General features: G+C 26.9%; 8 protein-coding genes, 2 long non-coding RNA genes and 1 pseudogene across 15 annotated transcripts; 5 read left to right on the top strand and 6 right to left on the bottom strand.

The window, feature by feature from the left end:
* Positions 1 to 9985: 9985 nt before the first annotated feature.
* LOC132920533 (MATH and LRR domain-containing protein PFE0570w) lies at positions 9986 to 21030 on the bottom strand. The gene is made up of 11 exons (XM_060982994.1): positions 20605 to 21030; positions 19953 to 20063; positions 19254 to 19346; positions 19037 to 19163; positions 18880 to 18950; positions 14605 to 18784; positions 13712 to 14526; positions 12953 to 13040; positions 12713 to 12865; positions 12493 to 12648; positions 9986 to 11063 (listed from the first exon to the last, which is right to left on the bottom strand). Exons 1-11 carry the CDS (start codon positions 20698 to 20700, stop codon positions 10876 to 10878), a joined length of 6078 nt encoding a protein of 2025 aa, XP_060838977.1. The 5' UTR covers positions 20701 to 21030; the 3' UTR covers positions 9986 to 10875.
* A 2958-nt stretch (positions 21031 to 23988) lies between these two features.
* Positions 23989 to 27357, top strand: LOC132919134 (uncharacterized; annotated as a pseudogene).
* A 4618-nt stretch (positions 27358 to 31975) lies between these two features.
* Positions 31976 to 33084, top strand: LOC132918859 (trimethylguanosine synthase-like). The gene is made up of 4 exons (XM_060980189.1): positions 31976 to 32027; positions 32278 to 32409; positions 32474 to 32778; positions 32844 to 33084. The coding sequence occupies exons 1-4, from the start codon at positions 31976 to 31978 to the stop codon at positions 32952 to 32954; spliced, it is 600 nt and encodes a 199-aa protein (XP_060836172.1). The 3' UTR covers positions 32955 to 33084.
* A 5821-nt stretch (positions 33085 to 38905) lies between these two features.
* Positions 38906 to 42537, bottom strand: LOC132919133 (uncharacterized). The gene is made up of 2 exons (XM_060980480.1): positions 40595 to 42537; positions 38906 to 38938 (listed from the first exon to the last, which is right to left on the bottom strand). The coding sequence occupies exons 1-2, from the start codon at positions 41852 to 41854 to the stop codon at positions 38906 to 38908; spliced, it is 1293 nt and encodes a 430-aa protein (XP_060836463.1). The 5' UTR covers positions 41855 to 42537.
* A 757-nt stretch (positions 42538 to 43294) lies between these two features.
* Positions 43295 to 47600, bottom strand: LOC132919132 (E3 SUMO-protein ligase ZBED1-like). Its single transcript, XM_060980479.1, has 5 exons — positions 47480 to 47600; positions 46942 to 47215; positions 46026 to 46744; positions 45816 to 45967; positions 43295 to 43387 (listed from the first exon to the last, which is right to left on the bottom strand). Exons 1-5 carry the CDS (start codon positions 47598 to 47600, stop codon positions 43295 to 43297), a joined length of 1359 nt encoding a protein of 452 aa, XP_060836462.1.
* Positions 47601 to 48784: 1184 nt separating this feature from the next.
* Positions 48785 to 54590, bottom strand: LOC132921978 (uncharacterized). Its single transcript, XM_060985251.1, has 2 exons — positions 54479 to 54590; positions 48785 to 50658 (listed from the first exon to the last, which is right to left on the bottom strand). Exons 1-2 carry the CDS (start codon positions 54479 to 54481, stop codon positions 48793 to 48795), a joined length of 1869 nt encoding a protein of 622 aa, XP_060841234.1. The 5' UTR covers positions 54482 to 54590; the 3' UTR covers positions 48785 to 48792.
* Positions 54591 to 57445: 2855 nt separating this feature from the next.
* Positions 57446 to 59513, bottom strand: LOC132921936 (uncharacterized). Its single transcript, XR_009660972.1, has 3 exons — positions 59379 to 59513; positions 57825 to 57986; positions 57446 to 57565 (listed from the first exon to the last, which is right to left on the bottom strand). It is a non-coding gene; the product is annotated as an uncharacterized LOC132921936 (long non-coding RNA).
* Positions 59514 to 62645: 3132 nt separating this feature from the next.
* LOC132920759 (general transcription factor 3C polypeptide 6-like) lies at positions 62646 to 64388 on the top strand. 2 transcript variants are annotated; one of them, XM_060983409.1, is made up of 3 exons: positions 62646 to 62881; positions 63007 to 63238; positions 64058 to 64388. In XM_060983409.1, the coding sequence occupies exons 2-3, from the start codon at positions 63062 to 63064 to the stop codon at positions 64235 to 64237; spliced, it is 357 nt and encodes a 118-aa protein (XP_060839392.1). In that variant the 5' UTR covers positions 62646 to 62881; positions 63007 to 63061; the 3' UTR covers positions 64238 to 64388. The 2 variants fall into 2 exon arrangements, with proteins under 2 accessions (XP_060839392.1, XP_060839391.1); XM_060983408.1 differs by having other exon boundaries at positions 62647 to 62881; positions 62999 to 63238.
* A 1762-nt stretch (positions 64389 to 66150) lies between these two features.
* Positions 66151 to 247279, bottom strand: LOC132920758 (uncharacterized). Of its 4 annotated transcripts, XM_060983404.1 has the most exons (27): positions 237804 to 238153; positions 234461 to 234605; positions 207393 to 207422; positions 114817 to 114844; positions 95090 to 95199; positions 82075 to 82263; positions 81489 to 81761; positions 80363 to 80499; positions 77712 to 77872; positions 77453 to 77591; positions 76660 to 76873; positions 75923 to 76090; positions 74170 to 74499; positions 74007 to 74092; positions 73626 to 73721; positions 73192 to 73262; positions 73067 to 73122; positions 72867 to 73000; positions 72275 to 72808; positions 72039 to 72217; positions 71783 to 71938; positions 71301 to 71722; positions 71041 to 71229; positions 70410 to 70593; positions 70188 to 70326; positions 69974 to 70075; positions 66151 to 67337 (listed from the first exon to the last, which is right to left on the bottom strand). In XM_060983404.1, the coding sequence occupies exons 3-26, from the start codon at positions 207420 to 207422 to the stop codon at positions 70024 to 70026; spliced, it is 4077 nt and encodes a 1358-aa protein (XP_060839387.1). In that variant the 5' UTR covers positions 234461 to 234605; positions 237804 to 238153; the 3' UTR covers positions 66151 to 67337; positions 69974 to 70023. The 4 variants fall into 4 exon arrangements, with proteins under 4 accessions (XP_060839387.1, XP_060839389.1, XP_060839386.1 ...); XM_060983406.1 differs by lacking the exons at positions 234461 to 234605; positions 237804 to 238153 and adding an exon at positions 246952 to 247279; XM_060983403.1 differs by lacking the exon at positions 234461 to 234605.
* Positions 142174 to 147645, top strand: LOC132922312 (farnesol dehydrogenase-like). Of its 2 annotated transcripts, XM_060985770.1 has the most exons (7): positions 142174 to 142309; positions 143482 to 143656; positions 143848 to 144007; positions 145216 to 145342; positions 146184 to 146316; positions 146973 to 147101; positions 147450 to 147645. In XM_060985770.1, the coding sequence occupies exons 2-7, from the start codon at positions 143525 to 143527 to the stop codon at positions 147510 to 147512; spliced, it is 744 nt and encodes a 247-aa protein (XP_060841753.1). In that variant the 5' UTR covers positions 142174 to 142309; positions 143482 to 143524; the 3' UTR covers positions 147513 to 147645. The 2 variants fall into 2 exon arrangements, with proteins under 2 accessions (XP_060841753.1, XP_060841752.1); XM_060985769.1 differs by lacking the exon at positions 142174 to 142309 and having other exon boundaries at positions 143385 to 143656.
* Positions 162707 to 164533, top strand: LOC132921039 (uncharacterized). The gene is made up of 2 exons (XR_009660820.1): positions 162707 to 163153; positions 164023 to 164533. It is a non-coding gene; the product is annotated as an uncharacterized LOC132921039 (long non-coding RNA).
* Positions 247280 to 270161: the final 22882 nt, after the last annotated feature.

Genomic DNA, 270161 nt, shown 5'->3' with positions numbered 1-270161 from the left:
TCAACCACGTCGGATGAATAATAATGTTGAAAGTTTTCATTCAACTTTAAAACAAACATTTCAAGTAGTGCATCCAAATTTGTGGAAAATGTTGGGTGAGTTATTTCAGTCTGAAAAAATATCTCCAATTTAAAATATCTCCAGTACCAAAATGTCCGATTCCCAGTTCAGTGGGTAAAACAGTAAAATACTGAAGAGTGAAAACAATTTACTTATTTTAAAATAATAATATTTTTCGTAACCATGGATTTTATATTAACAAATAATAATCATATTTTTATAATATGTAAAAACTCATTTAATTTTTGAATTTCAAAAGTTAAACATATATTTATTATAATATTGAAATAATTGCATTTAGTAATGAATTCTATTCATCGAACTGTGTTCAACGCTTTGTAAGACATTACCATTTCAACAATTAATGGGAAGATTAAGCGTGAGCAATTATTATATGTACGTACCTACAAATAAACTTATTTCAATTAAAATTAAAATATTCTTATCTTTTCAATTTCATTACATAGGGACTATGGGCTAAGATTGAATCCATCCTTGTCTGTACTATAAAGTATAGGTACTATAGATAACGGATTAATGATAAAGGGTATAAAACTACTAACTGGGTGAATCTTGTTTTCATTTTTTTTCTACAAGCAAATTATGCGGAAATTCCAGATTTTTTTTACACCCATTTAATTATTTTTACGAGTTTACGAACTAAGGTTGTTTTACTTAAAAAAAATTTAGGTAGATGTATTTTAAATTTAAATTTTTAATGTTTTTATACATAATATGTAAGAACAATTTAGATATATTAAATCTTGTAATACATTTTCAAGAATTTTGACTGAGCAAAAGAATTTGTGTAGATAATAATATAATATATATATATTTTTTTTTAAATTACCACGTTTTGCAACATTATCGTAATTTAAATTAAAATAAGTAAATTAATGTAAGTTCTGTGCGTAGTTTTTTATTGGGCTTTGTTGAAATGCTATCTACGGCTTTTATTATAAGCAATTTTATTAATGAATTTTAATTTTTAATATAATACAATATTGAACACTAAATAAATAATTAATACATAATTATGTCGATAAAACAACAAATTTTCCATAATCGTATTACAATAATACACACCTTACTAAAAATATATTTGATAACCATTGTAAAATCTATGTCCTATATAGGTAAGTATAATCTACATTCTACAATACTAGTTCGACTTAACATTATTATTATACGTAGAGGTATCAAAGAAAACATAATTTAAGCATTTATAAATTTACTACGGCTATAATTATTTTCATATATTTATTATCGGTTTATTTATCCATTCGTGACTCATAAAAAAAATATCAACATACATATTTTTTTAAAACGCACATAATTGAAATGGTGACCAGATTAAAATACTTGTATTCAAAATGTATATACAATCCAAATTATACACTAATTATTTAAATTTATCTAGAAATTTGAGTAAGTAAAGATAATTAATAGATCATAATTTGGCGTATAACCTTGTCCTTGCATTTTGAAAGTGTATTGACCAATGGTCTTCACATAAAAGACACTGTTCAGTCCAGGGCTCGCTATAGAAGGATTAACGTGTTGGGCAAAACCATGTTTTGGTCCCTTCGCCCCCCCCTCCACACACACACACACATACCTAGTTTGAGTAACTAGTAATAAAATTATTTATTATTATTATTTACTACTTTATTACTTTATCTGATCCTACAATATTTTAAGAAGGTTATTAACTTATAAAAATTACCGCATTGCATAAAAGAAAAAATAATAGTAATATTAAATATGATACTTATAACTATAATTAATATTAAAACTAATTAATTATACAAATATGAGACTATTGAAGATGTATCTTCAATTAGAACGAAATTAGATAATGAATATTGTTAATGCGTATTAAAAGATAAATTAAGTAAAAATAATTTTCAGTTTGGCGTCCATTATTCCATGCTGGCGCACTGATGGACAATTTCACAGGTCGTCCATGGCTTTCACAAGCCCTGCAGTTCTTCGACGTAATTTCCATCAGACTTCGTCAGAAAGTAATAAATTGCCAATTTTTTTAAAATTATACTATAAGTATTTTATATTTTTGTCCTATAATTTTAATATTAGACATGGAGAAATTAGATGATGATACAATCATAATATAAACAATAATGTTAATATTATGTTAATAATTAATATATATTAACAATTTATTGTTTGTTGATCGGCTTGGAGTGATGTAGATGAAGACAATGCTTTTGACGATGATGAAAAAAAAAGGAAACATTTGTATAGTTATTAAAAATTTTGTTAAATATATTTAATTATGTATACGATTATTATCAGAATATATATCAGAATTATTTTGAATTGACTAATTTTTTTCTTATAAAGGATTTGTTATAAAAAGACCTGACTAAAATATTTAGGATATAGGTTATATGGGTATTGTTATTTTCCATAGGAATAAAATTTCAGTCTTATAGGTGCCATTATAAAGAGGTTGTATTCTATTGCTAAAATAATTTTTGATAATTTTATATAATTCTCTTTTAGATTCTGAACGGAGTGATGACTTTATTTATTTATAGTATAACGTATTGACAATTCAACTCATTTCTAATATAAATAATGTATGCCGGCTAATAACCACGCAGTCGATGCTACCTTGGAAATTATATAAATGAAAATAAAACTCGTGTGAATTTACGACTTCTATTTATTATTTCTGCGTAAAGAGGTTTATTTAATTCAAGAGTTTGCGCATAATTCCACAAAGACTGAGTAAAGCTACAGACATAATATTACCTTCCAGATAAAAAATGTAATTTACTCTGAAACACACGAGCTTATCGTTTAGTTGTATCTATAATATATTATTTTAGGGTTATTTTGATATATACTAAATATATCAAACATATCCAGTGTTGTATTAAGTATAAAATATATTTATATATATACGAATAGTGTTGTAAATATCATAATTTTGGTAAAATTATTTATTCGGTCAATTAGCAACAAATAAAAAAAATAATAATAATATTTTAGTATTAAATTTTAAATGTTGTAGAAGTGTTAATTTTACAATATACATTAAATTAGATCAACGAGAAAAACAATCTGAGACACGATAATTTGAAAAAAAAACTACAAGAAGATCATTAACACCAGTGAAAGGGTGTGTCCGTTTACAACTGTGATACGAAGAAGCGTTGACACTCGGATTTCACAAATTTAATAAAAATTTTATTTGAACTTGTCTTATTAGATAAATGTATTTTAAATCATTTTCTGTTTTCGTTGTTTGTTAAGTGAGTAGGTATATATTACGAAACTTTATTTCACATCAGATCAGTGATAGGTGAGTTTTGGGATTTTTTAATAAAATCACTATATGCATTTATCGAAATGAGTTACTGAGTTACTCCTTTAGAGTAAGCAAGTGCAGTATGAAAATAACCATCATAATACAATCTTATTTACTTAGTGATAATGATTTGTAATATTACCACGGTATACAAGTACAATTATTATTAATTATAAAATTATATTCACTTACAGAAAAAGATTATTTTTTATTTCACGAAAATTTCATTAGTTTATTTGATTGCTTTTATGTACATAATTATACATTTATAGGTACTGCTGTATATATATAATTTTGTGTTTTAGCGTTACAAGAGCGTATCGTTTATGATCTTAATAACGATATATTCATTGCCTAAATTCCAAATTATCTTCATATATAAATACAAAAACTTCTAAATTAATTTTATTCTATAGATTTCCAACCCTCTGAAAAAATCAACACAGCAATGCAATTTCAATATCAAACTGTTGAAAAATTTGACAACACCTTTGTAGGTTAGAAAACCGTGACGGAGCGTCCGGCTCTGAGTTATGTAGGCAACCGACTGTTTGCGCCTTGTAAAAACTAGATAGACAACCTAATTGTCGTGGCAGTGGGCGGCGCGGAACCGGCAGCGGTGACACGAGGAAACAAACGGAAATATCGAGGAGCGTGAATACAGTTTATACAATGGGAAAACGGGATGATGCAGTTTAATAATAGGGAGGGGGTCCCGGTGGTCGAATCGGTATGGTGCAATGACCACAAGGCGCTATTGAAAAAGGGGCACTTAAAATTTACTTAAAACTAGATATCAGCTTCCAGATCCCGATGGCGTTGTCGGAGGCGACAACTGCATCTGAATATCGTCTCGACGTCTAGGGGGGCCTCTCACACAACACTCAATGCGTTGCTGGCGGACTTACGTTTGGGTGGCTCGTTGCGGTTGTTTCGGACTGTACCAGACCACGGAACTTGATGGAATTAATGTGTAAAATAATAAAAAAAATACTTGCTCAAATATACTGCAATAGCACTTGATATTTATATATATTATACACGAATTATTGTTGTGGCTACAGTAGTGCACGACGACTGCAATGTTATACAGAACAACTTGGTTCGTGCCGTAGTGGCGACGAGAGAAAAATAAGAACAAAAATACAATATTTTACACTATACAGTACATAGTAATAAAAAAAGATGTGTTGTGATTGAAGACGGCGAGTTGACACACACACACACACACAAAGATACAGAATAATTGATAATATGCTAAACAGGTGAACAATGATAATTATAGAAAAAAACAAAGACAATATACATTTAATACAATTATACACAATATTGGAAATTGTTGGAAACGCAACATTTCATGTAGTGAATTTGTAAATCATCAGATTTTTCTGATGCAAAATATACCTATAACCTATAACCTATAGCCATATTATTTGTATATTTGTATCGACTATGAAAAAGAAAATTGGTTAATAATAATGGGTAATTAATATAATCAATCGTTAGGCTGCGGCGACCACACCTAGACCTTTTTTCTATGCGACCACTGCGATCCTAGATATTGTGAACGTAACTATTTTTCACTTTTATTAAAATAGTATATAAAAGAAGAAGATGTAAAATCTATGAATGTTTTTTCAACAAATTTTACACTAATTCGCTTTTATTATCGATTGGCCACAGTTGAGTTAATTGCTCATTTTTCACAGGAAATCTATAAAAAAAAAATATTCATAACTAGGTGTTTATAACTAATAAACTTAACTAAATGAACCTGGATATATGTATTACTAAAAAAGATCTCGTATAATAGACAATTATTATACGTTACAATTTTACAAACACTATCAAAAAAAAAAAAAAAAATTAACGTTTTCGTAATGTGTACAATATGTTTCGAACAGATTCGTATGTCATTCAACGACGTCACAGCCACCGAATAATCGGATCAGAATCGAATCGCGCGCGTTGTCAGATCATTACAGCGGCACACGAGACGAGCAGCTCAAACGAGAGCGATACACCCGTAACGCGGAACTCTTACGAGTCACTGGAACTGTGCCATATGCTCGCTAGACCCGACGTACGCGCGACTCGTCATTTCTGCGGAACGTACCCCACCGTAGCTCTGCGCATATGTCGTCAATGACGATAAAGCACAGGAAAACGGGGGGTTTTACGAATATACGTTCTGTTTGGAAAACATACTTGAACACTTACGAATAACGTATTCCTACGAATGACTGTTTGTCGCATAACACGGAAACAGAAAAAATGAAATATGCATTAACGCAAATATTTAGATATGTAACGATCAGTGTTCGAGCTAAGGAAATGTTGAACGTGCAAATAGGTATGAATAAAATCACTATTTTAAGAATACGAGTACAAGCAATGTAATGTGCAGGCAACGTAATATGTTAAAGATGAAAAAATATAGATACCAGATGCCTTCCCTAATCGCGCAAGTCTGCCCGGGGTGGGTCTTGCTACGACGGAGGACGGACAGTGAATGTCAATGCTGGTCGTTTCGCCGGGCCTTTTATACCCGATTCATTAGCGATAATACTGCAGGACCGGTATCGTGTTATTCTGTGACCGATAACAAGAAACCGTAGAAACCCCAATAGTGCAATCGCCGATAAACGCACAATTTAAATAAAAGTTATTATGAGAATAAAATAATTATAATAATAATAAAAATAGTAATATTAATAATAATAATAAGATTATGAATAAGAATAATAAATATGATAATAATAAAAAGGAAAAGAAGAATCTACAGAACCTTATCCGTGCATCTCCCGCACACCGAACTGAAAAATCCCCCCTCTCGGACAATAAATTAAAAGTTAAAATATTAAATAATTATTTATTATGTACACACTTTTCACGGGATTTTAAGACTTTTCCAGAGTTTTTTCCAACCCGTTCTTTTCGTATTCGCGTAGTTTGCGTCTTTTGAAAGCCGTTCGTATATACGATTTTTCGCCGTACGACCGCCAACAACAGTTCCCCGGACGTTTTTTTTCATTCTTTTTATTTTCGCATCACATAGGATCGCGGACGCCGTTCGATGTACGTGAGATATTTATTCCATTGTTATTGCTTTAATGTACACGTATATAATATACGTTTGATTCGATGCCCATTTGTCGATGTACAATACTGTTTTTTTTTTTTTATTCAATAAATTGCATTATATATTTATATTATTTTTGTTGTTCTCGGTAGCTAAACTTTTACGTCTCATACTTATATCTTCAACCACGGGTTGTGCTGTATACCATAAAATCGTTTCTCGACGACGTTTGTGTCGCACAATACTGTATGTCTGTATTCGTGTACATGGGTGTATTGGTGTATATATATATATAGTTAATAATACATGATAAGTTTTATGTAGGTGTATTGATGAGTTATTATCATAACATGTTTTATATCTTTATAAATCGTAATTTAAATTATTATGTCATTGGATGATGTGTAATAAATAAAATAATAAAATAATTCAATGGAATAGAAGTAAATAGTATTAAGTTCGTTTCTCTTGGTTTGTATTTATAATAGTGATTATTGATTAATGTGTTTATTACAATACACGAATCACAAAGTCATAAATAGTATTATATAATATTAATAATGCGAAATAAGTTATAATTAAGTATATTCCGTTAATTTGTTGAACGATGTAAACATCACATAAAATAAATTATGTAAGATAGACTAGAAATAAAATGAAAATATTTAGTGGTTGTTAATTTAAGTCTAAAATTAGAGTTGTTTAAAATAGACTCAGATTAATTTAATATTCTCACGACATAAATGCTACGTATTTAAAATGTTGATAAGCGGAGTAGTGGACAAACATTTTACTAGTGATGGGCAAACCAAGACCAAGACCAAGACTATGGCAGTCTTGGTCTTGTTTTAGGTCTTGCAAAGCAATTCGTAGTCTTGGTCTTGGTCTTGCTGCAAGACCAAGACAATTTTGCCCATCACTACATGTTACGGTTAACCCCGTACCACTCCACTCTGCGCATCTAAACTTTAAATACTTATAAGTCATAATGTAAGTTACCTATAATATAAGTAAAAATTGAAACTCTACCTATGTTGTCATTCAAAAAAGTAAAAAACTTAAAAGAAATATAAGGATAAAAAATTAATTTTTTAATAAAAACGTTGTTTTTTTAACAACTTGAAACTATGTAAAAAATGTTTTCAAAAACATGAATACTTTTTGAAATAATGAGTGTTTTATGATAAAAGAATCACTCTGTATATGGCGATTCGACAAATGATAATTTATTATATATTATTTATTAGAACAAGAAGTGGTCCCCCAAAAAAATATTGTTGATATAATAGAAGGTGAAAAACAAAAAAAAAATCATAACCAATAACAGGTATATTTACTGTTTCTATTTTTTCTATTCATAATTAATTTTAAATATACTAGTCTTAATATTTTTGCGAATTTTATTAATATTACACCTATATAAAGCTAATTCTCAACTTTTGTAAAATAGTATAAATATAAGTTTTTTCTTACAAAACTGAATACATTCTAGTATTTATTCTGTTAAACATGAAGGTTACATTAAAATGTAATACTTTTGATTTGGTGAAATGTATAAGAATGTCAAATGGTTAGAAACTCATGATACTATAAATTTTGAAAACTAAAAGCAAATACTCTTTATGTCATATAGAGTATTTGCTAAATGTTTTAAAAAGTGAACACTTCGTAATAACGAATAAACACGACGTTTAATAAATTATTGACCTGTCGCTAATGCGTAAGATCGTTTACGGGGGAAAGACAGATATGTGCACATGCAACGTGTGTGATAAGCCGTTCGCTCGAAATCAACAAATCACTCTCCGACCAGCGAACACGCTCCATCAAGATCAAACTCTGGACGATCTCACCTGACGTCGACCGTCCAGGGTACGTGATGATCGATGCGTCGGACCGGTATATATAATATTGTTACCGTTCACTCGTTTATTGAGCAGTGGCGTTTGTAATTCCGCGATTCTGTGGTATTTTATGTAGATGAGATGCATTTGTTCGGTCGTTAGTTGTTAGTATTTCAATTTCGGTGTCGTCAATTTCCAATGGCGTGCACAGTTCGTAGTTTTCTCTGGGTTAGTTAGCGGATTCGCTTCACGAAACTTGCGATTTGTAAACGGCACGTTACGATCGCGCCATCTGTCGTATGTCTGTGTGATCGCAGTGTTCCGTGTACTCGTTACTACGACTTTACTTCACTGGGTTCGCGACGATGAAATACGGATGGCATGGGCCGAGGCCGCTACGGTCTAATAGTAAGAAAACAAGTCTTCCTATAAGACTTACACAAGAAGACTTGTGCACTGTCAATGCTGATTTAGCATTTCTATCACTGAGCCAGTTCTCAGCACTCACAGCCACACTTACTGCAGTGAGCCGGTCTCGGTGAAGATAGCTCTGCAACTGCTCAACACGATTTAACTTTGTCGTAGGTCTGCTTCAGGTAGCGTTATAAGTTTGAAGTAAATAAACAACACGTTTTGCTTAGAGTTTAGAAATAATATTTATATACTGAGACAATGTTAAAAGCCAGCCCGATGGGTTGTTAAACGCCACCGGTCTATGCGTAATTGTAGTCAAACTATGTCTAATTGAATAATGAAGCTACAACCCTTTTTATACAAAACTATATGGGCGTAGTCCCTAAAAATATAGGTACGTGTCATGGTAAACAGGGAATTTAACTATAAGTTTCTATTTCTGTAGAGTCCACCTACTTTAATTTTTCCAAGTCGCGAGCAGTACGAGCACTTTGATCGAAATTCGAAGGACGTGCTCGGGTGACATACCGGCGCCTGACACCGTCCGTGCAGCCGTCCTTTCGTCGCCATCGTCCTGCCCGGCATTCTCGGCCGAGTGGGCCCGAGCTCCGGACGCTATTCACGTCGGATACACAACACGCGCCCGATACTTCGCCACACCGCGGAGAGACGCCCGGCGGCCCGAGTCCGTCGACTGCAGTCGTTCCTGTGACCTGTGCTGCAGAAGATATCACGACGTCCTCAGTGACGAAACTAGGTCAACTAGAGCCCCAGTGTCACTTTTAAAGAAGCGGCCCTAATTTAAGTTTCTTACGCTTATTGTTGTGAATAAATTTGGGATAGTCGATAAATTGTTGATTAGAAAAAATGAGGTAATATTAACAAATTCCTAAATTTTTGTAAATAAAATTATGAAAACCCAATAATAATAGACATGACACAAATTTTCAATTCTATACACATTTTTCAACAAAATTTCCAGAAAAATGTCGGAAAAACCATTTTTTTTTCCCAGAGCCTCGGAAAATGAGGAAAAATTGGAGTTTATTAAATGAAGCATTTCCGAAAAACCAGAATTTTTAGAAAATTAAAAATTGAATTTACGTTTAGAAATTAAAATAATCTAAGTAGGTAGTATTATTATTATAATTTTTTAAAACACTAATATTGTAAAAGGCATTGGGTATATTTTATGATTTGAGTAGGTTAATACATCATCTAAAAAAAAATTAATAAAAATTTTAAAAATTATATTTAAGTTGTTATTTTAATTCATTTTCAAAGTATTCTTTGTAACAAAACATTGTAATTTATATACATTATTCATTATAAATGTAAAAACATATCTTATTGTTTATCAGCTAATAGACATCTCTAATTTAAGATTTGAATGTCAATGGCATTTTTTATAACACATCTCAATTATTAATCAATTATTATTAATACAGTGAAACCTCGGTTAAGGACAACTCTCAAAAGTGGACACTCTTAAATCCCCATCATATGTATACAATACAACTGACACTCAGTAGTCAGCAAAGACACTAAAAACCAATAACAAAATTATAAATAATCTCTATTCATCTGACTATAATATAATATACTATCCAAAAAACTTAAGTAGGTAGTAAAAATACATATTTATTTTTTCATACATTTTGTAAAATTTTAAAATAATGAAGATGCGATTGGATTATCCACATTAGCCAATCTGTAAATACATTATAAAAAATATAAAACATCAGCCAAAAAGTTGATTTTTTTTAACTAGATAAAAACACAATACAAAAATATTTATAATAAATACATTTAAATAATAACTAACATTTAGTAAAATACATTTCTTATATGCACACATGTTTATATTGTGTGCATATTTTTTGTAACTTTTTCCTATAGCACCTTCTAATAGTGGACAATAAGTAATTCTTCACAAATGTCCACTATATAAAGGTTTTCCAAATAGTAAACAACTTCCTATAGTGGACATTTTTTAATTCCCCATGACTGTAAAGGTTTCACTGTATTAAGTACAGATAAAATTGGTTTAGGTGAAATATTTGATTACATTAACTTATTAACAGGTGATTATATACATTTTATTTTGTACAGATTTTAACAAGAGGTAACCTATAATATTATAAAGTTAATTTTTGTCTAATAATCGATGTTACAAGAGTGTCACTGTCTATTATTTTGGCAAAATCATTATCCCACGCTGGCTTCCATCGATTGCGATCTTTATCGCACGTTACAATCAATTCCTTTGAGTATTGTGTATTTGTCCAATTTAAGACATAATTGCCGCCAGCACAACTTATAATCACTGAAAACCAAAATCAATATAATTCAAATAATAATGGATTAATCTTAGCAATACACTTTATATATTATGACTTATGAGTAAAAACCAGATTTTTCATAAGATTCTTATAGCAATTTTTTATATCATATACATGCAGTTGATGAGTTTTTAAACTTAATCGATAAAATAACAACATTTTGTAATGCATAGCTTAGATTTACACAGTTTATTATAAGTTGTACTTATTAAAGTAAAAAAAAAATCAAAAATCGTTAGTCACAATTTTAATTTATAAGCATTTAAAGTTCAAATGTTTATGAATAGACAAAATCGCGAAAATTTGCAAGGAATTTTGAAGTTGAAAATTCATAACATTTTTGTAATTTATATCTAAGGTTAAAAAACCCAACACAAGGTTCTCCATAACTTTTTCTTCAAATAACTGCAAAAAAAAACTCTAGCGTCAATAAAGAAAAAAATGTATGAGTATAAAATTAATTTTTTTACGAAATCTAGTAAAATAAAGATATATTACAATTTAAATATAGGTAATAATATAATATATCCTACTAATTATCCTAGACTGACAAATCATCTCCGTTCAGAATCAATATTCGTATACAATGATACCTGTCATCGCATTCAAATTTAACACATCCATTATAGTGACCTACTCTCCATCTCTACTATACAGCAGACGTAGAGCTATATCCATTTAACCACCTTTTTTTTATTGTCTTGAAATTATATTATTCAATATTATCTTAAATTGTTAGAATCTGTAAATTAATTCTGAATAAATCTAATGTTAAACCTGATATTGTCATCAACAAATTTTAAATTTACAATAATCCATTTTACTGTTATTTTTAAAATTAAAACAAATTGAGTTATTATAAAATTTAAAGATAGGATATTGTAATTGTCTAGATCAGTGGTTCTCAACCTTTTTATGCTCACGGCACATTTTTTATACATTTCGACGGAATACCAAGAAAATTAAGTACTGGGAAATTTCTATTTTTAACCCCTAATAATACTATACGCGTGTACCATGGCCTCGACTCGCGGCAAACCTACAGCTAGTTCGCGGAACACTTGTTGAGAAACACTGGTTTAGATGTTATAATTTAGGTTAAAATCTCATTAAATATAAGAAAAAAGGAAGATATCTTGGGTGGTATATTCATTTTAAGGCAAGTAATGATCATTTTACAATTTCTAAAAAATGTACAGTTTCAAAATACTCATAATTTATTTGGCAATTAAAAAAACAATAAAAGTATCAGAGATTCCTTGTAAAATAATCTTATTTTTAAATTTTATAATAAATCAATTCACTCTAATTTATAGTATAATTAATTATTATAAGTGCATAACAATCTGGTCTTTACTTATATAACTTTATAAGTAACAACTAACAACATTACTTTAATACGCAAAACACTACCTTTCATTTCTTGGGGACTAGGTTTCACTGATGGAGTAACCAGCACATTATATCCATCTAGGAGTTTTTTCGTTTTGGCTTTGGCTAATGATTCTTTTAGCTGAAACTTGTATTTTCTTTCTGCATCTTTATCCACAATTAAAAAATCGTCAATGTCTAAACATATTTAATAATATTATATTATATACAGTAGACAATAAAGAACATGCAAGACAAAAACCTTGAAACATTTGAACAGTATAAGAATGTTTGAGCCAATTGGTATTGACAATTGGACATCCTCTAGCTATTGCCGACAGTATTTTCATTGTACAACGTATCTTGTCTGTTACCAACACTGAACATTCTGTAATCTCGTCTGTAACCGTACCACCTAGTAACAACATACAATTTAGGTTTAAAAAAATACAATTTATAATTATTTAGACCACTCAGCTTTTAACATAAAACATTATAATACCTGTTTTGTCAACAAATTGTTTCATTTCTTGCAGGTGACGGCTCTTGAGGTAACTAAAACTAACAACAGTTTCTGTTGAATTTTCAACCTAAAATTACAAAAAAATATAGTTTGTTACAATTCTTTATCAAATCTATATATTTTAAAAAGTAAAAAACTTCATTGTAAAATAAATATATTATATATCAGGGGTGGCCAAACCGCGGCTCATGTCATAGACTTTTGTAGCTCGCAACTTATTGTAACATTTTTACAAAAAAATTTTTTTAATGTGAATTTATGTATGACCTTTTTATTTTTTACATTTTGGCTCTTTCATATTTATTAATATATTTGGTGACTTGCGAGTCTCTTCTCGCAAAAATACTAATTTTTTTTTTATGTAATCAAGTTTTAAGAAGACACATCAAGGTTTCATATTTCATATTTCTACATATTATATAATAAACAATAATAACATGTTTAAGAAGAAATGTGGTAAACTACTATAAAGCGTTATTAATGTTGAAAGAAACTAAAAAATAAAAATAATATTTTTGATTTTATTTACTTAACATTTATTAAAAAGGTTTTATTTGTTTATTAAAATGAACAATTTAGAATCAAAACCACCTAAACATAATTTAAATTTTAAACTGTATAATTTATTTGATAAATTAAAAAATGGCTATAATGTTTTCCATGTGTAAGACTGAAATAACAAATTTTGTTAATGACATCTTTACATTTATTGAGTATAAAATCTACTTAGTCACTCACCAATGATTCTAATATTTTTTTCCTGGTACATATTTTTTTGTTACTTTCTTCAACACCATCCTGCTTTCGTTTTCTATTAAGTATTGATGCATTTTCTTTTCTAGTCATTGCTCTTGTCTGGTATCGTTCTTTATTCTCCTTAACTTCATGTGTGATTTTGCTATTACCTTGTTTATCACTTTTTCCTTTAACCTGACATTGTACTTTTTTCTTATTCCAAAATGATTTCCATACAGAAGCATCATTACCAGAAGTAGATGGTTTACAGTTCAAGGCATTTAAATTATCTTCAACAGTTTTTGAAGATGAATGATGTTCTAACAATGAGTTTGCACTTATATCAGGTATATTTAATGGGCTAAATATAGATTCATCCATTCGTTTCAATCGGTCATTATGTTTACGGGAAATAGATACTCGAGACTGCGCATAATCATCAGTTAAATGTTCTTGCTTAATAGAAGATAATGTGTTTAAATCAGTTTCTCTATTAGTAGAAGTTTTTGAACAACCTGGCAAATTAATGTTTTTTAAAATAGGCACTGTAGTTATATTTTTCATTACAGTATTTTCATTAGGTTTATTTAAGATATTTGTGGAATTGCTTGAATTGCCAGAATATGATATGCATAAATCTTCTCTAACACGAATTTTTGGTTTATTAATTTTTAAGCTGTTGGAAGAATTATCGTTACATACTGGTAGTTGGACATTTGATAGGTCAATTGTATTAGAGTTAATACACTTTGATTTTTGAACCTTACTTCTGTTTTTATTGTCAGGTTCAATAGCTTGTTTATGGTTGTTTAGTTTATCTGAAACACAATAAAAAAATAATACTTCTGAAATCTAGATTCACAGTTAAACAATTTAATTGGTGTCATGATACTTACTGAAATCTTTGTGTTTATTGGTAAAATCAGTCTTAGAAATATTAGTATTTGTTTTATTTAATTGTGAAAACTCAGCAGGTTTTTGAGTGTTTTCTTTATTTGCTATAGTAGATACATTTGCTAATAAATTAATTTTTTTAGTGTTTGAAATGTTTTGTGTAGGACAGTTGAAGAAATCATTGTCAATTTCGGGAACCTGAATTGAACTTGTATGTTTACTGATTGTATTACTATTGGATGTACTTTCTATATTTTCAATAGGTTTATCTATAAGTTCTTGTGTTACTTCATCATGTACAGTAGAAGAAACTTTTGGTTTTAGATCTGTGTTTTTAGTAAATGACAATTTTTGTGTTGGGCAGTTGAAAAAATCATCATTATCTATTTTAAGAACCTTTGTTAATTCTTTTTTTATATTGATGGAATCAGTGTTAGAAATACTAGTTTTTGTATTATTGAATTGCACAAGCTCTGTAGGTTTTTGCGTTTCTTCTTCATGTATTGAATTTGATATTTTTGGTTTTTCTACTATATTTTTAGAAATTGAAATTTTTTGAGTAGGGCGGTTGAAAAAGTCATCGTCCATTTCTGGAATTTGAGTTAAATCTTCTTGCACACTAGTTGAATAATTTTTAGACACAGTTAAATTATTTTTGTTAGGTTTTGAAAATTCTAAAATATTTTGAGTTTCCTGTTCATGAATTGTAGAAGAAACTTTTGATTTTGGATTTACTTTTTTAGTAGTTGACAATTTTTGTGTTGGGCAATCAAAAAAATCTTCATTATCTATTTTAAGAACTTCTGTTAGGTTTTCATTGATACTGGTAGAATCAATGCTAGAAGTATTAGTTTTTATATTATTGAATTGCACAAGCTCTGTAGGATTTTGCGTTTCTTCTTCATGTATTGAATTTGATATTTTTGGTTTTTCTACTATATTTTTAGAAATTGAAATTTTTTGAGTGGGGCAGTTGAAAAAGTCATCGTCCATTTCTGGAATTTGAGTTAAATCTTCTTGCACACTAATTGAATAATTTTTCGACACAGTTAAATTATTTTTATTAGGTTTTGAAAATTCTAAAATATTTTGAGTTTCCTGTTCATGAATTGTAGAAGAAACTTTTGATTTTGGTTTTACTTGTTTAATAGTTGACAATTTTTGTGTTGGGCAATCGAAAAAATCTCCATTATCTATTTCAAGAATTGCTGTTAGGTTTTCATTGATACTGGTAGAATCAATGCTAGAAGTATAAGTTTTTGTTTTACTGAGGTGTGCAAGCTCTGAAGGTTTTTGTGTTTCTTCTTCATGTATTGAAGAAGACATTTTTGGTTTTTCATTAATATTTTTAGACATTGTGTATTTTTGAGTAGGACAGTTGAAAAAATCATCATCCATTTCAGGGATCTGTGTCAATTCTTCATTTATACTAGTTGAATATTTTTTTGACACAGTTAAATTATTTTTGCTAGGTTTTGAGAATTCTAAAATATTTTGGGTTTCTTGATCATGAATTGTTGAAGAAACTTTTGGTTTTAGATGTACTTTTTTAGTAATTGACAATTTTTGTGTTGGGCAATCGAAAAAATCTTCATTATCTATTTTAAGAACATCTGTTAAGTCTTCATTGATACTGTTAGAATCATTGCTAGAAGTATTAGTTTTTGTTTTACTGAGTTTTGCAAGTTCTGGAGGTTTTTGTGTTTCTTCTTCATGTATTGAAGAAGATATTATTGGTTTTTCATTTACCTTTTTAGCCAATGCATATTTTTGAGTAGGACAATTGAAAAAATCATCATCCATTTCAGGGATCTGTGTTAATTCTTCGTGCATATGGGTTGAATGTTTTTTTAATGTGGTTAAATCATTTTTGCTAGGTTTTGAGAATTCTAAAATATTTTGGGTTTCTTGATCATGAATTGTTGAAGAAACTTTTGGTTTTAGATGTACTTTTTTAGTAATTGACAATTTTTGTGTTGGGCAATCGAAAAAATCTTCATTATCTATTTTAAGAACATCTGTTAAGTCTTCATTAATACCATTAGAATCAATATTAGAAGTACTAGCTTTTATTTTACTGAGTTGTGTAAACTCTGTTGGTTTTTGTGTTTCTTCTTTATTTATTGAAGAAGACATTTTTGGTTTTTCATTTACCTTTTTAGGTATTGAAATTTTTTGCGTAGGGCAATTGAAAAAATCATCATCCATTTCAGGGATCTGTGTTAATTCTTCATGTATACTGGTTGAATGTTTTTTTAACGCGGTTAAATCATTTTTGCTAGGTTTTAAGAATTCTAAAATATTTTGAGTTTCCTGTTCATGAATTGTAGAAGAAACTTTTGGTTTTGAATTTACTCTTTTAGTAATTGATAATTTTTGTGTTGGGCAATCGAAAAAATCTTCATTATCTATTTTAAGAATCTCTGTTAAGTCTTCATTAATACCATTAGAAGTACTAGCTTTTATTTTACTGAGTTGTGTAAACTCTGTTGGTTTTTGCGTTTCTTCTTCATGTATTGAAGAAGATATATTTGGTTTTTCATTTACCTTTCTAGGTATTGAAATTTTTTGCGTAGGGCAGTTGAAAAAATCATCATCCATTTCAGGGATCTGTGTTAAATCTTCATGAATACTGGTTGAATAACTTTTTGACACAATTAAATTATTATTACTTGGTTTTGAGAATTCAAAAACTTTTTGAATTTCTTCTTTATGTATTGTAGAAGGAACTTTTGATTTGGAATTTATCTTTTTAGAAATAGTTAATTTTTGTGTTGGGCAATCGAAAAAGTCTTCATTATCTTTTTTAAAAACCTCTGTTAAGTCTCCATTAATACCATTAGAGTCAATGTTTGAAGTACTAGTTTTTGTTTTACTGAGTTTTGCAAGTTCTGGAGGTTTTTGTGTTTTTTCTTCATGTATTGAAGAAGATATTTTTGGTTTTTCATTTACCTTTTTAGGAATTGAAATTTTTTGTGTAGGGCAGTTGAAAAAGTCTTGATTTTCAAGCAAATTCAAATTTTGTTGCTGAGATTTGCATTCTTCTTCAATAAAATTACTGAAAATATCATCATCATCTGCTTCAAAAGTATTCACATTTCTTTTATGTTTATCAATATTATGACCTTCGGTGACAGATTTCAAATTAGATCTTGTTAATGTTAATCTATTTTGTTCAAAATCATTGTTTAGACCATCATTGTGTATTCCACTTTTTTTAGTTATGTTTAAAGGTTCTGCTGGTTTTTCAGAGTATTGTTTATTTGAATTAATATTAATTGAACTTGATAAATTGTAATTACTGGGAACATCAAATACATGTGTAGTTGGAATACTTGATTGATCACCAGATTCAACTTTCTGGGATTCACAAAATAAAATATCATCGTCATCTGCATCAAAACTATTTTTGAAATTATTCATAGATACATTTTGTTTCTGGCCAAATGATTCATTTATTGAAATAGATACATTTTCAGATTTAAGATTGGGTATTTCCAAAACTTGAGTATTATTGAATTTGTCATCTTCATTTGGGGACTGAATGGCTGCAATTACATCATGATTATCGGTTTCAAGTTTATTTTCAAAATCATTATAACATCCAAAATCCATTACAGGACTAGGAGTGTCTTCTCGAATTAATTCTGTATTAATTTTGTTAGGAGACTGAAATATATTTTCCGGTGTCTTGTTAGTAGTTACGAATGAACTTCCAAGATCCATTACAGGACTAGGAGTATCTTCACGAATTAATTCTGTATTAAATTTGTTAGGAGACTGAAATATACTTCCCGGTGTCTTGTTAGTAGTTACGAATGAACTCCCAAGATCCATTACAGGACTAGGAGTATCTTCTCGTGTTATTTTAGGCATAGATTCAGTTGGGTTTATTATAGAAGTATCTTTATTTGATAAATTGTTAATTATTTTGTTAGAATGTATGTTATTTTGTATTGTTTCTACTTGGCTAAGAGCTTCTAATAAATATTCATCACTGGGACTTGAAGAATTTAATTCTGTGTGTATATCATTGAGAGTATTCATAGCACTTTCAGATCCAGTAATGGTTTGAGAAACTTCTTTTTCTGTTTGACATTTAGAACTATTTCTGATTAAGGATACATTAAAATCAGTAATTGCATTAGGTATATCTGTTCTAAAAGATTTTGAAGTATTGACCTGAAAAGATAAAATACAATTTAATATTGGATTACTGAAAAGATTAAATACAATTTAATATTGGGTTACTGAAATAATAAAATATACAATCTTACTGTATTAGACAATTTTGATAAGGAAAGTTCATCATTTTGCGTTGCTTTGTGTGCAGAAATGTTATCTGATGCTAGAAGTATAAAAATTGTGAAAATAAGAATAAACTTAAATTATTATGTATATTTATGTATAATCATTTTTTTTTTTTTTAATTACCTATAGATTTGCTATTATTTGTAACTTCATTAGATTCTCCGTTTATGAAATAATCAGCTTGGACTTCTCCAAACATCAATAAAGCATTTTCTTCAAGAAAATAAGCAACATCTTTCCTCAAGTTTTTCTAAAAATATTTTGATACCAAATGTAGAAAATATTTATATCAAAGTGTAGGTATAAAGTATAAATTATGAATATAAATTATTAAGTTTACCTTATTAAGTTTAGTTTTATTTAAACTTCCTTTATCTAATAGAACAACACCGTCAGAATCACATTGAATAACGGCGTGATTCATTGATACTGACTAATAAAATATGTAAAAACATTAAATATGAAATAGATAATATAACAATATTTGATTAAAAATATATATTATCAGTCAATTACCACCCCATTGAAGGACATTTTAAGTAACACTTGAGAAATTTAAAATACATTTCTTTCATGCTAAAAAAACCTATTCTTTCCAACTTGCTGAATATTACCGATTTTTCTAATTACAATAAATAGATTTTGAAAACAGGTTTGGATTCCTTATTGTCTTGTCTTACTTAAGATCCCATTAGCAATTTTTACATATATTTTTACATTCATTAATTAAAATTTGTAAGATTTATAAAGAATTTCATTTATGAAAATGCTTTTATTTTTAAACATTAATATTTTATATGTTTTATATGTTTATATATTGTATACTTAATTATTCTTTTTCAGAAAAATAAATGAAAAAGTTATTGAAATCTAATAAAATAAGAAATTCCTCATGATTAGATCTCAGTGGAATTAAAAAAATAGTTTAACATAAAACCATCTCAAATTTGTTCTAATAAATTATGGGTGAGAATTTTCAACTATCCATATAAAAAAACAAGTGGCAATTGACCAATATTTAAAAAAAAATTATCCTTACCGGATGTTCGATGTATATATCATTTAAGGGATGTCGTCCAATTGTATTATCGCCTTCTTTTAGTATATAACGCCCATTGTCAACCATACCATTCAAGACAATGCAACCATACTAATTAAAAATAATTGAGTTAATGATAATGTACATTATATAATTAATTTCCTAAGTATAGGTGGCTTTTTAATAAATAAGTTTTTATTTACCATAGGAAGAATTATATTATACATAAATCTGTCAAGTATGTAGTTAGATTAACCTATTTGTTTTTTTTAAAACATATTAATAGATACCTATTAAACAATATTTGCATTTTTAATGTATGGCAATAGTGTAAGTATTAGGTACTGGTTTAAATAAAATAAAAAAAATTGTTACTTAATTAACTCCTTTTATAGTATTATTAAAAAAGATGGAAAGTACAAAATTTACAATCTTCATTCATAATAATACAATAGATAAATAAGTTTATATTTTTTTACTAGGTGCAATGGTATGAGAGAGGAAACGTCCATTGACACTACTTCCAAATATGAACTCAATCTACTACTTACAATCTGTTTGTTCAAAAAACATTGTAGGTACAGTATAACCGCACCTTACTGTCTCACCATTTAATATAATTAAAATACAGGTAAAGGTATGTGGTACTTACATCATGAATTTTTTCTCGTTCGTTGTCCGGTTGGATATCATCAGCACTTACAATAGCTTGTGTGGATATCCAAGCGGAATCCACATCTGCGTCCATAGTTGCTACTGTGTCAAAATTGTTTTTTTATCGGTTAAAAAAGTTTGGTGGGTATAAACGGTTCAGATGCAAGTCCTGATAGTTAGGTACCAGGCAAGTTTCATTACGCATAACATTACACAAACTTGCGATTATTACAAACTGCTAGTTGCTACTACCGAGCAACTGTACATCAAATTCATCAAAATATAATAATATACAGACTACAGTTTGTCAGAGTATACTAATTAGTAATTAAAAAAATCATTTTTTTTAAATAAATAAATAAAAAACTAAGTACTAAACGCACAATGTCAATTGATAATATAATGTTATTATTTATTATGAGTTTTGTTTTGACTGTAAATCCGCGGTTAGATAAGGCATCGTGATAAGCAGGGGCTCACTAGTCGCTTCGTAGTTCGTTAAAAAATAATTTAAAAATCAGAGAGAAATGAACATTAGTAGATTACAGCGCCATCTAGGTTTATAATTTTATTGTTTTAGATTTTTTTCTTGACGATATTACAAAAAAATATCGTAACGTGGTTGCATACAAAGCGCCAAACGTCTAAAATCCATTCCAACCACAAGATGATGTGACTATATTGTTCGTTCGTTTGTAAGCACTTAACCTACATATTAAAAAAGATAGTAAAATTCTACACAAGATGAAAATAAATCTGAAGTGCGCACGGGTCTCGGTCACACAGTAATAAGCGTCCAAAGTCCCAGGTGACTACTTTTCGTGCGACCGCCGTACTACGAGTTTACTTGTATGCTCTCGTCGTTTTTAATTTTTTTTGAACGTGTTGCGGAAGGTGGCGAAGCACTTAACCTATTAAAAAAGATACGAAAACTCTACCCAAGATGAAAATAAATCTGGAGTGCACACGGGTCTCGGTTACAGAGTAATCAAAGGTTTAATCACTAAGTATAGTACAGACAGTGTCGAAGGGTCATAGGAGACAATGAAACAAAGTCTACCCACTTAAAATTTGGATAAATAATTTGGTTTTATGATGCTTAATACAAAGAGGGGTAAATACCCCCCTTGAGCTTATTATATTTAAATTTTATAAATTAAGAAAAGTATAAAAATGTTGTCATTGATACCAGTTTGTAAGAACAAATTGTAAATGGTGAATATTAATAATTAAATAATAAATAATTAATTATGTTTATATTAATAAGTATGTTATTAAGTAGGTATGAATAAGTATCTGATGGATATATATTAATTGCCCCCCCCTTGATGAATTTCTGGATCCGCCACCGACTTAATAATAAATTAAAATATTTATTTTGTTAATTTAATTCGATAGTAGTTCATTGTAATATATGCTTTATTATTTGTTACTATCTTTTTTTTATGCCATACCGTTAGACGTTATTGCATTCTTAAAATAGATTATAGTCTATTCAGAATAAGAATGCCCACTTTCGCGCATGCATATTCTTAAGCATAGGCGTGCGCACAGGGGGTGCCGGGGGTGCCCAGGCATCCCCGGACCCTTCACCAAAAACGACAAGGGCCCTTATTATTAATTAAGTGTACATTTTAAATCTGCACATGTGAAAGGGTATTTTCCAAATTAAGCATTGTAAAAAATAAACTCAGATGTACTATGTGCCAAGATAGACTAGAATCATTACTACTAATATTCACAGAACAAGAACTAGCATGTAAATTAGATTTTAATGAAATTATTGACGAATTCAAAAATGATATACCTTTTAAACGTCGATTATCATTATAAGATTAAAGATTGTATATCTCTAAATATTTATGTATTGTTATGTAATATGTTTTAGAACGAATAATAATAAAAAAAATATTTTTATTGCATTTAATATCTTTAAATCATTTGTCTGTATCCATAATTATTTTCAAAATTATTGTGGGCCCTAATGTTTAGTGTGCACCCCCGGAACCAAAAGTCTGCGCACGCCTATGCTCTTAAGGCTCGAGCCCTCTGGCGAGATTCAGGTGGTGATTGGTCGTCGTTGTCGACTACTGCCGTCACCCGTCGCGGTTGACAGCCGCCGCCGTGTGTACAGAGGATAAACGCGTAAACCACGAATGGCACAGTATCGTGAAAACGAGGGGAATATTATGGTTCACTACCGCTTACCGTGGCAACAAACGTGCGCGAACCTAACCAGTTTTTGGACGGTCGAGTGGGCGTTCTTATTCTGAATAGAGTATAGTTGCGGACCGTGCGCGATGCATGCGACTATACTACGAGCTGTCGCCCGTCGTCTGTTGTGGCGCAGTTACAGTGGGTAATTTTTTGATCATCCTAATTCATTATATAAAAATAATGATGGGACGCCGCGTCACGACGTCTTGTTTTTCCGGTCACGATGTGCAGGGGAATATGTTATTGAGTAGGGATTATCGTGGCACTACGAGACGTGTCTTGCCGATTATATTGTTTTCTTGGAGGTGGTATTTTTGAGCCCTCGTCGGGTAGTCAGCGCTCCCGGTGGCAGTTACAAGTGGTGTACTTTTTTCGGCCGCTTTCATAATGGTACAATACAAGAAGTGTTTACACCTCTATATATTCACTTTGGTACAAGGTCTATTATACGGCCAAACATGTTTATATATCTATGGTTACAGCGTACAGTATCATGGGTTAAATATATTTATCTAATTCTTCGTTGTCTTTGGCAAAATCGATTAAATCTGTACAACTCAATTAGCTATATTCATAGATTGCATTTGACTACAACTTGTCAACTTAGTATATACTATTCATTTAAATCTACTAATTTCAATGAAACGAAAATGATCAACATGACAAAATATTTAAAACAATATTAACAATTTTTCAAAATCTCTTGCACAAGTTGTGCACGGGTATAGAATATTATAAGGTTTTAAATGAATAGATTGTTTCATGTTTGCTTTTTTGTCATTAGATGGTTTGTCCTCTTACCTTGCAGTTTTTGTGTGAAATAAGTCCCATGTAGAACGACCTAAGAAACACATTACTATTTACATTATTGTAAATAATATTAAGTAAAATAAAACAATTTAATATAAATTTAATAACAGATCGAATTCTTCCTTCATTACATCCTGTCATGTGTGACAGACAGGGATACCTACACTATACTACCGAGGATGTCAAATTAAATGATGACGTGGTCCACTGTGAGAATGGTATCTGAACTATATCACAATCTTAGGAGCGTTATCAAGGCTACATATGGATTGGATGCCATTAATTGGTAATGAAGGTGGTTTTTCTCCAAATATTCTTGATAGCTAAGAATGTTTGCGTTTAAATCAACCCTGGAATGGACGTATGAGTAATTTTTATATTACTTGTTTAAACTCGAGCAAACGTTTTCTTACCTTTACATTTAATTTGAATGAACATTTTGAAACTGAAAAAAAAATAACAGACTTTTACAAAGAAGTCGTTAAAGAATTTTCAATCGTTTCAATTGAAGATCCATTTGATCAAGATCATTAGAAAGCATGGACTAATTTTACTGCATACACTGACATCCAGATATATTTATCATTAAACTAGTTATTTATACTTATTAAAATAATAAAATCATATCTTAATTCTAAATGATGTAAAAGAGGTAATTTCTTCTGAATGTATGTAATATTTGAAAAATATTCATATTAATTTTGACTTGGTAATGACTGTTAAGGCAAAAATAACTCAAATTATTATAATAGTACAAGACAAGGTGGATATAATATAGAGGTGTAAACAGTTCGATAATAAATTGATTGAAAAATGTACACCACTTATGATTTCCACCGGGACCGCTACCTACCCGATAAAGGCTCAAAATGTACATATTTTTATACGAAAATACGATGCACGATGCTTGCAAAGCCATAATAATATAATATATTATGAATTAAATTTAAATAATGAGTAGCTTAAATGGATTTTGATTTTACATAAATCTATTTTCAATAATATAATTATTGTTAATTACCCGCATTTTTGCGGGGAATAGTGTTTTGTGGAGCAGAAATAGACATGCTGCCTACTTGTGTTATAATCATGAAGACTAGAATAAGGAAACCAAACTCCGTTTCTGATAACGTCTCAAAATGAGTCACACGATTAAACGGCCACAGGTGGCACTGCATATGCTAGGGTTGCTACTTTAACCCGCGTAGTATAGGGAATATTCATGTTTTTTGCGTTTTTTGTAAAATATATGCATTATTTCGAACCCTGGCCCATTATGAATTTTATAGCTTGTAAAATTAAGAATCCATACATGTGCATATGTGTATATTTCATTAATATTTTTTTCCCCATCAATAAGTGGTACCTATATTATAATAAATACAATAAATACAATCATGGCTATTGCTATTTTTAGCAGAATATCTAAGTTTACTATATGATAATTAAGTCAAAATGAAAAAATATTACTTAATATAATACCTATTATAATAGATGTTATGTACTAATTTTTATAATCTTATATTAGAAATATTAGAAATTAATTATTAAAAACGAAATCTTGTTATGTGTCCGGGTGTAAGACAGGCTATTCAGCTAGAGTTCTAATACTAGATTAAGAAGAAAGGTACTTATCTAAATTATCTTGAATATGTGATACAATATATATTTTATGATAAATTAAATTTTTAAATATTTTTAATTTTTACGATATACCTCAATAAGGTAGGTCTGATAAAAAAGAATTTCCAATATTAAAAACGGGAGTGCTCTAAAAAATTATGAAACTTTTCTGAAGCAAATAAATATGTTACCTGTTATGCAAACAAGAGGCTGTGAAATCCTGCTTAACTGTATCAAAAGTGAAGAGTGGCCACGGACGTAGATATACATTACATTTGATATATGAATGTATACTTATACGAATAAAAAGTAAAAAAACATATGAACATTTGATGTCACATGACATTCTTTCGTTGCCAAGTATAGTTACTCTAGATAAATATCTTGCTAACACTAAAGGGGTATGAATTTCAAACTAGCACTTTTAATTGCCTAAATGAAAAATCAAAACATATGAAACCTGAAAAAAAAGAGGTAAATTAATAAAATCAAGAAAATCACAAAATTCATAATATTGTATTATATATTATCATAAATACATTTTTAGGTACTCTATTAATTGATGAGATGAAAGTATCTGAGCAATTAATGTTTGACAAAAAGACTAAAAATTAATGGTTTTCACTGGTCTTGGTGAACATACTCCAATTCACCAAAAAAATCAAAGATGAGATCATGCATTAGTGTTTTATTCCAACCTTTTTTAGAGAAATGGGTTCAAGCTTTAGCTTACTTTCTGAGTAAAGGAGCAGAAAACAGTACAGTTTAAGTAGTTTAACATCAGCTGATCATAGAAGTTATAGTACTTCTAGAAATATCTGGCTTTTATGTGGATGTGATTACAACTTACAACTGATGGAGCTGCATGGAATAGAAGTATGTGGGCAAAATTTGGTGTAACTGAAGATGTAAGCTGTCAGCATATATGTGATGAAAACCGAAGACTTTGGTTCATTCAGATTTTCATCATCTGGTTAAAAAATTAAGGAACTCAAAATATAGTGAAACATGGGTAATTAAAAAGTACAAGTTTAATAACATAAACAATCTGATAATATAAAATAATAGTCTTACATTTTACCAGACACTAGATGGAGTATAAAAATAAAACATTGGGAAAGTGTTGTTGAAGAGGAAAAGTTGTCAGATTATTCTTTAAAAATTTTAAAACATCAACCAGATGACATTTTTCCAAAATTTTTCCAAAAAATGAATGTTGGACGAGCTTTTCAGGTATAATATTATAGTAACACTCAACATAATATTTTTTAAATAATTATTTTTGTTTCATAATAGTTTTTTAGTCATGATACTGTCGTTGCAATGGAAATTTAACAAAAAAATAATCCAAATTTAATAGATAGTCATAGTAGTATAGGTTTTATTAGAAAAGTAAATGAAATGATTCAAATAATGAACTCAAGATTTCCAGCTCAGGCCTTAAGAATCAAATCACAACAGTATCAAGTAATAATATAATATTCAAGTTCAAATGTATATTGAAACATGAACTATATTATTACCTGGATGTATTTATTTTTATTTTATTAGTGTATTCAATAATTTATCAAGTATTTAGTTCAGTGGGAAGAAGAATGTAAAACTTTTGGATAAAATTTCATTACTGATAATACCTGTTTTGGACTGAAAAATACATTGAAAATTATGCAGTTTCTTATACCGAAATGTAATTATAAGTTTTTAATGACATCACGCCTTAATCAAGATGCATTAGAGGTTTTTATCTAAAAATACTAATAAAAAAAAATAAGAAGTTGTATATTTAAGTAGGTACTGCTTAATACTTAAATTGTATGTAAATGTTTTTAATGTTGTACAGCGATTTTTTGGAATGATGCGGTCATCATGTGGGTCTAATGATCATTCTGATGCTATTTTATTCATACAGATGTTTCGCTTACTGAGTACATATTCATTGGTTAAGCCTTCGCGAGGCTCAAATATTTCAGGTGGAGAAATGTTGGAAACTCTTTTGAATATTGAAGACATATCTGATTCTAAAGAACGTAAGGAAAAATTAGAAAACGCATTGGATGTGATTTTAGACAAAGGAGAATATCAAGAAATACACCAGCAGTAGTTGCAGTTATTTATGATCATGATTATAGTGTATCAGATACTTCTAGTCTGGTCCTTTCTTATTTGTCAAGGTATATAGCAAGAAAAGGAAAAAGATTTTCCAACTGCTTTCCATGTCTCCACAGTTTAAAAAGTGGTAGAGCCCTATCAAGAGACAAACTTATATCACTTCGCACTAAAGGCTTTTTTTATTTATCCATCTAATAATTTATTTATGCTCATTACATCTTTAGAAGAATCTGCCATGAAAAAATTATTGTTAGAGGAGTTAAATGTAGATACAATTTACTCCATAACTTCAATGATTAATTCTGATGTTGATTCATTCCCTCTAGTTGGATGTTCACTAGAAAGCCATAAAAAACAATTAACTAAAAATATAATTAGATTTTTTTATAACAATGAGAATGCATTTCATTGTAAATAGGGGTAATTATAAAGATACAACTAAAAAAAAACAGAAGGTGTCTAAATTATAATAAATATGTATACTCTATCTCAGCGGTGCCTTTTTTTGGACTCAATTTAGCCACGGTGCCCTGCTGCGAATAACACGAAAGACAGAACAAAAAAAATTATCATTGATAACCAATTTTACGCAGACCACGGTGCCCTTAGAAAATGCTCGGGGTGTACAGTTTGGGAACCGATGGTATATAATATTTGGATGTAATACATGTCGTATGTTGTCTGTCAATATTGTCAATTGCACCGAAAAATATCAAGAAGAATTCCTAAAAATACATATTTTGTGTAAAATATTAATATCAATTACCATTGATTTTAGAACTTATAGAGTTACAGATAAGTTGTTTTGATCATTTGGTAAATTAGTAATTTACAAATATGTTTGGGGGCTGAACGTTTGGTCACATTGATCCAAAAGCCAACACGTTTGGGTACAAATAGACACAACGTTTGGGCACATAAAATAAATTCGTTTTTACCTGGTAAATTAAAGAACGTTTGGGTAGACTTTATAAACACGTGATCTACAATAGTGGTACACTCATATACTTTATCTCCAAACCAGTTAATATCAAACTTCTATTATTATGATTATTCTATGATCATTATCGTAGAATACTCGACAACGAATTTTGTCGGAAAAAAAGTAAATAACCTCCTCGCGGTATCTTCTGGGTAACGCTATAACAATATTATAATAATAAAACTTAAAGTTAAAAAGTAAAAAAAGTGTACTTAAATGTGTGTTCCCAATCGTTCTCCAAAATCCCAGGTAAAAATGTCATTTTGTGTCCAAACGTGTTACGGCCTTTGGTAACTTTAGATTTTGATAACTGCGAATCTGTTTTTACGTGTTGGGTTACCTAGTTTTATCTAGTTTTTATAGTTATTAAAAATTGATACTCAAGACATTTTTCAATGACATTTAGTACAATCCCAATTGCAATGGCTATACAACTCCATAATTTTTGTACCGTATAGACTATAGACTCCGATATCAAACTAACAACGAATTTTAAATTATAATAACTATATTAACCATACTATTTATATAAATTAAAATTATTAAAATTAAATCAACAGACAATTGTATAATAATATGGTTTAACTGTTATTTTTTTATGGCGTAATTGATGTATAATTATACGGGTAGTGTAATAGTGTCCCAAATTCGGCATAACTAACGAATACCGCACGGTAGCCAGTATAGGGTACTATTAAGTATAGACAGTATAGTAGAACACTAGATTATAAGTAAAATAATTATATTATTACAGGATTAAAATAAATAATAGATGATACTTATTGACTATATTGAATACAAGATTCCTCGTAAGTTATCCTTACAGAAATTGAAACATTTTTTTTTTAATGAAAAATAACTTCGAACAGTAAATTTATTCATGAATCTCTTACCATAATAATTAATAACAAACATATATAAATATTATAATATACTGGCTAAATACTATAAATAGTATAAATAGTTAAAATTATATTTGGCTGAATGAACGGTTGTCAGGTTCTAATTATTATAATATCGCCCATGACGACGACAACAAACAACATTATTAACGCAATTTATATCTTTGTTTCTCGTTGTCATTTCATATTTATTTTCATTTCATGTTTATTTTCATTTCATATTTATTTTCATTTCGTTAGTACTGAGATCGCAAACGAGTCTGTGCAGTAAAGAACACATCTTTGTCTTCTATACACACAGATTATTTGTAAAGCGGATCCATACTAACAATGAATCGGAATTATCCGAAAGCGATGAACGACACCCCGAAAGGGACGTCCATCAAAAACAATAATTTATTGAAAAAACCTAATTATACTACTCGGTCTGGAAGATTGGTAGAAGTTATATACGGCCGCAACAAATGCAGATTTTTTGATAAAACAACTACTTTAGCGTGCACCTACTTTGTGGCCAATAAAAAGTAAATATTATTAACAAAAATTAAAAAACAATTTTTAGGATTTTATCCAACACGAATGTCGTTTGATTCTGCCGACAATGAACTTTCCGTTTTCCACCAATACCTTTTCCTGTCAAATAAGAAAATTTTTTCCAACTCAGATACAAGTTCTGAATATAAAATAAATGTTTATATTGGATATTTTTGTTTTTCTGGTGGTATAAATATTAAATTCTTACTAATTATTTTTAGCTAGATAGAAATTATTTTAATGGGGATTTATTTAAAGTTAATAGGTTTGGACTTAGGAGGAGGAGAGTCCCTCATTTACCCTATTTCCCTAGAAATATAAAATTGATTTTTAAATTTTACATACGTTTTTATAGGCATAATAGACGTCCAATTAGGAACAAACCAGCAGTTGAAAGTAAAACCTCATCTAGTGATAATTTCTATTCGGAAAAACACAAATTATGTGCTACAGCTATTAGAGATGATGGACAAATTAATTATATTACGTAAGTAATATTAATTTCTTTTGTTTAAATATAGGTAAATTAAACTATTTCATTGAACTAATTTAATGGTTATATATTGTTAAAAATTCATTGTATTCGATTTTTTAATCCAGCAATATCAAAATTAAAAATATGCCAAAATGATCAAACTATAATAAAAAAAAAAGATTTTTTTAAAATTATATAATATTTACTGTTCAACATAATTTATTTATGTTGAAAAAATTGTCACATTAGTATACATATATATAATATGAATATTGTTTACTATATTATTGTTTTAAATAAGTATGCTACAAATCAAATTTGAATAAATTTGCTGAATATCTATACTATATAATTATTTATATTGTACTATTACAGAATAAAAATAAATATAAAAATTTGAAATTTTGGGCAATAATTTTTTTTTTCGTTACAGGGGATTGGACGATAACTTAAGAAATATTAATTCGGTTCTTAAGGATCTAGGTTTTTTGTCTACTTTTGATACTCGTACAGTTTATCCATTAAAGATAAAATGTTTTAATGTCAATAAACAGTTTAATACCGGATATGGTTCAAAATCTTATACTTCAACAAAACTAGAAGTAAATATATATACTTGCTTGTTAAATAAATATTTAAGCGACTAATTTTAGATTAAATCACAAGTCTCGAGTTAATTGTGAATAAAATACTTAGATTAATGATAGAAAAATTATGAGTGGTGAGTGTTAGGCGTATAACTATAATCATTTAGTCTTTTTACATAGTTATATTGTTAGTCTTAAGATTAGGTGTAACATTTCAATAACTTTTTACATTTTAGCAATTTTTATTTGAATGGAAAATTAACAGTTTAGAACAAATTTAATATTTATAGTTATGCAGTTATTGTATATGTTATGCTACATTTATAAGTGCAGTATAAAGCTTGTTCAGGGGGGCCGTTTACAAGGGATATTATAAATTATAATACATATATTTATTTATAATATTATAAATTATATTAATATATAAATATAATGTATATAAAATAAGTTTTTAATTTAGTAATAGTTTTAAACATTTCTTTTTCTCGGTTGCACTCTCGGGTAAAATTTAATAATTTAATTAATTAACAACTATTTTGTGGATAAATTTAAGAATAATTTCAACTTTCTAAATAATATTATGATATCCGAAATTTAATGCATATTATACAATAATATTTTTAAGGTTTATAATACTTAGAACTTATTGAGTTAAGTAACAAGATTAATAAGAAATTAAGAATATTTTGCTTTGTTGTTTATATTTTGAATATAATTCTTTACCGACTTAAAAAATATTACATAATAACATATTATTAAAATTAGTTATGGAAAAAAAAATTTTTGTAAATAAATAGTTAATTATTTTTTTTTTGATTTTGAGTTTTAATTATAATTTTTACCTTTTTTTTTTTATATTTTAGAATTTAACAGGTAATCCCGACGCATATAATCAAAATTCAATACCCTATCAAAAATTCCCGGAAAAGCATTATTACAACAACAATTATGTATAAAATATATTTTAAATTTAATAATAATAGTTTTATAATTTTTTTTTTATATTTTTCTCTTAGTTTCATTATCAAAAGTCAACAATTACTCAGAACAACACTAACTCACAACCATTAATTTATACGAAAAAACCGAATTATTATCAACAAAAGCCAATCCCTCAAAAATATTGGGAAATGAGATACATGCTGTTTTCTAACTTTGATCAAGGAATTATACTGGATGAAGGTAAATAAATTATATTATATGTAACACGTTGACTGCACATAATATGATATTTTCATGTAGTTTTTTTTTTTTAAATAATATATTTGTATTGAAATTATATAGAAACAAGTGGGTAGGGCATATACATTTATATTATTTAGAAATATTCCTTGACTATTTATTCGTCGCTAATATTTTAGCACTCACAAGCCACTAATTAATGAATAGGAAATGTGTTAAATTTTTTTTTAAATCATATTTTATTTTACAGAGAGCTTTTATTCGGTTTGCCCCGAGATCTTAAGCTACCACATTGCAAAACGTTGCACAAATAATGTAGTGGTAGATCCCTTTTGTGGTGCAGGTGGAAATGTCATTCAATTAGCCAAAATGTGTAAAAGAGGTATTACTATTATTATTATTATGTAACATAATGTTTAGTAAATGTTTTAATATCTTGTGTTTAGTTATAGCGATTGACATCGACCCGGAGAAGATCAAGTTGGCGCGGCATAATGCTAAGATATGCGGTGTTGAGGACAAAATCCAGTTTATAGTCGGCGACTTTTTTTCGATTTATAAGACGATTAAAGCAGATGTATTGTTTATGTCTCCGCCGTGGGGAGGCCCCGGATATGCAGTCAATAAAATTTATAGCTTAAAGTCGATGTGTCAAAGTCATTTTGGAGGAGGTTTCGATATTTTTAAACTTGCCAAAACTGTTGCACCAAATATTGCATTCCACATGCCAAAAAACACCGACATATCAGAAGTAAAACACGCATGATGATTATGGTCTTAGGTATATACATTAAACTTTATATTATAATATTTTAGTGTTTACGTTTGGCACAAGATTTCGGGAAAGTTGAAATTCAACAAAATATCATTAATGGTAAATTGAACTCAATCACGGCGTTTTACGGAAACTTTAATTGGAGTAACTGACAGTTGTCGTTACTCCAATTGTAAACATTGTTTATATTATATTTCTTAATTATTATGCTTTTTCGTTAAAAATACCGTTTCTTCGTTTTTTCTTCGTAATTATTTTACCGTGTATATTATTTTGGAACAATTGATTATATATTTTATTAATTATTATTCTTTTTAAAAATTCAGTTTTTTCATTTTTTTCTCCGTTATTACTTTAACGTGTATTATATTGTATCAATTTCTTATATATTTTATTAACTATTATGTTTGTTTTTTAAAAATGCAGTTTTTCGTATTTTTTTCATTATTATTTGAATGTTTTTATATTATTGTGACAATAATATTGTTTATATATTTTATTAATTATTATTCTTGGTAAAAATCCAGTTTTTCATTTTTTTCTTCGTTATTACTTTAACGTGTATATATTGTAACAATTTCTTATATATTTTATTAACTATTATGTTTGTTTTTTAAAAATTAAATTTTTCGTTTTTTCTTCATTATTATTTGAATGTGTTTAATGTTTATATTATAACAATTGTTTATATATTTTATTTATTATTATTTTTGTTAAAAATGCAGTTTTTCATACTTTTTTCATTATTATTTGAATGTTTTTATATTATTGTGACAATAATTGTTTATATATTTTATTAATTATTATTGTTGTTAAAAATGCAGTTTTTCGTATTTTTTTCATTATTATTTGAATGTTTTTATATTATTGTAACAATATTTTTTATATATTTTAATAATTATTATTGTTGTTAAAAATGCAGTTATTTTATATTTTCTTCATTATATTAACGTGTATTTATTGTAACAAATTAATAGTATAATAATTTTATATTTATTTATTTAATAATTAATATATAAATATAAAATGTATATATAGCTAATATATTTAAATTTCGTGTTAAAAAAGTTATAGAAAATTAAAAATGATACCAGAGGTATACATGATGTAAATCAATTTGAAATATTTGTCTAGGCCAGTGGTTCCCAAACTTTTTTTTATCCACGGTGCCTTTTTTTGGACTCAAATTGGCCATAGTGGCCTGCTGTGAATAACACGAAAGACAGAACAAAAAAAAATACTCATTGATAACCAATTTTACGTAGACCGCTGCAGTCTATCTCTATGCATATAACTTACATGAGACTTGATAATTGTATTTAAATATAATTTATAATTACTAATAAATTTGTTTAGTATTACATGTTTTCATTTGCATTTCAACTTTGTTATTCAAAGAATAAAAAGATGTTTTAGGTATAAGTACTCTGTATAGAATTAAATATCAGATTTATTATTCAGTTCCCGACATCTGTAAAAGACTAGACTAGGTAGGTACTAGAGAGTAATAAGTATTTGAGCAATGAACTGCGGTGTAGGTACAACTGTGTGCACAGGAAATACTAGGTATTACATTATATATATATAATATATATTTAAAATATTATTGCTCAATAGAAATATCTATTAAATTTATGTGTATAATAACAGTATTTACATCATATTATTCAAGTGTACTCTTTTGAAGTTATTCATTTAAGTACCTGCGGCCTGGGAATAAAAGGCGACTACGGCGGGACGGGGATGGTTTCTGTAGATATGACCCGTCTGTTGTATGGCAGTTTCGCGGACTTCTGCCAAACGATTGTTTTGGTCATGTGCCGGTTGGCAGGTTTGTGCGGGAGCTAAAATTTACTACATATTTAGTTTTTTTGGCTGTGGACGTGGTGCAATGTAGCCCCGATGATGCAAGTTTTTTTTCTTTTTTTTTTGTTGTTTCAAATGTTCAAAAGTGTGTGTTTGCAGTCTGCCCACGAATGGCTAATGCTGTGTTCCCGCATAGCCAGCGCGGAGGCAGGACACGTCAACAACTGCGGGCCTGGCTTTCAAGCTAAAGCGTTTGGTACACGAGACGGTAACAGTGAAGGCCGAAGTTTTGGTAGACTTTCTGTGGCTGGTACTGTAACAGCTATTGACGTCTCGCGTCTATGTTTCGTTTGTGAAGTGCCACTGTTACAAGCTGGCTCTTGTCAAAGGGTTGTTTAGCCAGCATAACGATTATGAAATGTTCAAATTTAAACTCAAGGAAATAATTCAAAGGGACGTCGAAGTAGTCCCATTGCAATACCTTATTCTAAGGGCCATGTATGTTTACTGACATTGCACGAGTTTCTGTTGTAATCGTAATAATTTTTTTTTGTTTTGTGTTAGGTGTGATTGGACGTTCGTCGGGAATGTCGAGCGTAGGTCTAGGAGCCTCATCGCGTACAGCACTGAGATGACCGCTGCAAATGCTTCTCACAGTGCGAGTAGGCTCAACATTTCAGATTAGATTATGTTGATATGCTGCTGTTGTAAGTGGTGAGTTTGTGGATTAGGCCTATTGGGGATTACCACGTTAAAAAAAACGCATAAGTTACTATTCCTCTTTGGGTAATGAGGAAATTCAGTGCCAGTGTGCTGAAGAACCCGGTGGTCAGGGAATTATTTGTTAATGCCGTCACTGGCCGTCCAATAGGTGAATTGTTCAACTTAATTTAATATTTTTTTTCCCTTTAATAATAATGATTAATATTTTGAAGACCTATCTGACCGGCAACTTGACCACAACATACCTGGACCTGCTACACCCCCATCGGCCTTGGTTAGGTCAGTCGATCCAGTGACTCCAGATCGAGGTAATGTTTTTGAAGAAATTATCGAAACATTCAAACTATTGACAAACAAAAGTGTTCAAACTAAACAATTAAACTTATTCTTCCAAATGGCGAGTCTGAAAAAGATTTAGACGTGGGTGGTGTTTTTTGAGATACAATATCAGAATTTTGGACCACTGTGTATGAAACATGCACAGTTGGTACAAACATCAAAATTCCATGCATAAGACATGACTTGAAAAGGAAGATGAGTCAATGGCTAAAATATTACATGTTGGTTGGGTTAAAGCTAAATATTTACCTATTAAACTAGCTATACCTGTAATTGAACAAATGCTATATGGTCATGTAACTTCGACATTAATTCCTACATTTTTGCCAACACTTGGTGAAAATGATAAGCAAATATTGCACTGTGCGCTGCAAGATATTTCATCTGTTGAAAAGGATGACCTATTGGAGGCATTTAGCACTCTTGAATGCAGAGTGATACCCAATGAATTCAATCTCATTACATTTTTGGAAGAAGTATCCTATAAAGAGTTCATACAAAAACCACATTTTATTATTGAGCAGTTCCATATAGAACTCAAAAACATGAAAACACTGATAACTAAAGGAAATCTACAAGAGCTATACAAAATCAATGGAGCCAACTGAACCAACTACTAAAAATATTTTATCATGCATTGAAACCAATACTGATGAAATTAAAACATTTGGATTTCTCAAAAAATAGGTTTATAGCATTAACACTAATTTATATATACTTATATATAAAGTAAAACTTCCGTTAACGGTCAACTCTATAGAACTGCCTCCTCTGTTTGGTCCCGTCGAGTGTTATGGGAAAAATACATTAATACTTCTAAAGTTCTAAATAGCGTCATTATTTACAGTCCCTTTGGTGACCGTTATATGGAAGTTCTACTGTATATATATTTGCTATTAATATAAATTTAATCATTATATTTGGCCTTTTTAAGGTTTATTAAGGAAGCAACTACTGAGATACGACTTAAATTTTTAAGATTTTCTACTGAACGTTATCACACAAAATAAAATCAAAGTGGAATTTACAAACACCGTTGGCTTGGCTCGTGCTCCTGTAGCACATACTTGTTCAGCTGTTTTAGAGCTCCCCTTTCCAAATATGAATACTTTGCCGATTTTCGAAAAGAGTTAAATTTCATTCTCTCATCAAACATTTGTGTAATGGATATAGTGTAAGTTATTATATTTTAATTAATGTTAAGTTATTATTTATTTAGGTATAACATATACTACGGATGTGTACATTTTTTTTTTTGTAAATCACTTTATTCAAGAAGAATGAAAATATATTATCTTATTTTTAAAATGTTTTGTTTTTTTATTGATGGAATTTAAGACCGTCAGACCGTGGGTTGGCCGTTGGCCCTTCAACGCTTCCGTACTATTGTGGTACTATGTGACCCGACACCCAGCAGCTGCAGTAGCCGCCACCGCCGCTACTGTAGTTTCAAAAACTAGACACCTGGAGCGCTGTTTGCGCTGCTCCGATTATTAATATTTAATACGGCAGTTGTGCGTCTCGATTTTCGTAAAATGGCCGTCTCTAAGAACATTTTAACGTGACATGCTCGTCTGGTCGTCTCACGTTCGGCCGCCCGAAAATCTCGGGGTTGATTCGTCGTACGCGGTACACAGTACACACAGTTGGCGTTAATTTATATGCGTCCGATCCACGTTTGGGATTCGAGATGACTACTGCGTGTCGCCGCCGTGTGCGGACTAGAACACTTTGTATAGTGTACTGACACATACAAATCATACAATTATACAAAAATAATATGTGTGTATAAAGATACGTGTAAGACGTATTTGAAAGACACTACGGTGTATTGATATATATAAAGAAATATATATGTACATATGAAGATACGTATTAGACGTATTTGGAAGACACACTGTGGTATTGATGCTGATTTACTAATCCACAAATTAATTATTTTTCTGACTACACCCAGACAAATAAGATGCATATAATCTAGTAAAAATGATTTTACTATATCAAAATTAGGTAAATTCTTTAATATATATAATAATGTACCAATGTGGTGGTCATGATCTTTTTTTGTTATAATATTATGATCATTATGGCTGCGGGCAGGAAGTGGCTCTCCAGTAATTTAATGGAAGCATATACGACTTACTATGTACTCTCCTCAGGGACGCCCGGAAGGGGGGGCCAGTAGGGGCAATTGCCCCCCTTGAGATTTTTTGTGTTAGTTACAAAAATGGAAATTTTTTACTTAAGCTGTCTTAGCTGGTGTTTAGCTGGTCTTAGGTATTTAGCGACTATTGGACAATCCTTGTATCTAACAAGTCATAACGGAGGTATTCAATTGTAAAAAAAAACATTACGATCGTCGACGGAAATTGAAACTTTTTGACAGATATTATTACATTATTATTTTTATAACTACATTTATCGTTAATTTTTAAATCAATTAAAAAATTGATTCAAAATACAATTTTTTAATCAACAAATTGATGATTCATTTAATTTATTTGCTTCAAACAAAAGGAGATTGTCATTACTTTTTGAATAAAATAATAAAATATGATGTAATATGTAAATTCATTCACAAAAATTTGTTTTTAGTTTAAACTTTATTTTATATTTTCTAATAAATATAAGAACTAATAGTGTAATTTTATATAAATTGAAATTAGTTAAGCTTTTTAAACAATTATTAATGATACTGTAATATTGATACTATAACAAAATATTAGTACATGAAAGATGAAGCAGTAAATCTTCCCACAAGTACCTATTTAGGTACTTGCAATTTTTTTTCCCCCCCTGAGTTACATTTCTGCGGGCGTCCCTGACTCTCCTTCTTTAGTACACTGACTTCTGAGTATTATTTAAAACTTTTTGTAAGTCTATAAGTAAACCGAAACGATAATATTCGCCAGGGTTAATCGTTAATCGAGACAACCTCCAATAAATTGTTTACATTCTGTGTTTGCATTATTCTTCTAGCATCTTTTGATAATGTTGATAAATTAAAACGACAAGCTCGAACAATGTTAGGTAAGTAAACCATTCAAACTATTTTGGCAAATATTAAAATATGTTAATGCCCATTTTGCAAGTAATGTTTCCATGGATTCATAATATTATTAGAGCAGTTATTGTTTAGTGTTTTTCACACTATTCGATAGTTTTTATAAAAACAACTACTAATCGGTTATGTTAAAAACAATAAAAACATTCGGATAGTCTATTGTGCCCATCACTATATTCGAATCATTTCACCGACCTCCTCGACCTGTAATATCATTATGAGTAAGTTTTAACATTATCAAAAATGTATTTTCAATAGCACAGACAATTTTCTGAACATCGCGAACACAACGCGCCTTACATTATAAAACGCCCGAACATTGTACTTGTGTACATCTTATTTATTTAAACGGCTACACCACCATCACCACTGCACATCGACTGTTAATTAGCTTAACAAAACGTCCACCGGGTGCGCGGTCGTCGGTCTGCGACGCGGCGTTCTGTAGTTGGTATCGGTAGACGGTAATCGAACTCTTCCGACGTTTTGTCTTTTACGAACGTTTTAACGGAACGGTCGTCTGTCCGTCGCGCGTTCGGCTGCCAAAAACTTCGTGATTGATTTGTCGTACGCGGTACACGCAGTTGGCGTTAATTTATGTGCGTTTGATCCACGTTTGGGATTCGAGATGGCTGCTGCTGCCGACCGCGTTTGCGTGTCGCCGCAGGTTGATTTTTGCATAGTGTATTATTGTCCGCAATTGCCGATAGCCCGTTGGGCCGCCAAAACCTCGTGACCGAGCCGCCGTGTGCGGACTAGGACACTTTGTATAGTGTACTGACACATACAAAAATAATATATATGTGTATAAAGATACGTGTTAAGCGTACTCGAAAGACAATATGGTGTATTGATATGTATATAAATATAATATAATATGTGTACAAAGATACGTGTAAGACGTATTTGAAAGACACTGCCGCAGCGTTGTCCAAACCGTTGTCCGCGGACATCTAGGGGTCCCCTCACGTGTACTCGAGGGGATCCTAGGGTTACCACATTGTGTCTTTAGGAAAAGAGTACGTAATATATAAAGCCATAAAGATAATATAAAAACTCTAATTTCATAGTTGATATTTATTTAATTAACAAGACATTTTATATACTAAATTATGTGTGAAATACTTAATAGTTAATACTGAAATACATAATATTATCATATACCTATGATATATTTGGTTAAAAATTAGTTTTTATTTATAATTTTAATTAGGTACACGCCACACGGGTATTTGATTAATATATATGTTTAAGAATTTAATATTTATTACTGCTTCTTATTTTTGATAGCAAACATTTGTCTTTAATACAATAATCATAAAACTGAGTACAGTCAAAATGCTTAAAATTGTATTGTGTCATCAACAAATTTTTTACAGAATCGGGTAGAAGTCTATTTCTGTCATCAGTCCATTGTGCTTTCATAAGACTAAATATTCTCTCGACATTGGCATTTTGAGCAGGTATGGCGAAGTAGAACGTGCATATTTTTAATAGTTCTGAAGATGTATCATAGCTTCTTTGTTCAAAATATTTCACCCACTTTTTATCTGATAATAATGATGAAAAGTCTTCATTTTTTTCCATTTGCGACAAAAACAAATTTAAGTTTTGAGATTGATCAAATAATAAAGAGTCGTTTAATTGTAGATCATATTTGTTTAAAAATACAATGCTATTTTCTATATCAGTCCATAAAGGTTTGGTGTTTAAAGACATCCATTTTAAACAATTAAATTGATCAAAATTGACTGTCCATTTTTTCAAATAACACAAACCATGATCATAAACATTTAACATTTCTTTTTTTAAATTAGATACACCTGATTGATTATAATTATTTTTAAATATTTCTTTTACTTTTAAGGGTAAAAATTCTTGTTGTTTTCGTTCGTGTAAAGCATTTTCTACAGACAACAAAATTGACGAAATCTCCCAAATCGAATTATTCTCTTTTTCCATTATTTCAATTTTTGAATGAAATACATACATTAGTGAATGAATAAACCATAAATAACTTTCATTTAATTGATTTTCAAAAAATGATTTAATTGCAATCGGTATTTGATTTTGTGACAAAAAATATGACTGAAGTGCTGGATATATTTGTAACAATCTATTAATAGCCGGAAATAATGATAACCATCTTGTTTTTGAATGAAATAAAAGTTTTTTGTACTCAACATCGACAAAAATACAAAATTCTTTTAATGCTTCTGTACGTACTGTATAAATTGAAAAATAATTATATATTTTTAATATAATAGACTCTATATCTATCGGTAAGCCATCAATTGCATGCTGAACACAGTTATTTAGAATATGAGCAGGGCATCCGATTCCAATAATTGGTTTTTTAATATACTGTTGGAGACGATAAAAAACATTATTTGTTCCTCGTCTTTCTACACCACCGAAATTGGTGTTACAATTATCTCCAGAAAAGGCTATACACTTCGAAAGTAAATTCATGTTTTCTAAAGTCTCTATCAATAAATTACAGATTGTTTCACTAGTTTCATCTGGTAATGACTTAAGTTCAATTAAATTATGTTTAATCCCAAAATTTTTATCAAAATATTGAATTAAAATAGGAAAAATTTTCACAGCACCATGGTTAGACCCATCTGTACAAACTCCAATAAATGAAATATTGTTATCATTAATGATTTTTAAAACTTCTTTTAATGAATGTGGGGCTAAGACATTATTAACAATAGCTTCAGTTTTAGTTCTAGCAGAAGATATTTTAGATGCTACCTCTGAATCGCAAAACATAAGACGATATAATTTAGTGGAACAATCACAAGATTTATAGCTATGGTGATGTCTTACCGTATGAAAGGCAAGTGTGGCTTCAACTGCTAATATTTTTTCTTCGTTTTTTGTATTCTGTGTTACAAAAAACGTATTCACAGATTTTGAACCGCTAGTTGATTGAATATTTTTTGAATGTTTAGACGAAGACAAATGTTGTATTAAATCAGCTTTGCCTTTATTGGCTAAGGAAACAATTATACAACAAATTTTACAAAAAGCCTCGTGTTCATTTTCTGTTTTTTTAAACATAGGGTATTCCTTTATTAATTTTTCATTAAATTTACATTTTCGGCGAGACATTTTTGATGAACACAATTTAGCTTGATGCGTAAGCGTGAAGACGTGAAGTTAACGAACTAAAATGTATAGTACTAGACACTAGTACATAGTAGCAAATACTAACACGGACTAATTCCAATTTTCAAAAAACGATCATACAATATGTCACATGTATGATGTATATCGTATTACCGTAGACATTTCGGAGAAAAACGACGATAACATCGATAACGTCCGTGCCGATTAAATTTATATTTATGTTATTACTTTATTAGATTAGCTTACAAGTTTATTACGACTTGTGGCATTTCGGTATCTTCGGAATTAAATAGAAATAGAAAAAAGAGTACATTGTTGCCAATATAAAAAAAGTGAGAGTACAAAAATTTTAAGAGCTCATAAGAGTACATGTACTCTTAAAAGAGTACTAATGGTAACCCTAGGGGATCCGCGAATGTTAATTGAAAGCATTATATTATACCATATATTAAATATTGGTAAGTGGTAACACACTACAACAGTAACTAAATTAAAAGCATAAAGTATTAAAATGTACCAGAATTGCTTACATACAATACATTTCAAGGCACATTATATAATATTATGGTACCTGCACAGAGGCGTGTCAGCGGATGAGAAGGGGTCGAAAATCGACGGACGTACAGTTATTGTACTTACTAATGTTATTATATTATTAACAATATAAAATATAAATACTTACATACAGACAATTGAAATTTTCGATTTTTCTAAAAATTTTTTAAAAACATTTGGCTTTCCAAAAAAAATTTTAAAATGTAATACATGGTCACGGTTGTATTTAAAAAAATCTTCAGTACTTTTTCTTTTCCTTTAGTTATCTTAAATTTAGTAAAATTCTCCCCGTATTTTCATTAAATAAGCTTCAAATGCTCATTTATCCCTTTTATAAGTTTTGACCTTAAATTTCCCTGCGCGTAGGGAATTTCGCTGTCATCTACCATCACTGGCGGCGTGTTCCGTGTGTAAACGACTGGTCGTACATAACATATCTTGCCACGGTTTTGGTTTCTTGCGTACTTACCGTTTTCATTTGCCGGTGTGATCGACACGTTTACTTCAGGTCCGCAAGCCGTCTCGGTGTCTGCTGGAAATATTATGTGCTAACTCTGTGGGAGAAGATTTAATTCTAAATTTTTTGGAACCAGAAATTCGTCCATTGGAGTACAACCCTACTATGGCCATTGGCCACACGTGACTGCTTTTGCAGGTCTAGTAATTACTAAATTGCTAAGCGATTATTCACACTTAAAATAATATTATGCAGACATACAATTAAAGTTTGAAAAAATAAAATATTTTAATTTTTTTATACAAATTAACATTATAACTGAAGAATCAAAAAAAAAAAAAAAATGCATATAAATAATACAAATGGAACTTAAAATTTTCAGCAAATTAATATAACAAATTTTGTGTGATTTAACTATTCAAATATACGCCAAAAAACTGCGGGTATCCCATTACATTACAAGTCTGTTCGTCTTTAAGATTTGATTCTTCAAGTATGCTTGACTAATAGAAATTAAAAAACTACTTCACTTAATATAAGAATATAATATAGCTTAATAACAAATTATAATTTATAATAAAATATAATAAACTTGTAACTTTAAAACCTGTTGTTTGGATATGCATGTTATGAAAATTAATTTAATTTTTTTGATGGTGCTTGAAACCGGTTATAAACGGTTAAAACTTTAATTTTTTTCCATTTGCTAACATACTGTCCCTAAAATTGAAACATTAAAAACAGTTCCCGAAATGCAAACTGTTAAAATGTACTATGTTGGTTTCAAGCATTGGCTCTTCGTGACTCAAATTTGAGTATACATATATATATAATGCATATCTGAAGTAATTTGTCACACGACAAATAGAAGATAATCTTTTTAAATTTTTAATCGTCTAGTTCTCTCGAACTGATTGTAGATCAATAATTAAAAACGTTTTTTAGAAATAATAATTTAAAAAACATGATAAACAAAATTGAATAAAAATAGTTTTAAATAAATTTAGCAATATATTATTATGTATAAGTATAACTCATAGTCATAAGCATAGGCGAAAATTCATTGAAATTTTTAGGGCTAAATTAACTGAAAAAAATGTAAACATTTTGTTTGTGAAAATTTAAAAATAAAATCAGATTGAGAAACGCTGTCACAATAACTAAGCATCTTAAGTGCACATTTCATTAAAACATTAAGAAACAGATCTTCTTAATTATATAAATCCATAATTCATCTTGATTGCGGACATTCCTTTTTATTTAAAAATACTCGAGTTATGTATACAATTTATCAATTATCCAATCTTACAATGTAAAAAGTTATAAATTTTAATAATTTAAAATTAATAACAATTTTTATACATTGGCCATGTGTATTAAATAACTGTATTGAGTTTATTAATTTTTTAATTGACAAATAATAATAATTTACATTTTTAATAAAACATATAGGAATATGACATATATTTATAAACTTTTTCATATTTTATTATTTTACACAAGCATTTTTTTATATTTAATAAATATAATTATTAAAGTTTTTAATATAATATAAGAAATTTAATTTTCTTTATTATAATGGTTCATAAAGAATAACAAAATGTATTAGTGTATAATAGATTATTGAGTGTTCGAAAATTTAAATTAATAAAATTAAACATTTAATGTTTAATTAATTAATTGTTTTTTGTTACAATTAATCAGAAACTTAAATTAGAAGATACTATATGCTTAGTAAAATGGTATGATAACAAGCCAGTTTATATGTGTTTGGACTTTATTGCTTCCGGGGAAGTTGAAAAAGTTAAAAGATGGGATAAAAAAACTAAGCAATATTTAGATATAGAACAACCCGAAGTCATCAAAATGTATAATAAAAGCATGGGAGGGGTCGACAAAATCGATCAATTAATTGCGTATTATAGAATTTTTATAAAGTCAAAGAAATGGACTCTCCGTATGATGTTTCATGCCATTGATATGGCTTGCTGCAATTCGTGGTTGGAATATTTGAAGGACTGTGATAAATTTAAAATTAAAAAAAAAGATAGAATGGATTTATTAAATTTTAAACTTCGACTTGCTGATAATTTAATTAACCTCGGCAATTCTGCAGTGACAAAAAGTAGAGGAAGACCAAGTAGCAGTACTCCGAAAAATTCACCACAGACAAAAAAGAAAAAAAAAGAGCCATTACCACTAGTGATGGGAATAATCGAATGAAATAATCGAATCATTCGATTATTTGTAAAATCGATTTAATTCGATTATTTTAAAATCATTCGATTAATCGAAACCATTCGAATCAATTCGATTATTCGATTTAATTACCTAATCATAAACATTCGAATGATAGAATAATCGAATGAACATAAATTAGTTATTTAAAAATCATCTTTACTGATTCTTTAGTATTTAATATTTATTGACAATAAAATATAAATAAGTAAAAACTAATTATTTACATCAATATTATATATTTATATGTATAGTATAATTACTATAATTTAATATGTTGTACTGTGTATTGTGTAATACAATTTAAAATATTTAGCTTTACAATTAAATGAAAGTTCTGATAACAAATTTAATTTATAATTAAAATTCAATATTTGTGTTCCTGTTTAAAAAAATAATAAAATCCAAGTTTTTTGGGTGAAATCTATTCCTATGGTCGTTGGTAATCTGCCCTGCTTTAGAAAACACGCGTTCCGATGGAACCGATGTTGCGGGAACACTCAAATATTTCATTTGCAACATGTACAATTCTGGAAAAGTATTTTTGTTTTTTTTCCAAAAATCCAGTGGACTTTGCTTGCGATTTAAATATGGCATTTCTAAATACTGACGTATTATAAGTGAAGCTGTAATTCCTGTTGATAAAGTGCTTCTGATCTGGGACACTTTCGTGTCAAATTGTTTCCATAATACATTGGATTCGACGTTGATACTGTTGATAGGTACACTACATGTATCTTCCTGGTGTTTATTATTTAATATATCAGATAGTTCTTCCATAAGCAGTTTTTCGGTATTATTTGCATTTTCAATTAATCCAAAACCTGCTTTTTTAAACCTAGGATCTAAAAAGGTTGATTTAGCAACTATTTTATCACGTTCTAGTATACCTAATCGTCTAACCGATGACTTCAATTACAATTTTTTGAAGTGCATTTCCAGCAGTTGTATTAGTTATTATACTTTTTAATGTATGTTGAAGGCCCCTTACTAATGGAATGACTGAAGAAAGTGTTGGATATATTTCACCAGATAACTCAACTGTCATGACGTCAAATGGTTTTAATATCGGTAGACAATCAGTTATTAATTCCCAATCTAGTGCAGTTAAAAGGTCTGGTGCACGGGGAAGAAATGTCATAGCTGCCGACAAAGGTGCTTTAATTTGTACAAGTCTATCTAACATATGAACGCTCGAATTCCACCTTGTACTCACATCTTGTATTACTTTTAATACAGGAAGTCCCATTTGTGTTTGCAGTTCTTTTAGTTTTTCAGACGCAAAGACACTATGTTTAAAATGTCCTACCAATGTGCGGCATTTTTTTAAAACACCCAGGAAATCTTTATTAGACAAAATTGCTTCGTTAATACTTAAATTGAGTGTGTGTGCGACACATGGATGGTGGTGTTTACTAAGGTGTACATTTATAGCGTTTTTTATATTAGATCCGTTGTCCGAGACTATAGTCACTATTTTATCTTTAATGCCCCATTCATTTAAAATATCTGAAAGCAAATTAGCTATGTTGACGCCAGTATGAGATTCATGCATTTCTCTAGTTGCCAAGACAGGTGAATATAGACGATCATCAAATATAAAATGACAACTGTTAAATAAGCTATATTATTGTCAGAAGTCCATATATCAGTTGTAATTGACAAACTAGCTACATTTACCAACATTTTTTTTAATATTGCAACAATCTTATTGTATTCATTTAGCAATAATTTTGTAGTTAATGTTTTCCTACTGGGAACTTTATATAAAGGTTGCAATTTTTTAGAATATTCTAAAAACCCACTGTTCTCAACTAACGATAGAGGTTGGTAGTCAGTAACAATCATCTTAATAAAACTTTCGTCTATTGAATTTTTTACTTCATCTGTTAAATTGTTACCTTCAGTCGAACCATATAATTTTAATTGGCGACAACGTTTAGGTGCAAAAGGAAAGCAGGGTTCAGTTTGTTGTATATTGTTGGAATTATTTGAAAAAGAAGTAGATGGTCTGGCTGATAGATTCAAATCTAATTCTTCTTCATTATTTAAAACAGGTGTAATGTGCGCTGGATGAATTCTTTTTAAATGCTCTTTGGATAAAACAAAAAATGGAAGGAAATTAATAAAATTATAAAAAATATTCACGAAGCTTCAGCTATAAAAGTACATTTTTTACTATATAATAGTTGGCCAATGTAATTTTCGACGAACTTTGTAAAAATTAAAAATTTGTTATTTCAATTATGACCTCCCAAAACTACCTTAATATCTGAAGCTGAACTATGTGTATAATAAAAAATGATAACTTATAAATAACAAAACTGATAACTTTAAAAAAAATGTTTAAATAGTACCTTTCAAATTAGTTGTATTTCCGTGGTATTTAAATTCTCTTTTACATATTTGGCAAATAACACACTTGTCAGAAGTTTTCTTAAAATGTTCCCACACTATAGACCTTTGACTAGGTGCCATTAGGTATAAGCTTAATATAAGTTATAATAATTAAATGAAAAACAATAAAAGTTTAAAAAGTGGATCAAAATGTGCAGTTAGCGTTGTCATAAAATATAAATTCAATACTACAAACGTGTAGCTCAATGCATATCAAATTCACGATTGAATAACAAATATTAAATAATACAACAGACCATACTAAGAATATATTTGTTTGTTTATTTTAATCTGTTTTACATTTAGATTCCAGTCGATGGGTACTAAATTAGGAATTACCGTGTATTACTATCATGTAAGACATCAAAAAATATTTATAATAATTATAACGTAATACTCGGAAGCTATAAATAGTTTTGAATGTTGCATATTTGATATTTCAGTATTTTTCACTTATAGTCTATAGATTATCATTCGATTATTTATGTAAGCGACAAGCGTTATAACCGGTTCTAGCAATGTAAATTGTAATAGTTAATAATAATTCATTCGAATGAAATCGTTGGGTTATTAGTTTATTAATCATTTGATTATTCGATTTTTTTTCGACTACTAATCATTCGATTATTTTTTGTTTCGATTACTAATCATTCGATTATTCCCATCACTAATTACCACATGAAGAAACACGAAAAGATTTAATTGGACACTTACCAATGTATAATAACAATAAATTACGTTGTAAAAAAAGAAGGTTGCGGAGCGAAAACTCATGTGTATTGTAAAAAATGCAACGTACATTTGTGTTTTGTAGTTCATAAAAAAAATTGTTTTACTGATTATCATTTATAATTAAAAATATAAGAATTCATAATTGTTAAATTTATTATTTATATTAATAGAATGTGTTTAATATAATTTAATATATAATTATTAAATAAAAAAAAAAAGTAAAACATCCAATTATTATTTGTATTATGTGTGTATTTATTTAATAACCATTGAGTACCAATGGGTCTTACAGGAACCAACTCCATAAATCCCTCCTCCATAGTCGGATCACCTTTAAATTTGGTAGGTACTTTAAATAGAATGTATATAGAAATAAAAAGAAGAAAAAAATTTTTTTTTAAACTTTTGCAAAATAAGTACTGAAAGGGTTATTATTAAACCATCTTTTCTTTTTTTTTTTGTCACAAATTCAAAAACATCAGAAATGCAAAAATGTTGATGTTTTTAAAGTTGTGAAAAATAAATAGTGAATATTTATTATTCAATTATAGTTGGCATACGCTGAAGTAGTGGTCTTGATTAATGGAGGAGGTGATGGCAAAATGATTGGCTTTTGTTGATCATATAATGAATTTTTTTTTTGAGAAATTGTCTGAGATAACAATTCAGAGTTAAAAGAATTAACTAGCTTTAGAGGTACACCAATCTTTTGTTGTTGATATGGTAATGGTAATGGTATTGATATTTCTTTTTGTATTTTAATTTGTTGAAACTGTGGAGGTGGTGGCGAAAAATTAACTAATGGCTGTTGTTGTACATACGAAGCGGGCGTTGAAACTTCATTTTGAATCGGTATTATCTGAGATGTTGATTCACTGTTGAATGTCTCGGTTACTTGAGGAGGTGATAGCAAACTAATTATTGATGGTTTTTGCTCGTACGGTGCATTTACTGATACTATTGTTTTTCCTGGTATCGCCGGGTTTAATGAATCTTTGTCAGGAGTCCTTATAAATATCGGAGTTTGTGGTGGCAAATCAATTATCGGTTGTTTTTGTTGTACGTTTGGTTCAGATATTGATACTTCTTTTTCGATTGCGATCGGTTTATGTACTATTTCAGTATCAGAAGTCTTTATATATTGTGGAGGCGATAACAAATCAATTAAGCCCTGTGGTTTTTTATATGGCAGAGATATTGAAACTTCTTTTTCAATCAGGTTTGGTTGAGACGTTGATTCAGCAATGCCGTTTTTGGTTATTTTAGGTTGTGATTTCAAACCAAAATTGGTTGTCTGTGGTTGTTCATTTGCTGGTGATATCGATACTTCTTTTTGCATAAAAATTGGTACAAATACTGGTTTTATGACAGGAACTTTTATATACTGAGGAGATGTAGGTCGATACGCGATAGGTGGTACACGTTTGTCATCCAATATTTCTACAGGTTTTGGCTTGTTAATCTGAATGAATGGAACAGCAGACAATAATGGTTTTTTCTCAATTAGCGAATCTTGTTGATAAACATCTTTATTCGGTATATTATGTGGTGAAAGTGGAATCAGTTTTGACGGGTTACTTTGTTTATCGTTATCTGTCGTTAACACTGCTACATTATCATTATTATTATGTACTTCAGTTGGCCGGAATAATGAATAAGATACGGGAGATTTAATAAATTTAGAAGGTGATGGAAAAGTCAGCGGTGGCTTGACAAATTTGTTTTGTAGACTTTCATCCAATAATTTAACAGGTATTACATCGACTAACTTATGTTGTGGAGCAGAAATTAATGATTTAATTTTGTTCGTCTTATCTTGTAAATTTAATTGAAGGTTTGGGACATATTTAGGATTATCTCCAATAAGGTTTCCTTTTTGTAAAAGTGATACTGTAGAATACAATGGTTCTTGATGTACCATTTTATGAAAATTAATATCAATTTTTTTTAGTTCTACAACTTTTGGTTTTTGAGCCACTAATAAGTCATTCTGCAAATTTGCACCAAATGCATTATTTACAGGAGTCGACTTCATTTGCCACTCATTTGTTATTGAAGGATCTGGTTTATTAGGTTCGTTATTTTCCTGTGTATGAAGGTTATAGCATCGTAAGCTTGCATGCCTTTTTACAGGATTTAATGATTTTCTCAAATTTTTAACTAAGCCCGGATTTTCAAAATTACCATCACTATCTGAATCAGATAGAGGTTCATCATTATTATTATAAGCAGCTGGTGGTGGTAAATTTTTCAAGTGATCACAAATATGTGTAGTAAACCGTACTCGGTCACGAAAATTATTTGATAATAAATCTTCAGCTCCATTTAATTCAATACTTTCAGTTACAGAAAATATAAAGTTCCATAGTAAGACGTGAATAATTGTTATCCACAACAATTTAGGTGCCTGGAAAGACAATGAAAAAGTAAATAAATACAAATTTTATAAATAGTTAAATATTAAAATTATAATTAAAATCATATTTGCTTAAAAAAAAACCTTAAAGTCTATAGTCCTTATATTAAACATCATTGTACTCAACCAGATTCTCCATAATTACTGAGGTAGATTTTAGAGTCATAGTTTAGAATTCCGAATTTTAGAATACCAAACTTAGACAAGCTATGTTTCAAAATATAAAATGGTTAAAATGCTGACTTTTAGTCTAAAAGTTTTAGATACTAATTTTGTTTACTGCATACTCGTACATAGTAGCATTAGAAATATTATTTTGCATTTTAGCACAGTCAACAGTTTATAATAATTTTATATAACACTAGTCACTATGTAGGTATGACGTAGGACACTGGATTAATGTGAACTATTTTTTAATAATTCTCGTTTTCACTATCACACATATATAACTAATCACAGATGCGGAACTGTATCATAATCACACATTACAGTTAGATATAATAACAAGATAAAACTTATTAATTACAATTATAGTTTAACACAATATTAAATTAAAAAATGTATACTGTGATATTTCTATCTCCCCAATCCCATCTATGTAATTTTATTGTAATTTTTTAACAAAGGTAATAGTAATTTACAATTTATATCCAAGACAAAATTTTTCTATAAGTTTTCTATTCTAAACGAATTTTTTCAAAAGTTTCATACTCTAAATTATACTAAATTTTCTAAAACTTGATTTTCTAAACATGAATCTTTCCACAATACACGATTTGAATAAGCGAACTCATAAGTCGTAAAATATTTAATACTAGAATAAATAATCAATCCAATTCCAACATTATCTAAAATTAAAAATCATTTAATAACTAAAAAAGTATGTAAATAAATAACTATTCATTGTATCTCGAGGTACCTGGTCATTCAGTAGTTACGGATATGAATGTATTAAAATTTAATTAAATGATAAATTATTGCATAGAAAAATTATTTTGAGTGGAGAAGTTCTATCAGCCTATATTACTATATGTATATTTTACAATACATTTATATTGTAATTATAGTTATTTTTTACTACGATAATTACTACTTAAAATAAATCTTGTTATACATTTTAAAGATTTTCTTGGATGACCATGAATGGTCAATTTTTTTTTACAGGCATTTCAAAAAAAAAATCTTAGAAAAATAGAAAATTTCAATTGTCTATAAATAGCTTTAAAAAAGTCAAATTTTTTGAATATGTAATCATAAATAGATAACACTAATTTAAATACTTGGTGAAAATTTCATTTATTTACAATGATTCGTTTTTGAGTTACAGTAAAATAAAAAAAAATCGATTTTGTCGAAAACTGGTTATGCGTAAAAATTACTGTTTTTCCGTTACTTTTTAGGGTTTTTTTTTTACATTTGACCCCTCATAGTACTAACTAGATTTATTTTCCTTATCAAAGAGGGGCTGAAGTCAAAGTACTATTACTACTCCAAACCAGGATGACAGTCACAAAAATAAAAAAAAATAATAAAAACTTACATCATTGTAAAATTAATACATTCATCACTCTATTCAGAATCTAAAAATTTAGTTTTAGCTACAAAATAATTTATGATTTTATCAAAATTTTAACTTTAAATAAAAAAGACACAAAAATACTTAAAAAAAATAATTCTTATTTTAATATTCTTAAACTACAATAATTACAATACATTTCAAATGTCTATAAAATAACTAAAAATTAGTCTAAATATTTTGTAAATTATATTAAGTATAGTGGTCGCATAAGACCAAATATATTATATTTTTGATAATTTAAAATGATAACCTAACATTATAATATATATTTAAACTTTTTGACCAAAAAAAAATGATCTCCAGAAGGAGGAAGAGAAATCCAAAATCTTGGTTTACCATTATATTACTTAATTACTTAATAATTATGCTGCTGATACATATTATACTGTTTAAGTACATATAATATATCAGTCTCTCCAAAAAAATAAACTGTAAAAAGGTATTTAGACTTATAAGTTATAATAACTAAAATGAAGTAACACTTAAAAGTAAGTATAAAAATATTTAAAAATTTATAATTTACTCTATTTTTAATTGGGTCTTAACTGCTGAGACTTCATCAAAGTATAAATTATTATCCTATTTTTAAGTTTTTATAGTACTTAGATTCAATTTAAAAACTGTTTAAAAGATATTCTTACATAAATATCCTATAATCATGTATAATGATAGGCAGAATACCAATAAAGTAATGTATAGTTGTAACAATATGACTAATAATCTAAAACGATAAAAAATTTTTAAAATTATGATACATATTATACCTACTACAATTTGTAGTTTTTTTTATTTTTATCTACATATCTTAAATTCCAAAATAAGGTATTGAGGAATTAAGTTATTAGGAACTCTAAATAGTCATGATTCATATTTAATGCTAAAATATCACGTATGAACGTTCATATAACGTTCATTATATCTTATTTATATAATTCAACAAATCAGATTTAAGCAGATAAGTACATTAGATAATTAAAACATCAATATTTTATAAAGATCTTGGATCATAAAACATCAAACAACCCATAAATAATAATTATAATCATAAAAAAATTCATTTTCAAAATTTAAAAAATATTTATAGTTAATTTAATAGTTATAATAAAATAATATATTGTTTGATGAGTATTATACCAAAAAATAATATTGATTATAAATTATAACAAATAATTATTTAAAAATTAATTGTTACTTAATATTTTATAAACAAATACTGAAGTACTTATACGGAAAACTTACAAACCGTAAAAAAGTATTTTATAGAGAATAACGATTAGGAGCATTAAATTTGTTATATTTTATAATATGCTGTTTATTAATTGTTATAATTCAATTATTACTTATTAGTTCAGTAAAACATCTGAAAATTGTAATATTAACTTCGTAAAAAATTCTAACTAGTAATTTTAATTTATTCAAGATGAAAAAAACACTATATTAAACATTATATTATATTATAATATTTATGATTTATGAATATTAAGATGTAAAAACGATACACAGTTAGTTAGCAACCTATAGAAAAATTATTTTTAAATTTTAACTCGTAATATATTTTTAACATTAAAACTGTAGATTTACATGTACCTACTTCACATATTATTAATAATGAAAATTAATAATATAATTCAACATTCTTCCAATGGGAAGACCCTCTCTATGAACCATGTCTTTTTTATTTTTATTTTTTTATTATTATATCACATTTACTTATGATTCCATGTATTATACATAAATCGTGTAATAAAAAAAACTTAAAATTCAACAAATAAAAATGTAAAATCCTAATATATGAAAAAATTCAAACTAATGAATATAATTCCAAATTTATTCTGTTTAATGCTTATTACTTTAATATTTATATGATATAAAACTGAATGCTCTCTAAAAGTGATAAATATTTATTGGTTTGGTCAAAAATTATTAAATAATATATGGAAAGTAAAAACATTATACAGAAATGTAGTTTAAGTTGTCGTTCCTACTAAAATATAATACAATTTGATCCTATAATAATTTATGCTTCCAAGTTCGTGAATTTGTTTAACTATATAATATTTACCTTAAAATTACCTAAAAAACAAGTTTATAATAATTCAATTAGGTACATCAAAAATAATAATAATTCTATGATTTATGCAAAGTAATATAGTTTATTATCTAGTTATAATAATATAGTTTTATAATTTTTAATAAAATTAAAGTATTTATCGCATAAATGAAACAACTTACCATGACTATTCCGGAGTTCAGCCTAGAGTCTTGTCTGTACTATTATTAATGCCAGACGCTAAACTAAGTTATAAGTAGGTAACGATTCAAATTCTTTGGGCGTCAATAACGATAACACATCCTAAAATCATTTAAGCAATATAAATATATATGTATGTATACATACGAATTGTGATTGTTTGAAATGACATATTTCAGTTAAAAACCATACTGGCTAGACTGTTGCTTATCTTGAAAAAAATGTATTACATTTTCTTCCTAATCGACAATTATTGTTCAAGATACAACTTACAAAAAAATCGAAAGAATGTCAAAACTTGGAATTTCACATTTTCATAGTAGCATAATATGTATATATAAATAATTCGATTAACTGTTTTTATCCATAGTAATGTATCTAACATGTTTAATCAATAAAACACCATAATATATTATTATGAAATAAATCATAAATAAATAAAATATACATAATTTTTAAAAATAAAGTGTACTGGCTAAACGCAATACCAAGTAATTATATCAATGGAAGATATAAAAATGTAATTACTACTAAAAACTATAACTTATAACTTAAAATATATGTAAATATAATAATTATTTGTGTTTACAGTATATGTATTATTATACATATTAGGAGGTACCTACTTAAATTTTTAAAAAATATGTCTAATTTTTTAAATATAACTAATTAATTTAAATAAATTATGGGCATCAGAGAATTATATTTTTTCAAGATTAAGTTATGATAAATTGTAGATTAGAATATTCTAAAAAGAATAATAATAAATATTTTAATTTTTAAATTAATAATTAATTTATGAGATATTATCTTGTATTACATAAGAAATTAACACTTTTATGTTATATCAACTTAATAACATCCGGACTAACTTTTACATAAGTATAATTTTACAAAATGTTTGCAGAAATTCTATTTTCAACAAAATCGATTTTGTTTTTAGTGTAACTTGTGTAACTAGTGTAACGAAAAACCGTAGATATTTAAAATGTTGACCAAATCTTTGTATAATCGTTTTCTATAAATAATATTATTTTCAAAATATTTTTGTTATTTAATTGAAAGTTTTTTTTACTTCTTTTATTATAAATATCAATAAGAAATTATTCACTGGGTAAAAATGTAATACGAAGTTATGTGTTCGTTTACCGATTAATACACATAACATGAAATATGGTTAGTGATATAGGGTGATAGGCTGTTTCCACTCAGAATCGGTTTTCATTATTTCATTAATAACATTACGTATATAATTGACTATTTCTGTTTTGGTGCCTAAAAGCTGAAAATAATTAATTTACATTATTAAATAAAGTCTTTCATACAGATATTATCTGTGTGTTTGTAATAGAATATTAGTGCATTTTTTAATAAAGAATCACAAAATGATTAAAAACAGTTTAGTTGTTTATATCATTATATTAACCATATACAATCAATTTAAAATTATATTATAAACGAAAATATAATTTAAACAATAAGATAATAAATAATAATATATAATTTTCAATTTTGAATGAGTTAGGCCCTCCTCACCACGGATATAGATACTAGTAACTAGTATCTATATCCGTGCTCCTCACACAGGGATACTCAAAAGAAACTGCAATCGCCTAGGTACTAGGTGACTGGGTGACTAGGCAACTGCGCATGTTTGTTTGAATGGCGTCGTTCTAACGGCGCTACTAAAGTCGCCGCGACTGATAAACTGACGCGACTAGTCAACTGGCGACTAGACATGCCGGTCTCCTCGCTATTTTTGTTGATCGAGTTGCTCGATAATTTTTATTTCGTGTATAATAAAATAATATGGATAATAACATGGATCAAAATTTTAATATAAAATTTGTGCAACAAATAGAAAAGGATCCCGAGCTATATAATTATACCTTAAAAAGCTACTCCAAAAGAAATATAACGGAAAAAGCTTGGAGTGAAGTAGCCACAGAAGTTAAGCTCACAGGTAAGGCCGAGAAAAATCGAGTATTATCACAATAATAATAATAATATGTCTAATAATTGGTTCTGAGTACATAGCTATAAAGAATTTATTATTTATAATTATTAATTAATTATAATTTGTTTATATATTTTAATGTACCTATATATTAATATATTATTATGATTAGAGCCTGGATTTATATACAAATGCATATTCTTCTACAATTCACCTAGAATAATAATTTTGATTATAAATGTCGACGTTTCTTAATGTATAGATTATATGGTTAATTTTTTTTGCGTATTTTTGCATATTTCAATGATGAAAATGCATATTAATTGCATATTAATGTTGCATATTCTACAATAATAATAATAATCATTATAATTCTATTTTTGCTCATTAAAGTCATATTTACGTCTATACAAATACCTACTATTGATCGTAAATAACCCATGATAATGTACATCAATAAGACGTTATCGATGAATAACGAAAAATATTGGATTTTCTAGTGGTTAATTTATAAATACGCGTCTACATTAGATAACTGCACTATATGTACACATACTGTACTATATAACTATATTTTAAATAATATTCTTTCTTTCAAGTGTAAACACAAAAAATAACTCTAATGATAACCATTTTAAACATTTTTGTTTATTATTATACAGAAAAATATGAATTTAAATATTCAACACATCTTAATACTTAAAGCAGATAATTCTTTGTAGTTTAAAGTTTAAACACAATAATTCCACTGCTATGGAATAGAGGCTCGAGGAGTGAAAAAGTAATTTGCTAAATAATTTTTAACTTGATTAGCGGTAGCACGATCACGTAACACAAGATCTTGAATTGGTAATACCGTTGTACCGTCGATACTATCTTGAATGTTTTCAACTTGTGTATCTGTATAAGCATGAACAACGTCAACTATATAATTTTTAATTTTAGGTATTATAGATACTTTTTTAATTTAATGGTTTCTTCATCGCCAGAACTTTCACTAGACGACAAGCAGTCCATACTCCATAATAGCCAATATGGTAGATTTATCCATTATAATATTTTATTATGGCGTATAATTATTTATTTTATCTTCGTTATTACATAGCTAGTCCTAAAGTCCAACAATACAAACGTTTTGGATAAAATTTGAATAGACTGCCTTTCACATTAATGATAAGTGATAACGCACGAGCTCGTGCAATTATCTTTGCACTCGGTGCAAAAAACTGGCGTAGTGCATTGAGATGAAACATAAAAAAGTCCACTCAGTGCACATTCATCTTGCCGGTGGAACATAAATATATGTAATGGTGCAGTCAGTGCGGGGTGGTGGAAAACGCTATAAATATAAGAATAATATAGGTACGTACGATTGACATCATCTCATCACTCCCGTCATCGCTGATGAGATTTATTATGGAACAATTATTTGTGTTGACGGTTGTATCAACGATGATATCGTCCCAATAATACGAAACAGATAGTGCGGGATCGCAATTCCATCGTTTCACTTTTTCCATCGATTTGTTATACTATACAGATAAATTACGTTTTAAATATTTTCCGACCAGTTAAATATACGTAGGTCATACTATCTTATATAGTCACTTAAAACACAAAAATTAGATGACGGGGATTGATTTTAACCCTACAGTAGTATATCGATTACCAAAACGGTATAGTTTGGCAAAAATGTATCCTACATTCCCATGCGCACACCAATTGCACAACGCTCATCTGCTGAGAGCATATTATATAAAATACATGTCCTAACTGCTTTAAAGGCTTAAAGCTTCGTAGTTTTAATATTTTTAAACATCAAGAAAATATATTATATTTAATATGAATAAATATAAAATAGAATATATTGTAGTTTTTTTTTTTAAACACATATAAATTAGTAACTATACTTACAATAATAATAATAATAATAAACATATTTTATAATTTTTAATAATATAATAATATATATATTTAAAATCAATAAAAATTGAATAAAAATAAATATTTTAATTTAGTGGAGAATAATCGTTTTATTTTTATTTTTTTGTATGACGACAACAAGGCACTAATATACTTATTTCAAACAATTGCCTTTGACAAGTTGTATAATTTGAGTAGTGTCGAGATATATTTATTTTGATTGGGACCATGTGAAGGGATATGATTTTTTATTGATAATTGTTATTCTTCAGTTTGCACTGACTGGTCTAGATTCACTAGATTACTTATATTATCATTATTTGAATTACAGTTTCGGTAAAATAGTATTTTTGCTGTTTTTATAATAGATTGTCGAATGATGGTGATTTAAACAGAAGTAATGAGAATTTTATCTAAGGCAAAATATTGGGGAACTGTGATATACAAATATCAATACATGCATATCATATATGTCAATGGTTTGGTACTCTTAAAATATTTACCTGGTAGATTGAGAAATGAGAGATTCCCACGCTAGGGAAACATAGGGCAGAATAAATTATTTAATATACAACAGTGCTCGAATTGGAAAAAAAAATGATGACTGACGCTGGTTTTAGTTCAGAAAATACCGTTCCATAGCAGATAAATTGTAAAGTAATCCGTTGTGGACTTTGTCCCCCACACTCTCAACACAGTAAGGTACTATAAAGCTAGTATTTTCCCTTGCTTAATTAAATGAAGGGGAACTCTGAAATCTATGAAAAAATGAAAGCGGACTCCGTTTTTATACAATAATATATATATATATATATATATTATACTCGTAATCATTTTTTGCACACCACTAAATGTTAAAGATTTTTAGTGCGCATTAAGTCCTGAACTATATAGTTATAATTATTTTTTTACTTAGACTGCACAGAAGTATTAAAGAACAGATTAAAACTATATGATATAATAATAAATAAGAATCAACTCGGAGAGTGATTAATACATACGTAGTTATTTTCTTCATCATCACACAGGTCAATTATTTCAATTTCAGTAGTACATTCAGATTGAAATGCATCATATACGGGTAAGTACTCGTCTGATCCATCAATGATGACGATCGATAACGAGCAGTCTTTAAGCGTGTGTTTTGTAGCGTAGAACATAATAATTTACGTTGTATATAAATAATAAATATAAATATAATTAATATATATACTTAATTAATTATTTATACAATCAAAACCCTACAAACGAACTTTATGATGTGTACGGTGGCACAACCCTCCCCCCTCCAAAAAAAGAATCCTGATTGCGTCACTGGTTTATGTTAAAAACAAAAGTATCAGTAATAGCGATTTACATGGGACGATGGCGATGTCGATAATTGAAGAAATCCGAATAGCGAGACGTGTCTTATAGCGAAGATAGTAAACCCCACTTACATTAAAATCCCTCCTGTACCCGCGCGCCCATAATAGGGAGACGTTGCATCGCAATGACTCTTTGATATAATAATATAATATTTGGAATTACCCGCGTCCCGCACGGCCGTATCGCGCGCATCCAATCTATTTTAATAATTCTTAAAGACTATAACTGTACAACGAAAAACCAATTTTATCAAATATTAAAACATATATCATTTTTGTAATATAAATGACGTTAAAATTTGTAAATATTTTATAAAACAAAATTATTTGTCCTGTGTTCTAATTTTTTAGTGGGTAGACGTCTCATTGTCTCCTATGACGCTTCGCCACTGTAGTAGTTACCAAAATAAATAGCGAAAACGTTGAGATAGTACTTACATCCGGTTTTGATTTTTTTCCGATTAAAATTATCGTCAATATCACTATCATCACTACGTTTGCGTTTATTATCCATTTTTCAGAAAAGGTACAAGCACAATAAGCCAAAATGAATTGTATTTTTATTACAATCAATTAATATTTACAGAAAGAATTAGGTAATAGATTTTGTTATTAAAGTTATCGTTATGAATAATATTTTTTTGTCGTTATGTGGAAAACAACCATCGGCAATGCCCCCTTGGTTGCGTATTATTTATTGTTAGCCAGCGAAAAATTAAACATTTTATGATCGCATTTTTATTATTATATTATTTATACACAAATCCACGTGTATAATAAATAAGTACCTAATATATATATATTTATAGGTACATCAAATTAAGCATCAAAATTGAGTAAATATATGATATGATTTTTTTAAAGTGTTTAATATTTCGAAGAAAGCGATGAATGTATTGATTTTAGTATTTTACAATGATGTGTTTTTTTGTGTGTGTGTTTAAGTAGTTGACAAAATGCTTCAATTGTTTTAAATGGTAGGTAGGTTTCTAGAAAACTGGATCTAGTTGGTACTTTGGAGGATCAAAAGTAAAAAACTCTTAGTATTTTATATTGTAACAATGAAATTAGGAAAAAACGGGAATTTTTAAATAAATCCAATTTTCGAAAACATCAAATTTGTTTTTTAAGTGTAATTTGAATACTTTAGATATTTTCAATTCCCATAAAATGATTATATAAACATTTTTTATTTATGATCAAATTTTCAAATTTTTTAAATTCTTTTTGAGCTTTAATAGGTATGAGAAATTTTCAATTTTTTCTTAGTTTTTTTTTCTAAAAATATTTAGAAATTATTTGCTAGGTAGAAATGCTTGAAAAATTCGTAAAAAACTCTTCGTAAGTTGTTTATTATTCAATAAAAAATATCGAAAATCTCTAATCATAACATTTTTTCTATAACAAATTAACGAAAAATAATAAGTTGAACGTTAAAATTCATTAAAAAAAAATAGCACTATAATTAAGTACATTAGGTTGCCATTTAAAAATTAAAAGTTGATAGAGGTAAATTTAAATTTGTTAAAGTGGATGGATGACCGATTTCATGAGAAAATATTTTAAGTTTGACGTATGAAAAATACGTTCTTAATGTGTTTTAAATAAAAAAAGTTGTTAAACATACTACACCATTTTTAATTTAATTAGAAAAAAATACACTATAAAAGAGTTGTTTATTTTTAATTTTGAAATAATTTTCAATATAAAATAATTATTAAATATAAATAAGCTTCTCGTTTCATTTTTAAATTAATTATCATTGTTATGGTAATATTATTATAAAATCATATAATTTATTAATATATCATATTCTGATATTCATTATTCTAATTTAAAAATAAACTTACTATCAATCAACTATGGTCTACAGTAGTGAAAATATAATTAACTTCTTACCAATCAGCACTTGTGAAGAACAGATAAACAGCAAGGGTACTTAGATGTCTTTACAGTTAACAGCTCTGGAATATATCTTATAACAATTAAAAAATAATTAATTAAATTTGTTATTAAAAAAAATACTAATGCTATATTAAAGATATTTAAATAAAATAAACAATGATATAGTGGTTTTTGCCACAATGCAATACGATATTAACATTGCACATTGTAATTTTTAATGCATATTATTGTACCTATTAACCATAAATAAATATATATATTTTTTTAATAGGTATTATAATGATTTCGTTCTTGACATTTACATTCACGTCTATATTAAATAAAATACATATAGGAAGGAATATGTGGACTATAGAGTTAAATTTATACCTTTTATTTTACAACAATAAAACAGACTACTACAACAGAATATTTATGTTATTTAAATGTCATTCAGGCGCATCATTTTGAAGTGTTGTTTGACATGTTTCATCTTTTAAAAATTGTATATCTATTATCTATAAGGTAATATGAAAATAAAATTCAAGACTTCTGAATTCGGACATAATCTATAACTTATAAGATTATATTATATTCAGCTTTCTACAGACATTTTAAATTTTAGAATTTGTTTAGATTTTTTAGGATTATGGTGATATATTTTTTTCATCTAAGTAAAGCATCTGAAGGTTAGGACTGAAGTACTGAACATTTAGTACAGTAAGTACTTTTAACTTGTTCTTGTAGCACTTTAAATGTATAAAAAATACTTGGGGAGGGGTACTATATTTTTTTTCATCTAAAATGAAATTCAATATAATTAAACACATAGCATATAGCTATTTTATATATAATGAGAAATGCCTTGTTATTTTTTTGCCGTACTGTGGTGGTGGGGATAACATTTTAACCGGCTGACCGTTTTTTGGTGTTCTGCGATAGTACCCACTCCAGTATTGTTATCTATCTCGACGCCGGCCGATAACGACGCTATCACGGTTATCAGTGTTATTCTGTGCTGTTATAGTGTCACGGGTAAATGTATGATATAATATTACGATATTCATAGCTTGACGCCAACGGGGTTGGGAGACCGGAATTGTTGAAATTAGAAATGTAAAAATGTTTTGGAGCATTTTACATTTAGAACGTAATACCTCTGCCAACTCCTCTAATACTACTGTGTTACCGTCATCCGAATTGAAATTCGTATTTTGTGATGTCAACTGAACTGAACGATGTACAATATCTAGGTAGGTGGTGATTGGTCAATGACTTTATAAAATTAAATTTAAAATTCCGAAATCCAATGTTCCGCTCTAATATAACTACCAATTATTAATATTGATGTTACATACTCACATCTCCAGGGTTGCAGGATTTTTAGTTGCAAAAACAGTACGAAAATCTATCTGTGTTATTATCGTTAAGTTATGATGGATTCAAATAATGATTCAATAGACGCACAGGATTTCGAAGAAATTGTCGAGGAAACTTTAATTCACGTCACCGTGGATAATGCTGATGAAATGTCCATTTTGAATGCAAACAGCAATGTTCGAGTGTTAGCCGTGGACTCTGAAACTCCAGTATTACAAATCGAAAACAAGGTATCTACCTAACTTTTTATTTATTTTTTTAAAGTTGAGTAGTAAGTATGTTTTATATTAAATTGATAATGATACGTACAGATATTGTTTAACTTGAGGTGTACAAAAGTGAAAATCAATTTGGGGTACTATATTGGTGCTAGACCAAGGTTTGCTTTGGATGACCATTATGCATAAATTTGTTTTGTGCGTTATAAAAAAAATTTCTAAGGATCAATCATATTAAGCACTTAGAAACAAAATCATTTTTTTAATGTTTAAATATGAATAATAAATAAATTCATAGTAGTACTAATGGCGGTTCTATAGCCCAAAATATTGTGTATAGAACAAATTAATCTGTTGGCAGTCACCAATTTGTTACTGTTTTATAAATTTTTTTCCTAACCAGGCATTAATTTTTGGAAATGGAAATTTTTATAAGCAATAAAGGCGGTGAAAAGATACGTTATAAAGATTAAACTTATTTTGTTAAGTCCCCGGGTAAAAATTATATTACTTAGAAATATTATACAAAAAATACAACAAATAGTCCTAAAATACTAAATATTTTGTAAATTTACTTTTCAATGTCAAAAGAACATGTTTATTCATATAATATATTTTTTTCTTTTTTTTTTGAAATTTTAACTATGAATAATACTAATTTTTAATAAATAATAAGTATTTTATTAACAACTCAATGATATTTTTTAAACATGATCAAATCATATGAATTTATTAGATAAGATAAATTGTTGGTAAATAATTTAGTTTATTTATTACTAATAAATTATTAGTTTATTAGGTGTGTTTAATGTTGTTAATTTCTGTTTATAGATTTTCCATTTTAACGAATGGAAGTATATAACTGGGACTGCTATGTTTTTCGAGCGGAAGAACGAGGTGAAAAAAATTGATCCTCTATATGATAATAGATGTGGTACTGTTTTACAATATATAGGTTCCACTCGCAAATGTTTAGAGATGACAAAAAAGGAAAGTATGAATACACAATAATTTTATATTTTTTTCTACTAATTTAGAGTATTGTAAATTGATATTTTTAATTCCAATATCTATGTATGTTTTAAATAATTTTGTACATTATACTAGCATTAAAAAAAGTGTTTATAAAAATTATAAGCAAATTAAATGGATAAAATGTTTATTACGTTTATAATCTATCCATAGAAGATTACTTATTCCAATCCTCTTGTTCCATAGTTTAACCTTAGTTTTTTAAGTTGTACCATGAATAATAATAACAATTATAAAAGCGCCACAATGAGATTAATCTAGGAATAAATACTAAGTTTAATATCAGTATATGATTAATATATTATAAGATATGGTTGGAAACATTTTCTATGATATTTAATAGTTTTGATTTACATTTTGCATATTATGTTTTGTATACACAAATAATTTTTATTTCTTCTTATATAGTGTACCTACCAGTGGTGTATTTTGAGGAGGTGTCCACAATGTCTGGACACCCCCCAAACCAAAAAAAAAAATTCAATACTTAATTTTGGTAAATTTTGAAGGGAATTTGGCAAACAATAATATGTGATTCGTCATGAACTAATTTAATATTATATCAAGTCATAAACCAGGGACGTAACTAATTCGAAAAGAAAATTAATTTAGTTTTAAATAATGTACTTAATATTTATTATCCTATTATATTTTTAATTATTTATAAAACTGTTATTCTTATAGCACCACTGGTATCAAATGTAACAAACAAAATATATAGCAATAATTAGTAAATTATTGTGGCCGATGATGGTAACTAATGTGTTTTAATAATATTATATTATTATTATCCTATTACAGTAATCATGCAATTTATATTTTTATCTTATTACGACCCCGTGTCTTATTCATGTGTCTGTGTTACTTGTTTTTCTAGCGGAAATTTGTGTATATTTAGATTATTATTTGCTTTTATCTTTAAAACTAAAATTATATTTACAGTAGTCAGTAGGTTTTTTATACCTGTATGATTTAAATTACATAAAATTTACTTCTATTAATTAAATAAATAAAAAATGTTTCATTACAATATTTGATGAGTATATTATGAGGTTAATGGTTGTAGATGTAAAACAGACAAATATTGCAACCAATTAACAAATACGTTGAATAAGTATATACCTATATTATCTGGACACCTCCCTAAAAACCATACAAAATAAGCCACTGGTACCTACTGTACCTAAAATTATTAAAATACTGTAATTTAAACGTTGTATATTGATATGTACATAATTTTATGATTTAAAATTAAATTTACTAATATTTTTATAATCAATTAGATTAATATGATAATTTGATTAATGAATTTATGATATATAATACTTTGATAGGTACAGATTGAGGGAAGTCAGAAATATTAAATATGTTCACTTCATCATCATCATCATCAGTACCTTAATGGACCATTGAGGACTTTCACTGTCATTATTAAGTTATACCATTTTTCTCTATCCGAAGTCCACTCTATTATTATTTCCACTAGGAGTCATATCTCATATGTTCACTTATCTGTATGGCTGTACATTTTTCATATTGTCACAATGTGAAATTTGTCCTTATTTAGTTCAAATAAACAGTTTGTTTTACTTACCACTTCCTATTTACTTATATTTTGTAAAAATTAAACCTAGTGTTGATAAGTTTTTTTACAAATTACTGTCCAACGGGTGTATACATTTTTATTTTTATTGAGCAATTTTATTAAAAATGTTCGCGACAAATATGAATACAATTAATTAATAGGTAGTGAAACATTTGTATCTATTAAATTATTTTTTACGCTAATAGTTAATAAATAAATTATATTACAATAATAAAGATAAATATAACATTATATAATGATTATAATAATATAATAATAATTAATAAATTATAATATAAATTTATGTTTGAAACATTGATTTACCGTTCAGTCAATTTTTTTTAATTAAAAATACTAGGTAGATAACTAAAAATAATGACTTTTACAAATTAGTCAAAATATAGGTACATACATACAAGTTGAAAGTAGAGAATAGTTAAATTAGGTAATTTATACTTGGAGAAATTGGTAGTATTTTAATGACTAAAAATACAAATCTATGTATGTAATTTACATTTTTAATTTTTATGGATGCTATTGAATAATTCAAAATTTAAATTTTCTCTGGTAAGATAGAAGTATAGTAGTAAGTTTAGCCACTAAAAAATCCATAAGATTTAAACAAGTCTATTATAAAGACTGATCTTTGGATCACCCTGTGGACAATGTATAGAATAATACAAGTTATCCAAAATATAACCTAATCTACATGTACTCATAAAGTTCTAAGTTTAAATGTATAGACAGTGTTCAATTCGTAACATATAAGTATAATACATGTCTGTTAAACGCTAAGTGCAGTTATCATACTTGAAAATTGACAAGTTATTACAAATTAGGAACAAACCAATGAGACCCTAATTGAAAAAAAAAAACATAGGTCGTTTTGTTGTCCCCTGGTATGGTTACATATTTCAATTTTCTTTTTACATTTATCTTACTTTATTTATTTTTAAAAATCATTTGAGAGTAAATACTAAGTAGTACTCGTAAAAATTATCAACATCCTCATAAAAAGTAATAATTATTATGTTCTAAGCAAACACAAATGAACAATGAATGTTAACATTCAACAGTATCGTTTTCTAGCCTATGTACACATGGTAAAAACTACTAATAATATAAAGTAAATTAATCAAAGTGAAAATGTATAACTAATACATATATTATCTAAATCATTTTAGTTTTGAAGAAAATATATTTATAACAAACTATAAATTATATAAATATTGTGTAGTATACATAGAATATAAGAATATAATGTAGTACGTGATTAAAACTTATTTTAATAGGTAACAGTTGGTCTATCTATGTAAATATAATTTTAATGTATAGATAAAATAATATGTTTATTAATCTTAAACTAAAAATAATGAATATATCAATTTAAATATATTGAAATATTTAAAAGTAAATCTTTTTACGCTGTTTATGTTGTAATGGTCCAAATATAAATGTAAGAATGATATCACAAGCTAGCTTCATATTTCTGCCCTGGAAAAATATAAAATCAATAGATATAGTTATTATAATATTTTGGTAAGTTGACAGTTTAAACAACTGCATTTTAAATGTATTATGATTTAAATACCTACATAAGGTTTCTCTTTTATTGCTTTCCTATTATTATTACTGACTACTGTATTTGTATCTTAATGTAACTATTTTATCTGTCAGTTCTTCATTTAAATGTATTGAACTCTTTCTCTTTAGCACAAGGCCTAGCTTTTAAAGAGAGAATGAAAAACATAATGACATTTTTATATATATTAATTTGTATATTGTTGTTATTTGTATTATTGTTTTTGATATTAATAAATATTATTCTTATTAATAAGATTATAGTAAGGCTTATTTAAAGTAAAAACAATATTATAATATTATCTTAATAAATAATTTGATACATTTTTTTTTAAGATTATAATTTATGCAATGGCATTCTTCTTTTAAAAAGTACCTACTATTTTAATATTTGGTTGGTACTATAACCACTTGAGTCAAAATGAATTACTTAATTATTAATAATAGTTTGTAATAATTTATTATAAATTATCCGATTCGTGTATTTTTTTATATTAGGCACCTACCTTCAATTATAATATAATATCAAACATGATAATAATTTAAAATATGAATATATTTTATTGGTATATATCATTATAGGTATTTTAATTATATTATTTTGATAAACATAAATACTCATTAGGTACCTAATAACACACATTTTAAATTAAGTTATTTAGAGAATTAAAAAAAACCTAATAAAATTAATTACCTATTATCTTAACTCTTAACAGTCTTAAACTCTTAACTATTATAATTTTCATAGATAATTGCAATTTTGGTGGTTTTATAGTTGTTAAGTTCTAACAGATCATAATTTTTTATATTTAAATTGTTCTGTAAAATTTGAAGTAGGGTAAATATTAGAAAAAATAAGTAGGTAGGTAATAATAAATGTTTTTATTTTTGTTTTTAATGTTATAGAATTAGTTGAACATTTTGTTGACAATTAATGTTTATTATGATTCGTTTTATTTTTATTTTTTAATAACAAAATAATGCACAATTTTTTTTTGAAATCCACTGAATATTTATTAATAGGTTCCTTACAAAAAACCAACTACCTATTTAATTTAAAAAATAAAGTACCTTCACCAGTTTCGATCTAAAGAGGAATTTCCAAACAAAATTAATATGATAAATTGTATTATCATTATTATTGATGCAACGTCGGTAGATGGTATGAAATATATTAAATAGGTACAATATTTAGAGAGGTACCTAGTTAAAATATCGGTTATTGACAAAAGCCACGTAACATTAATTACCTAACCCAATAATGAAATTAAAGATTAAAGAATTAGAATTTATGACCACGGTGCACTATTATTTAGATAAAATGGTTACTACCTATAGGCAGTTTGATAAAGATAATTTGCAAACTTTTTATGACGTTATTAAATGTTTTTATGTGTAGGTACCTACTTTATTATTGGTCAAACGCCGATTAAAAGGCTTGTTTCATAGACGATTGCATGTTTAATTTATAAATGCATGTTTTTTCTAATAAATTCGTACCTAATCGTCACCGCATCTCCCTGTAGTCTATGCGAATATGCCAAATGTACAAAATGTGTTTCAATAACTATCTCTAATTACAGCCTACCATCGATCATGTTTCTAACTATAATAAATAATAAATATTAACACAATATAAATGGATATGTTGTGTTTGAATATTACAAACTACAATTAATTTTAGATGTTTAGACTAATAACTATCATGAATTATGATAGGTACCTATCTAGATAATTAGATATATGTAAATATAATCAAAAAATTGTTTTTTGTGTTCAAAAGAAAAAAAAATAGACGTGTATTATAGTATTTATATTATGTAGGTTTTATAAATAAATTTACCAATCACCTGCAAGTATAATTCATTTATTATTTAGTAGATTATTTGTAAATACAAAAAAAAAAAAAAAATACTGTTCAATTTTATGACAATATAAAATTAATCAAGTTATTAAATTTCGTGACAAAAATAAGATATTAATATAGATTAAATTGTTGAAATTATCCATCACAGTGTTTTATAGAGGATAACTATTTCGATAAATAATAGAGCTTACAAGAATTTAATTATGGTTTATAGTCTATACAATATTCTCGAGAACAATATATAGTCAACGATATTAAGAGATTGGATACCCAAGAATACTTTTTCTTCTTTTTATTTACGGTTATATAATATAAACACAAACCATGTGAAATTGACGGACGGTTTAAAAATATTTTCAATTATGAAATAATAAAAAAAATATCAAAATGTATAAATGTTGAAAAAATATAAATCTATAAATAGTGACGTAGACAGGACTTACAAATTAGGGTAGGTAGTGGTTTTCAAACTAATAGTGATGATTTCACTTGATAGGTAGTGTATACTGTAAATTATATCACACAGACACACAACCTTCTTACCCCCTCCTAATAAACGATAATAAATTAAATGTAAAATTATTAAAATATTGACAGCAAAAATAAATTTAATTTAAAGACTACCTATGTTACTAGTTGTATACAATAAATATAAAAGTTACTTGCCACAAGAAAAACTTACATTATTGGAATTGATCTGACGAAAACTTGTTGAACTCGATATTATTATTATCATGAAACGTTTATCCAACGGTCTATGCTATACTCTAGAGCAGCTATCCATCTAATATAAATCGATAAAATGTACGATCATTATTAGGTAGGTACTTATTAATAACTGATTTCAATAATTGGTTATTTGATCATTATTTTTGTCCATAAATAATATTATGTACCTTCTTTTGTCTACTTCGGTGTCCGTATAAAAATAAAAATATCGAAATGACAGGTCGGGCGGTATAAGCTCGAACGCAAATTTCCTTACGCTAGCGTTAACGGAACTTTGCACTTTGTAACCGTGGAGACAAGCCATTCCTGTGAATTTAAGAAACACAATCACGTCTGTAACGACTTAAAAATATTTTATACGAGTAAATAAATAAATGAATAATAGTTACCGTTGGCAAATCGGGTTACGCTGTCTACGAAAAAATACAGCCTAGCACCTTTAAGAACGCAGTAATATTTTTTCCACGATTTTCCACAGTGGTGAACCAACGTGGAGAGAAAACCCTGGCAGTCCGATTGCGGATCGATGGTGACCACAGATTTTAAGTTGTCCTCGTTGAGCCATTCCATCGACTATAATACATTATGAAAAATTAATCTCATGTCAACTGAACTCGTGTTTAGATACACTACATATTATGTTATATGTGCATACTCGTGTAGTCGTGTTATACTATTTTTGACTAGGTATATTGCTGTAATTGTAACATAGGTAATATTATCGCGAATGGGGACAAATAGACATAAAAATAACCTGGACGTGGCTGTTTGGACGACGGGAAATTTGGATTGTATATAACATTTTAATTAGAATAATTGATATTTTTATGCGTTTTTTTAAATTTTAACACTGATCTATTTTCGGGGCGTGTTATGACAAAATAGATATCGCATTTTTGAAATTGTGTTTTGATTTTTGATTACTAATATTTGAATATGTTTATTTTTTAACGTCCAATTGGCTACGTTTATTTGTCCCGAATCAAACAATATCATTGCAGACAACTGTGATATGCTTACTGCACATTTGGTAGCTTCGTTTAGCGCTCCGATCCAGCGATCCGCGTTTTCTGCACTGTTCGCTGCTATGTGTAACCTTGTTTTCTTGTGGTCCTTTCTTTCCAGTCGGAAGCTGTACATCCTTCCCGTGTCCGACGTCTGCATTACAGTGAAACCTTTAAGATTAAGTGCTCCTAGTGGATGTCTGTCCTAAAGGCATAATAATTTATTAATATCTACAGCAAAAAATTTAATATATAACGGGTGCCTCAAAAACGTACTCGCTTCAAAGACGCAGATTTATAGTAGTAGAGACAATTGTCTGTCTTGAGACAAAAATATCTAGGCTGCCAACAGTTTTTCATTTTTTTCGTTCCAATGCTAAATTTCCACAGTTTACTGGCTATAACGATGCGGTTTTCGATTTCGGATGGATTGATCACTGGCGTTAAGATATCACAGGTCCTGGCGACTTCCAATTCCAAGACGTCAGAACCACTATGTGCAACATTTACAAATTCCGAGTGTGACGCGTCGAGTACACACATGTCATTGATGCTGATAATTATGTCTCCCACTTGGAGACCAGAGTTTTCTGCAGCCGTTCCCGTTTCAATTGCAGACACTACGACCGGTTTAGCCCCATGAATACGAAAACCGAATTCTCCAGATTCACGTTTTACCATTAAACGCTCGTCGCTATCTGTAAATGTTTGAGCTCAATGTTAATGTTTATTTAATATCCAGAAATTTCAAAGCATACCAAAAGATTTTGAAGCGATTCGTTTGAACATTTCTAAACTCGATTTTCTATGTACCATTCTGTGCGTGATTGTTTGATATTTTACCCGAAACTCGTGTTCTGAACACGTGGATTCAATGGAATCTCTTCGTTTTAACTCGGGTGAACATTTAATATCTAAATAAAAAAAAAAAAATACGAAATGCATTAGGTACTTAAGTCTTCAAAGACAATTACGAAATAATTTGCATGGAAGCATTATACATTTATTTGATACCTGGCAAATCCGAAGGCTTTTTCCATACATAGAACTCTTCTATTTCATCTATGTATACCCACGAAAAAGACGTAAACGGTGTTGTATAGATTCCTGACCAATCATCATCGTCTGAATGAAGGCTAGAACTACTTCCATTTAATCTTTCCATGCTTACATTGGTTGATCTGGCCATCGGCCTAGGAATAAGTACGTATTATGCCAAAACGTTTTAATATAGTTAAGCTTTTACTTACCTCCCCTTTTCATTTATATGTTTTACCCTTTCTTCAGATTTAGCTCGAGTTTGTTCTGACCTAGTGTTTCGTCTTCTTTCTTCTGAACGATATCGTTTTGTCGATCGTTTTATAGGTGTTGTGGGGGGTTCTTCTGGAGAATCCCCAAAACCTTCGGGTGGCTTAACAATATTAATGACATCGCCATTTGAATTATTAATATAATCTGTATCAACTTCGGTATTACATCGTGTACATCTAGACAATGATATTCTACTGCACGGATCACTGTAGAAAACTGAATCACTTCCCGGGCTGATAGACCGCAGAGATTCTGCGCTCACTGTCTTCAAGTTTAAATTATTAATTTGAGATAAATAATTAATCTGAGACGACTTTGTTTGCGATAAACTTTTAGGTTTGTCTTCTAGATTAAATTCAGTTTTTGATTTTTCCATAGTATCTAGAGTTATTTGTGGTTTTCTAAGAATTTCAGGAAGTGATTCTCTTCGTTTTTCTGGTTTATTTACTACCGATGGTTTCTTATCAATAGAGCTAAAAAATAAATATTATAGCTGTAATAAAGTTAAAAGAATTTAATTTTTTAACTTACTTAATTAATGTTACAGCTCCTATACTTTTTCGTCTAGGACTTGGCCTTCTGCGCCGCTCTGGAGCTTTCGAAGACTCATCAGAAGAATAGACAGGTAATGATATTTTAGTCGCAAAACCGTTGCCCATCAATTTCTAAAATACAACTTTTTTTAGCAAACTTTATTCAAAATATAAAATAACTAATTAAAAAGACATTGCCTTAATTAAATTTGAATTAGTATCATCTGTATGGCATTTGGCTGTAACACGGTTACCTGTAAAATATTAATAAATTAATGGATTTCATTAAAAAAAACAAAAATTAAACTATATTAGGTCATTACTTGATATTAGATCTGGATTATTCAACTTGTTTGATTCTTCTAAATTCTTCAATTTGCTTTTTGGTATGGACCTGAAATTTTAAATTATTTATACGAAAATAAGTTTGTTTACAAATGGATGTATCGAATGCAAAAAAATAGTTCGTAAAGTAAAAAAAAAAGCAATAGAGTAGTGCACAGTAAGCGATAATAGATTTTGAAATTATCTAAGCTTTACACATGCATTTTCATGAAATTTTATATTATTTGTATATTATGTACAATATATTTAATATATATATAGTATAACTCCGAATGTATGTTATTCTTCAACCTCCAATCGCAGCCTAAGATAAGAATTCTATGCTTAACGACCTGCAACGAGCGAACCCTAATAAGCTCTATTTTCTTGTCTAGAATTTTGCTTTATTACAACCTATCGTTAATGTGCTCACTTAGCCAATTTTAAGATGGATTTCGGTCTTATTCTTGTATTCTCGTCTGATGACCCAGAACTCTTATTATCCTCTAAACTGCACTTCACGCTGTAACTAAAATAGTGATTGTATTTATTCACTATCGAAATATAATGTGTTGTTGTTTGTTGTTTGTTTGTTGTCGTTGTTTTTTTTTTTTTTAGGTGTAATAAACTATCAAGTGTGGTAGTATATTATATGAAGTATAGAAAATGTGTGCTTGTCATGCATATAATAGATTGAGTAATAAAATGACAAATGTATAGAGGAAACGTAAAGAAACCAAAAAGTCATACGTGTAAGAGAACGAAAGATTATGAACAATATATTTTCGAAGTAACATAAATAAAATATGTGTACCTTCCTGACGTACTGCTTTCATCATCACTTGAGTCTTCACCATCTCCGAGTTCTTCATCAATTGGATCAGTCGGATCAATCGTCATCTGTAAATATTTTTAACAGGTATGACTCTTATATTAGTTACCTACATATTAATTTTTATTTTTTTTGATACACTTACGTCATGATCAAAAATAGGATGAGGCAAACTGTATTTTGAAGATTCACTGTCAAATGAACTACTTGTAACTGATGGACCTTGTGTTGGGGTAGTAGTGTAAGAAGTACTATCTGTAGCTGTCACATAATCTTCAGTAGAAGTTGAAACTTCAGACGGCTCTACTACCGTTGGACAATTATTTTCTAAAGTGTTTTGACTATTTCCTTGTTCAATTAGGTCTGAAGACTTCAACGGAAGATCGGTATATCTTATTATTTTCTTTTGTACTACATCACATAAGTTATCTTCTTTTAATTTTATTTTCTTGGATACATTTTCAAACTGCAATACCTATGCAATTACATATATTAGTATACATTTTCTTATTAAATATTAATAGGTAATTTTCAAACACTTGATACCCTATATTATAACCTATGTTAGTTTTACGTTAATATTTATAAACTATTAATATCATTAAGGTTTTTGATATTTAAATAATAATATTTATTTAATTGCCAATTAAATAATTAAATAACTAAAAAAAATGTTAAAATTTCAATTTCAAACGAAATGAGTATTTTTTTAATTTTATGAGACTTACATTCAACATTCTTGTTGACTCCCATTATAAATTTTTAATCTATATAAGTATAATTAGTATTTACAGTTGATATAACTATATAATATGTTTACGGTATATTAAAAAGAGAACATTTACGTGGTATTTAAATAGGTATTCTTTGTAGGTATGGGATGACTAAGATTTTTTTTAAACGTAAATGTTATTCAATAATATTTTACAAAAATATATAACATTTATTACATTACAACAAATAAAATAACTATATTATATTGTTTATTTAAAATATATTATAAATTAAAAGAAAATCAAAAACAAATATTGCCTTTTTACAAATAATAATTCTACTCCAATTATCTTAAAATAAAAAACTCATGCTATGATTATTTAAGTCATTTTAGATTCTGAGCAAGGCGATGAATTTATTGATTTTACAAAGATAGTTTTTTTTTGTGTTTGTGTTTGAAGATTGGATCTAGTTTGTACATTAAAGTTCAAAAGGAAAAAAATTCTAAGTAATTTTAAAAATAATGGGCGAAAACAAATTGGGAAAAATAGAAATTCTTATGCAAGTTGTTTAGTTTTCGACAAAATCGATTTTATTGTATTGTATCAATTTAAAAACGAATAACTTAGTATCTAAGGCATACTTACAATTTTAACCAAAACTATTCATATATTTTTTATTGTAATTGCCAATTCATGAACATGTTAATTATAAAATGTTTTTATTAAAATCTTTAGTGAATCTCAAAAATACAAATGTGCAATTTTTATAGGAATTTCAAGTTGAAATATCAAATATTATACATCGAAATGAAAAATAAGAACTATATGATTAACAACAACTTATAATATTGTAAAAATTATATTTTAATAATTGTTATTTAGGTATATGCAATATATTTTTTTATCAGAAATTAGTTCGCCTTGCCAAATAACTGACAGAAAAATATATTATATTTATAATATTATAATATTATAAAATATTTTTTAAAAATAAATTTAGGTTGACAGACTTTCTCTGATCAGAATAGTATTTTATCGAATACAATATGTTATAATAATTTACTTTGAATTTAACACACTAATAAAAGTGATAAACTCATTTGCGGAGTACAGTCAACACCTACTACAGAAAATGTATTCCACAATTTTTATTACGCTATTTTTTATTCAAATTATACTTACAGTAGTTTGAGATAAATCACTTGGATCTTGATCATTCGAAGACGATGGCGTTTTTGTTCTACATATATTTGGTGACTCAGATAAACAAACACTACTTTTAGACTTATAAATTCCTTCACAAAGAATGCTTTCATTTTCGTGAAAATCTTCCAAAGAACCTTCAACAGTCTATGAGTAAAAATACATTTCAGTATTAATGTTTTTTGACTACCAATGTAAAAGAAAATAAGAAAACAATTTTTTTTCATCGATTAAATAGAGTATTAGCCATGAAAAGAATATTTATTATTCTTAAACATTTTATTTTAAATTAATTTAGTCATAATTATACATAGGTAATTATTTTTATGTTCATAAAATATAATATATACCTATGAGTTGAATATGTTTTTTAAAAAAAAAACATTTTATGAAAATATAACAGAACTAATTAAAAAAAATATGGTAGATATTTGCTTTTAAAAAATAATCTATTAAGTATAATAGATTGTTTTACTACAGTTACTAGTTGAAAAAATAGTATATAGCATTATTTTTTAATAATTCTAATTATTTAATGGTAACATTATAGTTTTTTTTTACGATTTTGATTATTAATTCATAGCTAACAAACGTTTATGAATCGAAGACAATTATAAATGTTATGCTTATGACTCTTGAATATTGGATAAGTATATTATTAATACAATTATTTAATATTATGTGCCTAATATCTATAATATATTAGTTATACTTACACAAGAAGCAGCTACTAAATTTTTGTAGCATTGTTCACCGTCAGACACTGATGCTTCTACATCTTCTCGACTTCTACATCTTGCTATCTCGCCAATTAGAATTTCACCATCTGACACGGTTTTGTGTAAGATAGTTTTGTTTTGCTTCCGATATGGAGGATCTTTTGGCTCAAAGTCAATTAATATCTCATTACTGCAAGGTGGTTCTGATGGTCTGTGATATAATATATTAACGGATGTTTAATTAGGTACAGATTATTAAATTATATAATAATAAAAATTATTCATAATATTATGAACATTATGAAACATATTCCGGTGTATGAAAGAAATAGGAAGTTAAACATTAATTTAATAAACTATTAAAAAAAAAAAAAATTCTTATAAAACGTTTATAATTCTATATAATATTCAAAGGTATATAATTAGGAATAATTTATTTAATATTATTAGGTATAGGCGAACATAATGTAAGATGAAAAATCAATACGAAGTGGTGCAATTGCAAGAAATAACGATTAATAAGACTAATGAATTGAATACCATAATAAATCTATTTCATCGTTATAAATTTATAACTTTTTATAGGACTACTTGTTATCTAATATATTTTATCCGACAGATTTTCTAACTCTCCTGTTTTTATCATAAATATATTTGTATGTTGTATTATTGTTATCATCGTATTTATACTATACAGCAACTAGGTATAAAGAGTTTATATGCAAATTATATTTAAAAAAATTTCAAAATAGTGATGAAGAATATAATATATATTAGGTTCATACTTTACCTAATAATTGATTTCGGTATCTCATTTTGTTGTACATTTTTTTTCGTTACTGATTTAATTTTATGCGGCGTTGCTGGACTTGTATCTCGTGCACAGTCTGTTTGCGTAGCTTGCACTTTTTGTGGTCTTTTTATCTTTTCTGCAATATACAAACATACCATTTGATTACTCAGTCGATATTAATATTAATAATAATAACTGTTCAATATTATTATGTTGTATGGTTTTTTTAAATTGTCACTATATTGTTTATAAATACCTAATACAATTATTTTTGGAGACTCGACCGGGCAAACTGGTTCTGGAGTTTTTCTACCATCAATTAACCTTTCTAACGATTTGCTACTGTTGGCTGATTTTAAAGAAACATTGTCGAATGAGGTCACAGTATGTGATCTGGCAAAACTGACATGTCTCATTCTGAAAATATACATAGTAAAATATTATAATACAATTTAAATTAATTTACATTCGCTCACATTATAAATCTCTGTATATATGCTATATTTGTATACAAAAGGTAATAACTAATATTTTAATATTTAGATATTATTAAAGTTCTTCCAATATTATCTTATTTATTAGCATTTTAAATTTTTATAGTATAAATTAAAATGGTATATGAAATAACATTTAATACAATAAAATGTTTAATAATTCATACTTCAATATCTAAACGTTTATTAATAATTAATAAATTATATAATATAAAAATATACATAAACAAATAAGAAATAAATGAAATTTATTTAAATTTAAAATTATGTATCAATAATTTAATTAATAAGGATTATAAATTAACAGATTATCTACAGAAATATAAATTAAATAATATTAGAAAATAATTATCATTCTGTTTAAAAATAAACATTTAATGTTATAAAAAAATGTGTCTCTTAGTATTTATAAAATTGTTTTTAGTGGTTATAAGCTTCTAAAAGTACTGCAATACATATACATTTATTTTATGTTAGTAGTCGTTTGCTTTTAAACTTAATTAGTTTACAAATTTGTAAATATTTAATAAAAAAAAAAAAATTATTGGAGTGTGAAATGAGATTAAATTCCACATTAGAGTCGGTTGGATGTTGGCATTTATAATATTAACGTGTTGATATTAGTGTGTGCACTGAGTGAATAAGCATACAATATAGCTAATGTATTTATAATCTATGTAAAATAATATTCAATTATGGAATATTCTGAATAAAGATACAAATATCATGGTTACAAAATAATATATGCATTGTACTTATTTTACTTTTTTCTATAATTTAATGTGTATGCGTATATTGCGTGTATTATAAGCTAAGTATGCGAATAAGAAGATACATTTACATATCTTACATGAAAATGCATAGTAAATTGTAAATTATATAAATTAATTAATAATAAGATAAAAACTAAAAATGAACCACGAGTTGTATCGATGATATTTTATTATTATGTTTGTAATATGATGAAAATTTATATCAATAATAATTTATTTTATTTTTACCTATAAAATAATAAATTAAGAATTTAAGGATTTTCAAACTATTTTGTATTTATTGTAAAACATAATTTAATATTTTTTTCTGTATAGAACGAAATAATACGTATTACGTTGTTAGTTGCTATTTTTTTCGGTTTTCGATATTAGTTCATTCATCGGCCGGCGTGTTGTATAGGCAATTTTGGTACATCATCACAATATATAATATTATGTTTTTTAAATGGTATTCAACTGTATTTTTTATTTGGTGGCTACGACAACAACGTGCTAACTACTGGTGTGGACGAACTCGATTACTGTTTAAACGCAAATGACAGCAATTCACTGAATCTAAATAGTGTGATTATGAAGTGACTGTTTTAGTGATAGAGATTTTTGTAAATGAAGTATACAAACACAGAAACGTGCTCTGAATTTTTATCTTATTTTTTGCTTCTTCTCCCATATTATTACAACTGTGAATAGAATACATTTTACAATATCAGAACACTGTAATTTTTCTTGGGTCCGCTAAGTTATCGGTGTATAACAATATTATAATATTTATCACAACCATTATTATAAACTCGATAAATATGCCACCCAGTGCTTACTACACCTACAAAATCGTATTTTATCCCCGTGTGTAATAATTATGGTTATAGTATGATTTTTTAAACATATTATTCATTATTAAACAACGTATCTATTCGATTGTTGATTTTTTTTTTTTTTGAATTTTTAGAGACCATTTTTAACGACATGTAATGTATTGGCGGTCATTGGGATATTTTATCAAAATTGTACTAACCTAAAGCTATTTAAAACGACACATTTAGCTCGGGAGTAGGTCGTAGTTTAATATAATAATAATATATACAAGTTTTAATATAATAATAGTATATCTTAATATACAATATTTTAAATATTTATATGTAATTGCTTTAATTTACAAGTACCCTACATCACGTCACCAAATTTAAGTTTCTTGAAACATGGATTATAGCCAGTTAAAAATATATAACAGTTATTATATGATTTTTCGATTAATTGTAATAAAAATATTTGAATTAATAAAGTGTTAATTTAATTTATATTTCATTGATTTTGTCTGGAAATATAATAAAAAAAAAAAAATAAATAAGTAAATAAATAATTTGTTTTAGTTTAAATCAGGTAGATAATAAATGGGTAAGTACGTAATATTATAAAAAAACTTATATCAGAACGGCCACTGTACTTAACGTTTTACTTATTTGTCTAGATGTTTTTTTAGTTCAGTTCTTTGATTTTTCTTCTGATGTTACCCAATTTATATAGGTTGGTTTTTGTTTAATCGTTACTATTTGTTTTATGCTCGGAGATATTATATTGTGTTAGATAGCGTATACTTATCAACAAAAAATGTATATCATTGCAAACTGCAGTGTAATTACCTGGAAGTAGATTGTGGCGGTGCTGGCGGTGGGGGCGGAGGAGGTAAATAATGAGGCGTACATGGATGGAATTCGGGACAATCGAATCCGCCAGACCGTCCGTGGCACGTCGGATGACACGTCCTGTGTGGACAGCCCTATAAAAAAAATGTCATATTGTTAAATACTCTATAATATGCCATTAGCTTTGTACTATAGTTTAGGGGTTCGGCGAGAAGAGACTCGCGACTCGCGAGCCACTAAATATATTAATAAATATAGAAGAGCCAAAATGTATTAAAAAAAAAAAAGGTCATACAAAAATATAAATATACACGAATTCACGTTAAAAAATGTTACGATAAGATGCGAGCCGCAAAAGTCTATGAACGCGAACCGCGGTTTGGCCATCCCTGCTATAGTTATTCACATTATTTGTATAATACTCTTATGTGCGGTATACAGTATATTATGAACATATAAAAGCTGTAAACCGTAAACCGTTTCGTCGCGGTCATGACATATAACCCGACTATATTATTATCTTTGATGTGTTCGGATGATTTCCATATCGCATTCTCGGCGGTTTATTCACTGCTTTTGAACGTATGGCCATCGATACGACGATAAATGGACTTTACGCGGTCATTACCGCAACCGTTCCTTATCGCTAAACACACATACAACGCCGTCACCACATCACATCACATCACAGCGCTCCTTCGACCGCATAACATGTCCGGGAAACGCGGTTAGCAGGGTCCAGCACGACTAGCCCGTCAGGCCGTCTCGTTTTTTACCGTGCACACGACACATTGACGTTTCCGTAAGACTATACCAACTCCATTATTATTTCCGCTCGCATCATTCGCCGAGATTTTTCCTCGGTTCGTCTCTATATACGTTTTAATACCGAAAAGGTTTTCGATTACAAAACTATAGTGTTCACCAACCCCGAGTCTATTACCCCGCGCCCGCCTATAAAATAGGAGTTTTTTTTTTTTTTTTTTTAATTACAAACCACCAAGAAACTGACATTTTTCTAGCCACCCTAATCGATGATATTCGTTGTCGCCGTGACGATGAACTATCAATTTTCCCGTGTTACAACCAAAGTGTATATAATATATTATCATATTTTCGTTACTTCGTCTTCGGGAGGCCAACATTTGTGACGTCTGATAGCCGGCGATCGTTGACACAGTGGCGGTGGCGGTGCTTCGGCAAGGTCCGATTGGTGGCAGTGATGCACGGGGAATACGTCAGGATGGCAGTGATGGTATCTCGACCACCGCGAATACGGAGCGCAGTCTGCGGGCAGTCGTTTGTACAGGTCCTGGAGGTTCTCATCACTGGGTATTCGACGTCGAACGCAGGCGGTCAACAGATTCGGTGAGCTTCTAGCACCACAAGAAGACTCCTGGGAAACGTATTAATGTAAAAAAAAATTACACGATTTATCAAGGACAATACTTTTATTATAAATTTAAGACAATATGTCCCATGTTCGTAATTTATATAAGCCGCACTAAATATAAGTCACAAAACTATTAGATATTATATGTCTACATTGTTAAGAAATAATAAGTTCTATCAAAATTAAAATATTTTTTTCATTTTTGAAATAAATGCAATGCATACAACTATATTATAAAACGAATTCCATATGCATGCAAAAAAAAAAAATGTATTCAGATAAGTACTTAATTATATACAATAATTAATTTTCTTACTCTGTGACTGGATATGCATCCAAACAATGCTGGAGGCTGTCTAACCCTGTTTAATACTTGTAATTGCTTATCGCTTAGGCAGTATTGTTCCACAATATCTTGTTTGGAATAAAATTGCTGGCTCCGATTTTTTGGCCCTAGTTTTTTATTCTCGTCTGACTCCATTAAATCGGCCGAGTTCATGTTAGCCTATATAAAATAATTTTTAATTTAATTGCAGTAGGTAAAAATTTGATTATTTGTCTTGAATGGCTGCACCAAGAGAGTGACGGATAAAAGCAATTTATATTTATATTTATTATAACAATATTAATTTTAATATTATATACATATTAGTGTATATAATGATAAAATTATTTGAAAAAATTAATCATTTTGGTTTGTTTATATGAATTCCGAGTTGCTTTTATAGATACATTTTTTATTTTTCTACAAGTACCTACGTGTATAATATATACCTATAATAAGAGATAGAAAATATATGTACAAAAATACATCGGTAAATTTACAAATAAAGTGGTAAAAATGGTAAAATCACTATATCTTAGAACCATCGTTTCTATTGATAAATACGTTATTTTTATTTCTATTTCTATTTTTGTATACTTGTTGAATTTAGTTCTTTCTTATAATAAAAATAAAGATTTAAAAATGATTCTGTATTAGTAAATATTATAAATATTTAATTATTCGTAATACAATTAATAATTTAAATTAAATTAACAAAATTATCACAGCATTTTTTTTCTTATTTTTGTTAAAATAACAAATAATAATAATAATAACAGACCTATAGCAAGTATATCAGTATGAAAAATGAAAAAAATCACGGTAAGTTATTTTTGTGGTTTACCTATAAATAGAAAATATGATAAGTAGGTACAATAATTATTGTATTATTATCAGTTGATAAAAAGATATCTCTTTACAACCATTTTTGATTGCATTTGATTAGAGAGTAAAAATAATTTATCAATAAAAAAAAGGCTGTTACAATTTACCTGGTAAATTTACATAACTCACATCTCTATCTATAATACAAGCTTTCAATATTATTCTATTTATAATTTATGATACTATTATGGCAGACGGTGATGACAGATAATCAAGGGTTTACTGTAATTATCATCGCCATCACAATGTCGTTGTATTATTAATTAATTCATAATAATATTGATGATTCAATAAAAATTTAAAACTTTGAAAAATAACATTTATTATTATACAATTTTAATTATTTAAAACCATACATATCATAATATAAGGTATAATATTTTTCTTTTAAATAATTATAACGTTTTAATTGCATTCATAGTATTTTGCAGAAAATAAAAATAAAGAAAGTTTATTTTTATAACTTAAGAAATATATTTGAAATTGTTTTTCTTAGAACAAATTTGTAAAGGATTATAATATTTAGATTGTGGTTATAATAAATAATAAAAAAATTATTTCTTTATGTTTAATAAGCGAATATATTTATAATATATTACAAATTGGTAGTCAGTTAAATGTAATCAAATGTTAAAATATACTAATATTATTTAATTTATTCAATTATATTATAAGTAAGTAAAAAATAGTAAAAGACAGGTGGGGTCATAATGCTCGTGTATACAACGACGACGACGACATCGTACCCTTTTTTTATTTCGCCAAACTTAACCACACTATACCGTCTGCCAATGAAAAAACTTATTTCTTTCTCAAGTCTCTATTTACAATTAAATCATAAGACGAGCCGGGGGATATTTATAACCAACATTTATCGCTGGAGATGGACGAATATCAGGTGGAACTTATATTTTTCATTTGTAGATGTAATATAAAATTATATCATATCATTGTTAGTCGTAATAATAGACTCGATCAAAAAGAGAAGAGCTTAGCCTAGAGGGTACAAATCATGAAATTGTGAAGAATTTAAGAAGGAACGACCAACACTCGGAGTAAGTTTAATGGGGTCCGGTATGATTATGGATCTGTAGATTTGAGCGGGATTGGTAAATTGGGTCCCAAATGACCTTATCTCGGTAAATTGGGTCCCGGAAAATAAAAGGTTGTAGGTAAGTTGAGTCCCAGATAAAAAAAGGTTGTAGGTAAGTTGAGTCCCGGATAAAAAAAATATAAATTATTAAAATATATGTGGTTTTTATAATATTATGTTCTAAATAAATAATAGTGTAAATGATTAATTTAAAAATGTTAATAAGCTAAATAATAAAAGTATGTAAAATTTTACAATATATGGTATAAATAATTAAAAAATTGTGTCTCGGGAAAAAATGTTAATACACTAAATATTATAGTACGTCAAATTTTACAATATATGATATAAAATACATATTATGCTTTAGGTAAAAACTTAAATGATAAACATTTAACAAATTCTAATCGAGTTATTATATTATTAGTATATTTCATCATTTGTTCTCTTAAGTATTTTTCTTTACCGAGCGTGATTTTCTTTTTTTGTATTGTACTTCGTAGTTTAATATGTGTCTCAGACTGTATTTGTAATAGTTCGTCCACAAAATTGAAAATATTAGGATGGGGACTATAAAATCTTCGGTTTAGTACAGCATGATAGGATTCACAACTATTTGTTGTACGCACAGTGGTGGCTGCAAATTCAGACCAAATATATGGGGGAAATGTAGCATCAGGTGAAATGTAGTTATCTAGTACATAATCGCAAAATGTTTTTATTTGTTTGTCATTTGGTTGTATTGCCATTAAATCTTGTGCAAAACATTCGCCAACTTCTTCAGGTCTTAAAAATGGCAAACCAAAAAAACATTTAAAAAAATCGCTTTTTTCTGTGTTTAAAGAGTTGTATGTGTTTACTAAACCAAGAGTTTGAATTTTTTTCCACCAATTTTGTCCTAAATGAAAACGACATCCTTTTATATTGATTTTAGGCCAAACAAGCTTTGCAGCCGTATGTATAGCAATCTCAAAGTCTATAAATACTACATCAGGAGAAAATATTAATTGATATTGTGCACAACTATTTACAGTATGTTCAAATAAACGTACGTATGTTTCTGTTTCTTTATTAGGTAATAAAAAAAATACTAGTGGAATATATGATTCGCCAACAAGGCCGTGAATGGTAAAAAATTGGTAAAAATATTTTGGACAACTTCTAAAAGTGCCATCGACAAGTATTGTACTAATTTCGCATAACACTTCTAAATTACTTTTTGTTGAAAACCCAATTATACCATTATTGAAATCATTAACTAATAAAAATGATTCATTTTTATTAGTAACTAATGTCATTTCATTCATAGCAGTATGCGTTTCTGTTATGTTTTTTGGTATGTTGGGATGAACAGATAAACGTGCATTTCTTATATTTCTTTTTATTAAAGAAGTATCATTTAAAGATAAACTATTTATATCACAGTTTTTTAACTCTCTGCAAATAAGTTTCGATGGCAACACCGATATCTCTTCTACCGCTTTTCTCTTGAGATTATTATTTAATTTTTGCCGGTTGATGTCTTGTTCGCTAGGTTTATTGTGATTGTGATCATTAAAAATCTCAGTATCAACACCATTATAAGTTTTAAAAAAACACTTACATGTACTTTTACAGCAGGTCCATCTCTGTACTTCATTTTTCAACATTTTGTGAAACCTAAACTTATGACCATATTTTATAATAACAGTTTTGTTTTTTTCGCTAGCCATTATTTCCATTTTTAAAATGTATAAAAAAAACAATAACTGTAAAATTGTGTAACTGTATAGCTGTAAGACACGATATAGTCACAAGTTGACGTTCAGCAGGCTACTAAATATATAATGAAATATCCCAGATATCGTACGTATATCTGTATGTAATCATCATAAAAATCGATGATAACTACTAACTAATACAAAAAAAGATAGACGAATAATACTAACACTTGTATACGCTCGTATTTCGTATACTCGTATATATATCTTAATTAGATTTAATCAAAGATACGACATTTCGGTATCTCATTTTTGGATAAAAGTGGCTACGGCCAGTGTAATAAAATCCGCGATAAGAATACCTGTCTATACACACATAAACATCAAAGTAGAATTAATTGATGTCCAGGCGGTGTACCCCTGTATGAAATATGACGTAGTATTGTAACAGAATTATTCAAAAGTATATTATATAAATATGAAATATTAAAGTTTTAAGTTTTTAATATTTTAGACATCATTGGCGCAATGATTTATAGCCGGGACCCAACTTACCTATTACCTTTTCATACCCGGGACTCAACTTACCGCTTTCAAAACGGACCCAAATTATCGCGGACCCAATTCACCTAGCTCCGATTTGAGAGGGTAGGATTACAGGTGTTACTATATATTATGAGCCAAGATATAGCGGTAAGGTTTAAGATTGAAGCACAGGAGTATTAATGACTATAGGTTGGGTAGGAGAGGGGACCGGAGTTCACTGAAATTACCCTCGACTAGCCACGTTTGGCCACAGTGAGATTAGATTAGGCGTAGGTGTGTAACTCTGGCCAAGGCTATTCCAGACGAAACGAGGTTTTCTTACATCAAAGCTCACCTGAGCTCTAGAAGATAAATAAAATATAATGATGTTTAAACTATAGAAGTAAATAGATAAATTAGTTCCTAAAAAACATAATTCAAATATTTCATTGAATATTCAAAAATATAATTTTTTATATAAGTAATTGTTAACTTAAATACATTACTGATTTAAAATTGCATGCAACATTGTAGTGTTAAAAAATAAATATTCAAAATATTTTTATTTTTTTTTAATTAACAATTTTTTTGTTGTTTTAGTTAAAATGTTTGTTATAAATTGTTTTACTGTGTCGGTTATAGTAGGCCATAGTACATTAGTACATGCAACTATAATATACACATTAAAGAGATTTATATTGAATACACAAATGTGTAATTAACCGCATTCATGCATTTTTTTTCATATTTTTTCCAGAATTTTGAATAAATCTAAATACTGAGTTTGTTTTCTGAACCAGAGTAATTACCCTAATATACGATCACAAAGAAAGTTTTTAATTTACATTTCGTTAGTTATTTCATTGTTGTTCATCACGTAACATAGCAGGTAATGAAAATTATTTACATTAAAAACATTTCAAAGTCTTGATGATATTATTACAAGCATAGGTATGTGTTTATTATGTTATACAAAAGAGCTTTCTAAAGAGTTCCTGAGTATGTTAGTGAACAGGTGGGTTCGTTTTTGATAAAATTAAAATAATGTGTTGAATCATCTTTAATTTGCGTAGGTGATTCACGCAATAATTTATGTGGTCCAATACAGCAAATTGGTTATTCTTTTATTAATACTACTACAATAATATGAGATATAATACGCACTAAGTTATTATTTTATATTAAATATGATTATAGGTAAATTATATAAGGAGAAAATATAGCAAGTGATACCTATTTTCTCCAAAATAATATTGACCGTAATCCGTTTTCACTAAAACCAATTTCTCCTAAAATTTAAAAATGTTCACTTACCATTCTTGCCAAAAAAACGTTTGAAAACAAATAACTATAATGTTTAGTTGATGCATTCTGTGCCAAGTAATACTTTGCGTATACAATATTGTTTTGAAATTTGTAAATAACCGTCCACAAAGGCATTATAAGTAAGTAATATTTTCTATTTGGTTTTTAAAAAATAATAACTTTAATGTGTATTTATTTTATATGTATACATCTTCACCATTATATTTTAAAATATTTTAATATAACCAATGTATGATTTTTGAAAACAATAATTTAATTTATGATATATATTTTTGTCAACGCTTAAGATACATGTAATTATATATTTTGATTGAAATATATTTTTATTTTTATTTTCATTATACGTGGACTACGTATTACGTGTTACACTTTTACAATATTATACGGTTTCTTAGTTATATTTAACCGAAAAACCTTAAAAAAAATCAATATTTTTTAGTGGAAACAGATGACGCATAAATCTGGGAACTATTTTTTTTTTTGGTTTGCTGAAAATAGAGATCATTACTGAACTAGATATCCGTGTTATGTTAGCTTAAGTACAATATGACTAATTCCGGGAAAATAGTCGAACTTGCGAACATTTGAAATACTTTACTGTAAAGCAAAGTGTAATAGTAAAACAGGAGATAGTTTATGTGAGGTTTAAGTGGTTTAACCTCATTTACGGGGTTGGTTCACGGGTAGTTTTAACAAACGAACAGCTTATATTTCTACACTATTTACATGTTTCCCTACGATAAGTAGTAAAAAAAAGAGATACATCGGAAAAACAAAATCCAAGAGAAAAACATATCAAAATTATGTACCAAAAGATGGTTATATATAAATATGTATGTGTGTGTAGTAGGTGTATAATAACTAATGTCTAATATGATTGTTTTATGAAAATATCAAGTTTTTGAGAAATGTTTGCACTATATGCTAAGTTTACTTGCATAACGATGTTCTCCAGATAAAAGGGATCGTGCACTACCTCTCAAGATGATTATTAAATTATTAATAAATCATATTAACAAACTTTCTAGTTACGAAAGTCACTATTGTAGGAAAGAGTCTTGAAAAAAGTATTTAGTAAGTCATTTTGTATTACAACGAGCTTTTAATGAAAACAAAATAAGTGTAGAAAAGCCTGCAAGTCGAACACTGTATGAAAAATATTTTAAAGACGAAGAGCTTAAGTCAAGATTCTCAAAAACGACACTTGCTCGCAGTGTGACAAGTATAAGATACAGCTTACTAATAACATCATTTCGCCAGAACAAAGGACTAAAATAATTAAAGATAAGATAAAACATCACGACGAAGCTGAACAAACCTATGAATCAAAAAGAAACGACATAGACACGTCCATAGACCATTGTGTTGTATCGTTTGATTTACAACAGTGTCTTCTAACCCCCTCATTAGAAACCTTTGTTACATTTTACAAACATCAATTGTGAACTTGTAATTTAATTGTGCATAATTGTGTATATACTAAAGCAGCATATTTTACTGGGTATGGAACATAAGCCAAAAGAGGGGCTAATGACGTTGCTTCATGTGTGTACAAATATTTATCTAATTTACTGAAAATATTACACTCGTAATTATGTTCAGCTATTGCTACCCTTGGGCCAAATAAGAACAGTGTTATCATGGCGATGTGGCTATTTTTATCGTATTAACAGGAAGCTATTGAAATAATTGATCATAAGTTAATGGCACCAAAAGCTACTCAAGAATGGAATGATGTGACTCAGACCATGCTAAAATTGAAAAAGCTCGGAAAACATTTCTTTCGTTTGTAAATAACCCATCTAATCGGAGGCAACTGATTAAATATCCAGGAGAAAATAAATTGTTGGTTGTAGAAATGTCACAAAAAATGTTTTTTGACTTCAACGGTTTGTCCAAAAAAACTTATCAAATGAAAAAAACTGATGAAAATAAGAAAAGATTTTTTTTACTGTGATGTAAAGTGTATTTGCTATGTATGAAAAATGAAAAAGTCATGGTATATTTCAAAACATCCATCGATTTAAACACCAAATTCCATAAAATGAACTCGAACAGAAGAAATCCAATTTCGATGATCATTCCAAAAGTATATGATTTTGATTTATGCATATCCGAAGAAAAAAAGGATCTTACGTCATTGTTAAAGTACATACGAGAAACATTTCACAATTTTTTATAAAAACTTAAAATCAACCAAAAATATTGTTGATCTTATAGGCTACAATATATTAATATTAGACGAAAAAAAAATAATAAACTAAAATTTGTTTTTATTTTATCATATTCTTATATTTTATTTTTTATGTTAAAAGTTATTATTTATTTTTAAATCTTTTGTATATTTTTTAAAATAGCCGAAAGATTTCAAAATTTTTACTATAACCTTAAACTAATATTGTATGTATATACAATATATATATACCTACCTAATGTTATCACTGTATCGTAAATTCTTTAGAATCTGATCACATTTATAATATATCATCATTTTTAAAATCAAATTTTGTACTCTGAATATTTCATATGATTTGGATTACTTTTCAGAGAAATGAAAGTTTTATATTCAATAATTTGTCATTTGTTTGAATTAAATTATATAACTAAACGACTCTAAACTATTTTTAGATTAATCTTTGTTTACCTGATACCAAAAACACATTCATTATTTAATATTGACAACTTGATGCTTTTTGTACATACCTACGAGTATAAAGTTGTAAAATTGGATAACATTTGTGTTGTTAGTGTCAGGTAAACAGAAATTATTAAAAAATTATTTTAAAGTATTGTTTTTATATATAAACATGGAGCTTATCGTAGCTAACATTTAAATAAAATATCATACAAGAAAAAAAATATTAAAATAATGAAACGTTTTATTGTTTACTAAACAATTAGGTACTGTTTTTGACTTATTGATAATCTTTTATCACAAAAACCCTACAATTTTATTGTGTAATGGTAAAAAAAGTGTTGTAAACATACAAATATATACTACTATAGTGGGTACACACTTTATGGGTTTAATAGTAAAAAAGGCAAGCAAGTGGGTACCATTCTGCTATACATTAGGTGTCAAGTGCATCTTTGTTGTGGGTATTTTCAATTTGAGTTCAATGATATGATAGGTTAGGATAGGTTTACGATAAACTATTCTGAGTAGATTTGCCTATATCGCTAAGTATATATTTTATATGTTTTTTTGTATTATATCTATTAAAATTAATTATTTTACTTTTATTATCGTGGTAGGTTGGTAATATAATCTTTTACGAAAATATTGTTTTTATTATATTATTAGTATTTAATTATTTTAGTATACGTTTGTCATATTTTTTCTTAAGTTGTAAGTCTTATAAAATTCAATTTTTAGTAGAATTTTTCTTAAAATTGTCCAAACCATTCTTTTTATATTACATATTATATATGTATATAAATTATTTATTATTATGTAATATAGATGCTCATTAATTGGATCAAACAAAGAGTACTTTAAACGAGATTCATTTATTAAATTAATTAATGTTTGACATATTTTTGATATTTTTTGTGTTTATCATTTTATCACAAACTGAAATCCTAAAAGTATATTATAAATGATGCTGATGTTAGGTTAAAGTATGTTCTTAGAATTAATACACGTCAATATTTATATTTTTTTATTTCGTCGAGACTGCCGTACAATTTTGTTACGAAAATCTCCAAAATATGATCATGTATAATTATTAACATTATTTGATTATTTTGTATGATATTTAAATAAATTATTTTTCAATTTTCAGTTTTTATCATTTTTGTTTATACTGTTGATTATTTTTATAACGTATCTTTCAGAAGGATTTATAAAATTATATTGTTTATATTTATATATTTATGAATTATTTGTTAAAACGGATTGTGTTTTATAGGTACACCGAGTAGCTGTTTAAACATTAAATACATTTAAATACGAGTGATAGGTTTGGCAGAGAAGAGGAAATAAACTGACTATAATTATACAATTTAGTACAATATTATCTGTAATAAAGCTATAAAACTTGATTAAGTTTGGCATGGATGTATGAAATTTATTTATTTTTTTGTTATTTTGGCCAATATAATTGTTATTAATGTAAATTAAAATCCAAGTTAAGGTTATTGCCATTAAAGTCAGAATATTCATATTACTCATTATGGCATTAAAAATGCCTAGCCTAACCTGATAATAGTACTATTCAGTACTCACAGAAATAAAAATAAAAAATAAGATATACCTTCAAAATACAAATTGTATTCAAAAATAAAATGAATAAACCGTGACAACCTAACATACAAAATTTTCTACCTCTATGTAGTTTAATCAAAATTTTGGATCAAAAACCACATACTTCGGAGCACAGATATGTACACAATAAACAAAACTGTTAATAAATAAAATAAATTGTTTATTCTAGTAATCCGTTTGTTGCTTTGTTGCCTTGGACGACAAACTCAGGTAAGTCCATTTTGTCCAATAATTCCTATAATAATTATTGGATTTGTACGGTTATATCATTGTTAAATTTTTTTTTCCTTTGATATTTTTTTCGTGGAAAAGTCAATTTGTGAAAAAGTGGATTTATCCGATTTAACACTAGACTCTTCAATTGTAATATACCTGCAAACTTTTGGTATTTCATATTTTAAAATATCTATTATTATAAACCATAAAAAAATCATAGATCTATTATACCGTTTTTTCTGAAAATACAAATTCATTTTTATCACGCTAATAATTATTATTGAATTATTGAGGGTTTGAAAAAAAAGCATTTGGTAAAAGCAATAAAGCATTAAGTAAAAACAAAAAGGTACGATTATTATTTTTGTGAACATTTTTTTTTCTCAAATTTATCAGACATTTTTTTATAGGAGTTTGGTTTTAGTTTAGTAAGTTTATTTTCATTAAAGTTAACTTAAGCTATATTTTAAAATTAATTTAAATTAAATAGAACATCAATTAAATTTTAAATGGTAAATATAATATTTTTATTCGACTTAATATTTTAAATAAATTGTTTATCGATTTTGAATAACCTAAATTCAATTAAAAATGGTTTTCTTAAAAATGTAAAGTTTTTTTACGGCTATTCGTTAATTTTATTTTAGATAAAAATTATCATTAGGTTCAAGAATTAAGTTCAATAACCTCAATAATATTAAAATTTAAGTATGAAATATTGTATTTAAAAAATAATAAATTAATTATATAAAATATTTTATGAATAAGTAAAATATAGTAAGTCTATAGTTTAATAATAATTATGGTGTTACAATGATTTCTTGATATATCTGGTATAAGTTAAAATATAAGTCATATAGATTAGATAAAACCTAGATGATCGTATGATAATACAAATATATATTCTCTACATAAGCTCCAATTTGTAAATATTGTGACACATTATAATGGGCAGTTGCCACTGTTGCCAGACATACAAAAGAATTTTCTTTTACTAAAGAACAATATCGATTAGGTATAAAAAATAATATTTACACAGTTTACACTATTTAAAAACAGCATAGTCAGATTGAGTAACATCACTAATACCTACCAGCAACTCCATCATATTATGCACACATTAAACCACTAGTATAGTAGCACTTAACACCTACTTAACACCTCAGCTATAAGAGTAAGGATAAATTCCCAGCACGATTAAGGTTTTATATAGGCACGATGAACCACTGAAGACGTTTTCTGCAGGTAATTATTCTTGACGTCCCTTATTCTAACGAAGTAATTAACTAACGCCCCTTCTCCCAGTACATTTCTTTCCTCTCTAGTGATTCAAATGAATGTTCGAATTTTCCAGAATATTGGATTAAATTACAAAGTTAGTCATATAACAGAGAAAGTTGTATAGTTTTTAGCCGTTCTGTATTTATTTAAATTAAAAGTCTTTATATTATTTAAGTAAATCCTTAATTTATTGGTGCACGATTATAATATTAACTCTGTATAATAATAATTCGTGTTACAATCTGTTATTTATGAAGACTCAAGGTAGAAGAGAGAGGTTTTATTAACATTGATACAGCGGGGTCGGCACTAGGGCAAGATGCTATTTTCGGTGAGGCGTCGAACCTGCTAAATAAAATTATTCATTTTTGGTTTTTAATTATTTTTTTGATAATGAAATGTTAAATGTACAGCTAATAATAAAAATAATTAACAAAAGGTTCGAAGAGAATTATAATTTAAAGTAAGATCTAAAATAAAGTATCTCTGTTTTTATGGAAAAATCAAGAAACAAAAATAAAGGAAAAGTAGATAACCACTCTGGTGTACAATAAGAGTCAAATTTGAATTTAATGACAATTAAATGTAATCGTTCGAATCAGTTTAAATTTAACAACTATAAAAACCGGTTAAATATCAATATTATATACATGCAATGTACCCATATCTAATGTATACGTGCATTGTGATCTCAAGTCTGATAAACTTTGTTTTTATATTATTTATATAAATTTGTTTAAATTGGAGTAATACCTTTAGTTTTTATGTTATATTATGCTTCGTTATAAGTTTACCAACGTTATTATTCATGTACGACAAACATAGCAGTATTGTAGCGTTAATAAGACGTGTCAAGTATACCTGCAGCTGCTTATACCTACATCAAACCTTTATAAGTTAATTTGAATTTTGCATTTTTCGAGTAAACTATAATAATTAATAGGTTAACTTTAATAAGTGTCAAGTTTAAATATGTATTAAATACATTGTACAAGAAAACAAAACAATTCGTATAATTAGAGGAGTATTTTTTTTTTTTTTTAAGAGGTGTATTATTAGCGTGTATTGTTGCACGCTCTCGTGGGTATCAAATGAATAAAAGTAATTTTATTTTCTTAAGATTGACAAGAGAGATCGGAACGAGCAGCTTTGTGTTGTAGCCGCCTAATCAGTATTTCTTCGGAACAAAACGTTTTTATACATCGTATTTATTCGAATACGAATAAACTCGTATAAAAGTTACCTACACAGCGGGCCATGTACACAGCGTTCCTGCGCGGACGAATTCAAAACGGCGTTAACGTTTATTTCGATTGAACGATAAAAGCGCGAAACAGTTTTTCCGCAGCAGTCATTTTCTCCTAGGCGTGAAAAAAAAGTGTTTTCGCTGTTTTCGCCCGGCCTTTTTTTTTTTTAGTCGGGCCTTTAGTCAATTTTATTGCGACGACGACACGCGGACGCGTCGGGCGGACAAGAGCAGCAGCAGACGCATTACCGGGGAATAGGCGAGCGCTGCGTGTGTAAGGATCGATGGACGGACAGGACGAACGGAAATATACGTATAATAATAATAATAATAATAATAATATAGCGCCTATATTATAATATGCGTTCGAAACTAATCCACTGAAATCGCCCAGACGGGAGAGAATGACATCGCCACGGCCGATTTAAACCGTCGTCCGACTGCAGTAATATTATTGTTTATTATACCTGTGTTGTCGCATGATTAGTCTTCCCTTTGGTACTGGCAGTAGTATCCGGTGCCGCTGCCGCTGCCGCCGGTGTGATGAATATCCGCTGAGACGCACGATTGAATTGCCCTGTAAACACGAACGGCACTGTACAGTACATAACGTTATAATTATTGTCGAATAATTATAGTGCGACGGCGACGACGGGTTTCGTCCGTTTTTCATTACAAATTCGTGTCAAACATTCCACTACACGGGGTGATGATGTGTGATTAATTGGTTAGGTAAACTTTAGATTCGAACACGGAGGGGAGGGAAAAACGTTAAATACTTATTTTCGATCAACAACTATTTGTTTGGTATTATATTTTAACATCGAAATTATTCTGTTCGCGAATATGAAATTAAAATTAAATGTTTTCATTCAAAAAAAAATATAATATATATATATATATTATATTATAACTTTTCAAGTATATTGTTTTATATACTCGTAGTCGTAATAGATTTTAATAATATAAAAGAAAAAAATGCTTTCAAAAACATTATTCTTATCGAGACAATGTGTATCTTTCGTTAAAAGAATCGTCCTGTATTTTGTACGGCTATTCGTATATCACTATACCGAGTTTAATTTGGACATTTTGATTTTGAACAAACGCGATAAATTCGTTTAACTGATGAAAAACTACACGACTTTCTCGACTTTTATTCGAGTTAATATTGTGTTATTCGCACATGCCAGAAGGAAAATTTCGTAGAATTTAAACTCCTATACGACTGTATTCTACGAGTAAAAGTGTTGCGATAAAAAGTTTTTTTTGGCTCAACGGATATATATATATATATATATATATATTATGTTACAGTAAAAGGTCAAATAGATACTAGTGAAAACTAGGTTTTATTTTGTAAATGCTAGGTTTTACTAGTAAATGTTAGAATTTACATATCGCATTAAGAAAAAGGTGAAAGCCTTTGAATAGTATCGAAATGTTATATTATTTGATAGACCGGTAATCTACATAATACGTCTTAAATCGACTGTTTATTATCGTTATCGCTGTTTTGGTTACAATCTCGATTTTTTTCACTTATAAAGTGTATTACAGTGTAACTATATCGATTCGATAATAATAATATCGTAGTTTAATTATTTTTTATTTGATTTTAAATTTCATATCAATGAGAAAATATAAATAATATTGTCGATCAAACATTGCATTTAATAAAATAGTTAAATATAGTTACTAATATTTTGTTAAAATAAATTAATAATAATATTTATAATTTAATTTTTAATTTTTTCTTAGTTTATATAAATTTATAATATTATAAAAATATATTGGTATCTTTAATGATTTTTTTCTCAAATGTCTTTTAAAATACAAAATTAAACTGAAAAATAACATTGCAGTTATGTCAAAAAATAAAAATGATTGATATTTTAACGGATCATAGACCTTTGCCATTTATATTTTATAATTATATAGACAGAAAATATAATAATATTTATGTAATTATTTCTTCGTGCATTTTATAAAATGATTAATAAAGTCTTAGAAATGGACAACGAACAATATGCATAATAATAATATTTTATCAAATTGCACAGTTTAACTCACTTTAAGTTTTGAGTAAAAAGTGTATGTATTATATATGTTTTATATAACCATAACACCTGTAACGTGAACCTAAAATTATTTATTATTATTAAGAAAAATATTTTTTTCTCATTATATTAATGTACCTATATCATTAGGAAAATGTGTATACTAAGATAACCCTGGGTCTCCCACGCGAGTATTTCGTAGTGACATCCAATAATTTGTTTGATATTAATTTAAATAAATATATATGTATATATTTAGGCTAAGTTGGTTTTTTTTAGTATTAATTTTGTGATTAAATATTATAGATTGGAATTATTGTATTTTTTTATAACCTAAGAGGTATATTTTTTTAATATTCTAATGATTATTTATTTTCCCACTTCATTATAAGGGAAATCTACAAAAAAAAATTCAGGTTGAAGGATGAATTTAAAAACAGTTTTTTCGAGCGCTCATAGAATTTATTGACAAAATATAAAAAAAAAAAAAACCCTCTTAAGGACCAACTATATACTCGATTTTAAATATATAGATAGGTAGGTAACAGATATAGCCGCAACTTTTACACAGTTTTTATTGCTAGGAAAAGCATCTTTATAGAAAAAAAAGAAAGCTACATAATTGTTAAATCAATACAATCTTCGGTTCTCCTATATTCTAGAGTTGAAACTTGGGAGTTATTCTGATTTTAATAACTACCTATCAAGCAGTTATAAAACTGAATTGTATCAATAATCGTAGGTTAAAATAATAAGTTAAATACGAGTTCCTACGATATACAGGCAAGTATGTTTTGAATTCATGCTAATTTTAAATTTAATACTAATAATTGTAATTTGATAAATCAATATAATTTTTAATATACATTTTAGTGTCTACAATCTACTCTCGATCGTTAGTGAATTTAAAAACCTCATAAAAATCTTACTACTGTTTCCATTTAACCGTTAGGTTAGGTTATTAAACAAAATATTTTAACGATTTCCATGGCTATTTATATCTTTCGTCACTATTTGTAATAGTAAATGTATTAAAGACGATCATTCAGTTTAGGTTACAAAAATTATATTTCTGGGATAAACATCAAATAATTTTAAAAATATCATAATCTTAGCGTCCATTCAGAATCTAAAATGACGATCTAGACAAAAAAAAAATAAAAATATATTTAAGACTTAAACTCATTATGTTAGTTTGACATATTTAGAAAATAAATAAAAAAATGTGCTGAGTATTTTAATTAAATATAGGGGTATGGTTGGTGCCTAAAAGAGACTTTTTTTCATTGACATACGGCGCCTACCCTCCATCTCTGGTAAAGGTCCTTCCATGTATCGATCCTTTTTGCTTTCATTTCCATACGGACCCAAATTAACCCGTTGTTTTGTGGCGAATTCTTGTTTAATGACATCTACACCACACCACCAGCCTACGCAAAACCATGGTCACGATTCTGGGTTGAAATTTATACCCCAACGCTCGTTTTTCAACTACTGCAGCTGGTCACCTCGGCGTCAGCGCGTCGGAAGAATTAAAGAATAAGTTAGCTCAGTAGCTGCTATCATGATTGCATCGATAAAATACGTAATATGAAATCTGGCTGATTATAACATCAAAATATTAACGAACTGGGAACTATTTATGAATATGCCAAATTGTTTAGTTAAATCTTAAAAACTCTATTTAAGGATATGGAATATTTAAAAAATTATATGATTGTTTTAACTTTACAAATTAATTTTTTTATTTTCGATTTTTAAACGGTCCAAAGTTTAAATATCAAATATATTTTTGTCATTTTAAGTGATTTAGTTAAATATTTTTAGTCTATAAGCTATAGCTATCAAGTCTATTAATCAAAATTAGATAAACATTCTATAATGTATATTAAATAAACGAGTGGTATCTATACAATATATGGCATATACAATGGATATAATTAAAATAATATATTATTATTAGGTACTGAATAAAGTATAGAAAATTATACCTAGACGATGATAAGGTGAAGATATCATGTTAAGCCACCTTAAACAACAATAATATTTCCAAATATTTCTTCATTTTCTCTTGATTTAAAATGAAAGTTTTATAAGATATACAAATGCAAAATCTATATACTACAGCATAACAACTATATATATTATTATGTTCATAACAAAACGTATATATTATAATCAACAACTCATACCTATTCTTATAGCACCTTTATGATATTATCGTTGTTTTTGTTCGGTAAAATAATGTTATTAAACACAAACAGACAAACAGTTTGTATACTACAAATTATGTATACATAGTGGCCAATACAAGGCGTTTACACAGCAATATAATGAGTTATAAAATTAATATTAGGTCTTAAAAGAAACATTTCGTATACATCACACGTCATATTATAATAAACGTAATAAACCTACTGATCATTTTTATAAGTTTAAGAAAAATATGTACCCTAAAAATAAGTTAAGAATAACTGGATTCTGAGAAAAAAAACCATCGAAATAAAAATATATAATATATAAATAATTGTATGATTGTAATGGTCATTATTTGTTCCTATATGCATAATGTATATTATATAGTGCTTTTGTTGAAAATAATTATACAAAAATTGAATTAGAAATACGTTCTTTGTAGTAATAGTGTCATCATATTTTCACTAGCATTGTTATTTAAGTAGGAAGTAACGTTAATAACTAATATTATCAACAAAAAAAATCTTAACTATGAGAGGTTAAATACCTACACAAATACATTAGTGGAAATGTTATCATCGAGTAGATTTTCTAATGAAATTAAATGTTTTTAACATTTGTATCAAATCGCTTGATCGATCAGTGCCTTGCAAATAGAATACTACCGATTTCATGTGTTTAATGTGTGTGGTCTATCAGAGCAAACAAATAACCGTGTCCAAATGTCCTTTTACGTAACATTGTGTACGGTTTTATATTAATTAAAAAAATTAAAGACACTTTTTTTTTTATCAATGTTCGATTCGGGATTACTTATAAGAAGTTAAAAATACGACAAGTAAAATAATCAGTGTACGGTGTATACAATAAATCTGTATTATCAAGTACGGTTTATTGATGGTTACAACTTATCTCACATTGGGTGTAATTGCCGCCGTTAATGGGAAATATATATTTATCTGTTATCAAGAGTATATACCTACATAGCTAATTAATTTCAAACATTTCTAATGAAAACATAATACATAATGATATATCACAATACCAACCAATACTGTAGGTATACAAACAGTATTAGCGCAAGTCATTATCTTAGTTTCTGCACGACTGTGCGCAGAGTGGATTGGGAAATTTGGTGCACGTAAACACAAGTCACCGGTGACATAAAATACGAGTTGGCCGTACTAAGTTTTTATACCTATACACAAAAGTCCGATAAAATTATAAGCACTTAAAGTGTCTCTGTTTACTTTAGTTTTGGAGGAGGTTTAAATTTGTTGTGTTTTTACTTTAAAGAGGCATATAAATTGTCAAGGTAGAAGACTTATTAAATTTATATTACATTAAAATGATTACAAAACTAAAGCACAAGAAACTGCGATATATATAAGCCACATTAAACCAATATATATATTTTTTTATTTATTAATAAGCAATGATATATACTTATAAAAAACGGTTATATGATAATAATATGTTTGGTGGTCAAAACATGATAAATATCCAATACGATAAATACCTAATTTAATAAATAATATATCTAACTTTTATTATACATAATAATATACTCGTAATTAGTTATTACGTATTATTCCCTTAGAAATATTCCATTTCAATTAAAATTTTATGTATAACAAACATTATGACAGAACACAGAAATATTAAAAAAATAATATATTTAATTAATTTTTTTTTTTTATGTAGGACAATAATGGTGCATAATAATAATGTGATATATTTACTTCTAGAAATTACATTAATTTAATATTTCATTTTTTTCAACTATATTACCTTTTGAAGACATTGTTTGTCTAAAATAATGTACGTGTACATGTTTATATCCTTAGTATTTTGTCTTGTTACAATTAAATTGAGTTATATTCTACATTTATACCATTTATAAAGACGAGATATCTCAAACCTATGTAATACGTAATTTCTTAACTTTAATCCAACTTTCTATTAAATGTCCCTAGAAGACATCTCGAAGGGTTGTATTGTTATAATCTATTTTAATTACTGAATAATGTTTTGTAATTTAAATTAATGTGACGGCGTCACCATTAGACGACTTTTTTTCATTTGAATTTATAAGTATTTTATTGTTCTTTAGGATTTTATTAAATTTTGTATATACCTACACATTTGTTATGGTATATATTTCAAACTTGCGTATTAAATAAATTTGATGCATTTTTAATAATATCTTATAATTTAATAAATAATCAAAGTTTATCAAATATTCTGGCTATAAATTAAAATATAAAGATGTTATATTTTAGCATTCAACGACTTCTGTACATCTGAAAATGTTATAATTTATTTTTGCTCTTCCCTAGTGTATTGTAAAAACTTTTATTAGATTTATGAAAATATGCGAATTCCAGTATTTGCAACCCCTTCTTCGTTTTATTAAACTTTCTTCATAAGTCTCATATTGAATAATATTTATCAAAACGACAAAATAAAAATAAAATCCTTATAACTATTTGGATACCTAATATTAATTTACTGTACAAATATTTTAGATTCTGAACTGAGCAAGGATGTTGATTTAACGTTCTATATAACATTCTACTTTGTATATTTTATTATATCATTTAAAACGGATGTTCAAAGAATATATTATGTATTGATATATAGATGTATATATATAGATCAATCATAAATTCATAAGTCGAAGTAAATAAACCAATATTGACAAATGTATTATTATATATTTATTGAAAAAAAATGTTATTATATTTCACTTACCTATATTTATTTTGTAATTCATGATAACATAAAAGCTTTTAAGTATTGAAAACTGACATTAGATTATAAATATAGATACATGAAATATGTAATGATGAAATCATGTTGACTAGTTTTGGATTGAATATAAAGTTTGTAAACTGTATATAGGTTTTAATCAAAATAAAATAGCAATTTAAAATTAAGTATACTGTACGTATATATTATATTTATGTAAATTTATATATATCGTTTTAACTTTGAGATAGGGTAACATTATAAGCATCGAAAAAATATTATAAAACTATACTGTTCCTAATGTCTACCTGTTATTGGAATCTAAAATGCATTAAGTATAATGGTGTATACCGTAATAATACAGCATGTGTTTCGAAAATGAGTCATGTAAAATTTTAATAATAATTAAATGCAACTATTGAGGAAAATAATGACTAAAAGTAAATTATAAATTGAAATATATAAGGTATATGAAGAGGCGGTGGTAATTTAAGTGCACTAAAATCAAATTATTGAATTACACCAACATTCTAAATAATTTATGATTTGAAGGTTATATTATGTTAATTTTTAAAAATAAACTGAAAATTGAAATTAAATAATAGACTTACACTACAAACTGTAGACTTATCTGAGTATTTTTTTTCTGTGAACGACGCTGATAGATGAATTTTTTGCAAAATAACTTGAATAAAAAATTGGATGAAAATTCAGCAACATCATTGAGTCATATGTTTTTTTAAACAAATCAATATAATTACCTAACATATTTTGTAGCTTTTAAATTTTATTTTTGAACATTGGCGTTTATTTATATTTGCACAATTAATATTAAAAACAATGTTTCGCATAGTTTCATAACTTTAAATTTTCTGGAACATAAATGTATTCACTAAATCGATCTTAAAGAATATAATAATATATTATCTAATAATCGCAAAATATTATATTATTTTCAGGAGTTGAGTACATAAACGATTACTTGTAATTATTAAAATAAGTTAACGTTATTCTGATTAAGTAAAATAATTGAGTTACCTACTAACTTCCTAGTTTTACATACTTAACCAAATAACTCAATTTTGATTTAGAATGTAATTATATTACTTTATATGGGTGTGTAATGTGTATAGCTAACTAATATGGATGCAAATATTTTTATTTATTGCTTTGGCAAACAATTTCAAAATTTATTTTCCATAGCATACGACCTATTTTGTTTATTAACTATTATATCCAACGATTGTATTTAAAATAATATTCTTATTCCAAATAATTGGTTTTTAGATGAAATCATAAAACTAAAAATGTTGATGCATTTCAAAATGACTATATTATAATTATTATCTAAAGACTTATTATCTGTTATAACTATATTTTTTAATATAGGATATAACATTTTTATTGCCAGCCTAATTCATTCATAAATTATTAAATTTATAAGCATCACTAAAAACATTTTATTACGTATTTTTATTTTTATTTACTACTATAAATTATTATTTAACGTTCTCTCAAAGAATCTTTTATTATTGAAAATGTTATATTATTCATATTATCGTAGTTTGTGAATTTATGAATTAATTTTAATACAATGAAGAAGTGCTCAAAAAGTTTAAAATACCTAGTATGTTTTAAAATCAAAAATAAAGTTTATGTAAGAGTTTTAGGAGTTAATGTTTCATTACTTAGTATTTTTGAAAATAAATAAATATTACCAAAAATATTGTATAACATTTTTTTTACGATATAAAATTTAGTAGTATCACCAATTCCATTTTAAACCGAGCTCCACTTATAATTGTTTTTTTTTTAATTCAACAATTTGTCATTGCTTTTAAATTTAATTTCATAACGTGGTGATTATACCATTGATACCAATAAGTTTTTTTTTTTATACAGCCGACATTTTTATTATTATTCAACAGTATTGATTTTTTAGAGGATAGAAAATAATTACAATTTTTGCAACTTTGAATTTTTCTTTAAAAGACTTGTATTTAATAAATTAAAAGTTAATCTAAATAATATAGTTATTAGGTAAAATAGGTACACACATTATTGATAAATTAGAAGCAGTAGATTTATTATAAATGTTCAATAGTGATTAAAATAATTTTTAATTATAATTAATAGGTTAAATATTAAATATCACTTTGTTTTTACTTATTATTTGTTAGTTATATACCTACATAATTATTTAATACATAATAATAATTATTATGAATCATTTAATTAGGTTGTTTTATTTTTATTTATTTATTTAATTGAATTTCATATACATAATGAATACTGGGCCCCACTGAGATGACTAGTGTACAATAAAAATAAATAAATAAATATTATTTAGAATGTATAATAGGTGTATACCCATATAGGCGCAACTAGACCTATACACGGGGTGCTAAAGATCTTTTTGCACCCCCCCCCCCTAGTTGTGAAACTGGGTATACCTAATGTACCTTCTTACAAATACCATTGATATTTATTTACTTTTACATTACATATTATAAGTATTTTTAATAGTATTTTTATTTATTTGTTTATTAATATTTTACAATTTAGAGCTGAGCAACTGAAAAAGGAATCACCGAAATAATATAAAATATTCAAACATAACTATTTTAATAAAAAAATGGTGGTGACTATATTTTTAAATTTTAAATTTTATAAGGTCTGCGAAAGTACAGTAGAAAAACTTAATCCGTATAGGTATAAAAATCTGATATAGTGTTTGGTTCAGAAAAGTTTGTTCTTAGTGTCACGGTCCAAAATTTACATTAAAAACTTTTAAAGCAGAAAAAAATGAAATACATGAAAATACCGTTGTGATGGAGATGAAACAATAGGCAGTATGATGACCGAATATTTAGTCTCATAACATTTTGAAAAATAACTAAAAATCAATATGTAACCAGCTAATGAATTTTTTTTTCTTTTTTTAATTGAACTTAAAAAAACATCAAAAACAAAGGTTATTAGTTTTTGGTTAAATTACAAAGTATTGGTTAAAATTACAATATTTATATGGTGTTGATTATATATAGTTACTATTTACATTTATATTACAATTTTCTTAACAGTAGGTTTAAATTTTAGTGTACAATCAGATTTTTTGAGGAAGGCTAACATGTTCAATGTGTTTTCGCTATTCGGTCCTAGAGCTTGGCTAATGAATTGATATTAATGATTAATTATAGTTAAAATCAAATAAATATCACGTAATTCATAATACATTGATTTTTGATATTTTTACTTAAGTAAATATTATTTATGTTGATTGTATTAAAAATTAAAAACCCTTATATAATCGAATGGCGTAAAAATATTAAAAAATATCATTCAAATTATCCTAAATATCTAAAGGTATTTATAAAATATTTTATAACATATTATTATTATTATTAGTATTCTATAAGTATACTGTATAGTTAGTATATAAATATCTTTATATTACGAATATAATCATAATACACGCATACGCGCATTGTATATACATATATATAATTTATTATTTCAGAGCTAAAAAAGTAGATTTTTTAAAATAAATTTAATTTTTTGATATGAATGATTGTATTTCCAAGTATTGAGACTGTTGATTGATATAGTTTTTTAATATCTAAAAATATTTTTGAAGAAAAAGTAATTTTTAGTAAATAATTAGCCCAGCGAAAATTTGGAAACGGTTTCGTTTGTCTAATTTTATATATTGTTTCTAGTTATTTGAAGTAAATCTTATATTACCTTATTTGTTTGTTTAATTCTAAAAAAAAAAAAAAAAAATATGGTTTATCGTGTAGGATTAAGGTTAGGTATAGTATATGATATAATCTATGATGACTAGAAATAATGTGGCATAATCGAATTTTGCGGCATTCTATTTTCTTATGAGAGAATAAGAGAGGTGCTTACACCCAGTTAAAGTTACCACAAGCATAAAACAAGGGATGTATTTTCTCCATTACATATTTACATATGAATGTTAATGACGAAATAGTACTAGAAAATTCAAGTACAAATTTCCTGGCATATTTCTGATGACATAGCTTTAATAGGGAATAACGAAGGAGAAGTAAGACAAATATGCAAGTTATGTTTGGAGATAACAGCAAAGGTCGAATTGTGAATCAATAACGAACAAACGGAATATATTGTTAAAATTCAAATGGATAAAGAATGTAAGCTGGGGAAATTCATGGATGCATAACGTAGCATATTTAAAAGGGTTACACATTTCAAGTGTTTGGGTCCCATTTTAACACAATAAAACAACCTAAAAACGAAAGTTAACACCAAAATATAAAAAGGCAACAAGTGATACTTTGGATTAGGGTTGGCACTTTCAGAAATTTCCGGACTGTTCATAATGAAAATTTTGTGGTTTAAAATAATACAATTATTAAACAAACAAATAAAAAATTTAAAAAAACGAATGTTAATTTTTGTCCTTAATTCGCGATCTGACATAAATTATATATAATTTTTATGTACAAGGTAATTGAAACCATGAAGTTTTGATGAATTGCAATAGGATATCTCAAACTTTTGTTCTAAACTTGAATTGAATTATTAATATGTTATAAACACTAACATCAATTAAAAATGTAATTATTGTTTTAATTTCTTTAATTGAAACAAAAATATGCAGTTAAATAAAATTATTTAATATATCACGGATCCTCAATTATCCTTTTTAATTGATTAATAATAAAAAATAAACCTTAATAGCTTGTGAAAATGATTTATAGAGTAACAATAGATCAACTTAAATTAGACATTAAAATTAAAATGATTTACAATAATTAATATTATTTTTTTTTGTCATTCAAAATACTTTTTACTAATATCATTGGCAAAATAACAATTTTTAAAACGGTAAATTCGACTTGGATAATTTAAAGTATTGCATACTAGTTTAAAATTACATTTTTGTCATAGGTAGTTACTATACTTTATGACTTATGTTAGAAAAATTAGAAATTGATTTTTATATTTAATACGAATTTATAATTGTAGAATAATATACGCAAAGGTTATAGATGAATATTATTTAAAAAAAAAAGTGAAGATATTACTATAAAAGTATATTGACTAAAGGGATTCATATAATATTAAACTCTAAAAAACAATATTATATCTCATCAGTTTGGATTACAACCCCCCATTGCGTACATAACATCAACTATATCGCATTTCAATAGTGAATGAATTTGAAGACAAATTATACACAGTACATATCATCAACCATTTTTGACACAAATATAGCTTTCGACAACGTTTTTTTACCAAGAACTTCACGAACAAGAAAAATTAAACCAACCAACTTATTTCAGCAATATACTTATAATTTTTTGCAAAACATACCTTTCCAGTACGAATAATGGGATCCGATATCTATCGAGTATTACTTAATGTTTAACTAAAATCAATGATCAATAAAAACTAGTCAACTAAACACCATAGAATTATCTATCATAAAAAAACTTAGTTTGAAAATAAACATCAATAAAAACATAACCGCAAGCTCATTATACCACACACGTTTTCAAAATCATTTACCGTCTTGTAAGCCGTAGCTCATCAATGCAAATTTTAGATGTGATACGTATATTCAGTAATATTCTATACATCAGTCATAAAACTACTCCTAAAATACGTATTCCAGAACAAGATGCCGTACTCAAACAAAAATAAATAAGCTGCAAATAATACTAAATAAATTTCTTGGAATAGCTTAAAAAATCCCATTGGTGTATGCGTAATAAGCAACTTCAAAACTATACCAGTAAATAGCATACAAGACCGATTGGATCAAAGAACAAATAAAGACGTTTTACAGAAAATTTAACTTTAAAAAAATCTCTTCATTACGAAATTGAAAAAAAAACCCAAAAATAATCGATTGAAACCACGTCTATCACAAGATGCTTTACTTTAATCATAATCAGAATCTAATGATACCAACTTATTTTTTCATATTTATATATGTAGAATCAAACTTAATTTAAATTTTTTATTGTATATTGAAATAATTAAAATTATTAAATTATATAATTATTATATGTATTTGGAATTTGGAATTTACCTAGACTACTGTAAAATATTGAATAAATTATTAGTAAAGTTGGAGTCTCTCATGACCAAATTCAGTTGAACGAAAATTTCAGCATTTTATTAATGTGTTCTTATAACAAAATATTTTTCATTCAAACATAAGTATACTTATAAAGATTGATCGTGTGTATTTTCAGAATTTTTTTATTTTTATTTAGACAAAATATATTATAACATAACAGAATCTGACTCTTGATTTTCTATTTAAAAGAACCGAAACAAATAATTTATCTTGTTATTACCATAACAAACCTAAACAGAAAATATTCATTACATTACTAGTCCCGTGTACATATATTATATATTGTTTATTTTATCTATTTCACTAATGAAAGTTTGTGACAGTTTAATATATTTGTGATGAGAATGGGAAAGTTTTTGAAATCATTTAATATAATATGGTGTTTTCTCGTGAGGACGTTTAATTATAGCTAGATCTGCTTTACTTGATAATAATTTCAAATAGAATTGAGTGATAAAAAAAAAAATGAACGATAAACCAAAATATAAAATATGTACTACATCGCTCAAGAAAAAAAATATCATGTGTTAGAATTGTATCAGTTTCAGAATCAATATTATGCATACGGATTAAGTTACGTTAAGGTAAGATAATCATTCATTAATTTTAAGTTTAATTACGCATTTGTGAGCAATTTATTATAGCTTTGTATACATTTTTTTGCACCACACTTAAACACGTACAATTCAGTTTTAAGCATATCGAAGTAATACAATTCAATAATAATTCGTGTTTAATTTTACTACTCAAAAATAATTAATTTTCTTATACCTAATAACAATTATATTTATTCGCCGATATACCTTTAAAGTGATACAATTATTATTATATTAAAATTAATAATGAATATACTGCATGTGATAGTATTTTTTTTACTATCTTATATGTATGTGTACTGTCAAAATAAATCCCAACATTCTCGGTCCATTTGAAAAATCCAAAATAAGCTTTTAATAGTAAAAATGTGTGACATGAATTTGATTTCAGCGGTGGTGTTTTCAAAAAAAGTGCTGTCAAGTCAAGCTTATGGGAAATTTCAAAACAAATGGCGGACACTTGATTTACATAAATTCTCTGTTGAATATTAAGTATATTTATAAAAACATTTTCTACATTACACATTAATTTATAATAATTTATATGTAAGTACTATTTTTCAATTAATCAAACGGGTTATTTTATTCTTTGCATTGAAGAAAAAATGACAGAGTAAAACAAATATTATATTCATATCAGTTAACAAGTATAATGATTTTAGATATAAAATTTAGTATACGTAAAATATAATGTAAATTAAATTAATATTGATGAGCTGAAGATCCATTTAAGTTAAAATAAATATCGTATATTATACATATAATATATAAATTGAAATTATTATTCGAAAATCAAAATGTCTTATGGAAATTAGACATAAAAGTTACACATTTAAATTTTAAATTTATTAATATGTATTGTATACGATTCAAAACTAGTAATGTTTAAAAGATTTTGTTAAAAATTAAAATTAAATATTGTTAAACTTTATTTTGAAATACATTTGGTGAATTATTTTTTAATTTTAAATGTGAAAGAAGATATTTTTGAGTGCTGTAAATTAAAATAATTGTCCTAGTTAGACTTTTTAGATTCTGAGCTAAGCGTTGATATAATATAGTGATGATATGCGTATTTTTGTCTAAATATACTTTTGCAGTAGAAATAATGCTTCAATCTCAACTTTGAGAGTGATCTCTAGAAATAAATCGGATTTTAAACTTTTGAGGGTCAAAAGTTGGAAAAGTCCTAGTAAGTGTACTTTTAAAAATAATGGAGATAACCCAAAAAATAAATAAATAAATATAAAAAACAAGTTAAATGGATAAATTAGAAATTTAGAGTCACTTCTTTCATTTTTTTTTTATTATGCTATTTTTAACAAATGATTTTAATCATACTGGAATATAGATGTATTTATACATTTATATTCGTTATATTTTAACTAAAATAAATACTTATCTTTGTATAAGAATAAAGTTTTTCAAAAACACTAAGTTTCTAATTTTTGTTTAGATTCTGAAAGGAGTAAAGAATGTATTGATTTTACAATGATGTATGTTTTTATTTTTTTTTTTTATTTTTGTGTATGTCATCACGTTTTGGAGTAGAAAAAATACTTTGATTTTTGACTTCAGTCTCTCTTTGAAAAGGAAAATTCATCTAGTAATTTTCAAAAACGTTAGGAAAAACATTAAAAAAGTAACGGAAAATGGGAATTTTTACGCATAGGTAATCAGTTTTTGACAAAATCGATTTTTTTTTTATTATACTGTAACTTAAAAACGAATCAATGGAAATACTTTAAATTTTTACCAAATGTTTATATTAGCGTTATCTATTTACGTTTAAATTTTCAAAATATTTTGAATTTTTTTAAACTATTTATAAACAATTGAAATGATTTTTCTAATTTTTTTTTCTATAAATGCCGATAAAAAAAAATTTGGCAATTCAAAAAAATCTTTAAAATTTAATACAAGATTTATTATAAGTCGGTACTTATCTTAGAAAAAAAAATCAAAAATCGTTGGTCACAATTTTTGTTTATAAGCATTTAAAGTTCAAATGTTTACGACGTATAACAAAATCGCGAAAATGTTGTTAAAGTAATTTTGAAGTTGAAAATTCGTAACATTTTTGTGATGTACACCTAAGGTTAAAAAATCCAATACAAGGTTATCCAATATCCATTAGTTTTCCTTTAAGTAATTGTAAAAAAATTCTAGCGACAATAAAAAAAAAATTTATACTCGTAATTGTATGAAATTTAATTTTTTACGAGATCGCGTAAAATAACAATATATTACAATTTAAATATAGGTAATAATATAATATTATAGCCTAATAATTATCTTGGACTCACAAATCATCTCCGTTCAGAATCGTTTTTCATATACAATGATACCTGTCATTGCATTAAAAAAACATCCCTTATAGAGACCTACTCTCCATCTCTACTATACTATATCTACTATTGCCCACCTTTTTTTTTTTTTTAATATTTCAAATATTTTTAAAATTGTACGTTGGATAACTATTATAGAGATATAAAAATCACCAGCAGTATTTATATATTATATAAAATGAAATTGGTTATAAATTGTTATAAATTAGATATATTAAGTTAAAGGTTAATGTTGAAAAATGTTTTCTAAAATAAAAGTCATTAATTATAAAGAGATAAATTATATAAGTTATGATAGACACTCGTATCAAATTTTATTTTTTTTACGGATCATAAATTATGATTAATAGTTATAAGATACATTCTTATATGATGAAATCATAATTCATATTTATTTAAATTGTTACATAAATAGGTGTACATTATACATAAAATATATAGTTATTAAATGTTAGAATAGTTAATAATATCGAAATTTAAAGTTATAATTAATATTTGTGTAATAAAAACGGTGCGCAAGTGGGTATTGCTCTGTAATATATTAGGTGACGAGTGGATCACTGTATTAGACATGTTAAATTTGAGTTTATTGATTGGTACATCACTGATTATAAATACAATTTGATCTATCAAACTATATCACTGAGTATATCATAATATGTTTTTTGATAATGCTATAAAAGTATTTTTTTTTTTACTATTAGTAGTTAGTATTAAGGCAGTATAATTTAATTTTTTTTGAAAACATTTAATATATAATATTATTAATATTTAATTATTATTATAGTATTTTCATATAATTTTGTATTATTGTTATTTTATATTTTGAGTTTAAATCACCTGACCGTTAAACAATGTGAATAGTTTCATGGTAAAATAGTTTAAAATTAATTTATATTTTGAAAATGCATTTAATACACGATAAGTTTTAACGCGAAAGTCGTTACGAAAATAGGGGGGGGATATTTTGGACTTTATACGATTTCCGTCAAAATATTCTAACTTTAAACAATTATAAAAAAATATTGTGACTATTTAAATATTCGATATTGTTTATTAGGTAAATCGAACATTTATGACAAACCTTGTATTACATTTTTAGCCAGCATTTAATTGTTTATCAACAATTAAAGAAAAAACTTAAAAACATATATTAATTTAAGAATATTTATAAAATATAATTAAAAAAGAATCGAAATATTTTGAAAATTGTATCATGCCATAGAATATACTGATATATATATTTGGTGAATATTTAAATTATTCTTTATTGATAGATATAGAAATAAAATATTTTTTTTGTAAAACTATATAGTTTGATGTAAATATTCTTATTCGCCGTATTTTTTTTTTTAGCCTAATCTAATTTTAAAGAAAGTACCTACTGTTAAATTTTTACTTTTTATGTACTAGAACCAATTTTTCACGAGAAACTGCCATCAATATTGATGATTATAGTATTTTTCTATTATAAAAAGTATTTTCCAACAAACATTATTGACCAATAAGTTTGAAATTTAAGACGACTTGATCGTCTTATTTATAGTTTTGTTATTTTCACCGATCAATGGCTAAAATACGAAGTTATTGCAATGAAAATTTTTCAAAAATTAGTGGGTCGTGAGCTACTAAACGAAGAAGTGGTTTAAGAGAGTAGAAAAACGTCGAAAAATCATTTATTACCGACCACGCCAGCTATTCGGAAAACTAGGTCAGGTATTACATTATCTGCTTGGGTCCAGGGATGAATTAAGATTTAAAAATATTTCGGTCTTTATCCGACCCTCGTCAGAAGCTTAATAGTAGTTAATGAGGCTACGAGATAAAAAAACTTTTGAGTTTCTGCTTTCATTAAAAACAGAACTGTCACATATATTAAACATACAAGTTTGAGTGCATAATATAGGCAAGTAAATTACAATACATAATTTGATTTATTTAAATACACTGTAGAATAATTTTTCTAAGATTTAGCGGATAAACTACAATTTATAAAATAATTAATACTATAAATATATTATTAAGGCTTTGCTAATGAATTGCTTGCAAACATAATGGAATATAAAGTATTTTAGCACTAAACACCATATTAAGTATACACTATATAGTTAACACTATATTGACCAATAAATTATAAATATAAAACTTGCTATGATTTATTTTTGAATAAACATCATTAAAGTTTTAAATAAAAATACTATAGTTAATATTATGTTCCTTTAAGTAATATAATTTATATAAAATTTAATCAATGATTAATGAATAAAAATATCATTGTATTTAATGTATATTACATGATGAAAGACAGTATACATTTTGTGGTCTATATAGTTTTAAAAAATAGCATAAAAACAAATTTTTCGAGTAGGCACCTAATCATTTTTTATGCTAATAAATCATGTGATTTTACCTAGGATTTTTCGTAGTGAATTTCATTGAATTAAACGGTCATATAAAACAAGAGAGGCATAATATCCGAGTACCTAAATGTAATAAATTTACATCATAGTATACAGAGTTTATACCAAAAAGCTATTATGCAATCAATATGAAAGAATTTCATATCATAAATAATAATACTTATAATATTGTTCACGCCGATGTAATAATCGCAAAAGCAACTTAATTTAAATATCGTAAAATATAATTTGGCTTACAACAATATGATGTCCACATTAAAATATTATAGACAGTGTACCCATTTAATATCTAAATATATTTCCTATGAATGTTAGGTTATATATACATAGTATTATACAGTTGAATAATCTAACACCAAAATAGCTTGCTAAACTAAAATTGTTATTAGTTATTTCATGTTTAATATATTTTATTTTATCGTTCACGATGTGTTCAAATACTCAATGTATCGAATAAGTACTACGATGAAATAATTATAATGTTAAGTGGTAATTTTTAAAAATGATATTGAATTGTAATGTATTAATTGTTTTTAATCACCATTGGGCAGACATTTAGATGGCCAACAAAGAAATTATTAATGCTTATAAATATAATATTTGTTATTATTATTATTATATATATATATTTTTTAATGATACAAAATAATGTACTTTATAAATTTATTAGAAATATATGATATTTAGATATATTTATTTGATATGTTGAAACCATAGACCTTATAAGGTTTGTGTTTTAACCTTTAATAATCATTGACAAAAATAAACAAGCAGACATTGAAATAATAATAAAAAAAAAAAATCATGTTTAATATAGACCTGTATTATATCATTTTTTCTGATATTGATGAGAATTGGTAATAAGTACTTATCTTAAATTGATAAAAAAAAGCATTTACATCGTTTGACTTCAGATCATTCCTTTGTAATATCTTATTACACACACAATCATGTGTCAAGTGCGTTTTAAAATTTGTAAATATAATTAAAAGATGTTGAATTAAACGTCAAATGTAATAGTTGTCAGAAAGACAAAATTAATTACAGTGAATGTTTTCATCATTTTCATCAACATTGTCTTCTATTTGAAGGATACATTGTTAAAATAATTAAATTTTAGAATAAATATAAATTTGTATGAATGTTTTACGTATAATAAAATATATTTATGAGTTGAACTGTACATGGTAAATTACATTATTTTCCAATTCTACGAAAAATTAAAATTGAAATATAAACATTTAACACTGTTAACAGTTATTAAATATAGACGATATTGATAATCGTGTCATTTAATTTGAATTTCTATTTATAAATTGTGTTACCTACTAAAAACAAACGTTGAACTTAAAAAATAAAATCCTAATCCAAAAATGTATAATACGATAAAATTGATTTGTAACGAATTAATGAGACATGAGACGAAAATTATAAACGTCTTATACTGAACTATAGAAAAGGTTTCAGAGTTTCTAGTAAATTTATATTTATTTAGGTTTACAATATTGTGTACAACTATGAATCCAATAATATTATGTTATGTCACAATAATATCGGTTAGTAGCAATTTAGGTACGTCCTACAGTTTTGACGTTGTTTTCATGTTTTTATTTTTCAGATCTAAAATTGTTTCTAATAATATATGGGTATTTTATGTTATAATAATAGTAACATGCATTTGACTCACCGTTATTATTCGATGCGTTTTCCCTTACCTGCAACAAAAACAATACGATTATTATAATATTACATAACTGCAACTCTATTTTCTTTGACATGAACAATGAGTTTATTGGCTGAGGGTCAATCTGATATTCGCAAGACGATTGTTTGTTATACTCGCTGAAAGTGTGGTATGAAAACGGTGCATTTGTTATTTCCACAAATGCGTAAATAACGTATAATTAAAATAGGTACACTTAATAATGGTACGAGTTGATAGTGTCATCCACTCATTACTATGACGAACGTATGAATAATTATAATTATTTTCGTGCAATTGAAAAAACATATTCATAATCCAATGTTTTTTCCAACAACCTCATAACGAGAGATAATTATTGTTAAAGATCTTTAAAATACATATATATTATATCTTGTACCTACCGCCTTAGAAATTTATTTATGACATTTTGAACACGCGAAACGAACTTATTTATCATTAAAACAAGGAAATATTTTATAATATTCAATGTTGTAATATATATATATTGTTATTACATTTTCAATTGTGAGTAAAATATGTTCGAAAATTAATTCACGAATCATATTGTAATAATATTATTTGCATATAAAATATTTTTATTTCATTAATATACGAGATGACAGTGAAAAAAAAATAACTACAAGAACGTTGTAACTCATTATTATATTCATATGACTAACAAGTATATTCTATAATATATTATATAAAAGTTTGTTCACTTGTAATAAATTCATGAATACAATGCATTGAAGAATTACTATAAAATAAGTGCATATTATATTATTATACGTTACGTGAACTATACCTAATACATTTTATGACATTCGTTTTTTTTTTTATTTCTGTAAGAAATGGCTGCAAACATATCAAGTAAATATTATTTTTTCAGCGGATATACACAACGCGTTGATGGAATATAACACTTTTAAGGTGCAGTTGGTTGTGAATTTATTATTTACCTGTCTTACGTATTTTCACCGATTCGCCACACGTGGATAATATTACCTTAAAGCACATTACATACATACACAGTGAAATATGTTGTGATTTTCCTCCTCTTTTTTTTTTTTTTTTTAATCTCCTTATATAGGGCTTATATAGGGCAGTGATAATATTCTACTGCGAGAAAGAAGTGTAGGTATGTCGTATACGCCGACATCAATTTCAAACTAGATATATATAATAAAAAATTCCATAAGCTGGATTATTAATTTAGCTGTATACGAAATATTTTAATCTCGAATTCCATAATTATTTTCATCACAGTGCGGTTTAATAATGTTCACGAATCTTTATAGTAATTACTATAATGGGTTGGCATATCACTATTTTGCTCATTTTGAAGTACCTATCGCGCAACGGCGAGAACGAATTGGTGTAATATTTTGATATACCCGAGTAAAGACCAGTAGTCACGTTGAATAATATAATTATTATGCCATTATCCTAAAACGTTGAAGATTAAAATATATTATAATATCACAACACTACCGATTCGTGAATTCTATACCTACTATCGAAAATATTCATAGCCGATAAAAAAAAAAATATAAACTTTTTTAAAATTCATGGTAAAACGAGGGGAGGTTTATGGGCTGTATAGGATTTAATATCGTATAATGTTTATAGTTATTTAAATATTGAAGTGTACATCTGAAAAATGAGATTCATAAAGTGAACGGTTTATATTTGAAGCTTGTGGTAATCACACGAGAGTTGCGGTAGGTAGGTACATTAGGGATGTATTTAAGTACCTGTATTATTGATTACCTAGCTGGGAACCATTATTGCATGTTAAGTTGAATGATTCATGTATCAATATATTATACGTAGGTAGGTACATTTTCATTAAATAATAATAATTATTATTTATGATCACATAATACTTGTTTTCCTATATTTTTATAATCGTATATGATCAAAACATAAATTATGATTATGCTGATGATTCCAGACATAAAAAATTCGGTTTTGCCACGAAAAATACAAAAGTTATACATGACAATAAAAACATGAAGACGTTTTTACAAATTGAAGCTAGTTGTGGTAAATTAATTTTTTTTCTATAAATTAAAATGATTCGAATTGTGCATGTATATAGACATAAATAAATTTAACGGAATTATTATTTGCTTTTTAATTAAATTATAAATTTAACCTGATAGACATATCAGACACACCGGACACAATTAAAACAATAAAATATAGTTTAGCAACTACTAGATTATTGTATAGGTACACAAATATGATTATACCTAATAACGTTATACACGGATGTCCAATGCTGCATGGTCAATAGTTATGTAATAATTCAAATTAATCAGTAAAAATTGTAATAAAAAATTGTTAACTACGACAACTGTGGTGCGGTATAATGTTGTATGCAATTTAAACGGTTTATCATAAACATAATTCGACAAAAATATTGTAGACCGATTGGTCACATTCATACTGTATGACCATTGCAGTATGTATATAATGCATTAGTGGAATATTACTAGGAGGGAGTGGTGAAGGGGTTATATGGAACACACATAATATAGATTGTAAAAAAATATTTAATTTGTACATGCACTATTCTGTTTTAAATAAATAATAAAGTACATATTTTGTATAAATTCCAGGTACAATATTTTAAAATTATTTCAACGAAATTTATTTTCAATTCCTAAAACCCGATTCTCTGTCTGCTCATCGATATTTGTTGATACTATATAAATCATTGTGTAAAATTTGTATTATGTGTAATTCCTATAAATCTACGTGGCGTGCATGATAAAATGCACTATGATAATAATTATGATTGTATAAACATACTTCTGACGGAACCTAAATAATGTAGAAAAAAAATTGCCTGTAAATTAATATTTATTTAGACGCTTTCAATCTGCATGATTAGTCGATAAAAAGTTATGAATGTGGGTAGTCATTAATTATTATATTATACAGTATGATAGTACTTTTAGGTATAATACTACACAAGACGGTTTTGTTTTAGTTTTAATATTTTATCGCGTGCGATGTTTTTTTATGTCTCAATACTAAACAACGTCACAATGATTCCGTTACCTCGGGAGATCACTAGGTTTACTTTCAGATGCTAGTGGATTGAGGTCGGTAGCAAGTTTGAAGTAAAGGTGGTCCATAGTGTATTGCCGCTGCATCGGGGATGAGAAATATATTTAGATTTAAGGTCTTATGTATACCTACCTATATAGGATATGATTGAAACAAAAAAGAGAGATTTGGTGGTATTCTTAAGGATTTTTTTTATTGATATATATATATAACTACAATGATATTACTCTATTATTTTATTTTTTATCAGTTCGTTTTCAATATAATTAATAACGGCTGGTTTATGATCACAAAAACCGACATTCCTCAAATGATTAGTATCTGCCATCGATGAAAGGAATAAATATATTTACACCAAGTACACCAGACATTATTATTTTGCCATATAATAAATCACCATCTTTCGCTCAGTTGAGTACTCAGTCGCGTGCATGTACACTCCACCGAGTGCGTGTGCACCTATATAATTAGCGAATAGTCTGGTCCTACTTGCGATGAATGGTCTTACCCATTGATTTCAGTCGGGACTTCTTGTGTATTTAATTCATATTTTTAAATGCATTACAGATTTCTGTTACACATGTATTCCTTTCACGCCGAGGATCAATAAGTGTTAAGTATCTAGGATAAGGATAACATGTATGATTTATATTTTGTTTTTCGATTTTAAACTTTAGTACGCTGTGTACTTGCTCAGTTCCGAAACATTTGACCTCGAGAGCTCTTCAGATATTTGGATATAGGGTTTTATGTAAAATTTTGCTCGTTATTATTATTCTATGACAACAGTATATATTTTCAAAACTTTTACGTTGTTATAATACATGTTTGGATCTTTTTTTATTGTTCAATGATTTTGCTGAGCTCTTATCATGTTTTGTATAGGCCAATAATGGTTTAAAAAGCAGTTTGTACATAAGTATTTTATTGTTTTATTAGACGTGTCAGAAGGTACAGTAGGTGTAGTAGTCGCCTTCTCCTACCAGTAGTTATATTTTAGTGTTTATGTGTATTGCCCGGATGAGACAAAGATAAAATGTTATTTCTAAGTAAATAATACTTTATTACACCGGGAGTGGTTAGCGGTAAAAGTATAAGGCGAAACGGATATTTTCTGAGTTTTAAAGTGGAACTGAAATATACGAGTATCGACTTATTTTCGTTAACCTTAATTCCCCGTTCGCTGTACCAGAGAGAAAAATATATCTAAATGCGTTTACATATTATATTGCACAGCTATTTTGTGATCCGTGTGTATGGTGAGGATTTTGTTATCAGAAAATTTCTCCAACGATAGTATTTAGGAGATATGGCTGATCTGTAACGGATAGGTTTAATACCACGGAAGCTGCTATTGCTTCTCGAGAATCTCCGCCACAATTTCGATAATGGGAAAGTGAATGCGCGTTACTCTAAAATGTGATTTTATTAAAAGAAATAATTGTTTTATCTTAAATAATAGATCTAGATGACGGGCGTGATCAAATCAGAATATTTTTTTTTTCTTAGAAGAAAATTCGATAATAATTTTATTATTATTAATAATATATTGTACTTTGTACTATATAGAATGTTTACTCTACAAACTAAATTTGGGATTGCGTAAGATTCCTTCAGTTGGTTAGATGTTTTTGCACAACTAATACAATACATACATAATTTTTGAGCACAAAACGTCCAATAGGGGTACAACTCGTTTCACTTAAAAAACCACAGTAGTTATTCTCGATATATTTAATAGTTATTGTATTATTGATAAACATGATTCGGGTGATAATATTATTTTATATTCGCGGGCTGGCACTGCGTAGGTACAGTCGATTTCCGCATATCGGCGTGGGTTTCGAACGGTAACCCGTGTTGATTTTGACCCTAAGCCCCTTAATGAGTATTATGCTTGTTATGGATATATTACTCGGAGTCAACTGCCAACTACCCGGGAGCGATTACTAAACGAACTACTATCGATGTATATGGATTTTAAATAGTACGATAACGGAATCATTTTGTTTATGATGATATCCCAGCAACAAATATATTTTCGTATAAAATTATGTTCATAGTCTGATGAATAAAAAAAAATAATAAAATCTTTTTACAAATTAAAACAATTTACGATATAAAAATGATTAATTTTTTGATATATCCATTATCATCGTTATTATTATGCAATGCGGAATATGTATTTAACATACTGCTACGTTAGCCTATTTTAATCACCTAACATTTGATATACCAGGTATTATTCCATTACAAACAGTTTAATATAACTACGTTATAATACAAATTTTGCGATAAATTAAGAATTACAATAAAATAAAATTATATCACTTGCGAGTGTGCAGGATAAATTTAGTTTATTCAGTATTTTATTCTAGATTATCCTGATTATATCATCGTATTAGAATTATATAGTAGTTTTTGAAACAAAAGTCTACTACTTTCACGATATTAGACGTTGTTTTGTGGACTGTTAAGTCATAGTAAAGAAAAATTGTATTATTATAGTTTACACTATCTACATAATATATCCAATAGTAGTCTTTATTCGTACTAACTAACCTTTTGAAGTACCTACCAACCGACTAGTTTCGTACTTCAAATGATGAATAAATAATAATGTTATACATGCATAATGAGTTGACGTTTATAATTTAAAAATTTTCTTACAAAATAAAAAAATTGAAAGAAAAATAGAATTGACCTTATTAATTGAAAAATTATTCGGTTTTCACAAAATAAATAAATAAAATAACTATTTTAGATACCTAGTAAAATAAATAAATATCTAAAATTCTATGAATTATACATTCCATGAGTATTAAATTTGATTGGATATCAGGGTACGAATAAAAAAGTTTACCATAATATTATCTTCTCAATCACTCTTAATGTTTCGACAATTTTTATAATTTAATTAAATAGTTTTAATGGTGATGAGACTGTATTTTCAAGACTTTGAATATGAGCGGTTTGAGAACTTAATTCTGAATCTATAACGGACACATAAATATATCAATTAGATAACATGATAATGAAAAGTGATGGGTAAGTATTAATTAATATTTATTGTTTTCAACTATAGTTAAAACACTATTCAGTATGATTTACTGGAACTGTTATGGGTAATTGGATTTAGTTTTTGTACGTCCATTGTAAATTAACTGGATACAAGTTCTGACAAAAGCACAAAGTGTAACATTAATAAATATGCAATATAGACAGGTACATTTCAAAAGTTATGCGCAATGTAATTAAAAAACCTATAATAAATGTAAAAAATTGTCTTGTGACATGTATTTTTTTTTATTCTATCTAGAACTTTATTACTCGTGGTTATAATAAAAATATAAATGGAATACGAAGTTTACTGCTTTCTATCCCTTTTTTGTTGTTACCGTTGTAGTGGTTCAGAACTAAAATATGAGGACGAAGTCACTACATACCGTGTTTACAATAATGCATATATTTTGTTTTCACGTTTATTAATATAATAGTTTAATACAACATATCAGTACGACTTATATTCACAAAATAAACTTTAGTGGCACATTGAGTTACACAGTCTGTCTGCTATATGGAATGTGTAGTTATTTTTTTTTTGCATTTCATTTTATAATACCGTTTTCCAAAACTTAAAAGCTAGTCAAACCGCTTGTTTCTCCGGAAACTTTCTACGGGTCTATTTTTTTTTGTTTTTTTAAAGTTCGCTTATATAATAGGTTGTAAATCGAGAAGAATAAGCAAACACATTTATTTCCTTTTTATTTATGCAAGTGAAATGTATAAATTTTATTTAAAATATTGCAGCTTCAAATATGTTTTGATATTGATTTTCTAATATTTTTTAACGATATATGTATCATACTATTATGAATAATAAATACGGAAATAAAAAGCTGATGTAATAATATTATATTATTATACTATGTATTTGCAATTTATAGATTTTTAAGTATAATAATTTAGAGATACTTAGATATATATTATTTTTTATTTCAAATAAAGAATGTGTTTGCAAAATATCATTTTAAAATTATAAATTATTTTTGTCTCATCAATATAGGTACATAAATTGTATTTATTTATTAAGATTTAAGACATTTAAATATATAATTGTTTTAAATGATGGTTATTGCTTATTATTACATTATACTACAGCGTAGTTCAATGGATTTTAGATTTTTGGCTGTAATGTCTTATAATAATATAATCGATCAATTGGAGTTACCCACTGACGTTAAAAGTTTGTTTAAATTAAATTTAATTAATTTAAACAAACAGATAATTCTTTAAGCAATTATTATAGGTAATTTTTTTATTATCATTAAGTAATTTAATTATATTTATTTCATCAGAAATCACTGTGAAAAACTAATAATATTTTAAAAAAAATTTTTAAAAGTATGACTAATTATTGATTGTTAAACATACTTGAAAAATGTAAATACATTTATTATGAATTGCAACTCTATTTAATTCTGCTTGCTATGATATATGTTTAAAGGTTTAAACAGTTTTAACGTTTGAATAAAAAATTTTATGGTAAAATTATTTTTGGGTTAGATTCGATATGGTAATAAGCTCAAACTTTAAATGACACCTCTTCTTTCTCTTTAAAACAAACTTTACAGGCAATTGAACATTGATTTGAATAAGGTCAGCGCAAGGTTAACTTGTTATTGAGTTTATTATAAGACTTGACTGGCTTAAAAAAAGTTAGCTGCATTCCTGCAAATATTTTTAGCTCTTGTAGATTTTAGTGTTCTGTATAATATCGATAATATTGTATTAAATTATTTTAGAAATATATTACGTTGAATGTAGCTTAAAACTATTTTTGATAGAAACGAGGAAAATATTAAAAATCCATTATGTCTAATAGCGTTAGAAGAATTAATAACACAATTTTCATAGAGATCATTAATAATGATTAATAATGCGATTGGAAAATGAATATTTGATATGAAATTGTATTCACATTACGTATGTGAGTTTTGAACCATTTTTAAATTACAATATTTATGGCTATAAGCACAGAAATATTTCTTGTAAGCGATATTTTATGCTCAAACCGAAAAATATTTTCTTTAACAGAAAGTGCTTAAGCAAGGAATTGGATATTAAAATTCAGCAGTTACTAAATAATATATATGTGCGTGTAGGTAATATATAAAATGATAGTATTTTGCTTGAGCGCCATATCAAATGCCTGACAAAAGATAGGTAAGTAATATATTATTGACTATCTAATCACGAATGAGCCTTTTCATGATTAAGAACAATTTTTTAATATTATCCAGTGAAAATGTGACTATATAAAATATAAATCTATTACGGTTCATAAATTATATCTTGACTAAGAGTGATTATAACTCCTAAAATTATTGTAAACTATTTAATAAAAATGTTATGAATAAATAATTGAAGGCACTGCATGTGCATTATAAAACTAAAATAAAGGACATACTATTAGATTGAAAACAAATAACCAATACAGCTAAAATATCACATCACTTTTAACTTTTTAAATACTAATAATACCTACACGACTTTATAAAGTGATTACATTAATTATTGTATGTTCCACGTACAATGAATTATTTTTAAACATAATTATTAATAAAGACTTAAAAAAATATATGTTCATATGACTATAATATTAGGCAAGTAGAAGTTATGCAATACTCAGAACAATTTATTTTTTAAATGCACAAATATACAAATATAAAATATGAATAATTATAATTAATTTAAATTCTGTACATAATTAAATAAAAGACGACAGTATACTAATACATTGTACTATTTATAATAAATACATTAATACGTCACATGTTATGAGTACCTAGGTATTTGTAAGCCAACAAAATTTTTTAGCATAGAGATTTTTTATGTTTAAAGGAGAATAATATACTCACCAAAGCCATTTTTTTCCGTGGAACATAAAATAACAGTTATTTTAAAAGTAAAAGTGTATGTTTATTGTTCAAAGTACTTTTTAACAGAGAGATAATTGAAGCATCAGAATCTCCTGGAGGTGTAATATTGTTTGTTGTTCATTAATTCACGATCGTATTATAGAATGTATACCTTTTTTTCTAGGAAAGTAAGAAAACTTGTGTGAATAATTTAGAAACAATTTGTTTTGTTAAATGTGCAAGTGCAATGAGTATAAGTATTAATAAGTAAAACGATAGAATAAAAATATATTAGAATATATTATATTTTATTTTGTTCATCCGTGTTCTCTTATAACTTGAAACAATTATTTTTGGAATAATTATTTAAAAAAAAGGTTAGTGTGAGGATGACATTTTAGAATCACTATGATTTTGTGTTAAATGAAAAAAAATGGTGTTAAGGGGGATAATCTCACTTAAACTTTAAAAATTCCCTTGTTAAAAAATACTGTAAACATACAAATACATAGTGATAACTTTTATGTTATAATAGTATAATACAGTGATGCCTTTGGTCATCACCATTATTTAGGACAAATGTCGGATAAATCAAATTTATAAAAATCCATTTAAGAAATTTAGATTTGATAGTATGTAAATAATATGTTAGTGAAATTTGATAAGCAGACTGACCGGCTGTTGCGGCCTTATATATTTTAAGATTTTATAAAACTCAAGTAAATAGAATAAAATAACATATCTATTATTTCAACTCTAATTTAAATTTATTATAAATATTATCTAAAAAGAAAATAGTAAAGTTTATTTATGTGGTGTTTTAAAACGAAATTGTCAGTTTAATACTGCCGATTGGGGTCAATTTTGTATAGATTTAGAGTCCCCATAATAATTATAACCCATATAATCGTACAATATAGAAAACTGATATTGATTGGTACGATTATGAAATGTGATGCGTATTGAATTAATAATTTATAAGTAATGACTAATTAGTAATTATTGTTTAATTTATCAGCTGTTGCGATTGAATTTTCTTTCACGATTCGTTTTGTATTGATTTTGGTCACGTATGTTTGAATTATTTGATTATATTGAAGAACATAAAAAAAAAAAAAAAATGTAAACAACGCGAATATGTGGAATTCATTTTAGTAGTCCAAATTAAATATAATATAAAGTATATAGGTATACTGTAGGACATTCGTGATATTTAATGATAATAACAAGCATTGTTCTTCGGTTTCATAGTTTACTAACTACTTACTACTAACTATTTACTATACTCCCCACGAATATACCATTCTCTAATTTACTTTATAAATTATCTTTATGAAATTCCATTAATGATAACTGTACGTTATCTGTATGTTGTATAGGTGCACGTTCTCATGTGTGTGCTTTTAGAATAGTTAGTTCAAAGTGAATTTCTATATTTGTCCCTTAAATTCGCGTGCAAATACCTTAGGTATCCAAGTGAAATTATATGGCATGCCATAATTTCCACTTTCTCCTAAAGGGGTAAAAATATTATCTTCTTACTTTGTAACTTTTGGATAAAAGTTTTTGTTTAATTGCCCTTAAATGTCTAGCGATAACGAAAATTAATCATCGGTGTGATATTAAATTCACGCTGTGCGTGACAAAAATGTACTCGAATAAAGTTCTAATTTAATTATTTCAAGAAATAATAGAATATTATTTTCAAATCATTTTTGAATGGATAAAATAGATTTAATTTGTTGTTATCTCCAAGCAGAAAATATTTTAAAAGACTGAAAAATATATTAAAAGAGCAAAACACTACAAATTATTTAGCATTTGAAAAAATAACAGAAATAAGAAAAGGAAAATACAAGCTAAATTTATAAACAATTTTGAATTATTCTAAAATAAATAAGGAAATACATTTTTTTTCATTATTTATTTTAAATACATCAGCACATTTTATGCTCTAATAAGTTTTACAATTTACAACTGCGTAATAATATACATAAATAGTTATTTTATAGACATTTTGATTGTAATGGATTTTTAGGATTAATTCTATGTTTTCGCTGTCGTCTGATGTTACTCACATAAGTCAGTAAGTCTTGTAGACATCGTAGTTTTAATTGTAAGTTTTTTGTTTTGGTTTATATGTCGTAGAATCGTGCTTCCTCAGAAGTTTTGAGATCGGTGTGAACATATTTTATAAATTAAGTTTTTATCCAGACTTGAAGTAGAGGTATTTCCATATCGTTATGGATTTGCTTGTTTCTCGTGAACCATGGGACTTTAAAACATATTCTCAGGAACAAGTTTTGGTGTATTTCGATTTTATTTAGTTTTAAAGGAGAATCTGATGCTCATACTAGACAAGCGTATGTGAATAATGGATGGATAATTGAGATGTATGGTAAGATTGATGATTTTATTTGGAGCGTAGAGTTTTAGTTTACTAAGGGTTGTAGTGTGTTTAATGCTTATCCAAGAACACACCGTGATTTGTTACTCAGTCGTTATTTTTATGTTTTTTATGTCATTTTATAGCTTGGTTGTCTATGAGGATGCAAAGAGGACCTTTGTATCTTATAAGGTAAAGATTTACGTAGTGCTTTTTATTGGATTTAAGGTATGTTTCTGTATTTTAAACCAAGTGGTTGGTCATAGTGTTTAAAAATAATTGGAAGTTTTGAATAGAGTTTTCCAGGAAGACATCGTGGCAATAGATTTTGGAGAGGCTCGGGTCGAAAACTGAGCGTTGGGGGACTTCATCTTGTATTTTTTGAGATCGGGAGAAGTTCTTAATTGACTTAGAACGTGTGATCTGTTATAAACTAGACGATGGTTTTAAATCAGTATTCAGGGAGACAGTGGCGTAACTAGAAAACAATTTCGGAGGGGGGGGGCGGTAACATTATTACAATATATATACATAGATTATATAAGTTATTATACTAGGCCTCGGAGAAATTTCGAAGGGTTTAGGTTAGGTTAGGTTAGGTTAACCTAAACCTAACCCCCCCCCTAGTTTCGCCACTGCAAGGAGACCTAGCGAGTTCAGTGCTAACGCGTAGCGTTTGATTTTGACGGTTTTGTAGAGCTCGTTATTTTAGTGTGCATAGTTATTAACGGTATTGATAACGGATTTATCAACCGTAAGAGCTAGTTTGATTCGCGGTAAGGTATTATGTTAGTCGACTTTATACATTAAGATAATGTAATATACACTATCGAATTGTGATGGTTCGGCGTATACACTAGCTGCTTTCAAGAGCTATTAAAACGTTTCGCGAAAATAACGTGTGACCTCTACGATATCCAAGTACGAACTGAAGAAAAATATAATAATTGCGATATTATTATTATCTATTTGGAAATAATTTTTGTTACGAACATTTTTTTTGATTACCGATGAAGTTTTAAATTATTTGAATAAACTATTTTTAAATCACAATCATATAATTTAGGCACCATAAGTCAATAATATCTTATAATAGTAGGTAGGTGATACTATAGCGGACAAAAATAATTAGTCAACCTATTATTTGGACTTCTACTCAATATTTTTTAACATATACTCGTATAACTAGATCATAATTTTTCTATTAATTAACACTATTTCCGAAAATTAAATTTGTTTCGTAAGTGTAGATAATGAGTTTAAAAACCAAAATGTTGTTTGTGAAATATAATATACATATTAATACTCGCCAATAGGTGCTAAATGTATAAACAAATCAATATTTATTTTTGATATCCATCGATAATACGTTAAAACGTGTATTTTTCACATCTGATATCGATTTAATTTAATTAAAATATTGTATAGGCAATAGCCGTACATATCAATTATCGTAATTTACTAATAAGTAATAACACATCATTAAATAACGTAGATATGTATGAATACGTCGCACGACTCCGATGTCGTATATTTATTATGACAGGATATGCATTTCGCTAGTATAATTTAATATTAAATATTTTTTTTTTTTAAATCAATTAAAACATTTAGTATTTTAGCAAAAATGCACATACCTATACTTGTAAAATAGCAAATTAACTATAACTAATGTAAAATAATATGTGACTATGAATTATTTTTAAATTTAACATAACACGTTGCACACAACAACGATATAATATAATTTATAGGTATAAATAAATAATAATAATAATTATGAAATTAATGACTTCAGTACAATGAATACAATACGTTAAGAATATAAATGAATAGGGTATTTTTCACAATATTTATTTTAAATATTTTAATATTTATCATATTAAAAATATTATTTTTAATATTAGATTTAATGATTGAATTTGCATATAATATAGTTTTTTGTCTTATTGCCGTTTGCTAGTGTGCTAATGAATTGTCTAATTTAAAACTCGGCTTTTTCACAATTAATATATACACTTATATTTCATAAAATACTATTATTATAATTAATAAATATGAAATTAACAACTTAAGTTTATTAAAATATGTATAATTAAATAAGATATTTGTTTGTAATAATATGTATATTATTTAAAATCGTGAAAGTAGTAAGTAATTACCTACACATAAATTGCTTAAAGTTGAAAACGTAATTTAAGCATTAATGGTATAAAATAAAAGCTTAATTTTACACATCATGTATCATTGCTATATTATACTGAAGGGAAACATACATTTTCTACTTTATATTATAAAAATCTTTTATGAATCATTATTTACTATCATATAAGCTTAAACGCCACAGTATAATATGAACAATATACAATTGTAGAATCCGTCTTTATAGTTTTCATATTAATTTATAATGTAAAAATTATGGTATAATTAAAAGTATCTATGTAGAAGAAAAGCTCTGAATATATGGCTGTATATAATTGTATTACTGTATAATTAAAAAGTAACTTTTAAACGTGCAATGTGCATAATATATATATATGAATTATTATGACAATACATCTCTGATGTTATTCTGTCATGTATTTTATAAAGTATCTCGTTTGAGTTACTATTTTTTTTTTTTTTGTATTTCTACTGTTTATTCATAGATGAGTTATTGTGTAATTGGCTAAATTTAGGAACTGGTTTAATAAATATACAAATTATTAAAAATAATATACATATTATTAAAATATGTATGATAAAAAAAATTAAAACAAGTAAATGTGATAAATTAACAATAATATAAGGTATGCTTGGATTTCACACTGAAGTTCATACATCACGAACTTTAATGTTCTTATATTATACTATTTGGAAAAATTGAATAATTATGAAATAATAAAAATTATAATCATATGATTATAAAATACGTATGAAACTAATTTAAAAAATAATAAGTAGGTATGTGGTAAATGAATATCAATATCTTATACGTATACGCCTACTATTGAATAATTAGTATTTTGCGTTTGATTCAAATAATAGAAAAAACAAAATATATATCTTAATCTAGTATTAACTTAATGTATCTTAAATAATTAATCACACTAGCTCATCAGTACTTAACATTTATATTTTTGAATATTCAAAAGACCTATAATTTTAAATATAAAAGGGTTTTGACGATATGAGTAAAGAATGGAGATGATTATCATTTACATTTTATATTTTGTTTTGCAGATAGCCACTTCATTCAAAAATGGTAAACATGTATTTAAAATATTTATATGTTTTTAATATAAAAATTTATCAAAATCACTTATTTATCCTGACACTGTGGTTTATGAAATTAGTTCTAGGTACCAAAATATTATTATTAACAATGATTTGATGTAGATATAGGTTAGTCATAGAAATGTATAACATCTGTGATTTTATTGAGTAAATTAACAATTTCATAATTTTATTCTATTTTTAATTTACGAACTTAAAATATATATTTATATTATAATTATATATTTAAATGTTTTATTAAAATTGCATAAGTTATAAATTATTTTTATCAAATACCTATATAGGTACTATATTATTCGTTTTAGAAAATTGTCTAAAATTATTACTACGATTCTAACGCATTCCAAGTTTATTTGTTTTTAACAAACCGTTAATACATTAAATCTTACACATAGCTTAATACTTTGCAAAACCTTAAAATTATACAATTTTGTTTTATTTAGTGGAGATTTTTAGACTGCTAAATCCTGAGAACATTAATTTAAGAATACCATGGCTAACACCCCCGAATACTCAAAGTTTTTTCATTTAGCATATTTATCCAGTATAATTTTAAAATAATTTCTTTGAATATAAGTGCGTCCACAGCCTTAACATTCTTGGTTATTTTGAATATGTTCTAAGAATTTAAGATTATTATTCACAAAAAATTGTTTTTATTAATACAGCGATTACATTTTTCAAATCGATTATGAGGATAAAAAGAATAACGAAATTGTAAAATGTTGTGTTATGCTGAACATATTTTATATTGTTTAAATAAAAGAAATGTACCTATTAAAGGTTATTACGTTTTCTATGTTTAGTCTGAGTTTGGTTATTTTGTTGTCTTTGTTCTCCGCAAGTTTATTATTTTTTTTTTATAACATGTCAGTCTTTACTAAAAGAGTTTATTTATCTTTATAATATATCAATTCATAGAGCTATATGACACAGTTATAAATTACAATACAGGTAGATATATTAAAAAAAGTTCAATTATTGGTCGAAAGGTTGAAATATTAAGAAATTCCAACTAAGAGAAATTTAGTATGGAATAATGATGACCTCCGTAGACCAACGTTATTTACCGGTTAGGTCCGACAAAATTGAATCGACAATTACTTGGAACACCGCCAGTTGATAAATCTAATATCGTGATTGGTTATTAGTAATTATGGTGGTTTATCGGTGTAGATACAACGTTGTTACAACCACCACGGGGCACGAGCGATCGTATCAACCGCATGACGTTTTCCAAACCTTCATCAATATTCCGCAAACTTCAATCTCGTCCGTAGGCTCCATCACGCCGTATTCTATTTAACACACCACCGACCTTTTGAAAACGATTTTCAAACACGTGGGTAGACTTTTAAGATTCCTCAATTTTCGGTCACCAGCTATTAGGTACCTAACCTATCTGTAATGCCGTAATGGCCGTTATTGTTTTCCAATTGACCGGAACGGTAATTTGAAAAACGGCGATTACAGTAGGTATAGGCACTGAGGAACATGCCACTGCGATGGTTATAAATGGGAAGGGTCCAGATACGGAAAACGGCTTAACAAGGGTGATTTGGGTATTGTATCACTCCCATGTACATTTTTTTTTGTGGTTGTATTTGCAGTAGGTAAGATAACTTATGTCTTACTTGTAAGGGGTATACACTGTGCATATACATAATGTAAAATATAAAGATAATATTGTCTACTTAGCAATCGCGCACTGATCTTGGCTAAATGAGAATAATAACGATAATAATAAATTATTCATCATAGCAGACAGCATTGTAAACATTTAAAGAATTAAATAATAATATATCGTGTTTATAAAACATAATAATTATCTTAAGTCATCGCGGCAGAAACTCGCTGTGTTATATTTAAAAACGGAAAGGGGGGAAAATCACTCAACCCTCTGTTGTAACCAGCCAGTGCTCTCACCACTTGGTCGCTGCACTACGCTTATTTAATGACGAAGGTGCGTCGGATAAGTTTGTGGTTAGATGTGATGAACGATTCAAACACAATTTTTAAATAATTTAATTTAACTAACTCGCAAGTTGAGTAAAAAACGTATTGAGTATTTATAATAAGTTTTTCGATAAAATATGGCGAGTATTTTAGTACCGCAGTGTATTAGTCTAACTCTGGAAAGGTACTCGTCGACCCACACGACAGCTGTAAATTTGGGATGACGATTTAACAATCTCTCAAGCTCTCTAAAAAAAGGGGGTTTGCTATATTTATACGGGACACGCCGTTAAGTAGAAGACGATTGACGTCATTGCGTAGGTATATTCGTTTTGTGCTGGCTAAGCACTGGCCAATGAGGTGGCAGCATTAGTGGCCTAATTTGGTTGCGTGATGTCGTTGTGACCACTGTGCTTTGGACCTAAACGTTTTTCTGTAGAGCCGTGAGTTTACTATTCATCTTTAAGGTAAATCACAAGCTACACACAAAAAACTTTTACATTTTTTTGAGTACGTACGATTATCAATTATTACATGAACACAATACGAAAGAGTAATTATTATTTCAAAAACTGTGTACTCGGGATCGATAGTATTATTATCTGTGGCCCAACTCGTCTCATTTCAGAAAAAACCTTTTGATTTTTCGTTGTTTCAGGTAGTGATAATCGAATCCAAACCAAAGCTATGAAAGTCTTCGTCTTGCTGCAATATTAATTGTTGCTTTGCTTTATTAAAACAAAAAAAAAAACGCATACAAAACTAAATAGGTAGGTATTTCCTATAGAACTAGAATTTTCTAGGGATTTTTATCGTCTTCATATACACAGGATTTTTTATTCATATTTTAAAATATACTAACGTTGAGGTTTTTCATACCTAATGAGAAAATACTGGTGTATAATTATGATGCACTAACACGCTAAAATACGACAGTATGTTAACATAATACAAAACGGAGTATCACTCGAAGAACTCACGAAATAAAAACATACAATCAATTGGTATACCTACAGGCTACGAACTACCGTAACGACGTCTTGTTATTAGTATTATATTCAACATAAAATGTATTTATGGACACAGATAAATTGTATCGACGAGTTTTTTAGTATTGGTATCCTATTTATTATGTTATTGTACTGACGTATCGACGTACAAGTCGATTTCGGGAAAATAAAATTATTATTCCATAGCAACTACAATATTATTTCCAATTATTTATTGTCGTGTTTTCAATAATATATTCGTCGTTAATTTCTCGAACACCGATAAAATTAAATAATAATTGTATGTTATAGGTATTCGTTATAAATAAATAAATTTGACCTAGACTTAATGTGTTTTACTGGGAAAAAATTTGTTTAAAAAAAAAATATTATGGCAACAACAAAAGAGTTTTGCAGCGTTATACTTATTTTGATTTTGGTTTCATATATTCGACATTGATCTTAGTTTTGATAGTACCAGTATTTTTATTATTTAATTATTACAGATAAAATTTATTTATGTTAAATAAACACTCTAGTGTAACCATTTAAGTCATATTGTCACTAATCAACACGATGGTATCATACCAGAATTAAAAAAAAAAAAAATTATTTAGTGCTTTAAATTTCAATAATAAATTGGAACTCATAGTACTTTTTCAAGTATAGCTAGTAAATGCGAAAATAGAATAAATGCGTTTGTATGATACGTAGGAATATAGAACATAAAATTGTGTACCTACTGACGTAAAATATTGATCGTTTAAAGCGATTGAGTATATCATTTAGAGACAGTCAATTTTGAAATCTAACAAATTGGCTATCGTAAGTCATATAATTGCCAGATTTCCTGTTTTATTCCTGTTTTAACAATGTTGAAAATTGTTTTAAACATAATATTTTTTAAATCCGTGCTTAAAACATTAATAGGCGTGTAAGCTTTAAAGTATTATAATTTTCGTTTAAAACAATTTATTATAAAATATAAATATTTATAATTTATGTTATTACGGGTTATTTATAAACATTCAATTGTAGGTATTGCGGGAAATTCTGTCATGAAACATAAATGTTGAGTATAAATGTTAAATAATGAAATAACATTAATTAAGGTTTCATTATTATTTAATTAAATAATAGATTATATAGACTTTAAAAATTAAAATAGGCATGAGGTTTTGTTAGTTAGTATTTATCTTTTCATTACAGACGGACACGTCGGTGTTTGAATAATTATTATTTATAATTAAAGTTTAATTAAGCTCTGATTATGCATGTTAAATACTTGTTCGTTATGAGAAACCTTGTATTAATTTTTCAACCCCTCGGGTATTAAAAAGCAAAACTGTACGAATTAATAAAATAGTTTACAAATGTTCGAAACCTGTACTTGAGTACGTATTACGCACTATTACGTCTAAAATTATTATTTTTATACGAGAAAAACTAAAATAGGCTTAGTTTAAAATAAATTGGGTATTAATACTTGGAAGTATAAAGCCGGGATCACAGCTACATGATCCGTCGTGTTTTATACCGTGTATAGAGTTCTGATCATTGGCCGTTGTGATCATGATGGTGTCATTCACGAAGCAGTCTGACCATGATCTACCGTGAAATTTACAAAGTTGGACCAACCTCAATTTTTGGACACAACACACGACGGACGGCACATAATATTACGCGAATCCGACTTAATAATAGATGATATGTTTGATGTTTAATTCAATTGAATCTATTGGTTCAAATATTAAATGATAAATGGTCACTGAAATTTGATGATTATTAATTAGCTTTTGCGTCATGTTAACAGTAGATTAGCAGGCATTTGACGAGGACCGATTTCCGAAAATCGACAGAACTACTTTTGATTTAGAGCATTTAGACAAATTTATACAAATATAATAAAGACCCGCAATGTCAATTCAAATATTGATCACACAAGTATCGTATAATTATTCTTTGTTTAATCAGAATGAGAATATGTTATTTGTTTATTTCATGATTGTTAGACTCTTTTTTATATGGGATTCTCCAATCACAATTTTGCTATTTTATTATTTTATACTTTTTCTAATCTTTCTTTGTTACCTACTAATGTGAACCAACAAAAATTAAATCATAATTAAAAATTTTTTTGTTGTAAGTGTACAGTCAGTATCAATGTTATGTAATGCATGTCTATAGAATAAATATTGATTTTCTTCTAACACTAAATATACTCGACCCTATTTATCCAAAATTTTACAGTTCACTATATTATGTTTTACAATATTTCATTTATATAATAGGTATTCAATCCATTATATGTATTATGTCTGTATTAAATTCATCGTATACCTTATAATACTTAAATAAATTAAGGGTTTCAATAAATTGCGTGTTAGACAGCATTTATTTTTATAAATACGAACCAAGTAAATGTTGTAATATAAAAATTAAATTTAAGTGTTTCAATTTGTATTATCTGGTTGAATTAATTACATAGATGGTTATATTATATTGGTCTGAGATTTATCTATACATAATTTAAGTGGTAACTTGATTATAATATTTAAATTTGTATACTATTTTTTTTCAATTGAAACTTTATTGATTTTATATTTTCATCGGTATTGTTTTTTTCATATAATACGAAAGTGAAAGTTGCACATGAAGATAAGATAACGTTAGCTATAGTGAATCAAATTATGAATTCCAAATTTCAATGTAATATTAACTTAGCATTTGTAATATTCAGATATAGAAATGTATGCTGTGAAACACGATATTAAGTCACTTGACGTCAATATAACAACTCGAATTGCCTAGAGGGCAACTGTAACGTTATACTCGTAAAAGATAAGAAAAGAGAACTTCACGAAACATTTCAAACAATTTGCTTTAAATTGCTGTTGGTATATTCTTGTACTCTTATGAAATACGCTATATATATATAGGCGATTAAAAAACTAAACCTATGCATATTATATTCATATTACTCCGTATTATAAAATATAATAATAAAAAAATAATATCAAGGAAAAATGCACAGATATGAATCAGAGAGGATATCCATTAGAGAGGAGTTGATTTTTTTTTTTTTATTATGATAAGCTACACTTACTATGATACTAGAGTAACACATTTAAATGATTAAATGGATTTATAAATTATATTTTAAAAGATTAAATTTTTTTTAAAAATATATAATCAACTACAAATTAACTGGAATGTTTTCAGAAAACGAAAATCGTGCGATCTCCAAGAGACAGAATTTTGTCATTTGATTAATTTTAATATTATACATAAAGATATATTTAGGCAGAGAATTTATTATGTCTAATGGCTTATATGCTGATTTAAAAAATTAAAAATATAATAATATAACACAAAGAAATATAAAATAATATAAAAATACACACCATATTTAGTTTTAATTACATATTTTTACAAGTCAGACACGAAAAATTAATGCAATTGGAAAAACCATTATATAATTTTTGTATATTTATGGTTATCTAAATATGCTATAGCTTTGAAAAAATAACATATCAAGTATCAGTAGGTAGCGACCGCGCTATTTCACAGTAGGTGTCAAAATATGTACTTCGAGTATAAGTGAAATGGATATGTGTTAAAATTGAATTCAATGATAAATCGATGATATGTTGTGTACGATAACAAGTGATTCTGAGCTCTGACTTTTTTTGGTAATCATGTTTATCATACAATTAAATAATATAAGAATTTTCAATATAATTCGTAACTGTGTGTTGTATTTTCCGATTATTATAAAAAGTACAAGGAAAATTCTACTTTGACCTACTTGAAGTACAAACTAGATCGAAATTCCAGAAACTTCACCCTATGTTATTGATCGAAGCATATTTTAAACTGGAAAAACTGTATTCAGACTAAAAAAATAAACTTATCGCGTTTCAAAACCAGTACGTTCATCGCACCGCTTAGAATCTGAAAGATATTAATAAATAGAACATCAAGTTTGTTTTTATTTTAGTAATATTGATAGTAATACTATCTAGTAACTTATATTATATTGGCGTAATATTGTGGCGTGTAAAGAGGATGCGAGTTCAATTGGCCCCTCAACTCTAAAGTACCTACGTCAATTTCGTATTAGGTACCTATCTTCTATGGCTTGCACATATGCTCGACAATAAGACTAGCACATTAATTGAAATTCCTATCAAAGCATTGATTACCAAACGTCTAGTGTTATACTATTAATAATGTTATACACCCCGCGAGTTGATCAATTGAAAAATTCATATTTTCTTAACAATAATTGTTTGTGGTACAGATTTTGCATAATTTATAACAAAAAAAAAAAAAAAGGTTTGTTTCTCTGTCTAAATTATGAATGTGTTACTATAATTGGGTAATAAAGTAGCACAGACTAATGCGGCACATATAGAACATAGACCATAGTATAGAGATTAAGAATACTTACATCAAAAAAAATTATATATATTAGTAAAGAAGTCAAAATATGACCGAAGTAAAAATTATTTTACTTTTAAAATTATTTAATTCTGTTCATTTTTTTTTTACGAAATTTAGTCTTATTTTCAAGACATTTAAAAACGTTATTTTTGTCTAAAGTAATGTTCGTTTGTTTGTCTGTATATATAGTTGACTGAGATTTGTGACTATTGTGTTTGATTAAATGCTTATAATATATTAAGAAAGAGACTGGAAGAATAACCTTTTAATAAATCTTTCAATAGTTACGTGTCAATGATTTGGAAATAAAGTGATAAAGTATCTAGTACGTTCAAATGGCTATTACCGTGATCATTATAGTATTCACGTATCTATGTGAAATGAAGGAGAAGTGATAATTCACGATAATATTGAGAAATACAATGCCTCTGAAACTATTTGGTCTAGAGCCAAATGTCATATGTTCTACATCGATTTCTTATTATATATTAAAATATTATAATTTTAGTAAAAAAAAAAATTAAGTTAAGAGATTTTTTTTAATTGATTATTTTACATAAGTTGTAGTTTGCAGTAAATGTTCAAATATTATTTCAATTGGAGATATAAATTTTCAAAAAATAAATAAATAAATAATCTTGTTAAATAGTCTTACCATTATTAAATTAATATAATTTATAAAATTGCAGCATAATGTAAAAATTAAATAATGTAATAATTGTAAAGTGTCTTAGTTATATAAATTTTGACTCACAGACCGGAATTACTAGTATTTTGTCTAACTGTAAACGTATTATACTTCTATTATTAATTATTACACTTATAAATCATGATACTTATTTGGTTTACAAGTATATGCCATAATTTGAGTTTAATTTGTAATGTGTAAAATTTTATTTACAAATTTAAATATTATTCATGGGTTTTATTAGTATACTGTAGTGTGCAAAAAACACATTTATATATTATCAAGCGTTAGTTCTATCACTGTTCAATCGATTAATTTTGTTGATTGTAAACAACTGCGTTAATAAAATATTTGTATAATATAAACTACCATTAGTTTCATACTTATGTACAATGAAGGTACTTATTAGATGAAAAACATGAAATTCTTTTCATAATTAATAAAAATCGATAATTGTTGTGCATATACGATATACCTATGTATATCAAATGATTCTTTTAACAACGGCAAACACGTATCATATCAATAACTAAGTACAACAGTTTTTAAAAATATTATTTTTTAAACAATTTAATGCCATAAGACCTTTTTTTTACTATATTTTTTGTATTATTTTTTGTAAAACATAATATATTTTAAGTCTCATATTTCTAAATAAAATTTGAGTTAGAAGTAATAAACAATAATTTAATTTTGACGAAAAGGTAGTTAATTAGTTATAATTGTTTTAAGTTTAGATGAGCGGAATAGTGAACTAACATGTTGTAGCTTACGCCTGTGTCACACCACTCAGTTCATTAAAATATTAAATATACATATAAGTATCTCATTCAAATTCAAAATTCATTATTTTGAAAGATGTCATTTCAGAATAAATTGAAAATGTATGGTAACATTAAAGTCGTCAAAACTTAAAGATAACTTTAAATATATATATATACATATATATACATATTATATATTAAATATTTTTTGTAGTAAAATCAAATAATGTAAGAAAAAATATTTAAAACAATGTTGATTACTACTTAAGTAATGTGCGTTTACTATTAAGCACATCAGCTATATTATAATATACATATATGGTTGACATAACGTACCCATTAAATATTAATTATTGTACTATACAGATATTGAATAGTTATTGTGGACCTAACAGCATCAATCATCCTATTTATTAATTAAACTTCAACTTATCTATATATTATACTAACGATTTCTTTTATACATATTTTGTAGAATAATGAAAAATATATATATATATTCTATATAATAATAGTTTTGATAAGATGTAAATGCAAACTTTTTATTTTATACTTATTTAATATTTGTAATAACTTCTTCGTACCTACATAAGATATTTAATTTGTTTTTAGGTATATAATGGAAAACTAATTGGTTTCCTGAAATTAGTGTTTAGTAAGCATAGGTATATAATGTGTATTATTACTAAAAATATTTATACTATATATAATAAATATTATATATGCATATAAATATGAACGGTTTCAGAAAAAATTTAAACAAAATATATTTTGTGTTTATTAACTTACTTAACTACTTTTTTACTTCATTCTATTCATTATTCAAATAGATAGATAAAGTTTTAAAGTGTATACAGCCATATAAGATTTAGTATATTATACAGCAGATAGATGCAAATACAGTGACTGAGTGTGTACGATAAAAACCTTGGTGGGTAAGTTTTATTGTATAGCTATATAATATGCAAAACCGCAGAATATTACTTTTGTTAGTTTTTAGATTTCGTATGATTGTTTCAATTTATTTTTTAATGCTTTGAATAGGTATTTAATATTTATAATAAACGATTATGCAGTATAACGTTATGAAATGATAATAAAAATAAAATAATAATATATAGGTATTTATAACAAAAATATTCATTTTTATTATAATAATAAGCTTGTTTTAAAATAATAATAATCCAAACAAGTGTTTTTATTTTTTTTAATGTTTTGATATTTTAATAATTTAAATATACCTACATAAATATAATAATATACTGTATTATAATTCCATTTTTAGGTATGGATAGCATAAGCTAAATGAGATCATTGGTTTTGAATTCAATATTTATATGAATATTTAAAAAAAAAAATGTAAATTATTTCACAAGCGATCAGTTGAAAATAAAGTTTTATTTGTAAATTAAACAATATTATTGGTTATTGAAATGTTGAGATTAAACTGCAATGTGTAGCCAGATCTGTTTAACTCACTTTCATCCAATCATTGTTCAACAATTAAAGCTTTTTGGATTGTAGAATTTAGTAATCTACATCCAGGTATAATTTATCCACATCATAAAAACTCTCGATATATATCAACAATCAACATATTTGATTTCTGTATAATATTTTGGTTCCATTTCTCACTCATTATACACACTAGGTATTCGTTTTCACTAGGAAATACATATTTTTATCAACATTATCTCCGCAGTTGTTAATTTCTGTAACGATAAGAATCAGTCTATCGCCGGTATGTATGATATATATCAAGATATTGTATACCCTACGCACTAAGTTGAACGGTCGAGCGGATACTGGCAGCCGTGAGTCCGGTTAATCTTTATCGGTCGGCGTGTCTTCTGTTTTTTCAGTGTGTACAGTTTTGAAGTTGTGGTGAAGAATACAATTGAAGTGACCTCTGTGGACTTGACTTGTCTTCGGATGGGCGGCCGAGGTCTATTTGCAGTTTCAAGCGATTTCCCACGCCTCTGTCTGTGTTTGTTTGGGGGAGGGGGGTCGTTGTTGTCGGTCTGATGCTGCGACATAGGTTTGGGTTGATAGTTTTAGAGTTTGAAGACGGACATAGATGCTTTGTAGAGAAGGGTTTTAACTGTGCGTTTGGTTTCTGCTCGAATTGTGTTCGTGCTGCTGGTGGTGGTGGGGAGAGTCGAGTTTCGAGTGAGGTAGTGTGCACCGGTAATTGCTCTCGGGGCGACGGAAACGATTTTCGTCCAGCTTGTGTTGCTGATAAGCAGACCCCATGCCTACGTCACGTGCGTCAATATTAGTTTTATGTAGATTTTGACGATAGACAGTTTGTTATTAGGTGCAGGTTATTGGGCTGTTATTGTTAAGGATTGGGTAGAGAGCTGCTCGAGCTCCTTTCGCTCTTAGTATGGTGTTTCGGACATGGTCGATGAATGAGAGTTGTTTATCAATTGCGATGTCCAAGTATTTAGCGTTTGACAACCATTAGATGGCGGAACTTGATATCTGTAGATTGTCCGGTGATTTTGTTTTGGGACCGTAGAACCCACTACTGCTTTTGCTACGTCGAGTTTGAGTCTCAATTTTGCTATCAATTTTAATATCAGATCCAGTTACCTTTGAAGAAAGGCGCTCGTGTTCTTTAAATTAGTTTTATACGTCCTATTTAGAGTGTCGTCCGCGAACAACGAGTAAATCGTGTGTGTATGTTACATACAGTATTGGGAATAGACAATATACTTATGTGGCACTAGCTTCAATGCGGGCGCGGATCCAAGGGGGTGAGAAAGGGATGATAGCCCCGCTCTCCCCGTAGACTCTGCCACAATGGTGAATTCTAGGATGTCTGTTTTTGACAGCCGATAAAATATGATACGCACAAGGTCATCCCCCCCCAATAAATATATTTTGGATCCGTACCTACTACAATATGTTTGGACGTGGCCAGCTGATCACCGACTTTGACATGAAATGTTCTGTCAGTTAGGAAAGATTTAATGAGACGGGTGAGGCAAGTTGGAGTTCTCGATTTGGTGGAGCTTGTGAAGCAGACCTTTATGCCGAACGCGGTCGAATTATTTTTCTATATCCAGGAAGACGGTTGAATTTTTCGCTATTTTTGTAATATTGTCTGATAAACCCTTAAGCAACGAGGTTAGCTACGTCGCCGTGGAGTGGCTTTCTCCGAAGGAGTGCTGTTTTGCGACCCATATGGAGGCGTACCCGAATATTATATATTGTTTTGATGTCAACACTTCGTCTCTGATCGGTCCTCAGTATTTTGTTCATCATGTTAAACGCGCATTTCCCTTAAAGACCGGCTGTTGTATATGTGTGATTTTATATCAGCATGTTGACCTGGTATAACCGATGTAAAATTACACAAAGTATATATTTTGTTTTATTTCACTCTGTTAAATTTGGTAAGATTTATAATTGTTAATAAAATTCCTCACCTCTTTCTTATTTCTTTTCTTGTACCCGCAGTCTTAAACGTTTTACTATTCGTTAACTTCCTGATTTCCCTCAACGTACATTTTTAATATGTTATTTGGTAATCAATGCTGACATAACTCCTTCTGATATTATATAATCTCATTATATGTTAATTTTAATATTAGTGCTTTTGAAAACATATCGTATCACACATCTAATTATATCAAAATTTAAATTGTTCATCATTATTTATTTTTGATATCGAACCTTATCATACGTTGAACTCTGATTAAAAGATTTTTTTGTAACTGAGTACAGATATGTTTAATTATCATTTTTACTACCGTGAATGCATTGACTTTTTATTTCGTGTTGCTTATCATAACAACCTAATTAATAGATATCATTTTGTAAAAAGTTTAGCTTCGTTTAATAATATTTTATTTTAATTTATTTTAACTTATATTATAATTGAATTACATCTTATTTATACCCTATACTATTTTATTTTATAAGCACACAAGCGTTACTTTATACCGACAACGACGGTTTTTGTAGTATGTATTAATTATTATTATTTTTATTAGATAATTAGTTACCTGTGTTATTGTTATTATTGATATTATTTTTATTTAACTTTAATAACATAACATATTGTATTTTGTATTTAAACAAAAAACAAATTATGTGCGGATTTACAGCGTTAAAAACAAAACCTTGTATGCGGAGTTAAGGTGATATATTACAAAATGGCTACGATGCATGCGCAGTTACAGTGCACCGAAAAATTCATGTCCCCCGTGAATAATATTTTTAAACTTTAACAAAATAATTAATATCGCTAATTGTTTAAATATGTAATGTCATTCAAATTTGCTGTTAGGCTGCTGACTATAGTTTTATTTTCCCCAGTTATTTTAAAGAACATTAGTCATTTTCAATTTTTACCTTTTTTAAAATACAAACTAAATTACATTTCAAAGTTTGAAACATTTGACGTTTACAGTCTACGTCATCGTGTATATACTATATAGACAAAAAAAAAATCATATCATTGTGAAATCAACAAGCTCCACTCAGAAACTAAAAAATTCAATTTATTTGCAAACAATTCTGTGTTATTTATTATTATATTGTATACAAAGTATCGTTTACAACAGCTATCATCAATACCAATGCGATAATCAAGCGAACAGACTGCAAGATATTTCATATTATATGCACATTTTTAATATAATATATTTTTTTTTTTTTTGAAATTTAAATTTTTAAATATTTAGATTGTTCGATTATATGACATATAATATTTACGTAATAAATATCCGTCAATTAATATTTTTTTTTTTTGTTTTGCACAGAATATAATTCACAATAGCAATATTATATCCATCATCTTTAGTATTCATTGTCATTATTTATATAAAAACGTAATAATTAATAATGGTATAAAATACATTTGATAGAAAAGTCAAAGCGGTAAATGCAACTAAAAATGAACCATAATGGACATAATGCATAATACGTAAAATGCAATGCACGAGTAGGTACACTACGACGCAGGACGGTGTTCCGGCCATGACGTTATTGGCGAATTTCTCTCACTTCATTTTCATAAATTTAGGAGTGAGGCAACGTATATAATTCATTAACTTTGATGAACATCTAGCTATTATATCTCAGTTAGAGAATTCTATTGAAGTTTTCTTGATACTATTTAAAACTTTATTAGCTATACCACTGTTGTACACGAAACTTGTAGTATTTATTTGAAAATGGACAAGTGGATTGGAAAAGTTGCTGTAGTAACCGGTGTTTCTTCTGGTATTGGAGAAGAGACGTGTAGGCAATTAGTTAAACATGGAATGATTGTTGTAGGATTTGCTAGAAAAGAACATAGATTACAGGTATGTATCAAATATGTTGTACCTAAATTAAATAAAAATGATATGTTTAATGAATTTGTTAATTTCACTAGAATATATTAATTTTAATATTGGAATAATTGAATAAACATAGTTTCGTTTAAATTAAATTAAAATTAATTTAAAGATTTTAAATCCAATTTAAGTAAATTTTAACTGATTTTTCTTTACAGGAATTAAAAAAAGAATTAAAAGACAATTTTTATTACGTAAAAGTTGATTTATGTTCGGAAAAAAACATTTTGGATGCTTTTCAGTGGGTAAAAGTTACATTAAAATCCATTGATGTTTTAATTAATAATGCTGGAGTTTTGAAGCTAACTGATATATTTGGTAAGTTTTAATAATGTTGATATGTATATTAATTGTGAATGAAATTTATGTATTTAACTAATATGTTTTTATTTTTGGAATATGGTTATTGATTTTTCAAAAGAGCTAACATTTTTATATATTCACAATACTTTTAAATTTACTCAAAAAAAAAAAAAAAATTATACACTCGTTTTTTTATCCTATAAAAATCCAGAATAGCATGGTTTTTTAACTATATGAAATAAAATTTATTTTTAGTGTATTAAATTACTAAACTGCTTTTTACATAATTCTATTATTTATTAAAATATATTGGTAAAATTTTAAAGTCTATACAGTCATACGGCATTTAGTATTAGATTATAATAATTATATAAACACCATAAATGTACAAATATTATACAATATTTTAGTTTCATTTTCTACTGACTATACTATTCGCTTCTATCAGGAAAAGCGTTTTATTAACATTATCTCCGTGATGATTTATTTCCGTAACTATAAAAGAGTTCATCACAGACATGTATAATGTCTGTCAGATATTGTATACTTTATACTCAGAATTTATTATAATTAAAATCGTGATACCCACAGATACATGATGTTTTACAATTATTTATTGTCGTTATTATAGTCAGTCCTATGATAAATCATTATACACAATATATTTTTACATAATGCATTTTACACATTGAACCAAATTCTACTCAATTAACTGAAATTCAAAACCTATAAGTCTTTCAGAATTACGTTTTAGGTAGATGAGTTAGTAGAAAATGTTATTAAGTTAGAAGGAGCCCGTTTCTTTTTTCATTTATAACGAATACCGACTTTACCAATGTAATTATTTTCAATAAATCGACAGATGTAAATTAAGTGTTTGTGATTGGTACTAAACTTTTTAGCTAGGTAAAATTTGGTATTTTCCCCCCATCTCTAGATCTGAAATTTATGTTTTTCATGGTTATGCAGGCACTATAGTTAATAAGCTGTCATAAAAAATAATTTTCATACATGACCCGATTCTGAAATATCGGTTTATTTAACAATAATTGTTGAGCTGTTACTCATTATTTCATTACTATTATAGTCGTTTAAGATACGTAAACATTTAATGATAAATTGAATGTGTGCAGTGTATTAGGTTCATGAGATTATAAAATATTATAAAATTATTCATAGTAAATGTGTAATATAACAAAAATGTATATGAATTGTTATTATAGGAGACACACAAGATTGGAAACTTATGTTTGATACAAACGTCATAGGTTTAAATATTTGCTCTAGAGAAGCAGTCAAACTAATGAAAGAAATGGAAATTAAAGAAGGGCACATAATAAACGTTAATAGGTAAGTACTAAACAAAATATTATAATTTTAATATTGTATAATTGAAATCCCGGGAGTAGCCTGGGACGTCAAATAGAATAAACTAATAGAATAGTTTATTATCTAAAATAAATGAAAAAATATAAACGTATAACAAAATATGTAATTTAAATATTAATTATCAATACCTATCTAGTAGAGTATTATCATTTTTTTGTTAAAACTTTAGACAAAAAAAAACTGAAGTAAAAAAAGAAATACAACAATTATATGTACTGGGATTTTGAGTTAAAAGATTCAAAGTGAAAAGCAGACTATATTTAATAGATCATTTAAATTTTAAATGAATTATTTCCATACCTTAAACAATATTGAACTTATTACAATGTATTATCATAAATTATTAAATATATTTTAAACTCAAATAATGAAATTAGTGAAATCTTAAAATGTATTTATTTTTAACTTGTACAGTTCGTGAAATTATACGCAAATTAAAAACCAGAGATGTGTAATATATAATAAAAATAATTAAACCATAGCCACATATTGATTATTAAACCTAATCTAAACATGTTATATTAGATTTTAAAGTATACTCGTATAGTTTAATTTAAACAAAATGTTAATTATGTTTTATGACCTGTTTTACTGTTATACAAATTAATATTATAATCTGTATAATATAATATACCAATAATACTTATAATTCATAATATCATATTTAATACTTATCTTGAATATTATGAAAAAAATATTTTTTTTTAAATACATACCTACATAATTTTGAAAAATTTCACGTTTAAATAATATGGATTTATCTAAATTAATATTTACTAAGTGAATGTTTTATATATTTTAGTATAACCGGTCATTACATAATGTCTGGAATGAAAGATTTTTCAGTTTACGGTTCTACTAAGTTTAGCGTAACAGCACTTTCAGAATACTTAAGAGAATTTATGAGCATGGAAAATTTACCTATCAGAGTTACGGTACGATATTTATTCGATTTATATTTAACAATATTTAAAAGTTATGAATATAATATGCTTATTGATTACATATTTAGTTTTTTTTGTGCTTAGTACTTATTTGACTTTATTTATTTTTACGATAATATGAGAAATTAATATTTTTATGATTAAATTTAAGTATAATATTATTAATTTAACACCGTTTTACTTTAGAAAAGGTTGAATTATATGAAATCATTTATAACAAGCTTTAAATTATATAGTTGGATTTCTAGTAATAATAAACATTCTTTAGACATAATTTGTATTTTTTTTCTTTTTGAAAAATACAGATAGTTAAAAAATATATTATATTACCTATACAATTTGTATTCACTTTAAAAATTCATGAAACTGATTCTAATACATTCCTAAGAAACTTAAATATAATATTTAAAATTGTTTTATTTAAAATATACTACACACCACGTATAAAAAATGTTTATTATTAACTGATATCACTTTGAAGTTATTATTTATTTGTATATCAATTTTTTATTTTCCTTGTGTAATGATTTTACATAAATAAAAAAATATGACATTTAATGATTATAAAAGAAAATTTCCACTTAGTATTTATTATATACTACATAGGTAGCTTTAACGAGAATAAATATATATTTTTTTTTAACCAGAGTATCAGCCCGGGATTTGTTGATACTAAAATGATCGAAAAATTCAAATTTGAGGATAATACAGTATTACAAACAATTGATATTGCCGACGCCATTGTATATGCATTAAGTGCACCCAAACGTGTTAATGTAAGTCTAAAATGTATATATTTTCAATTATTATTGATAAAAAACATACATCTTCACTATTTAATTATTATAATTATACATCTTTTTAATATTATAATATATTGTAATCACTAATCATCAATTACTATAAACTATATAATATAATATATACACCGTTTATCTAATGACTTTTGTTTAAACAATGGGTTGATGTTCGGAACAATATTTCGTTAGCAAGGTGTTTACATGATAATAATTATAAGTAATACGATTAGTATTATATACATACCTAATATCAACCATGTATATAACATAATGTACTTAAAGGTAAAATTATATTTTTTTAATATTATGTTGGATTTTTTGCAGGTTGCTGAAATAATTTTAAGACCATTGTTTGATAATATGTTACACATTGTAAACAGTTCATAAAATATATACTGTTAATTTTACGATAGGAAAATAAATATTTTTATATCAGATTGATAAAATAGAACTTAAGTTATAGACATTTATGTCATTAATAATATTGTACTTAATAAATCTTTGGAATTATTATTATTTATTATTTATTTAATTATTATACATTTATACATCCGTAACCTATTTTAAATTGTTGATTGTTTTAATATAATATTGCATATTTACTTGTATACGATTAGAAACTAAGCTTAGTAAATTAAAATATAGAATTTTGTTTAAAATCCTCAAAATGAGATCCAGATCGAACACTACTTGAATAGTTGAATGTCTTCACTAATTAAACGGATTTAAAAATAAAATACAATTGTTTTTTTGTTAAAATTATCTAAACATATTTAAAATAAATTTATGAAATACACATATTAGTCTTTTAAATTTAAATAATTTTTCATAAAACTAATATAATAAATATTATATCACACAATTAACATAATAATAGTATATAAAAATTTGCAATTAATCATATTATTGTGGTGTTACTTACCATACGCATGTGTGTCACGATTTTTAAGTAGAAGTTACCTACCATACTTTTATATTTTATTATTTTATTTGAACTAAAAGATTTACGAATTTTACATAATATTATACCCAATGAAATTTATATGAATAAATAATAAACAATTTACTTTAATAGAGGAAGCGGCAACAGTTATGAATTCAATATCCAGTCAATATTGTATGCATTTAATTACATAATAAATAATCACTATTTAGGTTAAGTTAAAATCAATTTACTACTAAATACAAATTCTTCAGAGATCACGTATTCATACTACCACTTAAGATGCATTATTTTAATCAGTGCCTCATCTTTGACTCAAAAGCCTTAGATTTTGATTTTTAGAGTCAGTATTAAATTGCATAATTTATATTTGTTTTGCTTGGACGATTGGTCGTAAGTGTTGAAAAAAATATTGTTAAAAATGAATAATAATTATTGTCCTACAAAAAAAAAAAAAAAACAGTGATCACAACGAACCGCGATCACGATACAATACTTATGCATATCCGAGTACTAATAAATAATTAATTGGGGACGTACATTGGATTAGAATTGAGCAGGAATTCAATACTGAGAGTCAGTTTTATCCTGTGATAATATTTTGAATTCAACCAAGATTATAGCTTTTAATGCTTTTAACAAACGTATCCATTATTAAACGGTAAACAAAAAATGCAGTGCGTAATAACTTTTGTACGCTTACTACTTCTCTTGAAACCAAATGTACAATTTATCTTGGTCGTGGACTACCAACAACCGTAACTAATGTTACCTATATCAATATGGGATTCCGAAAAATTATGTTAATACTACTATGGTAGTCGAACGCTGTTAACATATTAGCTTTATGACTATATGCACTTAAAAAAAATACAATCATCATTCATTCTTGCTTAAAACTATAATTATATATAGAAGGATTTATGGAAAGTAGTTACTTTCATGTTTATTGAAACTTACTTAACCGAGTGTAATTTACGACAGCTAATAGGATATCGTCAAAGTTAATTTATCCGGTGAACAATAATTTAGTATTTTAATTAGCTTTCAATGTTGCACATAGGTGTATATAGTTATTTAAGATTAAAAACTACGCGTTAAACTCATCGTTCGTAACATATTAATAATTCATTTTTTATTTATGTTTTTCGTAAGAATTTATTAGATTATATTATTTAATCAGTAATTTTCTATTGATCTTAATAACAACTCGGAATAAAAGGTCATTAGTAACCATTACTAGCTATTACTAATACTTAATTTCTAGTTAAACGCTTAATTAAAGTATTCACAAATTATATTACAGATTACATTTTGTTGGTTATAATAATTTCAGAATTATCTTGACTTAACCCTAGGGTTGGGTCAGTATTTAGTTTAAAATACAATAAATTACTTGTTATGTTTACATTCGAGACAAAAAAAAAAAAAAAAAAATTAGTTTAAAATAAATTATTATCTATTGAAACACTTTAACTAGGTGTCGGATATCAAGTTAATTTATGACTGTATTTTATTAGTTAAATAATTCAATTATCAAAACTATCGATTTTTCAAACTTTTTACAGATTAATTTTACCATATAAATGTATATGATCAGAGACGTTTATGTCGTATGTAATTGTGTTTTAGACTATACATCTTTTATAATCAAGATTTTAAATATTCTATTGCAAAATGGAAAAGTAGGTAGGAAAAGTTTCAATAGTCACAGGCGCTGATTTCAAGTTGTAGGTGCATTAAATAGATCGCTGATTAAAAGTAGAACGATCGTTGATGGATTTTACGTAATGGAAAATATATTTAATGTAATATTTTGTTTTAATTAAAAAATATATATTAAACTGCAGTTGTGTAATAGAAAGGTGGAATCAATAAATCATTTAAATTGTTTGTTTTAAGGAATTAAATATATAAAAAGAATATTGAAATGTGTTGATAAATCTGCATTTTTAAATAATTGTTGGGTATCTACGCTTTATTTTAACCATTTAATTTGCACATACTACGCAGAACTTATGATTTAATTTATTGGTACTATTAATATTTAAATCCATGTAATATGAAATGTTTAAAACGAAATGATAAAATGAATATTTTCACAATTTTTCAAGTTTTGGGAGTTAACGTGCTATTGTTTTATAAACTTATTTACTTTGGTCTTTAAAATCCGCAATTGTAAAATTGTATAAAGTGAATAAACATGAATTATTGTGTATTTATTTTATTATAGATGAATTATATATTTTTATATATAAAATATACACTTAAAGTGATTGGAAAACAATGTTTGATACGAACGTCCCAGGTCTTAGTATTTGTAGTAAAAATCTGTGACAATCATAAATTATATGAATATAAAAAGTTATATTATAAATATTAATAACAGTAATAACAGATAATTTTTATAAACTCGGAAAATCAATTATTTTGAATAGTTTTCAAATAAATATACTTAATATACAATTTATAATAACAAGTACACTACACTACATGAAGGATAGACTTAAAAGGATTAAGAAATTACAATATATACTTTACAATATTTTATTTAATATACTAAAATATATACATTATATATATTTTAAATGTATTAATATCTGTATAATATATATTTTTAGTCAAGTTGGTAATTTACCATATTACCATTTACTCTATTTAACTTCAATAAGCGAAAGTTTCAAAGAATTTATGTGTCTGCCAAACTTTTCAATCAGTCACACGGTGTTTTACTTAGTTTTAAAAAATTATATTTCATTTTATAACCCGCATTTTAAATAAAACTGGAATTTAGCTGTTGACATTCTAATCACGCGTGAGTTTTTCAAAGCATATTTATTTTTTACGGTTTTGAACATAATTCATAACTTTTTTGTTCTTTTCAATTACAGAGTCTCAGTACTGAGCTAATTGACATGGAATTGTCTTCAGGGACCTCTGAAACGGAAGTACCGAAATTGAAAGCCACAAAAGTAGCTGATGCAATTGTAAATATTTTATCTTTTCCACGAAATGAAAGTATAAAAGTAAGTGGTATAAAAATATTTATACGATTATTTGTTAAAGTTAAAAAAATAAATAAATAGAAAATGTAAAATTATTGATTTAAAAAATTGAATCATTAAATAATAATAAATATATTTATGAAGGTACTTTATAAATACTGTAATTATATTTCTTAAATACCATTTTATTTTTTTTTTTAGGATTCACAACTTTTAATTATACCAAGTAGTGAAACATATCAACCTTTTTTCAAGGAAACATTTAGTATTCAATGACACTTACTATACTTGAATATTATTAATTTTGTTGTAAGCGTTGTATATATTTGAAAATGTATTTAAGTTATTACTATTGGATTTTATTTGATAGTATAATGATGTACTTGAATAGATGATAATATAGTTATTTTTTGGTTTTTAATTTAATTAAATTTTGTCAGAATTCGTGGAAATGTAAAAATGAAATAATACAGAAATGCAGAAACCTAGAGAAATTCCTAAATTTAACTCCATATGGAACAATAACTGATATAAAACAACAAACTATAAAATTATTTACATGTTATCATAGCTAAGCAATAAATTATTACGAAATTACGGAATATAAAGCAAAATATAAAACTTGGTAACTAGAAAAAAAGATATCGGATATAATATTATTTTTTATAATTTCGATTATTATTATAGTCAAATATATTATATTATAACAATATAATAGATATCTCACAAGTTGTAACGAAATCTTGTTTTTATTATTTATGTATTACGTTTATAAGCCATAAACTATTAAAACATTTGAAAAATATCCTTCCCGATTAAAATGTCTGGCTATATTTCATGTAGATAAAAGTATAAACATCCTGGCCTAGAATACGATGTTGAATAAACAGTTAGACATGACGTTTTTACCATATGCGTCGAAAAGTGCAGTGTTTCAGCCAATATTTTTGAAGTGATCGGCACAGGTACAAATTCAATAGAGAAAAGTCGTCCGTCTATACATTGTCAAGGTGACTGGATTATATACTAACGATACGATCCATTAAATAACTATAAATTTATAAATTAATAAAACAAATATATTATATATACAGGTTTTATACTTTTTCAGGTGATGATAAATGTTACTTTATTTAAATTTAAATACAATACGACGTACTTTATATTATGTAAGCCATGTATAACAGTTGTTTTATTAAATATCGTAAACTATTCATAAAAATAGAATTTTTTTTCTGTTATATATACAACAGTAATACGACTCACACTAGTGTGTTTTTCGTTTATTTTTATTTATTAATATCTTAAAGTATTAATGTTAAAACTTACTTTTAATCTTTTAATAAATGTTTGTTTTGTTATTGTTTTTTATTTCTAATGTCTGTCCAGGATAAATAATAACCGAATTATGTTAACTGAACAGCTTGTCCCAAAAATAATGAAACAAATACTTTTTTTCTTTTAAACCAAATAATATTACTATTTATTTGTTTTATTTGACAATAATATTATTAAGGACTGTTGTTATTTTATATGAATTGGATGGCTCACAATAAAATAATCAATCGTATTTTTGACACCTTTAGATTTTTTTTTTCACAAAATATTTTGCAAAAAGCATTTGTATTACATATATATATAAAAATATTACGATTTACATGGTTATATAAAGTACATATAACACATGTATTGCTTATAAGTTATGACAGAAAAACACAGTTAATAACTTCTAAAATAATTAATGTGTTTTAATAATTAAGTCACAAATTTTAACACGTCTTACTAAATATTATTAAAAGCAAATGAGTTTTTAAAAAAAACAAGCTATTTTTATACTATTTTATTATTTTAATTACTGCCGTCTTAGATTAGTGTAGATTAATGTATATTTATGAATATTAATGAAGTTATCCACCTACATTATGTAGTATGTGAATAAATTCACAACATAATACAATATTATGAATTGAATGAACAAATAAGAAGTAGGGTGAAATAATATTATATTATTATTTTCTGAAAACATTTATTCATAAACATCTCAAATTAAGTCAACCCCACGTCACACCTACTCCGCCCATTTCTTCGATCCAAGACATCTGCCAGACATAAACTATGAATTTATAAAGCAGACCAGTATAATTATTTTATGGCATTCAGATATAGGACTATGTAAAATATCCTTCCAATTTATGAACATTTCAGGTCTGCCAATCAATTTGCCTCTGTCAAATTGTCTCTGTGTTCCTCGGTTTATCAAAAATAATAACCTCTACAGTGACTTAAAAATTCTACTATTTACTCAATCAACCAAATCATATTACCTTTCATTTCATTCAAAGTTAACTTACCGTCAACAATTCAAAATCCACTTATAAATCGACTATCTACCCGCTCAATCTCTGATAACCCCTAGAGACCTCAAACGGAACTAACCTAGAGATTTACTAATATAAATTATAATCTGTCGGTTAACACGACTTGGTTGGGTTTTCTGAATTGAGTTATTCCTGTCATTTTAAACAGTTAAACCCTAATAATTTTTATGTATATACTGCATTAACGCATAGTCAATATTCAATTATAATAATAACATAATTTTTTTAAAATAAATAGATTTGTGGCGTCACAATTATATAAAATAGGTATATATATATATATGTGTGTGTGTATATAATAGCTTAACAAAGTAATTAAAATATTACCATTGAAATAAAAATAGAACTTACATATTGTATTCGATAATTTTATTATTTCTATTATAGGTACTTCAATTTTTTTTTTTGTTATTGAATAATTTATTATTACCTACGATCAACTTTTATACGGTTTTTAGCACTTATTTATTTTTCATTATTAAATTGAAATACGAAAATAATCAGAAAACCTCAGCCGTCTGAATGCACTTAATTTTATAACCAATTGATTAATCACTACAGTGATATACTATAAATAGTATTAAATACTATATCTGTGATAATAAATTGGATTAAAAAGCTTTAAAAATAGTACACACAAACCATAAACGGGATTTCTATTTGCCAAACTTCGATTCAAAATCCACTTATATTCAAACCCTATCCTCTCTATCGCAAAAACTCTCCAATGTAATAAAAGATAAATTATACGTAAACTAAATTAGAATTAAAGTTATAAAATGTACAGAATGCACTGTAATAGATTTATTTCCTAGTGTAAAAATACTAATATTGTTGTTGAGTTAATTTTTTATATTTTATTAATTATGAATAATTAAAAATTACATAAACAAAAGTAAAGGAAAAAAATTGGTTTAAGTCATTGGAAATTTTTATATTTATTTTCATTTTATTTATTTATGATGATAAAAAAGATGAGCCCAATTACAATGGTATGTGGAAACATAATATATTAAATATAGAGAATAAGATTTTTTGAGAGTTATAATATGATTTAAGTAATTAAATTGCTAAGATATAAATAAAAATAAATGATGGAGTTACCTAAAAAAAAATATCAATATTAAAAGTATTTAAATGTAACATGTTTCTAATTAAAGGAGAGTTTTTACCATATACGGTACGCTAGAATGGCACATAAAAAGTATCGATCTGTCTAGTCGCATGACCTGGAACTAGAAATGTTAAATTCGATAACAGATCTGGACAGTAAATATAGCCATTTAATAATTTTTATATAAAATATATATCATATTTTATCCTTTTAACTTGTAGAATATCAAGTTTCAAACATAATAGTAAAGGTTTATTATATGATGCGTGGGGAAAACGTTGAATATGTCATGTAGTATTACTAACAAGTCTTAAAAAGCTACTTTGAATCGCCTCAAGAGAATGGACTGGACCAGTAGAGTGTAAGGAGACCAAATTATTGAATTATAGTCTAAAATTGATTTAACAAAGGCACAGTAGAATGATTTAAAGACTAATGGATTATCAAAATCATTACGACTTCAATTTATAATACCTATCATTGAGGAAGCTCTATTTTAAATATAGATATAATGGCCACCGAATGAAAGAGAGCAGTCAAGATAAATCCCGAAATGTTTCACGTGATTGACTCGAGCTACTTCAACACTTAAAAAATATTTGTTTAATAAAGACGGACGTTTTGTAGAAAAAGTAATAACTTTACATTTTAAAACGTTCAAGTGCAACTTGTTCGTATCACACCAATTACTTATGTTATCAAGATCACGTTGAAGCAATTTAGTGTCAAGTGAAGTTTTTGTCGTACGGAATAATTTATTCATTATTTAGCTTATATTATTCGATATTTATATTATAAAAAATATGCTTGAAAAATTATTAGTTATCGTGCAAGATTAAAGGTCAAATTATTTAATTTTCAACACGTAATGCTCCATTCACTCATCAATTACCTTTCGGTTGTCATTTCCAACTTTTCATGAATGATTTTTTACATGTATTTCATTAAAAATATTTTTAAAAGTTTTGACATTGTTAAAAATAAGGAAAAAATTAAATTTAAAAAAAACTTTCAATCGTTACATTAGTAATTGCTTTTTACGTTGTACGCATAGCAATGTGTTTTTCGATGCACTACGCAGAACTTAGAATGCATATTTCATAAAATATTTGATTTTGAATTTTTTAAATATTTAACAATATAATATAATCACTTTAAAGCGAATCTCGAGTATAATAAATGCATTTGTACATTTATTTAAAATTTCGTATCTTTGAAAATGTCATAATAGTAATACTATGAAAAATAATGATTTTTTTTATTTTTAATAATTTTATCATAATGAACAGATCGTTTAAACGTATTTTAAACGTATTTTCTCTAGTTTTTCACTAAAATGTAATATGACTTATATGAGTATTGACTGTAGTGGAAAATATTAACATAAAAAATCATAATATTTATAATATCGATTTTCTGATATTCTGTTAGGTAGTCGTTAAATTCTACAATTTCCAGATCATAATTTATTCTATAAATAATACAAATAATATAGTCCTTCCTCCTTGCAATTAATATATTATGGATTTATCGTTAAGAGATTTTGTGTAGGATAATCATATTATCTCACAGTCATAATCGAGCAAATTTTAGCGGAAGAATGTCCCATACTAGATCTTACCTCCAAAACAAGTGGTATCTGTCAATAATAAAATAGATAATTTTTAAATAGTATCCAATGTGCTGAGTCATTTGCACGTAGTCATTTCATCGCATACACTTAAAATCATATTTTAATATTGTAATAAGATTAAAAAACAAATATTTCTAATGTTCGTATTTATAACGCAAATTTATTATCCTCAGTATAATATTTGTTTGAAAAGCCACGACTTTGTATTCGTCTCCAAATTGCACGGCTAAAGTGAACAAACTACTGTGTCCAAAAAACGTATAGATACTCGTCTATATTGTACCTCTATTAATCTGCAGTTTATAACCACTAACGTGTTTGTCTTAATTATATTGCATATTATTTGGGCAATAACCAACGAGACAATATGTCTTACTGCATTAACTATAACTCAATAGAAATTAATTATAATTTATTTAAATTATTTCAGAAAAAGTAGGTCTATGAATTACATGTATATATATATCTAAAATTATTATATTGGATTTACGAGTAAGTAACTAATTTGATAAATATAATACAGTAAAGTTGTATTTTTCAGTTTATCAGCACACATTGGCAAACGATTAAAAAGTAAATTCAATAATTTATTGTGAACCAATACAATAAAGCTATTGACTCGAGTCAATAAACAACCTATTAGCTGGGGATTCGAATGACGGAGAAAAAATATGTAATTTTTAATACAAACACAAATTTTGTTTTCAGCGCATATTAGGTCGGTTGTACCTATAATCCACAAACAACACAAAACCTGTGCAACATGAATCTTATACTGATAAATTGCTTATTTCGAATGTTTAATGTTTATTTGTACATCTTATTCCTGTCTATTTTCACCAAGGACATGACAAAATGTTATTTATTGATGTATTAAAGAAACACAAATCGTGAAGGTCAATAATTTGAGAGATTCGCGATTTACATAAACTAAAAATACTTCCGTTTATGTACATCAATGTAGTTCATATTACCGATATAATGTTAACACATATATTAACAAATTTGTAGTCGTAAGTTGAATTCAATTGGATAACATTTATAGGTACTAATAGGGAATGTATACAATAGCTCCCTATTGTTTACCGTATTGTTGTCATGCATCTTGGCGGTCGCATTATATATTATTATATTTCAACTAATGTCCTGATGTACATATTACACAACTTACACGTACTATGCGTATATATATTATTCATACATATATACCAACCCGGAAACAGATAGACCGGAAGAGCGGTTATATTGCAGTAAACAAAAATATTGTTATAATATCGTATGCGTCATGTAAATTATGTTGTGCATGTAAAGCAAACAGTTATAATATGACATCGGTTAAAGTCGAGATACGCATAAGACGACCATAATATTATTATCTACTATTTAATGTATTACTTTATGTTCAATGGTAGACTATACCAATGTAATTTATAACTCATATAAGTTATATAATTCTACAATTCGACTTTGGGCTTTAATGGTCGTTATTTCACTGCGATTCGATCTATAATGTTATGTACATATTCAAAATACGGAAAAAAATTGTTTGACAGAAATACATTTATTTCCGAGTCAAGTGACTCCTATTAAAAAAAAAAAAAAAAAAATAGGATAAGGAGAATGTTTTTTTTGTTATTATAATGTAGACTATTGAGGCTTTTATTATTTCAAAAATATTTTTGTTTTTGTTCGTTTTACTATTGTTGCCATCTTTGGTCTGACTGAAATCATTTATGGTTTGTATTTTTTTTTAATTATTGAAATAGTTGTCATAATAAACATACGAGTGCAAAATTTACTATTATATATAATATTATGTATATTATATAAACGTAAAAATCTATTACATATTTATTTTAGTCACTTTATTTATTTTAAATTTATATGAATTTATTTTTATTAAAAATGTGTAAATAAATATAAACAATTAATCAGTAAGTGTTAATAACGTGTCTACAAAATCAAGTGAGACAAGCGATGTACAAAAACTTACCTACTAACAACTAACAAGTATGAAACATTCGGGATTTTAATGATATACCCTTTTGACTGTGTATATAACCCTCCTTCTTTGAAACTCGTTGAACACAGATTTAAGGTTTTATAGGCTTAAGAAAAACTCCATAACAGAATTTATAGAATATTAAAATTAGTAATTAGGTTGCTGCTTCGTGAAATGTAAAATTAATAAAACTTTTAATCTTTACAATAGGTAATATTGTATAAAAATACTGATTGAGTAAATTATAATACCATAATATAATGTAGTTATCCTAAAAACGTCGCTTTGTAAATTGTTAATGTAGTATAGATCAGGGATGGGCAACGGAAAGTTATTACAGGGCCAATTTAAAAAAAATTTTAATTTAATTTAATTTAGAGTATAGAGAGCAAAAAAAAAGGTCATTCAAAATATGCATTTTAATTTAGCACAGAGTAAGACGATTGACTTTGAAATATTATATGATGCAATTTGAAAATGTAGCGCGGGCCGCCAGTTTCCCACTTCTGGTATAGATGATAAACTATACAGGTACTTAGTATAATTTATAATAATACGTGCCCAACTATAATCCGGAAAGCCTATGTCAAAGGCGGAAACAACAAGTCGTTCTTACCGAATCACAGAAAAGCAAATTTATAATAGGCCATCAGACGATCACACATCGTCTTGATAGGACCCATATAAATACGGGTAGAGCGCCTAGTGTTGTCCTAGTTGTAGTCAGAAGGTAGTCACAGTGTTGGGCTGGCTATTCGCCATTTTCGTAAGGCTACTGCTCACCGTGGACGACCTTATCACAGCCACATCGTCGAAAGTACTTAGCCATTGGCCCCGTACTAATATTTTTTCCATAGCAGTTAGATATTTTTCTATTTTGTTTTATTATTTAAATGTTCAACGCATTATTATAATTTATTTGCCCTCTGAAATACAAATAGTCAACCAGGAACGTTCTAAATCGTTTAAACTATTGAACCGCGGTAACGGTCATCATGACGTCCTGCACAGCGATCACTACAATAGTATGACATAAATATTTATTTATTAATTTAAGATAAATTTTTTATTTGGTTGTTTTTTTTTTTACTTTTATTTAAATAAAAATGTTATGTAAGTAATTTTAGTAAATATCATTCGTGATTTCATTTCATTTGGTTTTAATTTTCAATGTTGGTTTTCGTGGCTTAGTTTCTTTAGTATGATCCCATATTATCTTAAATTATTTTCCTTATAAATGTATAGTTTTTCCAAAAATGTATTTTTTTTTGTATTTAAAATAAAATGTGCATAGTTTTTTGTTGAATTGATTAAAATGTATCTACTACTAATACTAGGCATTTATGAAAGTGTAACTACATTATTTTTGTTACAGTTATAAATGAAGATTTTATAGTTTAATTTTAAAATTTAAATTTTAACTATTTATTGATGATTTAAATTAAAATATACTTTACAATTGAATCAAATCACCTATAACTGCTAACTATAAAATATAATTAAGCAAAATTTTTACGATCTATTTTCTCGTATTATTGACGTATTAAAGCTTGTATTCTGCACACAGCTTTTATTTTTATTACCTGTGTAAACAATTTATTACAGTTCAATAATAATTATAATATGAGACGGATAGTGTTGAAACTCAACAAACATAATGATAACAATTTTAAAAAGTATTATTTATTTAAAACACTGAACAGCAAAGTTAAGTACAATAAAGATCTGGAAAACTGATTATTGAGTGTTTAACGAGTTGAATAAGATTATAATGAGTGCTAATTTTGCTTAAAATCATTTTTGATGAAAAGAATAAGGCCACTAAAAATACAAATTAATACAAAACTATATTTAGATAGAAACTTAGATAATGTTGATATCAATGATATCGATTATTTGAATTTAAACCACAAAGTAACTTATGCGTAGGAGATTATAACGGATTAATATAAGATTTTTGGATGTCGATATGAAACACGGTAAATAAATTAAAAATTATATTATTTGCTTACAATTTTTTCTTTTTGTGACTTAATTCATATTAATTTGTTTCCATAAATAATTTTTGAATTAATTCATTATTAGCGTTGATTGTCATAATGATTGTTAATTTATTAATATATACGTTTGGGGTTTCGTACCTTAAATGGACACAAATATTATAACCTAAACTTCTTAAAGTTATTTTTGTTGATATGCGAAAAATACTTCATTTTCGAGTGTCACACAAAACTAAATTTATAGTATGGCAAGATGTCTAAAAGTTTTTGGTCATTTTCGATAGAAATAAATTGATGCCTCAATCTGTAATATCTCTATAGTGCCCGTAATAGTTGAAAACTTTTAAATTGATAGTCACATGTCTTCCAATAAACCAATCATTTTCTTTTATTCAATAACTATAACTTCTTAACGCTAATCAAAAAGAAAGCGCTAAAATAACTTGATTAAATTAAATTTATAAACATTTTTTATTTTGTAAAAAATCAAAAAAATAGCTGATTTTTAGTGGTTGACTATAAAAATTCACTTCGATAAAAACATCGTAATCAATATGTCTAGCAAATTTATCAACTCAGGTGAAAAACATTTAAATTATTGATTTTTGTAAGACCTTGATCATTACGTTGCTAAAATATGACAATTAATTTAATATTTTGTTTATGATTTTCGTGAACGTAATATAAGTATGTTGTATAATATGTATGACACGATATAATATGTTTATTGTTTTCACTGAGCAGTTATTTTCTCGTTAGAGTGATAGGTATTTTGAAGATATTCTGTTTCGAGACATATCATAACGACTTAAAACCGAGTAGGAAAAAAAATGGTTTTCAAATCCCAATAAATGACTGTTTAGTGATGGTAGAATTTGCGTACGTTATATCAGTAAGTTATCACTTATCAATGGTGTTGACCTATACATTCGCGGCTGTTGTAGGCACGTACGATGTAGTTACACAATAAAAATGTAGGACATATTATTTAAAATACAACCGAGTCCGCTAGCGACTTTATATAAGCCCGGAGGAGATGTCATCCGGCGGCAGTGGGCCGTCGTCCAAAAAACGAGTCTAATAAATCGTTTTCGGATGCGTTAAGAATTGTACAGCACTTATCGAAAATTCGAAACAAACTCAAACGAATTTAAACCACCGCCGCGCCGATGACACTCGAGAAAAAAAAATAACAAAAAACCTTAACGGATCTATATTATGTGTATTATATATATTTTTTTATTTTTTCAACACAATGCGGTGGCGTCCGGTAAATCCTAAAATATATTATGCATATAGGAATTTAAAAAATGTATTGTGTTTATCTGCCCGAGTGCTCTTCGCCGGAATTTAGTATTGTAACACGTCGAGTAAAAATGTTAATTTGTTTTTTTCTACAGTAATTTTACGCCCTACAGGACTGCAAAGTGATTTTGGGCATATTTTTTTTCTCTAGTATTAAAAAAGTATGGCTTTTGAAGTCGGTACTCGTAAAAATATTTATAACTTAGAAATAATTCGATTGTTTTTATCGTAATCAAGTTTCTACACACAGTGCATACTACGTTTCTGTGTTGGATCGAAAGACGATAAAATATTGAATATCATATTATTTTTTAAATTGAAAAAAAAATATAGGTATTTATATATATATATATATATATATATATATATATATATATATAAATAGTTCAGAATAAATAGCACCCTTTTCATCGAAATCATATAATTAAAATATCAACTATACACGGTCGAATTATCAAAGATATAGAATTCATATTATAAACTATATGATAATATGTATTGGTATTGTACATTTTGCTTAAATTTTCTCAAAACGAGACCGTTACACAATAATGTATTTAACAATAAATATAAACTTGAACGTTATCAGAAACATTATGATTCGATTGAACTTGATCCATAGGTAAGATTATAAAGGAAAATCTACATTTTTAGTACACAGATTACCTATTTAAATGGGTACTACTATTAGGTCGTACCTATATATTATCTTCTCGTTTATTCACTTCAATATGATACTGATGTTATCCTGCTATCAATACCTTATACCAATAGGCTCCGAGTGAATTTCTTATTACAGTACTATGCTGAATATTTTTAATATTATAGCCTAACGATGTGAACTTCTCAAATTAAAAATCAATTTTTTTTTTCTTTACTTGAAATAAACAATCTTTACATTAAGGCTTAATTTAGTGTGTTACAAAACGAGACAGTCAGTTTTTATTTTATTTTATTCGTTTATAGGTAATTGCATACGACAAAAAATTGCTCATTAACATTGCCGTAATGAATATTAACCTATTATTTAAATTTTCCGATCAGAAAATGTATGTCAATCATTTTATTGTATTAACAATGAATAGGTGGCGAGATCGATTGACGTGAGGTCGCGAATAACCTACTTAACGAGTATATGTACATAACACTACGTGTGCTGTATAATCAGCCAGCAATTATTTTATGCACGTGGCAACAGCTGCATATTATACGAGCATGCTACTCGCAAAGGGCAAATGATATTATGAAGTTATCAGATGACCTGAGGTTAAGGGGCACAGATAGGTCAAAAACACATCGCTAACCGAAGACGATAAACCGTAGTGAAACATCGTAACGTCAGTGTTGTCAGACGTAACTATTACGCCAGTGATATCTGCAGATATGTGTGATACGATTATTTCTCTACATTGACGCTAAACGGGATTTCGCCGTTTTCGATAAAACTGTATTTTAGTATTGGTTTTTGTCTTTGGCAGAGGTTGCCGTATTTGTTCTCGAATCAATAACGTTTTCCAGATATACGTATTGTATAAAGTGAATTTTTTTTTTTTTTTTTTGTACAAATCTTAACTCAACGTTTGTATGACTTTTAGTTTTTATTTTGAACAAAAAGCCGTTGAAGCCATTGAACATAAAATTAAAATAGGTATAATGTGTTAACAAAATGTAATATATATATATATATATAACAAGAAAACTTTATACAGCCACCCTTTACAATAATAAATGTTTACGCAAGTCGTTTTCATCCGCGAGTTTTCTGAAAATAATTGCTCATAAACTGCACATAGAATTGAATAATATAACAACAGAATATCATTCCGTTTCAATTAAATGTTTCGTCGACTATAATCATATTATATTATTTTTAGTACTCTCGATCGTTATGGTTTATGAATCTCCATTATGATGATTATCGAATAAAATCACATGTCATAAATTATTATATTATAATCACGATAATATAGGTAATAAATCGTTTACCATTATCGCGGAAAATCAAATATATACTATAGTGCATCAGATTTTTAAAATATTTCGAAAAGCAAATGGTCATCGTTTAAACACAGACTTTATCGTACCTGTAATCAAAAATATACGATTTGTATTTATGGTACACACTGACACACTGGGGCGTGTGCAAAAGTGTATTCGACATTAAAAGGTATTATACTATTTAATCGGAAAAAAAACAATCAGTCACGTTAAATTTATATAATATATACGTATACGTGCATTACATTATTATTACATTTATTGTGCTTATATATATATCGTACAAAATTCAATCAAAACATTCGGAATATATATTTTATCACGCGTTTTGAAAATTTAGTGCGGCTGGTGTAGTATATATATGCTATAAAAACTGTAATATTAAATCTCTTACGACAGATCCTGTATAGGTTTTGAACATTAAATTAAACTGACAAATTTAAATGAAAATAATTTAATAGAATTGTATTCAGTAACGTCATCTCCGGTGTATTAATAGAAAATTTTATCTAATATTAGAGATCCGTGGGCGGTGTGCAAAGAGACCATTCACTCAGAAATGTGTTCGTCTGGGAAAGCAACAGTCTCGCGGGATGTGTGACGGGTCGCCTTATCTTGTTTGAACCACAGATTGTCAACATTCATAATAACATCTTCCAGAATAGATCAAACCACTAAGATGTAAGAAACCATGCTGTGGTAACGGATTCCTGCAACTGTCCCAGAAAAAAGTCACGTCAAATTCAAAGCCGTTGCTATATTAGAAAAACCATATTTTTAATTATTTCATATTACTATTATAGAAGAAGTGTAATATGTTTTATATTTTATTTGGTATGACATCTCTACAGATTATAGTATTTATTCGACCAATGAATAATTTAGTTAATGTTTATTTTATAATGAGATGAAATCCACTCAGCTTGTTTTTATTTCTATACCTTAAAATTAATCTGAGACTATTCCATTAAGAGTAAATATTAATGTTTAAATGTTTATACTTTAATATACTAGTACCATTTCTATTGCAGATACAAAAGTATTCAACTTACAACGTTTTTCATTAATCAGTATGTTGATTAAATGCATCAGTGGTTGAAATTAATTGAAAAATAAAATGCAGAATAACGCTTAACCGTCAAGGACATTAGAAAATGAAATAATAATAAAATTACCAGTATTTCAATTATAAGCTTAAAAACGTTTTTATTTAAAAATTAATTGGCAAGAAATATATATATATATATATATGTTTAATAAAGATTGAAGTATTTTAAAAAGAATATTCACTTTAACATAGTCTATGAAATGTTTAGCCCGTTAATCGTTATTAACAATTTGACTACATATAATATTGAATTTTTTTTCGGTTTATTTATGAATTAAACCGTATCAGATTGTTGATTTTCCTCCTACAAACAGTAAACTATAATAAATTACACTTTTTTCTGAATGAAATATCTATAAATACATAAACCAATAATCAGAATTGGTTTTATATAAAAAGTTATAAATACATTTTTATTTTATTTTATAACCGATCATTAGTTTTAAATGTTTAAATATTATATATATATATATATATATGTATCACAATTATTATATTAATAAACCAAAATACTCACTGAAAAAAGTTTATTAAAAATAATGTTTATAAATATTTAATAAAATAAACTCTAGCCAAATTTCCAAACATTTTAAACTTTGATATACATTAAACATAAAAGAAACATATTGTTTATTGTAATAAAAAGTTATTTATTTATATCAATTTCGAATTAAGACATAACTATTTTTTTCAAACTGAAAAATATTTTAAACAATTCTAAAAATAAATATCTTACCTTAAATTTTTAAATCAAAAATCGACTTTGTGGTTTTTCTTTTTTCTTTCAAACACCATAAATTTTTAGATTAATATATAATAGTTCACACTAAAAAAAACCCTTATTCATTACTTTTACTTTAAGATTTTTGTTTAAATTTGGATTTGAAATTTTCACTATATTTATGCGTATTATTATCATAATACAGTTTTCAAAATATTTTGTCTCATGTTGAGCTCTTTATAGACTTTTAAAATGTCTTATATTTTAATGGTTTTTTCGATTCATGCCGATATCATTTTTGGTTCCTAGATCAAAATTCTTGAAAATGTATGTAAAATTCTTGATCAGTAGCTCTTACAGCAGTAAAATAATGCCAAAAATGATAACCTTATCCGAATCGATGATTTTTACATAGCTATACGTTATGCTAAAAATGTTATCTATAATATCGTTTGTCTGCAGCGTAAATAAATATTATGTCCGAGTCTATAAAAGAAATAACTATAAAGACACATTTTAAGCTCAGGCGTGTCGTCACTAATCTAATAATATTTTCAATGAGTCGCCAGGCTGTAAAATGTAAGTACCTACCACCTGGCTTCTAAATTGTATTATTCCCTAAACGTGTTTTTCTTTGTCTAGTAAGATTTTTTCGATATAAAAAATAATTAATAATAATTTGTTTTTATAAATAATGGACGGAGCCGCGAACGCGTTGTAAAGTATGTGTGCACGTTAGAGGTGCGGTCTTGAGAAAACAACGAAGAACGTTAAATAAATACTTTGGCGTAAAACGCAATATACACGTGTACCGCAGTTGTACAAGCGTATACGTATAGTGGTACCAGTCACTTGTGCACCACTGAAAGCGTACGCGACCGGCGACGAATCTCTCTCTATCTGTTCGTTTCGAAAAATAAATAAATAAATATATCGAAAAGTCAAAAGTTATTGTACGGCGCGCGTTTCGTTTTCTTTAAACCGCGAACAAAGTGAACGAACACGTATACGCTCGATTGCAACAAACAATAATATCGTTTTACTACGCGTGAACGATCATGTGAATTCGTCAAAATGTCGTCGGTATAGGCACCTGCGCCGTCTGCTATAGTTAAAAGCATAATACTATTATAGACTATATATAGCGCGTGCACGAACGCGTCAAAAGTCGACGTTTTAGTAGACGTTAACCACCTATACCGCCGCGCCGTTGTTCCAGTATACCTACGTATTTTGGTTCGCGTGCGACTTAAATGGTATCACATCATGATTGATAACTCCCTGGAAAATTCTAATAGTATTTATTTATCCGTATTTCGTGTAGTATAATATTGTTACTTTAAGCCACGTTAACGCAAAACGATTATGAAATATTCATTATAATAATATAAAATATCATATTATATTTTTAGCTGAAAAAGTGTTTGGAGTTTTTATTATTATTATTATTATTTTACCATTGTGTACTGCGCTTATTGTAATATCCAAACCGACAAAAACAATGCAGAGTCGGGGCGGTATTAGACTCGAGTTTAACTACTTCACTTTTTTTTTCCTTTCAAAGTTTTCTGAAGCCGTTCTTTTAGTACGCGACCACGCGTACGCAAGTGACGATCTAATTCCTCACGATTTGTATTGGTAAAGACTCCGGGCCAGTTTAATCCTTCAATTATAACCGGATCAGTACACTAAATAAGTGAGATTACAATCGATATTTATTACATTATGCATATACACGTCGAATAGTCCGTTTGGATTATTATTATTATTATTATTATTATTAGTATTAGTCGCACGAAAATTATATTGGCAGCGATTTCATACAATATAGCTACTAATTTAAATATACAACACCCTTAGTCCTTTTATACGCCGGTGTATACTGTGTAGTATATACCCAATATGTATTTCACAAGTATAATGAAATTAAATCGTATGGATCCCAAAAAAAAAAAACTATATATATATATATATATATTACACATGTTATTGTAATATATTCGCCTCACGTTATACTATCATATTAATGATGGAGAGAAAATAATTTCCGCAACACTGTGAGTTAAAACCGGAAATAATTGGATTGCGTTCGGTCGCCTGGAATTGAAATTTTAGTAATTAAACATTTTTTTTACCCATTTTTTTTTTTACGATTTTTACTACCTGCACGTTATAAAACTATTAATCTTGCCATGTTGTTGAAAAGTCCGGAACAAATAGCATTAAAAATGTCTTTGTATTTTAATGTTATGATTTTTATTAAGGAGTTAGACATTAATGTAAATTAATGGAATTCGATCCAGATAACATTCAAGCATTTTCAAGCAGCTTTCATCGGTTGATTATATTTTTAAAGCATACGATTTACTGTATTTAACTCGATAAAACAGCGTACACGTTGATTTTGAATATTCTAATGAAAAATAAAAATACAAACGGTAAACCAGCTCTAATGTATACTATAATTAGGTCACTGTAATAGATAATGTGTTTAATTTTGAATTCAGCGATAAATCATTGTAGAAGAAAAACAATTTTGATAGGTGTGGATCAGTTATGTTATATTTCTACGAATAATTAATATTATGTGATATTTATTTTATTGTTGTTAATTAATGTTTTCTTGATTAGGTGGGTTGAATCTATTTCTACAACATGGAGTATTAAACACACAAATCATTATGATACCAGCACATTCAAATACTCAACTCATAAGTATTTAAACTATAACCATATTATTTAGTTGTAAAATCTTGCTTGAAATATTATTTACATTAAATGTCAAAAAAAAATTGGTTGTAATATTACATAAATAGTAATTGAATGTATATTTAGAACCAAATTTACCTAATTATATTATATATTTAATTATTATTATCAATTATAGCATATTGCATAGTATGAGTGTATTAATAATTTTAATAATACATTAACAAATAAAATAACATTCATATTATTTTAGAAACATTTACTTTTACAAAAACTATTTATTTTTATTTTTTTAAGTACATTCGAATGGCCTTATTTGTCTACCATAATGTTCCACCGTATTTAATATTTATTATTTTTAAAAACGTGACCTATAATTAATATTTAATATTAAATCATTATAATATATAAATTATCTAATTATAATGTGTATTCGATTTTAAAAATTTTATAAAAATATTGATGCTAAGTATTATAAATTGTTGAACGAACAGTTATCTTTTAATCATTAATTGCATTTTGAAGTTTAGATATTATAAGTACAGTAGCAAGGGACTTCCTTTATTATTTGTGATGTAACTACACTTATTTAATTTTTAAAAGTTTATAAATACAAAATGATTTATTTATTATTTGATATTATGTAGTACCGCAGTATTTGCATAAAAGTATTCTACTTAAAATGATTACATTTAAATTACTAGTTGTCATCGGTAATGGTTGTGCTAACAATTTTATGGTCAAAAAAGGGAAACATAAATTCTGCAATTGCACGAATCTTAAATTTTAATTTTCTTGAAAGAAAATGTTTGTATAATTTAATATTTTTTTGTTAAATGAACGGCCAGTTTAATTTTAAAATTATCATCCAGTGTAAAAAAAAAAAAATGGTTGAATATTATATTATTTTATATAATATACGATATCATTAATTTTTACAATGGATTAGTTTAAGCTCGGTTTCCGCATTGTTTCACGCGGTACATTATACCATACCAGATTTAATTTAATGCAAACAATTCACTGACTATTCAGCCTGATTCAAAGTTATACGGACGGACGTATACTATGCCGTATTATTATGCGTGAATATTTTTCGTGAACACCACTTGCTCTCTATAAGTTATAACTATTAGACCACATATCGATTATTCGTGAACTTCTTTACCTGGTTAACCGTATATTAAATAACAATTTGATTATGTTTTAGTGATAAAAAAAAAATTAAGCGGCCCAGGTAAAAGACATGTTTTTATTCTAAAAACAGATATTTTGTAAAATATATACGATAACAATAATCAAAGTAAAAGATAATTTATAAAAAAAATTAAAAAGTATAAGATTTATTAGAACCTCGAAACTTATCTCAAAACATAAAAATTACGGTTTTTGTTTTGAAACAAACTAAATATTATGATTAAGGTCTATAGTTAGTCCGGTGTCACAGATTTCTGATACACTCAAACGGTTTTAAATCCGATAAAAATTTATAACGAAGTGGCAAGTTTATTTTATCCCTTCCCCTCTCATATTCCGCGATGGAATTATCCTAGGCCTACTTTAAACCCGGTATAAATCGGTTCCAGAGGAAGGTAAAAACAAATAATAATAATTTGTGTTTATCGTAAACGCGCGGTATATACGCTATCTTATGGTTATAATAATATTACAACGCACTCGCATTATGTTATTATTATGACTATTGTAATATCACGTACCCATATAGTGTAGGTATACCATGAAATGTATTGTACTTTGCTCCGAAAGTGTGGTCAGTGGTCGCAGCTCCAAGATGTACGACGAATGCGGCACATGGCCGTACGCCAAAACCCATATCTCTATTTACTGACTGGTACTTTGTTCGCGTAAAAATATCGCGCACCAGTGGACAAATGAACGTATGTCGCACTTTTGGTGCACCCTCCGCTGAATGATGACTGGCTGTGTGCGGTACAGCGGCAGTTTACTCGGAAATACAAAATGAAATACAAACGTACAAAATATGTACGATGATAAAATCCAGGTACGCATCACACGAATCGGTCTAAAAAATAGTCGAAAATACTTCAAATCACACGAAAACAAAAATATTATTATGCTAATCCGTTATTTTTATTTTTGGAAATTCGTTAAATTCGATTACCTAACGCATTGCGTATCATCGCTTAGGTAAAAAATTTAAATCGTCTGATACGTACAACAGTGTTGGCTGGTACCGAATTGGTTCCCGAGCTCCAACCCCACATCCCGAATTGGTTCCCGTTTGAAAAAGGTATTTTATTAAGTTAAGCCGAATTGGTTCCCGTTTAATTACGCACATTTTCCTTCTCAATTTTACAAGCTTAGGACTGTCAACTTAAAAGTAGGCTTGGTTAAAAATGTGCGTTAATGTGTGTTATAAAAAAAAAGATAGAATATATACAATTTTAAATCGTTGATTTGGAAGTCTATAGTCTTATTAATATAATCAGTCATACAATTTTCCAAGTACTTGTTGTTTTTTTGTTGTTTGCTAGTTAGTTTTCTAGTATTATTACTTCGAAATTTTATGTAATTTAATGTTTGAATGCTATTTAAAGTTTCCATAAAATAAAATATATTAGGATGGGCACTTGTAAATTCTTTATTCAGCTTTGAATGGAAACGATTCGCAACAATTTGTAGTAAATTAAAAATTACCTGTACGCAAACGGGAACCAATTCGGCTCAACTTAATAAAATACCTTTTTCAAACGGGAACCAATTCGGCCAAACGGGAACCAATTTGGTTACTCCCACAGTGTTAACCTTACCGTGCACGTATTGTACGCGGTATTATTTGGTACAGAAAATACCTGTACAACTCACTCCTATCGCGTTGCCGTATGTGCTGATGGAGATTTTGATACGCAATAATATCTGAACATAAAAATGTAGTTTGGACACGGGCTACAGATCCAGACATTTTTTACACTCGCGTTTATATAAAATACAATTAATATTTTTTTATATTAATTCAAATTATCATAAATGTTGGTTGTTATACGGTTAAATGGTACATTGTAATATAATATATATTAGAACGGAGTTTAATGCAATGCGGATTATTTATACATATATGTTATATAAACAGAAACCGCTATGGAGTTGTAGCAGATGTAAATAATTAGATGACTCGTTTAATATTTAAATAAAATGCTATAGTTTTGTCAACACACAAAACGTTGTTTGCTATTTTATTTATATTTATTATTATTTACATCATGTACTTAAGTTTTTGTACTTCCGAGGAATAAAGGCGTCTAAATTAAAATTGTGGAATTTTACTTGCATTATTATTCTGATAACTACAATTCTAATTCGACTTCTATTCAATAACTTTTTATTAATAATATTATTAAAAATAAATACAAATAAATACGTATTATTACATATTTTATTATATTAATCGTATTAAGTTATATCTAATACACTGTAATGTTCGTATAATATTCTACTTCCATACATTCGACATTCATTACGAAATGCCCACAGATTATTTGTTAGGTACTTGTTTGAATTGTGTATCAATACAATAACTTAACAATGACGTGTTGACTAGTATTTTATCATGTATATTATTAGTAGTAACAAGGCGTAATATTATACTTATTGTGATGTATGGAAATTATAATATAAGAACATATTATTATTATATAGCAAACGAAAATGTTGGATGAATTCGATACATTTTTATGGAAAGTTATAATCAATCAACCGCGTAAGTACCTTTATGGTATATTAAAAGTATCGTAGGTCTATATGATCCATCTAGTAAAACTATACTAGGTTAATTTTACCCCAGTATAAACATCTGTGCGCAAGAAAAGCCAATTAAATATCTGTTTCAATATCTTATTCTATTATTATACATCCTCTAGTATCATGTTATTTAATTGATTTCTACATTGGTATCAATTTTTGGTTTAGCGCGATCTTTTTAACTTTATAAGGTATTATATTTTGTAAATAAATATATGTTTTTTAGTCTATACCCCAACGCCTTTTTAATTCTAAAAGTAAATGTAAACTTATTACTTTTATATTATTGATAATACAACTATAAATAACTATAACAAAATTTTATTTTCAAAAAAATCACAACATCAAAAATTGATATATTTTGTCGTTTCTATTAATTCTCATGTTGCTGGTTATATTTTACTCTCGTTGAGCAAGATAAATGCGTTAACATATTATTTTATACTTTGAAACATTTTGTTATTTTACCACGCTTCACTAACATAACACAAATATTATCGAACCGTGGACACTGTTTAAACACATTTTTATATCAAAGATTGAAATATCCTATTTTGATAAAAATAAATATAAATATAGGGGAAACTAATGGTTTTTAGATTGTATTTTATAAAATTTTAAATAAAATATGAACACAATATTATTATAACCTAAGACTGAAATATTAAATATACCTTTATAAGAGTTATAAAATATCGAATGAATTTAAAATTACAATAGTTACTATACTTGTAGAAATTTGTGTATTGTCTTTGTTCGTTTGTTTTTTTTTTAGTACAGCGATTGGTCTGGCGAGCTACCGAGTAAAACTCGGTGGGTCGCTCAAAATATGGGTTGGTTTTAAGTGTTTGGTCGTATTTTTTTTAATTTTTGTGATAAATTAGTACAAAGATTGATATAAAATATAATTGATTTGAATTATTTAAACCATACAGTAGCTGTAATCAAAGTTAAAAATTCTAAAATTTGGTATGTCAATATCTTGCCAATCCGGTAAAAAAAAATTTAAAAAACAAAATTAATTACTAATAATAAAAATGTATATTATTGATAAGTTTTATAATTTCACGATTTAATATAAATATTCATGGAATGACAATTATATTATCATTTATATTAGGTATTATAAACTTAAAAAATTATAATTTGTATTTAACAAAACGGATACTGTGTATGAACTATTTATATTAATTAAAAAATAGCATAATTTTTTATTTTATTACTATTATTCAAGGATGCTTTCAGCAGCAGTTGTTAGCGATTCACAGTTGTTCATTTAAATATGGTTTACAAGATATTACTGTTGAAAAATTGTATCATCTTAAAATTTAAATGTGTAATTAAAATGCTTAACGGGTTTGGCATCTTTCCATTGATTCAATTAATTTTTATCTTTAATAAATCGAATTTTAAAGAACTTGTTTTTATGGTACTTAAATGCATTTCTTTGTTTTTATTTATAATTTTACGTATTATATTTTGATACTTATTTCCTTTTCTCTCAGATTTTTTTTCTCACTAGAAAATACATGTCGATTATTGGGTTTTTAAGAATAATTTTATGTAAATCGTTTTTATTATATTGTTTCACAAACAATTTTCACAGAGTTTAATAAGTCATATCTATTCTGTGTTTTATAATAAAACTTGGGTACCTAACTTATGATGATTTCATCAAAAATACAGTAACGGTTTTTAGGTTGTCTTATGATTAGGTGCATTTGTACGTGTGTATGTCCACATAAATTAAATAGCTGTGATGACAATATAATTCACGATGAAATAGGAATTAAGGAAGTAATTTTAATGATCCCCGCGGGGAACTGGGTAAGGATCAATATTGGTCAAAGGCGGAAGCTACTAACCACTAATAGAAATAGTGATAGCCTTAGGAGTCGTTCTCACACAGTAATATGTAATTAATGTTAAGCCAAGTTAAGTTTAATATAAGTTTAAATAATGAATACATATATTTTAATAAACGTGGTTGAATAATCTATATTAAACCATTTTCGTAACCTATATTATCTAGTGCCTAAGCGTTATAAGGACTATTGCCCGTCGCCTAGCTAGGCCTCGTTAATAAAGGAAACTTTGCAAGAACAACCGGAGTTTACAAGCGATAAAAATACCAGAGATGTAATGTGTGGAATCTAACACAAGTTAGTAAGTCTATTTTCATTACCACAAAGGTAATAATTGTAATAATTTGAAGTTAAACTATTATAATCAAGTAATGTGTTAAACGGATATAGATTTAACTAAGAATAATTTTAATTTTATTCTAATTATTCCACGAATGAATGTCTTTTAATTAAAAATAATTATTAACTAATAGCGATTTTTTTAATTATATTTTATTTATGTTATCGTTACACATTAATTTAATTTACAACATAAAAAATAAAACAATTACGAGTAGCAGGTGTATATATAATATAATAATCCAATAGTTTTTCGAATTAAAATAATAATAAAATATTTCGTTTTTGTTTAAGGCAAAAGTAATAAATAAAAGAACCAAAGATTTATTAGTTCTAACAGTATACTATGTCGTGGTAGGAAAATACTTTTACCTCGAAACAGTCCAAACATTTTAATAGGTCCACTAGAAACAAACAGTTGGTACAAGAAATAGGTGTATAAATTTATACATTTTTAAAAGCTTAATCGTATTAGTTGAATACATTACCATCAGTCGTGTATTGTTGAATTTTATGTTTTAAAGTATTTTCAAGTATTTCAAATAAATCATGATTTAGATTATTTTTAATAAAACGTTGCTTTATTGATTTGAATTGTGTAAATCCCAGAAACATACAATTATCTCAATACTTAATGTAAAATGTCGTTTTTCCTTTCTACAATACAGTTAATAAATTTTAATTTTGAAAGAAAAAAGTATCTATGGTTGACTATTACGTTCGGAAAATCGTTTTTACGAAAGTTGTATAATAGTGTGTCAGTAAAAGTTGGTTTAATTTAGTTTGAGTATTGATCTGCACGTTTCGACTCTTTTTGTTTCCAAAAAATGTTTTATTTAAGCAAAATATTAACGAACTAAATGTTTAAGTTTATCATAAGCTCAGTATTTTTAATCGGATGTTATCAAACAAATAATCTTTGTGTAAATTACATTTTATATTTTTATTGCATTTAAAATAATTACAATTGACAATTTAGATTCAATATAATTTAATATTCAATATTTTTTTTAATTCGATTTTAATGTATTTATACTACCTACTGTATTATTATTTTTTATCGTATTTAAAATAATATTTATGAGTTGTATCAAAGTAATTTTGTGGTAAAAATACACAGATCGTGTAGTATAACTTATCGATTATAATATAATTGAATTAAATTATAAATAGTAAATATATAACCATACCATTAGTTAAGTTCTAAAAAATGCTACTTTTAATGTTAAAAAAACTCCATCTCGAATTCTTTGTTTTGAATTGATTTTGAGTCGTCATCAGAACATACAAAAAGTTCTTAACCAATAAATCATTAGTAGAATTTAACTTTTATCAAGGAAACTAATGTTATGATTATATTTTATATCCTGTTAACTATATATTTCAATATAGCTTAAATTAAAGATTTTTATTTAAATATTGTTAACTTTTAGTTATTAATTATATGATCTCATTCAATTTAAATCATTACGAAATGTAATATTTATATTTAAATTAACGATTAATTTTTATTTTATTGTAATTTAAAAAGAATAACGTGACACTTTGAATTTTCACCAAATATTTATAAAAGTATTTTTGGTATTGACTCAATACAAGGTAATAATATCAATATATGATATAAATGTATACTATTTAGTCATTAAAAATTATTAATAAGTAAATAAAATAGATAAGTGTGATATAAAAATATCTGTTTATAAATGTAATATTTTTGTCAAAAATGAATTCAACCTACCACTGTACTTATTGCTAATAGTAAAATTTAATTATTTATTATAGTTATATTAATGAATTACATTACATTTAAATTTTACACATATTTTACAGTAACTCAATAACAACATTGGAAAAGCACACTCGTCTCAAACAGTATTATAGCAGAGTGTTCTCCCATCTTCCCTTTTTTTCTTTAAGACATTTAAATTAGCTTTTAACTATAATGAATAAAAAAATTCTTACATTTGTTTTGTGTAGCACTATTATATCAGTTTAAGTTTATTATATTTATTTTAAACTTATGATTTTTTTTAACTTTTGTAATTATTAATACTTGAATAATAATTACTATTAAAAACTATTTGTTGGATTTTATTAGTTACTCGTTTGAACATAGGTACTATGACTAATAAAATGTATAAATATAATATAATTTAATAAAAATAAATTAATTCGTATATAATGCATGTTTGATTTTATTTTAAGATTGATAGTATAACACAATGCATGTTAATCTAAATAAGTAGTTAATCTAAATAGAGTTTTTCAAAGTATTTAATCTTTCAGATAATATATGTTTGTTCTGTTGTATAAAAAAAAATTGTTCATATTTTAGAAAACATTTTGGTACAGTTTCATCATTTTAGGATGGTCCCAAAGGAATCTCAAGTGAGTCATTATTCATCCCAAGATATTCCCACTACTGTAGCTACATTAGTTGTTTTAGAGTAAACTACGAGAGAAAAAAATGATTTTTTTTGAGGCTCGTGAATAAAATGCTTCATACGTAAATTTGGGGTTATAAATTAAGCCTGTCATATGATAGAAGTTTTGAATCTTATATTTTTCTACGTCAAAACATATGCATTAATTATTTTGAGTTTATGACACACTTCATTCACTTGTTACTATAATAATGGGTCTCATCTTGTAAAGTGTAAAATGTATATTTCTTTAATTTTATTAAACGTATAAAATACATACTCAATAGCTGCTAATAAATACATCGTATCTATAGGGCGCTGATTCAAGATAAACTCTTATGTCCATTTTTAACATAATTTAATAAATTGGAATTTTTAAATATACTTTACTTACAAACTATCTTTTGAGATTGACATAATAGAATGTCTTGTGACAATAAAAACTTTTGTTTTTCCAACGAAAATCCCCTCCTCTATCTTCTTTAACTGTAAATTATTTTGTAGATGTATTTTTTTAAATTTGATGTACTTAATTTAAAATTCAAACAAGTAGTTTTTTAGTTTTTAAAATGTTCATACTAAGTATAAAAATCTAGAAAATAAGCTATACAAAAATGTAAGATATACGTTATATTGGATCTAGTATTAATTATTATACTTCTACCATTTTTATAGATTGCAATTATTAGGGTAGATTAATTTAAATTACTAAAATTTAAAAATTACCATAGTCTCTATATTATTACTTGTTGTGCTTAGTACACAAATTGAAATAACTTAAAAACTACTCGTTCGAATTTCGATTTTGACACGTTAATATTTTCGAAAAAAATAACTGCCAGATAATTTACTGTTTAAAAGAAGGCTGTCATTTGTAAAACAGAATTTTTTTATATTTAAAGAATATTCTTTAGGTATATTTAAATATTCTAAAAGTTAGATTAAATGAGAATAAATGTGTTGTGGTATTGAAGAAGAAAAAGATAGCGGGTGTACTTGGCGAGTCACTCTGTATATACACGGTAATAATATTTTATTGGATTTCATATAGATTTTTATCACACACACACGAATTGTATTATAAATTACAACTGTCATTGGCCGTGGTACGTACAAGTATACAATAATATAATAATTTGTGTGTTACGCCATACATTTTTCTGCTAAACGAAAATTGTTTTAAAACTGATTTGTATGGAGATTGTGTTGTTAAAATGTAATCGAAAGGTATATTATTCAAACAAAGAGAAAAATGAAATGAAAATATAATATGTACCTATTGTACCTTTGCTAATTTAATTACCTTTATATTGAAAAATAAAACCATTATAGTACAATAAATAAATATATAACATTAATAAAACATTTCCGTGTTTTTCAACCTATTTGAAATACAGTTGACAAAAACATTTGAAGTCAAAATTTTTATAAATGCAAATTTAATTATAAAAACACAAAACTAGCTAATGTTTTTATGCATGCAATATATTATTATCTGACTAATGCCGTTAATTTACAATTCAAGTTAAGAGTTAAAAGGACATTACATTTACACATTAACTAAATTTATGAATTGTTCAATATTTTGTTGTTTACATTATATTTTTTTATTATCTATCGACATTTTGGTATGTCTATGTTCAAGTCCTGCTTGCACGAAAAGCTTAATTGAAAATAGTCAGACCTAAAAACGTTGACAACCAAGCAAGTAATCTAAAAATTAATAATTAAGAAAAAATAATTTCTAATAAGTGAATTGTTTGGTATTACCAACATTTCAAGTCCAATGGGATTATACGCGTTTAAAATAGTTAAAAAATATGTAAGAGAATAAAGTTTAAAAAGGGTACGTATTAAAATAAACGTTTTGATGTCAGTATTTTGTAATGCGTTAAAAAAAAAATAATTCAATCAATTTATACATGCCATTATATTATTCTAAAACTGTATCCAAACGAATATATTAATCATTCAGGGTTCAATTGTTAATATCAATAAAAAAAAATAAAAATGAGATTTCAGACTGCATGTGAAGTCCGAGAGTAATGATAAATGTATATATACGTATTCGCAATATATTCCGTTCGCATGCGCATAAATGCATAATGTGAGTGTTGTTCGGGTTTACGCCCAAAAAGTAATTTAACTGTATTATAAAAGTGGCGTTACGTTATTGTTAGTTTTTTTCAAATATCAATGCTATTTGATCTGTTGGACTTTGGTAATATTAGAACTGGACAAGAAATATTATTGCTTAAATACATAATATCAATTATTGTAAAATTAAAAGTAAAATAAGTCTGGTAACAAGTTTTTCACAAAATGTGGTAACTGTTATCAGCTGTTAACTGTAAAACAAGCAAGATGGTTAATAATTCGACTTGAACTTATATTATATTGCCGTGTCGTATAAGATATTATATATATTATAGATTTCCCTTTTCATACTGGTGTGAAAAACTTAGGTGATTTTTTTAATAAATATCAACGTTTGTAGCGGAATTATGTCGTTTATACACCGATTGTTACATCAAGTTTTGGCATAAAAAATAAATCCAATACACATTTTACGAGTTTCGTTTAATGCAAATAAGGACGTATTTATTAATAATAGCGCCGTAAAATGTGTAATGTTTTAAACATGAATCAATGTCGTTAAGATAATATTTAGTATGCGTCTGATTTTATATTTAAGTTGTTATTCCCGAGTTTACAATATTTATTTTGATTATGTAAAATCAACCACGTGAAATAAAACAGTTGATTCCATAACCTAACGCGTTAAAAGGCTTAGTTAAATTCGGACTTTTGCTCGTTTTCTTTCATTAAAAACCATGAACGACTTAAAGTAATTTGATTTACACTGCTTATTTTCATTCCGAGCGTATTAAACGTAGGGTTTATATTATATTATTCACGCTATGCATGATTAGCCAAGTCGTTATTTCAAACTGTTGAACAACCTTATTTCTGCGACGACAAATATTGAGCTGTATAATAACATTATTATGCTGTGACACACATATATCTCCACGTTTTTATCGATCGTGCAATTGTTTTCACTCACGGTCATATGAATATATAGCGCGGGTATCCGTGGATTAACTGTATATATTGTTCATGTTTAAGTGAATATTCGATCGTTAATCGGATTCTGCGTTCCTCGCGACTTTGAATCGTATTCATTATTATAATATATTCTAATGGATAATTAATTAAATATACGGAAACAACGAGACCAACGGTGATCATTGTTCGTCGGACTGAGGTATAAAAAGTTACGTAACAATCTTCAATACAGTGAAATCGAAACAGATCCCGACGTTGCCAATTATATTTAATGAAAGTACTCCTACGCAGCTCTTAAATTCTTGAGAATAATTCATTGTCTCGAGATTTTCATTAATGCACTAAATGAAACGAGGAAATGTGTTTAAATGAAACGTATACTTTAAAAATAATATTTTTATCCGGTTATCAGAATAGCAATTAATATTGTTTGTTTTTGAATTCGGATCTAACGACAAGCTACAAGCTCGGAAAACCATTGATTTTATTAAACTAATGTTCAGCGATTGTTGTCCACATGAAATCCATCAATAATGGCACCTAACGCGTGTAAAAGTAACAAACATCAACTGGGTTTAAAGATATTATTCATTAGAATCGAAGAAAAATATATGAACAAGGGTTACTATTCACACGAAGGAACAGGATAATATTTTATAATAATAATATAATATGTTTTAATCAATATACGATATCGGCTTGAAATTCATAAGAATTATTATTTTACGGTAGACAATATCCATAATCCACAATAATTATGTACACAAATTTACGTACACACTACATAGCTAACCGTTATTTACACGGATATTTGTGGTGAAAAAAGATGATTAAATTCAGTTTTAAAATTACATTTGCAATTGTGAACTGGGACATGCCTTTAAATGTCTTCAATTATGCATTAATTCTAGTAAAATAAAATAAATATTGCTGGAGTCATCTCGTTTAAATGCGAATGCTAAATGGTTGAGGTTTTGTTGTACAATTTATTCACTTCAAATACATTAAATAAAATTACTGACCTAAAAGACAACATTTCAATATTACAACTTAAATATTGTATATGCTGTTAACTTTTAATTTATAAAATTATTATAATCATTCTACTCCAGTATAATTAGTACGTAAAACTTGTGATATGAAGTTATATAAATTAAAATATATTTTTAAAGTAAAAGAGCAAATTGCATCTATATATAAGTATAGTATTATTATATATATATATATAAGTGATGTCATTTTCGTTGTCCTCATTGAACATTAAAATTTCTTGAACCCCTAAAACCTCTCCTTGTGTACATCCCTGTATACGTATATATAAGATACGTGTACAGTATCATTTGTGTTAGTGTCCATTACGTTTGCATATGTATGGATTAAAATCACGACTTAAAATTTCTAACACTTCAGTCATAATTATTATTATTCAATAACTTACAAATATACATTTTTAAAATTATAATAGCATTGTATGACGTACTTATTAAATATTACATTAATTATTAATTCAGTACAAACAATATTTAATTTCAAGTTCTATGCCATCGTCGTTTAAAATAACTTGAAAATCAGTTACAGAATCGTTTTAGCTAAAATTGATTTTATTTCAGATGAGAGAAATAACATAAAAAAATCAACTTGAATCTTCGTTTCTTTTTTTTTATTGTAAAACGATCAGAGTCATATCTTTTTTTATATTGTTTGTTCGTAAACGATTGAATTTCTTTTACAAATTGGAACACCTGTGAACCGTGAACCCATTCCCTGCGCCTTCGTCTAACATTTCATTTTTATGCATTCAAATAAACTATCTTTTGATACACGGGCAAGTACTTCCATTTTAGCATTCAAAATGGAAACGCATTCTTCCGATAAGGTATCACAAATACATCATCTTTAATAGTTTATTATTATTATTATTATATGTATTTATTTGTTTTTGGTCACATTTCTTCTTGCAGGATATTATTTTATAACCCACGTAGAAGGGTTGAAATAACAAGAAGTATTGCACCCATAAATAAGTCCCAAATGGACCATAATAAGGATACTTTGCACTGCATGGCGAGTTTACGACAGTGCAAACTTTTTATCCTTATTTTAGATTTAACTTCTCCTTTTATTTATCTTCGTTATAATTTTTAGTTTTTAATTCAATCGACCCAATTTTGAATAAAAACTAAATTATCAGTGACCCTAATTTATTCTATTTAACGCACTATTTTTTTATATTATGATAAATCAACTTTTTAAATAACAAAAAACGAATTACAAGGAACTTCAAAACAAATAAACCTTATAAATATTTCAATCATATTTTTACATCATCGAAACATAGTAAAAAAGGCCAGCTACAACAGAACAAAACATATAATACAGTAACATTGTATATTTGTAGTAACATTGTAATAGTTTAAAATATTTTCAATAAAATATATTTTCAATAATGTTGTCATGACTCAAAAACTATAATAATATTTACCTACTCGATTTGATATACTCGTATATGTGTTTTTTTTTATCAATACCTAATTAACTTGTGATAATTGGTTATGAAAAAAAAAAAATAATAATAATTGAACATGATTGAACTTTTTTAAGACTGTCTTAATAATATTTATGCCTTAAAATGTTTTTACTAATATTTAATATAACTGATATATTAAACTGAATATATTGAAAAACTAATAATAATAATAATAATATGTTGTGAATATTATATATTATAATTTGACAAATAGGTTAAAAGATGCATATTATATATTATATACTGTATTTATTGTTTATTTTTTATACCATGATATGCATTATAGTTTTTATGTTCACGTTTGATAATTATAATATTATTATTGACGAGGGAGAATGGATGAAAATCTTGAGGATTTTCATGATAATAAAGTATAATAGCACAATTTAATTTGTTCAGTTAACGCTTGAATTTAAAAGTATTTTATTATTTTTATGTAGGTTAAGGATCATAAGGAAAAATTCTAGGAAACATTCTAGTAAGATTTTGTAAATAAACGAATAAAATTACTAATTGGTTTGCTTCAATAATTTGGATATACAATTTTTTTTAAATCTCTGTCGGATTTCATTCTACACATGCATATTTAAGTATAGGTTTAGAATGATTTTATTATATGCTTTATTGGTTAATATTTGTTTTTATCTATACTTTGTTGAATGTACTAGAAAAAATTCTATATAGATCTTAAATTAAGTTATAAATACTATTGTGTCTAGTACTTATCATTATTAATCAATTTTGAAATTGGAAAATGTATATTTCCTTAAAACTAACGCAATTCAATTGAATAATCAACATTACAATCATATTTTAAATTTAAATTTAGACTAAAATTGAATACTAGAAAATAACATTAAATAAAGAATTAAATTTAAAATTAAGAAACATGATGAAAAACCTTTTTTCATAAATTATATGTTTCATATCGTATTTCTAATTTCTAGAATTGCTATTAAAAAGTAAATAGAGAAAATTTTAAAAGAAATATGGGTTATGCTGTAAATTAAATAAACTATAATATAAAATAAGTACGACCTTGTCAAGAAAGAATACTGTAAAAATAAACCCTATTTTAAAATGTAAATTACTTGCGGATAATATATTTTTTTTTATGATTGTGTAGCACTAGAACTCGTAATGTTACTTCAGCTTTCAGAAAATTATATATTAAATATTTTCTTCCGTCATCACGAGATAACAAAAAGTGTTTCATACAAATATTGTAAAAACAACATCCATACGAAAATGTTAGTTTTTGAACGGCGTATGGGGGTGTGAAGAATCTATTGTTTTTATAACTACGTATATATTTTCACGAAGAAAATGCATTTAACATTTATTTTGTTTGAAAAAAACTCTTATAATACGAAAAGTGTTTGATGTAAAAAGATTTCTAGAGGTTAACTACTTTTGAAATGTTTGTATAATATAATAGTACTACAGGTTATTTATCAGGTAAGCTTCAGATTGACCTGAAAATGTGGGCAATAAGAAATTTGGTTGGTATTTAAGGTTCGAGCAGGATTGATGATTATGATTTAAAATAGATTAACAGTAATGTGGCTTCATATTTTAACGAACATCGGTACACCACAGTCCAATTAATGAACCTAAGATGATTAACCGCTTATTTTATATAGTAACACACGTATTGAACGAATCAATTTGATAATTTTTATGTAAATAAAAAATACGTTAGTAGTTATCGCGATGTATAATAATAATATATTATTAAAATACTAATATACGGTTATTTAATTTTATGCAACAATACTGTATTTTATAGTTTATGATAGTTCATTTATTACAAATACAACAGCTATTTACTTTATTCAAATATTTTAACCCTAGTAATGGATTCTCATTTATAACATAACAAATTTATAAATTATTATGCCTAAATATAACTGCTGCAGGTGTGCACAGTTTATAATATCGCACAAATAATTAAATCGTTTACATTAAGAAAATGTGTACTTATATGATTGGTGCTCCCAGAAATTTATGGAAACGATCACAGTATTCGATATTCTCGGGAATACCCAAAACTGCCGAACAGTGACAATTTTTTTCCAATAATTATTGTTTGTTATTATAGATAGTCACGTTCTCGTGTCTGTTGATCTACGCACTTCTTAATAATTTTAAAAATATATTATAATATCCTATTTTAGTTCATTATCAGATACAGTTGATATTTTCTTATAAGTTCTTACTACATAGTATTATATAAAAAAATTTCAAGATTTTAATTTTTATGCGAACTATATTTTATTATAAATTGGTTTTTAGGTGTCATACTACGTATGTGATCTATACTTATATGGTTTTCTCTAAGCTTAAAATAAATGAAAAATTCTCCTCGGCGTGATAATGCAGGATAACGTTATCGTCTTGATATAATATTTGATAAAAGATAAATGTTTATACCGATATATATATATTAAAATAACACCTAAACAGCTGTGTTGGAAATACAGGATGTAAATTTAGTATAATAATAATAATAATACATGGTATTCGTGTAAGACAGAGACTACGACGAACGAATGTGTACGAATATATAATATTATTATAGCGTCCTCTCAACGGCGTGTACGTACCTATAAGCGCGTCATAATGTTTTTTTAAATTTCCAAGCGTAAAAATTTATAAAAAAAAAACATTTCCACCGCGGGTATCTATAATACGTGTTCTGTATTTGTTATGTTATATTATCTGTCGGTGGATTATGTGGGATAAAATGCTAAACAAAGAAAACGATACGTTCGCGGTCATAGGTAGGTATCTACCTACCCACGTTCCGGGTGGTATATATATATATGTACACCTATATGTGTATAAATTGTTATAAACATAATAAATTCAGTCGTGTGTGTGTGTGTGTGTGTGTGTGTGTGTGTGTGTGTGTAAAAACACAAGCAATGTAAATATAAAACTTAACGATTTCTAAGTTTCGCGGGCGAGGCGGACGTGAGGGGTACTTAAAAAACACACACGACGCATATAAATTATTACGCGGGGCTGAAAGAAGACGAGAAAAAAATCGGGCGCTCTCGTATTATAATAGCGCGCACCGCCGTTTTCACGATCGCATAATATAATATATCCGTGTGCGGCACTGTCGCGTTCGTCGCCCACTCGCACCGGTCGCAGTCGCCGAATATCCGCGGAAAGTTTTATAAATTCAATAACCCGCGAACGCCGCGTAGTTGTTCTTCGGTTGCCCTTTTTCCCCGAGGCTATTATATCAATAATATATAGTCCCGTTCGTTCGTTTTTCTTATTATATCGTACAAGGTGTTTTTTGGTTTTTCTTTCGCGCAAACTTTGAGAACGATCTCCTCGTGTAGTATTAGTACGAATGAATAATCGAAAACTCGTTTTACGATTTGCTGCTGTTTCCGGGATTTATTTTTAAATATATACGACAATTCTAAACATTGATAATAATATACTACGATTATATATTATTGTCCTATCCCCGATCGGGGTAAGGAGTAAAAAGTAATATATTTTTTTTTGTGGGGGGGTTGTCTATGTTAAATCATTTACAAATTAAGTAAGTATTTAAGCCTGTGTCACAAATATACATGCAATATATTATACGTTTAATTCTCGTAATCGGAAATCACAAAACAGGTTTTCGATAAAAATCCGTTGCTCATTAGATTAGATCATTGGGGCAAAGTGTGAAGAAAAAGCACGAGTATATATTATACATATAATATCATATGAAAAGTTAGCCTTACACATGTACTTACTCACGCACGTGCCTGTGGATAATATCTGGTTTGGAATGTTTGTCTTCTTTTCACCGCACAGCACTTGCCACAAATAGAAGTTTGGTTGCTGTAAACTTAATTACTCGCCTTTAATTTCGTTTATTTTATTTTATTTTTTTGCTTTTCCATTGTATCCTCTCCGGGTTCGTGAGAGTGCGTTTTTATAGATGTAACCGTTACCGTCTGAACTGCACTACGTATACACTTTTGCGCACTCCGAAAAACTGTTTCGCGCCCGAAATACCAAGCCCTACTTAATGGGATTACAAGATAATCGGGGTTTCTGTGAAATTAAATATTTACACTGCGCACTATATTATACTTGGCAATTTTCATTCGTAAAGATAAATTGTTATTGCAATTTCCGCCACGGTATATAGGTACAGTGCCATGGGATAATTTCGAAATGTGAAAAAAGAAACTTCAAGTGTTATAAGTAGGTATCTAAAGGAAATTTAAATAAAATGTGTGGGCTTGGCATTTTTTTTTTTTTGGCATATTATATTTGAAGTCTTTTTGCGAGCGATTATAGTTACCAAGCGTTTTCAGAATGGACGCGAAAGGGAAATAAAGCATATATTATAATAACGAGACGCTATTGCGGGTAGAAATTTACGGCTGTAACCGAGTTTAATTGACCATGAATGCTGGCCTGAAAAATAATTCTCGTATCGAAAACATTTTCCTGTTCTTCTATACTTAAACAATTTATGACCTCGATACATTTTCAAGATCTCCTATATTTTATATTAGAAGCAATATTCATTCAAAAATTATTTCACGAACTTTAAATTTTATTCCCGACCAAATCACCAAGTCTATTTACGTATAATTTCATACTATAAAAGATATATATATAACGGGAATATTAACATATTTGTCATCGTACGTTATACCGTTTATCTACTACATTTTTATAGATGATATAAATAATATACTACATACTCTACACTCTAGTATCCAACCTAAATAGAATAAGGTCCTCTGACGATATATAATTTACTTCTTATGTACCTTCCTAATATTGAAATAATAAATTAGCCCTGAATTATGGATCTCAGATTTTAAATAAATGACAAAAAAAATAAAAATAACATTAAGTCAAATGTTTATAATTTAAATAAATAAGTGCGCCTATTTCATATAAAATTAAATTTCAAAAATACTAATAAAAATATAGAAAAAAAATGTAAAATAATACTATATGATGAGCCACAAACGACTAAACTACTTAATGAATGAAATTAAATAACGTATGTAAATTGCATTTTATACATAATATAATGTTTATTACTTTAAACAGAATAATGTATAAACATGTAAAACTGTATTTCTCCAGTATTCTATTAAACTTCGTCCAGATTTTCAAACATATTTCTATTGATTGTTAGGGCCTGTTACCATGATAATTTTACCATGTTTATTACTTTATCTTTAAAAAAAAAAACTAATGTTATGTTTATAAAAAAAATAAATTTTAGGCAATTATCTGATCGAAATAAGTTGTATTTATAGATAGTTTGTTATTGAAAAGATTATTATTTACATTTTTTATTATCAATATTTTAACGTTTATTAAATATTCAATGAAGGCTTAAAGTTAAATAAAATTAGGTATAAAGACATTTTAAAATTGTAATATTCAATAAAAATATGATTGTATTCAATCAAATTTTGTTTTTAAAGGTATATATTTTATTGCTGAATATTAAACTTAAAGCGTTGTTTTGAACATATTTCTTACGTTATTGAAAACTTTTTAACTGTTTGGTTCTCTCTGGAGATTCTATTGGAATAAAATTGAGCTGTAGTTAATAATTTCGAACAATTTTAATTCAAAAATATATCTAAGTATATAGGTAAAGTATACTATTTCATAGTTATTTTGTTTAATGGCTATTTACTTTATTTATATACAATATACTTATTATACTTTCAAAGAGAAATACATAGCTTTTTATACATGAAAAATATAGTTTTATATAAAACTTATGTTTGTCTTATTAGAACTTATTTTAAATGATTGATTATGTATTGAACATAACAAAATTATAGTTTAAAGATATAAGTGTAATAGAATAGTTTGGAATCAAAAAGACATGAATGTTTTAGCGATTACTTTCCTAGTTTATTCATTTAAGATGTTATTTTTAAGCTATTTATTTAGTGTTGACCTGTAATGATCAATATCGGGTTGATGTGAATATTTCATAATGTTTCTATTATAAATTTATAAAATAGATTAATATATAACTTTTCAAATAGGATAATGCTAGACTGCAAACATTATACTTTGTCTATAATAATATTAATACAAGCTTATATTAATGTATAACATTACGTTTTTTTAGTGGAAGATCAATAAAAATATGGATAAACAGAATAAATTATGATATGAATAGAGTGACTGTCAATAAAAAGACCAAGGGCAAGGGACAGAGTTTTATGGATGTGTACGACAAGAGTGGGTGAATCCATGTAATTCGGGATCAAAAGCAAAGCAAAAGAAGAAAAATAATAATAATAAGAAGAAAATAAAAAATAAAAAAATTTTTTAGGCCTTTAGAGTTGTATATATACTGGGTACTCGACAATATAATCAAATGTATTACATTGTCTTGAGTATTTTAATAGATTTATTCTTCAGTTAGACGAAATAAAATATAAATAGTTAACGGTTTAAAAATAATAAAAAAGTAATACTAAAAACCTCCCACCAAGTCGTTCTAAGAATAATAAAATATATATATATTGTCTTTTATAACATAAAATAACAACTATTTTCATCATTTCAAACGATGGATATGGGAAATTTAGTATCTCAGTATGTTTATAATTATATTAATAAATGTACTCTTGAAATGAGTACACTGTAGACAGTGTGTCAGAGTAGAGTGTAGACTATTATAATAAAAAAAAAATCATCAAGTTATAATTATATTCTCTAATTTATTTTGTCTTGATTTTCATTACGATTTATTATAAATAAATAATTTATGTATTGAAAAAAAAGTTTTTGATTTTCATCTGTAATATCTAATAATTCACTAACTGATTTTAAAATGTACGTAAAAATGAAAATTTTATAAAAAAAAACCTGAAAAATAACAACAATCTTTCATGTTATTTATTGATTATCTGTATTTAAAATAATATTTATTTTTATGAAAAATATTATGTGGTTTTTAAATAGTATTATTCAAAAAAAAAATTATCAAAAAATTTAACCTTACGCGTTTTACATTTAATAAGCTAAATAAAAATAAATCTATTCTAAAATATAATTGAATCTTATTGCATAATTATGATAAGGTTTTTTTTTTGTTCATAAAATGCAATTATACAACGAACCGAACTAAAAATTTCTAATTTCTAATTTCAAAAAAAAAAAAAAAAAATTACCGGTATTATAACATGTATAAAGGCATTTGATGCTGTCTTATGCTGTGCCGTACATTTGTGTAAGCTTATGTATTAAATATAGCTGTGTCGATAGTACGAAAGTAATAATAACGTAAACATTTAAGAAGTATTCTTAATGATAGGGGCGAGAAAACTTGTAAGAGTCAGTGTTGAGTAATTCTGGAAGCATGTATAAGACGTATAACCACGATAAAGTAGTAACAGCTTAAGAAACTGTTTGTTTCTGTACAGTCTATCATAAAAATAGTACCTAATACAATTAATATTAAGTTTAGTATTAGCTTAGTATAAATATATTTAAATACATTGGTATGGGCCTACCTCTATAAGGTGAATAATTTACAGACCACCATAAAATGTAACTCACTAACCCAAAATATGTAGTAGTTACTTGTTGAGTTCGAAGACTATTGGCTAATAGTCTTGTACTCTTATTAATAATAGAAAAACTTTGTGAACACTATTCCGATCAGTTAAACATAAAAGTAATAGGGATTTATATTGAGAACGATTAGATATTATTGTATATTCAATTGAATAATAATTTCTGTAATATTGATAAGTTATATCTGTTCTTCGGGAGTAGAATAAATGGAATAAATATAAATTAATTTACAATCAAAAAAATCAAGACTTTTTTCCACATTTGATTTTAAAGTTTACCAAATTCTTTCTTTTGTTAATCTAAAGTTGAAAGATTTACTGAAACATTTTATACTTCAGAATTTTTTCAATATAACGGTTTTTATTTTAAAAATTGTAAGCAATAATAATATAATGTTATGTATTATATAACATATTCTTTTAACTTTTCTTCAAACTAAGTTATATAAATAATTTAAACTTTTTTTTATGGTTGAATATGAAGATTTCATAAGACCTCATAAAGAAAAAAACTGGGTTTATACAATTTAAATATATCTTATAGAAATTGTAAAAGTTTTGAATTTACTTATGGTTTATACTCAGTTTTGTTCTACTGGAAATCTTACCAACGTTCATAATAAAAACTTCTAAAATCAAAAAACTACGAGATACCTATAATTCTTAACTTTTTAAACATATTTAAATTAAAAATAGTATATCACTATATTCATTAAATAATATGTTTTTTTTTAAGAACAAAGAATGTGTACTATTAGTAACTAATTAAAAAAAATCAAAAAAACTGTATGGTTACTTTAAATAATATTTTATTTATTTTAAATCAGAAAAAAAATTTAATTTAATTATATCGTCCGACGATAGTTAAATATTTAGATTAGTTCGTATACATACTATGTTATCTGTTCTTTTTTATACATGTTATAAACATTTAATTCGATTTAACACATCTATCATATTGACATGATTTTCTTTTATTACAGTTATAAATAACTAAGCGTAATTAAAGTTATGCCGAGGGTTATACGTTAAACAAGTATTTGTTTTACTTAATACATCCCAGTTGTTTATGTATCATGAAACTTTAACAATCAAATACCGATTTTTAAATAAGTCATTTGCATTTTTAAATTATCAAATATAGCGTAGTTCAAGCTGTACAAGCGTATACTATAAACGTATTAATAAAACGCTAATCATGCCCATCAATATTGACAATTAGATTAATTAGGTACAACTATTTACCAAAATCGAGTTGTTTGTTTAAATCGGCACTAGTTTCTAGACAATAATATTTTTGAAAATTATTTATTATAATTTTATAACGATTGTACTCAATACTTAATGTGTATTTCTATTTCTATTTCTATAGGTATTTTTGGGATTCGAGTTGTATTTCGTATTCCAAAAAATTACCTCAGTAGTGCGATATAAATGTTATTCGTATTTATTGAACTTTTAACAATAAAAAAAAAAAAAAAAAATGGTAAAAGGTGTTATAAATTTAACATAGATTCCATTTCCATGTCAAATTAAAAAACCCATCAATAACCAGATGACTTTTAATTCGTAGGTATCAAGACCATTTATTTTTTCCAATCAATTTACGAAAATCGATCGATTGTAATCATTTGATAACTACTATAAGTTGGCAGAAAAAATAAGCAGCTTATCAGCATCGAGGTGAAAGATTTTCGATTATACCTACATGTAAGTTTCATACGTTAGGTATTGACATATACAGAGTGATTCGTCAAGCTTGTTTGCCTCCATTATTTACGAATTATTCAATTTCTGGTATTTTTAATTTTATAAATATACTTTTTATATTTTCAAATATTATGTAGATTGTATTCCATCGAAAGAGTGCCGGTAAAAACTTCACTTTTTAAAATGAAAACAACAGTTTTATGGTAAATTATTATGAAGTTGGTAATTTTTTTTTTATGTTTTGATATATCTTACGAGTGGTTTCTGAGTTATTAAACTTTAGTTACTAAGGATAATAGTTTTTCTTACTATTTATAAAAGAAACGGTCTTCGGATTAAAATGGGTGTTACTATCGGTGTTTATGACGCGCGCATAAAATTAAAATGTTTAAAATGTAAAATGCTTACTATAATATTATTAGTTAACATATTTATTTTAGATCTTCTCGCGAACCCGTTCATTGGGACTGATTATTTTCTTACATAAATATATATCGTAATTATACACAAAATAGTTTTATGGTAAATAAAAGATATTTTATTTTATTGATGTTTTATCATTTAATATATTTCTATTTGTGTTCACTTTATTTAATAAGGTTTAAGAATATATTTATTTTCTATATTTTCTATTCTATGATGACTATCAGTGTCAAAATATGGTTTAAAATAAATATGTTACATCGCTGAGCATAAATATATCACATACGTATATAACAACACTAAGAACTGACATACCTAATATCATACATATTTTTTTTTTACTGTAGTACGTATAACATTAAAGCCAATAATTGTTAGTTATAAATGCAGTTATAACAGTTAAACGTGCTATAAATCTTTTGATTAAACGAAGGTTTTCACGTTGGACAGTACACGCCAATATAAGAGTTAGTACGTATTTGTGCGTTTATTGTTGTTAATTTTTATAACTAATGATTACTATTAACAACGATGAAAACAGTCCAATGCGCCATATTCGTTAACAATATAAATAGTATTGTACGCATCGTGCAATCATATATACAGTAATAATGTAGTCTCGAATCGGAAATCACGAAATCGCATGTGGCGAAGTCGTACAACGTGCATGCACCAAAGTTACGTGCGATGTATAATATATTAAAATCGAATAGAGGTAGGTACCAATACGCTTTTCGAGTTAACGAAATATACACACATACTTCTCAAACGGCCCGTGAACCGACGGCCCGAGTGGATTGTTAACGCGGTTTCCCTCCCTCCCTCCTCCTGCCATTCCCATCTCAACGTCTACACGATCACTGACTGTACGGCTCCTAACTAAATTACCGTACTCTAAACAAAAAGTAAAATACCTACCTATCGTCGAGTTACATAATATGTAGTGAGTCGGGTACAAGTGCCTCGATCGGATACGAAATATCGGGCCGACGACGTGTGTGAAGGGTGGTCCGCAAACGGTTCGATCGATCGGAACGGGAGATTATTGATTGCCGGTATCATAGGTATATATATATATGGTCGAGGGTGTGACAAACGAAAATAATAATATTATATGCGGTGCCGCGGGCGGACGAGGAAAACAATACACGTCCATAATTACACACGGGCAACTCTCATCGGGAGACTGTGCAATTTACGGTACACCGCTGTTGTACAACAATGCACGCGTTATAATGTTATAATGTCGTACTCGTTCGTCTTTTCGCCACGTGCCACGTGCAGTATTGTAATGTGTATCCATATAGGTACACGCATGCGTTCGGGATGATACGGTGATACGGTACTTTCAAAATAATAATAATAATAAAGAATCTGTATAATATTATGTTGTATATCGATAATGTGAATTTTCCAGGTGGTCGGGTGGATAATATCCATTACCTATTTCATCTATGTATTTTTTTTTTTCTTAATTTTGATATATCATTATTATTTACCGATATTATATATTTTAAATTACTGTTTTCGATTTGTAATAATATTGTCGTAAACAATTACGGATAGGGAGACTTGTATAAAAATTATTCTATTTTAAATGACGTATTATTTATTTTACTTGAATTCGGTAACTCTATACATTTTTAATATAATATAAAATCTTTATGAGGTAAGTAATCTTTTTGTTAAATGTATCTTAAATTTATCTTAATACACTCTTAAGATACTTATATCTGTATCCAGATACTAATTGAAAGTATCTCATTACACACCGTTCTGGCCACTCTGGCCAACGTGTTATGAAAATATAAGGACACTTACTATTATAAAATATACGTTGAAATTAATATAAAAACAACGAGGATGAAAATATATCTGATTCGGTCTGCGGTAAAAAAAAAAAAAATAATGTCATAATAAATAATATTTATAAAACAGTTATTCTAATTTACGTGATATATGTAATGACATAGTTTAATTAATATTAACCAACTACGTGAAATACTAAAAGTTAATGTGGTAATCAGAGTTTATTAAAAAAAAATAAATAAACATTAAATACTAAAAGTGGGCATACGATGTGATAATACTTTATTAAAAACATAAATTCACATAGTGGAAATAATAATGTATTATTTGTAAATTCAAAAACGTGCCAGATAAATACGTAGTATATTATATAGTTTTATTAATTTCTAATCGTCTCAATAGAGAAATTGATAAATTTAAGGAGCGGGGGAGGGTGGGTTAGCATAATACATTAACTGTTAGAACGATGTATGTGAAATACCGAAATTCGAGTCCTTCTTGATTTGTCGGAGTTGATTTTAAAATTTAGACGCTATTTGTGCTTACAATTTATATTGTATAGCATACCTGCTATATATATTTATACAACTGCAATGCGGAGAAAAACAAACACCATTGCCACGCCGCGATCGGTACGGTCGTCGTTAGCCATGACCAATAATAATAATAATGGATGTTTTATTTGTTCGGTTATTTTTACACAGAAATGTCGAAGCACGCGTATCGAATTGTATTCGCTATAAATAAACTACATAATGATGTATATTATTATTATGCGCGCGAATAAAATACAGCGTAGACCGCCGCGCAACGATATCGTTTGGAAATCGCACTCGCGGATACGATCCATAATAATATTATCCCGTCGTCGTCGCCGTCCACAGCCATAAACAATGATATTCGCGACGTAAATTATTACCACTTTTCATTCCGGCAAGGCTGAAAGACTCCGAGACGATGGCATTAATATGTTTGGCCGATCGCCGCGGAGGACCGTGATCGTGTTTGATATCCAGCTGGTTTAGCCGTTAAACGTACGGGTATATATAATTTTTTTTATTTTTTTTATTCGCCTCTCCTCTAGTTTCTATCGTATTCATCCATGTAGACATCCTTCGAATGTCGTAGAAAAATATTGCAAACCACACGGAACCACCTCTGGCCCCTACAAAATGCGTTCGTGTATTGATTTCGGTCGTCCCCTTTTCCACTCCAATCATCCCTCTCGTTTGACCCTAGCCACACACACACACACACCAGCCTCTCCTATCGGTGCAATATAATGTCCTATGCATACACACGCATCAATTTCATCGTAATCTTCTACCTATGTCGCGTGTCGTAACAAAATAAATGTAGATTTTATAATTCATAAACATTTTTGATTGTCTATACCTTACCGGTTTTTAAGTATGGACAAGCTCTATAAATTATAATAACACGATATTACGTTAATGTCCGTGTTCTAAAGCCTTGGCCCGAATGTATCACGTAAAACTTTTATTATAATATGACTATAGGGGATGTGACCCCAAATTTTCCTCTATGCTATCACCTATAATATTTCATTTTATACTATCGGCATGAAAACTAAATTTTGAAAATGTTCTCGAACCTCTCTGCGCTACAACAATAATTTTGAAACTATTTTAACGCTTACGGAACATTTGATGACGCCAACGCACGACGTAAATAATTTTCCTTTTGAAAGAAAAAGCAAAATTTGTGAACTTTAAGTGAAGTACGCGTGTAATTAACCATATTACGTAAGACGAGGGTGGAGTTTACTCCGTTGTGGTGGCCTTTCTATTAAAAACAATTCTTTGTTCTTTTTGACGCATTTATTTGCCACGAAATAATTTAAAAATATATATATATATATTTTTTTTAACCGTCACCGACACACAATCCTTACGCCGCGGTAGGACATAAAAGTAAAAAAGACCCAGAAAATATAAATAAAATACAAGACTAAAGGACGCCATCGTGGGGGTATCACCCCGGGGAAATGAGAAAATATCTCGGCCATCAAAAAATGTCAACAATGCATCCATAAATCTCGACGACGTGATTCCGTCGGTGCATGCATGGGAAGTACTATAGGATTTAATGTGTTGTTCTTATACATGGATATAGAAGAGGCCAGCTGTACCTGTACACACGTTCGCCAAGTATATAATGCAATATGTATGCGAAATATTACAGCAGTGGTGTAATAAAAAAAAAAAAAAAAAAATGCACGAAAAACTCATACCGTAGAGATTCGTCGTAAAAGCACGCTTTCCGTTTACGTAGAAAACCGCAGCGGACAAAGCGCGTTCACTTCATCTGCCAGTTGACCCTTTTTGTTCGAAGTTATTTTAAAATTGCTTTCATTATACATAGAGTAGGTTGAATTATAAAAAACGGATCAAAATGGTGAAAAGATTAATCTAGAATTAAGGGGGGTTTATTTTTTTTTTACATATTTCTCAGGCTTAACGCTTGAATGATAGGGTAACTTGTATAGTTATTGGCATACCAAAATTGTTTTATTAATAAAATAGTGCTGTGTTAGATTTTAAAAAGATTTTTTATTTTTAAGTAATTGGTCACACTGTCCTATTTGCGCCAAATCTTATTATTGTTCTGTGACTGATAAGATACAACATTTTATTTTAAAACTGTTATTTAAGAAGAACTGAAGACGTCAAAAAAGGTAAGACATTACTTAAAATCGTGATGGAGTACTTCTATGAAATAAGCATTTACTTGTATATAAATGGTCGCAAACAGTAATGTTTTGTTGATTCTGAATCCTACAGCTTACTTAGGTACATAATTTTAAATGCTTTCATATTTTTTGCTTAAATAATAGGTACGTTATATATTATTACTCGTCAGGTTATAATAAAATTAGTTATTATGTCCGTAGAAATTGATTCCCTACGTATACCTTATGCAGACATGTTTGAGTTAATAATAGTATCTAAAAAAAGAAAAACCGCGATATTTGACGAATAAAAACGAGTGTGTCATACGTAATATATTATAATACCGACGGTATTACATTATTATTGAATTAGGATACCGCGGAAATCGGAAGGTCTTTTCGTGCGATTCGGCGATGGAATCGAAAATTACGGCGACCCGAACACCGCGTCGTCATTCACGTCCTGCGCGATATTATTATAATACCCACCGGCCGCCGCAAGCTTATTTGCAGTCGTTTTCGTCGGGACGAGGAGTTTTCATTTTGTTCGTCAATATATATATATATATATATATAAAAACCGTCTTACCGTCATAATATTTTTATCCGCACAACAGAGACTATAAATATAAATATGACCGGGTTAGACGTAATCGTCAAAAGTCGAAATCTTCGTGCGTCATTTTTCACGCGGCTGATGCCGCTGCCGCTGCTATTGCTCCGGAGTATGATATTATATTATATAGATTTGACATTTCTGTCGGGTCGTTTGTCGTTAGGGTCGCCGAGGAGAAGACGACGACGGCGGCGGCGGAAAGCGATTATAAATGTGAGCGAGCGCCTTTTGTCAGCCTCCCGACCCGCCGTCCGTCCGCGCGCGGTGCAGCTATAGGTAGCTACGCGTATATATATATATATATAATAATAATATAATGGTCGTGTGCGCGTATAATAATACTATACGTATATTATGATTGTGCCGCCACCACCGTCGTCTCGCCGAGGGCAATAGCGAGCGACTCCGAACGTGACCCATTTCACCGATTATTAATGTTATTATACGCGGCGGCAGTGGACGAGAACAACTATACTACGCGTCCATTACGCGGCGGCGAGCACCTCCGATGCGGACGAGCGCCGAACAAAACTGCCCGAGCTTTTAACGCAGGCGCTTCGACTCGGCAACAGTGCCATAATTATTATGATGTCTCTATACTATACCTACGGCTACAGCGATAACAATTTTGACGATAATAAGACGAAGAGGGAGAAGGAGAAGGAGAATATACGAGTCTTTGATCCGTCCACTGTGAGTCACGGCTAGTCTGATTTTCCGAGTCAACTCTTGAGACTTTAAAAATAAATATCGCTAATAGTATATGTGGTTCGAAGAGCGCGTGTATGTATAAAAAGTTTTCGGCAACGATTAAATTAATTTACTCTGTAATTCTAATAACGATAAAATCAATTACTTTAATTACTTTTGAAACACATATTATTATGAAATGTTGAAATGTACTTGTCGATTAGTGGTTTTTAATGGTCGTTTACACGTCGTGTTGTTTTTATTTCAAAAACCTACCGGTAACCACTAACTTTAAACGATTCGCTCAAATACCACCAGAAGACCGGTTTAATATACCAAGATTATTGTTGCAATAAAAATTATGCTCTCGTTTCTTTCTATGTAATGCAAACTACGAATATTTAATTCGTTCAGAAAATTTTATATAAATTTTTTTTTTTCAGTGGCATTTACATAGATACGATTTTAGATATAATATTATGTTTATCATAATTACTATTTACCAATATAAACTTCAGTCAGAATGTCGTCTTGGAAATTGTGCAACGAAAAACAATAATATATTACTATAAATTCTGTCTACAAAAATCTTGATAAAATATGCCAAACATATTATTTTGTTAGAATTATTAAATTTGTATAACATCAAGTAGGTATAGTATTTCATTTTTTGTAAAAAAAAATAAAAAAAATATGCACTTTTAAAATATACCGAACTAAATCCAAGCAAAGCTCTTGCATATTTAAAACACTTTTTATGACTAATATGATGCTTGAATATTATAGCCTTTAGGTCATAGTAGTACGGGATCAATATTATAGTGGTGTTTTGAGATTGGACTCTGGGACACGTTTTCAGAAAACAAACAATTCGATGAGTGATGATGGAGTATGAATGATGGTTTTTGATAACGCTTTTTATTTTTACTTTAGGCGAGAATTGTTTACTAAAACATACCTACTCGATTTTTTTCTATAAGCTGATGGTTGCTTATAAATAGGTTATAGTCAATTCGTAACCTACCAAGGAGTCTTTGTACCAAAGTATGTGACCTACTAACATGTTCGTGACCTTTTTTTTGTATATTAGAAAATAATTTCAATAAGAGTATATTTTTAACTGATTTTTTATAAAAAATAATTTTACTAATAGACCTGTTGTCGTAATTTTTCAACTTCTCCATACCTTCTTCCACCACAATATTTACAGCAAAATTCAAAAATGTGGTTGTTAAAAATCAATAAATATATAATAATACCTATCATGTGCAATAAAAAACATAACATTTCTGATACACATTACCATTAATAACTATGTTCATACATTATAACTATACAAACAATTAAGAGATTAAAAAGTTATGTACATTTAATTCTACCTATCCCTTGTAATGTCTAAGAAAGTATTGATTCAAAATCGAAATATTTTCAAGAATTAATATTTTATAATATTTCGAGAAATCAAACATTTTTAAAAGTACTGATCAAAGTTAAAATAATGATATTTTTACCGAACAATCCAAATCCAAAAACTTATTCAACATATTATTATTCTCTTCCCACAGCAACTCCATTTACCACGTTTTACACGTGACCGTGATATTTTGACCACATGCGACTTCTGTTCAACAATCTTGTAAATTATTAAACTTACTTACATAGTTTTTAAAATTTATGAAACTAATCCGAATTGTTTACAAATAGCTATAATTATTTTCTATAGTGATAAGACAAATAAGTTACTTAATTACGTTTTTACTCTTAAAGAAGTAACGTTTTAAGTATATGTGGTTATTACTAATATTATTTACTTATTTGTTCTACTTTATTCTAAAAGCTTATACAATTATTTACATCTGTTTTTGATGGTTTTCTCTATATTATTTAGTTTTGTACCATATTATACGTCCATTTATAACTAAAAGATAAATATAATATATTTTTTTTTTATGAATTTACTACTTTAAAACACATTTTCGATAATATTTCATGGTATTAATGTAATTCACTTCAAGTGTGCATGTATTGTTTTAACCAAAAATCAATTTTTTGTTTGCATTATTTATTGTAATTTTTTTAATATATTTATCTGCAATTGACATTTAACTGTGAGCATTTATTTTTATGGTGTTTTTTCTTTTTGATATTACCCATACATTTATATCTAATAAATCTAATCACAATTTTTTTTTATTGGTTTGTCATGTTGATTCAAGTAGTAAATGATTTTTTTTTTTAAACATTTTATAAATATAATATATTCTTGTATTTACAATAGCAATAATTATAATTTTAATAACTTATATTAACTATATTTTATAAATTATGTATAAATATTGTAATATTTATTATTTTTATACCATAATATATTATCATACAATTTCAAAAAAGTTTTTTACACTTATAAATTTATATCATTAGGTATATAATCTTATTTTGTATATAATTTAATTTATACTAATTTTACAATTATCTATTTTAAACTAGTTTAGTTTGATAATAAAATGATCATATAGTACTTCAGGTGGTAACTTGATATCTTGCATTACAATAAACGTTCCAAGTTATACAAGTATTTTTTTTACAATTAATTAAAAATAAAATAAAATTGTACAGCCAAAGAAAGTTTCTAACCCCCATTAACAAAATATAGTTAATTCGGCAGCGCTCAAGTCCTAGTAACTAAAAATTAAAGTTTCAGCATACGTTTTTATAGTTACATAAAAAAAAAGATAAGCATAGATTCGAGATGTCTTTTAATAGGTTCGAGGTTGCGTCTTGAATAAAATATAATATTAATTATTCATTAAATACCCAAATTTTACTGAATAGTTTATATTGTAATATCATAGGATTTAATTTTGTTCCAGCGACCCTCAGTTTTAGCGTTTTATACATCCCAATGGATAAGTAGCTATTCTATTTTTTATACTTAGATTATTTAGGTAGATCAACGGATTTAAACGAAAGATAATCTAGTATCCAACTGTAAAATAGTAATTATAAATTGTCAATTATAAAATAATAATATTATTATCATCCATATCAGATATCGAAAAATAGTAAATACACTGGAACTGTTGTACTAATGTAGCTAGTTTGCCTATCCAACACGCCGTGTTATCGAAATATTAATATAATATAGCAAATCATTAAAATGTATCTACTTAAACATAACAGTAGTTTGATAGATACCAACGCAGGCACGAAAAAATCGGAAAAACGCACCGCATATGTTTAAACGATTTTTCTGATTTTTGTGGTTGTCAGAAATTGCCTAGGGGTTTGTGAATCGGTTAAAATCTGGTTGAATGCTAGAACCTCTAGCCAATGTTCATTTTAAGTATTTAAACGTTAGCAAAATTATTTTGTCAACAACGAGGACGCAGTAATTTGTGCGCATGCCTGGTATTTTATATTCAGTCCTATATGTCAAATATGATTATAAAAAATATACTCTACATTATTATATCTGGTAGAGTTTCAATAGAATATTGGTTTTCCAGTGTCTTCGGCGTACCCTATCGTGGACTATTTTATAAACATAATAATAATAGTAATATAATAATAATTTATATAGTATTATAGTGGCTAAATGTTATACCAAACAATAATAATCAATAGATATTTTTGATTTAGTTATTTATTTAAATTATACATTTATACGCAAATATGTTCCTCTGAAGTATCGCGGGATGCTTGAGCAGATTATTTCTAGCACTTGATATTTATATTGGTAATAAAAGAAAATTCTACTTGAGTTTTATTGTAAATACCTCTATACATTTTTACCCCATCTTTTTATCCACAAAGCACAAAATTGAACTTAATATTGAATGTTACGTTTCAGCTATGATATATAGGTAAAAGGTTTTTTTTTTTTTATAAAAAATTGATTTTATTATTATTGTAATAAGAAGTCAAAATGTATATTATGTATTAATGTATATGTAAATTATTTATACTATATACTTAATATTTTTAAGCTTTTTACTAAGCATTCAAAAAAAAAAAGGCATGAATATTTCTAATATATTAAATTACATTGTATTAATAGTTTTATAAATATTTTTTTTAATTATAAACTATCAAAAAATTATTGATTTTTGAATGTCAATACTTAAAAATGATATTATTAAGTGTAAATACTATAATCACATATTTTAGTTTATTTTAAACGAATTTTTAAGATTCTGAATTTACTGTTAAAACTAATACATAGGGATTTAAAAATAAAACAAATTAATATAGATTCACACCTCTTATCTGTACACGCTGTGGAGTCTCCCTCACTGTCATCATATTTTTATCAAATGTAGAGTATTCTATCAATAGAAAACTTCAAATACCTAACCATTTAATGGAAATATTAAGCCTTAATTCGGCAGAATTAATCATATTCAGGTAAATTCTATCGATTAGTAATACATCTCATTAACCTAATATAACTAATACCAAGAAATCATCACATTATAACAATATTACTATGATTTACATTAATTTATCTATATTTGTATATATTTGTTCACTTTTTTTTTTTATTATGTTTTGTCATTTTTTTTATTCAGATTAAAAATCGTTCAAACAATTGTTTTTTAATTAATACATTAAAGACATTTGTGCTATTCTAGTAATTTTTGGAAATGTATCTAAAATCTTTGATATTACGTTTACGGGTCATAAATAAATATGAAATAACGGGTTTAAAAATTTTTATAGATTAGTGATATACAAATTTATCATAATCTTGTTAATTTAATTTTTCACATGGTTTACGTTTAACAAATTCATCAACTATTAAAATTGATATTTTAATATCGTACCATTAGTCGTACTACTCGTACTATATTATGAGAACTATAATTAAATACCATCATTTTTTCACTACATTGGTAAATTCTAAATGGTAAAGATATTTGCCACAATCCGTTTATAGATTTTTTTTTCACTATCTCATGATAACAGATAAAGTAATGATTTTCATATATTCACTCAGGATCAATAATATAATATTCTTTGTTTAGAAACATGAACATTTAAAGTTGGTAAATAACTGCCCGACTAGGAAAACAACAAAAAAACCATGTTTTCTTAGTAAAGTATATTATATTTAAAATGTAAGGTATTTTAAGTTAAATTAAATAAAAAAAAGAAATAGAAAATTGTTTACAAATTATTATTCTATTAGTCTGTGAGAGACTGCATCAAATTTTAGATTATAACTAATTGAGTTATAAGCGACTTATACCCTATAAATGCAAAACTTTGACCGTTTTTCGATTTGCGGAATTATAAAACTCCACTGAAAATTATATTAAAACATCCCATAAATATTATAATTACTTGAATATAAATAAAGTTTCTGTTTTATGCTACGTTTACCATTGCTTTCGAATATTAGTTAATAATAAAAATATTTGGCTTAATATCCAATTCTGGGTATCACTTTCGTACTTTTCATGGTCTTAGGTCAAATTAATTTCAACTTTAAATCAAATTTAATAGATTAATTTAGTTATTCGCATGCGTAAATAATTTGTCATTAACTCAACAACAAATTCCGCAACTAATCAACTTAAAACCTGTACAGATGAGTACATATATACAATCCTAAGTCATAGGTGAATTTATAAAGTCTCAGATTCAGTTTTATAATGTAATGGAAGTTGGAACAAGTTAGACCTAGAATGTTTAATTTGACTTCTATCAGTTAATCAATGTACAAAAACAATTTTATACGAACATTTCATGTAAATTATTCCAGATTTATCGGGGATTCAACAATATCTAATTAACATTTGTTGAAACAAAAATTTAAATATAATATTTTGTTAAAAGTTAACATTTAAAATTTAAATATGTTGTATTTTTTTCTCTAGAATAAAATAAATTATTTATTAGAGTACATAAAGTAGTTTTCTCCTAATGGCTAATATTTTTTTTTTTTTAATTATAACTTTTATCAATGCCTAATTTTATCTTAAGGTTTTTTTTTTTTTTTTGAAAAAGTTTGGTCAAGTGTGCACAATCTATTTTATTACTTTCACTTTTTTCTTTTCATCTGTGGCTCTCGGAATTCGTTTGATTTGAAACAATATTAAAACAATGTTCACAATAATTAGTTTTTTTAATAAAGTTACGGTACAGTTCGTTTTGGTATAGAACTTAACTATGTACACTAAAAAAAACTAGCTTTTCTGCTAAAGGACTGACAAAATTTGACTCATATAATATCTTGTGTAAGAATACTTTTTGTCAAAGACTAAAAAGCATACTACGTCTGATAAGATATTTATGTTTTTTAGTCGCTCATTTTGCTAAAATAAAATAAATTTGATATTCCTATCAATATTATTGATTTCATTATCAGTCATTTTTTTATATAGGATAATTGTTTTACGGATGGACGTTAAAATTTAATTTAAAGTGTTTATCATTAAATATTTTCATTATAGTGGCTGATAAAAATTTACCAAGTTTATAATAATATAATTCTTAAAGATGTTACAATACAAATCATAGTGTTAGGTAATTATATTTACATATTTTGTATTATTGTATGAAACCTCCTATTTAATTTAAATAAATTTCATCATTCGTGAAAATTAATTAAAATCGTTGTTTATACAAACACAGCATTCTCAAAATATCTTAGACGTTACTCATTTAATATTACTATATTATGTTAACAGAATAATAATTTTACATACTTAACGTTTAACATAATTATGTATGATAAATGGTCACAGCTATAAATAGATAAAGAAAAATGAGTGCATTCGCATCTGTTTTAAAACAATTGCATAACATTTAAAGAATGTCGACCATCATAATTAATATAATAATATAGTTATTATACATTTACTTTGTAGTCGACGAAAATAAAAATAACTGTTATGACGGTCGGTTAATAACTATAAAATAAAATAAGTTAATGTATGTGTGAATAACTATATTATTTAAATTACGAAAAAAAGCTCGAAAAAGGAAATTATAAACCATTAATATATTATAATATGACAATACTATATTATACTATTTAGGTAATACTAATGGGTAATATTGTATTAAATTATTATAATAGCAAAAAATATAAAATACTCTAAATATTGTTTTTCGTGTTGTTTAATCTTACATAACTCGCATCAATTTCAACTAATTATATAAACTAATTATTTTAAAATCAATCATAATTAAATTTTATTCATCGTCGATGGTATAAAAAATATTAATTCATCAGTAACCAACAATGATACACTTGATTTTGTAACCGTAATTAATATTTTTCATCCAGATATAGTTGAGTCTTATAAAATAATTTAACTTTACACGTTACTCTAGGCTAAACTAAAAATCATTGATAAATAATACAATGGACATGCGTTGTAGTGTTATAATTAATTCACGAAAAAATTACACCACCGCATTTCAAGTGGCACTTAAATTACAATGCAAACTACTGTCCATTCACACGCGAGTTTTCATTATTTGTTGGCATTCAAAGCGCACAAAGACCTATTTCATGCACTCGATAATGGACCGAATGCTATTTTTATTATTATTATTATAGAACAATAGAGCCTGTAATATAACTGACATTATGTTCAAAAATCGATTCAATATTATTTTATATTATGACTTCGTTGTTTCTAGTCGACTTCTGCGAGCGAGTGTGTTTGTATGATAATACCCAACAATATCAGTCCATAGAATACATAGTACCTATGTGTACAAAGGTTTTATATTAATTATAACATGTTTGAATATAAATAACTCGTCATTATGATATAAATAATAATATTCACTAAACACGTGTATAGAAGTTCAATGTAGTAAAATTATGACTTCTTCTCAAACCGTTGTTGAATACAAAATTGTTGTTTCGTTTTATCTAATCGAATAATAATTATTTTGTATTACAGTTTTTATGATCTGTCTAAATAAATAAATTGTCATTTTATGTATATTAAAGTAGTGTAAGATATTTAAAATATTTGATGTAATATTAATTATTATATTTATTGCAAGAAAAAAATACTTGTCTTGGTAATGTATTTCGTTGTTTGATATCTATAGCTGTTCTCCCTTTAATAATTACTGATTGCAATAATTTAATCGATACTCGATAGTAATATCAACTATCAAGATTGGTTATAATTGAATAGTTATAATCGTGGACTTTAATGAAATATTTATCGTAGGTGTATACATATATACAATATGAATATGATAAATAATGTAGCTGTACCGCCTACAAACATAAATTGTAAATTATTTTTATTTTTATTTTTATCTAATCTTTCAAAAAGATAATGGACTCCATTGAACTTGTTCTTATGGGAGCTTGTGAAATCTTACATATAACATAATTTTAGTATTTATATATGACTTAATACAGTGAATTACTGAATGAAAATAGTTAGACTAATTAATATCGTTTCTGACAAGTCAAAATCAATACAAATTAATAATATACAGATAAAAATATTTTACAATTTAAAAAATGAATTAAAATAATTTAAATTATAGAATATAGCAAGTTAATCTAGAAATATCATAGATTTATAAGACAATATATGCGTGCAATTTGCATCTTATTGCTGAAGTAGACATATTTCAATATTGAAAGATATAATTTATAATATTTAGATGGCGTAATATTCTAAAGGAAGATTATTAAATATAAATGGCCCGACAAAAGAAAATAAAGCTTGAGTGATGGTTTTGTGAGTTTTGGAAACATCGACGTTATTCAATTTGTATCGATTATTAAAATCATGTTTTTCAGTTCATCGTATAATAGATATCTATCGTTTTGAAAAATATTTTTTTTTTTTTTGTTAATAAAAATAAAAATTGAATTCTGAGTATAAGTTTACATTATGAAAGCGTCTATTTTTATTTAATATAACTCTTAATAGGTATGTTGTCTTGTGTAATTTGAAATTGATTAAGGTTGTAATTGCACGAACTGCTTCAGGAAATTATACCGTAGGTTAATAATCATTCAATTAAGGCTTTATATATATATATATATATATATATATATATATATTTAAGCTTGACAAGGTTTAGTATGTGTTTTTGATGATTAAATGTATGAGAAAGTTGACTAATACAGACTTTGGTCACAAGCAAATTTATTATATGTTCTATCGATTTAAAATGTCTACTCATTTCATTTTTCATTTTCATTTTACTAATGTACCAATGTTTAATTTCTTTTAACAAATACATGTATTTAAATAACGACAACCATTTGAGTGCGATAAAGTGTGATTTATACTAAGTATGTCAGTATTGCATAAGTAGTAAGGCAGAATAAACGTTTTGTCAATATTTAAGAATATACTGTTTTTCAATAACCTGCAGCAACGAATGCTATTGATATAATTTTGGATTTCTTGAAAGACGTTGCTCCAGGAATCTCTAGTTATTATTAGTGTTGTATCGTCAGTAAAACATACTAGTTTCTATCTTAAGGGCAGTGATCCAATATCGTGTATTTGAATATTAAATAGAAGAGGCAATAAAGAGTCGCCTGGGGGAACTTTGAATTTAATTATTTCACATGAACATATAGTGTATTGTTAATATTTTAAAAATGGTGGGGTAATATAAGGTATGATTGAGGAAGTTTTAAGGTTAGTAATATTTTGATTCCGATACTTAAAATTGTTGACGATAGAATGTCATAGTCCTTTGCGTCAAAAGCTTTTGTTAGGTGAAGGTAAACTGTTGCATATTTTTTTATCGTTATCTAATTTAGTGTAACATATTTATATTTAATATTTTAGTATTAAAAATACTTACCCTCGACGAGACAAAAACAGGCGTCGTCATCTGAAAAATAAAAATAATAATCATAAATATTAAAAAATACTATCTGCTTATTTTATAATAATACGAACATATAATGTCAAAATATAAACAAATTCAATAAAAGAAAGATATGAAAAAATATAAACAGAAAATTATGAGTGTGACGCTGAAAATAAATTGAAGTCATCAAGTCAGAAACAGTCTCATCAAGTAAATTTTTAACGAATATAAAAATGATGATAACCATGACATATATAAAATTTAACATTAGATCAATATTGCATTTGCCAGAAAAAAAGCGATTTTCACAACGTTGTTCCTTCGCTCGAAATGAATTATTTTTAAAATGCAATTTATTTTATATCAGATTAAAAACTTTAAATATGGTAAACCACGACACGATGGTTATACTTAATATATTGTGTGTTTGCATATAACAAGAAAATAAAAAATAAAAATAAATCATTCAATTTATGATTACATTAAAACTTCGATGAAAAAAAAAAAAAAAAATAATTTCATTTTTACATTTATTTTTCATACACACTATGTTAAACATCTTAATAATTTAAATCAAGGACGAGATAAACTAATGCGTGAACTGTTTTCAGTTAAAGTTTAATAAACATAATAACATATACACATTTTATGAATCGTATATGTGCATATACCTACCAATATACATACATATTACATACATATATTATATATCTTATATTTTGTAATATTATAATGGGCATACATATTTATTGAGTCTTAAACTACCTATTGGGTAGTATATGTTTTTTTAGATTTTGAGTGCACTGAGGTAGCTATTGATTTTACAATGATGTCATATTTTTTTCTGTATCTAGCGGCTATTTAGGGGAGTAAAATACCTCAATAAGTTTTATTTAGTACCACACTGCTGTATATGGGGCGTTGAACACTGATTGTACTTTACAAACAAGTCATTTTTAGAATTCCCCAGTCGTTTTTGAGAAAATTGTGAAAAAGAAGAATGAAATGTAAGCGAACACCGGTTTCTTACAAAGTCTTGAAATTTTTGGGTATAGGAACACTGATCTCCAGTTACAATCTCAATGGTCGTATATTGCTTTGAAATGGAAAGGTATCTAACTTGTATATTACACTTTTTGTATTATTTATCGTGATTCAAATACGTTACACAATAGCTGTCTAAAGATTTTTTTTTGACCCAGACTTACTAATAGTATATACTATATTGTACGCCTAACGCCCTTACGTAATTTTTATAAAGTGAATTCTATATCTTATGTTCACAAATCACAATTCAATTTATTGAATCAAACATTAAATAAGAATATATATATCAATTCATTTTAATTATTGATAAATACTTTAATGAAATGAATTTGACAATATTTATGGTCTGCATCCTTTAGGTCCTAAGATCATAGCATTCTTAACAGTTTTTAACATGTACATAATAATATAATTTGTATAATAGGTGCATTTACATTTTTCCTTTTTATAATACACAAGTCTGATGAATTTTATAAGATTATATTTTAAATGAATAGGAATATTTGTAATGTCACCTTAAATACTTAAGAAAATTCATTTAAAAATGATTTATCAATTATTTATGTTTGATAATAAATAAGTATTTATTATAAAAATAAAATAAAAATAATATTAAAAACTGTCAGTTTTGCTAAATATCAACAAATAAAATATAAATCGAATACGTTTTTAGTATCGAATAAGCCAAATAGTGGTGTTATAACGTAATTTTATTTTTTTTTCAGCAATTCATATAGTTTATATATTGAATTGTATTTTCTAAATATTATTACCAACATAGTTAAACCTCGATTCCATAGTAATATGGCTTTAAGTTTTTTTTAGAAATAAAATCAAATACAATACTTATACTAACCTTATATTTTAGAAAAAGTACAAGTTCATATGTTATTTGACATCGCCAAAATACTTTAACATATTATATTTTTTCATATTTTTACCCTTACTACTCTTATTTCATACTTAATCATAATATGATATTTGTATTCAATATTTTTAATAAATATATCGCTTTAATAAAAATGTATTATATTATTTTTTATTTGTAGTGTATGGTCGATATAATCACATTAAAATATGATAAATATCTAACGTGCAATAATAACATCAAATTAGTATTGACCATTTAAATAATTAATAAATCTACGATAAAAAAAAAGTGATAAATTGTTCACATATACAAGCATATATTTTGAGCAATAATGTGGTTAATTACCAAATTTAAGTATAAGATTTAAATAAAATATTATGAAGAATAAATAATGAGTATGTTAAAAAGATATAATAATATGATCTATAATAAATTGATGTTTGTATAAATGCAAAAAAAAATATAAATAACTAATAAGTAAAAAATGTATTAAGTAATTTCGTCTGAATATTAATTCACCGCATTTATTATATAATACAAGAGAGGTATAACATTATGGCTATAATCTATACCAACCATATTTTTTTTTTAAATATAGTAATGTGATGCTTGATACTTTAAGCCCTATGTATATAGCAGTTTCGTTTTAATGAAGTACTTCATTGGAATAATTTTACCACATTTACATTTCACCATTATTATAGTATAATAAAAAGGTATCTTCTTGTGAGATTTTACCTTTAGATTTAGTTATAATATAAAAATATATTATATATATTTTATTTATATTTACAGATATTTAAGCTATTGGTAACATTTTGGGTAGATTATACGTTGTACAAAAAATTATGAGTACTCATTTTTTTTTAAAATTATTAAAATTATAGTATATTGGTTAGTTATTGGTCGTTTTATGATGTGTAAAATATAGGAAATAATTTGTATTGTACTCATTTATCGTGACTTCCGGGTCCTGCTGTATTGAGCACACAACCATTGTAATATTGTAATATGATTGGATTTTAGTATAGTCAATAAATTACACAGTCTTACATTATAATAACATTTTATACAAAACACATTATTAAAATATTATATACCTATAAGACTATAGCCTATAAATAGTAATATATTTTGCTTAAACATTTACATGTTTTAATGTGCTACTTAAAAGCATATTTTTTGTTTATATTAATGATTTGAAGAAAAAAAACGTAGTAGATATTTTTACTGTGCTAAGATTTTTTAAAAATATAATTTCATATCATTCTCATAAGTAAACGGTAGGTACTATATATATATATATGTAAATTAACTTAATAAAGGACTTTAATGTATAATAATTATGTTTTATTATTTTGATCATAATATAAAAATATAAAAATAAATAATGAAACATAATTTAACCTATATAATAATCACAGCTATTATTATGGAAATTTATTATTGACAAACAATTTTATAAATTAATAATAATTATGTTTTCATAAAAATAAAATATCCGTTTGACAGAATCGTTTTTATAGACTTTGGTATTACTAATTATTTCAGTCTTATCAATCACAGAAAACTACGTAGGTAATATTATGTGTATTTATTACACACATTTTTTTAGATAATGCCCATTATTCACAATAATTATATAAAGGTATCCATTAACTTATGATTTAATTATTTTCAATTTGGATTGTATTACGGAAGAAATTATGTATCAAAGAAGAAATTGATTTTTTTTTTATGAATTTAAACGTAGAAAAACCACCAATAATTATTATCATTGGTATAAATAATTTGATTTCGGGTGAAAAAAATATATAATATTATCTTTGTTGGTTATGACTTTATGAGAAATACATAAACGAATTGGATATCATACTATAATATGCTTGTGAGTTTTACCAAACGATAACCTTACTAATACATACAAAAATATTGTGATTTTGAAACCTACCATTATAGCCGATGATATACAAACACTGAATATGACATTGCTTGTTTTTTAAACCAATGAGGCTTGGAATTGTTTTTATTAAATCAATATTCAATAACGATATCATAATTGCCACCAGATTTTCTAAGGCAACTTGGGAAAGGTATTTTAATAATATAATATTTATTTTATGCTAAATGGGATTTTATTCTCAACATTTTGGAAAACGATGGATTGAATATGCAATCCTTATACATTTATAATAAGGATAGCATCTACCAATACACACCTTAATTATAATGTAAATGCGTATTTATAAAAAATAAAAACCATTGATTTAATATTATTAATTTATACATAATTATTTTATTAATATACTGTACTTCGATGTATTAGATTTTTATTATTTAAAGAAAGTAAAATCCTAAAGAATGACATTAGTAATAATAAATGGTACGATAAAATTATGTTTTTACAAATTCTTTAAATTAGTGAACGATGACTAAAATACTATTTTTCTTTTACTTTTGGTCTTCTAAATCGATGATCTATATTTTATAGAAACCAACCAAACGTATCAATCCATAAAAAAAATACTATTTCATGTGGTTTTTCATTAATGCACTGTACCATAATATTAATAATGATTTTATAAAAGGGAAACTAAAATAACACGTTGAACAGCTGTGTAAATAGTCAAAGTACTTCAATGGCGGAAAAAAACTCTTATACTTCGTTTCTTCGGTGATTTGGAATCAGGAGATCGTAATGAGATATTTTTAAAACTAACTTCAATCTATGAGTAGTCACACTAAAAATGAAATTCATAGACCTTGTCTATCGTCAAATAATTAAAAGTAAACGTTTCCAAATGTTTGGTCTTACACAAATTTATGATAGGTTAATCATAAAACACGTAGTGTTAGATACAATTAATCTTCATCGACTAAATATAATCAAAAAATCAAGTGTAATTTACGTTTATTATTAACATAACGGAACATTTATTATATTATTAGACCTTTAATTGCCATCAGCCAGTAGTACTTAGAAAGTTTAAAGATTTTATGTCACTGAGGAGAAAAAAATTTAAAATATTATTAGTATTAAAAGTTACGTATTGATACATTGATTTTATGAACATGCGTACGATGATCATTTAGCCTGGTTATACCTTCGTTTATATTGTAACAATGAATACATGGGTTTATTTTCAAGTGATAAGTGACAATTATTCAAAGTAATATGTACATGGTACTGGTCTATTAAAATAAAAATGAGAACTACTGCATAAGGTAATAACTCTGAATATTAAAATCAAATATTTTGAAGTCACGCAATAAACAGCATTTTATAGCCAGTCATATAATTATCGAAACAACAATTACTCGCAATTTTACAAATGTATTCGTCTCATTTGTAAATTAACTCAAATCAGTCCTCATAAATCCACTTATCATATAACTCATGATACTTGGTAATTAACAAATTCCTCTTAGAAATATAACTAACTATTGTAATATACATTTAAAATTAACAAAATCCACTACTCAGTTCAAAACGCAAACGGGTATAGAGAACTAGCTATTATTTATCAAGAGGTATTATCGATGGGTGATTTCCTCATCATGATTCATGTATGCCATGTTTTATTGTATATTATTAATTATATTAATTATCAAATATACGCATTGTTCCATTATAATATGTACAGATTGTAAATTTTCTTGTTTTTGGTAATAAAAATAATATACCAATTTTATAAGCCACCTATCAGCACACATAATATAATTATACATCAAATCGATTTTTGTACAACAAAAGCCATTGTTTGTTTTATTAACTAACTATATACGGTATGTAGAGTATGTAGTAAAGTATAAATATATATGTAAGGATATTCTTTTTTTTTTTACGAATGACTTATTTACAATCTATAATTTATATTTATTATGCTAGTGCTGCTGAAACTTAACATGAAAGGCGTGAAAAGGAGCCCACAAAAGGTCCAAAAGGAAATTCGTATAATAATTTAATTTTGTTCCTTTTATGACGAACTGTAAACATGACGTCATATTATAGTCAATAGGAATTAGGAGACCCCAATACGTTTTTATAATAACATAATAAATAATAATCGAATGAAATAATATTTGAACAATTTTTTAGTTATTTCGAATACAAGAACAAATATGACAAAGAAAATGTTTGTAGCAATAAAACCTTGGGACAATACATTTTTGAGTTAATTCTACGACAAAAACATGTCGGTATTATTTAAAATACGTTGATAAAATATTGTTCCTGACAAGAATAATTTTTCAGTACAAACCTTTTAAAAAAAATTTAGTTTATTTAAATTGCTTACATACCTTAGCATTTTAAATTGTATTTTATTACATATATAGGTATGACATAGGAAAATAACCACGAGTAAAAATAATAAGAAATAAAATATAAACTGCAACTTAATATAATAAAATCTGTATCTTGTTAGTAAGACTATTATTAATATAGTATCCATTTGCTATATTTTAAATGTTAGGATTCAACAAAAACTGGAGGAATAAATAAATTAACTCGTTAATGAAAGTATTTAAAAATGCACAACTTATAATAGGTCAATTATAAATAATTCAATAACCTGAAAGGTAGTAGTAGTATTTAAAAATAAATAAATACAGAAAATATAGAAAATTTTACTTCGTGAGTACAGAAAAGAGTATTCTAAAATACATTAGTAAAACTTTATATCAATTTTACTTTATACACCTAGAAACTAACTATCAAGACCAAAGCTTTCCAATTTTTTTTTTCGATTTCTAATCAAGTTTATTGCTGATCAGATAATTGGAGATTAAAGACTCAAAGTAGAATTGTTCAAAATGTTAATAAATTTATAATGAAATGAAAAAGCCGTAACAATTACGATAAAAGTTTTTTAAAGTACCTATCAGTATTTTTATCTATCAAGCAAATTACAAAATTACGATTACGGCTTATGTTGACGTATTTTCTGTAAAAATAATGTACCGAAATAACAATAACCATAGTAAAGCTTGCACAAAACATAAAATAATATAAATCCAACACAAATATCAATAAATAAAAAAATACATTTCTCTTCCGTATCATAATGTGGTCTTTTGAATACACATTTTAAGGATTTCTGGTCTAAACACACATATATATATATATATAGAATTGTATTTTAAGTTTCAAGTGTTCCTCGCCATTGAATAAGTCACTGTGTAATAGATGTGATAAGTTACAACTCAATAATAAATCATTCGATACAACTATCGATAATGAGCCCCTAAGTTTATTCAGTTCAGCTTCTAAGTTTATGGAAATTTTATAATATTTATAAAATAAACTTAATTACTTGGTAATTTCTATTTCTATTAGTAATAGTATAGACAGAACCAATGTTTGCCAAAAATAATTACTTTTATTATTATTATTTTAACTTAAAGGAGTGGGCTGATGATTGTATTGGTTTTACAACAGTGTATGCTTTTTTTCAAATATTTGGAACAATAAAAATACTTAAATCTTTTTTGAAGGTGATTTCCGAAAGAGAATTTTTCGTATTTAATTAATTAAAATTTTTAAAAATACATGGTTGCAATTTTTTCCGAAGAATTTGAAGTTAGTATTTTGACCAAATTAATATTTTTGAACGAAAGTTCATAAACTTTTTTATATATTCTGTCATCATATTTGATAATGTTATACATAGTTCTTCATAAGTTGTAGTGTGATAGAATTCTTAAAATATTAAAAATACATAAGCATTATATCTTTTTATAATATATTAATATAATTTTGAAATAATTAGATATTTTAAAGAAAAATAACGATTTTTCATACAACAATTTTAGTGATTATGTCTTAATAAAAAAATATTAAGGGGATTGAAAGCGGTGACTTTCTGTCTTTGTCTAACACACGTGGAACATAGATATACGCCAGACAAAAATTAAGGTACTTCTAATTGTTCGATTTAAAAAATGTAAAGATGTTTTAATTGGTATACAAGTTTACTTTGCATCATCGGTCAAAGCACTTTTTCGATTGTTTTATTATTTAAAATAAATATTTTGATGAGAATAAATATTTTAAATTTTATAAATTTGACAATTTTTATTATTAAATATATCAAAAATATTAAAAATATGCTTCGACCGATGCAAAGTAAACTTGTATACCAATTCAATCATCTTTACATTTTTTAAGTCGAACAACTAGAAGTACCTTCATTTATGTCAGGCACGTATAGCTATTTGTCCTATGTTCCACGTGTGTAAGACAAAAACAGAAAATCACCGCTTCCAATCCCCTTAATAGCAAGCACATTTAATTATTCACCATGACGTATATAATTATTTTATGTATAGATATAATGATATTTCAAAATATTTTAGACTTATTATAATATATAATTTAAACTATGTATCTGTTCACACCGTTTTATGCAACACGATATAGACTTATAAGTAATTATTTATAAATAACAATAATGCATATTATTATAAGATAATATAAATTATATCCGATATTTTTGGAAAAATATGTTCAACATACTGTACTATATTTATAGAAAAATAAATCACTAGTAGTAATTCAAGTATATATTATGAATTGACTTTATGAAAATAGGTAGAGCACAGTTCATGATCAAAATTTTTTTTTGAGTACAGAGACTTTTACTGATCTTAAAATATTTAAGAAATCCATTAAAGTGTCATTACTCAATGACGAAGTACTCTTAGAGTCTACTATACAGCAGAACAAATAACTGAATTTTTTTTATCGAGACTAATAGATATTTATGCCACCAGGATTTAAAAGATTTGCATATGAGTTTTTAATAAACAATTAATTGATTTATAATAGTAATCAGGAAATAGATAAAAAAAATTGTATTTATTACATTTTATAAATTATTATTATTATTGACCTTTAACTTATAATTCAATACCAACTCAACATAGAGCGTTATAGTTGTGTGAGTAGTTGCATGGTATAATAAGTTTGAATTAGTCTAAACATTTTGAAAATGTCATTGTGAAAATAATAATGGACATAATTTCAAAAAGTTTCAAGTTTCGTACGGTTGATATTTGCTGAATATTTAAGTCCATAAATGTCACAGTGCATACTCGTCACTTACCTACCTACATATTATTATGTATGGTGCGTGTATATTTATTTTAATATGTATGTATGTATAAAGTATGTATTAAAAGCATACTTCAACAACTTATTTTTATCTTTTGATTGATTTTTATAAATAAAATAAATAGTTATCAATATGTAACTTGAAAGCGCTCTTAAAGTTAAATCTAAAATGTGCATTATAAATTTATGATTTCATACAATTGCATACGATTTCCAAGAATAAGAATACATTTACAAGTAGCATAGGTATTGCAATAATTCTTACCATATAGTTATAGATAATTTCCTATTAAATGTTATATACGGATAATATTATATATTATTATATAATATATATATATATATATTACCAAAAGACCCTGGAGTCATTTCCAGTCTAAACATCTCCACTTCAAGAAATTTAAATTAATCCGTTTGAAAACTTCTATTTGGGTCGACTAAACAAACTTTGGACTTTCACCGATCGTTCAAAGCAATTTTCGACTTCGGTGTAATTAAGCTTGTAGAAAGTGAGGCTATGATTTTGAGGATGTTTCGAAAACATGTTTACGGATCTCTGTGGTAACTAGCAAAAAGTTAAATCGGGTTTTTTCTTAAAAATAAAAGTATATAAGTTATTTTCTTCTATATGGTATATTTATTTAAGAAAAAATTATTGAAAAAATGAAAAAATAAATAATAAACGTACACTTTTGTTTTATACGTTTACAATTATTTTCTGCTATGTATAAATTATTATTATACCTGAAATTAAATAACTCATTGGCCAAAACTATTTTTATCAAATATTATAATTATTGTTCCCAAGTAATAGGTTGAGGTTGTTTTCAAAATTACTTATGCTTAAATGTATAAGTACACTGGACAACACTACATAACATCATGATTTTTCACTATTTTAGTGCAGGCATTTAAAAAAGTGTTTATAGTGTCTACTTGAACACGGTGAGACATGAATAATGTTAAACATTTTTATATTACAATTATAATGAAATAAAATATTTTATTCTGTAGATATTTTACAGAATATGATATAACAATATGATTAATGTTTAGTACGAAAAATAAAACTTAAATAAATGGTTAAAATTAGTATTTGTTATAATTCTCAAATTTAGATAATTCCTTTAGAAATCATACTATGAGTCATATAGAAATATAGTTAATATAAAGAGTAGGTATATATATTCTATAAAAAAGCTGGACACAAAATAGAGACCTATAAATCGGGCGTTCGTCTTGCTCTACTTACCTCGATACAATATGTAGAGTGTTAGAGTTATACATTTTAAAGCAATACTTTATCTTATTATTTAATAAAATGGGTCTGGACTATACAAGCAGCGATTTGAATTGCTTTTGCATTAGATTTTCAAATTTGATCGTTCTTGGTTGGTTATTTTATTCCCACGGCGTTATCAAAATTATTATCGTAAAAATTAAAATATAAATTATATTATGTAAGATCGATCTATAAATTACAAAGTTTTTACAAACATTCAATGTTTTCTCTCCATCAAAAACAATTGTCCATAGAAAAAATAATAAATAACATATAATATTATATATAAAAAAAAAAACATTGTATAATAATTTGTTACTTTACTCAGAATCCTAAAGATGAATGTTAATTCATCTTTTAGATATTTTTATTATTTATTCTTTAGAGTTTGAAGTTTGGTAATTTCGAACAAAATAATATTCATGGTTCATTCTACATAAAATGTTAAACTTTTTATCATCGTTATTCATAATTTTATTCCAGCGGGATAAAATATAACTTATCTTTATGCCTATCATTTATTAAAAATGATGTTCTTGACCAAACATAATTAACCTAAATAAAACGTATTTAATGTAACTTACTAACTTAAACTCAATATAATATAAATAATCTGATTATCCTTTTTTAAACTTATAGTATAATATTATGATGAACATAACTTTTATATATAAAGATAGGTATATATACTCGTAATATTTTCATTCAATTATAAACAAAAACTCGAAGAAAACTAGGTAGAATTTTTTTTCTGTTATTATTCAAGAAGATTATTTTCATACACTATTATTATAATATCTAAATTTTAGTTATTAACAGAGTTAAAAATAAAAAAAAAACAGTTTATTTTATCATGCAGCAAAAATATACAAGGTATTTAGATTATATAAAGTAAAAAAAAAAATTCAAAAATTCTATATAAGTAATATCAATACTTATTAATACCTTACTAGTTTATATTAGTAGTTAAAAAAATGCATTTTAATAATATGTAAAAACCTATATTTATATTTATAGAAAATTAAAATGTATTATATTAAGGAACTGTGCTTGCAATGTTTGTTTAAATGTATTATAATATTATGTTCGCTAATAAATTGAGAACTAAATAGGTATAATAGTCATAACATTTGTGATAGTATGACTCAGATATTTTTTTAATCACGCACGAAGCCTAATTAAAATATTATCGGTTTTGTGCAATGTTTAAACCATATGCAAAATTAATATCCTCTCTAATACACCTGTATTATTATGAGCAGGCTTATTTAATTTATTCAATTAATAGTTTTCTGTTCGCTATAATCTTCGTAATCCGATCAAACATAATAGTATACAAACATTCAAATTAATATAGGTATAACATTTAATCACTATCAATCACTGTCATGTTATCGAGTGACTATTAGTTGACAGTGATGTTTTTTTTTAATAATATAAAGTAAAACACGAGACATTCTTTCAACAGGTGTCAAGTGTTTTTTTCTTTTTCAGACACTTTTCAATAAAACTAATTTTTTATCATTAACTTAATTTTAGAATACGGAACTTTAAACCTATACTACATATGTAATGTATCTGGATAACCATTAATAATTAAGGTTTTAAAAAACAAAAACAAATTACAAAAGCAAAATTGTTTACAGTATAAAGTGTATTAACTAAAATAATTTAATTTAATAAATAATAAAAATGGCTGTTAGTTTTTAATTTTCTTTTTAAAACATTTGAAGCGTGAAATACGGTTATTGCACGGGCAATAGCGCTCAGTTGAAAGACTTAGATACCCTTTGGACATTTTATTTCAAAATAAATTTTAATTAATGAGCTGATGCACCGGTTGCTACAAAATATATTATGATTATATGATTGTTTCACTTTCAAAAGGATCAATAATTGTTCATTGTATTGTTTATGTTAAGTATAATATAATAATAAACATTAAACTACAAACGTTCAGCCAGATTTGTATTCGTATTATTTCTTGTCTGAACCCGTGCAAAAATATATTAATAGAAAATTGTAAAATGTTGATATTATACCTCTCTCAAGTACTAATATCGGAGTCATTCGATTAAGCTTACATTCTTATTCAATACACTTCTCCTTATTGGCACGTTGAAAATATTTTAACAATTTTCTGATAACTCATATTTCATAAATTTGTCGTTTCTATACATTAAAATTACTAACTCAATTATTACAATTCGTAGTATATAGTATGAAGTATACTCTATTTAAAGTTGTATAGGTAGGATTTTAAAAATTAAATGTAATGTAGTAACTCGTGGAATAGTATGCTGAATACCCTAATTAAACATTCATAAATCACACATTATAATAAAACTGGATGTTCTTAAATGTATGTATCGCGTTTAAATGTAAAAAATATTGTAGGAAAAATAAAATAAATGTGTGTTATGAGTAAAATCATTTTTTGTTATGCTCGTTGAATAACGATGCGCTGAAATATACATGATCATAAACTGTGTATACTATACAATTCATTTTTCATACTTACTGTGCTTACCGATCGAATATATAAGTAATAAATGAACTAACCTTTATAAGTGTATAATATCTATACCTATACTATTGTAATATTAAAAAACATCGTACATATTTTAAGAACAAAAATAATTAATAAAAAATAATTATTGTTGGTTATTTTATCTATATAAGCACTTTTAAATACCCAAAAATAAAATTTTGCATTGTAGCTGATGAATAAAAAAAAAACACAGAGTCTGTGGATAACACGAGATAAAAAAAAAATAGAGCAATAATAATAACTGTTTGGTTTCTGGTTTTTTCCAAGTGTTACATGATATTAAATTAGAGTAGGTAACCATATTTAAATATAAAAAACGGAACAATCAATTTTGACTAAACTTTAAAAAAAACCTTTAAAATTTTTACTAATTTTATATTTGTAATGATATATTGATGATGATGTTTGACTAATATATGCGGTGAATGTTACCCTCGTTGTGGGGTTTCATAATATTACACTATGGAATACGCCAAAAGGACATATCTCACGATTATAGCTTACAACTGTTTGTCGTCATCATTCCATGCTCATTGCATAAAGTCTGTTATTTATAAGTTATAGGCTATACCTAAATTATTAACTTCGGTTTCAAAAATAACTAATACAAAAGTAAAATTATTGTTCTTGTTTTCGTTTACGGGTTTTTTTTTTTTTTTTTTAGGTGCACAAGTATAATAACATAGAAATAACGGAATAATTATAAACAGACTATGTATTAAAAACAAGATAAAAAAAGTCCCGTTTGAAGTTTGTAAGGATAAAAGGACGCGATACTCAAAAAAGTGACAATTTCGTTTAATCGGGCCGTATGGTTAGTGGTAACTTTACAGATGAATGATTCACTGATTAGGTTCACTTCTATTTTTTATTTTAATAATTAATAACTTTAAATTCAAATCTTTAAATTTTTAAAACACCCAACATATTGCGTTACACAAATGACAATTCCAAGTATCTACAAATATTATTTGTATATATAAATCAACCTAAGACTTTAATATGATTTAAAGAATATCTTGTTGTACCAATTCTTTTTTTGAAGTTATATGTAAATTGTTAATCAACGAATTTTTTTTTTTTTTTTAATTATCTAAATCAAAATTTCAAATAGTTATTTCTGAGTTATTAGAATGTAAATAAGTGCTATAAAAATAATTGTAGTTCATAAAAATATAAAATATATATAAAATGTACGTTAATATTTATTATTTTTAGACTATTTTACACGGCACGAAAAGTTAAAAGATTAATACTAATAAAATTAATATAATTTTTAAATCATTATTCCTTAATCTTTTTCTACACTTATATACAATCATTGACCTACGTTACTAAGTTATAAAGTTGAATAACTCAACAACTACTAGTTCGGCATTTTTTTTTTTTTTGGATACAATACAATTTCCAAAAACCTTATCTAATAAATAATTTACTAGAAAAATGAAATGTAATAATTTTTATATGAAAAAAATAAGTTGATATCACCACGAGACAAAAAAAAATATTGTTATAAAAAATCGAAAAACCTACTAGAAAAATTTGCCATCGACTCTCAAGTAAAATTAAAAACTCCGAAACCAAAATTTAAATAAATTAATTATAAGTAAAAATACATGGTTGTGAACCTACTCGTACTTCGTGAATCACCTTGTGTGTCTGTAGAACATAAAAGTTCTTCATTGAAGTATACTCTTAACTATACTTTGTGATATGCACTATTTTTCTCAAACTTTTTAGATTTAACATGTTGCAAGATATTGGAAATATATTATAATAACGTGCACTGACTTTACAGAAACGTCGTGTATTTTATAACAATGACTCAATTCTCAAGTTATAACAATAAAATTATGTAATTTGAAATAAACCAAAGTTGAATATATATATATAAACAATATTAGCTATTATATAATATTAGGAAAACATATTTGACATTTCCTCTTGGAAACGAACAAACACTTGATTTCTTTACAAGAGTAAATTAAAAGTTAGTTTGCGTTTCAATTTCTATTTCACTAGTACTTATTTTATTTTCAGAAACTTAAGACATACATATATATATATATATTTTTTTTTACGTTATTTTCAAATGTTTAATAAATGTACAAAACGTTTCTAATTAAATGTTGTACTAATGTCATGTAGAAAACATACTGAGACGTAACAATTATATGAACATATTATATAGTTTATATAAGTACAGAATATTACAACAAATAAATTGAAAAAAAGTCATCGTTATATTTTGACTAAGCTTAAGTTTAATAATATACGCGGTCCTTATTTATTATTAATTGGATTGTTTTACGTCAAATATATAAGAATTTAAAATTAATTATCATCACTGTAGAATATCTAATTTTTCCTACGTTAGAAAAACCTTTGATTGGCAGAACAGGAAAATATATACATATAAAAGGAAACAACGTTAATTTTTATTACCGTGTAAGTATAATTAGTTTTACTTTATTTGTTTGCCTTAACCTACTTAAGTTAAATTTATTCTAAAGACACAGTAAATTGTAATTTTAATTTTTTTTTACGACAGTAAAAAATAATATTGTACATGATGCACAAAATTGTGAGTGCTTTGAGCAGTATTTCTTCAATTTTCAAATATAATTCCTTATAAATATTAAATGCATTTATTAACGGAAACGGTACACTTTAAACTTAGGAATCGTAACTCCAATTAATTATCTCAAAGAATGGGATGAATTCAACGTAAAATAAATTACTAACCATAACAAATAAAGTTCAAGATGACGTGGTGGCTAAAGAAGAAAAACAGCAACGATTAGTAACAAAAATCTCTACAGAAACCGACAACCCTTATCGTTCATAAAACGGGACGGTTGCCGACTTTTTTAATTATATTTTTCTTCTGAAATATCAAAGTAAAGATAAATAATGAAAAATAACTACGATACAATGCAAATATAAATGAAAAAAAGAAAATTACAAATAAAAGGATCTGATAATTGTTTTAAAAAAAAAGTATACAATTAAATTGCTTTTTTTCAATAATTTAATCATTCGAGTCGATAGTTTTTACAATAAAATTGGTTTAAAATTATTATAAAATAGGTAGTAAGTACTATACAAGTATACGATATAAATTGCAGTAAAAATTTATGTTGTAAAATAATATTATTACAAAAGGCGTTCTACATTTATACAAATGGTACCTGAGTGAAAGAATCACACTAAAATATCGTACTAAATGTTAAACATTTTTTTTTTTAAATTGGTTCTATATTTGTATTACTCGTGATTTTATATAATACGAACAAATTTTGTCAAACTAGTATAAAGTATGTAGTAAATAGTTATTTAAAGAAACTTATCCCGTTAAATCTACTCTTGAATGGAATTTGCGCATATTACTGCAAAATAATGTACAGTATACATTGTGCATGTGCGTCACGAACAATGACATTTTTTTATCATTTTACTAAAATCAAGATAATAGTATTATATACATTCGAAATACTTCACACTACAGCATAGAGTACACTTTAACCTATAAAGAAATAAAAAATAATATTTGAATTGAAAATGTTATTTTTATATTTTAAAAAGCGTTAAAACTAAAACAAAATAAGAGTTATAATATATACAAATAGAAAATTCTGGATTAAACCCATCTCACTCGTTACATAATCTACCTGTCAGTACAAACATCGCTTTTTTATAATTAAAAAAGAAACTTTAATTTATTCATAATTACTTATTATAACCTTACACGAATTAAATTGAGAATGAAATAAATCAAAATTATAAAATATAATATTATTATTATGACAGTAAACATTAAGTTTATTATTAAAATTAAAGGAATACAATTACCTATATCATATCTTTAATAAACTTTTTTTCCTTGCTGAATTGCAATAAGTAAAAAATGTTATTATTTATATTCAAAAATATATTTTAAAGTTTCCCAGAGTATGCAATATCGGAAATCAATTGTTAATAACTGCCCCATAAATTTAACTATGCAAGGTAAAAAGGAGAGGAAAAGTTAGGGACTAACTAGTTGTCTTGTGAAAACGAGTCATCAATCATCGTCTTATGTCGATTTCCATAGAAAAAGCTTCGAGTCTTTTTTTTATCTTCAGATTCCCTGTTTGATCGATAGCAAAACAGTCACTTTGGAAAATGGATTGACAGACTAAACGGGTTAAAAAAAAAAGAAAACATTCCTATCTGTCTAATGACACTTTTTATCTTAATACTATATATTTCTATATATACCAATAAATGTGGAATATATATGTATGTATGTATTGTTGCACAAATATTATATATATTGTTTAACATAGAAGTACTATTGTATTTCAGGAGAGAAATAATAAGGATCTTTGCTATGAAATTGCAATAATATAATGGACATGATAATATCGCTTTTCGTAAAATCATATTATGAAACATAAACTAATTGTTACATTACAATAAATACACCTACTAGCTATTTATGATTATGACAATCGTATTCCTCATGTGTAGATATTCAATCAGTAATAATTTGATTAACGGAAATTCATAGAATACATTCAGTTTGCGATTAGAGTAAATACAGTCATTGCAATTTGTATAGTACATATCTTTACTTACCAACCACAAACATAGATCATTTTACTGTGAATTATATTTGAACAATAATTTAACAAAAGTTAATGGCTATGTTTTCAGTTTAAACTCAATATTATATAACGTACTTAAGGATTAAAATTAAAATTATGGAAGAAAAAAAGTTCATTTTGTCTAAACTTATAAAATTTAAAAAAAAAATATACAATAAATTGTTATTTTATAATACTACAGATTGTGCTGCATTTTTAAAATAGTTAGATCTTAAATCATTTCCCAATTTTCACCAGTCATCAATGATTATACAAAGATTGCTTTAATTTGTTGGGTCGCTATTTATAAATAATGTACACAGACTAAGGCCACTAATTCTCAGACTGTTTGATTTATTTTATCTACCTAAACCGATCCGTCAATAGTCTGCCTCTGTATGCAATTATACCGTATATACCTTCATACATATTTTACCACCAAATGGTAAGATTTATTTATGTTTGTAACTACTCAAATATTTGGGTTTTTAATAAAACAAAGATTTAAACTTATTTACCATACATTAATTTAAGGACAATTTGATACACCTAAATACTGTCTAACACTATTATGTTTTAGTAGTTATACAATATTATTAAAATTATATGTACTTAATAAAATATGTATAATCATTTAAATAGTTATTCATTTTATATTTATTTCAAAGGTTATATTATTATTATGCCATTAAACTATATTTTAGTTAAATTAAATACTATCATTAACGCCATAGTTTTTAAAAACAATTATTTTGATATCAAATAAATACCGTTATATTTTAACGTAATTTAGTTTATTTATTACTAAAGTACATAAAAACAATAATAATTAAATGTGTCTTAACGACAATTCCAACCAATACCTAATAATATATAGGTAATAAAAATGTAATAATATTAAAATAGTTTTTCAGAAGTCAGAATGTTCAATTACTTACTCGTATTTTAGATTCATTGTAAAATGAGTAATGTATTGGTTTTAAAGTGATGTTTTTATTTATTTACTTTTTTTTTTTGAACAATGTTTAGGTCATTTTTTTATTTTATGAACAGTTTCAGTATGCATAAGAGAAAAACTATACTGACAAACATATAAAATGATGGGAAAAATATAAATAATATACGAAGTTTTGAAACAATGCCTGCAAACGCACTTTTACGGGGTCCATTTAAAATCATTTTTTGAATGTGATGATCTATATACACCATTAAAAAGAATCAAGACAAAAGTCGAACACCCGGTTTTTGTATCACGTATGAACTTATTTCAATTTAAATATACATAAATAATACTTCATAAATTCGATTTGTTTTTAAACTTAGACAGATCTATATAAATCAAAAAATAATATTTTATTTTGATTGTTATAAACAACTACTTTTCATACTTGTAATATGTTATATGATAACTAACAAGTTTATACATATTTTACTGGTTATTATCTTTCTATCAATATGTGAGTTTTGAATTTATTATATTTTGTTTTTACTAAAAATCGAATAAAATAATGTAAAAATAATAATGATCGTCGGTGAAATTATTATTTAAAATATTGTAAGAAAATGTTTAAATCAAGAATATCCTTTTTTTTTATCGCTCTTCAATAATAGTTTGTGTAGGTGTGCAAGTAATTTAATATTATTTTACATAAGAAAAATTAATAATATAAAAACATTTACGTTAAGCACCAACATAATTTGCATATGATATAATTACGGTACGAGAAAATATTCGAGAAAGTAGAATATTATTATAATGTATTCAATAAATAATAAATATTAAGTCGCATCTATGCACATTTCTGTACATCGGTGGAAAGTAGGTATATTATACGGATGACGTGTGGTGGAAATAAGTTTTTTTTACCTATATAATACTGAAAAATAAATTCAAAACATAACATGAAATAATAAATCTCCCTAGGTAATTTATGCGACATACATAAAGTAGTGAAAAGTTAAGTTGTCGTCTTTTCGTTGATATTAAAAGTTTTAAAGAGCTAACATTTCTGACATATTACACCAGTTACAAAACCTACTGCTCACTTTTTGACGATCGATGAGTATTTTAACTTTAATTGGCTATGTGATAAGAACACGCTCTACTACATTTTTTTTAAATATTATTCACGTGTGTCAGTATTTTTAGCTATGAAATTTTTCGCGGCTGTCGTGTTAATATTTTTAACGGCATATGTACTATAATATATAGGAAGGTTATTATAGCCGTTTACCGAGAATCCTTTGAGTTATTGCGTATCGATATATACGTTTACCGGTAGCTGACCGTCATGTTTACAAACGACACGAGAACGAAATATAAAAAAAAAAACCCAAACACCAAAAGTCCAATAACTTAAACCGTGTCAGAGAGCCCTTTGTTTCGGGAAGGGTTAATTAAAAGCAAATATTCGACAACCCCTATATTGTTTACATTTCATTATACTGCAGCAGACATACAGTGACCGTAATATTATAAATTATGTGTATTATAATATATTATAAAACAGCGAGGTGCCGCGTCGAGTTCGGGTAAAGCGTTCACAGGAACCGTCCCCGCAAATCGGAACGGTATTAATTTTTAGTACTTTTCCTGTGAATCTGTGTCGCTAGTTGTACCTGCACCGTAAAACGTGCATCACGAGTTTTCTCTTTTTAATATTATTATAATTCAATTTACGTATAAGCTTTCATATCGATTCCTACTTATTATGCGACTTTTAAACGGCTAATATTATCGGCTAACTGGTGCTATTTATGGTTGGGATTTTGAGCTTGGACCTCCTCCCTCTTAAAAAAGTACCTATACGAATGATACACATACCTTTTTTTCGGTATCAATTCAAATCGCAGTAATCATATTAAATAATTTAACCATATATTATATTACGAGTAGCTGGCACCGAAGATTATAAACACTTATAATACCGATAAATCAATATAAATATTAAATATATACCACCATCTCGGAAAACTTTTAGTTAGTATATTGATTTAACGAACGCTATGTCAGTTCTTTAGACGTGTTGTTGTTACATGTAAGATAATTGACGTTCGATCAATGTTTTATCTACTCGATCATGTAAATTTTATATATTTGTTCATAAACATGGCCACGTGGGTATTAAAATAATGCTAAAATATAGGTGCCCGTGGTAGTTAGCGTACATATGTGCTTTGACGAAGAGTCACAACTAATGGACTTTAATAATTTATATTCAAATGGCCAATGTTAATTCCGAGAAAATAAATATGAGATATTTTAAATGTGTATATACTGTATTATTATATTATTTATCAGCTATTTGTTTGTTATAAACGGCAAGCGCTATACAATTTTTTTAACTGACAACTTATAATAACGTATTGTAACTAATAGTTTGACAAAAAAAAAAAAAATGTAATATTTTATAAAATGAAAAGGAGGAAATTTGCTTGTGACATACAATGACCGAAATGTTGGTATTTTTCTTAGTTTAAATGAAATACGGCAATGTGGAATATAAAAAAAATACATGTGATGAGAGAGGGTATTTTAAAATTTATTTTTCATATAATAATTTAATAAATTCCATTTTTATATAAAGTAAGTTTGTAATAAAATGTAAATTAGCTGCATTTCCACAGTCTCATAAGAAAAATAGTCGTGGATTTTCTTACACATGAATATAATCTTAAGGATGGAAACCATAACAGTTTATACGCTCAACGTTTTCATGTTAAAAATAAAAAAGTAGCTATAAGAGGATCTCAGATAACATAGAGTATGGACTCTAATATGTCACGAAGTCGTGTACTACTCGCTTAATAAAACTTAAGGTTTCGAGTGCCTTATAGCAGACATTATCAATTTGCAGATTAGGGTTAATAATAGGAGTAACGGTGATACCTAGCTAGATTACAGACTGAACTTTTAAGTGAGAAAATAGAACTACTATCGGCGAAGAACGAATATTTAGATTAGTCTATTTGGCGTGGGTGTATCTACGGAGAGAAACATAGGTCCAAGATGCTAGTACACGTCTAAGTCGTTATAAATGACGGTACAGTAATCTATTGAATTGATACGAAGGCATATTTTCATATCGTCAGTGAACGCTAAACGCTGAGAATCACTTAAAACCCGATTAGCACTGTTAACAAATATAAAGAGAAAAGTAAAAGAGTATAATATTATTTACAATTGTTGTATATATGTTATACAAATAAAAGGTAAGGATAGTATAATTATAATGATTATAGCCTAACTATTCAAACTATATTTTACAGGTAATATAATATAATGCATTAGGTAATACATATTTTAATTATGTGAAAAACGTTTATTGAAAATTGTAAATATTTAATTTTATATTAACTAATTAATAAATTTATATTTAAAATTGTATAAATAAAATAAATTGTTATAATAATTGTATGTTTTAAATATATATATATATACAATTAATGGAATGCCATCAAAATTAAATATACAAATATATTTATTTAATATACAACGTACTCATTCGGAATACCGTTGAGACATAACTATAATTCAGTTATCAATCAAATAAATGTATATTCAATGGCAGTAAGTATCATATTTTGTTGTAGCTCAAACACACAGTATAACCTTTACGGTAACGGGTTATGTATTGTAATTACTCTTGGCAACGTACTTTGTGTTTAATTAGTTATGCATTTACCACAATAATTTTAAGGCATCTCGAGTTCTGAGGGGTGTGGAGAACGAATTGAGATTCGTTTCGCCTTTATTACCCATGTGTTTATCAGTGTGTAATATAAATAATATAATACGGTAGGTATAATATAATATAACGATGGTGTATATACACCGTACACTGTATTGTGGGGGGGGGGGGGTAGTGTGGAGTATACATTATAATCATACGATTGCATAATATAACATATACCGACAGGGTTGAAAGTGAATATTTTATTACTCTTCTGGTTAAATGAAAACAATGACAAGGCAAAAGTAATTATTATTAATGGAATGTTCGCCGATGTAACTGTTATTTATATATACTATCACTGCTACCGTATAATGTGCTACTTCTACTATAACAATTATAATACTAATCTAGGTGCTGTACACTACTATTACTACACTACTGCTTGTTTGTTACTCTACTTACTGATTACGCGTAGTATTATATTATTATTTCAAAAATGTTTTTTTTTTCGTTCAAATCGCATTCTCTGGGGATCACTTTGCTCTTTTGGGTAGTAATTTTCCTATAAAGCATTGTTAATTATGTTCTAAAAAACAGTAAAACATCTTATCACGTGTTATTATATTTAATATTGACACGATTGTACGACATTCATTTTTACACATCGCTTAAGAGCTACAATGACGATAAAATAATTAATGATACTAAATATCTGCCGATGACGTCCTGCTTTCTATCTTACTCTATGAAATTTCACTAAGATTCTTGATTTCAGCGCTGCCTCGATGTCTACCTTAAACTACTACTACTACTACTATACTAGGTATTATAACTACTACTAATACTACAACAACTACTAATACAATACACTATTACGGTTTTTAAGTAGGTATAGGTTTAGTCGTCTTCATATGATTATTATGCAAACCATTAGCAATCACGATGGTGTTAATATCATTTACCGTGACATTTTGAAGAACAAAAAAAAAAAATGACTAACGGATAAAATGTTCAAATGAGATCAAAGTTCAAAAACTTGTCCATCAACTAAGGATTTCTGGGAACTGATGTACAGCTTTTAACTCGCTTGACTTATAAATTGCTAAGGCTGGCAATGGTGACTTTTGAATGTTTAATGGATGCCGTTATTTTTGAAAGTGCATTATATTGTTCAGCTTTTATCTGAATTATTGTATGCAGAACCTACATTTCGAAAAAATACAAACTACACAACACATTTTTATAATGTGTGTAGTGTGTACACTGTACAATGCCATTATATAAAATCGTTCGATAATCATATGACTGAAAGGAAGATGTGAAATGAACATAACTTTAACAAAACATTATAAATTATTTTAAGTACATAATAAATATATATTCATAATATACATACTTCATGCATTACATATAAAATAAAATGAATAGTCCGTGAAAAGCCTTCTTTTTTATTGCATAAGTAAAATGATGTATACAATAAATTAATAATTGTCTACGTTTGTCAAAATTATAAAAACTCAATTATAGGTACAATTTATTTTATATTTTTGCAACATTCGATTGATTAAAAATATATTATATGTAGTAGAAATATTTCATATTTACTTTACTAAATAATATTATTTCTGTCTACTCATACTTACAAAATAATGTTTCATTATTAGTGAATATATGTATAATAAATAATAATAATAATAATAATATAAAATACCGCTTATATTTCATTTTAGTGCATGTTACTTTTATAGCGTTTTCTGGAAAAAAATTTCTAACTTCCTAATAAAATACGAGTATAGTTCAAACATTATATAATTTTGAACGAGTTTAAATAAATCTTATTGATTATTATATATTTAAACTTTGCGACGACTGGCGATATTCAAGACAAACAAATACAGTGGTTTATTATACAAATACAGGGAACATTCAGATTTAGTTTTTTCTTGTTCATTGTTCACAAATAATATTATACATTCCATACCTACTGTAGTTTTTTTTTTAAGGTAAAAAGCTTAAATAAATGTTGAGTTAAGAGAATATTCTCATTTATTAATAGATAATTGAACAAAATTTGAATCAAACATTTAATGAAGAAATTCAGATCCATTGAAAAAGAAAGAAAAGAGCACAACATACTACAAAAGTAGAGAAATTCTATGAAATCAGAAAATATCATCAGAAATAAAACAGAAATAGAAAAATACATTTTACACAAACAATACAAGAGTTTAGTACCTAATCATAAATCTCCATTTTGTATTCATCAAATTGTTATTTAAATCTTGTAAAAAAAAAAAAAAAATTGATCTCAATCACATAAAATAGTATAAAGTTATACTAATACTATTATATTCGGATACGATAAGAAGAAGAATACAACCATATCAAATCAATACATCTCATTGTAATACACTATCTGTAAGTGTTTAACGCTCTTTCGTCATCACAGAATAATTGTATTAAACAAATGTATATTAATTTATGTTATATAGACTAACCTTGACCGCCCGAAGATAGATGGGAATGTTGAATAATAATAATCTCACTGATAGTAATCCGAATGAGACGCATATAAACGAAACAATTTCTATGATTTTCCTTCGTCTCCATTTAACTTAGGCAATAGTAGTAAATAGAGAGAACTATTGTGACGGTTGAAATTGACTTAATCACATTGTGGTTAAATACAATTTTAAACAACCATATAATTAGAATACCAGGTGTAACCACTGATACCACTAACCAATTGTAATTATAACTAATAAAATAGTAATACATTTTACGTTCATCCAAATTAAAATAAATTCCTAGTCCTAACGATTCTTTATAGGCATTTAACTCTAATCCGTATTTTATTTGGATTTATTTACGTAAACATAAACTACTAAAGTAGTTTTTAAAGTATCGTGTAAAAAAAAAAATAGTATTTCAATTTAAAATAATTTATAATTAAATTGAAAAGAAATTAAATTCTTATTAATCTCAGAATATTTGGTTTAAGAGTATAGGTAACACATTTAAGAAATCTGGCTTTTAGTTCCTATTATGGCAAACTTTTTACTACACAAATAAATTATCAAATACCTACATCAGTATATAAAGCGCTTATAATAATAAAATTATGTATTTCAAAACTCTGCTTGTTAAATTAGCCATGGTCGTTGATTTTGAAATAATAATATAAAATGTAAAGATAAAATAAAACCTAATGAAGATGGAAACTTAAAGCTATTAAGATAAATCTAAAAGATGTACAACATGATAAAATCTAATAAAAAAACCAAAAATCCAAATTTTTTCTTAAGTGTTATTTTTTGACTGACTTAAGTAGTATCCAAATACTCATTTTAAAATATACCTTTTAATTATTGATATTGAATCTAACTGAATAATTTATAATATCATCAGATACATAATCAATCGTGCTAAAATACTCATCTCTAGTACCCTATCTATGAACTCGAATCTTTATAATAGTAAAAAAAAATATTTTTATTTATAGTTTATACATCATAAATTTATTATAACTACGCTAATAACTAATTATCGTATAATTAAAATTAAATAGTTGGCCTGTTAACTTATACACTATTATTATGTGTATTTTAATTTAAAGCCTGGGAAATATAGCTATCGTTTATCAAAATTTGAAAAATATAATTAATTACAATATCATAAAATATATGATAATATCTAAAAACTAATAATAATCCATAAAAACACTAAAACATAAATATCAATAAAATAAATGTATAAATATGTTTTTTTTTTAATTGCACAATAATTATAGAGAATAGCGTTGTATTATTTTTATAAATAAAATGTATTTCAACAATAATACTAAAATAAGCCAAACGGCGTATTAAATAGGCAATTTAACTGTAATTTTTTAAGATAATCTTATGATATTTTATATTATAGTGTTGATGTTTATTTATCTATTAGTTCATGAATATATGTATATATATATAAGACGTCAAATTAATTTTTTCTTTCAGTTGTGCCACAACAAAATCAATTTGAAAAATATACTATAAAAAAAAAATACATTTAAAATTATATCAAAAACAATTTTAATAATTGCTTAGTGTCTATAAAATATATATATATATATATAATTATTAAAATTGTTTTTGATATAATTTTAAATGTATTTTTTTAAATAAAACTAGTTTGTTCCTATCAGTAAGACAATTTTAAATCCTTCTTTTCTTTATAATATTAACGTTTTGTAAACAGATTAGTGTTATTATACACATTATAGCTAAGGGAACTTAACTATATAAATTAACCGAGTATCATACTTCATGATATAAATCCTTTTATAAGCTCGCCTGGATACAGGGTTTTCTGATCCTACATATTTAGTTTGTTTATTTAGGCCACTTCTAGGTATTATTCACACGTTGCTATGGTAAACGGAATATACGGCGATAACCATCACACTTAACTATTCTTTATTAAAAAAGGAAATATAGTAAATGCAACAAAATTACAGCGGGCACATATCTAAATAAGTTATTGGTGCTAATATTCTTATTGTATAAATCGTAAACATTTTCAACATTTAAATGGTTTGTGAAGTATGGTGGCGAAATATATAAAAATAATTACATTTAAATAATTTATGACTACAGTTTTTAATTTCCAAGTTAACATGACTTAAACAACGGTTTCATGTTTCTGCCATAAAGGAAAAAAAAATCTAACTAATGTAGCATAATATTACTAAATTGCAAGAAAAATTTTCCTCTACTATACGTTAAAAGAAAAACGACAAATGTATTATTTAAAAAAATAAAAATACCAAAATTGTGAAACTAATAGAAGAGAACTATATTAAAAAAATAAAATTGTAAAAAGTATTTACTTTATAATAATAATTACTACCTTCAAAACTTAGGTAACCAAGTCAAATCTAAACAATCACTAATTCAGTGACGTATAATGCACCTCCTGAGCTGTATTGTTCGTTAGACGTCAAATGAATTTTTTCTTTCAGTTGTGCCACAACAAAATCAATTTGAAAAATATACTATAAAAAAAAAATATATTTAAATAAAGAACATAATATATTTTATAGCATGATACTTATTAGTTATTAGTTTATTACGTTTAAAGAACAGTTTAAAAAGAGACATTTTAATATTAAAATCATGTATACTCATCGAATATTCATCTACCAGTGTATATAATATACTTGCAGATATCGATAAAACACTTCTAAAATGTATTTGGAATAAAATAATTAATACTAAAATACTTATGAAAAATAATATTCTAATTATAATATTTTTAATTAAGTATTTAAAATACTATACAATTATTAGAAATACTTTCAAAATAATTCAGAATACAGCAATAAATAATTTTTCGGAAACAGTATTTTAAAATTATTCCAAGTACTGTACTAGGGACGCTTTATTTATATTACTACCCAAGTCTGCATAATCGCTTAAATATTGTATTGCATATATGCATATTATGCATTTTTATGTAAATTATATACATACAACTAATAAGTATATTTTGGAAAAAGGATAACGGATTTTCTGTACATTGTTCTCGTTTTGAAAAATAAAAACAACTGTGATGTGTATTTAGCACATGAAAATATACATAAACAAAATACGAAAAGGAATCACATTTTGATATTTTTGTGATGAAAAAAAAAATATTTGTCTCTTATTACTTTAAAAAGTCAATTCCCACAAGTACTTTGAAAAAATAGAAATAAAATAATGTTTTTGTGTATTTATCTGGTTTTGTGTAAAACATTATACTTTTCTTGGGAATACGGTAATTTGTTTTTCATACTCCGCAGATATCATCCTATAGCTTTGGGAAATATTTTACTGTAATGTAAATATTTTAAAGTTTTAGTTTTAGAACCTGTCGAAAAGCTAACGATTAAACACTCATATACTTTTTTAAATGTTTTACGATGATTCTGGAAATTATAAAATTATAAATGTAGGTACCTGTAAATTAATATTCTAATTTAGTATCATTTGTATGCGGATGTACACATACGTACCTATAAACGTAATTAAAGAGTTTATAATAGCAAAATTAATAATGTTATTAAATTATTGACTTTCGTCAATCAGCAAAATACCTGTATTATGCAGTTAAAAGAACAAAGAAATCAGTATTTTTATGATTTCATGTGTTTTATCTTGTGTTTAACTTATTGTTCATTGTTATGCATTTTTATACTTCAAGTTTATTGAGATTATAAAAATATTTTTATTTTATATTTTCAAACAAAAATATCTTATTTAAATTAACAAAATTAAAAATTAGCATTTCATTTAAACGTCTAATTAATATTCACAAAACTGTTTGGGATATTATTTATAATGTCATGACCACATAAATAAGCAATATTTTAAGATTGAAACACATTTATAACCTGAACAAATATAATATTTTGTTTCGAAATTATGTATAATACTATCGTATATATTATATGATATTCCGATTAAAAAAGTAATATACAAATCTTCAATCATATTGATATTTTAAACACTTATTTAAAATGAGAATTTCTTTCCAAAAATAAAATAAATCAATGACTATAAATTAAAATACAATTTGATTTATTTAAATATATTGAAAACTTAGTGAAACACTTTTTAAAAAAAATTAAATATTATTATTGTATTTTTAAAGTTTTCATATAATATTTTGAGTGATAATAATATTTTTATATTGTTGCTATACTCAACGCATTAAAGTCGAATTTCCCGACCGTAACTGTCAGTACGTTTTCACAAGGCATGAGAAAAACAACTTAGAATAGAGCATAATATACTATATATTATTCATACCACTATAACTTCATAATACGCTTGGTTTAAAAATAAATATTTGATTGCATTCATAAATCCAAATAAAACCAGTGATGGGTGACTACTCCGTTGAACCTATCGGGAATAAGTTAAAGCAGCACAAGTAAACGATGTGAAAAAAAAACGTACATTTGATGTTACAGAGGTTACAAGAAAATATTTCAATAACATAAATATTATGGCGTTGTATAATAATAATATTATTATCCGCCCACGTGTATATACCGTATAGTGACTGCAGACGCCAAATATATTAATACACGTTGTTGTTGTTATTATTATTATTACTACATTATTATTATCACCGACATCGTACGCATGGCAAAATCATCAATGCGTGACGTTTTAATAATACCGTGTACACACTTGTACAGGACTTTAGACCTGTTCTGATGCTGCTGCTCTCTCTCGTTAGTCATTTCGACTCGTCCACCACCACCTCCGCTGGCGAGGACTGTATACGATTCGACTTTTCGGCCCCAAAAACGATTTCCGGAAGCGAGAAAATTGGACTCTAGCCATTTCGTTCTATACGAGCAAGTATATATGATATACAGACGCATTACGCCCCCTCGCATCGTTTCTGTTTTACAAGCGCACGTTTCGTATTTATAATATCGCGACGTGGTGAAGGTAGATATAAACACGGAGCGGTACCTACGACGACGCATCTACGGAAGTACACATTTCTCGCTACGGAAATCATTGCGAAAACCTCGTCACGTCAAATGCCTATACATAATTCTGAAGGCGATTAATAATGACGCGTCTATCAATCAATATTATTTCGTGTTGCAACGGCGAGAGCTAAGTGCCATCGCTAAGTATAGTCGGAAACACACGTGTGTTAATACTCGACGGGCAAGGAGATGATAGGGTCACAAAAAGCAAAACTCATAGACCAACCGGCTCGGACGAAGGATTGAAAAAACGTAACCTCGTTAAGGACCGGCGCGAAAAATAAAAAATAAAAAAATTTTGGAATGCAAATAGACCACTGAAAACGCACTTAATGATAATAATAGTAATAGTAATATTATTATATTATAAACCCCGCGAACTCGCGAGTGTCAATTAGTCACCGTCCTTCTAGCCGCGTCCGCCCGGCCGGCACCTGCGGTGCCGTCGCCGTAATTATAGCGCGCGTAATGCGTTTTTAAAAGCAACCCTCAGCGGCGGCGGCGGCGGCGGCGGCGGCGGCAGTGGCGACTACGACGACGACGACGAGACGGACGAGGCGGGTAATGCAAACGTCACGATACGACTTTTTTTGTCGTATTTTTTTTTTTTTTTGGGGGGGGGCGAAAGGACAGTTTTCGTCTCGTCTCGTCTCGGTTACAAAAATGTGTTGTGTCGTACGTATATTATTATCATCATACCTGGGTATACTCGCGGGAATCGGCGGCGGCGTGTGCGTGGTGTCTCGCAGTGGTGATGGCCACTGGCTGCGACCGGCGTGTTTGATATATTTTTCGCGACCGAGTATACCGCGGTTTCGACGAGAAACGACACTGAACGTGTATACCGTGCGCTGTTCGCGGTCCGTCGCAGGTATAAAAATATGTGAGACGTCGTCCTGTGCGTCTGCGGCGGCGGCGGCGACGGCGTGTGTGCACACGCGTATCTGCTGAACCCGCGGCGGCGACTTCGGAGTCGGTTGTCGAGCGGACCGGTGCGCTCGCGAGATAACCCACGGCGCAGGACGCCGGACGACTGACTCTCCTCGTCGGTGCGTGCGGGAAGCGGCCGGCGCGCGCGGTGAGATTCTGCGGCGGAGGGACGCAAGCGCGACGCCACGCACCCCCGGCCAAAAGTCTCACCACCGCCACCCCCGCGGATCCGACCTCACGGTTGATCCCCCGCGCTGCAGTCTTTCCTCGATCTCCGCCACCCAAACCATACATTATGTATATGCGCGCGTGTGTGTCCTTCTGTCCGCCCGTCTCTCACCACCACCACCACCCCTTTCGCACTATCTCTCTCTCTCTCTCTCTCTGTATATATATATAGATATATATACATATCATAAACGCGTGTATAGGCTATACATCAAATACCCGCGAACAGCCGTCTACAAGGTATATTATAACCTCAATAATAATAATAATAATAATAATGATAATCATCATCAGCGGTAGTTGTTTTATTTTTCTTCGCTATGTATGGCGTGCTGTAAATAGCGCGATTTTCGTTTTCTCGACCACTGTTTTTCACGATAACTCGCATTTTTTAGCTAATAAGATAATTGTTTATTTTATTTCCGGGGTAAACTAATAGATTATTTTGATGTTATAAACGTGATGAGCGATATTAGCGTCACAACAATCACTGCAGCCTTTTATCTAACGTTATCGATACGTTATAATATACTATTTGTATTTTGAAAATTACGCTGCTTTCTCGGGCGTTGGCGAATTGAACAGCTGCGGCGCTCGGAATTTATGGGACGTATATAATTTCCTTAGCTAAAAAATATACCATAAGCTTTATTTTTTGTTTTCATCCGAACAAACCACGCGGATGAATGTACGGCACCTGCAGTGTGTTATATGATATGCCTAAACGTATCGATGACTCCCCCGACTCCCCGACCACCGGAAAAGTTCTAGAGATTTAACGACTTTATATCATTATAATAATTGATAAGGGCTGAGTAGAGGCACATCGCATAATAATATTATACGAAATCGACAAACAATTAGGTATGTAACACTCGTGTGCTGCGAGTTGACAACCCGACCGGCACGTTTCAAAGGTTTCTCCGTGTGCGCATAATAATAATAATAACAACAACAACAACATAACAACAACGGCGGTAGTGGCAACAATAGTAATAATAATTTACTGTCCCGTTGCCCGCGTTGTCCTGCAGCAGGAAAACTTTGGAATCACGCGTGCGTCAAATCTCGACGTGGTCATACGAATCGGTGTCGTTGACGACGACGTCGACGACGAACACGTACGATTATTATTATTATTACTACTACAACTGTACATGAATCAGCGGCGAGTGGTCGCGTGCCACGGAAATAGTGTATATATATATGTATACCGTCAGCTGCTGCACAGTATCACAACACACATTATTATTATTATTATGTATTGTAAGCGTTTGTTTCGGTGACGTCGACGTGTCGTAATAAATAACGTTCACATCAAAACCACCAATGCCGTACTGTTATTATTATACGGTTTGATTAAAAATATCGTAAAAACTGTACAGCGGTCGTCGTACGGTATTTCTTATTATTTTTTACGACACGATTAAATAACGATAATATAATACATAGTAAATAAAAAAAGTAATCCACATTATTATTTCACTGGTATAGCAAAATAGATAAGATTTTTGAAAACAACTTACTGCGTGTGTGTGTGTGTGTGTGTGTGTGTGTGTGTGTGTGTGTGATATTCCGCAAATAACGTGCACGGTGCTTATAAATATTAATATTAATAATTGTAATGTATTAATGCGTCGTTTGAATCGTAAAATTCTGGTCGGCCAATAGAAATAATAATATACGGCACATCATAAGTTCTAGACGATGCTCGAACTTTTCCAAAGGATTAGTCATGCTTCAGAAACATTAATAGAGTTTTAATTAATCAACAATAATACAGTAAGCTTCGGTGGCATGTTAATGACAGTTCGAGGTGTATAATATACTATTATATAACAATAACTATAACACAACAGGCGTAAAAACGTTGCAAACGCACAAGAAATATCATTTGAAATCGTTGTATATAGCAATAGCAGGGCCGTGCAATCTATTGGTTTACAGCGATGTGCGTTTTTTTATTTACTTTCCAAAATCGCTTTTTACGAAAAAGAAAATCTCAAAATGTCACGTTTATACTCAATCGAAATTCGGGTTTGTTCTAGTAAAAAATCATTAAATTCTTATTTTCACGGTATATAAAATCGAAAAATCAATTTCAAACAATAATACAATATAATATTATAAAAATATTAAGCCCATAAAATATTATAAATATTATTATGTTTACAGTTATTTATTATACTCTACGTAGAATTGAGGAAATAAATAAGTTTACTATATTTTTAAAAAGTTTAAATTTATAAAAACGAACGAACTTGGTGATGAAAATTATATTTAAAAATCCATCTTTACTTAATAATCTTCTCTTACAATTTTAATTCAATATACCTTTCTCTTTACAACTATGAATACCCACTGAATAATAAATGAGTAAGTGAAAAAACTTCTCAAATATCGAAAGTTTTTATTTTTACCAAAAATAAAAATAATATGTTCTTTGAATTGTTCATTGTGATACCGTTGTACAAAATTAGACTAAATAAATTATCTATGCGGTTGATGACTGAAAAATACTACTTACTAAATAAATAACTACTACTAAATAAATGGTAAATATTTTTAAGGTAATTTTTTAGCTGATCATTTCTGTTATATGGTATTTTATAAATTATAAGAACGTATGCATACATTTTAGCTTATTTATTAGTTTATAAAGAATTTAGGAATTTTAGGAATTCGAGTATCAATAATTTACTAATAAATATTAAATTTAAAAAAAAAATACAAAAATGTAATGGCTTTAACTTTCAACATAAACAATATTATGCACTAAAAAATAAAGAGAAAATTGATCATTTATCTTACTGTCGTGCGCAATGTTTTTTTTTTTTTTTTGAATTGGAGGAACAAACAATTTAAACTTCAATTACATTAAAAAAAAATCAGTGTTCTTTTTATTTTAAGATCAGTAGGTCACACAACTTTTAAAAGTTATAAGTATAACAGGCAGACCCTATGTTTAAACAAAAAATATATAAAATAACAAATAACGGTATAATCGATTGGGATTAAAAACGTTGTATTGTTCTAATACTATAGTCTGTAATCTATTTGTATTTAGATTATATGGTAATTACCGTGTTGAAGAAACAGCACACTAAGACAATATGTTGAAAACTAGTGTAGTGATGTGTTGATTTTTTTTAATATTAAACATTTACACTTTATAAATAATACAACTGATTTATTTATAATATTAACTTTTTATACAACCATTGGTGAAAGCTGTATTAAAAATGAAAACTTAAAAACTACTCTTTTAGTGACATACAAAAAAATATTGCGAACACAATAACTCAACGTATCAACACTTTTAACTTTTAAAATGTGTTATTTGTGTGCATAATAAATAACTATAAATATAAATGCGTTTTAATTTCTTTAAGGTATATGAATTTCAGTTTTGAAATAAATATCAAAATAATAAAGCAGACGTAGTTAAAGTAAATTTATTATATAACGTACATACTTTTTAATTTATTCACAAATATTGTGTTACGTGTTGTGATTTGTATGATTTATTATAATATTTACTATAATTACACGTCAACGTTAATAAATTATACATTATTCAAAATTGTCTGACAGTGTCAGTCTTTATTAATAATTTCTTGCAAATTCATCTTTGACAGTAAAGTACGGTATATTTCAATATTTGAATGTGTGTGTGTGTGCACTATGCAAAAAACAAAAATATTATCAGAAATTTACTCCGTGTTAGAGTGTTACATTATACGTAGTTATGCTTTTCACGGAATATGAAAACGTTTACCAATGTCCATTATCATTTCTAATCAAGTTTCAATTTGTCAAGATGTATTTATGAAAAAGTAATTATGGTACCGAACTTATAACTCTAAATTATACAAACAAACGAATTAAATTATTTTATGTTTCTTTCAGTATGTTTAACTATTTTTCACGATAGACACGTAAACGTAATAATAATTATTACGACACAAGTGAATATTTGTAAATGTGTACAAGCACTAAATAAACTCAGATGATTTAATTCAAATGACTATAATTAATGAAAATACCATAAGCCGGAATTAAATATATACATGTTTAACAATGTCTTGCGTAAAGCCGGCCATAAATGCACCAGATTTATTAATGATAATAATCTTCACTACAGCGAACAATTGACAATACAATAATATATTTTAATTAATTATGTCAGCTTGCTTGCAATTTTATGGCACCGAGGCAGGACTTTATATAAGTCTAGGTTTTATACAGAAGGCATATAGTGTTGATGAAACCCAAATAATATATTATATTGTGTAGCTATAGTCGGCTACAGAAACAATTTTCATCCCATTTCTCGGCATTTCTATAGAAACATATTTGAAATATGTATTGGTACGTTAAAGATAAAATGTAATAGTTTTCAAGTCAATATAAAACGTATAACCACAATTTCATAGTTTATTGGCAGCTTTTATTATCATTAGGAGGATTCTAGTAATTACACTATATGAGTTCAACATCGGTAGACTTGTACAATACACTATATTATAATACCTATAATATAGGATATAAATTAATACTAATATTATTGTATTTTTTTCACAATACGAAATCAAAATTACGCGACATTTTTAACAACCACAGAACCAAGACTAATATTTTTATAATGATAGTTTATTTTTATCGTACGACAACAATTCGTTGAATTTAATTAGGCTTTTTTGTATGTCTATAATTCTATATTATAGTCCAAATCAGTGTTTCCCAAACTCTTGTTTGAGCTGGCCCGGTAATTAATATTTTTCCCCTTCGTGACCCACCAAAATATTTTACATTTATTATCATTGTATAAAAAAAGGCAAAATAAAACACATTTGAATGTCCACATAGAATTTTATAATAAAATTGAAGCGTTAATTTGTAACAACAATGTAATAATTAAATAATTAAAATATAGTTACTAATTATATCAAATTACCAACGGAAATGATAAATAATAAAATTTAATATTAGAATTTTATTGAATTCTGCGACCCGGTATTATATTTTTGTGGCTCGGTAGTGGGTCGCGACCCACTATTTGGGAAACGTTGGTCTAAATTGTTATATTTTGTTTTATTGACTTTATTTTACATTTATCATATATGATATTAAAATATTAGATATTATTTATTTCATCGTGTAAGTAAAATTACGTCTCTATCTTTATATATATATATATAATATAAAGTGGTTTAAAGTTAAAACAAAATCTCTCACAACCATATTATACTTTTCGAAAAAAAACCATTTGCTTTAAATAATTAATTTTTAAGAGTGTATTTTTCGAATAAGTAATAAACAAAATTACTTACTTAAATATTAATTATTTGATAGTTAAATAGCTCATACATTATACTCATTTACCGTAACATACTAAATATCTCTAATATTCCCTGTGTGTATACGCGACTCTTTTTTTGTTATAATTCAATACTTAATATTATTATATACATAATATTTCAAATTAAGTATATCGTGCAGATTACATATTATATATAATTTCTTTTTCGCGTCGTCCATTTATCTTGCAATTATGTATAATTACTTATTGTATCCCATTATTGTACAGATGGTTTTATCAAAGAGATTATACAATATAATAAACTATCAGATATCGTTTTATTTAAATGAAACCGGTAAGGATTACTAGGTAATTTAATATTATATACAATGCAAAAAAATTAAAATCCTCTAGGTAAATACTTTGTCGATTATTTATAAAATGTTGACTTAATTTCACCTGTAAGTAATATAGAAGTCAAATAAAGAACTGAAAAAAAATTTTGTTCAGACTGTGCTGCAGGATTTTATTTTTAATAAATGTATGTCTAATAATATATTTTATTTAATATATTATCATCAAAGTAATGGGCTTATTTACTTTTACAATACAGAATTGAGTTGTTATACTAACAGCAAAACTACAATCTCCACATTACTTATGGAAATGAGATAAAATAAAATAGGTAATTGAAACTATAAATTAGTAGGAGTAATTATATTATGTTTGTGGGTTTTCAATGTAGTTGGTTATGTTAGTTGTTCAACTAAAATGAAAGACGTTTCGCAAGACTAGAATATATGAAAACATTTGTTTAATTTGTTATAAACAATTCTTTTGTGCCATTCAACTCTCCAGCTGTTATAAAAGAACTTTAATTATTTTTAAATTTCTAGTGACAATAACAAATATATAAAGGTCATTTTCTTAATTAAAAATTATTTGAGAGGTATATGTATATACAACAACAGAAAAGTCTCAGACCTCACTACTTAAGTGGCCTAGAATTTGTATATATGTTAAATATATACAATAGAACTAAAGAAATTTCCTTTCAAAAAGCAGAAATAGCACTAAAACAAATTTAAGAACAAAACCATTTATTATTTAATTACATATTTTTATTAAAAGTGACTAAATACATATTTCTTAAATAAATAAATTATAATTTAACTTTATGTTTTAAAGATTAAAATTTATTTGTTTTTAGTATTTAAAACTGATCACTATCTATAAAAGGGGAACATTAAAATATTATAAATACATTAGACAATTATATAAAAAATGATATTATTGGTAGTTTTTTTTTAATAACTCAATAATTTAGTTATAAGGTGATCTTTTACAAAAAAAAAAAAAAATGTTTATAAAGTGTTACCTCATTTGACAATATTAATTTTAAAATAAGTATACTCTAAATATAATCTTCAAAAAGTTATTATCAGGTTTACTACGTGTCTACGTTTTGTATTACAATTTAAGTTATTTTTTAGTTTCAACGCTTAAAATAAATAATTTTCAAAAGCATAATACCTATTAAGAATCAAAATGATTTTTGCATAATAGTTTTGTGATAATATATTGTTACTAATAATTCATTACAAATCGTAAAAATGAATCTTAAATTTTTAAATAAAAGGTTGATATATGATTTTCCGCCTAAACTATAATTATTATTTTAGACCAATACCGTAACAAATAATTCGGTATTATATGACTTTTTAAAACTATAAACTAGTGATGGGTCGAACTGTTCGAATCTCGAACCGAACCGAACCGAACCCTTGATGTTCGGTTCGGTTCGAAATTCGAACTCGGCACGAAAAAAATTCGAACCGAACTATCAAACATCTTTTACTGTTCGAAAATCGAACTTGAAAATATTTGTCGAACCTGACTTACTGACCACGATAGTTCAGAGACCAAATATTTGTACAATTCTTCAAAATTTATTTAAAAAAAATAAAAATTGATAATCATTTTTTAGAAATAATTAGACTATTGGCGATAGAAAGTTATAAACTGTAACAGGCACCTTATGTATCATTTATAATAATAATGATAAAAAATATTGAGTTCGAGTTCGAGTTCGACTTAAAATGATTCTAGGTTCGTTTCGGTTCGGTTCGGTAGAAAATATGAAGGTTCGGTTCGGTTCGAGTTCGAAAAAATAATTTAAAGTTCGGTTCAAGTTCGGTTCGATTTAAAAAATCAGAGTTCGACCCATCACTACTATAAACTTTAGACGGAATAAAAAAAGAACAGATATTTTATTACACCACACATATTATTTTCTGTAAAATGCACGTTAATGTATCAATTAAAATCATGGACATATAAAAAGTAATCCGGTTGGCATAATATTGTATTTATTTTAATAATATAAAATTTTAGATGTAAAATACAGTGTATAGAATGGGAAAATGTATTTATAAATCAAAATTCAAACCCAAACTTTTAAAAATTGATCAATTGTGTCAAATGAAATAAGAAAAATATTCACAAAATATCAAAACGTTTGTGCTTAAAATTATCGTTTCATATAAATACTCTAACTGTTAAAAACATATTTTAAGATCGATACATCAGTGGTTTTTTTCTGTCATTTTATGAGTTGGTAAGTATTAATAATAATATAAGTATTTAAAGTACTGAAAACCAGACATTAGTCATTTTAATTATTAAAAAAAATTAAAAATAATATTTAATTTATTCAGTATAAATTTAGTAACTTAAAAAAATAAAATAAAAATAGAATAACCAACACTTATTGTATATATAATCCAAATAAACTACAACTATTGTATATATTAATATCTGATATAACTAAAGTATCGTAATTTTGTTACCAATTATACTAAATAGTATATAGTGTACAAAACCGATTAAACTGATAAAAAGCTTTAGCGACAGTGAAAACTTGATTTAATTTATCATTGAAATGTGTATCATGATGGTTATGATGGTGACGTTTTATAAAATTCTACTATATTTACTGTTATAGAATATCGGTTAAAAATCAGCTAGGTATTAACGTTTAAATTATTAAATAAAAGATAATCATTTTATTTTGAAAACAAAACAATATTTAAACAATCTCTCATCAGCAGGTTATCAAAAATTGATCACTATAATGTCATATTTTTTTTAAACTTTTTTTATTATTATACATAGTTTTTATGTAAATGTTAGTAATTGAATGTCGATGGCATTAGGTCGGGAAAAAAAAACGTATTTGTCATAAAACGAGGTGAAACCTAAAGGCAAGCAATTGGCTTACTAATCCTAAAACACGAATATTATTTTAGGCAATGGACCGCATTGCCCAGTCGATTCACTCGTGTGGAGTATACTGACGGTTAAAAATGGTTGGACAGGTAAACTTACCGTTATTATTGTTGATCCGTTTCAAGTCGTTCGCTCGTTATAGATATTTGGTGCACGTGTCCGGATACGATTGCGACCTCTTACCTTGACTATTCGAGAAAATCACAGCCAATCGTCGTCGTCGTCGTCGTCCACTTTAAATGTCGTCGTTCAAAATTTAATGAAACAATCGAATAACAGCGGCGTTCCGGCCGACCGTGTGCCCCGCGGGCGGACAGCGACGGAGGGCTTTTGTGCGCGCCGTCGAACACGCGTATTATTATACACGTAAACGCCCGTCAAAATCGGCGCACTCGGCGTAGGTGTAGTCTATGCGATTCGCGCGGATAGCCGTGATAAATGTGTGATGTGGGAACGTCGAGACGCGAATGATTTATACGGTCATACGAAAAATACCGCCGCGCAAAGACAATACGCGCGCCGTGCACATCCTCCGGGTTGGCTTTATATTATATTATTATAATATCGTAGTATAATGGCAATAACGAGCGCCGCCGCGCGACGACGGCGATAGAAATCAAACCGATCTTATATAAAACAAAAGCGGCTGCGTCCCTTATCCGTTGTACCTTTGTAATGGTCGGCGCCGACAACGCGGAAATAATATTAATACCCGTGCCGATGCTGCAGCGGTGCACAGTAATCACTGCGCAAGGACGGAATGCGTAATAAGAATACGATATAATATTTTAATACGGTCGGGGCGGGAGCGTACTGCGATGTTAAACGCAACGCTTACACAGGCCGTAAGTGTGTACTCGAAAAGCTGTAGCCATGTACGCATATTATATACATGCGGGTGTGTTCCGCGAAGACCCGACAAATCAAATAACTTTTGTTCTAATCAATATTTTAAAAAAAAATTCTTTTAAATATAATTCATAGACACTTGCGCTACATTTTTAAACTAAAAATTTGGTAAAAAAATTTCCAATTTGTGAATTTAATTTAAAAAAAAAAATAGATGGTAAAAACATTTATTTAAGTCGAGTAGCTGATTTTTTACAATTTTTTTAATATATCAATATTCTCGTATCTCGTTCAATAAATTACGATCTAGTTTATGTAAGACAATAAAAAAATAGTTCGATTTTTAACATGAACCTTTTTATAAATGTTCATAAAAATTATTTTTTGAAATTGTAATGTTTCTAACATAAAATAAATCGTAATTTATCTAACGAGAATGTTGATATTCAAAAAAATTGTAAAAATTCAGCCACTTGACTTAAATAAATGTTTTTACCGTCTAATTTGTTTTTTTAAATCAGATTTATAAATTGGCTATTTAGAATATTTTGGAAATTTTATTAATCAATTTTTAACTTTTTTATTTTCGGTGTTAAAAAATAAAAAATAAAAATGTTTACTAAAAATGTAATGCAAGTGCCTATGAATTATATTTAAAAGAAATTTTATAAAAATATTGATTAGAACAAAAGTTATCATTGTTTCATTTGACAAAACTCCGTTAGACACTCTGTATACACTATTATGTGCCGTATACATATTATATAACTATATAAGTAATGCGTATATTTGTGACGCGCGCTATCGAGTGACGACGGAGTTTAATATATTATTTTTTTTTTCTTTACTATGACTATGTGTGCATTTTATAAGCCGTATAAATGTTGATATTGACAAATCGTTATAGTTCTACAATGACTTATTTTTGTGCCTCCCCTCCCCCCAACCCCGAGAAGAAGGAAATTCACAACGGTTTACAAAACGCAGCAATAATTTTGCATTTTTAACGCTTTCCTTAATGTTACTATTATAATAATAACGCATAGTATCAATACGTATATGATAATATTAGTGCATTTCGTTACAAAGTACGAGTGTCAGTTGCATGCAACGTCTCGTGCGGCGTTTTAACAGTTCGACGTATTCGCGCGCACTTGGGCAGAGTATCTTATCGACTGCATCATTATTCACGGTACCTACCCCTAAAATTGTAATTCCTTGTGGTGTTGTAAAGAAGATTAAAGAATACCACGATGTCAGTTTTAATTTGATCGCGCCAAATGTGCGTATTACATTACATTAAATGTTCTTACGGTCTTACTTATGTATACACATCGTATGTAAGGAACTAATAATAATTTAACGTTGTTCTATTTATAAACTTAAATTGCATGACTTCGTCGAATATAAAGTATGAATGCACAGCTTATGTGTAATAAGTACGCATAATAATATTAATATTTCCGTGATGCACTGGTGCGTAAAATAAATGTGTATATACAGAATGATTCATCAAACATCATCATCTTTTTTCTACTTCGATATTGTAGTTATTCATAATCTGAATTTTTGAAGTTTTTAAATGTACTTTTAGACCATGTTTACAAACCCTTGAGATTTTTTTTGTACAACTTAAAGTATATTCTGTGATGATACAAACTTTTTTTTTTAAATAAGTAACCTCTTATTATCTTTTAAATTATTTAGTGGATATATATATATATATTTAATGTTAACGTACCTAATTCAAAATTTAAATGAGTAATTTTCCAGTTAATAATGTTTATACTAAGAATAAAAATAGTTAAAAATGGTATTACAAAAATATAAAATAGATGTATAATATCGGATTTAGTGTTTATTATACTTCAATCATTTATTTTTATTTTTATATATAAATTACTAAAATGTTTAAATCCCAATATCACGTATATATTTCAAGTCCATTATTATGAATCTATTATTCTTATAGTACACAGAGTCAATAGTCTAAAACTATTCATTTGAATTTTTATTTCGATACGTCAATATTTTAAGAAACATTATCCATTATATTATAATTTACAATAGAAAATGAAGTAGATAACAAAGTTACCCATATGAGTAACAAAAGTTTATACCTTTACAGAAAATGTCTTAAGTAGTACATAATATCTCAAGGATTTGAAAACATGGTTTAAAATTATATTTATAAATTCCAAAACTTAGATTTTTAGGTAATTTATCAAGTTTGAATAGGTAGATATACGCATTTGTCTCTATAGTATATTATACGACTATGCACAATAATAAAATTATCATATCAACGTTGAGTTGTTAATAACACATAATACTGTAAAATATTTTAATCTTGATTGATTTAAGTAATTTATATTGTATATCATATAAACCAATATATAGCATAATACACAAATAATAATACAGCATAATTTTATTGAACAATTTTAAATTATAGTCAATTCTTGTTTTGAATAATTGAAATACCTAAATGCGAGGCTAATATAATGAAACTGTTAAAATTTAATAACTTAAACATTACACAGCGTCTGTTCATTTTAAAATTAACTATAATTTGTTTTTGTATATTTGAAAATAGGTCAATCACATTTAGAACACAATAAAATACGAAGTAATATAATAAATTATAATGAAACTGAAAACTTATCCTACTTATTATTTATTTTTGTCTGCGTATTTATAATGAAGTTAAAATATTATTTTTCAATACTGAATATATAGAATATATATATATTTATTTATATATTATAACCAAACTAACAGGAAACAGTGTGTAACTTTGTTTTTAAAAACAATAGAATTCACTATAATACTTTTTTCTTAAACTGGCTTTTGTACATTATTCTATATTTTAGTTTTATTATTACTCGTGTACTCTTAACACAAATAATGTGTTCGACATACTGAAATATATTTTATACCGAATCCAACTCTAGTATTTTTTCAGGGTAGATATCTGGGAAAATATTAATCATTACTTTGACTAGGGTCGAGAATGTGATTCACGGACTGTATGAATACGACCCATACAGTGCTCACATTAATAGTGTCGTTTCCGTAACGATTTATAAGCAGATAAATCCCGAAAATAAATTACCTCTAGTTTCACAGTTCTGGGAAGTCGTCTCTAATTGTTTAAACTCAAATGGCACCTCGCTGACCGTACTACCCATATCAACCGTATGACAAGAAAAAGCATTGAAGAAAAGTGGCCATTATATTGTTGAACGTGTCATTCAAAATAATTCTTACATTGTGCACTTTAAACTCTTTTATACGGTTTTATTATTTTTCTCTTTTATTTTTATTATTTCTTCGGTGCTATAAAAAAAATATTAAAACGACAAGCTGTTTTATTGATTTAAACACCATTGCTATTGGTATTTTAACTCTTCAAAAATAAATTATATTTATATATAATAACGCAATCTATGCTGTACACCTATTTAAAATAATAATTATCTAATACACTGTTTTCTATTTATAACTAAAATAGTAATCGATAACATAGAGATTGTAGATATATCTCGCTGTATACATAAATTGTCATACACCTTAACAAAATTAAATAATTAAATTTGGAACTTCGACGTATCGAAATTCAAATAAAATATGTATAGTATTAAAAGTAATATTACAAATTTAAAAAAAGTAATTTGATATTTTACATTGAGATTTATTCGTGTACATGTTTGTACTTACCTTTACCTTATCAATTGTATTTTTTACCACGTTCAGAGCAGAGCACATTTTATTGTCCACATTTCTAGATTTTTCGGCGAATGTCCTTAGCAATAATATGACTATATGAGTGCAGCTTTAGATCGTTTCACTAAAACACGAGTTACTGGATGGTTTCTTCGGTGTAATCAATATCAGCTGCTGTGCACGAACGAAGTCGGTTATATTGTCATCGTCTGTTATCTTAACAGAGATACGTCTCTTCGTCGATTTCTACATAATTTTCAAATTATTCTTTCGTTGTTATCATGGCCTATTATTTATCTATAACGATTTTTCGATGTTTCAATGTGTCGTGATCCTCCGACACAAGTAAAATCCCACACGATGTAAAGTAGTTAACGATTATTGTGGTTGTTGCATTTTTCGAAGATTTATCAATAATTCGCATAACTTATAAAACATTGATTCCAGTGGATTTTTCGTCATCCATATCTCTTATTATTTTCTTATCAATTTACTTTCTGTAGAACGTCTTGAATGGTTTTATTATTCCTTAATTTTAAGGTTGTGATTATAAATGGTTTGCTTTTTATTTTAGGACAAATCCCCCGATATTGACATTGGCATTGCTTAAAAAAACTTAACTAGACATTCCTCTAAGCCCGAAAATTCAGGGTCTTCCAATCTATAGAAATTTTAAATCAATTTGCTTATTATTTTTTCTTATGGTAAATGGTCTGCTAGCTGGTCTTCCAAATTCTTCAATAATCTCCTTTTTTCTTCCAATTTTCTTTGCGTTCAAGGACCCTTTGTTTTTCCACAACGGTAAGCGTTTTGAAATTACGTGACATTTTTACTTTCACAACTCTAAAATCCACACATTTACACTAACACAGTAACACGTGATTGATTGATCGAAACTGACAATACCGAAACCGAATATAGTGACAGTAAACTGAATGAAATAAAAAATACATTACAATAATAACACCATAAAATAGAAATATAGTTAAATTATCGGCGCATACTAGCCGATTAGATAATAATTCGTCAAAATAAACAACAAGTAATCGTTATTATCCGTTTAAATTTGTTACACATGGTAATATAGAATATTCGAGTTTTACATAGATTTTCTTTCAAGTAATCGAGGTTTTTGCAAAGGAACGGGCATTTATGTCAAATTATCAAGGTTTTCGACTTATGGAGGTTCCACTAAATATAAGCGAGAATATAAAGGGAAATGGAAGATTAATCCCTACTACTTAAGCTTTATAGTATTTTTTTTATAAAAATATAGAAATAAAATTTCCATCTATATACAAAAATCTACTGACAATAATTACATCTATTATGGAGAAAAAAAATAATTAAAATAAATAAATTTTCTGTTAATATTACTTAATCACTTTGAGAGTTGTTAAGACTTTAAAAGTATTAATTTATGTTAGACGCAAGTTAAATATTTAAATTATTAGGAGGATAATAATACAATTAAAACATTATTAATACAACATTTTGGTTATTAGATTAGTAGGTACCAACGCGACCGCATTTTTAATCTTTTAACAGGTATATTTATTGACGTAAGTCTTTTGATTAGAAGACTTGTATGGTTTTGAAGATTTAAGTTGAATCGTCCGTAAAATGTTTAAGCTACATGAACAGAAAAAATGGTAAGATCATTATGAATGGACTAATTTGAAACATAAAAGAGTACTTTAGTTATAGCCCAGAGGGTTTTAAATTGAAAACGCTGAATATAGTTCATGTTTGAGATTTTTGCAGAGCCCCATAATTGAATTCTGTACGTTCATATTACTTTAAGAAAGATTTAATAGGTAAGTGGTTTAATTTTGTATTTTGATGTGGTTGGAAGTTAAAAGGGAGCGGAAAAAAAGTAATTGATTATTATTTGAGGATACGAGTTGATTGCACGTAAATTTGGAAACCGGGTAGGAGGTGTTTTGTCAATAGCAATACCTAATTGATAGCGTATACATTTTTCGTTGAGAAGATAGACATTTTTCCTTCTCAGAAGTGAAGGTGCAGTGTATGAACTGTGCAATGGAAATACCCATTCTCAATTTTTCGAGAAAGAAAAGATATTCTTGAATGTGTGTGAAGTCAGTGGTCGGATCATGTTGGCTTTAAGAGTTTTGTCATCGATTAAGTCACCAATAAGACTAGTAAACAGCGTAGGTCAATCAGATAATATTTTTAATAAAATAGAAATAATTAAAAGAGAAATTAATATTATGGCTTAAATTAAAAAACTCTAATGGCTATTATATACGGATATAAATTAAATTGTATACTGTTTTTAATAAACACGCATAGCTACATAAAAATGCATTATTGGATTAAAATGAATAAGTTACCTATAATATCATTAACCACAAATAATTAATATTATTAGTTATTTTGTAATTACAGTTTATTGTGAATAAATAAAATAAATTATAACAATTATATTTTAAATTTGAAAATACATAACTAAAAACTACCATGTAGCTCTTAATCTTGTGACAAATGCTAGTGATACAAACTATTGTTTGTTATTTGATCGCATAGTTTTAATCCCTCTTGTAGGCTTAATATTCCATACAACTTTGTTAAGTATTTCCTCAAGTTGAAATGTTAAAAGTTCAAATCAAAGATATTGAAATTAATTGAATACGTTTTAAATTAATAGAAAACTATGTTAATTTATTACATTATAGAAGTTAAACCAAATAACCGTTTCTAATCGTGGACAATTGTACGTGATAATGTTCACACATCTATTAAATATAATATACGAAACAAAATCACAATCGATTTAGCTGTGACTAGGTTCGTAAATTGTATTACATTCCATACAGATAAATAAATCGCATAACGTATGATCCACTGGGGATCTAGTTTCTTCACGTTTTTTTTTTTCGATGACATCTTTAGACAGGTTTATTTAATTTCGCATAGAGATATTGATTATATACAGAAGATTTTGAATTTTATTACAAATTTTCTTATCAAATAAAATGTTCGCATATTTCAAGAACGAAAATCGTTCGTAGGTACTTTTTATACTAAATTCAATTTGGATATCTATGTTCTAATGTCTGTAAAAAAAGTTATTCCTTTGCATAATTACGCCCATTTTCACAATTGTAGTTTAATCTTAACTTTAAGTAAAAAAATGGGTCTTGGGTTTTATAGAATGACTGTATATTGAACAAGAAGCGGATGATGGCGATTATGTGTAGTCTATTCGACTGTACCATTAAACAACTAGAAAAAATATATCCAATTTCCCAGTATTTTTATTTGCGAATATGTATACTCTATGCAGTAAGTATATCAGTATAACTATAATAATATATAATTTAAGTAAAAAATTATGCTCTTTGTCTGACGTAAAAAAATTGCGCGCGGTCATCAACTCATCACATATACTTAATCTTCGTACCATCTTTTGTGACATTCGCTATCCTTTTTTTTTTTTATTTTTTTTTTACCGAACACTACTACTGTAATACAGTCGAGCGTTGAATAAAACGCTGACGATGTTACTGAACTTTTGCGTTACTTTATTACACACATGCTATACCCATCATTGATTATTTTAACAGTAAGTACAGATTACGATTTCGAAAAGCTATTTTAAAAATATTCTTGAAAACAGTTAATAAACAGAAAATTATCGTAGACTTTTGTCTCCGTTAAAAATTCCCATTTTATAATAACGTCGACACTACTCGAATCTTTGAGTGGTGTACGTCAACCGTTCTAATAATCACTCTGTATACATTGTATTTGCGCACATTTTCCGCGCGAATCCGTTTGATTTATGACACGTACGTAAGAGTTTGTAGAAAAATAAGAACACTAAATAAATAAAAAAAAGAAAAACGTGCAGCACATTACGGGTCGTGTCGGAATCAATTACATTGTACGCACTACACGCGTTGTAGCGCTCGCTACGAGTACCTACACATAATTTTTTTTTTTTTTATTATATAGTGGGACATAAATGTATAGTCGCGAGTATAAAGTTTCCAGAATTTCAAACGTCCCGGTGTTGGGTTTTCGCTCGTTTAACTCCCAAATATCATCATCTGCACATCAGATTCGCCTATCACTCGTCGGATCAATTATATCGCACTCGGGCGATCATAACGTGCGCGCATGCACGCGTGTTTGTTTTATTAATTTATCACTGTATTATAGTAGTATAATTGAATATTAAACGTCGCCGGGGAGTGTGTTATAATAACATAATCGTTCGTCGTCGCGCAGTGCGAGTCACCGCGGTCTACGCGTAGGTATATAATAATAATAATATAATAGTCGCGAGCGCACGAGATAATAATATAATAGTAATATTTCGGTTGAAGTTATACGCGTAGGTAAGTACGGTGTCGGTACAATGTTCGGGACGAGTTAAATTGTACGGAGACATTATAATGTGTGTATACTGCAGCGAGACATAATAATAATAATATCACGGAGCGAGCAAACTCCGAGCCACGCGCGTGTGTAAAAGGACACAAAAGGAATAATTACATTACAGCAGCCGTGACAAACTAAACGCCGGGAAAAATAATTATAATATTATATTTCGCGGGTATACGCGACATACGTAGGTGCATTGCAGGTAAAACGAAAAAACAAAAACTCTAATATTTGTCCAGACGTTTAACGTTTAAAAACCCGACGGGCGCTGTACACAAAATATACCCACGTTATTGTGTATATAGTATCATCAAACGTGTTGGCGTCGTCGGGCGTCAGTTGTCATCTCTGTTTATACCGATTTTATAATTCGGTCGACCGTGTCGTCGCGCGAGATGGCTGTGAAAACGGTGAAATGACCAATCCGACATTTATAAAACTACAAACACACACACACACACACACAAATACTATTTATGTACACATCTATACGTACGGGGTATTATATATGAACACGGTGATCCATATTTTACGCGCTCTACACTCGCGTCGTTGTCGGTTATCCGTATGCATTCGAAACGAAAAAACAAAAAATACATTTTCGATTTCTTGGGCGTTTTCCTTTTTGCTACAACCGGCAATTTGCTATTCCAAAAACGTCGACTGTACAATATTACGATGATGTCCAACAACAAAATATAAGCGATTTCTATAATTTATAATTGTTTATGGTTCGGATGACCACAATATTATATAGTTCTGCGGTATATTAATATAAATACTCGTTTTAAGCGTTCTACTACTAAATGATACACACGAAAAACCGAAAACGATCCGCACACGACATTTTTTTTTTCTTCACGAAATCATAATGATAATATATCGATCAATCGTATGGACTCGGGAAAATTGCACACCGTTTTGCGTCGCATCCGTAACACTCTGTATACGCGCGCGCACGTGCGTCTTGTGCGTGCGCGCGTCATGGTGTGTGTTAAACGCGTTTCGGCCGTGCGACCCATTTTTTTTTTTTTTTTTCGGGCAACGGTGTTTACGACAGCCCATTCAGTACAGCTCACACACTACACGCCGGTGGTGGTGGGTTGTGGGATTAAGTGAAAAGTTCCAAATCCGCCCGCAGCGTGACGTCTCGTCACACGACGCATTCATCTACCGCTGGTCCTTCGCCCGCCGTCCGCGCGCGTATAATATATACGTCCGTTCGCACAGTTCACCGACGGCGCGGAGTGGCGGCGCAATCGATGCGAACGATTTAACCTGCTCCGCCGCAGCCGCCGCCGCCGCCACTGACGATCGGTGGTGACAGCAAGACTATAATATAATATATATATATATATTTATTTATTAGGTATATAATGAATACACACACACACACACACGTAGACACACACACGTACACACTGTCGTACCAATCGCTCTGACGACGCAGTTTCAGCTATTTAATACGTAGTGTGTAGTCCGTCGTACGACAATTGTTTCCTCTGCCACACGCGCCCTACCTAGCAGATGGTCCGTAAATGAGATCTGATCACTTCCGGCAGCAGTGACGTTAAGGCCGTCGTGTAGAAACAATTCTATGACGTTAGCCGGACTACGCAATATTCTTGTGCGCGATATCAATACGGTATACGAGGTCAGGTTTATGACATGGTATATACCATCATCCCGCTTAGCTTGAATACCGCACGATTGGACGGGAGCATTACTAGAAATGCAGCTATACCTAGTGGGGAAGTATCGAACTTTCTAAATTTTTTACCAATGATGTATACTTGTTAGAGACATTTTTGAAAAAGTTTACAATAGCAATTATGATTAGGAAATTTTGATATCGTTTTTAAAAACCTGAAACCAATGCTAATTACCCGAAAAATCAATTCCAACCAGAGATCGATTAATATGTACGTATAATGTATAAATGTTTCAAGTTTTAATGAAAACGGACGCTGGCTTCCATTAATTTCTATTTTTGGAAAAAATAAAAAAATCATTTATTGGTTAATAGTAATAAATAATGCTTAACTGATTTTCATATAAGTACAACTAATACTCAAAATAACACTAATTAAACATCGTTAGAAACTTATAATAATTCAATTTATTATCCTAAATAAGCGCACAAAACAAAAACAAAAATTTCATTATATTTATAAACTATATCAGTTCATAAATTTAATAATAATATCTAATGGATACCCACCCTAAAATTACTATATTTTTATTAAAATTCCAATATCAAACAAAATTATATCTAGAGTTCACTATTAAAATGTTGACTTTACTATATTTGAAAAAGTTTGAACAAATATGTTGAAATATGCGTGTCTAAAATAACATTTACTGCATATAGAAGTATGAATATAATAACTTTTAAATATTATATTAAGCATAGCTGTACGTTGCACAATCGTGAGTCTAGTTATAGTAAAGATTGTCTTCATTATCTATAAGTCGTTTAGACCGAAAATGATCCTTTATATTGTAGAATAAATACTTTCAAAAATGTATATTTTATGTTCGTGTACTTGTTTATCTTCTTCTTGCAAATTTAATTTTAGAAAAAATTTTAATAATATTTCCATGTATAAACAAAATAAATCTGAAGATTGAAATATGAAATATCCATATTTAAATTCTTTGAAAGTAGCGGAATTAATATTTGCAGAACAAAAAATGTGAACAGTATTTCTTATAATTTTCGAGTTAATTCAATAGGTAGGTACATATTAAAAGTTTATACACATAAATATTAATACATATTATTTTGTAAAAATATTATAATATATACGGAAGAGATAGATAATACTTAGGAATTAAAAGATTATTTAATATTTTTTTTAACATAAAAATGGTATAATATTTTTTTAATAATAAAATATATATTACATTACATGATTAATGATAGCTCGATGAATTCATCAAAAAATATGTACATAATTATTTTGAACTAAACTTATTAACATAGTTTATCTCATCATCTTTAATTCTATTACTTTAAATTAAAAATACTATATAATTATTAACTATTTAATTTAGATCGACATTAATCACTGTGTTTAATGTTTATAAGTATGCTTCTTGTCAAGATCGTTATACTTAATACTAAACTGATATTTACTGATAAATACAATTTTACAATATACAACTCAAATCCATATTATTAATTTGCTGAACTGATATTATTATAAAGTATGTTCCTAATTAGCTCGTAAAGTGTAGGTCATATTATTACAGTGATCGGTAAATATTTAAATATTGTATTCCTGCATATTATTATAAAATATATGTACAACAAAATATCCAATATTATAATAATATTGTCATTTAATTTATACAACTAATGTTCTATATTTTTCGATCCGATTATAATAATATATATGTTACAGATTCTTTTATTTTAAATATAAGATATTTAACAAAAACGTTGTTTCGAAGATATTTTTATAATGCAGGTATTGTAATGTATTTAAATGTACTTATAATAAATATTAACAATATTGAGAAGCATCTACTTATATTGATCATGTAATGTATAGACAATGGAAGTAGAGTAGTCAACCTTTCACGTTTAAACTTTTAACTGCTAAGTTGTTAAACTATTTGTTAAGTTTAACATGAATAGGTATCTACACGTTACTATTTTCAGAATAATATTATCTATCATAATATTTGTATTAAGCTAAGAAATTTATAGCTGTTATAACTAATAATAACTAGGTCATCATTAAAATACTTGAACCTTTATACATTTTGCCTTTTCGGAAAATAAAAAATTGAAACAATAAGTTTCATTTATTCAACAAAGAAAAGGGTACTTGAATAAGACTCATTAATGAATCTTATACTTTTTTTTTAAATCATATAATTCTGACGCATATAAATATATATATATTTCTCTATGACTTATATACAATATATTAATAACAAACATTTTAAAGTACAGAAATTCGATCGAATTTACTACAAAAATGGAAAAAGAATAATTTAGATTATCATACGCAATACTAATAAGCTAATTATTTCGCTAACGAATCATATAAATATTAAATATCTAACGAATTTGTAAGACTTATCATGAGAATGATTTCCACATAACATACTGAAAACAATAACAATCATATAATAATACGTCATGTAGAAAATTCCACGATGTATAAAACTTGAAATTGCTATGAAAATAAGAGGAAAGTTTCTCGTTTCTATAATTGGATAATTTATCAGAGTTATCAAACATTCTTGTTTTCTTCAGTTGTTAACTTTAACCACAACAAACTATCATTTTCTTCCACAGAATTTCGTATTTTTTTTTTTTTTTTTTTACTATCTGTCAATTACCATACTTAAAGGGTTGACTTTACTAATAAGAGAGACTCGACAACCAATATCCACTAACCATCTTTATTTTTTGTTATTATTTTTTCATATCTGATTACAAAAACATGTTTTCATTTATCTCTTTGTACAAGTCACAGTCCAGATATGATCTAACTATTTTTCTTTTCGTATAATTCTTTTGTCACTTATTGCGTTTGAAATAAAAAATATTATTATTATACAAGTATATTCTGATTTTATTCACCAACGTTCTTGGAAATTTGGTCGTTACGTATAAATTACTAGTTGATTAAAATAACTTTTATTTTAAGTAATTTGTTAATAACATACAATTGTTGAATTAAATTATATACTTAACAATAAAAATACATATTAATATTAATTTATTAGCAAAAAATAAATAGTTGAAAAGAATATACCGACACAATTTTCCTTAGTTCGTTAGAAACGATACCCTTTACACAGACTTCAAACTATCTATCAAGCGAAATTTACATAAAAAATCTAACGAACAAATAACTTTTTCAACCGACTAAAACATTTAAGTAGTGTGCAACTTTATCAACTATGCACTACTACCCTATTCTTCTTTCGCTCAAATATAAAAAAAAATATATTGTTTTAAAATAGAAATAACGAAAAATAATGAAATTAATATAATTATCCTATATGAAATGTATTTAATTTAAAATATTATTTATTAATACTACAAATTTTACTTATATTTTTATTATTATTTCACTATATTTTATTGTTTTATTATTATATCCATTTTTTTAAACAACATTTTTATATCAATACTTACATTATTATTTTATTCTAATCACCTTTAATATTTGTTAATAATTCATTGTTATATATTGTTTAATAAAATCAAAAAAAAAAACCATTTTTGAAATAAACCGTTGTAAAAAATAAAAAGTTTGATAATAATAAACCACGAAACAAAAATAAATTAGGCATCACTTATATTTTACAGTAATTGATATTTACTAATATAATTTAATTTGTTTTTTTATTTGTTGGATGAAAAACCACTGACAGATGGCTGTATAACTGACAGCAGATATATTAAACATATTTGACGTTCGTTTAAACTTTGTAAGTTAGACTGCGTCAAAGCTCAAATTATTTAATATTGTTACGTACAAAATCATATACAGTAAACAGATATGATGTCTCAGACCTGAGCATGCAAAATGTGGTTAATTTATAATCAAACAATATAAAAGTACGAATAGCTTTAAACTACGGCTTACTGTTATAACTTAATGAAAAATTAAATTACAATTACAATGATGTAGTTTTAGTAAGCTTTTATGTTGATAACAATTTTAGTTAAATTCATACAAAGATATTAATTAAACTTTTTTATGATACATCACTTAAAATGATTAGTTTGAATTGAATGGTTAATTAAATGACAAATATTATTTTTTTTTTACTTCATAAAACATATTTAAGAATAATATATTCATTTATTAAAAATTGCTTGAATGAAATATTTTTGTTTAAAATATATTATTTTTGAATTTAGTTTTAAATTATATTTTTGAAAAATCCCTTAAGACAATCAATTTTGACTAGGATATGAATTTAACAATATTATAACATAATGATAGTCATAGTACAATATGTTTGTGTAGTATCAATAATTAGACCCATTGTGTTCTAATTTGTGTCATTGAGTCTTACCCATATAACATCGTATTATTCAGACATCTCTCGAAACAACATAATACGAATATTATACGATGAACATCACAATTATTACATTAAATGCATGTTAAAATGTAATATGGTATACTCGTAATGAATATTTGACGACAATTTGACATTTTCCAACTCGTTCTTGAGTTTGACCATTTTTCATGTTGTTAAATAGGAATAATAAGACCTCTCAAATGCCCCCTTTTAATAATAATAATAACCAACGATATTTTATCATAGTGTTGATCACGTCATGATTGATGCCACCCATAAGAATATTGTTATTTTTAGATTGAAGGCACGCTTAAGGTGAATTTGTCACAATGATAACAAATGGCGTATTCTCTATAGTTTCCGATTCCCGTATTTTGTTTTAATGACAGTACATGAGCGCAATATGCCAAAATTATTATTGCTCACAATAAGAGCTCGGATATAAATGCCTTTTCAAAAAATGCATTTATGACCTAAAAACTCTAAAAATATCAAAAAATGCATTTTTTATTAAATAATTTAAGATTATTATGTAAAAAATATAATATAAATAATGAGTTAAAAACTAAAATAAATTTGCATTAAGCTGTACAATAAGTGCAATTTACAATTTAAACCTTGTTTAATTTAAAACTGGATTACTTGGTGTTAAGTTTAAAATGAAAATAATTTATATTACGTAGTACTATGTAGTACTTATATTTCAATGAAGTCAATTGTTTATAACCATTATGGTATTATACGAGAAATAGATCAAAAATGTCCTTAAAAATTAAAAAATTACCCAAAAAATCATTTGTAACTTGGAAAGCATCGTGTAAGACATTCCAAATAAAAATATACAAATGCATTGAAATCCGAGTCTTACTTATAATAATATTATTATAATTTTACAAAATATTTAGGTACACATAAACGGGGTTGCCAATAATATACGATGAATTGTGGTACTCGATATTAAGACGTGACCAAAATAATTAACGTTGATGTTGCATATTTTTAACAATATATCTACAGCATTGTAATTGTACTATTATTGAAGACAATAAGTGCATGTTATCTTAATGTTTATTACAATAACAATTAGTAAAGTTGAACACGTCATACAAACATATTTAAGTACTTTTATAATAGGATTAGGTAAGTTTACATTTTATAAATATCAAGTATTAAGGATTAATATTAATACTATGAAATAAGTAGCTTAATAAAAACAACGTTATAACAAAATAAATAACAATATTTTATAAGTACGAATTTAAATCATTATATTCATTTTTTAATTACTTACTCTCAGTACGTTTATACATCATAATAATAATTATTATTATATTAATAATTGTTGTTATGATATTTTTTTTTTAAATTTTTTTATTCGATTTTAAGACGATGACGAAGCGATATAATATGAAGAAAAAAATATAGTCCCTATCGTTATCAAAGCAGTTAAAGAAATAGTTATATTTCAGCTGTCGTAGTGACAGTGGCAACAGGTCGTTGAGATAAAAGTATGTACCTGAAACTCTGAGATGAATATAGTTGAGCTAAACTTTTATCGCAAAGGTGGATACAACACTCGTTTTAAATCGCGGCCGACTGCGCCGGTGGCAATGGTTATATTATAATAAAGGGTAAACATAAAGGCTACGATATCACTGCCTTGGATGGTTAGAGCCTCGTAATTGTATTAGACGTCTTCAGCTTGGCTGATGTTTTGGGTAGCGACCGATTCATTTTCACGGTAACTATGGTTACAGCTGATGTGTCGCACGCTTGACGACAATATCTCAATGACCGAACGTGAATAATGAGACAAAAGCCGAATTTTCATAAAAGATGTTTTTAAGTGCACTTGACACGGTTCATTTGGCAAGAATCGTTAATAAATCCAACAACGTTACTCGCGCTACACTTTATGTATATAATTATATAACGTCTACAGGAGGCTTTAACTTGAATTGATTAAGCTTTTTCATTTACTCGAAATTCCTCCATTTACAAAACGCTATTAGTAAAACACCCTATCGCGCGCGCCTTCCTAACGCTGTCGCCCGCGTTTTTCTTATACAAACAGTTGTCTTGTAAGAATTATTTTATTTTATGTTTTTTATGTTGCTTTATTATTGCGAACATAACAACTTGATCCATCGAACACACGCATATATATATATATATATGTATATATAGAATCTAAAATAATCATTACAGTGCAATTTAAATTCAAACTATCTGTAGATTATATTATGGATATCAAAAACAGTGATGAATTGCAAACTGTTTATCGTTTAATTCATTTATATTTGTTGAATGAAATTGGTAAAACGTGTATAACTTTTATAGTACGAAATAGACGCCAAATTTGTATTGAAAAGTTTCCATTTCGTTATTAGTTTTGCTTTGATGTGTCTATAATGAGTTAACAAAACTATACTACAGTAAATTTACTATTATCGCTAGCTTTATAAGAAAAATTGGCTTACCCTAACTTTTTTTTCAAATTACACAAGATCTTGACTGTTTCTTAGAAAAGGAGTAAATAACTTGAAATCAACAATTTGCTATAATTGTTATAAACTTAAAAGTCTAGTATCATCGACTTGATTATATTATTTGTTATTCAATCTATATAAAACTATTTTAAAACTTATTATTTTCTCTTGTTAGGAGTTTCTCAATGTTATAAAAACAAAATTTCTTTCAATTATAATACAATTATTTAAATTTTAAATTTAACGGATAAAATAATTGTTTTTTTTTTTTATACAGATTTAAACTATATCAAACAAAATGTCTACAAATACGATCGTATATTTATATATGTATAAATAAATGTAGTTTAACCACATTATACTGTATCTTATGTTTAATTATAGCCACATACAGTTTTCTAGAAACGAGAGCAGGAACAAAACCAGAATTAATTCAAGAAGTTCGTAAACTGGAATATAATATAACTCGTGAACATAAACGGTAAAAAAAAATAAAATAAAAGGATATTGTGTTACTCTCAGTATAAAAAAAAGTATATTTTTTTATATATTTTTTTTCTCTCTCGTGGGTGAGTGCAGTACATATTACAACGTTTACGATTTAAATTCCACCAAACCTCCGTTTCCATCGCCGATACCATGTTTTCGTTTGTGGATTTTCGTTCTTTATGTTTTATTCAAAATGATTAAAGTACCTATCAAAAATATCTTTTTAACAAGATTTATGGATATTTAAATAGAGCATGGATTTTGAGCCCTTACAATTAACTTTGGTAATATATTCTCTGGTATATGTGAGGGCGCGTGTACCACTCAATGCCTCGTTAACTTCTACAATTGATTTATATAGCAAATTTGTGGGCAATCGTAATTGTTGCGTGGCATACCGTTAATAATAAATTCAGTTAGCGTAGACAAATGTTTAATAAGCTCCCCCGAGACGAAGAGACGAACACATCAGCATCTTGACAACACCAGATTGCCCCCGGAAATATATATTATTTTACACAAAAACCTTATTAAATGGCATCCAGTGTATCATTTAACGATAATGATATTGGACAGTAATTTTACTTCATTTGTAATTGTTCATAAACTATTCAAGACAAAACGCTTAAATAATATAACTACTAAAAATTGTTTTCAATTTAAAACGTTAAAACGTTTATAAAATACTGAATTTGCGAAAGAACTCATTATAAATTATTATTAGATTTGTTCTTTGGTTATTTCAAAATATAAACGAGATTTTCGTGCATGGTGTTTAACAGTCTTTACGGTTACTCATAAATTATAACTCAATGAGATCTTGTACAAATTTGAAAATCATCATATTAATGTTTTGCTTATTAATTATTATTATTGTTATTACCGATACACGTCAAATCGAGTTCGTTATCTATTTGGTTTTAAATTGCATTCGTTATATTAAAATGTTACTCATTTATAATACAATTCGGATAATGACGTTAAAAACACCTTGATTAATATTTGATTCTGTAGTTTATATAGATTAGATGCTAATTATTTGTAAGTATATTATTATACTCGTATTGTAGTAATTCTTGTATTAGACGTAAAGCACTTGGCAATTTTTAGCTTCCTCATTTTCAAAAATTTTCCGTGTCCTTGTATCTTATATCCATTGTTTTAATATTTTATGAAAGTTTATTATATAATAATAGTGTTTATAAACATTTTCAAATACATTATATAATTATTACAAAAATAATATACGACGGCGCGATGAATAGGTAAAATTGATGCATTGGTGTAACAGAGAGTAGTGTAATATAAGAACACGTCTTGAATAAATAACTATGATAAATTCATTCCACAAATCGGTTAGAAATTAAGACAACGCCGTGCACGCATATTATGTTGTATCCGTGTTACTGACGAATAAAATAGTAAATGTTATGATCAGAAGAGTATATTTCATTTCTCTTTTTAATATTGCTTTTTATGTTATTTTAATTTTGAAGCAATAAGGTATGGACATTTTAAAATTATATACTTTTTGAAGATTGTAAAAATTTTACAGTGCTCATAACTTATACTTGATTTGAAATATCTAAAATGTCTACTTGGGCCCTAGGTAATATTATTACCCTTAAATCATATCATTTACTCAGAGTAAAATGGATAATTTAGAACATAATATTACTTTCTATATTATTATACGCGTCACTATAGCATGTAATCAATTCATGTGGATATGACGTTCTTTCAAATATTATACAATTATTCTATTTCATAGTTTGTGATAATTTTATATATATATATATTTGTATAATGCCTGATTTATAAATTATTTTTTCTAATATGTATAATAATTAGTAAAATATGAATAATCACATTTTCTATATCATACAAAATCGTAAATATCGTAACTCGTGATAGATATTTAAATTTTTAAAAATCTAATTATCACACCAGATAATAAAACTAGATTATTCTAAATGTACTCTATATTATTATGTTAGGTTATAGTAATAATTAATAAATGTATAATATATGCGTTTTCGGCTGGTCGTTATTTTATGTGCAGTATCAAGTGTAATTACTAAAAAGGGTATATCGTTAAAAATAAATACTAATCAATAGTCACAGTTATATTTAACACTAGTATTCAATTATCACAAAAAAAAAAATATATATATATATATATTTATTATGAAAAAATGTTCCTGAAATGGCGATCAATGGATCTTAAGAAAATCAATTTATTTTATGTTTTGCAGCGCATCTAATTACCTATAATATTACTGTATAACAATTGTATTTTTGTATCGTCTTATCTTGCTTATGTACATTAATTGTCGAGCCGTAATAGTTTTGTACTAATGAAAAAAAAAAAAAAAAAAAAAAAAACAATTGTATTAAATGATCAGCTATATTAGCAAATCCAAAATACAATGTAGTATCGTAAATTATAATATTATAATACATTTAAATGCAATTAAAACAATTTTACAGCAATATGTGTAGTTTATTTCTAATATAATGAATTATTCAACCATAACTTTTAATAAATTATTACTTCTCTTTGAATAGGAAAATTTATCTAGTTGATACTTTGGGGGGTCAAAAGTAAAAAATTCAAAAGTGTGTCTGGAAAAACCCTGAAAAAATAACGGAAAAACGGGAATTTTTACGCATAACCACTTTTCGACAAAACCGATTTTTTGATTTTGCTGTAACTCAAAAACGAATCATTGTAAATACTTGAAATTTTCACCAAATGATTATATTATGGTTATCTATTTACGATGAAATTTTCAAAATATTTTACATTTTTAAAGCTCCTTAAAGACAACTGAAATTTTCGACTTTTCTAAGTTTTTTTTCTTAAAATGCCGATAAAAAAAATTCGCCATCCAAAAAATCTTTAAAATTTAATACAAGGTTTATAATAAGTTGTACTTATCGTAGTAAAAAAAAAATTAAAAATCGTTAGCTACAATTTTTGTTTTTAAGCATTTAAAGTTTAAATATTTACGAAATATATCAAAATCGCGAAAATTTGCAAGGAATTTTGAAGTTGAAAATTCAAAAAATTTTTGTGATCTATATTTTAAGTTCAAAAATCCAATACAAGGTTATCCATAAGTTTTTCTTCAAGTAACTATAAAAAAAAAAGTCCAGCGTCAATATAGAAAACATTTTATGAGTGTATGAAATTTAATTTTTTACGAAATCACGTAAAATAATGATATATTACAATTTAAATATAGGTAATAATATAATATATCCAACCAATTATCATTAAGTGACAAATCATATCCGTTCTGAATTATTTTTTGCATACAATGATACCCCGTCATTGCGTTCAAATTTAACACATCCATTTAATGACCAGTGACCTTCTATACAGCAGAGTGATACCCACTTTCCCACTTTTTTTATATTAAACTTGCTCTTCATTATTTACACGGGTAACAATAATGGAAATGACAAAAATGCTCGTGTCAAGTCAACTATTGTAGTCAATAAGGTTAGACCAACATAACAAGTCTTTCTTTTTATTTATATTATCGTCTGGAAAAATGACAATAAATATTAAGTAAAACTTCTAAAGAATTTGTATTTTTAAGTGTTATTGACATTTTGACGTTTACAAATTCACGCGACTAAGATACTCATTTTTGTATTGTATTGTCTTCTCAGATTATTACAACTAAAATATAAGTGTATTTATAAAGAACCCATCACGAAACTATATCCATTTCTAAATGCACATCATAAACCTACTCAATTTTTACAAAATATAACTGTCGTTCTTTTTCTTTGTTTTAAATCCTTTGTTCTGAAAGCCACAATCTACCTTATATATATTTTTTTCTTCGTAGGTATATTATGTTTCATAACACTCTACCTCATAAAATAAACGTGAGAACATTAAATATTTATCTATGTTCCAAATTGACAAATTTACTATAAATAATATTTAACAATAAAATAAAAAAATTGATTTTTTATAGACATAATTTAAATGACAAAAATGATATAATATCATGTCAACCGTATTACATAATTTACCAAAAAATATGAAAACATTTTATAAAATATTTGATTTTCCGTCATTGTAAGTATACCCATAATAGTATATTAAATATGATACAAAATAATGGTTATTATGAAAAAGTATTTATAATATTTTAAACAATAGTATTTTACATTATACAACGCATTGTTACAGTTTCCTAAAAAACACACACACACACACGCACATACACGCACGTGGACTGTAGTTTGAAAAGTTTATATACGTATATCATAACAACTATATCAGTGGATTATAAATTTTTAAAAAACAAACTACTGAAATAACAGAAGTATTTTTAACATTTTCATATGATGGATGTTTCGCTGTTCCACAACAACACTTTCAGACAATGGATTCTATACTGTTTATACTTAAGTTTTAGTTGTATTACTCGTTTATTTGCCTCAAATGTTATCACTATTAATTTTAGGAAAAATATCTTATTAGATAAGAATAAAATAAAATATATGAAATTGTTCGCTGTAAACACATGTTTTTTTTCCCTTATTAATTCAATTTTTCTAAAAATTATTTTAATTAAACGATTATACGTATTACGTACAAAGTATTTGTAATCCTACAAAAAACACACTTATTTTTAAGATAAGAGATATTAATTTCTCACTGATGATAATAATAATAATAATAATAACAAATTGTGTATTATTATTTATTATTAGTGTCTAGCTATATGGATTATATAAATTTAAAAATAATATTTTCTCTATTATTCTCAGATTTAACATTTTAACAATATTAATATTAAATTTAAAAATGATCAAAGATCCTTTTTTGTAATTTTTCAGATAATTTTTCAGATAATTGTTTATATTATTTTTAAACATTGGGAAAACACATGCTTTGTGCATAATTTTAAACCTATCAACTTAATATGGTTGAATATATATTTTTATAATATTATATATAGTATATAGTAAATTATATATAATATTATATTATATTATTATAATATATTTTTTTAATATCAGTGTAACTTAAAAATATAATGTACCTTTACGGTTTAACCTATTATTTTAATACAAATTACACAAAAATAAACCACTTAATAATTTGTATTTCGATCCTGTTCGCGTAACCTTCTGAAAACTTCGTGGAGTGCCAACCCTGTACACGAATACCTAATTACATTTGCATTCAAAATCTTAAAACTTTAATTATCGTATAAAACTAGAACAAGTTGAGTTATTACAATTTTTTTTTTT

This window comes from Rhopalosiphum padi, chromosome 2, assembly GCF_020882245.1.
Source record: "Rhopalosiphum padi isolate XX-2018 chromosome 2, ASM2088224v1, whole genome shotgun sequence".
Lineage (NCBI taxonomy): Eukaryota > Metazoa > Arthropoda > Insecta > Hemiptera > Aphididae > Rhopalosiphum > Rhopalosiphum padi.
The sequence above is the reverse complement of the archived record's forward strand: the minus strand, read 5'-3'. Positions and strand labels throughout refer to the sequence as shown.

What these genes read in the sequence shown, in the direction of transcription:
- LOC132919132 (XM_060980479.1), bottom strand. Translation starts at nt 47,600, where the DNA reads ATGGCACCTAGTCAAAGGTCTATAGTGTGGGAACATTTTAAGAAAACT. An exon ending in AAATACAACTAATTTGAAAG is followed by an intron (nt 47,216 to 47,479) that starts GTACTATTTAAA and finishes TTTTATCCAAAG; the next exon opens with AGCATTTAAAAAGAATTCAT. An exon ending in ACTGACTACCAACCTCTATC is followed by an intron (nt 46,745 to 46,941) that starts GTTAGTTGAGAA and finishes ACAATAATATAG; the next exon opens with CTTATTTAACAGTTGTCATT.
- LOC132919133 (XM_060980480.1), bottom strand. Translation starts at nt 41,854, where the DNA reads ATGTCTCGCCGAAAATGTAAATTTAATGAAAAATTAATAAAGGAATAC. An exon ending in AAGAATTTTTACCCTTAAAA is followed by an intron (nt 38,939 to 40,594) that starts GTAAAAGAAATA and finishes ATGATATTACAG; the next exon opens with GTCGAGGAGGTCGGTGAAAT.
- LOC132922312 (XM_060985770.1), top strand. Translation starts at nt 143,525, where the DNA reads ATGGACAAGTGGATTGGAAAAGTTGCTGTAGTAACCGGTGTTTCTTCT. An exon ending in CACATAATAAACGTTAATAG is followed by an intron (nt 145,343 to 146,183) that starts GTAAGTACTAAA and finishes TATATATTTTAG; the next exon opens with TATAACCGGTCATTACATAA. An exon ending in GTGCACCCAAACGTGTTAAT is followed by an intron (nt 147,102 to 147,449) that starts GTAAGTCTAAAA and finishes GATTTTTTGCAG; the next exon opens with GTTGCTGAAATAATTTTAAG.
- LOC132920533 (XM_060982994.1), bottom strand. Translation starts at nt 20,700, where the DNA reads ATGGACGCAGATGTGGATTCCGCTTGGATATCCACACAAGCTATTGTA. An exon ending in TATCAAAATTGTCTAATACA is followed by an intron (nt 18,785 to 18,879) that starts GTAAGATTGTAT and finishes TTATCTTTTCAG; the next exon opens with GTCAATACTTCAAAATCTTT. An exon ending in TACTGTTCAAATGTTTCAAG is followed by an intron (nt 12,649 to 12,712) that starts GTTTTTGTCTTG and finishes AAATATGTTTAG; the next exon opens with ACATTGACGATTTTTTAATT.
- LOC132920759 (XM_060983409.1), top strand. Translation starts at nt 63,062, where the DNA reads ATGATGGATTCAAATAATGATTCAATAGACGCACAGGATTTCGAAGAA. An exon ending in TATTACAAATCGAAAACAAG is followed by an intron (nt 63,239 to 64,057) that starts GTATCTACCTAA and finishes TTCTGTTTATAG; the next exon opens with ATTTTCCATTTTAACGAATG.
- LOC132918859 (XM_060980189.1), top strand. Translation starts at nt 31,976, where the DNA reads ATGAGATACATGCTGTTTTCTAACTTTGATCAAGGAATTATACTGGAT. An exon ending in AGGAATTATACTGGATGAAG is followed by an intron (nt 32,028 to 32,277) that starts GTAAATAAATTA and finishes TTTATTTTACAG; the next exon opens with AGAGCTTTTATTCGGTTTGC. An exon ending in AGCCAAAATGTGTAAAAGAG is followed by an intron (nt 32,410 to 32,473) that starts GTATTACTATTA and finishes TCTTGTGTTTAG; the next exon opens with TTATAGCGATTGACATCGAC.
- LOC132920758 (XM_060983406.1), bottom strand. Translation starts at nt 207,422, where the DNA reads ATGACGACGCCTGTTTTTGTCTCGTCGAGG. An exon ending in GAAAGCAGTACGTCAGGAAG is followed by an intron (nt 73,722 to 74,006) that starts GTACACATATTT and finishes TCACTATTTTAG; the next exon opens with TTACAGCGTGAAGTGCAGTT. An exon ending in GGAGCTGTAACATTAATTAA is followed by an intron (nt 72,809 to 72,866) that starts GTAAGTTAAAAA and finishes TTTATTTTTTAG; the next exon opens with CTCTATTGATAAGAAACCAT.